The following is a 288,358-nucleotide window of genomic DNA, read 5'->3' as shown; positions in this document are numbered from 1 at the left end:
ATACAATATATTTGACATATTCACCGTTTAGAGTGGCACCCCCTGGTATGATTCTAATTATTGTTATCTAAGCATGAAATCACACGGCGAACGTTTTTTTTTTTTTCGTTTCCAGTGTAGCGTACATATTCCCCAAATCCCATGCGTCAATGAAGCTTGTATGTTCACGTCGTATCTGCTATTTGGCCGAGCTAGTCAGGGCATCATGGGCGGGAGTTGATGTAATAAAGATAACTCATATACACACATATTTGACTAGCCTTATTTCATTCCGAAGTCTTCTATTTTTATGTAGTCTACGTTCATTCTTCAACTCGTGTGTTTTCACCGACATCTAGTAAATATTCATCAATTCTGCATATTGGATTTCTGAAGCAAGTCGTTTATTATCACCTGGAAGTCAATACTTTAATAATGGTGAATGCTCTACACTTCAATAATCGTAATTCGTGTCGGGGGTGTTGTCGGTTACGCAGAACAGCCAATTTATTTGAAGCTACCCTGGATCTCCAGGCATCTTCGATGAGGTCTCAAGTGTGAAAAGCTACTGAGATACGAGCCTCTCAATGTTTTAGCAACTCTGTCTCAGTAGTGTAGTCATGTCGATTTCAACTTGATATTCATTGCTGGCGGAACACGTGCCCCGGGGAGGTCAGTTTTTCACGCCGCTTACTCAGCCCCAGATACTTAACCTATGTTACACACAGCATATATACACCTTTCCATACCGTTAGATAAGGTGAAGACTACAGAAGTAAAAAAAGGCTATCATTTACTCACATTTACAATTGAGAAGCCATGTTTCTAACGTTAAGCCTCACTGTGCACGAGTAATGTTTTGAAATCCCCGAGGTGACTGTTGACTATATATAAGCACGAGACAACATTTATATTAACAAAAATCTCTTCTGATGTTATTATATCCAGTGGTAATACTCGCCAAATTGTAACGTGTTCAAGTAGTAATCCAAACGCACTCAGTGGTGGAGTCATCAGACTGCTTACAAGGAAGAAAATGCCTGAACAAAATGTGTACCAGACAAATGTCTTTCAATATTTTTTTTCTGGAGAAAATAACCTGAACAAACTAATTAGACTAAGAAGCACTACATGTCAACCTTTTACAAAGTTTAATGGCCTAGCTACACTAAACGTTCCAGATAAGTGTCATCAACTGATTGGGGGGGGGGGTCATAAACGTAAGAATACTGGTGTAGTTTCCTCCCTTAAAACGCTGATAAAAGCATTTCAACCATGACTAAATGTGTTGCTAAACAAAGATCAACGGGGTAATTGAATTCTGTCAGTGTTCTTTGCAGGATGTTGGGCCCAGTATGTTTTTTAGGAGGAGGGAGGTCAATGGTTGCTTGGCCAAGAAAAGGGTTGACCTTGGACGAACACCGTCCTTAGGTGATATGTTGTTGAAGCAAATCGGTGTGAGGGGACTATGAGTATAGTATTGGCCCAACCATTAGAGAGCACACGCTCCTCCAGTGACAATTCAAGTCAACAGTGCGAAAAGTTTACTTGAAAGGCATCAAGAAACGATGATGCAATGAATCTACGTGCTGATCACCATACATGCAGGGCAGGCTTCCTCAAACCGAGTTAACTTTCCTGTATTCCAGGTTACAGGTATACCGAGTTTTCTCAAAGATGTTAATGAGAAGTCTGAAAGGCTCCTAGCGGAGATGCATGCTGGTATCGATAATACATCAAGTGTGCAACATAGAATGTAATATCACATGTAAGCCAAGGAACTCGGACTAACCAAAACAAATCTGGTAACACTTGTGTTTATATTATTAAATGATCATCGGTCTATTTACTTCCACTAAGTACTCATTGTTTCTCCCTTGTAGATAGAGAGAGAGGCACGGTGAAAGATAGTACACCGTTACCATGGAAACTAGCCAATAAAAAGCAAGAAACTGTAGGTAATGGAAATAGAATGTTCTTCACAACGCCAGTCAGTGAGTGAATAACATGGCATTGTGGTGGCGGGTTTCCATTGCTGCAGAGGCATTTGTTCTCTGCAGTCAATTGATTTTTTGTCGCAATGTATCCTCTTGTTGGTAAGGGAAACCTACAATATACGGCAGCCACAATACAAGCAAAATAGTTGACACTAAAGACTGCTGAACACCTTCCCTTGAAGTCAAAACACAGACAGTGGCAATAACAGACCTGATTCATCTAGGACAGGCCACGTGGTGATGAGCTCGCTTGCTACGGACTCGGAATCTTGTGCTTGAATAGGGGTGTGGTAATGCACCATGTTTCCCCTGTGAAGATGCTCCATGTCCCGGGTTTCTCGAGATTTCAAATGGCGATTGAAAACGACTTAACCAATCACAAGTCTTAATGGATGAATACCACCCATATAGAACTCCACTGTGGTTAGTTTATCTTTAACTTCTCCATTGCAACTTTCTGTCATAATAACTATTAATGGTACCACTTGTATTTGCATTTTTTAAAATTTATTTCAATGAAAGAATCACTGTAATTTCAAGCGTTTGATGGATCTATGTATTGTGTTCATGGCATTACATTGACCAAGGATTGAAGAAACCCCGCAAAGAATCGTGGGTAATATGCGCTACTTATATAATATCAGTCAATATAAGCTGCATTTATCGCATGGGCGATCAGAAACATTATTATCATTAAGCCTCTGCGACTTTCCGAATGACGGCCATCATGCTGCTATTTGTTTCACACCCAGAATTCAGTTCCAGATCGTGGTCATATCTAGTAACTGTAACATTGTTTGTTGGCCAAGCCATCTTTTGTTTCCAAATTGATAATTCTCTTATTACATGTAAAACAAATGAAATTTATTTGTATTCAGGACATTTTATGTGGAATGTATTTCGCTCTCAGCATCCGATAAACGAGACATACTTAACAAAAATGATATTCACCGTCCACTTGTTTACCCTCCTCATTGCACAGTGACACCCAGTCACGTCGACAACATATAAACAGCCTATTTATACGTATCGGTATTAGTAAAATTGAAAAATACACGTTTTTTTTGGTTTCAGAGCACTTACAACACTTTTGTAAGTTCGCATCTGTAGTCCCTTGCATACAAGTTCCCACCATTGTTGTCGATTGACATTCTGCATTCCCGCTATGGGTTCATATCCCAAATGCAGGCTAACCTCCCACAGGCATAACCGTACCGTCATGCTTCTTCTTCTGCAAAGAAGCAGAGATTACTTATTTTTTTGTAAACAATACAATCGGCAAAAATAACTTTATCATCTGCAATTAAGTTATTCATTTTGTGTGTACCAATATTCACAGAAATAAAGAAACTAAATAAAAACGACTTTAATTTTTTTTTCAATTTCAGTAACAGACAATTTGAAAGTGTGATTTTTGTGTCTAGTAAATAATAAAGTAGTATATTGTTCAACCGACCCTTTGTTTCTTCCTGGGTATGAATAATAATATTATAAAAAGTAATACGAAAAATACACCAAACTAATAGTTTTGCCCAGTTCCCTCTAATATCATCGTCCGAGTACTTCATCCAAACCTCCATTATGTTCAAATTTTGTAGCAAGTTGTGTCGTTATCATAACAATGGTCCTTCACACCACTACCCACAATGCAATTGCTTTGTTTTAATTACCACAATGCCGACGTGATCGCATAGAGCATGCGCACCGGTATTTTGATAATGCTAATAATAATAATGATATGATATGACACAATATGATGAGATCATAAACAAATAGATTAGTTGTCTTACCAATTATTTCCAACTCATATCACGGTAGGTTTATTAAAGCATATTAGAATTTCACATTTTCATGTGTTCATCAGAGTGAATCTACTTTGATATTATCACCAGTCTCGTTTAATTTTACCGAATAAATACTGTGAAAGTTTGCAATGTGTAAGTTGAGATGATATCTGTATGCGTCCGATTTTAGACGCCAACGAACCATTCACGGATTTTAGACGTCTGTGTAAGCTACTTTCCAAGATATAATATATTGATGAAAATAATGATGTCACGGAAATTTATTATTATCATATTGGCCTTCATTCGAGTAAAAAGTTAACTGAATACAATAATATCCAGCGTGAAGTTAAATCTAATGAGTTTACACTTGTTATGGAGTCATACGAAATTATAAGTTTGTCGTCATAAGATAGTTGAATCTTTGGTATCGTCGTAGATACTCATGATATCATGTATTCGAGTCTGTAATTCGAAAAAGAACAATAATTCAACAGAGTGGGCCCCTCACCTCTTCCGTTCGAGAAGCGTACAGACCGCCCATATTCCGACTGTGAGTCGACTAATTTGACTTACAGGAACGGCGCAAACCGTTTGTTTGACAGCGGCTTAGCTGCCCGGTGATCAATGCAAAATTTGAAGCTACCCGGCAATCAATACAAAGTAATGAAAATCATTATAGAATAGGGCACGGCTGGAGTTGATTAACAACCGACAGTGTAAATTACAGCTCCGCGGCGAACCCTGCGGGGAAACCAATTCCCCAATTTTCTACTAATTAGCCTACCGCAACCGACTCGACACGTGCAGCACCCTCGCCAGGTTATTGCTAATATAACGCGTCAATTGTCAGTTGACGTCTCATGGTTGCCGTGCTGATCTTTCACGATATCGTCCTGACATGTGCTTATTAGGTATGACGTCATAGTTAAAGCTTTGATGAGTTTTTAACGAAAGTGTTCAAATATGGCATTAACTATAAAATTCGTTACTTTCACTACAAATATACATATAATATATCTTAATTATAACCGAGCTGGAGAAGCAATTTCAAAAAGAAACTGACGTTACTATAAAGATATAACTTCGCAAAAAATAATAAGGTTGGAATGACCGTAATTATTCAAAACCGTGTTAGTGTTTAATCGTCATCTTTCTGTTGAAATGTAACCTTCAGTCGTTGTAGTGTCTATGTTATTGTGACTAAAAACGCATAGATAAGCAGCGAACGTTGCACTTAAATAATGTTTTAATGGAACGTATTTTCTATGAGTGACATTTCACCTTTGGGCATTGCACCGACTTATTATGCAATGCCCATATAAGGGCTTATGGTGGAAGTATTCGGGCGTAGGGGTACGTCGTACTCCTGTGGTATGGCGACATAGTCGTGCTAGCAGCGTGGGAGCATTGCTACAATGTTACTGAGGTTAATTGAACCTTTTTTGTTCGTGTAAATAAAATATGTCCGTGACGGAACGAACTTGTACACGTTCAGTGTCAAGCTCCCCATGTAGTGCTCGTCATCACATCTGTGACGTTATCATTCTTGATGATAGAATCCGACACATAAATGAGCACATTGTCAATCGTGTTTTGCTAAATTGAATAGTTGGTTGAATCCAGGATATGTATTGCGAGGCTCAAGATGCAATTGTTACATTGGGGGGGGGGACTATGGGTTTGGTGGTCGAATTAAAGTACTTGCGGCCATTTTGTTTTGGAACCTGGAACATCTTCCCATATCTCAACAGAATATTTCTTGGGGTGAATGTTTTACAATGACTGCCATGGTACTTTTGGTATATTTAAATATTACCGATTTTCTCAAGATCAGTGTGTTGTTATCTTCAATTTACTACTTGTTATTTTTTTTTCATTCTGTGAGAATTCATCCATGTCGAGAATTATCAACAATATATTATAAGAACCAATGTGGTATCCGTATCATCAATATCAATAACCGCGAAAGAGGGCAAATAAAAATCAATCTCGACGGGAACTTGAGTCCATCCGCAGCCGAAGGCATTAGTCGATGTCATCTTAAATCAGCAATACCAATTATGTTAGTGTGATTATACTGTCGATATATTTTCTTCTGTGCTGAAGTAATCAGCCTCGTGTGAACACTTACAATCACGACTACAATGTCGAATATTGACAGGCAGTCGGTTAAAATACTAAATACAAGTACCATCGGGACGAAACAAAGAAAACAATGATACAGACAAACTGTGCAGACAAACACGCAATACTGTCTCGTCGCAAACAGTATTTAATACAGGCCTAATTACGGTATGTCTTGTCATATTCATAGTAAATTAGTGTTTTAACCTTTCCCCGATGCTGCATTTAGCTTAATGGTTTGCGCAGACGCGTCGGTTCAGGAGTATAGAGACAGTATGATCGTCAAAAGAAGCCACCTAGACTGAAACCTTTATAGAGCTGACCCACAATATTACAGTTATAAAATCACATTAATAATGTCTGAAGTTTACAAATAAAAAATAAACACCACAATAAATGCCACAAATCTGCTGGTAGTTAGGATTGGTTTTGAGTCACGATGGCGTATGTACATAACGTATGCATCATTGCTTTTTTGAGCCAAGGGAGCGTCATAGTTGACACATTAAGAAGTAAAACCGCTAGTAGTATTGTTGGGAATTTATACCATGTTCAATGCTCCGTGACAACACCAGAAACTCAGATTTCATGTACAGCATGCAAATGGCGGCGGTTGCTAAAATGTCATTACCAGAGAAGGTCTTCTGTTAAATCACAGCGATTGTTTTTTTTTTTTGTTTCCGCATCATTGCGATATTTACAGTTTTATTTCCGTGTATGTAAATGGTTTATATAGTCAACTTGATTTAAATTGGTATGACAGCAAAATTGACGTTTTATGGACGGAATTTCTCTTTTCATTTGCCCGGTAACTCGGTTTTTCTGCAATCACGTAGTTGGCTGCACACTGAAATAACAGCGCTATGTGCGACGGATATCGATGCTGAAGCTTGAAAACGAGCAGCGGTAAAACGAACCGTCGAGTGCGACCGAGTAATACAATACCGATATACGCGCATGGAACAGGTAAGTGATTGAGAAACCGACTCGACTCTCCAACGGGATAAGGGCGACGATCGAGTAGTTCATCGTGTACCCGTAGTACTACAGTCCATACAACCTGATTGAAGCGATAAAAACAGTCAAAGCCAAAAGAAATTTGATTAGATTGTCATCTCAATGGACTTATAGCCTTTTACAGCTGCGTTTAAACCCGTCATCAACTCCATTGTTTGTAATTCCCCTGTTCCAATTTCCACTGAAATTACACTGAAATGCCGTGAAACACAATTTACACTGCGCGACGGAGAATTGGCGGTGCACATATTTCGACCTCGAATATCGGTCACCTAGATGAGTTTGCCGCCGTAGTTACAACAAAGGAACGTTTAACTAGTTCACCGGTACATTCACCCAAATAATCAATCTTCAAAAAAATCTCGAAACAATGTCAGATATTACGTGTTTGAATTTAAAATTGGCGAAACATGTTGGTGCGTGAAAGTGTTAACATTTCGTGATATATTTTTGCAGGCTGGCGCGGTTTTTAATGAAAAATAATCTCCGTATGAATAATCTATAATAATGTTATGGTATCGGCGATAACCGGGCACGATAAAACGTTTACGCGTCAATTGACAGAATTGGATTATCCAGATAACCGGATAAGATTAATACACCAGGCTGTCTATAGATTTAACGGAAATAACGTAGACAACTGCAAACATTGTATGGCTGTTTAATTGTAATAAAATTAAGAACCGTCATTCCCCTGCCCGGAAATATTAGCTCGAGTCAAATACAATCTGATTAAAATCTGATGTAGTGTACGGGCTTTAATTATTTTGGCTATAAACTTATTTTAATTTTATTTTTTATTACTTTTGTTACTAATGCCCTTTTATTTTATTTTATTTTATTTTATTTTATTTTATTTTATTTTATTTTATTTTATTTTATTATTTTACTTTGATTTTGATTTTGTGATTTTTTTAATTCCGCCTTACCTACATCTGAGCCGATGCCTATGTAACGAGATTTCAACGAGACCCACTATCGACGATTTTAGTCAACGAATCACATACCTCCTTCTATAGCGCACATGATGACGTCACCGGGCGGAGTCGGGTGGCAAACGCACTCAAATAAAATGGCGGATTATACCGACATTAGCGACCGAGAATAACCCGGCTTTTCGGTAAGTTTATCATTGTCAAATGCAACGAAAGTCATTTTTATGTTAATATTGTGGCTCGAATGGTTCGACTTTAGATCGTTATTTTGCATTGTTATTCTGGGAGTGACGATTTTGTTTCCGCCGTTTCGACCGAACACCAGTGTCTTTTTCCAGTCGCCTGCCCTGGAGACGGGTGATGTTTTGTTGATCGGGCCAACATCGTCTACGGTATTGAAGCCGTAGCTGTAAATATTCATCAAATTGTATCATCATTGTGTACATTATACAATAACTCTTTATTAAAGTAATTGAGCTGATTTGGACTGGAATAAAATATTTTTTATTGGAACACATCGCAATTGATCAGGAAATATTTGTTTGCTCCAATTTTCTGCGTCGATGCCGTGGGCCGGTGACCGTTATACAATTTAAAATCAGTTTGCATTGTTTACTATAGCTGTTTACGTTGTTCTAATCATTACGATTTACTTATTTTTTTGCTTCCATTCTAGATAATTATGCTCAGTGATAAAATGAAGCGATGACTGAATGAACGAACCTTGGCTGGCGAAGATGTATCTAGAAGTGTACACATTTGTTGGAAGTGAAAAAAATATTCAATGTAATGACAAAAATTGTAAAATGCTGTGGAATTTCTTTTGCAAATAAAAATATACTAGCAATTTTTTATTAATGGTTTATTCAAGTGGGCAAAATATAATGTACAGAAAGATTGCCCGTAGAGTATCGCTACACTGAAAAGTAAGCAACCGACAGCCTGTATAAAAGGGGGGCTGTGATTGGCTGTTACTTATGCGAGATTTGAACGGGACTTACATAGGCGTCGGATCAGATGTAGGTAGGGCAGAATTAAAAAAAAATCAAAATCAAAGTAAAATAATAAAATAAAAGGGCATTAATAACAAAAGTAATAAAATTAAAATAAGTTTATAGCCACAATAATTAAAGCCCGTACACTACATCAGATTTTAATCAGATTGGAGTCAAATACAACCAAACTATGTATGTAAAATATTAAAGTGTCATTAATTACCACATAAAAAGATGACGATATCTAAAAACAGCATTGATAAGTGGAATTATCATGTGACAGGTCTGTGGAATATGATTGGCTGAGTAAATGAGAATTTAGCTCCTTCCACAATGTCAGGGAATCACCAGAAGGGACAATTTCAAAGCGAGGAACGCCGAGTCGTGAGCGGAATAAGTAAATGCGTTTATCGCTATCTTATTATCAAAACACAGAGTAAAGTGCAACGTTTCATTTTTATCTTCTTCCTACTTCATACAATTCTTTACTGTGTATTAAGTCACAGAGGAGTTGTTTTTTTTTATTAATATACGATTTCTGATTAATGTGCTAGATACCGACTAACGTCATGAACGCGCCAGATTGAGCTGGAAAGTACAAAGACACTCGTCTACAACTCGTCGATAGTTGAGTGAAAAAAACTACTCAATATAGGCTGGTCGCTAAGGATATACAAATCATACGCCAAGCTAGGCAAAACCAAATCTCGGCGTGAGATTTGTTGTAATTCAATGTTAGTCTATATAGTTCATGTTCAAATGTAGTCAACTTCTGTGGTCTCGGGTATGGGACGACAAACCTTGTGTCGGTCTCGGACGACCCCCCCCCCTCTACAGACACACACGTGAAAGACATGTGTTAACATCGATGGATCCGCCACACTAAAGCGAAAATACAAATAAAGAGCAATGCATAACTGCGGTCAAACAGATTTATCACGGCAACTTAATGGGTATGGTTACTGCGCGCATGGCTGTCTAATAAATCAAAATGAATTCGTATGTCCGCCCCAAGAAATAATTTCAAATATTAGTACAGTATGATGAAAATAAAAATCAGATTCAACACAAGCTCACGACATTCTTAATATTGAGATTTATATATTGGTTGGAGCTGGATTTCATTTTCAAATGAACTTTGCTATGAATAATAATATGACATTTGGAATACCATGCGCACTATGGAATCGTAGAATATGAATTTACTAAATTGTATAATAATAAACGTCGAAATATGTGAAAATTTTGCTGTGACAGGCAAAGAATTCGAATATATCAACTTTATTGAAGGGCAAAATACATAGTCTACCTAATTGTGCAGGACAATTGATATCTTTGAACGGCGCTCTGTGAGAAAAAAATACGTACGTGTGCCGTGTGTGATACTCCTAATTAAGACACTGCTGTACAAAGGGAATACAATGGAATATTCAGACGCATGTCAGAAGAAAGAGCATGATATATAGGGCACGTTTTTTTAAACAATAACACGGCGTTATATAATAATTTTTGGGTGAACTTAAAATATTGTCTGGTTCAATTTATTACTTATTATTCATGTCCGAGTTTTCAGTTAATAGTATACAACCCTAATATACATACAACAAATACTGAGCTGCCGTTTGCTTGTATACTAGTGATGCCATGCTGTCCAAACATGCCTAGACTTCAATGACGAGACAACCCAATATCCTTGCCTCGCTTTTCTTCCTGGGGCGAACGCAGAGATGCATTTTGTTCTCCTCTCTCCCGCCTTTTATCTCTTTCGCTCTAAACACACATCCAAAATTATATCTTGCAGACATAAATCCGTACAGTTATTTTTACCTACAAAAGTCACGCTCGGCCTTGAATGGTGGCGAGCATACCAGCGAAAACGCAAGATGACAACCACCACAATGGTGGCTAAGTTAGTTTAATTGACAATGACTAGAAGATCACGACTAACCCACTGGCATAATTACAATTACTGGTTCTCACCTAGCATTGCTTTAGGGGGGATGACAGCTGATTGCTTAGGAATTACGCATTTTATACTAGAAGTTGGGCTAGATAATTTTCGAAAAATTTTCCTGGTGAAATTCCTTTTCATTATACAGTCGTCATGAAAATTATCTTATATCTTTAATTATCATTTGTATTAACCCGCGACATGTTTTACACCCCCCCCAGTTTTCAAATAGGAGCCCTGTAACAAACATCACACCATTAATATAACGTGAATGTTATGTCTACTATACGTATACAAGTATAAGCCATTGGGGAGCTTACTCATAATTCGACAACTACAATAACGCCAATAACAACATAATACAGTAATATAAATTAAAAATGCTGATATATGCGGATCGAAGTCATTCCACCACATAATTAACAAACTCATTATCAATATACAAAACAATGAACTATGTGTTAATATTATTGTAATTTTTATCAACATTACAACTCACAATATACAGAAAATGAGTCAGTGATTCCCAAAAGTGCATACGCCTCTGCCGAGTCACGACTCTTTCATTCTCTCATTCTGGAGCCCGAAGCAACATTATGAGCACGCTAAGCAACAGCGGCTGTGGGTACGGATGTACATCAGTTAAACGTGAAGAATATTCTAACAGTATTGGCGCCTGAACTGTGATATCAGGTCTACATTGAATTTTGGAAGTGTATTCTTATTATTTGGTAATCACTGCTTGATCATTTAATATATTAGACTGAGAGTATGGGCTGGTTTGGCCCCGTGCTCAATAAATAACATAGAACGTTCCTTTAATCAACTGCCACGCATTATAACAATTCATATCGCTCTTATTCATTATTCATCTGCCTAAGTAATGTATCGATCACACTCTCTCAGACCACGAGGGGTATCGTTATCTGCTCGGTTGGATGCCGTTATACTTCTGTGCTAATATTAATAATAATAATAATAATGTTATATGGCATGCTCAAAAAAAAAGTTAGGGACATTGATTCCAATAACTCCTTTAAAATGCATTATGATAGCAATTTACAGCATTATGACGATGACGCATAAGGAATTAAAAAAAAAAAACGACGTGTTTGTTTTTTTCTTGTGTGTACAGCTTAATGTGGGTTGTGGAGCCACGAGGTCTACGTACACTCGGCGTTCGCGTGCCAAGAATCTCTTTCGTGGCTGTCGAGCAGAGACATTGCGCGCCCTTCCAGCAAGAATGCACCTTGTTATATGTCAATTAGTACGGTCTACCGATGCGTTTAAATTCTTAAAATTTCAACTGGAAAGCGATATCCAAACATTTCAAAAGAGCACTAATTATGTGAAATTTATCTAAAGAGACAACGTTCTCAACAGACAGGTCGCGCAATTACGAAGAAAAAAAAAACATACATTTGCATAATAATAGTTAAACACACTAATTCCAAAATACGGATGTAACTATTAATGTCGATGTTGTCACGGCTAGCAGAAGATAGTTAGGTGGGAGATTGGCGCTACTATCATCCTGGACTTGACCTTTTACCTTCTCAGTAGACAGTCCAACGTGTTGATTTCGAGAAAGGTCCGTTGTCAGTTGATCCTCGGTGTTGAGGGACTGTGGTTGTTCTGTTGGCTGTAGACCGGACGCACATATACTTAGCATGGCTTCCCGGCTTGTGTCACAAATTTGTTTACTGGAATTGAACAGATAGTCACAGTCGCATACAAGCCTGTCTGACGATCTGGCTGCGTAAAGTCGTCGCAAACTGTCGTCGCATTGCGACGAACATTCGCCGCAGTCTTGTTCGAATTGCGTTTTGGCTTGGTTGCATGCTGCGTCGGCGTTACACTGATTTACAGCGTCCGTACACCAGGATTCGACGACGTGTATGCAGACTTGCATTCTATCTTGTTCGTTCTGACAGTCGATGTTCTGGTAGTAAGTTCCCCTGGAATCTGAACAACCACACGTTAATAGCCTATAACCGAAGTCAAACTGTAATACCTCCATGATGCTGTTACTGCAACTGTCAGTGCACTGTTCCGCGTCAGCAGCAGCCAGGCACTCATGACCTATCTTAATCAACTTAATCGAGAGTTGTTGTTCGCGACAAACATTACCGTCCGAGTCTGCATTACACACCTCCATCACCTTGGTGCATGTTTCTGGATGCACGGACGGAAAAACTAGTACAGATAGTACAAAAGGTAAATAAAACAGAAAACGTGCGTCAGGCTGTTTCTCTAGAGACATGACGCATTCCTCTTGCTAACGCGAATAATGGTTGCAAATGTGTGAGAGTGTGTAACACTGTTGAATCACGGACGTCTCTTACGCCACGTACACTAAGGGGTATCAATAGTGGTCGTACATCTAGACCCGACGACGTACACACGCCTTAATTGGTATTCAACCGCATTGCCAACTAATCGAGTTATCCCTACGCCACTTCACATTGCCTATCACTTAGGTTCTAGCGAATACGCTGATTGGACATATTATATATGCATATTACATGCATTGTTTATTACTTATTTATCGATTTTAACGACAAATAAGAGGAAAGAAACCGCACCCGGGCTCAATTCCATTTACAGGTCGATTTGTTGAACTATAACTCATTTTGGATTTTCAGATTAATATTTTGGCACCTTTTGGTTGGATATAGATATACTGACATGTTATTGTTTTGAGAGTGACACAATGGGTCGATTTCAAAGTGGTTCGTGCAATGACTGATTATTTGCTGTATCTGCCAACCTTCATCAGCATTCCATACAATCCGTCACACGAACAATTCGCTTTTACTCTGCCTAAAATGCCAGGTCATTGCTCGTGTCAAGTGAGCACCCCAAGAAATAAACCTTACGAACGTCACATTTCCCCCGCAAGATTGATAATACACCATTTTGCACACTTGGGTCTATTTTACTTTGCTTTAATTTATTAAGGGCCAAGTAAGTCTAATTTCCCGTTACTTACCGGTTTTGATGAAATATTTTAATAATTATGGATCAACTTGTGTGGGTTTTCTTTCTGTAAGGCAACGGCAATTTGACTTATTCGTTTAAAAAGTTAAATACCAACCCTTGATTCTTTGTAATTCGACCCTACGCGATTGCAGTTTCAACGGCCATGCACGCCCAAAAGCCCGTCCCACACACTACCCGACACGCCCAAAAGCTTGTCCCACACACTACCCGACACGCCCAAAAGCCCGTCCCACACACTACCCGACACGCCCAAAAGCCCGTCCCACACACTATCCGACACGCCCAAAAGCTCGTCCCACACACTACCCGACACGCCCAAAAGCTCGTCCCACACACTCTCCGACACGCCCAAAAGCCCGTCCCACACACTATCCGACACGCCCAAAAGCCCGTCCCACACACTACCCGACACGCCCAAAAGCTCGTCCCACACACTACCCGACACGCCCAAAAGCTCATCCCACACACTACCCGACACGCCCTGCGCACCTCAACTCGCCCATTTGTGTAATGTCGCAGCAATCGCGTGCGACAAGGCGTATATTTTGTGCAAATTCAGATGAGATCCATTGGATGTGCGGTGGAATTTGAGCGCAATAATTTAGATGCAACATTTTAATTTTAGTTTTTTTGAAATAATTTTGGACCAAATGAACATAATTTCCAATTGACCAGAGGTCTTTATCACGTGATCAAACATGTTGGTAAAAATAAGATTCACGTGAACTTTAGTTTTTAAATTTGACTTTAGCAGTCAATGGTTTGTGAGCAGCTTAACGCCTGTGGTAAAATTGACACTATTATTGCTACGCCGAAAATAATAATATTCCAGGATACATTTTCAATTGTTTCCGACCACTTATTCATTTTGTTCCGATAACATTTTTGACTGGAATAAATTGAAATAGTTTCCTTGGGAGGCTAATAAAAAATCAATAAGAGTGACATCTAAAAATTCCCTTTTGTCCCAAAGGCCCCGTATTTGGAGTATTGCCTTTCATCATGCCCGACTGTTTAGATAAACGCTTCGTAAAAAATACTATAGCTCATTTAGTTCATGTGATTATCACATTGCAAGTACTCGAACGATTCAAGATAAAAAGAAAATGTTGTTCTCGTCACCGAAAGTTAACTCCACGCCCCGGTGCATGCGTGAATGAGTCTGCGAACCATTACATGGTATATACCCGCGTTTTTTTTAATTGTCGCGTGTGACGATAAGTGTGAAATAAAACACGAAAACTAGAAAAACAACAATGAATTACGGCCATGAATACTTTGCTAGACACTAGACTGACAGTTTATTTTGAGTTGATTATATCTTAGAAGTGTATCTTCCCGTGTCGACAAATGTTTTAAAATTTGCTCAGCCTGTCTGTTATTACTAGCGTTTCGCTTTTTGAGTAAAAAATAAAGACCTGGGTTCACCAGTTATCAGAAATTGTAATTCTGTTTTATGATTTCATTGTGATTTGTTCGTGTACACGTATGATACAACACAGGACAAAATAGCGTCTCAGTTTTTTTGTACGCGTTGCCTGTGGGGACGCACACCAGTTTGCTGCACGCATTCACCCTCACGCATTGCCTGTGGTGACGCACGCCAGTTTCTAGTACACGTTGCCCGCAGGAACGCGCGTCTGGGTGTCGTTGCACTGTTTGTCGCGCTTGCGTCAATCGAAATGAGACATGGCAGTAAATAACGACACGCTAAGATTATATTGTTAATTTGTATTGTAATTTGTAGGTTGCTCGTGGCGCCACTGTATTGATTGGGTGGTAAATATAGCACGCAGCTAATATAAATATTTATTTTTTTGGAATGGGTGACAGTCAGACGGAATCCGCTTGTGTTATACCAACTGGGCGAAATTTCAGCAGCACATTCGGACTAGAGTGAAGCGCGTGTACCCGGATTGGTGGCGTGACTTTAACACGTGATCGGATGGACTAATCAGAGATCGTTTTGTATCACGTGGTTTCAAATGAACGTATCCATAATAGGGTTAGAAGTAAATGAGTGAATATTTGTACCAAGTCTTTCAGTAACAAAGAGATATTAGTGTTCTTATATAATTTATAGAAATTAGGAGACGTGAGCCCGGCCCCCCACTCCCTATATTTAGGGGGGTGGGGCTATGCTTGTTCCCTCATTTTTTTGACCCCCCCTATCTAGGGAAAAGAAGAAAATTTAACCCTCCCTTTCACGGGCTTTTCCGATGAATTTCACCCCCTATCTAGGGAACTTTTCAGTCTAGAACTCCTTTTAAACCCCCCTTTTTTGTATATCTCGGGAAGTGTTTTGAAATACACCCCCTATTTTGAGAATCTCGGGAAAACAAGCAAAAAATACCCCCTTTTCTACGATTTTCTCGGGAAAATGTTCCCGAGACAGATCGTCAAAAAGTACCCTCTTTCTCGAGAAAATGGGAACGCGCATGCGGCCCCCTATGGATCCTGAGTGGGGGGGGGGACGTGAGCCGTTGGTTGTTACTGTTCGCAACACTTGCACAACTTTGCAGAATAAAACACGTCTTGGTACCTTTCGGGGGTATGATGGTTGCTATCAAAGACCTATTTTATTTAAATCTTGTAATCACGAGATATACATCGTTGTTTTTGTGATAAGAACTGACTATTGGAGAACGCGATACCTGATCTCGTGAAACGCGTGACAGGAAGTGTTGTTCTAAAATCAACATAAGTACGTAATTAGACAAGCAGAAACGGAAAACGGCAGAGTGGCTGTCATAACAATATTGTCTACGATTATTTCCGTAGTTTGGACGTGATTAGTTTTTCGCAGTTATTTAATCTACTAATCTACTAAAGAATGCAATGAAAACTTCATCGATGGATGGCTTGATGAAAAATTAAACACATTAACAAGACAAGAACTTTATTAGAATGACATTTATTGCAAACAGAGGGGAATTCTTCAGCTGAAACACTCTCTAGGGAAATATTGGAGGACAGAACCAGTGGATTATTACGGTCCGCCCTGCTAAGTGAGATAAGACTTGTTATTTAGTATATCACTTTTTATGGGCACAGACATTAATTTTAATTTTCAGATGTACTCAATTCACTTTGACGTGTTAAGATGATCCGCTTATCAGTCAACGTGAAAATAAAAAAAAAACAATTGCAGCGTAAGTCGCGTTGCATACGGAAGTTGGTCGGTTTAAAGTTGCATTCAGAAAAAAATCGGAGCTTCAGGTTTCTAGTGTTAAATGTCTGAATAGTTTAAATATGCGCGAATTTCGGGGATTCATCCCTTTTTTTCGAGTTGTTGCGGGCCAAAGTACTGTATTAACTATTTCACCATACTGCAAAATAGCTTTAAAAATAGTTTTGGCTGGTATTCATATTCAATGAAAAGACATTTTCACTGTTTGGATGAAGTTTGATTTTACTGATTTTTTTATGAGTTGAATGTAAAATATACTAAAAAAAAGTGAATTGTCGCTAGATTTTATTTTCACTGACTCACTTCTTCAACGAAATTAAATTCCTTAGTAAAAAAATAAAGCAATTTACAGTTGTACCAATACATCAACATCGCTTTATCTTGATTTCAGAGTATAACTCAAACATCGGCGCCGGTCAATAGATGTCCCTTGAAAAACAAATTAGCCGTCCTCTTTAGTCAGAAGCTAACCACTCAACCTCAACTGGTAATATCGTTCCGGAAGAAGGAGGGTAATACTTGCCACGTGTCGGAAATGCGGGCATTAAATTGCCTTGCATTACATTTTGAAAAATATCCGAAGTACTGAACGACTGTAGCTAAAAAGTTTTTAAAAAAACCACGGGAAATATGCGTACCTACAATGCAATAGTAAGGCAATCTGTAATGTGTTACTAGCGGGCGCTGTCCTGCTATATTAGCGGAAGGTAATTCAATAAACAGGCTTGATCATCGTTTTCCAACAATCACATTGATAAAAATATTAGATTTCATCTTTACTCTGAAAAAATACGATGTAAATAATAGTGATTGTGTGTGATGTCTGAAATGAAATATTCAAAGAGCCTTTGTGACGCGACCTCGTCGTCGAGCCACGTCGTTTTCGATGCGACTTGTACGCGGGATCGTTCACGTGAATTTCGAAGGCGCGAGGCGTGATGACCCTGGTACATTGAATAAACAAATAAATAAACAAGTTGAAAAGAATAAACAAATAAATAAATAAGTTGAAAATCATTAACAATATCAGCGCCGACATATAATAGACGTATTTTTTCTTGAACGGTAAAACTAGATTTATTTATGATTTCTCCACCTGGCATAGCAAAGTTACCGCTCCGCTAAAACACTGAATTTAGCAGTGTAACCTTTAACCCAGCCACTATAAGCAGGCTGTGCACTGTGATATACTACACAATTTCCGGAGATATTTTATTCCTAAAATAATATTATGACTGACCTTCATGTGTATTCGTGATGTCACTGGACAAGTTTCGGTTTGAGTTTCCGGTTTGAGTGTCCCGTTTACTACAAGTGCCCACTTGGTGATAAACAACGCGCAGAACCCAGCTGTGTAAACAAGACGCCTAAAGTATCAATAAATCAGGGCAACAAAGAAAGCCGCGCGCCAGCGAGTCAAAACAAAAACACACCAACTCATTGGGTACGCGACTACTACATTGTAACACTGATACAATGTGAAACATGTATATTTCGCCATACTCATTTTTTTATATTTTGAAACAAAACTTTGAAAGTACATGAATTATTTGTACAGCACAGAATTTTAAACGAGAACTTGAATATTACTGTCTTTTCCACGGAACACAACGTTGAACTATATCTGTTCATTATTTCAAATCACTTCAAAGAATGTTACTAATGACACCTGATACTAATTATAACTATGAACACAATATAAAACTCCGAATAAATAATTTAAAATGTTATGTTACGTTATAAAATAACTACATGAGAAGAAGTAACAAAGAACTGGACACAAGTATAGGGTGTTATTTATAGTGGCCCTGGTGGTGGTTTCTCTGTGGGTGGTTTTAGTGGCAAAGGTAGAAATTGGTAGTACGGCTGTACTAGTAGGAGCTTGCATTCTCGGTAGATGTAATAGTGTAGGCGAGTCCATCCATATTGATAGGGGTAGTATGAGTACAGGATCTATTGTGGATATTATTGCATGGCTGGTGGCGACGACAAGGAAACATCGGGAGTCATCGACGCACTTCGTTGGTCTGTATTTACACCAGCAGGGGACGGCGACTGCAGTCTGTATTTGGTTGGATTTTTTGCTATTAACATTTCAACGGGTGTAATTTTTCTATGTTTAGTCAACGCTACTGCATCGGCTACTTCAGTTAAATGGCGAGTTCCATTGCCAATTATGGTCTTGAACGACTTGTACGCAATTTCTAAGTTAGCTGGTAGTTTCCCTTTGTAGATTGTAGTATTTATTCAGAATCCTGATGTCAGTCTGCAATTGTAAATTATAAAGTCGTCTACCGGTTGCATCGACCATGTACTTAGTGGGATTAGAACGAATAAAATGTGACTCTTTCTGAAATTGTTGTTCACTATTTCGTATGATTTCATTTTTACATAACATTCCTGTAGACTATAATATATTTCCTTGTACTCATCATATTCATCATAACTCTTTCTTTTTCATAACTATGTATATTTCCATTGGCAGTCGGTAGACGTACTTTTGTCCTACGTCTTTTGGTAGATTTGCATAGTCCTGGTACTGATCTACATTTCGTTTTGCAAGGACTGGCAATAGATGAATATTTCGTTGATAGTAATTGACTTTCACTTCCAGAAAACATTAAGCCACGTCGCGTACTATACGTTTGATCACTATTATGGGACTGCTCCATTTTCTTTGTAAACGGCGACGTTCCATCCACTACACGGATATGAATCGTTGTCACATCAGACGTAGATGTACGGCGAGCAACCCTCATTAATCGTGGAAACAACAATTCGGTAACAATCCACAGTCCATCGGCATTGCGATAAGTGTCGAATACATTCCATGCGACCAATGTACCTTATTACCTGTCGTAGCCGCGCCTCAAGGCCACAACAACCCATCCGTATCAATGGCCTCGCTCACCATAGTAAGAATAATAAATGATGAGTTCAAGTTCGTCATCACAAGCTGGTTTTGACAACGCCATATTTCTAAAATAGTGCCTGTTCAATGTTTCGAATACTCGACTAAAGGCCCCACATTACAAAGACATGCTTCGACGCAATTTAGAGGTTGCTGTAATCCATGCACTAATGACCATTGGCACAGCCGAATGCCACGGTTTTTATGAATCACGTTGGACTATTTCAAATGTGAACTTAACACGATAACACTATGTTATGTCACACAAAGCAATGATTGTACCACATTTTACATCGCGTTGGAAGTCTGTGCTACGTAGACTGGTGAACTGAAATTATGTCTATGAATTATAAATTTAGGTAAATCTACAATACAGATATGTGATTATACTTCACTCAGTGGCGGATCTAGGGGAGGGGGGTTTGGGGGTCATAATCCCCCTCCCGTTGAAAAATTTATTCAATTTGTTTTTGTATAATATAAAAAAATCATTAACTTAGTCTGGCGATTTTAAAGTTTGTCCCCCCCCCCCCCCCGATAAAAAAAAAATCCTGTTTGCGCCCTGTTCACTATATGCCTCCGCCATCATTGAGATATCATTAGTATTCACTGAGCATGCAATTACCAGGAAAAATAAAAATTGAAATAATTGAATCACAGTGTGCTGTGTTCCCATTTCCCGTTTAGTGTATTTCGATGTCTTGTCACGTTTACAGTGAGTAGAAGTGTTTTTTTGTTTTGACTCGCCGGGGCGCGCCTTTCACAATATTGATACTTTTAATGACATGTACAAAACACGCTGGTCGTCGGGCATCGTTTACCACTAACTGCTCACTTGCGGTAAACGGGACACTCAACCCGGAATAGTAGTATTTTTCAATTATTTTTGAAACCGACCGTAAATTTATAATTAGCTTATTAATAGTATCATTTGCACTAATGACGTTGGTGAGATTTATCCCATTACGTCACGTTGTGTGTGATGAATTTATTCCGGAAATACGTCATCAGTCAAATTCTGAACTTTCTTCTTACTCTGATTAAATTCGATGTACCGCCGAAACCTTCATCCACAGCGTGTTTACAATGCGCAACACTGAGATGAAATACAATAAAAACAAAAGTTTTAAATTTTGTGACTGCAAGAGGGCGATATTACGTGGTAATTCCATACCGGTCAGAGCTCAGACTTCGCTGGTTCCCGGCGTCCTTTGCGAATGGCAGGTAGGACGCAGGTAACTAGTAATCGCCATATATGTTCCATTTGGGCCGGTTTTCCGGCCGGAAGGCACGTGACTGAGTGACGTAATTTGAAAACATTCCAAGTTCCGTTCTGCGTAAACGTGTCTGTAATACTACAATAAAGCCATGCTCATACATACTGCCTGCTTGGATTTATAGATTTGTTACGTTCTATGCAAATTTATAACAAAAAAAAACAGTTTTTTTTATTCGCCCAACTTTCGAAAGTAAAAGGAAACCCCCGAACGGCCACGAGCGTAAGCGCTGACGTCAGGTAACTAAGGGAATTGGAACAAGCAACGAGAAAGTGGTGTACCAATCAGAATGCCGGAACCGTTACTAGTTACCGGCCTCTTGTGGCTTGGTACGCCATGACACTTGAGGCGGGAACCAGCCAAAGCTCAGACTAGTAATCCTCGGGCAGTGGCGGAGCTACGTCACGGACGTTCTACATTGCTAAGACGCACCTTGACGCGCACCACTGTACCACGTATTTCTATGGGCTTTATGCGTGCTGCTGTGGAACGACGGTGGAGCCGGTGAAAACTCGAGAAAACAACACAAACTCAACTTAAAAGTAATCCTGAACAACCAAATTCATATATGTTACACACGTAGGGCTAATCTTGTTACACTGTTCAGAGGACTCTCAACAACCATCGCAAAGTACCGTTTTCTGCGAGTTTTTGGTCTTTGTTTTTACCGCGAGAGTTGCCAGGCGGTAGAAAATGCCCGGATGTCCGCCCCCGAGGATACAAGTCTGAGGTCAGATCAATAAGTACTGAGAAATAATTTTTAAACTCATAGTTGCTGTCGACATAGGAAGTAAAGTAAGCAAATAACACCGAATAAACGGCAAGGTAAAGACTATGTCTAATTATAGTAAATACGTACTGCGTGCGTGACTCGAACCGGCGCTCGCGTACGGCACCTAATCGCCTAGCTTCACGCCACTACACGTCTTCCCCTCGGCCACCGGGCATCCCCGAGGTCAGATCAAGGGCGGTAGGCAAAAGTTCCTGGGTTAATTACAATACTAGAAATAATACATGAATATTTTTCTTCTTGGATAAAATAAGTTATTAGTAACATTCTAAAAATGATAAAACAGTACTACGAGCATTGCCGTCAGTGGTGACATGTTTTGACTCGTACTTGTACATGCATTGGTTTTGCGTCTTGCCCACCGTGACTGAGACTGAGTTTCAGAATACGTACATCTATCGCGTACAAGACATGGCCGCGCGCTTTTTGAAAACGTTCGAATGTAGGACGCTTTCACCCCCGCTTTTCATAATAATAGACTATATAACCTTAGACTATATTATAGTTTCGTTAAATAATTCTCCTTTATGGCAGAAACCAAGGAAACGAAAAATGTGCACGCGAGCGTGAAGCCGAAAACGAAATCGTTCCTTTTGGATATTTGCCAAAACGAAAAATGGCCGGTGGTGGCTCTGTCCAATACTTCTTATGCCGCTAATTCATAACTTAAGGCTCGAAGGATACAATGCGTTTCAAATCGAATGTGGAATTAAATAATATAAGCGAATGGTACAGCCAGAATTGTGTACACATATAAGATACATTTAGACATAGTTAGTCAAAGTAAATGTATTTTATTGTCATTATTCAATAAATAGTCAACAATTAAAATATTAATCCTAGCTTATCTTACACTTTTGCCTACCGCCCTTGATAAAACTTGGTATGATGATCATACATATTTGGTTATAGGTGCACGCAGAGGTACATTACTTGGGGTTTGCATCGCGCATAGTACTGTATGGTGACATTATCTTAAGATCCCATTCAAGTCTCATCTCGTAGATAGCGAGACTGGTGCTACGACCTTCTGACATGACATAGGCGATTGTAATAAAACAATAAAACATGTATTACCACATTCATAGTGAAAAATGTAATTCATCGAAAATGTACAGAAAATATAGTTATCGTAATCCGTTATATCGTGAGCAGCTATTTTGATCCACCTGGACACCCCAGTATCCTAGTTACCTCAGGCATGCGCATTCGATTTTTCTGAGTTGGAACACTTATGTGAGAGCAAGATTGAAACGGGATATTGGTATCATGTCACCGTAGTTGCAAACCCCAAGTAATGTACCTCTGGTGCACGTAATACTTTTTCTGTGATTCAAACAAATATGACCGACTGGCGGCCATTTTGTTTTTCATGGTACTCATGCTACTTTCTCTTGAATGCTTAAATTTTGTACAAAAGATAGTATACCCAGAGATACAACTACACCATCATTATTTTTGTGATTCGATTCAATATGGCTGACCGACGCCCAAATTTCCTGTAAAAGCGTTAAATCGTCATTTTTTACATGTCCGGGGCTGTTTCTCAGAAATGACTAGGCCAATTTAGATCAAAGTTGATATGTTGATCATACATATTGGGTTATAGGTGCACCTCATATTTTTATCGTGATTCGAACAAATATGGCTGACTGGCGGCCATTTTGTCTTTCATGGTACCCATGCTACTTTCTCTTGACTGCAATGAAAGTTTCTCTTTAAATTTTGTACAAAGATTATTTATAAACATTATTTTTTGTAATTCCATTCAATATGGCCGGCCAATGCCCAATTTTCATGTAAAAGTGCTAAATCGTAATTTTTACATGTCCAGAGCTGTTTCTCGGAGATGACTAGGCAGATTTGGATCAAAATTGGTATGGCGATCATACATATTGGGTTATAGTTGCATGTCATATTTTTTTCTGTGATTCAAACTAATATGGCTGACTGGTGGCCATTTTGTTTTTCATGATACCCATGCCTATGAATGCCCATGAATGAAATGCACGTTTCTGTTTAAATTTTGTACAAAGACAGTATACAAATAGATACATCAACATGAACATTATTTTTGTAATTTGACTCAATATGTCCAATTCTCGTGTAAAAGCACTAAATCAATTTTTTTTTACAAATCCATCTGATATTAATGGTTTCAATCTAATCTTAATGACTTCATCAGCATCAAATTGATATGTCAGATCACAAAATTTGGGACGGGGACTGTGTCATTAACAGCGTGGTAATGCAATACGCTCTGGAATATGCATGTATAATTCACAAATTTAAAAAAGAAAAGAATTAAAATAATTGTGATATAAAAACATATCTGATATATATCTGTAGCCTACTAATCATTTTAAAGAAATTTAGCCTTAAATCACATGACATTTTTTTTTAGCGTACAATCATGGAGCTGTAGTTCCGTGGTAACATAAAACAGCATTTTTTAAATGTAATATTCATCAGCACACGATGATTTTAGAACAATTGAAAATTTGTTTACCACTTTTTAAAACCAAGATTTTGTAAATAAATTCAGGATAACAAAAAGCGTGTGTCGTATGTGTTTACCTTGAAGTTGTATTACCAACCTACAATATGGCTAATGGTAAAAGCTCTATAATACTGACACGAGCCATTCACTAAATATAACCATCATTTTCTCGAAAAATAGTTAGATGATTCCAAACTTGTTAAAATCATTATCCTGATCACTGATATTAAGTTGAAGTATGGCTACCAGGACGCGTACGGTAGTTAAAGCTCAGTGGTCGTCGCGCAGCGCGTGTTCGAATTTCATGTAAATAAACAATGTATTTCACACGCATTGTATACGTCGCTATGAGTCCCATATCGAACAGGGCGCGGCACGACGACTGCCGCCCGTTAACGGCATGCTGGAGTCTCGATTTCAAGTAAATGTCCTGGGCCTTCGGGCTTTTGGGTCGTCGGTCACAGATCGGGAAATGATCAAGTCGTGGTACTGAAATATTTATTGGAACAGATTAAATATTGAAAGTTCCGTAACCCAAGCATTTATACCCGTGACTCTCTCAGGCTGATATTATCGATATTATTATCTAAAAAATAACATCATTATTACTATCACGGAAAGTTGCCATTTATAGGTATTTCACGTGATACAACTTCCCATCCGGTTCATCTGCACGTGACACTTCGTGTAATGTTCTGTGTAGGTAAAGTTAGATCAACTGTTAGCTTAGATGATATTCTCAGTAGTTAACCAGAATGTGTAACTCAAATGAATGTTGACGATATAATATCAGTCAAAAGAACGTATCTGGAGTGGGCACAATAGTTAGTGGGAAACCTAACTTTTGTTGTCTGGACCAACATGTTTACGGTGGCCCAGAGGTGTCACATCAGTCTTTACTTTCCGCAACACAAACATAATTTATAAAAATAAAACTTTAATTTACGAGACAAAATCTTCTACAATACAAACTTAATTCCTCTAATCGCATCACAACTTTAGTTTACAAAACAAAACGTAATAGAAACTTAATTCTTTCAACTCGATTCTATTTAGTATCACACCACAAAAAACTTGAAATTTTGAAAATAAAAAAATCTTTAAATCAAAACAATTGTCTGCTGTTTGATTCTGCCGGGTGATAATACAGACATTCAGCGATAGCGTATGTGTGACCTAATCAGATTTTGCGTGGATTTCGAGAGACGTCTTACGCCGATATCGCTCCGTAATCCTTTCAACTGGTGGCCATAGACGACGCCCTCTAGAGGGGCTATTCTCACCTTTGGTTTGAACGACGCCATATTCGCCTAAGCTGACGCTAACTGCGAGCTGTGTAGTTATTGTTTGTAGGCCGTGATTGGAGCAGTGTTATACCAGAAATTTGTTTGAGGTCTATCTACACCGTTCTGGAATGTGTGACGAAAGCTTTACGGAGGAAGATGGACTTCAAAGACTTATTCAGTGTACAGAATGTGACAAGCGTTTTAGCCGGACAGGGCACCTGAAATCACATATGAAAGTACATACTGGAGAGCGACCGTACCGATGTAAAATATGTGATGTGCATTTATCCAGCGCAGGTAGCCTGAAATCACACTTGCGACTGCATACAGGTGAGCAACCATACAAATGTAGAGAGTGTGACAAACGTTTTACTAACACCGGAAACCTGAAATCGCATATGAGAGTTCACACTGGTGAGCGACCTTACCAATGTAAAGACTGCGACAGACGTTTTTTCAGCACGGGCGACCGAAGAAGACACATGAGAGTGCATACCGGTGAGCGACCGTACCAATGCAAGGTATGTGACGTGCGTTTTACCAACACATGCAACCTGAAAACACACATGAGAGTGCATACCGGTGAGCGACCCTATCATTGTAATTTATGTGAGGACTGTTTTAGTAACGCAGCCAGCCTGAAGACACATCTGTTGATGCATACTGGTGAGCGACCACATCAATGTAAAGAATGCAACAAATGTTTCATCAACACAGGCACCCTAAAAACGCACATGAGAGTGCATACTGGTGAACGACCTTATCAATGTAAAGTGTGCAATGCATGTTTCACCAGCACAGGCAACCTGAAAAAGCACATGATAGTGCATACTGGTGAGCGACCATACCAATGTAATGTATGTGGTATGTGTATTACCAACGCAGCCAACCTGAAAACACACATGCGACTGCATACTGGTGAGCGACCATACCAATGTAAGATATGCAAGGAGCGTTTTAACGCTACTCGCAAGCTGAAAATACACATGAGAGAGCATACTGGTGAGCGTCCATACCATTGTGATGTATGTGATAAAGGTTTTATCACCGCAGGTAATCTGAAAATACACATGTTATTGCATACTGGTGAACGACCATACCTTTGTAATAGATGTGACAAGCGTTTTGCCAACAAAGGTAGCCTGACATGGCACATGAGAGTGCATACCGGTGAGCAACTATACATTTTGTATCAATGTACTGTATGTGACAAGTGCTTTAATGACAAGTGCATCCTGGGTGGACATTTAATGCTTCATGCTCTAGTGCAACGTTATGGTATTAGGAAGTTAGAAGAAACTACACTTGATGAACAAGAACATGTATTCCGTGTAATATTTGTGTAGTAATAGTTTTTCAATTTTTTTTTCACTGTAAGAATCTGAAATTTATGTTCACTGTCTGTTATTACTTGCATTTCATCAGCTCTGAACCTGAACATTTTGAAGTTAAATTTGGTATTGGAAAATCATCAAACATTTCATGTGTTATAGTCATTTTGTCATAAAAAAAAATGTACCGTAATATTATGAACAATGTAAGTGAAATAAAGAATAATACATTGACTGTGAATGTATCCACATTAAATTTGTGTGCCCAGATTGTGCTTGCTATGATCAGGGATACACCATTCTAATGCTACACAACTAACCCATTAATGATACAGTAAAATGACTCATTTTCACTGGGTTTTAATTTCACTGATTTAGCATTTGAGGCATATACACTGGGTTTTAATTTGGCTCATTTTCCAGTCAGCGAAATAAGCTAAATTAAAAAAACCAGTGAATAATTAATACTTTCACAGTATTACATAACTTTCCAGAGTTAATTCTATTCTCAACACTGCAAGCCACTATCACACTTAAAATCCACTCCTAATCCAGTGTGCTTCTGTTTAGAGTTCATTGTTGTCTTATTGTGAGGTTTTCTCTAATACTATTGAAATAAATTGTGTTTCTTTTTTTGTATGTAGCACAATTGATGCAGTTTTTGCCAGGAAAATGTCACTTCTCATTTGTTACTGTCATAAAAGTTTGTATGATTAAACTTTTAGAATTTTGAATTTATTCAAACCACCGCCACAATCTAGTATACTACAAAGTATTTGTGCAAAATTCATGACATTATTATGCACATTCATTATGCACAAGCCACAGGCGAGCACATAATTATGGCAGTGGCTTTTTTTCTTTTATAATACTGTAAAATGACTAATTTTCACTGGGTTTAAATTTCACTGATTTACCATTTCAGGCATATTCAGTGGGTTTTAAATTCACGGTTTCGTCATTTAGATAATGTGTTCTATGCTAAATTTTACATATTCACTGGGTTTTAATTTAGCGCATTTTCCAGTCAGCGAAATAAGCTAAATTAAAACCCAGTGAATAATTAACCCCTTTACAGTATACCAATTTCATTTTAAATGTAATTCCGAGAAAGGAATTAATTAAGCTTATGCTTATGCTTATGCAAATGGTCATGAATGATAGTTTCCACAGACCCTGTACTAATCTTTGCCTCTTGGGCGATTTGGCGAACAGTAATGCTTCGATCTTCCAAATTGGCTGCCTCAACTTGACGGACAGATGCCTCATCAATGGCAGAAGGAGGACGACCAGGTCTGGGAGCTGTTTCCACACACTTCCGGCCATGTTTGAATTCACGATGCCAGCGTTTTACAAGGTCATGTGATGGGGCATCATCCCCGGGCATCATCACTATAAGCTTCTTTCATTTCTTCAAAAGTCTCCTTTGGTGTGCGTCCTTTCAAATACAAAAACCGGATCACTGCATGACACTCAACTGGTCCCATTTCACGCCTGACTCAGTTCAAACACCTGTAAATCAGAAACCACAATTAGTTCAGAGCATTTTTTTGCAACATAACCATAGAGATGTAAATCATTACACATGCAAAATTTCATCTAGATCAGACAAGTGGAAGTGGGTCAGGGGCATTACTTATTGAACGCCCTGGTAGAAACATCTCTGTCACTTACATGAGAGCATATTATTAACACAATGTCCAGGTTATGTAGGTTGTTAAATGAGAAACAACAGTACCAAATCGGAAAAATATTACCGATATTAATACCTATCTTGACCATAAATAAGACCGATACTTATGCCTAAAATCCAAAAAACCAGACCCATTAATTTCAGGGACACATCCCCATTAGACAAGTTCTATGTTCATGAGCAAAGCAGAACATCAACGAAATCCATGGGGAGGTTGTGTGGTTCTGTTATTATTACATATGTTCCATATTTAATTATTTCATATTGAGGAAAGGTCGGGAACCCTATTGCCCATTAATATGTTTCAAGATAGTGTTACGACCTAGCAACACGTGTCGGCGAAGAACGCATGTCACTGTCCGTGTATAACGCGACCATGTCCGTGTTTACCATTGTACTTGTGTTTACTATTGGAAGCTTGTTTATATACTTAATGTTAAAAACTGAATAGAAATATTCATTAAATAATGTGGATGTATTAGTTATTTTGACTTCTTTCAATTGTTTACCAGATTGCACTTGTAGCGCACCATGGATGCATCAGACAATATGCCGACTTTCACGTGGTCACAGTACATTTAATAACTAATTCAAAACTGCTCCAAGTCTCGAATAGGGCGATACATCCCATCTCCTGTCAGGTTAGCGTGTGATTCAAAAGCAAATCATTTTTTTCTCGAAAATATAAGAATCGAATTTATCTCAACAGTTGTGTTTATCTGTGTGGTATATAATCAAAGTTCATTGAGTGCTACCCTCTTAATTAATATACTGTACTAAAAGTTGAGTTTCGGCGTGTAGTTTTAGTAGTTATAACCTTATACACAACGTTAGTGAGGAGCAACCTTGAATACTGTTCTCAGACGTGGTCTCCTTCACAAAAATTTATTGTTGATAAAATTGAACGAGTTCAAATAAAATTCATATTTGTGTGTATAAGATCAAATATAGTATATTCTTCAAAATATTCTCTATCACTCCGCAACCATTTCAACTTACCTCCTTTAGAAATACGTCGAACATTTCTTGACCTGTATTCTTTACACAAATCCTTTCATTTTTATTACGCTTGCTCCTACATTTTATCGGAAATGCCTTTACATGTTGCACTCACTTTTCCCTGTCGCAAGATGTCGAATAAAATGTTCATACTTTCCTCGTGTACTTTCTCTTTTTAATACAATGTAAAATAATGGCACAATTGATAATTTTATCAATTTTAATGGTTTTAAAATCAATGTAGTCGCGTTTTTAGAAAGTAATTTGTGATATTTGTGATTTTTAATATTTGATAAATGTTTTATTTGTGAAATATTTTATTGTGCAAGCCTGTAAAGTCTGTTGGCTCTAGTTTAATAAACAAATAATTAAAAACACATATTAGACCCTAAAACTATTTGAATTATGAATATTACTTTCGTAATGATGTTAGCGTCAAACAATGATTCATTTCAATATATAAGTTGTTTTTTAATTGTTTCAATTCAATGATCGCACCCATGTACAATGTATGGTACCACATCTATCAACTAGACACATATCAATAATCACACGCCGACCTTTACGTCTATTTAATTAGGTTACTCATTGATTATTCAGAATTACACAGACACTATTTATGGTGTGTAGGATTAACTGTTAGTCGTCTATATACACAGTTATAGTATGTAACAACAGAAAAAAACATTCATGCATGATTCGATTATTTATAATAATTGGTTGCGTTTTGTTTGACACATTTTTTAATAGTACAATTATGTAATAATTTCAATTATATTCAATAATTAAAACGCTCCAGTATTTCTAAACCGGCTGGATTCACATATAAACAAGCAGAATAAACGATAATATGAATATACAGCCTCAATTGATACTCTCCTTGTACAGAAGTGCAGCTGTAGCTTGGATTATGCGCATGGTAGCATATTTAATATAAGCTAGTACAATTTAGATGACGGACCACGTACTCGGGGTCAGATGACGGCGACAATGTAAGCTATATTAGTATACTGTGTTCCTATCGCCGAACTATTAGTTCTATGTTATTTTAAACACTATTTATTCTAACGATGGCCAAATTACGGCTTCGCCAGACTGTTAAAGGGGTCATCATGTTTATTGCGTTCTACGGATTTATTGTGACTAGTTTCATGTTGTTAACGAAACTAGGTTACGAAATAGTGCCGATCCGTGAAATGGACGGGGTAGGTAACGTGGGTAGCCTACAAGATCGGATTAACATCATAACTGCTACAGATAGCGGACATATCAAAGGTAGGTAACACATGCACATGTAGTTAAACGTATACTGTTTTGTAATTGGAATTATCTGCGTAATTGTTATGATTGGGACTATATGCGAAGTGAATAGCCCTGAATACTTACCCCAATAATTGTATATGCACATATCTGGTAACCGTGGTGATTTAATACTATTATTCTAAACCCGGCGTAGTAGAATTGTATCACCCAGGGCCCGGAAAAGAGAAAATAGTTTCACGTAATAATATAATCCTAACATACAAAAAGATTTTTAAAAAAGTAAAATATTTATAAACGTGCTAACATCATATCTGTCTAGGTGTATTTAGCAAAATATATCATCCGTTGGCATCATAAGCGGTTGTTTTAAGTGATTGAAAGCTTGTTGTATTTCCCATCCATATACTGGTATAAATATGATTTTGACCTCGTTACTGGATACTGTATTGCATTTCAATGTATTGTGGGGGGGGGGGGTAAAGTTACTAGTGACTGGATCTGTGTTCTGTAACACTTGGTGCAGTTTTCACTGCAGATTTATTTCACAATTATGCTAAATAGACACATGAAGGATATGTAAACGGAATGGTTTCCAATGATATGATATTGTCTGTACGATATTGTGATATTATATTGTGCGTGTTGTGTAGTATTCCAGCCGTTAATATGATTAATAAGAAGTGGAAAAATAAATGTGCTGGATGGTCTATTAATCGCACTTAGGTGGACCATTAATCGTGCTGGCTTGGGCCAATAATTGTACGGGTGTTACATTAATCATACCGGGGTTTCTAGTAGAACATATCTGTAGACGTGCTAAATAATAATATCCACTTCACCACCAAAGTGAGCTGTATGCTGATAAATCGATATACGTCGATTATTTGGTCTTCTTTATTTTCTAGACAAGTCAGTCCAGTACAAATATTGGTTCGCCCCTCCATACTGATAATAATTTACATTTGTACTTTAATTGTTATCACTTGCTTTGTCATGTGTATGTGTTGCCAGTGCGTGTATTCAATGTACAAGAGATTTTAGACGCCAACAGCTGTGGTTAATATATATCATCATGCCACACATGTTGAAACAAAGGTCAGAGTTAACTTTAAACTTCCAATAAAGTATATGTGCGTAGTCTAGTTTATATTATGTTCAAAATTTACGTTTTATGTTTTACGAAGGGTTTATTATAAGACATGCTAGTATATCTCACACTGTTGAACGTATACACGCACTGTGGCCACTCGAACAAAAAAGCAAACACTGTCACAGACAACAATAATAAATAAAACAAGAAAACATTTAACAATACATGTAGCATACATTTCTAAGATTTTATAAATAAAGACTCCAAGACTGAAACTATCTTTTGAATTCAGCTGTTTCTTAAACATAATCTGCTTAGGCAAATTCTCAAATTGTTCATTGTGCATTGAGATTCTTCCCAAAAATTGGCACCTATCAGTTTCCATCTCTTGGTTCTTGCAATCTAAGTGAGCATGCATCTCATTGCCAACAGCTAGATCATCACATAGCATGCATAACCTTTTCTCTGATTGTAATTGTAAATATCTTAATTTCTCTATTGATAGTTTATGTGCAGAAATTCTGAACTTAGTGATGGCAATTCTGTGTTCAACATTATGTACATAGTCTAAATATGGTTTCAAAGAGTATTGGAAATTGTTATATGTACATAGTTTATTATTTTCTTTTTTATGTAAACTGGGTGGCCATAAATCTTTCATAAATTGTTGCTTCAGTTTATTCTCAAAACTGTCATTATGATGGCTCTTAATGGTTTCAGTAATTTTATGTAGTTCAAGTCTAAATTGTATTGCCTATGTATTGCATGTAGTTTTACTTGTATTGCTGTAGGCACTCATTATTGAAATCTGTCATGGTACCTAATTATCTGGCTGCAAATATCAATGATAAGTGGGTATCGTCCAAGTTCAGTCCTTGTTGCAGTATGGTTGAAGTAAATTGAATGTCTGTTTGTGAACACCTATTGCCCGTTGTGCCTTGATCACTAAATTTTCTATTGCTAGTTTGAAATTGGCCACTACTTTGAAAGACAATTACAAGATGATTATATGAATTAACAACCTGAATTTAATTGTTCTTCAAATAAAAATCCCCATCAATAAGTTGTCTCTACTATGTTTTTTTTGTATTATAAGATATGTTGACTATTTTGAAGCCCATTACTTGAATTCAACAATATCACCAAAATAACATTCTCTAATCTGGAACGAAAAGATCGTTGATACATATGTTGAATAAAAGGGGACTATAAATTGCACCCTTGTTTCACTCCACAAGATGACGAGAATGAATTGGTGCAACCATGAGCAGTTTTGATTTCACAATTGGTTACAGAATACAGAATCTTATCAAGTGGAACACGTTTTCTGTTACTCCAGACTTCAGGAATTTGTATAGCATGTTATCTCGCCAAACACTATCAAAAATTTCGCGCAGATAAACAAATCAAGCATATAGACGAGATTTACTTGCTTCGCTGAATTTTATTTATCAATGATTTTCCTATGAACACTATTTATTTCTTGTTCACTGTACACTGATGAGTCAAGATAAGCATTAGCAATTGATATAATAACATATTCATTGATTGTTTCTTTTGCCGCTTGATCAGTGGCTGAATTCTAATTAATAGCATTTGAATTTATATTGAAACAATTTTCAATCCGTTATGATGAGCGGACTGATAGTGATTGTGTTAAATTCCTTCATTTTGTTAAATGCATTCCAAAAACATGCTGGATTATTGCCTTTTAAATTTGTCAAAAGTTTTCAATAGTTTTTCTTTAATCGATTTTTTTTTCTTTTGTTTAATTACCATTCTGTATTATTTATTTAGCCCTTGGCGCAGCATTTTAAGAAGGAAATTTGTTTACTTTCTTTGAAATGTCTTTTAGGTTGTTTCTAACACAACCTAAATCATTTCTGTTTTGGTCTTATTTAGATTTTTTACTCTTATCTGATTTTCTATTATTGATTGTAATAAATTTCAGCACCCTGTCTACTGCTGAATAGATTATGTTACCATGTTCTGAGTGTCATTTTTTTTCGGTTAACTCAATGGAACTGATCTGTGACATAAATTTGGACTTTGATGAAATATCCCAAAATGTATTTTTTGTAAGGGATCATCAGAACTCATTATTATAATTACATTAATAGCTAAAGACAAAGCACAATGATCTGATGAAAGGTTTGATTATTAACTCTAAAATATCTAACCGAAAAATAGAATTATTTTTGTACAATCAAATACTCAACCTGGCTGACGCCATTATATTGATAACATGTCACTTTGCCTTTCAGGTCACCTACTATTCGATCTTTAGCAATTATGTCTGTAGTAAGATAAAGATTACATAATTATTGCATTTATTTATTACCTTCGAAGTTTATTGATTGTTTTTATCACTGTTCACCTGAATGTACGGGACTTGGATCTCTAATGCTCATATTGTAACAAATTGTTCAACAGTTGTTGAATTTAAGTCTCCAAGTATGCATACATTCCCTTGATTTGCAAAATGCAGGGATTCTTCAGGGAAAATATCAAACATATTTTCACCTGAGATGGTGGGATATATAGCCTACATAAAAAGAGATCTTTGTTTAAGCCAAACAAATATTTATCAATTTTCATCCATACGGACTTATGATTTTTGTTAGGCCTTTACTTAATATAGACTTGAACATAATAATTATACCACCAAAATATTTCCTAGCATTCTAAAGTACAAATAGCCCTCTGGTACACTAACTCACCGACTATCATGTTTTTAACAAACTCAATGTAGTCACTATCATCTATAATAGAATTTAAGCCATGTTGATTTCAAAAAGCAGTTTTTAATTGCTTGAATATGTTCATAGATTAACCCTATGTAATATATGGTTGGGAAGGAAGATAATTAGGTACAGCTGACATCCAATGCACATGTGTGTGCACTGCTGAAAAAAATACATGGTGAATACGTTCTTTGTTGATAACAGTTTGCCATAGATATATGATACATTGATGAATTCTCAGCTGTGGCATGGTTATTGTTGTCGCTATCTCTGTTGTAATTTGTGCTTTCAGTAGATGCATTTTCAGCATTAATATTTCCTTGTTGCTTGTTCAGTAATCACGTTTGTTTTTACAAACATTCAAATCATTATTTGATACATTCTGTCTTTCCAATTGTGATCTTGGTCTTTCTCATAGATTGTTGTTTCTAATTATTGGGTTATCTTTAATAACATTAATTATGTTAGCTGCTAATACCATAGCACCAATACAATTGAGATGGTTATTGTCACTGTGATAATATTTCTTTGTGCCACTTGTGATTTAATTCTAGGTAGTATACTTGATATAATGACTATACTAGAAGTATTCACTCTTGATTTAACTTTGATGGGCTAATTTCATGATATCTTTAATGACATCCTCACTCTATTTGCTGTTATCTATATCATTGCTTCCAACATGTAATATGAGTATATCAACACGTTTCATTGAGCAGGTATTTATTTGCTGTGCTGCATCAAGCACGTATTTTGTCAGATTTACAACATGAATATGTTTTATTAGTAAATCACCCACAAGTACTATTATAGTACTGCATTGCCTAGTCAGTCCCTTTGTGTTTTACCTGGTATTGAATGATTGCTGCTTTTCCTCTGTATGTGTCTCGTGTTCATCTTTCATCATGTGAAGGTTTTGTTACTTATTTTCAAATTCTCATTCCCATTTATCAGTTTGGAGTAAGGGTCTGCCATTTTTTTATTCTTCCATCCAATTTATGGTCAGTATATAGAGTTTGGTACGCTGGGATGTCTATCATTGAGACATTTCTTATCTTGTACTGTACTTGCATTATCAGCTTTACTGTTTACTGACACTGTATCCATTGTACCAAGGTAGTCATCGTACATGTATTCAGCATGCCTTGAAGGTTTTAGTACTTTTTTGGAGTCTCCTCAGCCGGTGTGGTCAACAAGTAGATGCAGTTTAACATTCATAAAGACCATCAAGTAGGTTATATCATGCAGAACTTCCTTAACGACTAGTCTTTCGAAAAGTCGTAGCAGACAGATAAAAACACACTGTGGCTAAGATTGTGGCCATTGTATAGTGGCAATAAATGTTAGGTTGTGCGCCAGTCTCGCCACCTCGAACGACGTATCTTCGGAAATGGTTATCAGTATTCATTGCAATGATTTGTGACACTAAATGTTCTAGCTGTGAACAAATCAGGAGAATATCTCCCAATCAGGAAACCTCTCTCTTTTTGTATGAATGACAGTCCCCGTTTGTCAATACAGTTGACAAAGTCAACGTAACTGTTTAGTCTGAAATGAAAACATCAAAATTGTTCTGAAATAAATAGCACAAAAACTGCTACCACATGTTTTAAAAATTAAAATAATTAATTTGTCATGTTTTTGTCTCTGTGTTATTATTAACCAAATGATTTAAATACATTTGGTTTACACGTGTTATGTACATGTTATTATATTATACTGTGATATCCCATGTTCGAATGCACCATTGTGAATGGTCAGATTTACAGGCACCTGTGTGATATACTATGTTATTTTCAGAATTCAAAAGTGGTGACTGATTGTTAATTTTGATCAGACAACCCTATTATATTGATTGTGATATTGCTCTATTTGAAGCACATGCAGTCAAGCAAATAATAGCGGTGTGTCTATGGTTAGAATAGGAAATATTTCCAACGAATAGTTAATATACACTTTCGCTTTTGAAAGTGTTTTATGCAATGGTCAAAATAGGTGACCGATTTCAGGATATATACACGCAGATCTATGATTCGGAGTTTTGGATAGAATTTGGTGCAAGTTGCATGCATGTATCTTACGTTGCTTGAAAATCTGCCATTTTTACACTACAGTGTTTGAAAATTGCCTGACACCCCCCTCATTTGTTTCTGTTCTTCTTCATAGTATCAAGAAGTTTGCCAAGATCCGAATTAAATTTTGATATCGCATTCGTAATGGAGTTATATACACATACACAATTGCACTAGTTCCAATTGTGGAAAATGGGATTTTCGGGATTCAGACGGTGATCACCACCAAATTTAAATGGGGTTTCCCTGGGCGACGACACACCTTTGGTGAACAAAATCAGAGAAATCCGTTAATAACTGTTTCCGTAATGTCAGTCAGTCAGACAGGAAGCTACCGGAAACATAATCTCCTTGGTGGATGTAAATGAAGCGGTGCAGTACTAATACAAGTTTACTACTGTCCGTTCACTAAATAAACACGTGTGTTTATGTTTATGTCACACTTTTGTCACTCGCACCTTTCCCCATAGTATTGATCATCACGTTTCACAGCAATATATTCAACTGCAATGACAAAGCTACCAGTTAACATAATACAATTTGTGTGGTAGGCCGTCGACAGCGGGCGCAACATTTTTCAACACTGCTTATCAATTATATTGGGTCATAGCTTACTAGTTTAAATTCTACAGTGCTCAGCTACATTAGATCTATTCTGTCAACAACAATCACAGTACTAATGACTGTTGTATCAATGAACTTCATTTTCACATGTGTAACAATAAGGTACATTGTATCTAACCAATGATGACCAGGTCAAGAAACACATTATTGCATAATGCGAAACAATGTAAAATACTAGCCCCTATACCTTACTCATATCAAATATATGTAACACAAGATTGAAATCATAGCAATGCAATGCTTTCAAAAATATTAATCAGATGTTATTTTGAACTTATCTCTAAGTAATCAATGTAGCCTTACAAAACATGTTTTAATCATTGTTACTGCCTTACTTGTATAACTATCATGATATTAAATATTGATCTAAACAAATAAAAGAACATTGGTGAACAAAAACAAAAACAAAGCTGAACCACAGTCAGCCGGCGCACACGTGATAATAAAATAAATGCGATATTTACTATATAGTTTTATGCTGCATTCAAGATGGCGGCCCCTATATAGTAAATATCGTATTTATTTTATTATCACGTGTGCGCCAGCTGACTGTGGGCTGAACCACCAACAGCCATTCACTTCCCGACAATATATTACATATCTGTGAAAATATATATGTACTTATTTTTATCTTCTAAAGGAGCACCTGCTTTAATCAACTCAATTCTGAAAACCTCGAAAAGCCCTGACGATATCATGATACATATAGTAATGTGTGATGCACCAGAAATTGTTATGAAGCAGTACCTGGGTTGCTATGGTATCAAAGTGGACGAAAAACAAGTAAATAGATATCTCAGCTCATTTAATTAATTATTATGTAGGATTGGGTGTATTATTTGGAAGCAGCGGACAGTACACGTAATTTCACTACAGTGCAATTTATGGTAGAATCTAAAAACCTGTTATCCTGCGAATTCAGGGTACCATGATAATATAGATAAAATGCAGAAAAAAAAAAGTTGTAGACAAGTTTACATTGATTGCGCCAATTTGTATGTATAGGTCAACAATGGATTTGATGTACGTATGTTGCTATGCTCTATAAAACATCTTGCTGTAGAATACAAATAATAAAAAAATATCAATGATAGCAACAAAATAGTGTGCCGTCATTTGAGAAATTTCATCAATATAAGCAGTATAGGCCGTCGCAATTGTTTATGTATTGCTTGCGTGCGTGCGTGCATGTGCGTGCGTGCGTACGCAGTGAATGGTTGGCAAGAACCGGTCGTTCGCTCCAAAGATAAAATAAAGGCGTTGTTCGCTGCTTCCGTTATTGAAAATTCATGTACGTGTTTTTGTTAATAAAACAACTTATAGTCAATGTTGTCACAGCAGATTGCGAGCCTGTGCTAATCAATGAGTGACATTTGTTATCACACATGTACATGCTGGTTGGCAGAAATGTAAACATATTACGTAACAGTGCGACGGCCTATATAACAAGATACGCCGATAATTACACTACCGGCAAATTCACACATAGGCCTAACATTTCGTGTACACTGACTTTCTAATCCTTGATTGCAGATCAAAATAGTTCGTTTCGACGAGACGTATATCGATCCGGAAATGGCAAAAATTTGGGATGATTCATTTTTTACAAATCGTCTCAGAAGCACTTGTAACTATGCCCGGAACTATTTTTACAGGTAATAAAATTGTTAAGGGGTATCATATGTAACTCACGACTGTAGTACTGTATATAAATCAATAAATCGCATATGTGTATCGTTATATAAAACTTTTTTTTTCAATAACGACATTGTTTCTGTTTTCTACTAGACTCTTCCCGGACGTGAACAGAGCTATTTACTTGGACATTGACGCAGTTGTGAACAGGCCCATAGAGGAATTGTGGTCGGAAGCAATGAGGAAGCCGGCTCCTCTTCTAGCAGTTAAAAACCAGCTAGATTACAACAGAGATCATTTCCAAGTGGATAAAGTGACTGACATGTTCCAAAGCAGGTATTATGTTACATTCCAAAATGTTAAGTTGTACATAAATAGTATACAAAAATGTTTACAGACAGCAGGTGCAGACAAAATAAACAGTGATATCGCATACAGTTCTGCTTCCATGTGTTCTTGCTGTGTTTACAGTCAATCTGTCATAATTTTATTTCACGTAACACATGTTACATCATTAATAACTCTTCGTATAACCCCGCCATAGCCAAAACATACAAGCATATTTTGTTCATAGTCACTTGCCTACTAACAAAAAACCTTTCACAAAACATTAGAGCAGAGACTATGGTCAGACTATGAAATTATTAAAAATGTCTACGATATGTTCTAATTTATGTTGCCTAGTTCTTGTGTTTCATGTGTCAAAGCACTGTTGGCATCGAGGGCGATTAGCCTTCTGTTAATAGGTTATTCTAGTAACGAATGTTCTGTAACAAACGGAATTCAAATTCCGGGAATATTATATCGTGAAACAAATAGTTATAACATGGTTGATACGTCACTTAGTTACTTGCTAGATGGTAAAATGTCACTGGAATCCCACCAAATGTCAAAATGTCCCTGGGACACACGTCGCATGACAAGATGAGACGATATAACTGCGAAATGGTAAAACATTCTCTGAGATAACTGTGAAATGTTAAAATATAATGTCACTGAGATACCCGCCAAATGGCAAAATGTCACTGGAATACCCACTAAATTGCAAAGTGTCATCGGCATACCTACTAAATGGCAAAATGCCACTGGCATACCTGCGACAAGGCAAAAAATTACACACTATCACATATTTAGCATAATTGTCACTGAGATACCTGTCACATGGCTCCGTCCCAATCAATAAAACGAGTGGTCAGCTATTTATTATAGCCACAATTCTAGCAGGATTAAAACTGTCGTTTATATGTTATTCCACAGATATGGGCGAATGTTCAACTCTTCGGCTTCACTCTTCAATGGCGGAGTGTTCGTCCTTGATTTAGAGTTTTATAGAAAATATAATCTTATTGACGACGTCGAATTCTGGCTTAAAGAGGTTGGTTATATGATATTCGTAAACACCGTGACATATTATCAAGATTGTGCTGCCGATACAACCCACATATTACCTAATACCAACCAATCACTCAATATGTGCAATGCGCAATAACGTTATTCGAAAATGTCCTAATGTTATTCTATCAGCCAATTCAGTTTGAAATTAATGTATATTTATAATAACATATGAATCAAGAGAGTCGGTTCATTGTGTCGACAGTAGGTCTCTCCCCGGGACTGCTAGGAAGTATCACGGTCTTATCAATTACAATTACGCAATTACACCAAACATTAACGCTGTCGCCTATGGTAATTTTACTAGTGGTTTTGTGTCCATACTAGGTTACGCCATTTTCTCTCTCTGGTTTTACTTTTGCTATAGAACGACATGTCGGACCCACCACTTTATCGTTATGAAAGTCAATCAATTATGCAAATAATCTATCATGGTCTGTGGCAAACTATGGACGAAAAATGGAACGTGAAGGCTGTGGGGCTACGAAAACCTATCGATGAAGACATCGCAAAAACAGCAGGGGTATTGCACTGGGTTGGAACACGTGAGTATAATATTAATTATGTTATTACTAATGTGTCTAAACATTATGTTACTAAATATTATATTACATACCTGGACGTGGACGACGCGGTGAAGTCGCTTATTGAAGTACATGAAGTTATTGCACCAACGCTTTTCAGTTTAGGGTAAATTGATCCCTTTAACGGAGATCTCAGCTGAGCAGATATTTGTACGAGCGATATCGATAGAAATTGTCCCAGGCTTGTTAGGTAGAACTTTAAAGAGAACTTCAAAATCCTGATTTCCATGCCCCCTCGTCTCGACCGTGTCGCGAATTTCGATCAATACGTCCTGTTACCGTCATTTCAATTCAGAAATTAGAAGTAAACCCTCTATAAAAAATAGAAGATACTGAAGAAACTATTTTTTTTCAAAGAGTATTGTATGCATCATCGTCGTATAGCGACTTTGGGTACGCTGACATAATGGCGGTAAATCTTCAACAAAGAGATGTAAACTCAGCAACTTGTAAATATATTCATGCAATGATTAATGGTGCTCTGTGATAGGTATTTTTGATGGTTAACAACCTTTCACTTAGGTAACCGGGATTCGGTCGTTTCCACGCTAGGCTGACAAAAACACACACAAGCTTCGTTCATGTTCCCAAACGATTCTCTGCCTAGTCCCTGGTTTTCACCCGAGACAGCATTAAATCACTCTTTATTTCTTGTCACTCCTTAACCAATTACAATCAGTATAAGAGACTCCAAGGCATTGCCTTCAAACAAACAACCAATCACATGAAAGTTTTACACATCATAATCAATTAATAACTTGTCAAGCTGTCTAGAAAAAACACTTCTATATATTGTCAACACTAACTAATATTGATGGGGTAATAGTCTCGCACTAACATTCCACAAAGATACCACCTTAGTTAAAATCGCAAACAAAATTGGTTTAGAATTACAGCTACTGTATTGTATCTTAAAAACTGCAGAGTCATAAGATGTTTTTGGTTGATTTCGACCAGCTCGCCATCTGGTCTTGTCATTAACCTTTATCAGTATATGTCATGGCAACCACTGTCAAACTGACTGAAATATAAATCATGATAGCTCCATGATCATCATCTCAGTAAAATAAAAGCTTGCCTGCTTGTGCATCAATGTCCCCACGCAAAGTATTCATTGAATGGGTGTCGTCTGCTGCGCGAGACTCCATGTCAAATCCTATGCTATAATTTTATTATTGTAATGTAGCAGACGATACATAACCAAGTGAAGTATGCGCATGCGTGCATGCAAAACACGACAGATTGCACTCAACGCTGCTTAGAACATGCAATATAACGGAACAACACTGAGGTTTTGAATTCAAATTAAAATATTTGGGCACACTCATTATTGAAAATGTTATTCAAGATGCTATCTGTCATAACCATACCTACATTTCTCTTTTCAAGACAAGCCTTGGCTAGAAGACGGCGCAAACAGAGCATACTGGGAAAGATATTTGCCATTAGAATGTTCAATGAAAGGACGGTGCATAGAAACGTTTCGCGAGGACAAAGCTTGGAAGTGTGCCTGTGAAAATGGAAGAACTGGGACACAATGTCAATACAAAATTGGTATTAGACCACAAACAAAATCGTGAAATAATGTACATGTATATTCCTTAATAAATCCTGAAAATGTCGACTATAGTATTTCCAACGAAACCACGAATTTTCTTATTGCAACATTGGAAATAAGGGAGGGTTTTCGGGTTTCATTTTTATTACGTGGGTTGGATATTTAAGTAATGCTGTAAGACCGGTCTTAGATATAATTATATAGATTATATTGTGGTTGGTCAGCCCCCCCCCCCCCCGTGCGCTCTTAGATCCACGATACACTTGATTAAAGAACGTAATTTCTAATGTAGTAATTGTATAATATGTTTTCCACCAATTGTATTCGTTTTTTAGTTGAACATTTTCACAAAAATAATTTATATACATCATAGCGTGTTTACACTGAAGCGCCACAACTGTCTTTCCACGTCGTGTTCGATATTTGTCCACGTATACAACATCCGTAAACTACAAATGCGTGTTGCACGTCAACTGTGGTTTTTTACTGGTAAAATTTCAAAAAAGCGTGGTGTACCAGTTATTATTTAATAAAATGTAGAATTTATTTTAAATTAGTATGAATGAATAAAAAATAGTGAGTCTTTTATTATGCTAATCGTTTTAATCAAACCCACAACTGTACCACGTGGTGACACTGATTTACCTAAATAGCCAGGATGTGACTCAATCCGAAATATTCTCTGTTAAGTGTAAAATACAGAGCAAATACTATTTCTCTATTACATTATATAATCAGATGAGTAACAAAATGACATTAATACTGATCGTCTGAATGGTGTAGAATGGTATTAAACACCGTCCCGCAATACAGAAGGTTATGTGATGGCCACACATGTTGCATTGGTGTTCGGTGGCAACAGCTGCCGAATCCGGAACTCGTTAATACAGATCAGCAGCAATACGAACCGTTTTCTCGCCTGTACAAGACTGAAATCTCGATGGGTATAGTTATATATAATGTGAATAATTGTTTATATGACAGACCTGCAGAACGGCGCACTGTGTAGTGGTTGTGTGTGTCTTTTTCGATTCAAAGTAACGCGAGGATTTCAATCATTGCACTGGGAGGTACGTCGCGGTGTAGCATGCTTGTTAACGGGCCGTGATACGCCTTGAATTTACATCCGTTAGCTGCAGTACGAATTGCGAGATTAGATTGAAAGACAACAACTAGGAACGGGATGTTGATATCTACAAACCGCCATGCGCCGTAAGTTACTTGTAACCACCTGTATTTACATGTCCACGTTCGCCGTAATGATGTATGTCGGTGTTTACAACCACCTGCAAACTACAATGGACCTGAAAAACTCTTCATCTGAACAGAATGATTCGCCAGATTCTGCCACACTCTACCAGACTCATCAGCATCGTGTACCTGATAACAACATACATATTATAATGGCTACTGATCTGAAAAATTTTGCTGGTGAGTATATGGACGAACTCCAGACTCTGCCATCGGTATATGGCGTGACAGCTGGGCTTCGCACAGCAATCAAGTGTTGTTCCATGGCAATGTGAAAGGGACAATGCTTACCATAAATGTTGATGAATACATTAGGCCAAGGCCATGACCATGACGCTTAGCATAAATAATCGTTGTATAATCCTTCCACAGTGTACAATATTTTCAATTTGATATTGTTCATCGGCTTGAATTTGACCTTTTTTCTCATGAATGGTGCAAGACCTTGTATATTCATCAAAATAAACAGATTTCATGATTGGTTTATCATTTAATCAGTGTGGGCGTGTCAAATATTAAGATAAACAATATTTTTTTATGTAAATGTGATAGGTATTTTTGATGTTTGGAAACCTTTCACTTAGGTAACCGGGATTCGATTGTTCCCCACGCTAGACTCACAAAAAACACACACAAGCTCCGTTCATGTCCATTCGATTCTCCGCTTGTCCCCAGCTTTCACCCGAGACAGCTTAAAATCACTTTTTATTACTTGTCAACCAATTAGCCAATTACAAGACAGTATAATAGACTTTAAGGCCTTGCCTTCAAACAAACAGCCAATCACATGAAAGTTTATGTTTTACACATCATAATCAATTGATTAATCGTCACTATATTAAGAAAACCACTATCATATTGTCAACGTCAGTTTATATTTATGGGTTTTAATAGTCTTGCAATAACATTCCACAAAGACACCGCATAAGTTTAAAATCGCAAACATCATTAGTTTTGGGTTACGACCACCGTACCGCATAATCTTAAAATTGCAAACTCATGAGATGTGTCGGCTGATCTCAACTAGTTTTGCCATCTGGCCTCATCATTAACCTTTATCAGTAATTTAACCTTTATCAGTAGATGTCATGGCAATCACTATTAAGCTGAAATATAAATCATGATACAAACAACTTTATAATTTTACAGCTTCTTATGAACACGCACTCGTTAAAAATAAATTCGCTTTTGTTGGATGAAAACTGTTTAGGGCCACCTCCGAAAAACTACAGGAATTTTGGGTTTTATCTGACATCGATTTGTTTACCTTGTCCCTGGTGATGTGAGAGGATTAATATGACCGTTGACGTATAACTCATGAGTCCCTCGCTGGAAACCACGACTTCTTTGCAACCATAGTTTAACGGTAATCTCACCTGTTCAAAATTTATTGAATTTAAATATTTAATTAACATTTAGATTCATGCATACGTAGTAGTAATCAACGTTCTACAAAGTTTCGGTATGTGTCTCGCATTTTTTAATTTACCAACAATAAAAGTGAAAATTCAGGGCCACTGACACTGACCACAGTAACTAAAGTACTTTCATATACATATGTTAAATTCGATATGTTATAATTTGAAAATATCAAAAACAATTTAAAGAGAAGTTTTGTAACTGGGTTTTCAACAAAATCTGGATATCATCAAATCGCGCGGTTTTAACCCGCTAATGTATTAAATAGGTACTCTTCTGATAAAAATCCCTGCACAAAATTATCATTGGTGTTTTTCGGACTTTTTTCGACAAACAGTGATTAGCAGATAACAGCATCGCTGATTCTAATTTGCATAATGAGGTAGCTTTTCCATCTCGACAGTGGGCGCGCATTGCTTACAGTTTCACAACGCAATCTCTATATCGTTCATGGAATAAGCTAGAACACTTGAAATGTGAAATGAAATGCAATACCTACTGTAAAACAAATGAAGACGTGATGAATATGACTAAGCACTGAGTAGAACTTTTTTTGTGTTCATTCAAATGTGTATGGTATTTCGGGCAATTATTTCACATTTTCGTTCGTTGGGTTGTCGTGGTATTAGTCGTTAATCACAACTAGTTATGGTTGGCCATCTTTTCAGTTGAGGGCGAATTGTCATTACTCATTATAAATTTGACAATGATCAAAGGAAGTATATCCACTGTATAGTGGACTGTTCTCCTTCAAAGTTACTAATAACCTTCGCCGCTGTTTACAGAATGAAAAGATGACCGAGAGTGGTATAACCATCTGTAATGCGATCTTTGTTCCCAGGTGCACCGGTGGTCATCAATTCCTTGCTACGTAATACCGGAGTTCCCGAGAAAATCCGAATCCACTTCGTCGTATGTGGAGAAAGCATAGAGAGTATGAAGCAATATCTACAATGTCATGACTTGGACATCCCACCAGATATGGTAATATGACACTGTACTCGTTGGTCGTGTAAAACCTCATAACATAAAATATTGTTTTCACATTCATAACTCTAATCTTAACCCTGCTTCATTCACTGATGCATGTATGTACATTGATCTGGTGGCATATAATTACACTGGGGCTGGAGTGCTAAAGTTCGGGATGGTGGGGCCTTAAAAGCGGGAGGGTCGTCACCTGCGCACGTGCGGGGATTGAGTCTCAAACGACGATAACAACACACGCTAAAAACGCAAAGGCTCATATGCAGATGCTTGTTTGAAAAAAATGACACGCTATGGCCATCTGACGCATGCGCAGGTGACGACTCTCCCGCTTTAAGTAACTCATTCCCCTCGGCTTCCACGAGAACATCTTCCGGGAGAAAGTATATGAATGACAACTGGTTGATTAGACACTTGTTTTTTTTAATTTAATTATCGGCTTCAAAATGTTATACTTATTTATACTCAATCGATGCAAATTCCTCTGTAAGTAACGCAAGGTGATGTGACGGTGCTGCACGAGATGTATGAACAAAGCTGTAAGCTTTCCCGCAATGTCACGTGATTATTGTGTTGTGAGTCGCTGGAGGCAATGTATTCTGATGATTAGAATAACACGCCTATGAACGAAAGATTGATGAATTGTGTACTATAGAATACAGGGTTTTAATTTTGCTATTTTCGCTTATAAGTAAAATCCGCTAAATTAAATCTAGGTGAAAATAAAACCCATTGTTTCTATGACAAATTCGTGAAAATAAAACACAGTGAATATGCCCAAAACATCAAAATATGCGACAATTTGCTTTGTATACCCAGTCTCGTAACCAGCTTATTATTTCGGGCTAGTCATGAAGCTATTGCATACCAGGATTGGTGCGTGTTTATCCAAGTTGATTTCCATGTTTCCCAATTGTATGTTATGCACCTGTTTCACACACAGATAGAGATGGTTACCTTCGATAGTTCAATCTTAGATCCGGATATTGTAAAATTATGGGAGCATTCATACTATATTCCAAGGTTGAAAAGTTCGTGTAATTATGCAAGGGCGTACTTTTACAGGTGAAGTTTGTTTATATATTAATTAGATTTATGGTTCCTACTATTTAGTCGTAACAGGACATGTCGCATATCATCTTGACATTCCAATCACGAAGTACTACGATTGTATGATAGTTTACCGTTTATGTCGGTTTGTACATATCCCATGTGCCCCTTTCCGTATAAATTAAATCTTACCACGTGCCGATGAAACGGGTCCCATTTTTGAATTTGTTATATTTTGATTACATTTTTGAGTTGTATCAAATTTAGGTTATTCCCAGAAGTATCGAAAGCAATATATTTAGACATGGACTTGGTAGTGGATGCACCAATAGAAGATTTGTGGTCAGAGGCAAGTAGTCTGACAGCGCCATTTCTTGCTGTGAAAAACAATCATGGATTTGAACAAGAAGGGTTCAGGGTCGATGTAGTTTCAAAGCTATACCAAAAAAGGTAAATGGGTAAGATGACGTAGCAGTAACTTTTTCAAGAGACAAGCAAACAAAGAAGGAATGAAGTCAATAACCATAAAATCGTATAGCAAACCACTTTTCTTGAGAAAACATAAAAATAACTTCACATAACCGATTTAACATAATTATGTAAAAAAAATTAAATTTTCAATTTTAAAATTATTGCACTCAGCAATGGCTACTTGAAACTACCAATGATCTCGGATATAACTAGGCGTAATCATACTTACCAACTACTGACCGGTCTTAGTGTATAGGTCTAAACTTTTTTGGCATTTTTATAGATATTTTGCAAGAACTCGGAATTACTGTCATTACACGGTGATACACCGGTTATTCAAATTCTATTAAAGTGCACTCTGAGACAATTTATAAAGCTTTATTTATGCCCCAGGGATTATGTGACATATTTGATGTTATGAATATCGGTGTGTAAATTGAGGATTCTCCCATTTCAGAGTGTCTGTGAATCTACACGCGTTCAAACACTATTCCAAAAATTTCGAAACGATCACCAATATTCGGACATCTTGGAATTTGATATTTTGTACACAATTCCAACGAATTCAAACAATTATCCTCATGTTTTTTTTTCATAGATTGTCCAAAGACCCCGATAAAAACCGTAAGAATGATCCCAGAGTTAAACATATTTTATCTGTTCTTGATTCGCTGAATTTGATTCGTTTGAATTAGATTCGTATTTTGTTGCAAAGAAAAAAATACTATTTTGAATCATGCATACAGAGATACCAGTAACAACTGAAAACTGCATAGTTTATCACATATTTATTTTCTAACTCATTATGACATTAATTAATATATTAATTCCAAATCGCATGACCGAATTCTCCCAACGAGCCCCATGCAAAATATGTTTACTAAGCCAAGCTGATACATACAGATGAGTGGGAATGTGCTTAGTTTGATGGGTTGAGTGTCATTAACTTATGTCACTTCCTTGTGGATTATCGAACGTGAGTTGTTTGCCGATCTCCTTTCAGTGTTGTGTGCTATTGAAGGAGAATATTTTTTCCGGTGCAGTACTTACAACTATTGTTCCTTGTCACTGCAGACATATGTCCATGACATTAGCAGCCTAAGCTGATTTTACACGACGTCATTGCAAAAAAAAAAAAAAAAAAAAAAAAACGTATGAATAATTTGTATTATATACATTCAATTTAGATACCACAGAACATTCAATAAAACTGCAACGATTTTTAACTGTGGGGTGTTTGTTATTGATTTGGACTATTATCGAAGTCATAGAATTGTCTCTGAAGTGGAATTCTGGTTAAAAATGGTAAGAAGCCGACATTTCGAATGTCGATTAAACATCGATGATCTGACTCAGCAGAAGCATGACATGTGCTCGAGTTTGTGTTTCATTGAAATCTTAAAGTGTATTTCTCTGTATTTACTCTACGAACTGAAAATGAACCAATAAGAATGATTATTTCAGAATGCAAGATTTCCAGAGAATGGCAAGCTGTGGATGTGGGATGCCCAAGCAATAATTCAACTACTTTTTCATAAGAACTGGCAACCAATAGACCGGAAATGGAACATCGAATACCTGGGCGCACCAGGAGTATTGATGACAGAGGGAAGACGAAGGCGTCTAGGAAACGGCGGAATATTGCATTGGACAGGAGATTGTGAGTATACTATACACCAAATAACCACCAGGACATGCTATTCGCGCAAATTTGATGACATATTACTACCCAGCACGTTTCACAACTCACATTTAGTCTTGCATGCGAGCATAAACCTTCCACGTTCAGTCAGGAATATTCATATTAACATCCAGCAGAAATTCTTCGACAGACGCCATTTTGAACAGTTAATTGCATAGCAACGGTCACTATATACATATGACAATACGGCCGCCATTTTGTTCCGCGATATACTCGTACACTCAGTAATGTAGCTCTCTCCTTAAATCAGGTGTCAACTTGTATTACAAAAATTTAAAATGAACTGAAAAATAGGGCTGACTTTTTTTTCTCATCGCTTATTTCATAGTTAAACCGTTTCTTCCTAATGGACTCAACAAAGAGTTTTGGGAGGTGCATCAACCTGGTCAATGTTCTGGTCATGGCGAGTGTAGTCGTAACGAAGACAGTGAAGTTGCAGAATACTGGATATGTAAATGTCAGAGGCGTTATACTGGCAGATTTTGTGAAGATGATAAATAAACAGATTTCAATATACATCTACATTCAAGGACACCATGCAGTGTCTGGTACTCAAAACAATGCATGGAACAGTAAACAAGATGGACTTCGCATCTTTTATATGCCTATAAGTTATTTTGTAGACGTTAGAAACCTGACAGGACTGTATTCAGTTTTGTGGGACACAAATATAAATTTATTATAATATACATGCACAAGTACACATAATTCAATCATAGCACACACATTGTATCACTCATCTCCAAGAGAACTTATGTAAAGTCATTTATTAATCTATTAAAAATAAGTTACAAGTATTTCCTACATCTTGTATATTGTAATGTTAAATACAAATGCATACACAGAAAACATCAGAACATTGTTACAGACGACAATTGTAGCCTTATCTACAATTAATCTAGCTAATTTAGTGACTTAATACCCAAGCTGGCACTAATCGCAATAGTAATTCCATTCATTGTAACATACCACAAAGTGGGAGAATGGTAAATTAAAATGTTATTTCTTAGTATTTGCTCTTATAAAATCAATAATAAACTTCTCCATCGGCCTTATTAACAAGAAGTTGCATCTGTCTGTTCGACACAAATATATTACAATGGCAACCATTCAAAACAGCTCCGCGAACTTTCAAGATTTTTGAACGATTTAGTGCAATGTTTTTAATTTTCTTAAATGAACTTCATTTTCAAAGAAATTAATTTTATCCTACACCATTGTTCCAAAAAAAGTAAGGTACAATTTAAACGATAGTTGAATATTATACAACACATGTTTTGCATTGTTGTTATAGTAATACTGTGGAATACTTTTTCGCTGAAAAGGCTTTTTGGGCGTTCTTTATGGAATTTATTTTCACTGATTTTTGATGAGTTGAATGTGAAATATAGGAAAAAGTATATTCGCTGGATTTTTTTTCACGTAATCATCCCTTCAGCGAAAATAAATTTCAAGCGAAAATAAAGTATTATACAGTTATATTTATGTGTATTCCTTTTCAACGAATGAACTGACACAAGCAGGTACACAATCTTTCATTCACAAGAATTGGTAGTTGAATGGCAATTATACAACCCTGACAAAACCCTTGGCTTAGCCCCTACAGCCGGCATACGAGTGATAAATAAAAATTCAGAAATAAAGAAGCCATGCATGGCACAGTCCCTGTTAGTTATCAAATTTAAGATATATAGTTTTGTTTATAGTAATATAGCTGAAATATAACCATGTCAGGAATATGATTTTTTTAACATTAAAATGATTGACATTTGTATCTGATCGTCAAAAAAGTACTTTACCATATTGAGAGATATTGCTTTGGAACAGCATTCAGAATCAGCCATTTTGAATACATGTATATATATAACATGATGTATAACGAATATATAAAATTTGAATATAATCAGTCAAAGCATTTAAGAGATATGGCTCTAGAAGCCCAATCATTAAAACAAAATGGCCACCAGACAGCCATTTTGAATCCGATCTGAAAAATAAATGATATGCATCAGGAACCTGTAATGTCTAACATATGTACCAAGTTTGAACGAAATCCATCCATAAATGCCAGAAATGCTTGGTATTTGATGATTGTTTAGCACAAAAAGGCCACCATTTGGCCATTTTGAATAGGATCGTCAAACCAATATATGTCTATCTATGACATGATGTATAATGAATATTTAAAATTTGAACATAATCAGTGAAAGCAAGTCAGATATGGCACGAGAACCACATTCATTAAAACAAAATAGCTGCCAGTCGGCCATTTTGAATCTTATCTAAAAAACAAAATTATTTGCATCAAGGTCCCATAATGTCTAATGTATATACCAAGTTTGAACAAAATCCATCTGCAAACAGCCGAGAAATGCTTGATTTTGATGATTTTTTAGCACAAAAATGGCCGCCATTCGGCCATCTTGAATCAGATTGTAAAACAAAATATGCAGCAAGGTCCTTTAATGTCTAATGTATATACCAAGTTTAAACAAAATCCATCTGTTAACAGCCGAGATATGCTTGTTTTTGATGATTTTTAGCACGAAAATGACCGCCATTCGGCCATCTTGAATCAGATCGTGAAACAAATTGACGTGCATATGTATACTATCATGTATGATGTATGTGTGAAGTTTGATTGTGATTGGTCCAGGCATTTCTAAGATACAGGTCCGGACGCACGCACAGACACACGAAGGTCAAAACACAAGTCCCAGTTTTCGGACTGCGTTCGAACAGGGAATAAAAATGTATGGACACCAAACTAATTTTTCCACAAAAATTTATGCGCGTTGACTTGTTTACAATTTGTTCCTATGGCAGAAACATTCCATCATATCTTGTCACCTATGCTAAAAAAAATGTTATGTATACACAAGGATATTGTTACGAAACATTTGGGAATTTTGAATATTAGTACAACTTATCCATGGAATATGTCGATTCTGAAATTGTCACTTTTTGGATTTCACAAGTTTTCTTGAAAACTCATTCTTATCCCTAGAAACTTTAAATATAACCAACTTGCAATTTTTGAATGATTGTCATAATTTTTTCTAGGTTTTTATGGTAGCAAACTACTTTAATCTACCAATTTTTGATACATGTCGGCAGCCATCTTGTGTACGGCTTGAAACTAAATTTAGAGAAAAGTTAAGAGTCCTGCAAATCAGAAAAAAATACCAGTTTCACAACTAATCAGTAGACAAAATTCCTTGCATACAAACAACTAATTACACAAAGTCCATAGAACACTTTCCCAGCATTTTCGTTTCCTAATTTGTAAGAATCTGAATAACGCATTTCTCAACTTTTCTATTCAGTTTCAAGCTGTATTGAAGATAGCTACCCCCAATACAGCAATATATCATTCTTATTTGATTACTAGTTGTACACCAGCTGACACCCTGCCAAGTTCTCGATGCATTAAGAACATGAACAACAGATCCAAAACTTAACATAAGTCATTGTCAATGACACGTCCCCGTTCCGTTCATATTTGAGTGACATATACATTCAAAGCAGATCATGACCGAAATGCACCTGCATATGTACAACACATTGTGCTAAATCTGAACAAAATCCATCCATGCATGACTGAGATCCGGTTCTGGAATTGTGAAAATATGTGATTTTGATGCATTTTCGGCCTTAAAATGGCCATCATTCCGCTATTGTTAAGCAGATCATGGAACAAATGCACATATCTATTTGTGACATGATGTACCATGTGTGTGTGAAGTTTGAACTTGATCAATCCAAGCATGTCTCAGATACGAATCCAGAACTGAATTCTTTAAAACAAAATGGCCGCCAGTCGGCCATTTCGAACCCGATCCAAAAAAAAAAATGACGTGCATCAAGGTCCTATTATGTTTAATGTATGTACCAAATTTGAACAAAATCCGTCCATGCATAACTGAGATCCGGGTCCGGAATGGTGAAAATGTGCGATTTTGATGCATTTTCGGCCTTAAAATGGCCGCTATTCGGCTATCGTTAATGAGATCATGAAACAAATGCACATACATATTTGTGACATGATGTACCTTGTGTGTGTGAAGTTTGAACTTGATCAATCCAGACATGTCTCGGATACGGATCCAGAACTGAATTCTTTAAAACAAAATGGCCGCCAGTCGGCTATTTCGTGCATCAAGGTCCTATTATGTTTAAAGTATGTACCAAATTTGAATGAAATCCGTCCATGCATAACTGAGATCCGGGTCCGGAATGGTGAAAATGTGCGATTTCAATGCATTTTCGGCCTTAAAGCGGCCACCATTTGGCTATCGTTAATGAGATCATGAAACAAATGCACATACATATTTGTGACATGATGTACCTTCTGTGTGTGAAGTTTGAACTCGATCAATGCAAGCAAGCATGTCTCAGATACGGATCCAGAACTGAATTCTTTAAAACAAAATGGCCGCCAGTCGGCCATTTCGAACCCAATACCCAAAAAAAATGACGTGCATCAAGGTCCTATTATGTTTAATGTACCAAATTTGAACAAAATCCGTCCATGCATAACTGAGATCCGGGTCCGGAATGTTGAAAATGTGCGATTTTGATGCATTTTCGGCCTTAAAATGGCCGCTATTCGGCTATCGTTAATCGGATCATGAAAAAAATGCATGTGCATATGTCCCATATAAGGTGTGATGTATGAGTGAAGTTTGAACTTAATCGGTCCATGCATGTTCGAGATACAGGTGATCACGGACGCACGCACACAGGGCAAAACATAAGTCCCCGTTTTCGGACTGCGTCCGAACGGGGACTAAATATACAAATCGCAAAGGTGGAGAATGTCCTTGGATACGTACGCACAACACCAAGAAAAGTCACTATCCCCAAAATCCCCCCTCCCAATCCCATACAATATTAAAATTACTGAAAGGAGAACTAATGTTGCACTTACAGCCAACGTTTTTAGTCATGGTTTAATATCTGCATGAAATTTTGTGCAATAGAAAGCAGAGACTTTGTTTAAAGCACATCTATTTGGTGATCAGTGGAAACTCCTTTCAATCTCAGAGTGTCCTTACCTGGTTTTAAATGGTACTTACCTGGTAGATGACACACACAGATGAATCCATTTCGTTTGAAAGTCAAGTAACAAAGCCGAAACAAGAGAAACCATTGAAAGGAAAAGTACACCATCAAACATTGGTCTTAAACCTATCTGAAGTTTACTTTTTTTTCCAACGTGCACAATATCAAAATCATTGAAGAGTCGACGAAGATACATATGTAATCGCATTGATTTTAAACCCCACATGACCCTGAATTTGATCTACGCATGAATACAATTACAAAACTCAAAATATTGCCATCACAAGTCCCAACTATCTAGTTTTGAATATGCACACACATGCCCAATACAATATTCATTTACAAGACAATTGCAGTGGAGAATAATGAAAAAATATTCAGAGACTTTAAAAAAGACCAAATTGGCCATGATTTCACTACACTTTATCAGTACATAAAATAACGACACTGGACAAAATAAAAATATTGTAACACCGCCACCAATTCTTCATATCTTTCACCGACAATTAAACAAAAATCAGGGCAATTCTTAACTGTTATTCAGTGTAAAAGACAATTCAAATATGAATAAATTATGGATGGATGGACAGACAGACAGACAAACGGATGAATGGTGATCAAGCAAAAAGTTCATGAATGACCTTGGCTTCAATACAGCATTTTTCACAGATGACACACTTATAGTTACATTGCCCAAATATTAACATGGTCATTTATTGAATGACTGGATTATTTACAGCGTCTGTTGCAGGCATCAAACATGTACAGCAAAATGCTATACATCAATACAAGGACAAAAAACAAAGGCATGTAACATGGGCGAGGAAAAACATTTCTACAATGTCAGGGAGGAAAAAAAGAACTTGATGCTGAAGCACAAGGCACTTGTTATAAAGACAATGTTTAAATTTACATTTGAAGCAGTCAGACAAAGTGAATGGAATGAGCCCAGGAAGTAACAATTAGACCAACCTCTAAGAACGAGTTTAGAGAAGGAAATTACAAATAATTGTGTATCTTGTATTTATCTTGTAGCACCTGTTTATTAAAATTCTAATGAAGCCAGCTATTATTCAGAATCGTTTAGACAATACATACAAACGCTGAATTCAATTACAAGAAAGTCTAAACTTTTTCCTAAATGTTTATATATATATATTTAACCTAACACATGAATGAAATATGAACACATGCAAAACAAAGCAAGAAAAGGTGAATAGGCATTCCAGCCTATACAAGTTTTTCTGAAATCAATACAATACAGTTTGCAGATTCACTCCCCATTAAAAAATCCTCAACTTGGACTCGATGCAAGAAAGCATAGCTTCTTGAACCACTGTCTTGAAAATGCAAGCATAAAATAGAGACTTGAATAGAAAAACAATTTTTATTCGAGAATCCAACACGTGTATCACTTCGGCTGAATACATCCATCAATCAATCAGCTTTCAAACATTGGTATACAATACGTCAACCAGATGGTGCAGATTTCAGTTCTCAATCCTTTGTGCAGTTTAACCAGCATGACAGTGATACTAATAAAAGTAACCATACTTATGATTGGAGCTCCTTTGTATTGACTATACCATACAGATATGGCACACAACGGGGAAAACAACTACTGATCAAGAGTATTTTACTGAAAATGTATCCACATTTCCTTTATGCTTACAAAAAATTGTAAAGTACTTGTCTTATCACACTTCCATCAAGATGTGTGTTATCTTGAATTAAGATGCATAGGTGATGTAGAACTTTTTAATGACATTCCAATCTCCAGTTCCGCTCAATTTGACAGTCGCATTCATTAGAAGCGACAATCAATTCCTTGAAGCAACATTCTGTACATATCAACCGGATGAGACCGGCTTTGTCAAGTAGCATACAAAATTACTGGATAAATAAGACACATTTCAATCAAATGCTCAAATTTATGCAATGGAAGAAGTTGTAGACGCTCAACAAACTAATGACATTAAACTGGATCCACATGTGACATCTACCAGATTTGATTTGAATCAACTGTTTCATTGATTGATACCAATATCACCCTGAATATATACATGTTCCACATTAAACTTCTGTAGCCTCCAACCATTGAAACCATCAGTAGACAAGACTTCAACTTTAGTGGGAACTTCTTTCAGCACTGGATTAATATAAAGTTAAGCTGGCATCACATGTTTCACTCCCAAGAAATGTCAATCAGCACTCAAAAGGAAACCAATCACAGGGTTGAGTGATTAGAGACGCAGCTTCCAACTGACTGTAGCTATACTGGGTATTATCTATTTTTTCACAAACTATAACACGACTTTGCAGCAAAGAGAAATATTTACATAACTTGACTAAAATAGTTTTTGCGATCAGCAAATCATCGCAAGACGAATGACAAATCAAAGTTAGTTTGATGCAAAACAAGAAATCCAAAGCTGTCATCCAATTAATGAGACCTGATAAAATTTCCTCAGTTTTCTCTAAAACTAAAGACCATTATAATTTAAAATGTTGTTGCATCAGAATTATGAATCAACACCAGACCAATTGGCAAGAATAAAATTCATATTAATAGGTCCACTTGGTTACTGATGGATAGAAAGTAGTATTCACCACAAATGAAGACCAGTGGTAGTTTAAATTTAACAGAAAACTGAATTTACAGTAGTCAACTGTTTGTCATTCGTTTGAAAACTTAGTGGTTCTAGAACACCAAAGCATTAACAAAAAGTGATATCATAAATGCAATCCTTTTAACCACCTTATAGCAGTTCACAGGACAAAAACTAAAACAAAATAGTAGCATACAGAGACAGGAAATACAACGTAATTTGATTCCATGGAAATCAAGCCACCTTCACCCGACAGACAAGGACCTTGACAACACGATTTTTTTCAACAAATACCAGTACTAATTTTATTTATCAATCATGATAATCTTAAAATCACAAGAAATAGGAGTAACATGAAAAAAATATATCACTGACTTACAAAATTCACGAGAAAAATAAACAAATTGTCCACAATTCCAAGATGGTAGTCTTTAAAACTGCAGCAGTACACATCCCACCCCCTTGTATACAATAGCATTACTTTTAACAGTCACATTTTGGACCTCAACGATAAGCATACAATGGATTCTTTAAGAATTAACCAATGCAACTAAATTGTTCACCAATACATTACATGATTCAAGCATGAACATTCCTATAAAAAAAAAACCTCAACCAATGAATGTACAGTTCAATTCATAGCAGAAGTCCAACTGTTCTGATGTACAGAGTGTCCGGGAGCTGCAGCTTGAAGTCGTCAATTGACAATTGTTCTCCACAAGTTTACAAACCTGCGAGTGAAGCTTAAAATTTGAACACAGTAACAAATCTTCACAATTATTTCATCCATTACAACAATTGAGAAGGTCAGTACAGTTCTTCAAAACAACTGACGCCAACTATTCTAAGATTTTCTTTACAGCACTGTGTTTAAATGAGCGAATAATGCTAACTGATGAACAATGAGTCAAAGTCCAAAATATGCTTTTCACAACAATCACAAGGTGAGAAATTGCTCTATAAACAAACTATACATGTGACAGAATCAACATAGAGGTTTAAAAAAAATAGCTGGCAGTTCCCATATTTATACATGATATAAGTGCATCTACTTTTAACCTTTGAAAATGGTACCGGAAACGCAACTCTGTCTGATCAACCATCATAACATAATGACAATGCTAAAGAAATGATGAAGAGAATAAAACCTATGAACAGTTCAGACAAAACCAACTCTCCAGCAATGTTGGCATTGCAGGGATTCATAAGAAAACAAAGTCCTTTACAAGAACCATGAATATCAACAAGTGTCAGCAAGACAATGCAGGAATGTGCGGAATATTACACCTTATCCATTCGAACTGATATTGTACGTCCATCTAGTACGCTACCATTCATCATATCTGGTAAAACAGAATCAAGGATAATTTAACATGATGTTTACATGATAATCAGAAGTGATTGGAGTTGGATTATTCGATATACGTTACTTGTCTTCTATCATAAACACATGCTGTGTTTAAACACTTTGTATTAAAGATTTTTTTCACATTATCTCGTATAAAACAGAAGAGTAGTAGGTGAGGGGGGGGCATGGCTTAACCATATCGTCTGAAAAAAACAGTGTTCTCCCCAAAGCGTTTTAGCGTAGCGGGGCCGCTACTCCATTATTTATGCCGCTACTCTGAGAGATTGCCCGCTACTCTGTGGCATTTCCTGTTACTCTTTCTTTTAGCTTGTTAATACACGTGCGAATCTGTTAGTCAGCGTCATCAGCGTCCGGTACTGTGAGCCAAATCAGGTGTGAATGGAAACATGTCAGTGATTACGCAAAGACAATGGACTAATACAGCTTTGGACTTCGACAATAAACACTTTCGCCCTATTTAATTGGGGTAATAGCGAGTATTTTCTCAGTAGCATATTTGGCTGGAAAAAGCAACGATGTCAAACAGCAGAAATATTACGTTGTGGTTCCGCGTAGAACGCCCTGCTGGGCCCCTGGTTGCGAGCGATAAACCCACCAGCAACGCGGTCACTGGTACCCCTGTCGGCAGTGGTACTAAACGTGTCCAAGATGATGTTACAACGAAAAGTGCAAAAAAATAAACTCTAGATTTGATGCACAATGGACAACAAAATATACGTGGCTGAGAGAAACATCCGATGGCAAAGGTAAAAAAAGTATTTATTTGTAGCGTTTTACTTGGAAACGAGTTTTGACCTAGTTTAGTAAATTTTTGTATGGCTTCATTTTTTGCCGATCGTCGAAACATTTTTTTGGAAACGACCTTCTTTCTGGAAGTTCAAAAATTGTTGGCTATGATTTATCAAAGTAACTAATACTAGTATTGTGTTTTGAAATAGTTGGGTAAAGTTTATCGTGGCAATTTTTAAGTTTAGCGACTTTTCAAAATGGCGGCAATTTGTTTATTTTCGTGTTGATCGTGACGATATTTTTTAAATACAAGTATTGATTCGCTCCTATTTCTTATCTTTTAGGAATGCTGTGACACATATGTGGAAAATTCAACTTAAAAACATCCAGAAATAGTTCTTTGGTATGGAATTCTATGCCATGTATAACTATTACGAAATATGCTATCGATAAACACGCACACTCGGAGATGCACAAGAAGGCCATGTCATTTAATAGAAGTGGGAAGCAAAGAAAATCACGGCGTTCTCAAAAGCTGCAGATCACTGGGCTTCCATGAAAGTCCGAAGAATCAACATTACATAGAAATCACACAGCAGCAGATTCATTTAATCTTCTACATAAATTTGTTAAAAAATAAAGACACATTTTCATCCATGCAAGCCTGTCATTATTGTTTTCTTTATCTTCAGACAAATGCTAATGATATGTAAATTATATGCAAATTAGCCGCCACTCTGATACATTTTTCTGGGGAGAACACTGAAAAAGCCATACATAAATTGCTGGGCTACATACTGGTAAGAATACAGACAATCAAGCCTTAAGATAGAATTGAATGAAAGTGTGGTTGAAAGTATGTGATACCAACATGGAACTGAAAACAAGCATGGACTACAAGTGAGCTTTATCTGTGACAAAAAAATCTTCTACATACACTTCCATTAAATTAAGCATTTGATGAAGAAATTGTTTAACTTTCTCATGAAAGTACTCGGCAAGTGACATTGAACAAACTTTATATTTGCATGCACTAATAAAATTCAAAGGATACTAATAGCTGTGCGGGCAGATTCTGGAGATTCAAACCTCACTGAGCCGTAACCTTTAGATCGTCCGTTCTCCATTTTTATCTCAGCATACATTACACGACCTGCACGAATAGAACGATAGTAAATGCAACAGTATTGCTAAGAAGTGAAATATTGATTGGTCTACTCAATTGTATTTCTTGACACACCAAATACAACCTTTCCATCACAAGTTCTTTTCATCACAAAATAGTCCCGTTTATAACTGCACTTTTCTTCTGAAGTTGAGACAAATTAGCGAAACTTTTTGAATAAAAGCTTCAAAATTAGAGTTCTCCAGAAATATTGAAGAAGACTTAGAAAGAACTCTTGTGTGCTTGAGAGCATTGAAGATGCATTAAATTAATTCAAAATTTCAAACGAGAAGCTTTGCAACTAATATTTGTCTGTTATTTGAGATGCAAAACATGAAAACAATGTGATTAACATTATCAAAATTTATAATACATACAGAAAATCAATTTGATTTTTCATCTATTATCATCTAATTTTTTTAGATACCAGAAATTGGCTAATAATAGATAATCAATATGCATCTATGCATCAAGTTTCATAAAAAACCAACATGCGGCTCTTCAGATATCAGTGGAACGGACGGATGGACGGACAGATACACACACACACACACACAAACCTACACACAAGCTAAACTGCAAAGACTCCTATTGTGGGTTTGCACACAGGAGTCAAAAAGTGTAAAAAATATTTGGTCAAGAAAGTCTGGTGGTGAAAAGGTTAATGCAGCTAACGTGCAATCAGCTTACCAAATTCTCGGAACTTGTCTTTAAGCATCTGCCATGTGTACGTGAAAGGTAGCTGTGAAAAAAGATGCATTAGTTTAGTAAACACAAGTATGTTATAAGTTAACACACCATACTTGACTGTGTTAGTTGTCCAGGGTCCTCAACTCTCAACTCAGATGGGCGCTTACCTGAGCACCCCCCTCGGAAAAGAGTGCAAATGACAATTTTAATTCAACATGTGACAGATTGAAGGGAATATTGCATCTTTAAGGGGAAAATGAAACTACAAAATTAATTGCGGTGTCATTGAATTTTACAATGAAGAAACAGAAATGGTCACTAAAATATGCACATTTCATTACAATATTGAAGATATCATCAGAAAATGAACAAAATGTATAGTATTAAAGCAATCGGACTTAATCGAAAATACAACTTTTTATGAAAAATATTCATCAAAATTAGATAATTTAAGAACAAAATCACCACGAAATGAACAAATCTGAGAGGTCTACCTGTAGTACCTATGCAGTGTATATAATATCAAAGCAATCAGACTTGCAGTTTTTAACAAGTCGAAAATATCAGTTTTTACCAAAAATGACAAAAATATTCATGAAAATTAGAGAATTAAAAATATCACCATGACATGAATAAATCTGAGAGAGGACCACATGTAGTACCTAGATATGTAATATCAAAGCAATTGGACCTGCGTTTTTTAACAAGTCAAAGTACAACTTTTCACCAAAAATATATTCATGAAAATTAGAGAATTGAATATATCATCACGAAAATCTGAGAGAGCACGACTCCATGATGAACAATCATACCAGAAAAAGGCACTTAAATTAATGGTACTTACATTTCTTACAAAAATTTGTGAGTCCATATTCCTGCCTCCCTGGCCATCATCACTACCAAATCCAATGCCCATATTGCTGCCATAACCACTTCCACCACCACCACCACCACCCATACCGCTGCCATAACCACCACCGTAGTTGGATCCACCTCCGCTACCATAATTACCCATACTGCTCAAATCAGTGCCGAATCCCATGCCGCCAGAGCTGCCCATTCCCAAGCTGGAACTCATATCCATTCCACTCGCTCCCATACCTTAGATAGAAAAGAAAGAATTATTATAATTACAACAATTGACACATTACACAGTGACAGTTCTCTTAATTCAGTGTTTTAGCCCAGCTAAAATTGGTAAGCCGCTATATCGCTAAGAACCACGATCTCTGCTGCAATATTGTACAAAGTATACTGCTGCTTATAATTGAATTCAAAGACGACAGAAGCGGAATATGCAACTCGTGCAATCAGAAAAGTGCTTTAAAGTCGAGGCAATACGACTCACTAGAGGTTAAATTCACTACAATACCAGTTTAACATCTTGAAACAGTACAGAAAAGACTACAAGGTTTGCTCGAGAAAGAGAAAAGTCAACTTTTCAAATGTGAAAATTAGGGACAATATTCCAATAGATGTGGTATACAAGGTAGTTGACGTCTGAATCCAATGAACCGGAAAAACAAAATCATGCAGACTAGTAGCAGTTTGATACTCACCTCCCATGCCACTTAGTCCAGTGCCACCCATTCCTCCCATACCACCTCCTCCCATACCGCCCATCCCTCCCATACCAGAACCCATACCACCTGTAACAGAGAGAAAGAGAGAGTAAACAGGTGTTATGCCAGAAATGGGAATGCTTGGAATAAAATGGATCTAACATCACTGTGAACGAAAGAGACCAAACTAGAAGGGTCGCACAAACATAATCATATCTACCAGAAAACCCATTGAAATAATAAATTTCATTTGTTACCTGTTAGGCTTTAACTACATATTACAGCCCGAGGGAAACTATTAGAGAATATACCTGGGTACAAAATGAACACCCTTGGGGAAGAATTCTCTAAAAAAAAAGCCCTGACTAAGGGGCCACCCCCAGGGAGACCACGCTGTTGAGACCTCTTCTGTCTCAATTCTCCCAAATGTTTCCAGTGCAACACAGCAGGAAGCTTGTGGGGCAGGTGGGCGATTTTTCACAGATTTTCAGGTAGTCCCTTGGACTTGAAGGTCTATCAGATGGCCGCCACCACCCTTGGAGTGTCACATTTGTAATGAGAGTCAGCAAGGGAGCCAAGTTCCAGACTTCCCTTCACCAAGGGAGGGCCTCCAGAGGTTGTCCGACAACCTTGAATGTCAGGTTCTGCATGTGGGCCTTGTGGTCCAATAAGCACTTCTGAATCGAATGAGACCAGAGAGCTACTGCTGCGAAATGACAAACTGAAGTCATTTTGCAAATAAGACGCATCAGTTCGCACATAGAAGCCGTCACCATCGACAGGAGTTGGCTGGCGAGCTCCACAAGGGGGTCGTTCCGTGCCTGAGTGGGGCAGACAACCCCTTTGCTCCGTGTCAAACTGCATACCCAGAAAAAATAGGTCGCGAGACGATATCGGGTTGGACTTGGGAATATTTATTGAAAAGCCTAACTCGTGGAGGAGCATTTGCGCTGATTGCACATGCTCCGCTAACACCTCCTGTCTTGGCTGTGCATTAACCAGTCGTCTAGGTATGGGTTCAGATAAACAGACGACCGGTGGAGCAGCTGGATCACTCTGGTGAAGACATACGGTGCCGTGCACAAACCAAAAGGAAGAGATGTATGTAACTCATAGATTTTGGCCTCTAAGGGAATTTGAGATATCGGCTGCAAGAGTGGTGAATAGGGATGTGGAAATATACGCCAGCCAATCACCAGAGTGCACTGGCAGAAGCATCAAAGACGGTGTTTCCATCTGGAAGCGATTGAGCTCCACAAACCTGTTCAGCCGACTGAGATCCAGGACAGGACGACACCTTACGGGTTCTCCACTCCGCGTACCGTACCATACCGCCCCTTTCTCCAGAAGGTTGGCTACTTCCTGCTGGATCGTCTACGTTTTGACCTCGTCCCTCGGCAGAAGATCAGAGGGAGGATGAGGAGATCGGAGAGGGATTTGATACCCAGAGTCACTACTGCAAGCCTCCAGGGGTCGGAAACTCTCCTGCGCCAAGCGCAGCTTGAAGCGCGATCCAACGGGAAGGAGCGTATAGGGGTTCGGAGCCAGAGCTTATCTTATCAGTAAGGTAAAACTAACAAGTCTTACGACGGTCTAAACCAGGCTCAAGTTCACTGTTGGTGTAGGAGGACAAAGACTGGGAGACAGAGCCAGAGGACTCCAGAGTGGAGAACCGAGAGTCGTACCACCATCCAAAGCACCAAAGAGACTGAGGCTCCCTGCCCCCCCCCAGAAGCGCTAGAACATCCACTACCAGGCCACTATCCTTGGACCTCTTCTGACGCTTCCCACTACTGGGCTTCTGCCCCTTAGAAGAAGACCACAAGTGCTTAGAACCTCGCTGGTTCTTATTGGAGGACGTATTGCCTGAACCACTCTGCGGTTTAGGTTGGAATTGCTGGCAAGAAGGGCCAGCAACCTTGGCCAACAAGGATGATTGCTTTTGCACGTTGTCAGTATTCTCACTTTCGGGTTTGTCATTGTGTGTATGTACATGTGTACAGCAGTATTGTTTGCTGTGTGCATGACAATGACAGCAAAAGCTGGATCAACTATTAAATTTTAAATTAAGTTTAAAAAAAAAAAAATCCGGCCGACCCAATTTTTAATTTTCTGACTTAAGGGCTGTAATCTGTAATTAAAGCCTAACAAGTAATAAATGAAATTTATTATTTCCACAGATTTTTTTGGTAGGTGATGTAGTAAACTGTTAAGTAATGGTGATTCTGATTTTAGTACTTACCTCCCATGCCCATTCCACTGCTCATGCCCATGCCTCCGCCGCCCATGCCCATTCCACCACCACCCATGCCCATTCCCCCTCCTCCCATACTGCCCAATCCACCAGTGCCCATACCAAGGCTACTCATTTGGCTAGAGCTACCACCAACAGTCGCAAGTTCTCCAAGTGTGGGTCCAATACCACTCAGACCACCTGTTAAAAGAACAAGAATCTATTGCTTGTAACGAATGAAAACATGTATGGATTCATGTAATGGACATGTAATGCGCTTTCTTGGGGTGAACATGAAGAAATCCACAGCATACAACTTATGCAGGACAAGACAAATATAACCTCCCTCCCCCAATTCACTTTTTCATCAAACCTAACATTCAAGCACAATTGTACCCAACATGGCATACATGCACTGAAATAAGTAGAAGACGCATTATTTTATATACCGTAAAAACCCTCAAATAAGAGCCACTTTGTAACACTTTCATTTCTGGGTGGTGCTTATTTGAGGTAACATTTTGACAACTTTGTAGCCAGTGGCTCTTAAACCAGGGTCATCAATTTTTTTCATTGTGAAATAGGGAAGGGATAGGCAAACACACACAACCAAAACAGACAAATAATTATTAATGATGTATCATTGCAATTAATTTATTCTGTAAAAGTACTGTTATGGGAATAACAAAAGTCAAATAAATACGACGATTCGACGTTTCATCGACAATGTGTAGCAATGCCTGAAGTCTGATTTGGTAGCACTCTCAGTGTCTGACCCAACACTCGAATCACTTGTACTTCCGTTGTACAATTGTTTACCAAGTTTGGTACGGCAAACTTTTTTCTTGAAAACTGGGAATAACTTGCGTGGCTTTGGCGGGCGTGGTGGTTGATTTGGTGACGATATAAAATAGTTTCGGATAGAATTGATCTGACACGCAGCGACAGGAGAAGACATACTTGCAAAGCAAGCATGGAACGAATGAAAAAAATGATGCCCAATCACTTGTATTTATGGCAAAAACAATAAATAAAAACACGTTTTTCTATAGATTTTTACAGCTTGGGTACTTGGGCATTGTTTTAATTGCGCTAAAAGTCTGACAGTACAGCTTTGGTTTATATTTCCTGTTTCATAATCAAGCCAGCTTATAATGATATGTTAATGATATTCACGTACTTCACAGTCCACGCAAACAGGGTCAAACTATAGCCCCACCCCTATATAACCAAATACGAGACGATACCGAGAAAGTAACAATTACATGTATTAAAAATAATTTCCTATGACCAATCGGAGAGACGAAATCATTCTCGAAAGCCCAGGCCTGTTACAAGGCATTTTCTGATTGGTACAAGTTCAGATTATTTTCAATTCTCACAAATAGCTAAATTTAAATATTTGGGTCAGGCGGGTCACATAGACTTCACTTTGCTGTAAGACAAGTTGATCGCGCAAGTTTGTGGAACTAATCCATTCGACTTCGATTTTGATTATTTTCGGCACGAGAATCCTCTCCAAACTAATGCCAGTTATTTTGTTACTTCCCTGAACATTTGGTCTCGAATCACCCCAAAACGAACGTCTCAAATGAAATGCAAAAAATAACCCAAAATCACGATCAGCAAGAGTGGGCTGCGTAATCATTACATTCTCACAGTCGGAGCTACGTCACGATCCCTCAAACGTTCCGGATTAACACCTCTGTTTTCCCCCACGCTAACCAAATTTCCCCCACGCTAAGGAAAAAATCTTTTGTTTTCTGCTGACTTCCTGTTCCGGTCCGTCTGTGAGAATGCATTTTCGATACCTCCGATTTTCCGATAAAGGCGTTCTAAAATCGTGACGTTCTTTACTTGGTTAAAAAGACAACATTGACAATGAATATCTCAACGTGTCCTTTGGTGTTTCGGCAAAAAACATACTAGTAGTTAATACTGAATAGTGATTGTGTGTCAGAAATATAAAATGGACAAGTTGACAGTCACATTCACGCTCTCAGTGCATTTCTTTCGTCTATCATTCTTCCGTTCTCAATTACATAGGACATCAGGCAAGTTATGGGGATAATCTTTATTTGTCTCACACCTTCTGTGGGGCAATAAACAATGCAGGGTGGAAGTGAGGCACGACAAGCTCGGTGTCTGCCTGATTGTAAACAACCGGGCGGCTGGCGCTTATTTCATGGTTCTTATTGACAAAACCACTCAACTCTTGGTGGCTCTTAATGGAGGGTCAAATGTAACAAATTTTCACTGAGTGGCTCTTAATTGAGGGTGGCGCTTATTTGCGGGTTTTTACGGTAGATCAACTTACTTGGAAGTGGTGGGCCGAGATCCTGATCTTCGACTTTCAATTTATCCTATAAAAAAAGGTCATGAGAAAAAGAAATTCAGAAGAAATGGTTGAAATCATTTTCATTCTGCACGTATTAAAGCAAGAGCAACACTACAAAGGTGATAACTAAGAATATAATATTGGAGAATCTATGGAACTAAAATCCTTACCATTCTTAGTCGCATTGGTCTTTCAAATAGATTCTGCCCATTGAACATGGCTGGGAAAACTAAGTCAAGGAGGACAATATCATAGTTTTCTTGAATAAGTAGGTTCAAGCACTTAAAGGTCTATAAGCCGGCATGCAGTTAATGCTAGAATTTTGCGTAAATACAATTCGCACATGATACTCGCACTAAACCTGGCATAATGCTGCGAAAGTGTTGAAGAAATAATTAAATGGATGGCACAGTCCCAGTTAGTTACAAAACTTAAGATATATAAACTTGTCAGAGATATGGACTCTGAAGCTGATGCTTGATTATGGTGATTTTTCAACACTGAAATGATTGACATTCCGTCATCTTGTATCTGATCGTCAAATGAGTGCTTGTCCATATTGAGAGATATTGTTGTGGAACAGCATTAATTAAAATAAAATAGCCACTAGTCATTCATTTTGAATACATCTGTATATCTATAACATGATGTAGAATGAATATATAACATTTTAACATAATCAGTGAAATCATGTTAGAGATATGGCACAAAAATGGCCGCCATTCAAAAATGGTCAAACCGTAAGTCCCTGTTTTCGAACAGTGTCCGAATGAGAACTAATACCCTTAACAATTTGGTTCAGAATAACATGATTCTGGCTTTTTTAAAAAGACGATCAAAAGAAAAGATAAATTTGCAACTGGAGCTTCACAGTACAAACTCATGAAAGGATACACAGAGCTTGTACGGCTTCCATCGGTGTATCAAACTGGATAGTAGCCATACCACGACTTTTTCCTTCTCTGTCTGTCTTGATGTCGGCCCTTACCACATTGCCAGCCATTCGAAATATATCTTTCAGCTTCTGCCACGTTACTTTGTAATCAAGCTAAAGAAATTCATGAATAAAGTTTGTTATTATGATAAAGTCTGGTAGGAAATTCTACCAATTTATTTGTCATCAACATTAAAAAGAACTATATTTAGTGGAATTGAAAGTGTAGCATGCTCACACTATCATTGCAAGGTATGTAATGTAACAATCACTTCTAATAGAGTACTCTATTTAACATCTTGAAGTCGAAATTTAACATTGTATTTGATTGGAATGTCATTTACCAATTCAAAAACGGGTGTCAAGGCAATTTATTCAAAGAACAAAATTGGAGAAAAATTGGTGATTAATCAATTACTAAAACAATAATAGCCCTTGAATTAAAAAGTAAGACAAAGATACATGAATCAGTAACCTGCTTCAATTTATAATACCAAGGCATACTCAGAACAATTTAAATGTTTTCATGTTTGCCAGATAAAAGTACCTGTCTCACAAAAGATTGTAATAAAACTAAATATAGATCAAAGCTCCAAGATGCAACTGTTGTATTCAATAGCGACAACAAATTTTGAAAACTAATTAGAGTTACTTACATTAGATACAAATATGGTATTGGAGACTTCATGCCTTTGTAAGCCAAGTTGTTGGAGGATCTGAGGATTCAGCATCATATCATTTCCCCCTCCTCCACCACCGCCGCCGCCGCCCATACCCCCACCCATTCCTCCACCACCCATCATGCCACCCATACCCCCACCCATGCCCATACCACCACCGCCCATGCCTCCACCCATACCACCGCCGCCTCGCATGCCACCATAACCACCACCGCCCCCCATTCCTCCACCACCACCCATTCCACCACCACCTCTTCCATTGCCGTCTCTACGATCCTGCCTTGAATATTTGTTGCTAAATTTTCCATCAGTATCCTGCAAGATAAACATAATAAAATGCTTTGTTTTATTAATTAGCCCATACATCTTTACACAAATTTTCCGAAATTGACGACACATTTTTAAAAGGCATGATGTCAGCTGCCGAGTCACCACTGGGTCGCGTGTTATATTTTTTTTAAAATTTATATAGCAGTGAATTAAATAACAGCTATGGTTATGTGAACACCACTTAATATATTTGCATGATAATATAATAAATATAAAAACATGATTATTACTTATTTGAAACATATACTTTGGCATGGAATTAAATCGATAAGCAAATGTGAACAAAATGCAGAACATGGCTTCCAATAATAATTAATGAAAGTAAAGTCCTGTTCACAATGAAATATCACGAAGAGCAAAATATCATTAAAATGGTCATTCTTTCAGTTTAAAAAGCATTTTGCACACAGATATGCACCTACCTCCTTTACAACAATGCCTCGTCCACGCAATTCATGTTTATGCATTGTATCAACAGCTTTGTCCACAGTTTCTTTGTCTTTAAACTCAATAACACTGAAAAGAAAGACATTCCCTGGATCAATTCTATATTTCTCAGTGAAGTGCAACCCACTTAATAGCACTATTTTATTTCTCAAAGTCTGAGCTCGATTACACTTTTATTTGTGTTTGAAATGTCTTTCATATACAAATTAATCATTCTTCAATATACAGGAGGAGAGAACACAAATAGAATTCCATATCAACTTACCCACATCCCTGCAATACCAAAAATCAGAGCATGTAAAAAAAACAAAAAAAACAAACAAACTGTTTAACATTATGACAACTTAATATTATTTAAATACTTATAACAACTTAATGACTGCATTATTTGTACAACATGTTGTTCTAGTGCAAGTCTACAATACAAACAATACAATACTCTATATGACCTCACCTTAGATTTTCCTTCATCATCAAGAAAGAGTTCTACATATGTAACTTCACCAACTGAAAAAAAGAAAAAATCAATTGTATCAAAATGTCAATTCCAACACATCCAAATCCCTATTTTTTCAGTGTCACTCCTAAATAGTTATTATACATCATATGCTGGTAGATTCAGTGATTGCAATTAAGATCCGTTTACTTGTCCCATACAAGCTGATTTTGACACCTCTAAATTGCCTGTCCCGATGCAGGATAAATAAATATCAAAGTTTTTACTAAAAACTTAACTGACCAAATGGTGTAGTTGTAAGTCTCTAATGTCCAAAAAATTGTTTATGAAATAGTATATTATAATTTATTTTTCTAGGGATGAGTACACCAATAATTGGAACGAGACTTTTATTCTTTAACCAGTCTAACGGACAGAAAACTTTCTTAATTTTAATACTAAATGAACAAATAATGTGTTTCTGGGTGATCCGATCTTGTCCAGATTTTTTAGGCCGACCCTGTATTCCCATTATAGCCAAACTAGAAAATGGGCACTTGTAGGTACAAGATGTTGCGACTATTAAAAACAGTTACACATATAAACTCAATTGTCATATTTATAACTAGTCATTTTGGTGTGTTATTACCAACATGGCAATCAATGCAATCTGCACATTGCTTTATTGTTTTACCCAAACTAAGGGTAAACTCACTTTTTTAACTTTAACAATGCAAGTGTGAAACAGTATGCTTGATTTGAAAGTGTCATATTAAATGTGAAACAATAAGTAACCCACGAACAAAGGGTTCTATTTATAATTGTTCGTTCCTGACAATGACATACCTTTGTCTCTGAATAAATCCTTTATTTCTTGCCATTTCAACTCGTATGGTACATTGCTAATAAATACACGATTTGGTCCTCGCTGTCTGGTCTTATTTCTATCTCGGTTGTCTCTCCTCTGGCCACGATCTCTGTCTTCAAATCTACTACCGCCGCCACCTCGCCTTCTATCACGATCTCTCATACTATCCCGCCTCTCACGCTTCTTGTCGCCGCTACCGTCTTTGGACCGATTAAGAGGTGACCGGGATCTTGACCTGGTTTTCCCATTCACCCTGAAATAAAGACAATTTTAACTCAGTCCCCGATTTTTATGAAATGTTATGACGCTGCATGCGCTCAGATGATCGTTGGGCATGCTAGACCTGCGGGTGTCAAACTAACCGTAGAACGCAGCTCACATGTCGATGAAATCACGTGAAAGGAGAACAATGCAGTTTAGAGCAAAATTAAAGACAGACTGTGCGACTGGGCGTCATAGTGCTAAAACATCACAGAAAAGGGCCACAAACAATATATCTGCAAGAACCAACATTTTCCTCACACTATATATTTAATTTACTTACTGTTCACTGTCATCAGGGTTGAACTGTTCTGCAAAAGAGAGGTCTTCTTGGCAAAGATCTGTCTTGCTTATTTCATCCTCCATTTTGTTCCGCGTGTGTGTTGCGTTTGTTCCCAGCGTCCTTTGCAAAATGCGTGTACCCTCGTACAACGCTGATATCAACCTAATTTACTATTTGTACCAGAGGCTAGTTATCGTGCTATCATATCACTATCCATATTAAAATTTTATTTCAAAATCATCAATGTCTGTAATTGTAATGTGAAATATGAGCTTAACAAAATTTCTCACATTTGTAATAGCAGTGTGAACGAGGGTAATATCCGGTAGCATGTTGCAAACAGAAGAAATCCAGTCCCTGTATGCAGGGATGACTGAAAATGTATAAACTGTATGTTTTGTTTCACTGAGCTGCGGTCGCCAATAACGTCTTTACAATGGTGAAGGAACAGTTTCGAGAGACGGACGTTGCAAAACGAATGTGAGCTTTCGACAAGTGTTAAGTGTCAGATGGTCCCGGGAGTGGGGCCATGCAGTGGGGGTTGTTTTTTCAGGGGGGGGGGGGGGAGATCGAGTGTCCAGGCAACGTTTGTCACTTTACAAATCAAACCAACATTTGAAAGAAAAAATTACAACTATTTTGGTCAAACCAATTTTGGTTTTTGAGTACAATTTTTTCACGTTTTTGGCATTTTTTTTATTTATGATTGTGGAAGCTGCACTACGATTTGATCAACTCCCAAAAAAATTTCGTTCTAATGTAACCTTAAGTTTGTACACAGCTTTATTCCCAATAAATAGCATAGCATCACAATTGATATACAAAAAAAAAACAATAATGTTTTGTCTTTAATAATTATTAATTAATAGTGTGCATAAGAAATACATTTTGTTATGAAATATTCCTCATATATTTCTATTTCACTTGTCAAAATCAATTGTTTTAAGGTTTAAAAAAAATAATTTCACAATTTATTAGTTATTAACAATTTGAATTGTATTAATTATTAATGATTTACATTGTTTTTATTTATGCATTGTAGTTTTATCACATTTCTTCTTGAAATGAATTGTTATGATTTTCAACAGTGTAATAAAATGATTATATTTCTATTTGGTCAAAAATTAACTAATAAAATATAGAAAAATACACAAAAATGTAATACATTAAATATTATCTAAATGAATGGTATGAACAGAAAATGTCATGATAAATTTAAGTGTTTTGGTTTATGTATAATGTTTCCCATTTATTTACAGTGGCCATGTTTGTTTTGGTGTGTTGTCACCAGAGGAGATGAGACAAGTTGCACACATCCAATGTGTGAGTAAGAATCTGTATACACAAGAGACCCGTAAACCAGTTCAATATGGAGTGCTGGACCATAGAATGGTAAGACTCATTTCTGATTAGATGTGGGGTGGTCATGTGGTTGACTGGGAATACATTACGTTGGATCATATGTTGCAAATTTCATTGATACAACATCAGCCTATGTACCAACCACATCAACAAGGCAATCTAAACAAAGTTCTCAAATGAAAAAGGTATCATTTTCAAAACAAATTTGTTTTAAATTATCGTATGGAAAAAGGTTATTGAAAGTATTAAAGCTACAATAGCTGTCATTTTAACCATTTTTTTGGCTTAAATATAATCACGTAAAGATGACCACATTTTTCTGAATTGAAATTGGTCAATGTTGAAACTTCAAAAATGAGTTCAAAAAATGTAATGTCTGTGTGCAGTTTGTTATTGATACATTTGTAATCTCATTTTGTTTAGGTAAAAATCACTGCCAACTCATCTTGAAATTATCTCTACAAAGATCTGGCCAATACATTCAATTGATCTTTGGCTTTGGATTCTTGCAATTATAATCAAATATCAATTGTATATAAACTATACAATTGTTATATTTTTGTGGTTAAAAAAAATAAAATATCTTGAAATCAAAGTTTGCACAACCTTAATTATAAAATAACAACTTGTGGTATTCTCACCATTAATAGTATAGTATAAATCGCATAATTTTTACTGCTAGAAATTTTTGCAATTTGATGATTTCCAGGCATTCATGAAGAAAATATGTTGCAAAAGTCACTGACACTTGACATCGTAGGATCCCAGAATGCTTTTCACTGCTATAAATGTTCATAAAATTCACAAAAAATTGTCTTAAAAAATTAAATCAGTTGAAATAATTACAATGCAAGTCTGTTCACAAAACAAAAAATATGTCTGGAGAATAATTTGCAACCACACTAACTCAGTACATTTGTATTTTCATTTTCCAGGGAACCAGTGAAAAAGACAACCCATGCGAGACATGTGGCAAACATCTTTCTGATTGTATTGGTCATTTTGGATATATTGATTTAGAATTACCTGTATTTCATATTGGTTTTTTTAGAGCCTGTATATCAATTCTACAAGTAATCTGTAAGGTAAGATTCGTAAAAATTAACAAATGATAGGACTGCCAATATCCTATAAGACAGCACAGCACCGCACACACAGGTACAACTTCTTTTAATCTCAAAGTTAGGGTGTTTGCGAGGTATCGTGATCAAAACTTTGCACTTTATAGACCAAATTATTATTGCCTTCACTATAATATCTAAATCCTGACTTGCAATTCTGTTTTGAATTCTTAAGTAAATAGTTAGGCTAAAAAAAATAAAAAAAACCTTGACTAGATTTTGCCTGTCAAGCCTGTAACTTTTTATGGTCAAACCGGAAAGTGGCCACTTGGGGGTGCATGTTGGACAAATTTGGAATACAAAATTTTGGCTCGCATATGTTAATCGTTATGTATTGTATCCCGACTTACAAGTATATCTTGGACATGACTGGACGAATTACATTCAGACTTCACACATACATCATACATATTATTATACATATGCACATCAATTTATTTCACGATCTGATTGAAGATGGCCGAATGGCGGCCATTTTTGTTAAAAATCAAGCATTTTTGGCATTCCGGAATGAGATCTCGGTTGTTTATGGATGGATTTGTTCAACCTTGGTACATACATTAGACATTATGGCGGCCATTTTGTTTTAAAGAATGCGGTTCTAGAACCATATCTCTGACATGCTTCGACTGATTATGTTCAAATTTTATATATTCATTATACATCATGTCATAGATATACAGATGTATTGGTTTGACGATCTGATTCAAAATGGCCAACCAGTGGCCATTTTGTTTTAATTAATGCTGTTCCAGAGCAATATCTCTGGACTAGTACTTATTAGATGATCAATTATTTTGATGTTAACAAATCATCATAATTAAGCATCAGTTTCTGGATCCATATCTCTGACATGTTTATGTTCAAACTATATTTTCTTCTATTCTACACATTCTAAAAGGTTCTGCAGAAACAACGGAGATGGATACGTAAATAAATTCAATTGTAACAAAATGATAATTCAAATTATACAAAACAATAATGCAAATGAGCTACCATAAATACTTCTTCATGTTTTGTCCAAAAGGGGAATGCATTATTTAGTCGTATTTAGGAGAAATTGAGTTTGTGTTGTGGACTCAAAAGTCCCTGTGAGTTACTGTCTGAAAAACAAAATTTTTATGATTAAAATATTCATATTTGGTGTTCCTAAAACCCCTATGTCAATTTGAAACTCTTCTTTTGTATACACCCTTTGAATTTGTTTAAATTCATTCTGATTTGTTTCTATCTCTATGAAGACTTGCAGTAGAGTTCTAATTGCAAATGAAGACAAGCAAATGTTTTTAGATGTGTTGAAGAAGCCAGGACTGAATTATTTACAGAAAAGGGGTTTGAAGAAGAAGATAAGCGAGAGAGCAAGAAAGGTTCAATATTGTCCACATTGTGGCGCCCTCAACGGTAAGATTTGTACATATACCGTATTTGCACTATTACATTTGTAGAAGCGCATCTCCAATGGAAGTGCATATAAATACAAAATTGCATACTGAATCATGAAAATATGACTTATTTTGATCTTAGAATCGCCACTAATTTAAATGAGTATATGTGCTACTAATACAGCAAATACGAAATTATATAATGCTTATTTGTCATTAGTAATTTTATTCCTTTTATTGTTAATTATACATCTTGATTGTGACGTAATTTCTGCAAAATACTTTATTTTCACTTTTGAAAAATTTATTTTCAATATTTTAGTGAAAGGGAACGATCATTAAAAATAAATTTTAGTGAAAATACAATTTTTCCTATTCAACTCATCAAAAAACATTGAAAAAAAACCCACATAAATTACGGTAAATGTCTTTTTACAGCAAAAATTAATTCCAGCAAAAATTAAGTATTTTACAATCATAGTATTGTCCTCAGAGTTCCAATGAGTTTATATGTCTTAAGAAACTGAATACATTGATCAAATTAACTGCTCACGCACATACATGTACACCAACATTTTTATTTTTTGCTGGATTATTAAAATGTGGCTTATTTTGACCATAGAGATACATTTACCTCGGCATAGACGGAGCATGAAATGTGACAATTGAATGAAAGTGTATTTTGTGACTGGTTGTGTAAACGTAAGCAAATCTGCTTAGAAAAGAGTAGGAAATCAAACGGGCGGTGTACCGCGGTCATTCCCGCCGTGCGCCGGGGAGAGCCGCGGACTGCTTATAATTAGGGGCCTCTATCGCTGTACCGGTCACAACCGCGGTCCTCAGAAATGTGTGACATACGTACTTAACAGTTTCTTTGTTATTCCACGAGTCTTTGTTTTAGCGTCAATTTCCAAAGTGATGCGATACAATTTTTCATGGTACAGTCAAACCTGTCTATAAAGGACAGTCAGCGGACTGAGCCAAACTGTCCTTTATAGACAGGTGGTCTTTATATGGAGGCGGCCTAATTTATTCATTTAATCATGAATATTAATTAGGGCCGGAATTTTAAGGGAGATCATAAGCAATACATAAAAACAAACCTACAATGAATAGATTTTTTTTAATAAAAGTCACTCATTTTCATCTGGGTAATTACAGCTTTACTTTTTTACTTCCAATTATATCATGTAAATTCACTGAAGTCAAGTGATTCTGCCCATGGATTCATTAGTGTATTTAATGCATAAGAACGATTGTCAATGATCGACCGCATTGGCGTTTCGTTTCAGCTCGGACTTTCACACTCTCGCCAAGCAGTCTTATTCCCCAGTCTCTTACACATATTCCATCACAGGCGGTAATCAGTCCCATCATTAGTATTGTCGATTGTACACTGTGACAAAATGCACAGGCAAAGTTGCCGTGATTGAAAAAACAAACAAGCATTAAAAATGAAGAAGCATTGGTAATAAACAAAATTGACCAAACTCATAACGATTGCTCTAACTCTCGGTGTTGAATCAGAAAGTCAAACGAACCGGAAATGAAACGCGGTGATCGTACACGCAATTTTACAGCTATTTGTTGCAAGCATCGACGTGTCAAAACTGCCCAAACGAATTTTCTCGATTGCGAATTATTGATATTACCGTTTATAAAAAAAGTGGATCAAAATAGAAAACATCTTTCGTTGAGAATAACCGAGATGACCCCTCAGTAACAATACGTTTTGCCCATGCGCTAGCTTCATTAGCATAATTTATAACGATCAACAACAAACAACATGGCGACCAAAATAGGTCGTATTTTGCAATCCCGCGATGAAAACGAAATAAACGAATGTTTTATTATTTTGTTTTGATATTTCATGTCGACAAGGTAAATAAAACATCTCTCATTTAATAAAACTGGTTAATTTTTCTTGTTTTCGAGACGGGGGGAATTTGCTCTTCATGTGCGAGACAATCCACAGAAGTGCCGCTGGCCGGCTGGGGATAGATAGTATACCGGGGATAGTACCGATCGGAAACAAGCTAGTTTTTCATTTCAAACTTTGAATGAAACTGTTTTAATTTGTTGTTAAAATCTTTCCAGTCTCCAGACGTTACATTCAGATGATATTCAACTTTTTTTTTTTCACTTTTCGCAACTTCACAAACCAAGTTGCGATGGTCACCCCTGTCTATTAGCCCTAAAGATTGCGTACTCGGTAATCTGAACATAACATATGGCCACTTTCCTGTTAGCGATTCGCAAGTAGCTATTGTCTTTTTGCTGAGACAGTCTGATGGAAATGTTGGTGGTCGTTATACAAAGGTCGAAGTGTGAATAGGTCTACAATAGGGTGGTCGCTGGTCGTGTTGGACAGGTGGTCGCTATATCCAGTGTTTTTAATGTGTAAATTGCGAAGTTACTGTACTAAGGTGGTCGCTATGAGCAGGTGGCCGCTCTGCACAGGTGGTCGTTAACACAGGTTTGACTGTACATGTAGGTATACCTTTATTACACTGGAATAAAGTCTACAATTGAAAAGAGGACGATTTAAAAAGTTTCAGCGTATCCAAGCCGTATCCTGGTTCTTGATTGATTTGGCAGTATCATGTTCACCATTTGTGTCACACTCCAGAAAAAATGGCCAGCAAACAAGAAACTGGCGAACTAATCAAAACAGGTCAGGCTGTCTGCATTGCACTGACAATGACATGATTATTTCCTGTTTCGTTTCATAAATCTTGCCTTGCGCATGTATTCTTGGTTGACAGAATCTTTTTTAAACAAAAGACGATATTTTTCTGTTACATGTTCGTGTTCCATGGTACTCGTGAGTGTGAAAGGCATTTTGAATGAATAATTATTGACTTTATGATACCGTACGATAACGCTTGCTGGCTCGATTAGAATTTCATTGCTCGTGAACCGCTGAGGTCATTGCCCGTTACTCTGCCAACCGCACGTAGTTCAAAAGCACCTGACGTTGTTTTGTTTTTCACTCGAAATGTAAGCGATCGAATACTCTGCGTTCAAAGTACGCTGCCCCGAGTTTGAAATTACAGTAAAATGTAACGCATGGATTTTATTTACATGAAATTTAGTTTATTTCAAAATGATATAGATGTCAAACCATAATTATTATTATTTGAAATGTTGTTTCTTGACTTGACTTTTCTGGCTTTAATGTTTTGTGTGTGCGTGTTTGTTTACAATATCATTATCAACAACAGTTATTCAGTGGCCCCGTCTCTGAGGCAGTAAGTCGTGGTTTCGACTAAGTCGCGTAGTTATAAATTATACAAATGAAAGCAACGCAATTTCAAGTCGACAATGTTGAAATATTCACAACCCGTACGTAAACAACAGAAAATAAGTTTGCGTAATTATTACAAAGGCAACGCATTATCAAGTCGGCAAAGTTTAAATATTCACAGCCAGTACGTAGACAACGGAAAATAAGTTTGCGTAATTATTGCAAAGGCAACGCATTATCAAGTTGGCAAAGTTGAAATATTCACAGCCAGTACGTAAACAATGAAAAACAAGTTTGCGCAATTATTACGAAGGCAACGCATTATCACGTCGGCAATGGTGAAATATTCACAACCAGAACGGTAAAAATTTTTACGTAGGCAAGGTAACAACCCACTTGTTCAGCGCGTGACTTGGGGTTAAACTTGGGCCAAGGTTTATTAGATGAGTCAGTTTCGCCAAGAAGTGCGCTATTTTTTTCGCTGATCACCCAGTTGTTGTAGTATATATTGTAGCACCAAGTGTGTGACACTCCCTCTTCGACTTGGCTTGCTTTTCCTACTTAGTACATGGTCACGAGGTAACGTTAACTGTGGCCTCTCATCGAGTGTTTTACACTTGGAATTTATACTTTGCCCGATTATATTGGTATACGCGAAACATTAATCTTTTAAAATAAATCCTGAGACCATACATGATGTAAATTCAAAATAATGTGATATTATTTTACATTATGTGGGGTCTACATTATTCTGGGTTGCTTTGCGATGTTATACCAAGACTCGTGAAAATAAAATAGTGTTCTTCTGCGAACTAATAGACGATTTTTCCAATCTTCTGGTACCACTTGATTTTTATTATTTGAACTTGGCGGCAAGTAACCTTTAGTTTCCCAGTCTATTGTGTCCATTCATAGTCTTAACAATAGGGTGTAAATTGCCATGCGAGCCTACCGCACACGACCACGGTAAACCGGGGTCATGGAATCTATGCATAAATTTGCATAAAATGCGATCGACCGGCGAGCACCCTCCACCACCACGGTAATGACCGCAGTTAACCGCGAGTTTGATTTCCTACTCTACTCTTCCCTTAGTGAAAATGAAGTTCACAAATTAATGAGCAAGTTTGCAAACTTTGTCTTTGAATATTTTTTGATATTGGTCATGAAATCACTCATCCTATGGCTCGTCTGAGATTTTCTGTAAGCGTATACTGCTATGGCACATTTGACTGATGTGGGGACTCCTTGCAACTTAAGTTTCACCCAATTCATTTTCATAAATAAAAACATGTCTGGATTTTTCATATTTTTTTCAATATTATTAGTTTTAATGATTTTCTTCTGTTGTCATGACAATGATGTGAACTGATTGTCTTGCAGGTCAAGTAAAAAAATGTGGGTTATTGAAAATAGTTCATGAGAAATATAAAAGCAGCAGAAAAATTGTTGATCCAATTGTTGCAGAGTTTCATACTTCATTTGATATAGCTATAGAGCATAACAAGGAGATTGAACCACTGCTTCCTCGGGCACAGGTAAGTCGGGGGAAACCCCATTGTTTACAACTGTACACACTAACTTGTTGACTGACCATAATAGTAACTGTTTCCTGTGATCATGCAGGAAATTGTTCAAAAAACATGGACTTGTACATTCACATCTGAGAAACTGTGTGCACCTGTATGCTGCCATTCTGAATAGATCTTGTTCATGCATGGACAGACTTTGTTCAAAACACCAACCCAAATGTGATTTGGTTGTGTAACATTTTGTTTTTTCAGATCTCGTTCAAAATGGACGACTGACAGCCATGTTGTTTAAATGAACCCTGTTCTAAAGACATTTCTCTAACATTTCTATACCAATCAAGTTTTAACTTGACACATACATCATGTATAATGTTACACAAATACACATGAATTGTTTAACAATTCATGGTGGTTGAAGGATGGCTAAGTTGCTGCTTAAAATGATAGCATTTCTGCCTTTCTGGAAATTATCATTGGTTGACTGGTGGTGGGTTGGCTTGGGGACTATAGAATACTGTTCTGGAGCCAAATTTCTGAAATTTGGCTGGTTATAATTAAACTTTACATGTATGTTTTATATTATGTCACTTGCAACATAATGACAAGCATTCTTTTCAAGTTCTGGTTTTAGATGGCTTACTGGAATCAGTTTAGTTTACTATTGTACGACTATGTCATGTCAGTGACTTTACTGTTTATAATCAATCAGAATTTAAATTCATTTATTTCAGGAAAGTTTAAATCCACTCATAGCATTGAATTTATTCCAAAGAATTCCAGATGAGGTAAGTAATACTTAACTCTGATCTTTGTAAACTGACATGGGCTGCTGATATCACTCCATTTCAGTTCAGTGCTCTTTCTAACCAACACCAGCATAACAGCTCATTTTTGAATCCAGCAATACCACTTTCATTCCATAAAAAGTCTACACACATACATTAAAAGAATAGTATTACCATATATGGTGTACATCAGATTCCCACCAAAACAAGCAATTTTGTCTTTAATATACCACTGTTAGAGGTGGACTTGTAATAGAGCAATGTGTGCCTAAAATTGACATTTGCGCTTTAATAATCCTATACATATGTTCAGGCTATTAGCCAGGAATTTGCAGCTGCCAGTCCAAAACAATTCAACTTCATGAAAATGTAGATGGTTTTCAATATATTTGGTTAAATTATCAAAGAACCATAGAAAAAAACAAAAAAATGGGAAAAAGTTGCTAGCTCAAAATAAAAGTTGCCAGTAAATTTGGTGGGTGGACAGGTGGCTGGCTGGCTAACACCTTGCATATGTTTCTTCAACTATCACAATACTCAGAAATGTTCTATCTGAGAAATATTATGAAATTATGGTAATTGGGAGAGAGGTAGACTGGTTATTTTTTACCAATCTTAACTTTGTCTATTCTATACATTTATACTTATCTGTTCAGGATATCCCATTACTAGTGATGGATGTAACAGCTTCTCATCCCCAGCATCTTATCCTGACTCGTATACTGGTACCCCCGCTCTGTATCAGACCGTCAGTCATTACAGACCTCAAGTCGGGAACGTACGTATATCAATATTTAGCTTTTTTAATTACCGATAGTCCAGACGTACTGTATGTAGACAGGAACTCGTACATTGTGCATCAACTGTTAGAAAACAATGTTTCTAATGTTTTTTATGTTATTTATTACATTTTAAATAATAATTTCACAGTAATGAAGATGATCTGACTGTAAAATTGACAGAAATTATCTTCTTGAATGACGTCATACAACGGCATAAACAAACTGGTGCTAAGATGTCCATGATAATGGTAAGTCTGGGTTGACAAAATGTCAGTTCAGTGCATTCTGCTTCTTATCATGTGGGGTATGTTTTGTTTTTTCTTGTTGTCTGCTGTTTTTACTTTCTTCTCACCAAATGCTTTATTCCTATGTGCATAAAAATAGACACAAACTGTTGTTCTATTGAAATTGAGTTCTATACAAGTCAAAGTAGAAGCTGGGGAAAGGTCCAATTGCATTAACAGAAATACTATGAAACCATTTATTTTCACTGACATTTAATTTCACTATTTTGATGTTTTGAGCAATTTCACTGGGTTTCATCTTCACCAACTTGGCAGGGTAGCAATGAAATCTGACAAGGGACTGTCAATCAAAGGAACAGGAAACAAATAATCGATAAGAAGAAACTGCTTTTATTACTCGTCACTGGAAAAGATTACATGTACTCGTGCGCTAAAACAAGTATTCAGTTCTTTTATAGCCTTGGTTGGATCAGCCACCATAACAAATTCTAGCGGGCTTGGTGCTGATTGGTTCATAGTGCTATGACCTATGATTGGCTAATAAAAGAATAGAATTTGAAATGGCGTCTGCTATCGTTATTTGTGCTAGTTCTCTTCGAGTTAAACATGTAATAAAGAGGGTTGAATTGAATAAACACATTAACAATATAAGAAAGCACTGAAACACAATTGAATAATATTGAATCAATAATACAAACGAATATCACAGTAATAATTAGGGAAATAATAGTGGATTATTCTCCCTCTCATTGACAACATGGATTTAATTTAACAAATTTTACAAAAATTACAAATTAGCTAATAATTAATGCTTGAGCAAGATTATCAACATACTAGGTAGTATTCAAAATCACTACCACATGTAATATACACTTAACATTGACAGCAACAAAACAGACTGAGATGCAATTTATTTATAGAAACGTAGGATTTTCTGATGATCTCACAATTTGCATGATTTTACATTGAGACCTTTGCATATTACATCAATTGCATTCTGTCATCTCAGCTGCCCTCTACACAAGACTGAATTTGTCGATGACACAATGGAAATAGGATCACCATGACGACTGCTGGGTAGTGAAATATTAACGAAAAATAAAAAATTATATGTAACTGTAGAGACACAAATTAAACTGTTAATTTTTTTTTAAACAAAAACATGTTATAAAATGCAAATTTAATATTATCAAATTGAAAACTACAGAACTATATTTTGAAGATAAATATATCAATGTATGTTGTGTCATTGGTGTGCCATGGAATTAGCTTATAGTTGTGCACCATATCTGATTCGAGAGCATCTCGGTGGTTAGTGTTATGCTTGCAATGGCTGCATCTGGTAACATTTCCTGACATGAGCAGTTATTTTCAAGTCAAATCAGTTTTGTATAGAAACTAAAACAATTACAATGTTACTGTAGTTTCTGTCAAATTTAAGATATCTTACTGTCAGAATATTTATCCTTTGATTGTGTTTTTCTGTACACAGGAAGACTGGGATTTCCTTCAATTACAATGTGCACTGTATATAAACAGTGAACAATCTGGAATTCCACTCAACATGCAGGTAAATTCATATCAATCATCTCTCTATCACACTACTGTAAAACATGTTGAAAAAGCGGCATGCAATTTTAGCGAATTGTGGTAAAATGACGTAATAGCGAAATGTTGATTTAGGGAATCTCTCTTGTCATCGTTGATTTTTTTGTTTGGCGGCCACTTTGAATTGACAATAAAGTCATTAGCGACATCTTGAAATTCGCGAAAAAGACATGCTCGCGAAAAAGACATGGTTTACAGTAATTTCAACTTGAACATCGTGTTTCATGACTGATGGATTGTGTTGTTGCTGCTTTTGAGGTTCAAAATAGTGTAGTGTCATATGCTGACCAATTTATTTAATATTTGTTTTACATACTCAAACACTATACGCTTCAATAATATTGTTTTGTTTTGACTTTAGCCGAAGAAATCAACAAGAGGTTTCTGTCAGAGGTTGAAGGGTAAACAAGGTCGTTTCCGTGGTAACCTTTCTGGTAAAAGAGTGGATTTTTCAAGCAGGACAGTAATTTCACCAGATCCAAACCTAAGAATTGATGAGGTAAATACAAAGGGTAAAGTTGTTTAAAGCGAGAGGGTCGTCACTTGCGTATGTGCGGGAATTGAGTCCTAAGCGACAATAACAACACATGCTAAAAATGCAAAGGCTCATGGGTATCTACCCATCTGAAGTATGCGCAAGTGATGACTCCCTCGCTTTAATGGTTTTTGCAAACAATTGCTAACATACATAAATAACATACCCATAGTGATTTATATCGTACATAATTATCCCCTGCATATGCATCAATCAACTGTACCAGTTATATATCTGGTTAGCTATCTTTATAAATTATATGCATTTTTCAGGTGGCTGTTCCAGTTCATGTTGCAAAAATTTTGACGTATCCAGAGAAGGTATGTGTTTTTGACTCCCGTGTGCGAAGCACAAAAGGGAGTCTTTGCAGTTACCCTGTCTGTATGTCTGTATGTATGTATGTATGTCACTTTTTTTGTTCCACCGTTATCTCAAGAACCACTAATCAATTTCGTGAAACTTGGTACATAGATGCTCTGGGATAATGCGCAGAGTTGATTAGGTTTTGGTAAAAATCTATGAATATTAATTACCTAATTTGCATGATAATTAGCTGATTTTTAGCTGTTCCAAGACTGTTCCACTGATATCTAAAGAACCACTCATTGGATTTTGATGAAATTTGGCACATGGATGCTCTGAACTAGTGCGCAGATTTGATTAGTTTTGGGTAAAAATCTATGAATATTAATTAGCTAATTTGCATGATAATTAACTGATTTTAAGCTGTTCTATGACTGTTCCACTGATTTTTGAAGAACCACTCATTGGATTTCAATGAAACTTGGCACATGGATGCTCTGAACTAATGCGTAGATTTGATTAGTTTTGGGTAAAAATCTGTTATTATTAATTACCTAATTTACATAATGATTAATCAATTTTCGGCTTTTCCACTGATATCTCAAGTACTAATCATAACATTTCAATAAAACTTGGGACACTGCACATACCTGATAGTTTTTAGGGTAATATCAGTACATATTAATTACCTAATTTGCATAATTAATTAATTTTCAGCTTTTGATATTTCGAGTAGTAATGATCACGTTTCAATGAAACTTGGTACATAGTTACTTGAGGACTGTGCAGAGACCTAATTAGTTTTTGGGTAAATATTTGTGCATATTAATCACCTTATTAGCATAATTAGTTAATTTTCAGCTTTTCACCTGATATCTCAAGTACTAATCATCACATTTCAATGAGACTTGCGACATAGATATTCTAGGACTATGCAGAGACCTGATTAATTTTGGGATAAATAATTGTGCCTATTAATTACCTAATTTGCATAACTAGTTAATTTTTTGCTGTTCTATGATGTCTAAAAACCACTCATTGGATTTCAATGAAACTTTTAAAGAGTACACATCACATTTCAATGAACCTAAGACTATGCACCATATTAGTTTTTGGTAAATATTTATGCTTCTTAATCACCTAATTAACATAATTATTTAATACTGATATCTCAAGTATTGATCATCACATTTGAATAAAACTTGGTACATAAATTCTCTAGGACAATAGACAGTCTGATTAATTTTAGGTTAAAATCTGTTCATATTAATTCTCTAATTGGTATAATAATTAATATTTTTTTGGTTCTAATCACATTTCAATGAAACTTGGTACATTGTGCAGACCTTATTAGTTTTACACTTAAATCTGTTCATATTAGTTACCTTATTTGCATAATTAGTTTTCAGCTATTCCATCAATATCTCAAGTATAAGTAATTTTGAATTTATTTGTAATGTGTCTCCAAAACTCTCAGCACACAGGAGTTCTTTCTAAGCTTTCTTTGATTCTTGGATGGCGGAAATTTTCATGATTCGATTATAAAATTCCTAAGTAATATTTCCATTACTACAAATTTTTTAGATTTTTTCTGATGTTTTGTGAGAATTCGTCTATAACAAACTAAAAAATATTTTCTGGTTATTTCCCATTGCACATTGTGGTAAATTAATGAACACCACAATATAATCAGACAGGTTTAATGTAATATCACTTGATCCACTCTTTCACTAGGTTAATAAAGCAAATATTAATTTAATGAAAAAACTAGTTATCAATGGATGCGATAAACACCCAGGAGCCAATTTTATACAACAAAGACATACTAATCTTAAAAGGTAAGTCTTATTATCTTGTCATTTTCATTTTATTGCACTAACAGTAGAAATCTTATCAAATAAAATACATGTTTCCCTAAATTTTACAATCAATACATTAAATATGCATAATATTGAGATAGTGCTTTTAGCTTAATTGTGCAATTGCATTAAGTCAAAAAAAGTAGTGCCAACTTGAGTATTGATCTCACTAGCACTATAGGTAGAAACTTTAGAACTTCTGCGTTCATGTATCGCTCACGAACAGTCACATGTTGTCTGGATTAAATATTCCAAGCTGGATAAATTTGTTGTCACAAAGTTGAATTTTATATACAGAAATCTGCATTTGTTTTATTTCAGATTTCTCAAGTACGGCAATCGTCAGAAAATAGCCCAGGAATTGAAGGTATGCAATCTCGTCACCTATAAAAAATTATATGTGGCTTAATGCCTATAAATTTAGCAATAATTTTCATCTTTATCAAATACTTAACATGCATTTTCCAAACTATGACTTAAGGTAGAGATGCAGTTTCGTGGGTAAACATTCTCTCTTTTGAATGCTTAGCAAGATTTAGCAAGGCTGTACATGAATAATAAAAAGGAAACATGGTGAAAAAAAGAAATGACGGGATCTCCATATTATACACTGTATTTAACTTTTAACAAAACGATAATACATTTAAATTTGGAACTGTTACAGCCATTTTAATTATGAGCATTAGCAAACTTCTTACTGAGTGAATTGTTATGCAAATTAGCAATTATCTTCTTTTTAGTGCACATCCCAGAACTTTAAAAACAGATAGCTCCTAGACGCTTTGACCTTTTGTTTTGAAATTTTCACAAATGATTGACAATTTATCTTCAAAAAGCCGGCGGGGCGTTGTTTTTGGTTGAACAGTGTTACAACAATCGTACAGACAACTAGCCTGAGTGTTAATTTATGCATAAACTTAAAAAGTAGTGAAATTTAGGCTCAGCCGAATCCAGTATATAAATATGAAATTATTACATTATTGATAGTGATTGTCATTTCTCTTTCAGTATGGAGATGTTGTGGAGAGACATCTGAAGGATGGTGATGTGGTACTATTTAATCGACAACCGTCTCTTCATAAACTCAGTATTATGGCTCATTTTGTAAGTAGAAATTGTTCTTCTCAAACTATATTAACAAATTGATAGTTTGATGTGCAATGTCCACCTGTTGTTACATTGGCCATTATATTTCTTGTGAATTCCCCATCATTTCCTGTTTACATTGACCATTGTAGGCCAAGTTTGGGTAGACTTTATGATGTGGTTGGTGGGGTGTGAACAGGTATGTATGTCTGATATACATTTCTTTCAATACATTTATCAACAGGCTGTAGTAAAACCATTCCGTACATTCCGGTTCAATGAATGTGTATGTGGTCCGTACAATGCTGACTTTGACGGTGATGAAATGAATTTACATCTACCTCAGACTGAAGAAGCAAAAGCTGAAGCTCTTATTTTGATGGGGGTAAGACAGTTCATTATACATATATAAATGTCATGAGCCACCTTCTTGAAGTCACTGAGTTTCCATGAACGCACACCTACTAAGTTTCAAGTGTGTTCAGATTTAAGTTGCACTAAAATAAGCGTTTATTTATAGCACCAGCTACTGGTGATCATTGCTCTGTATGATTTACTATTTTTTTTTAGATGTATTCATTGTCATTGTAAAATAAAAATGTTTTTTGGTTTGTATTATTTGTTGTTTCTAGACCAAGTCAAACTTAGTTACGCCTCGTAATGGAGAGCCTTTGATAGCCGCTATACAGGACTTCATAACAGGTATGTTGTAAAAGAAATACAATCCTGGGTTTAGAAGAATAAAGTCAATCATGCACAATGACTGTATTATTTTTATTTTACACAGAAACCTTTTAGATAAATTGATATTCAATAATCATGTTAGCATTAACAATCTTGGTTCTTGTGAATGCTTCTGAGATCAGTGTTCTCAGCTTTGTCGAGCATGGCCAAGCCAAGACTGCGATCAAACATAACAATTCTTGCAGCCAGTTAGCTTAAACTCACGGAACTGAAATTTGAGTGGATCACATGCTTCATGATCATGCTGTTTCCATTTGTGTTAATTTTCATATTACAAAAACACTTGCCAAAATTTGAAACATGCAACCAGACTCGTCTCGCGAGAATTTTACATTTGCAATCATTTTTGTTATGATGTTGATAGCTGACTAATCAATAAAAGTTTTTAAATGCCAAAAGTGTATAACCAATCAACTTATTTCTTATACAGGCTCTTATTTATTGACTCAGAAAGACGTATTTTTTGATCGGCCTCGAGTCTGTCAGATTGTAGCATCCATGTTTTCTGGCCGCGACATGCATCTTCATGTGGATCTTCCTCCACCAGCTATTCTCAAGGTATGTACCATAAGTTGTCATTGGTTTAAAATTTGATCACATGATACAAATTGACCAATCAACATTGTTGTTACAAAATTGTAAGATTATGCTCATAAATAAAGCTGTTCTGGTGTGAAAGTGAAAGCATTTCAATATTAATCTTGTGTAGTAACTTTTATATGTTCTGAGCTGTTGCTAAGGAACAAATGAAGATTAGTACACAGGTTTAAATCCAATATCACACAGTCACTTATAGGAGATTCTATTTTTATCCCATCTATTTGTTCGCCGTTTCTTGTCTTCATAAAAATACATCAGAATTGTTGGGATTGAGGGATTCTTAGCGCATCCTGTAGTATTCATTTGCATATTGGAAAGCTTTTTCTTGAATACAGTTTATCGTCAAATGCAGAACAATTTATTGCCACTGCTAATTAGCATATTGCAATGTACTTTTACTGTGCAAAGGACGTATTAGTAACATTTTACAAACAAACAAAATTAATTCTACTAGCAAAACTTGAGGTTGGGAGAATTAGAAATGGCAAAGTCCATAAATGTGACTTTAACACCAAAAGGCACATTGGTGAATGTCTGAAATTACCAATATATGTCAGAAATATTAATATTTACCATATTCCAAACAGTTATTTTAATGAAGGTCTTGCAGAGTCGTCAAATGTGTCATTATTGTGGTATCTTTGAACTCAATGCATCAACCAATCAGAATTCAGTACATCAACCAATCAGATCATCAGTAACCCATTAGATATCAGGGGTGGGATATAAAATTGGGCTGTATCGGATGGAGCAGGCATAACACATGGGATATATAACTCTAACATACCACCGCAACATTGATGTGAACACATGTACTTTCACTTTCATGTTTTCCTATTCCATTATGTTGAGAAAAGCCATACAAGGCAAATTTAAGATTATACTACATCTTGCAGACATCTGTAAACAACTTGTTGGAACATTGGTGATTTTGTGCATGGGTGATGAATATACTGTTAACCATTTAAATTACGCGACAGACAAATTTTTAAGGATTTTGAACATTTTGATATTTTGAAGCAGTGAAAATTTCTCTGGAGGCAACAACAATTTAGTTTCAGTGACTTTTGCAAAATTTTATCTTTGAATGCCATGAAATCATTAAATATCAAATATTTCCGGCAGTAAAAATTAAGCGGTTTACAGTACAGGAAATTTTTTAAATTTTAACCGGCTGTTCAAATGAGTCGGTTCTTGTCATTAATTTTCGAAATCTTGTGTGTTTTTTTAGCCAGTGAAGTTGTGGACTGGTAAACAGATTTTCAGTCTAATAATAAAACCTAGTAATAAGTGTCCTATTGTTGCTAATTTGAGAACCAAAGGCAAGCAGTACAGTGGTAATGAAGATATGTGTTACAACGATTCTTGTAAGTATTATACAACAGTCTTTGACTTAATTACGTTGTATTAGATTTATTAAAGAGGTGTAGTAGTTTGAAGCAACTCTGTCGTCATAGCTACACACATGTGTCTCATGACCTCACCCAAATACAATTTAGAAAATCTACTACTCTATTTTTTGTTATCAATAATAATTCCTGTTTGAAATTTTTTTCTGGAAGTTTGCTATTTTTGGGGTAATAATTAGTCAGATTCAGGCAAGATTAAATAATTTTTAGAAATGTAATTACTAGTACGCAAATCAAATGCCAACGACAAGTGCCGCTGATCTGACACAAGTGTTATGCCTATTGGTAACTCAATTGTAACCAACTTTGATTTTGCTTTAAATTGTAACTGTGGTACATTCTTTGAGCCAGTGTGTGACAGTTGATTGCTGATGACCATGTGAAAATTTGATATTGGTGATTAACTGGGCTACATGTAACTGAAGGAATGTCTTGGAGTGGCGTTGTAAACTAGGAAAGTAATTCATCTCCAATTGTATTACCCCCAGTAACATGTGTTCATTTTTTTCAGTTATTGTGATTCATAACAGTCAATTATTATGCGGAGCAATGGATAAAAATACTTTAGGATCAGGATCCAAGAATAATATATTTTATATTTTACTGAGAGACTATGGAGAAGAACCTGCTGCCTGTGCCATGTCTAGATTGGCTAAGATATGTCCATTCTTTCTCAGTAAGTAGGTAGTGTTACTCTGATCCATTCTCCTTCCCAGAGTTCCTTGCGGTTAGATCACCGAAAGTATCTCTGCCACCACACACAGCCATTTTGTGGTGAAACACCACAATACTTTTACTATGCCAATTTTTCGCGTATTTTTGTTATTAGAAGGCTCTCGTGTTGATTTATTCCTACTGGAAAACAAGTTTTAAAATATTTCATTGATAACTGATAATGATTTTTTTGTGAACGCCTCAGTAAGTCGTGATTGGGCTAAGTCGCGGGTACTTGGATGGCTCCCAAAATTTCTATTGTGTTTTGACAGCAGTTTTGAAGTATACAGACTAATGTTTCGTGGCATAGTGTTTTTAACTAACCGTTAAAGAGACAACTTAACACCTACTGTCCGTCAATTGCTGAGATGCAATGGGTGACGGCGGCCTTACTCAAGGGTCAACAGGGGTGTCGAGTAGTGACCGTACGTACTTCTCGGCCGGTCCTATTTTGGTATACCTCTAAAAAAACTCGCTACAATGAGTTGAATTCATTGAATTCGGATCTCTATTTCTCAATTGAGCAGCATGTCAAAGCGAAAGCTATCCAGCCTGTTCGTACGCCATAAACTCACGTCGAACGACCGTGTCAAGTAGAGGTGAAACCAAGTTAAGGGTTGCACGTGATCTAGCCGTGGTTGGAGCCCACTATTCGTGGGTGGGTAAAAAATGAAAAGTAAATTTGTTTTCAAAGTTGACTAAGAGGCGGGACTGAACAGAAAAACATGCAAAAGTGTCCGACAATGATGACATCGATAAAGCTGTTTACGTTTCTTCAAGAACAGTCTGCTGGAACTCCACTATCTGGTCCCATCACCCAATGCAAAGCACACAACTCAGATATGACGACTTTGAATTTGAGGCCAGTTCAGGGTTATTCTTGCAATGACAAAGAAGACACGCTATCGATACACGCAGTCTCAATCTAAGGCGAAGCTCGATCTGGGAACATGGACGCTGTCAGAACTTTTCCCGAAAAACTGAGAAGAAATTATATATGAAGGTGGTTATTTTGATGAACAAGTTTATAATTGTGATGAAACTGGTTTATTTTGGAAGCTGTTACTGTCGAAGTCGCAAGCAACAGCAAGCGACCCACATAATATCAGACACAAACAAAATAAACAACGCAATGTTTACAGCAAACATAATCATGATTTTATTTGAATACTGATTGACACATGTGATGATACATCAATTAACTAAATCGAGGGTTTATATGTGCTTTTTATATGTTTTTCAATGCATGACCTCTCTCTTTCACGACGTTCCTCGGTAAGTTTGCTTGGATCGCGACATAGTGAGGGGCCACTGTAGTTATAATTTACAAAAGAAAATAATTCCATTGCGTATTAACTCGGTTCATCAAACTGACCGTCCTGTTGATTGCCAGACAAAGAAATATAAAGAAACGATAGCACTTAGGGGTATTGACGATTAAATCATCCTACTGTCACGTCGTTTGTGCTACAGAAAAAAAAAAAAGCTTCTAACTTCGAAAACAGTCAGTATATGCAAACAACGCGTACACATTCGTCTGGTTCGAAAATAGAACACTTGCATGGCAATGTTTTGTTAAGCGACCAATCTATGACAATCATAAGATCGCGTGGTGGCAGAGATATATTCGTGGAATAGAACTCTGCCTGGGAGATTGACTCTGATCATGTTACCATATTTGCACCATTTAAAGTACACCGTTTTTGAAAGTATGTATGTCCACCAAAAAGTGTACTGATTTTATTAGTCCCGTTTGGACGCAGTCCGAAAACGGGGACTTATGTTTTGACCTCCGTGTGTGCGTCTGTCCGTGCGTGCGTGCATGCGTGCGTCTGTCCGTGTGTGCGTCTGTGCGTGCGTACGTCAATTAGTTTTACGATCTGATTCAAGATGGACGAATGGCGGCCATTTCTGTGCTAAAAAATCCTAAAAATCAAGCATTTCTCGGCTGTTTACAGATGGATTTTGTTCAAACTTGGTATATACATTAGACATTATGCAAATAATTTTGCTTTTCAGATACGATTCAAAATGGCCGACTGTTTTAATGAATGTGGTTCTCGTGCCATATCTCTGACTTGCTTTCACTGATTATGTTCAAATTTTAAATATATATCATGTCATAGATGGACAGATATATTGGTTTGACGATCCTATTTAAAATGGCCAAATGGTGGCGATTTTTGTGCTAAAAAATCATCAAATATCAAGCATTTCTGGCATTTATGGATGGATTTTGTTCAAACTTGGTACATATATTAGACATTACAGCTTCCTGATGCACATCATTTATTTTTCAGATCGGATTCAAAATGGCTGTCTGGCAGCCATTTTGTTTTAATGAATGGGCTTCTAGACCCATATCTCCGACCTTTTTTGAATGATTATGTTCAAATTTCAAATATTCATCATACATCATGTCATAGATAAACAGATATATTGGTTTGACAATCCTATTCAAAATGGCCAAATGGTGGTCATTTCGTGCTAAAAAATCATCAAATATCAAGCATTTCTGGCAATTATGGATGGATTTCGTTCAAACTTGGTACATACATTAGACATTATGGGTTCCTGATGCACGTCATTTTATTTTTCAGATTGGATTCAAAATGGCTGACTGGCGGCCATTTTGTTTTAATGATTGGCCTTCTAGAGCCATATCTCTTAAATGCTTTGACTTATTATATATTCAAATTTTATATATTCGTTATACATCATGTTATATATATACATGTATTCAAAATGACTGATTTTGAATGCTGTTCCAGAGCAATATCTCTCAATATGGACAAGTACTTGTTTGACGATCAGATACAAATGTCAATCATTTTAATGTTAACAAATCATATTCCTGACATGGTTATATTCCAGCTATATTACTATAAATAAAACTATATATCCTAAATTTGATAACTAACAGGGACTGTGCCATGCATGGCTTGTTTTTTCACGAGAGACAACTGTTCAGCGAAAATGATAAAAAGTTAAAATTTCATTTTGGATCTTTAAGGCAGTGAGTCAAAATGACTGTTTCAGCTTCATAAATTATTAAATCATGATTGATTATTGATATTAAAGTGAAAATAAAATATTAATATTAGCCATTTTCTTCATTGTACCAACCTTCTCTTTCTAAGGGATTTTGAGGACAAGGCATTTACTGTATTATGCATTGTGCTATTGTTCCTGATAAGTGAAATTCACTATTTTAATATTTACCTTTTATGGTGAGTTTTATTGTTTTTTGGCCAAAATATCATTTTAAATATAGAACTCAGGAAAATCATGTTGTTGGCAAAAATGCACAGGTTTCACATATAAACCAGAGTATTAATTAGCTATCATCATTTCTCTGGTATATAGTAGGAATCTCGTTGAGAAATGTTACCACAAGAGTATGCAAATGACTTGAGTTGTTACTGATTCACTGAATAATGACACATGTACTTTTTACAAGGCAAGATCTGACAAATAAAAGCATGTTTCTTTTTACCGTTTATTGAGTAGTAGGAAATAAAGCTACCAGTAGATTACTTTATTTTCGCTTGGAAGTAATTTCCGCTATTTTCGCTGAAGGAATGGTTCAGTGAAAATAAAATCCAGCGAATATACTTTTTTTCCTATATTTTACATTCAACTTGTCAAAAATCAGTGAAAATAAATTCCAAACAAAGCATCAAAAATGTCTTTTCAGTGAAAATTAATTCCAGCTAAAATAAAGTATTCTACAGTATTCTATCTATTCATTACATTTATTTATCAACATGAAAACAAATGGATTTACAAACATATTGTGGTTGCTATGGTTACATAGTTGGCACAAATAAATTTATTTATTTTTATATTCAGGTAATCGTGGTTTCTCGATTGGGATTGGTGACGTCACCCCCGGACAGGGTTTACTAAAAGCTAAAATGGAACTTTTAGAGGCAGGGTAAGTGTGTGGATTTAGATTGTAGCAAGTGCCTGTAAGATTACATTCAAAATGTGTTATAAATATTGAAAACCAAGGATATTGGTAATGAAAGTTGTGTACATATATTCACGCAAGACATCAAATATCAATAAATTAGAAACCTTCTTGTGTTGAAGAGTTTGAAGTGGGATTTTGTTTTTACTTTCTTAGAAAATTAAATATCATGATATGCCTGCTCTGTTTAATCAAATTCCATGCAGGTTTTGCTGTTCATGTACATGTATGAACAAAATATCGCCTTTTTTGTCAAAACTGTTTCACAATGTAAATTCACACAGTATGTAAATCATATTGTAATAAAATGTGTGTATTTTTATTTTAACATGTTTGTTTCTTCATTGTAAAAATTGTCATGGAAATCGATGACTCATTTCGCATTTTTGTTTCAAAAAGACATAATATTCCTCCGAGCCCGGCATGGTAAACGAAAGTTGTAATTTGATTAATTTACGTGGGTGGTAAAATTGTTACAGTGTTAAACTCGAATAAATAAATCTTTATCACCCCTGACTTTTCCTAATTTTTACATTTTGAAGCCCTGTGCTTATGATTGGGGAAGTATGGTAATATTATTACGAGGATACCTTAAAGTATGCACAAAGGCAGTACAGCTGGAGTATCGACCTGAGTGCATACTTTGAGGTATCATCTATACATCTTTTCCCTCCAAGAATACTCCATGGGAATGCCGATATCCCAAATGTTTAGAACGGAATCAGCAAACTTCTTTCTGTCGAGTCCTGTCAAACTCTGGTGGCAGCCATTTTTGTTTCATTATTTATTATTATTATTACGTGCATTATTCCATACTTGGAATTTCCTACTATGGTAGGATGAAAATACCCCATAAAATACCACAAAATTACAGCACGCTGTAACTTATGGTGTCACGATGGCAGATGTATAATAATAAGTAATATGCATCCAATCTGTTAACAGGTATAGTAAATGTAATGAATACATTGATGATTTAGAAAGTGGTAAGTTACCAACACAACCAGGATGTTCACCAGATGAGACATTAGAGGTATGTAGCAAAACTTTGTTACTTTTTTAGCAAAAGACAATGTGTGCAATAACCGATTGGTTTGTACGAGTCAAAGAACACACGATAGCTTAAACTACATACGGTACAGGTGAACCATTGTGTCTTTCATGGTGTGACATTTTATGTTAACAAGTGTATCCTCATATACATATCCACATGAAAATGCATGTGAAACCCAATATTTAATAAGAACTTCAAATATTATTAGAAATTAAAATACTATAATATACTTTATTTTTGCTTAGATTTAATTTTCGCTATTTTCGCTGGAGGAATGATTCTGTGAAAATAAAATCCAGTGAATATACCTTTTTTCCTATATTTTACATTTAACTCATCAAAAATCAGTGAAAATAAAAAACATGAATATCATTCAAAAAGTCTTTTCAGCGAAAATTAATTCCAGCTAAAATAAAGTGTTTTACAGTAATACTAGTGTGTTGTTTACATGTGTAATGAATGTGACTTAAATTGAACGCTTCTTACATTATTACCAAATGTTTTCTGATTCAAAACTGGCTATGTAATATCATTTTTGACTTCTCCTGTGAATTTATTAATATGTGTTTGTCATTTTTTTTTCAGTATGTTTATTTGGTGGGTCTTCATTCAATTCAATATCATACTGACTTATTAAAAATAAAACGATCACATGAATATTTTTTTTCTTTTCTTCACAATTTTCTTCACAATTACAAATGAGTTCTCCCCAAATTACCCATATTAGTAATATTCTAATTCATCTCTATAGTCTGTGGTGCTAAAGGAATTGTCTGTAATTCGAGACCATGCTGGAAAAGCTTGCCTCAGAGAATTACATAGAAGTAACAGTCCACTTACTATGGCTGTATGCGGATCCAAAGGCAAGTATACATTCATCAATTATTTGAGTACAAAAATATATCTACAGTGAAACCTGTCTAAATGGACCACACAAAAGACTTCATTAAAGTGGTCTTTATAGGAGGGGTGGATTATTTTTTCACAGACCGCCAACTCAACTTTTTGATATAATACCGGTAATGTGCAACAAATTTATTTGAGTTCATCAAAATTAAATAAGTTACACCTGAGGTACATTACTTGGGGTTTGCAACGTGCATAGTACTGTATGGTGACATCATGTCAAGATCCCATTCAATTCTCATCTCGTAGATAGCGAGACTGAGGCTACGACCTTCTGATATGGCATATATCAATGTTTAAGGTTTGTAATAAAACGTGTCTCACCACTATCATAGTTAAAAATGTAATACATCGAAAATTGCAGAAAATATAGTTCTCGTAATCCGTCATATCGTGAGTTGCTATTTTGATCCACCTGGACATCCAAATATTCTAGTTACCTCGGGCATGCGCATTCGCGTTGTTCTGAGTTGGGAACGCTTATGCGAGAGCGAGATTGAAACAGGATCTTGGTATCATGTCACGCTACTTGCAAACCCCAAGTAATGTACCCCTGGTTTGACTTAAAAATTGTTTTTTAACAAAGTATTATTTTGGCGTCTAAACATATTGCTGAAATGGTGGTCACATAAGATAGGTAGTCTTCATACACAGGTTGCTCAATGTTATTCCGTAGGACATGATAGACAAGTGGTTTTTATATACAGGTGGTCACTGAGATAGCTCTGACTGTAGTGTCTGTTTTTTCTTCCTTGGAAATAATAGAATTGCATGTGTAGTTTTCCTCAGTAATTTCTGTTTTCCCAATCAAACTTTTAAATTTGCTTCCAGCGAGCATAATATTGTAAACTATTGATTTTTTTTCAAGTCCAAGGGAAGATGTAAAGTCACAATAGAACTTACTCTTCCAACTTGACAATTCTCTAAATTAAAATTTGGTTAATATTATCAAATAAATACTAGTGAAAATGAATGCTTTTACCTTGTATGCACTTACTACATGTCACAACAAATGCTGTGCCATGTTTGACGTGTCAACGACTTCAATGTAAATTTTACTAAAATGTAATATATAACATGTTCATTTTTTTCAGGTTCATTCATCAATATATCTCAGATGATAGCCTGTGTAGGCCAGCAAGCTGTTAGCGGTCATCGTATTCCAAATGGGTTTGAAGACCGAGCATTGCCTCATTTCAAAAGACACTGTAAGTGTCTTGTGTAATTGTTCAAGCAGTGGGAAAATTAAAATCAAATTTGATTCAATTCCTGCATTCAGTGCACATATTCAAGCATTAAAACAGTACCGGTATATACATATTGATTTTGCCATGTGAGCAACAACATACATGTTTTCCGGAGGGGGTTGAGGGAATGAAAAATATGTTAAATACATAAGACCAGTTGGTGTCTTATATGAACACACACAAGAAGATTCTGCTACATTGAGGAATTTGGTGCAACTTGCTTTCAAGAATGTTCTTTTTTTAGTTAATGCCTGTCACCGCTCCTGTGGTATATACCACAGACATGGGTCATTCAGAGTTCTCGGTTTTGGACTTTGTTCTCTATCTTGCTCCAGTTGTGTCCCAGCAATTGAAGTACTGCATAAAATCATAATTAGATTATGATTTGTTTTAAACCCTGGCTGGTGACAAAATCGGAAAATTTCTTGTGAGAGAAAGCTAGAACTAGTGGGATTGCTTCATTGTTAGTATCATTTATTGTTGAATGGATATGGACAAACAATTTCTTATACGTATGCATCGAGTGCTTATAAACGATATTTAGCGAACTATTCCTAAAGTGACGCCAAAACTGTTAATTAGTTTTGGAGCTAGTAACAGCATAACATTTTCTAAACCCCCATGATCAAAGAATCACATCACAGAATCTGAATGTGGTGTCTATATTTTAGGACATAAACCTATCCTTAAGTTGAGATATAAAGACAGTTAGAGTTGCTGTCCTCTAAAACATGGACAATGTAATTAAACAATGATTATTCATGTTGGATGATTTGTTGACTCCCTCCCTGTCTTTTATGCACCTCAAAATTTGGTGATATGTTGTACCACTGATCTTCTTAAAAATTCATCTGTCATGAAAATAAACAGTTTAAAACATGTACACACATTTTCTGATTTATAGCTAAGACACCAGCTGCCAAAGGATTTGTAAAGAACAGTTTTTACAGTGGTTTGACACCAAGTGAATTTTTCTTCCATACAATGGCTGGTCGAGAAGGTAATGTATTTCTCATGTATAGTTAAATTACAAACTGTAAAACCATTTATTTTCATTGACATTTAATTTCACTATTTTGATGTTCTCTGTGTTTTTAATTTCACAAATTTGTCAAGGAAACAATGAGTTTTATTGTTATTTTACACGTTCATGTAGATTTAATTTAGCGAATTTCACTCATCAGCGAAAATATCGTAATTAAAACTAGTGAATAAGTAATGCATTTACAATATTTAAGATATATGAGCTAAGGTGCTTGTGATCAATCTACATTATTGAAAGTTCAGTCAATCTTGTTTTAAAACAGTCTGAGCCGAATTCAAATTTTGCACTACTGAGCATCTTACTGCACACATATATGCAATGCATTATGGGAGATTTCCTCCCTATTGTATATAATGGAAAATTATTATCATCATGAAAATTCACCAAATTATTTTGTGAATACTGACAAAAGTTGGTGTTCAAACGATAATTTGACTGTTCACCCATTTGATTCTCAACGTGTTGCAATATTTTTGTATTTTTCATTTTTTTTGTTTATTTTTCAACCAAATTTAAATCTTTGATACAATCTGGAAAAAATTAGGTAGATTTATTTTTGTGAATGATGACTTTTGTGTTGTAAGGTTGAAATAGAGTGGAAACCACTGGGTTATCTGCATTTACCATGTTGTATCAATCAGAAATGTTGCTGTCTTGTTGCATAAACACATTTTTTTTTAAACAGGTTTGGTGGACACTGCTGTGAAAACTGCTGAGACTGGATACATGCAGAGACGATTGGTTAAGGTAAGTCTCTCTTTTTGTCAATATTGATCATTTGTGAATTTCTAACCGACATCATTATTTCACACATTCTTTCATGAAATTTGGATATCTTGTCCATTTGGTCTAAAATGAACAAATAAAATATAAAAATTTACAAAATGTTGCTTTATGTCCAACCGACTTCAATATTGGGGTAAGAAAAGGATGGACTTTAAAACATCCCCTGCTGATGCAGATTTTTCTCATTTTTTTCTGTACAGCCTTTCAAGCAGTTACTGTAAAACACGTCTTTTTAGTTAGCATGTCATTTTAGCTAATTTAGTTAACTTGTAATTTCGCTGATTTCAAGATGTCGCTAATTTAGAATAAAGTATATTCTCACAATAAGATTCAGTTAATTCATGTATTGAGTCAAATTCGCTAAAATGGCATGTAGCTATTTCAATGTGTTTTACAGTGCAGTAAAATACTTTATTTTAGCTGGAATTAATATTCGCTGAAAATACATTTTGGGTATTTTGTATGGAATTTATTTTCACTGATTTTTTTATGAGTTAAATGTAAAATATAGGAAAAAAGGTATATTGCTAGATTTTATTTTCACCGAATCATTCCTTCAGCGAAAATAGCAAAAATTAATTCCAAGCGAAAATAAAGTATTTTACAGTATGTGCTTAAAAGTCAATCACAGTACATAGTGCATTATTATTAGTAACATGATTCGTAATTACTCATGACTGCAATGATTTATTTAGTCTTTAGAGGACTTGTGTAGTCATTACGATATGACGGTACGTAATTCACAGAGTGATATCATACAGTTCATTTATGGTGGTGATGGCTTGGATCCTGCAGCTATGGAAGGCAAAGAAAAACCTGTAGATTTCAATAGAGTATTGCAACATATCCAGGTAAGTCGCTATAGAAGATAGAGACTCCTGTAGCTTTCAATAGAGTTACAATGTGTCCAGGCAAGTAGCTATAGAAGATAAAGAGACTCCTGTAGCTTTCAATAGCATTACAATGTGTCCAGGTAAGTAGCTATAGAAGATAAAGAGACTCCTGTAGCTTTCAATAGCATTACAATGTGTCCAGGTAAGTAGCTGTAGAAGATAAAGAGACTCCTGTAGCTTTCAATAGAGTTACAATGTGTCCAGGCAAGTAGCTATAGAAGATAAAGAGACTCCTGTAGCTTTCAATAGTGTTACAATGTGTCAAGGTACAGTACAGTTCTCGCGGAAGCTTTGGCTTCACTTCAGCGTCAGCTTCGCTTCAGCATCGCATCATTATGGCATTGTTATGGCTTCAGCATCGCTTCAATGTCGCGACATTAAAAAGGCGATTATCGCTTCGCTTCATTGTGGCCTCATTATGGCGACAATGTGGCATCAGCATCGCTTCATCTAACAAAGAAGTACTGTACTCATTTCTCCCAAACCTCTTGACCGCTTCCGCTTTTGACCGGTCAATTTCCGTTTTATTTTCGACCGTGCAACAATTCGGACTACTAAAAATTTTCTGGTTTTCATAGATCATGGTTACTAGTTTAGTAACCGTGCATAGATGTTGAACAACCGTCAAAAGTTCAAATACTTTTTGTTTTAACTATCTATAATTATATGCACGCAATCTGACCCTTTGACCTAGATTTGGCTGGGATTGAATAAGTAGCTATAGAAGATAAAGAGATTCCTGTAGCTTTCGATAGAGTTACAATGTGTCCAGGTAAGTAGCTATAGAAGATAAAGAGACTCCTGTAGCTTTCAATAGCGTTACAATGTGTCCAGGTAAGTAGCTATAGAAGATAAAGAGACTCCTGTAGCTTTCAATAGTGTTACAATGTGTCAAGGTACATGTAAGTAGCTATAGAAGATAAAGAGACTCCTGTAGCTTTCAATAGTGTTACAATGTGTCAAGGTAAGTAGCTATAGAAGATAAAGAGACTCCTGTAGCTTTCAACAGTGTTACAATGTGTCAAGGTAAGTAGCTATAGAAGATAAAGAGACTCCTGTAGCTTTCAATAGTGTTACAATGTGTCAAGGTAAGTAGCTATAGAAGATAAAGAGATTGCTGTAGCTTTCGATAGAGTTACAATGTGTCCAGGTAAGTAGCTATAGAAGATAAAGAGATTCCTGTAGCTTTCGATAGCGTTACAATGTGTCCAGGTAAGTAGCTATAGAAGATAAAGAGACTCCTGTAGCTTTCAATAGAGTTACAATGTGTCCAGGTAAGTAGCCGTAGAAGATAAAGAGACTCCTGTAGCTTTCAATAGAGTTACAATGTGTCCAGGTAAGTAGCCGTAGAAGATAAAGAGATTCCTGTAGCTTTCGATAACGTTACAATGTGTCCAGGTAAGTAGCTATAGAAGATAAAGAGACTCCTGTAGCTTTCAATAGAGTTACAATGTGTCCAGGTAAGTAGCCGTAGAAGATAAAGAGACTCCTGTAGCTTTCAATAGAGTTACAATGTGTCCAGGTAAGTAGCTATAGAAGATAAAGAGACTCCTGTAGCTTTCAATAGAGTTACAATGTGTCCAGGTAAGTAGCTATAGAAGATAAAGAGACTCCTGTAGCTTTCAATAGAGTTACAATGTGTCCAGGTAAGTAGCTATAGAAGATAAAGAGACTCCTGTAGCTTTCAATAGAGTTACAATGTGTCCAGGTAAGTAGTTATAGAAGATAAAGAGACTCCTGTAGCTTTCAATAGAGTTACAATGTGTCCAGGTAAGTAGTTATAGAAGATAAAGAGACTCCTGTAGATTTCAATAGCATTACAATGTGTCAAGGTAAGTAGCTATAGAAGATAAAGAGACTCCTGTAGCTTTCAATAGTTACAATGTGTCCAGGTAAGTAGCTATAGAAGATAAAGAGACTCCTGTAGCTTTCAATAGAGTTACAATGTGTCAAGGTAAGTAGCTATAGAAGATAAAGAGACTCCTGTAGCTTTCAATAGTGTTACAATGTGTCAAGGTAACTTTAGAAGGCAGAGAGAAACCTATAGTTTCAAAAGTGTTGAATTATCCAGGTATTAAAGTAGCTCGAAAAAGTAGAGTAAATAAAGTAAAGGTCTTTTTCATAGCATAAAAACGATTTGTTCCCTCGCTTATTGTGACACTCTCAAATCGACTGATTTCCATTCCCCTCAAAAGTCAACAATGGTATAGTCCCCTATATTACTCGAAACAAAAGTGTGAGATTTTGGATATAACACAAACTTTATGGTCCACTATCTTTTAAATCACATGAGCGCTTCCCACTCGTAAGATTTACAGACCTCCAAAAGTTTAGTGTTATATTCCTACCTATCCATTATTTAATTAAGTGTTATAAATTACTCTCTAATTTAACTCTGTTATTATCGTTGTACATGTTCGATATTGATCCTCGTGTACCTGTATACAACATCCATAATTTACACAAAATTTCATTTGTGTGCTGTATTATGATGTTCCACCTAATATTGAACTTTTCAATGATTGTGTCTTGACAGGCAAAGTTTTCATGTCGTAGAGAGAAGGCATTGAGTAGTAACACCGTTTTCACTGTATCTAAACATGCATTGGAAAGTGAAGATTTTAAAAAAGTTGATAAAGATTTCAAACAAGAATTACGGTTAGTAATGTTTTTTTTTCTGTGGAGATAACTTTTAACCGTTTAAATCAACCCGTTCTCAACATCGAATTTATTTGCATAATTTTTTCCATATTTTTTCAGTAAATTAGATCAAGACCTGTGAAATTATGGAAACTTTGTTTGAAATCAATAATTAAAAATAATTTTAGAAAAATAAATAAAATTATGCTAAATGTTGCTCCCAAAATATTGAGAGAAAGTTGATGGTTGTTAATTTATAGGGAAATAGTTCCTTAAATTATTTATTTATTAACACACAACATCCCCAGAGGGGATGAAAAGGGTTACAAATCAGATATTAGTAAAAGAAAAATAACTACATAAAAAGTAAGGGAACAAAAAAGCTATAAAAAAAGATAAAAATTTGTATACAAGGAATGTGTTACTGGTTTAGTTTATGTAGGTGCTGCTGTCTTGTATTAAAACAGTTTTTTTAAATATTGCGATAAAGGAATTGACATTTTCTCGTCACTTAGTAATGATATGAATTTATTTTCATTATTAAATTTGTCAAAATTTGGTGTTCATTTATTTGCTACAATGTAAAGTTTTAATCTTACTTCATTGTAATGAGGACAATTTATGACAAAATGTTGTTCATCTTCAACATGGTCATTGTCGTACATATTTAAAATTCAATCCTGTATGCCGGCCTGTTTCAATTTTCAAGACAGTGGTTGCCAAGTCTAAATTTTGTTAAGGATTTGCGAAGTTCAATGTTTTTCATAATTGTTAAGTAGTTTTCTTGTTCTATTTTGGTTTTAAAAAGTTTGTAGGTTCTATAGTTTATTTTTAGAATTTGATTTTTTCCTATTATCATTATTTATTTCATTTTTCCACTCAGTTGTAAACTCTTCTTTTAATTTCTCGTCAATTGTTTTTAATTTTGATAATGAGATAATATTTGTTTCATTGAAAGGATAAGAATGGTTTATATTTTTTAATATCAAATCAAGTTTTTTAAACCATTTACTTTTTACCTTGCTCGTAACATCAAAAAAGAGAAAAATTTCTGTCCGGCGTTGTCGTCGTCAATAATTGTCATTAGGTGCATAATAACTTTACTAATTCTATTCTAAACTTCATCAAACTTGGTCACCTTATTCATCAGTATAAAGTCTTCCCTGAGTATGAATTACAGATGTCCTGTATGAAAATATCATGCAAAAATTGAGAAAATCTGATAAATATTTTGACTGTTTCTACTTGACTGATCACTGATGACTGATGCACATTCAAAGGTCACTGATCTCAGTGGAAATATGCATTGTTGTCTGTATTCAATGAAACAAATCATTTATCTTGTAATAATATCCTTGGTATCCCATGGGAATACTAGACTGGGTTTCAAAACCAACTCATAGAGAGAGTTTTTGCACAGTCTGATACACATTTGCAAATCTAAAACAGAAAACAAGATGTCAGAAGAAAATCAATATAAGCACTCCTATGAATTGGGTGCCAATTGACAAAGAGTTCATTCGATAAATGAAAATTCACAGGAATTTGTTTCAGCTATTAGAACAGAATGACAGAGCTTTTATAGTAGTTTAAAATGCACTTTAAAAACAAAGATTGTAGTGTTTGAAGATGTAGATTCTAAGGAGGCAAAGTACTGTTGACTTTTCTCTCCACTGGACACCAACTAACTACTGTAGAATACTTTATTTTTGCTTGGAATTTATTTTTGCTGAAGGGATTATTCCGTGAAAATAAAATCCAGAATATACATTTTTTCCTATATTTCACATTAAACTCGTCAAAAATCAGTGAGAATAAATTCCTTACAAAACGCCCAAAAAGCCTTTTCAGCAAAAATTTATTACAGCGAAAATAAAGTAGTATTTCACAATATTTAAGTTGATTTACATTACAAAGCAGAGCTTGCAACATGATAGCTATTCATAAAGGGTGTTTTTGTGTACTTTTCAAACAATACAGTAGTCACTGAATATAATAAGGCAGTTCATATTTGTCCCAGTGAATCATTAATTTTTGACAGACACCTGTACAAAATACTCGGGCAAAAGCCAGCCAAGATTTTCTGGTTCTGGTTTCTTGCATGGTTTATGAATCTATTCACGTCTAAATGCAGCACCTTTTTTCTTAGATGAGGCATTTGTTTTTATACTATGTCCCTTAAAATAATTAAACAAATCAGGCACCAATGTTTTTGTAAGATGTTTACATCTATCAAGGACATTCGGTAAACTGCTTTCCCACTGTTGGTTCAACCCTAATACTTGTTTGCATTCAAAATTAATTATGACAATGCATATTCATATTGAAACAAACCATGATAGAAAGAATAATATTATATAACAAAGGGCAAGGTCACCAGAGTTCAACTATATTAATAATTTTATTGACATAGTACAGTGTTCTCCCCAGGCTCAGAGGCAAACATGGCGGTCTAATTTGCATGCTAATTTGCATACTAATTTGCATATTTTTCAGGATTCACTCTCACAAAAACAAACATACAAGACAGTATTAAAATGTATGAGAGACTTTATTTAAATTACATAATACTTTACATAATATACCATAATTTGACAAGATCGTCATTTAATGTGAACTGTTCCATAAAACTTAGTCTAAACTAATCCTTCTGACTTTGTTGTGCTCCAAACATTGGCTGCCTTACTGTAGTTAAACTCGTCATAGACTTGCACAGGACTTTGTTCCATAAAGAAGATCCACTCTTTGCAATCATGTTGTGCTTTGAGCATTAACTGCACAACATTCCTAGTGGGAAAAAATGATAAATAATAAAAAAAAAAACAATGAGGATTGAGGTTCAAATAAATGTAAACATAACGATTGAATTGTGCCACGATCGGGAATCCAGTGCCGTATGGATAGCATTTCGTCTGCAAAACATATTGTTTACATGTTGGTTTTGTCAGGTCAACGACAAGGAGACTCGGGAATTTCGAGGAAAAAAAACATGAGGTCACTATTCAATTAAAATTAAAACGTAACAATAGAATTATGTATACAAATCAGGATTCAATCGATCATAGCGCGTGATGATAGCAGCTGTCGTTCGCAAGACGTTGACAGGCCGCCATCTTGGAAATACCTACACAGGTCAACATGTGACCGGAAGATTACAAAATTCGATTTTTTTTTTGCTTGGACAAATTATAACATACGCGTACCCATTAATCTATGAAGATATCCATAAATAATCTAAAAAAAGTTGACAGTAACGAGTGATGTTTTTTTTTTCATGTCGTGTCTATACCAGCCTCGTGTCTAAGATGTTGATTGAAATCGGTGTAGGCCTACCATGTTCGGTGTTCTTACGATCGGCAAAACATACACACACTAAAATTATGAAATCTTACCTGAACAATTGACCTTAACCAGGGAAATGTCTTTTTCCACGACTCATCAAAACCAGCCTCACGCCGTTTCTGTGTTTCTACACGCTTCCGTTTCTGTGCTGTGCTAGCGGTGATTGTACGTTTTAGCCGGGCGGCATCACCTTTTTTTCCTTTACATGTTTTGTCATATAGCATCTCGGTGTTTGCAACTTGAGTGACAATTTGTTCCCCATTGACAGCGTCTGTACTTCACGTGTTTAACAATGGGACTGTTTAATTTGTCCCGGCAAGTTCAAACCGCCGTGGCGTAGACGGTGATAATTTATGCAGTGCTACATGTGAGCGGGTCAAATGGACGTAAACAATGCATCCTATTAGCATGGCGGTGAAGTTGTAAGCATGGCGGTCCGAGCCCAAGCATGGCGGTGGGGTCGCCAAGCATGGCGGTGCCGCCATGCTTTGTTCTATGTGGGGAGAACACTGTAGTATGCTTCTTGAAGTAGAATATTTGTGGAATTTGCAATACGATTGGCATATTTTATCATTTGTTTCTTAATAAAAGAGTCAAGAGGTAATTTTCCCAATTCACTATATATTGCCATGATTGGTGTATTTTTTGAGATACCAAGAATGTACCGATAGTATGTAAGCTGCACATCCTCTACAATTGATTTTGTAGAACTTTCTTCTCCCCAAATGTCACTCCCATACACAATAACTGGTCTGATATTGTTGGTTTCTTAAGGCTCCCTCACCCGTCGCCTAAACTCTAATCTAAACACTCCAGCCCTCAATGTTATTGTATATGCCCCTCCAGATAACTATACGTGTCCTGCAGTGGAGCATATGCTATTAAATTTGGTGAGGGGCTCTGGAGGGGGGCAAGGTTAGGTTTGGAGTTATGGGTGAGGGGGACCTAAGGAACCCTCACCATTTATAGTGTGAAGACTCTTTGCAAATTACATATAGCAGGTATTGTTGGTTACTGATTGTTTATCAGAGCTTTGGGTTGTCTACTTGTACAATATGGCTCTTTTATGTCATGTAGTAATTCTTTATTGTTATGCTGTGAAATAATTTTTGGTGAAAAGCCATTTTGTCTGTTTTGTCTGGATTTTTCTTCTCACAGATTTTGGATAAGTTGAATGTAAAATATAGGAAAAAAATTGTTTTCACTGAATTTTATTTTAACTGATTCACCCCTTCTGCGAAAACAAATTCCAAGTGAAAACAAGATACTTTATAGTAATATACCTTTTGTAATCCTGGGTCTTACACCAATGTAAGTTATTTGAGTTGTGCATGTACTAAACCAGAATGATGCATAGCATTGTCCTGAAACAGCTGTTTGTGTAGGATTATTTACTGTAAAAATGCTGTGAAATTGAAGTCTTCATGTTATTTTGTTTAAACTTGTAGATCTATTTCTGAGACTGGTGATACAGTTAATTTTGGTGATTTCAAATACATTAGCTTAATCTGATTTATGGGAACAAGACTAATTCGGTCTCCATTCGTCTGTGCGTCTGTGCGTCCGTCCGGAGTCATATCTCAGAATCCCTTGGACCGATTCCGTTCATTCTTTGCATGTGCCTAGTACTTTATGTGGGACATATGCACATGCAGTGGTTTAGCGATTCGATTCAAAATGGCCGACTGGCAGCCATCTTGTTTTTTGAAAATGTTGTATTTTGGACATGCTTCGTCAGTTTTCATTCAGACTTGGTACATAGATTATACATGTTAGGATACATGTCCATGATGATTTATTTCACAATTGCATCAAAGATGGCCGACTGGCAGCCATCTTGTTTTTTGAAAATGTCGTATTTTGGACATGCTTTGTCAGTTTTCATTCAAATTTAGTACATAGATCATACATGTTAGGATACATGTCCCCGACCGTCCATGAGTTCCTGAGTCTGTCCGTCCAACCGTCCATGTGTCCGTCTGTCCGTGCGTCAGTCTGTCCAACGTCATATTTCAGAATCCTGTGGACCGATTCCGTTCATTCTTTGCATGTGCCAAGTACATTATGTAGGACATATGCACATGCAGTGGTTTAGCGATTCGATTCAAAATGGCCGACTGGCAGCCATCTTGTTTTTTGAAAATGTTGTATTTTGAACATGCTTTGTCAGTTGTCATTCAAACTTGGTACATAGATTATACATGTTAGGATACATGTCCATGACGATTTATTTCGCAATTGGATCAAAGATGGTTGACTTCCAGGCATCTTGTTTTTGTTTTTTTATGCGGTATCTTGGACGTGCTCTGTCAGTTTTCATTCAAATTTGGCACATACATGTACATGTACTTTATACATGTTAGGATGCATGCCCATGACAATTTGTTTCAAAATCTGGACAAGGATGGCCGATTGACAGCCATCTGACTTTTTGGCCTTACTACTATAAAATTTGATTTTCCCTCAAAGACGTAATCTGTCACTTGATGAATCAAATTTTTCATTAGCACTCTTTTTCGAGGGGGGTGCTCGGGTAAGCGCACACCCCTAAAAAATCGTGATTTTCTGAGTTGAGGCCCCTGGGCGCTAACGCGGTCGAGTACGGTATTTCCACAATTTATGTACCATTTTCATTCGTATTTGGCACATACGTCATACATATCAGTGTGTTTCATAATCAGATCAAAGATGGCCGAATAACGACTGTTTTTATTTTGGCCATATTACTATGACACGAAACACGTGCTTTGATGTAAATAAACAATCTGTTGTATACGCCACTTGGAACTCAAGTTTCAAGGACACACTCGCGACAACCCCTCTGCTTTAATATGACGAGCACAAAGAGAACTTAACGAGGACTGTGTCATTTTCAATGACTTGTATTTCATTTGATTTTCAGTTAACCAGACATATCTAATATATGATCTATTGTGATCATCAAGTTATTGTGTTTTTTAGTCCCCGTTTGAACGAAGTCCGAAAAGGGGACTTATAATTCGGTCTCCGTCCGTGCATTTGTGCGTCCATCCATCCGGAGTCGTATCTCAGAATTCCTTGGACTAATTCTGTTCATTCTTTGGATGTGCCTAGTACTTTATGTGGGACATATGCACATGAAGTGGTTCAGCGATTCGATTCAAAATGGCCGACTGGCAGCCATCTTGTTTTTTGAAAGTGTTGTATTTTGGACATGCTTTGTCAGTTTTCATTCAAACTTCAATGGTACATAGATTATACATGTTGGAATACATGTCCATGATGATTTATTTCACTATTGGATCAAAGATGGTCGACTGGCAGCCATCTTGTTTTTTGAAAATGTTGTATTTTAGACATGCTTTGTCAGTTTTCATTCAAATTTAATACATAGATCATACATGTTAGGATACATGTCTCCGACCGTCCATGAGTTCCTGAGTCTGTCTGTCTGTCTGTCTGTCTGTCTGTCTGTCCGTCCGTCCGTGTGTCAGTCTGTCCAGAGTCATATTTCAGAATCCTGTGGACCGATTCCGTTCATTCTTTGCATGTGCCTAGTACCTTATGTGGGACATATGCACATGCAGTGGTTTAGTGATTCGATTCAAAATGGCCGACTGGCAGCCATCTTGTCTTTTAAAAATGTTGTATTTTGGACATGCTTTGTCAGTTTTCATTCAAATTTGGCACATACATGTACTTTATACATGTTAGGATGCATGTCCATGACAATTTGTTTCAAAATCTGGTCAAGGATGGCCGATTGACAGCCATCTGACTTTTTGGCCTTACTACTATATTTCCACAATTTATGTACCATCTTCATTCGTATTTGGCACATACATCATACATATCAGTGTGTTTCATAATCAGATCAAAGATGGACGAATAACAGCTGTTTTTATTTTTGGCCATATTACTACTACATGGAACACGTGTTTTGATGTAAATAAACAATCTGTTGTATACGCCACTTGGAACTCAAGTTTCAAGGACACGCTCGTGACAACCCCTCCGCTTTAATATGACGAGCACAAAGAGAACTTTCACAAATTTTACGGGGACTGTGTCATTTTCAATGACTTGTTTTTTCTGATGTGATCTGTTCCAGTGATTTCATCCAAGGTCTGTGTGATTCTATCAAGAAATGTCGTGCAGCATATGGATTAGAGGAAGAGGAGATAGAACCAAATGGTAATTACAGGGATATGTCCTATCTATAACTTTTAACATATTTATGTACATGTAGTTTAATCCTCAGATGAACTTTTGATAATGTCAAGCTAGGGGTGGACCATGAGAAACTCTAGAAGTGGTGATGGCATATGAAGTGTGCACATTTTTTTTTTCTTCACTTTGTTTTATGCTAGTTTTTTTTTATATGATGAATTTCTTATAATTTTTTTCCAGGATTTTTCCCCCTGCAAGTTTTTTCCAATTCTACCTCTGACAATTTCTAATCATTGACCCATTAGAAGCTAATTTGACAAGTATTCTGGCCAGCATGCTGTTTTCTGTTATTTATTATCGTACTGACATTTTTTAGTTTACCAAGTGAAATAAAAAAAATGCATCGTTTTACCTTGCATCTGACTTCTGTCTGATGCACACATGTTAATGCCTTGAATGCTAATTTTCTGCATAGTTACTAATGGCTGGTAGCAGATGTTGCTTGTCTCAGACACATTACTTGCAGAAAGCAGCCATCATTTGCCAAAATAAAATTACAGGCTCAGCAGATGACGTGGTTTTATGCTATTTGTCAGAAGCTGTTTTGAATGACGTGTACTCTCTGGAATCATGAATTGCTGTTTGTTCTTCTACTTTACTTAGCTAGTCTCTGAAATATTAGGGCAAAAAGTTGGCAAACTGACTTGTGAATTGGCTGACAGCTTATTGTGGCAGGGCACAATGCTTTCACATTGCAGAATTTAAACTACTGATTTAATTTAAATTATTTTAATACAACCTTGTCTGCATGTGCTTTTCAAAGCTTTGGCAATTCAACTTCAATGATGATAATGCATTTTTACAAAGTGTTAAAGCTACATTTGATGAAGTGAAATCTTAAATGGGGAACCAATACTATAAATAGGGGCAAGATTGCCACCGCAATTAGTATGCTAATTCAAACCAAGCCTCTCACATCGTGGCGGGAGCTCGGGGAAATGTGCCATTTATGATGTTTAGAGATCAAGCTGTGATTCCAAATACATTTCTACGGGGGCATGAATATGTACGCTAGCGATTACACTCATCAGATTGGGCTTTTGATGTATATATGTTGTTGTTTTCGGTCAAAACGTGCCGTGACAAGTAAAAATCTTGAGTTTAAAATGGCGGCTAATATATGCAAAATGCCTGTCAATCACAGTTTGGTAAGCGAGCATAATAAACATTCATTTACTTAGTGGACAGAGGCGGAGTTAATTACCCATGAGCACGTGGTGCAATTCATGGGATTGAGCGGTTTCCCTTTAACTGTATACATGCCGGTCAACTGACACCATCAAGTCTAGCCAAATGTTTATTAAAATCACAAGCTGTAGGCCAACACAGAAGCTAGTTTGCCAACTTGCTGCCCCACTATTTCTAAGACTTGCTTTAATGGTCGTACCGTACATCTGTTTTAGTGTTATACCAGCTATGCCGTATTACCAGTACTCAACTGATTGAATTCCTCAAACTTTGCAAAGACAAGTACATGCATGCTGGGATTGAACCAGGAACAGCAGTAGGTGCAGTCGGTGCCCAGAGTATTGGAGAACCAGGAACGCAAATGACGCTCAAGACTTTCCATTTTGCTGGTGTTGCATCGATGAATATCCTTTATTTGAAATAGGTGTCATAGATGGCGCCCTCTGGAGACCTGATGCAACCCCACGGCCATCTTTTTGACTCCCATGTGCGAAGCACATAATGGGAGTCTTTGCAGTTAGTGTGTCTGTTTCTGTGTGTGTGGGTGTGTACTTGGATTGCTATATGTTCCGAGGACAAAAATACAGATATATAGCTACTTCCGAGGACATACACATCTTCCGAGGACCTTTTTCATAGTCCTCGGAAAACATAATTTATATTAATAGTTAATTCGATTATTAATACGTTTTGCGTAGCTTAGGTTTAGTATCGGGGGAAGGTATGGTTCACGTTATATTAATATTAATATAATTATACCATACCTTACCCCGATACTAAACCTAAGCTTCGCAAACATTTCTATGTTCAGTCACGGGATATTCAACTCTTGTTTAATTAAACTTAATTAAAATGCAATTCTCCATTGTATTGCATTGTAATTGAGTTTAATTAAACTCCAATTAAAACGCAACCCTATATAGGAACGCGTTTTAATCGAGTTCATATCGCAACTATATTAAAAGTTAATTCAACTATATTAAAAGTTAATCCAATGAAGTCCTCGGAACATCTAGCAATACAAGTATGTGTGTGTATGTGTGTGTGTGTGTGTATGTATGTATGTATGTGTGTCCGACTGTTCCACTGCTATCTCAAGAACCATACATCGGTCTTTGATGAAACTTGGTGCATAGATGCTCTGAACATATGCGCAGATTTGATTAGTTTTTGGTAAAATTCTGTGCATATTAATTACCTAATTTGCATGATAATTAGCTGATTTTTAGCTGTTCCATGATTGTTCCACTGATATCTAAACAACCACTCATTGGATTTTGATGAAACTTTGTACATACATGCTCTGAACTAATGCTAGGTTTTGATTAGTTTTTGGTAATAATCCATGGATACTAATTACCTAATTTGCATAATGATTAGTCAATTTTCGGTTTTTCCACTGATATCTCAAGTACTAATCATCACATTTCAATGAAACTTGGTACATAGATGTCATATGACACTGCACAGACCTGATAGTTTTTATGGTAATATCAGTACATATTAATTACCTAATTTGCATAATTAATTAATTTTCAGCATTTGATAGAAGTACTAATCATCACATTTCAATGAAACTTGGTACATAGATGTCATATGACACTGCACAGACCTGATAGTTTTTATGGTAATATCAGTATATATTAATTACCTAATTTGCATAATTAATTAATTTTCAGCATTTGATATAAGTAGTGAGCATTACATTTCAATGAAACTTGGTACTTACATACTCAAGGACTATGCAGAGATTGATTGTTTCCGATAAATATTTGTGCCTATTAATCACCTAATTTGCATAATTAGTTAATTTTCAGCTTCAGGGTATCTCAAGTACTAATCATCGCATTTCAATGGAACTTGGTACATAGATCCTTTAGGACTATGCAGAGACCTGATTAGTTTTAGGGTAAATAATTGTGCATATTAATTAACGAATTTGCATAATTAATTTTCAGCTTTTCTACTGATATCTAAAGTACTAATCATCACATTTCAATGAATCTAGAATTATGCAGACCCAATTAGTTTCTGGTAAATATTTGTGCATATTAATTACCTAATTTGCATAATTAACCAACTTTCACACTGATATCTCAGGTACTAAACATCACATATCAATGAATGTACATGGATGCTGTAGGACAATAGACAGACCTGGATAATTGTGGGTTAAAATCTGTACATATTAATTACCTAATTTGCATAATTAACCAATTTTAAGCTTTAACACTGATATCTAAAGTACTAAATATTCCATTTCAATGAAACTTAGTACAAAGATGCTCTAGGACAATGTACAAACCTAATTAGTTTGGGGTAAAAATCTGTTCATATTAATTCCCTAATAAGCATAATAATTCATAATTTTTTGGTTCTAATCACATTTCAATTAAACTTGGAAACATAGATTTTCTGTTACATTGCGCAGACCTCATCAGTTTTACACTCAAATCTGGTCATATTAATTTTCTTATTTGCATAATTAGTTTGCAGCTAAGTAATTTCGAATTATATTTAATGTGTTTCCAATACTCTCAGCACATGCGAGTTCTTTCTAAGCTTTCTTTGATTTCACTTGCAAGTGATTTAATGTACAACATCGGTATAGAGCATATGTGCTATGATTTCAGTGTCCACATTTCAGTGATGACCATTACAAATTGACACTAATGAAACAGAAAATGTGTTATTAAAATTAAAAGTTGAAGAAAAAAATCAATATAGTTCCTGCTAATCCTGCTTTTAGTATGAAAATAAATAAAGAAAAATTTTAAAATGAAATAATTCCCTTTAAAAAATTTCACAAATAGCATTTTTGCCAAACATTTATTCTAAGTTTTCAAAATTTCAGTGTTGACGATGCACCAAAATCAAACATTTCATAACAAGTCCCTGGCATGGATGGATTGATGGACAGATAGATGGTGTGTACAAGGCTGGAAGATTTCACAATCTTTCTTGCCCAAATTTGTCTGCATTTATTCTTATATTCTTCAATATTTCTGAAAAATGAACCCTAATTTTGGAGCCAACAGACAAAAGTCAAATTTTGGTTTTTACTTAGAAAATTTGGTTAGGTATTTTTGTCCCAATCTTCTAAAGAAAATTGCAGACTATAAACAGAACTATTTTGTGAATTTGTGCTGGAAAGAGACACTGGTGGTGAAAAGAATAAGTCAACCACACATCTTTAAATGGTTGCATTCATGTATTGTAAGTATTTATTATTGGACATATTGTTCACATACAGTGCTATAGAATCCCGTAATGAAAAGGTTACTTGTTATTATTTTCTTGACTGACACTTTGACACATATCACTCTGGGAGTGCCTCGTATAAAGGAAATCATCAATGCATCAAAGAATATCAGCACACCAATCATTTCAGCTAGTCTCGAAATTGATGATGATCCTGAAGTAGCAAGAATTGTGAAAGGAAGGATTGAGAAAACACTGTTGGGAGAGGTAAACACTTTCATATAGGATTCTCGGGATGAGATTTTAGAGTAGTACAGGTGGATGAGTTTCTTACACAAATGTTCTGCTTACGTTATCAACAACGTATAGCTTTATAGTTGTCAGTTGTCGATTAAGTCTCAATTTTTTGCTTCCTTTCAAAATCTTAAACAGCATAAATTTGACACTCCAAAATCATTCTTATTCCGGTACATGTAGTTTTATTGGTGTTTTGAGACGAATACCAGGCCAATATTTGAGGATTTCACTTTGTTTTGAATAGGTGATTTTCCGAACAATTGCGAGATCTCGCGAGATGCATGAAAGACGCGCATTGAACGTCTGCCGCAAAAATCGAACGATTTGATTTTGAACTCGAATTTCCTTATTTCGTAGCTCATACCGACCGGCCGATTTCGACAGAGGAATATTGCTTCCGAATACCCTTACTTAATCGAAATTGCCTATCATCAAATGTGGACAGCACATTATTAAGCATGGAAATGCCCCCAAAATACTTTTGCATTTGTCGAATCCCACGCGATGTTTGACGCGACTACGACGCTATGACCTTTGTTTGTCCTGTTTTTACGTTCGATTTCACGCATAACGCGTGATTCTCGCAGTGTACGAAAAATGGTCTATTACAGTGACCTGCAGTAATTTAAAATGACTCTTTGTAAATTCTGCTTACATTGGACACTATTCAAATGCACTGGCAAATGAAATCCAAATGCTCACTATTGAGCACCATTGTCAAATTTTGGCACCACTTAAAAAATTATTTTATAGTCCGCTCCTTTCCATATGTAATATTGATAAAAATTGACAAACCTTTTGATCCAAAACAAATAAAAATATCTGAAACTGTCTGTATGGTCCAAAATGATGATGAAATTTAGTAAAAATTGTACAGAATTTGAAATTATTTGCACAGAATTTTGTGTGGGAATATTATCCCACACTCGAATGGTTAAAGAGAAAGTCAAAAAGATCAGCAGCTTTCAGACATGCTTATTATCACTGGAATGTGAAGGTTTAATAAATATTTTCAACAATTCATACATATTCACAGAACAATTAAGGGGTGCACCATTAAAAACTCTGGGAGGGGCAACTGCTGAAAAAAAAAAAAATGTGCAAAATTTTGTTTCCCCATCACTTACTTTTATGGTATTTGTTTCCAAGATGTATTTGAGTTTGTGTGGATTTTTTTTTTTATATTAATTCTTACACTTTTTTTTTTTCCAATTCTGTGTCCCCCTTCCAAGTTTCTATTGGTCAACCCTGAAAGCTTTAAGAATAATAATTTTAAGGATGCATTTATCATACATGAAGGGCTTCATAAACTTTGAAGTAGCTGGAAATTGCTCTTCGGCACAACTTTTCAACTAATAACTCATAACTAGTTATTAAAGACTCAAAATTGAATCATTACGTTTTCCTTTGTTGATAAGTTGTTAATTAACCAATAATGATTTGTCTAAGGTGAATACATCTGCCTTATTGCATTTTTTAACAATTTTTTTTTCATATAAAATGTCTTTCAGGTTTCTGAATATATTGAAGAAGTTTTCTTACCAGACCAGTGTTTTATTCTCATTAAATTGCATCTTAAAAGAATCAAAATATTAAAAGTAAGAGTTTCTTTCTATTGTAATACAAAAATGTATTATTTTGTTGGTACTGTAAATGTATTAATTATTCACTGTTTTTTTCAATTTTGCCATTTTCACTATTAAGTGAATTCTGCTGAATTAAATTCATCTGAATATGTAATAAATTGGTAATCTAATTTCACTGGAAAATACATCAATTTAAACGCCAGAGATATGCTAAAAATTTGGAAATAATGAAGTTAAAATATTTATTCTTTTACAGTTGATTTATCATGTCATTCTCAATTCACTGCGCCTATCAGTGTTCTTTCTAAGCCTTGTTTGCATGCAAGTAACCTCACCCAGTTGTGATGTAACATTTCAACATAAACTTGACCTTGACAGTTTGGGTCAAATATGCTTAGATTGAACAGTGGCTCCAATACATCTTATTGTGATAATAAGAAAATTCACATCTTTACTCTGAATTGTGGATGTTTTTCAGTTTTATGCTTTGATTTCTTGAAAATATCTTAATAACGTGACATACTTTATGTTATCTTTCACAGCTGGAAGTGAATTCAGACACTGTCAGATACTCTATTCTCACAGCTAAGCTTAGAATAAAACCACAGGTAATGTAATGTTGTAATGTAAAATAATATACCCTAGGTGGAAAGCCAAAAAAGTTGGTGAAATGTACTAAAAATGAGCCTGAAAAGTCAAAAAAGATGGGTACTAAGTTGAAAAAAAGAAAGAAAGAAAAAAAGTTGAAAAGGTCCGGTGAAAAGTCACAAAAATTAGATGGAAAATTGAAAAAAGTTGGATTGAAAATTAAAAAGTTGGGTAATACAGAATGAGTTGCTACCAATTTTGTAACCAGTTTGAGGAATCATAAAAGAGAAATCTTTGCCCTGAGCATTTAATTTACAGCAAGCAATGGTTTATATTAATACTGTCGATAACTACTTTTGCTCTTTGTTTATGGATTGAGGACTTTAGGTTTGAGATTCCGTCACTGGCCGAGATTTATTCACTAACAAATGCGGCTCTGGGGGGAACCTTGTTTAATGTCCGCAGGTGCTTGTGTTCGACCGAGCCTGGTCAATGCCAGGATAGTGCATTAAAATTGCCATTTCATAGAGAGATGGCCACACAGCCCTGTCATGTAGTAGGACTACATGAATATAACTTCTGTGGCAAAAATGCACTATTTGTCAGCACTAGCACTTGCAATTTGCACATACAAAAAAAAATCAGGAGAGACAACAGTGACATTCAATGGTCGGAACTGTCGTCTTGCATAAAAAGTAATTTAAAAAAAAACAAAAACAAAAAAACTTATTCCTAAAATGTAAATGTACACACATATAAAGTCTTAAATTTCAAGTATTTCTCACAGCTATCCATCATTTGAGAGCATTTCTTACAGCTATCCATCATTTGAGAGCATTTCTCACAGCTATCCATCATTTGAGAGCATCTCTCGCAGCTATCCATCATTTAAGAGCATCTCTCACAGCTATCCATCATTTGAGAGCATTTCTCGCAGCTATCCATCATTTGAGAGCATCTCTCACAGCTATCCATCATTTGAGAGCATTTCTCGCAGCTATCCATCATTTGAGAGCATCTCTCACAGCTATCCATCATTTGAGAGCATTTCTCGCAGCTATCCATCATTTGAGAGCATTTCTCGCAGCTATCCATCATTTGAGAGCATTTCTCGCAGTTATCCATCATTTGAGAGCATTTCTCGCAGCTATCCATCATTTGAGAGCATTTCTCACAGCTATCCATCATTTGAGAGTATATTTCTCACACCTATCCATCATTTGAGAGCATTTCTCACAGCTATCCATTATTTGAGTATTTCTCACAGCTATCCATCATTTGAGTATTTCTCACAGCTATCCATCATTTGAAAGCATTTCTCACAGCTATCCATCATTTGAGAGCATTTCTCACAGCTATCCATCATTTGAGAGCATTTCTCACAGCTATCCATCATTTGAGAGCATTTCTCTCAGCTATCCAACATTTGGGAGCTTTTCTCTCAGCTTTCCAACATTTGAGAGCTTTTCTCACAGCTATCGATCATTTGAGAGCATTTCTCACAGCTATCCGTCATTTGAGAGCATTTCTCACAGCTATCTATCATTTGAGAGCATTTCTCACAGCTATCCATCATTTGAGAGCATTTCTCTCAGCTATCCAACATTTGGGAGCTTTTCTCTCAGCTTTCCAACATTTGAGAGCTTTTCTCACAGCTATCGATCATTTGAGAGCATTTCTCACAGCTATCCGTCATTTGAGAGCATTTCTCACAGCTATCTATCATTTGAGAGCATTTCTCACAGCTATCCATCATTTGAGAGCATTTGAGCTGGGTAATTACATTGAGGGGAATGATTAGAAAATTCAAAGCCTTAGAATTTTCTTTTACTCCAAATTTATTTTATTTTAGGAGGTTGTGTTACATGGAGACAGTGTCATCTGTGTTCATCCCGTGGAGAGTAGTAAAAGCTCCATGTATTATGTTTTACAATCACTCAAAGATACTCTTGCTAATGTAGTTATACAGGTAAGTAGTTATATGACAGAACCCCACACCCTCCCTGTGGCTTTCGTTGCGTATGGAAGTTATTTTCACGAGTGATGCGGTGTATCCTGTGGCCGTACTTTCACAAGCGAAGCGAAATACACTGCATCCCGAAACGAAAGCCACGGGGAGGGTGTGGGGTTCTGTTGCTATTACATATGTTCCATATTTAATTATCTCATATTAAAGAAAGAACGTGCAACAAACCAGGATGGAATTTTAGATCGGGGAACCTCATTGCCCATTAATATGTTCTAAGATAGTGTTATGCCCTAGAAACGTGTGTCGTACGTCTAATCTGAATCACTGTCCGAATAAATTACTCGTGCACGTTTAGTTAGGACCACGACAGAACCAGAACTTGAACTGGATGACAAAAAAAGTCAATTGTCCCAATTCAGTTACACTTTAAACATAACAAGAATATAAAATATTTAATATTTCTATTACAGGGTGTCCCATCAGTCACTCGTGCTGTTATACACATAGATGATAAAAGTGGTGTCGAAAAGTATAAACTTTTAGTGGAAGGTGATAATTTGCGGGCTGTCATAGCAACAAGAGGTGTTAAAGGAACGCATACAACATCCAATAATACTGTCGAGGTTGAAAAAACCTTGGGAATTGAAGCTGCTAGGTAGGCTCATTTACTATTATTGAATCTGCTAGGTAGGCTCATTTACTATTATCAAATCTGCTAGGTAGGCTCATTTACTATTATCAAATCTGCTTGGTAGGCTCATTTACTATTATCAAATATGCTAGGTAGGCTCATTTACTATTATTGAATCTGCTAGGTAGGCTCATTTACTATTATCAAATCTGCTAGGTAGGCTCATTTACTATTATCAAATCTGCTTGGTAGGCTCATTTACTATTATTGAATCTGCTAGGTAGGCTCATTTACTATAATTGAATCTGCTTGGTAGGTTCATTTACTATTATCAAATCAGCTAGGTAGGTTCATTTACTATTATCAAATCAGCTAGGTAGGCTCATTTACTATTGTTGAGGCTACTTGGTGGCCAACTTACTATCATTGAACATGTTTGGTGGGCTTTTATACCATTATTGAGGCTGCTAGGTAGGCACATTTATTGTTATTGAAGCTGCTAGGTAGGCTCATTTACTATTGTTGAGGCTACTTGGTAAGCTCATTTACTGTTATTGAGGCTGCTAGGTAGCCACATTTACTGTTATTGAGGCTGCTAGGTAGCCACATTTACTGTTATTGAGGCTGCTAGGTAGCCACATTTACTGTTATTGAGGCTGTTAGGTAGCCACATTTACTGTTATTGAGGCTGCTAGGTAGCCACATTCACTGTTATTGAGGCTGCTAGGTAGCCACATTTACTGTTATTGAGGCTGCTAGGTAGCCACATTTACTGTTATTGAGGCTGCTAGGTAGCCACATTTACTGTTATTGAGGCTGCTAGGTAGCCACATTTACTGTTATTGAGGCTGCTAGGTAGCCACATTTACTGTTATTGAGGCTGCTAGGTAGCCACATTCACTGTTATTGAGGCTGCTAGGTAGCCACATTTACTGTTATTGAGGCTGCTAGGTAGCCACATTTACTGTTATTGAGGCTGCTAGGTAGCCACATTTACTGTTACTGAGGCTGCTAGGTAGCCACATTTACTGTTACTGAGGCTGCTAGGTAGCCACATTCACTGTTATTGAGGCTGCTAGGTAGCCACATTCACTGTTATTGAGGCTGCTAGGTAGCCACATTTACTGTTACTGAGGCTGTTAAGTAGCCACATTCACTGTTACTGAGGCTGTTAAGTAGCCACATTCACTGTTATTGAGGCTGCTAGGTAGCCACATTTACTGTTACTGAGGCTGCTAGGTAGCCACATTTACTGTTACTGAGGCTGCTAGGTAGCCACATTCACTGTTATTGAGGCTGCTAGGTAGCCACATTTACTGTTACTGAGGCTGCTAGGTAGCCACATTCACTGTTACTGAGGCTGCTAAGTAGCCACATTCACTGTTATTGAGGCTGCTAGGTAGCCACATTTACTGTTATTGCGGCTGCTAGGTAGCCACATTTACTGTTACTGAGGCTGCTAGGTAGCCACATTTACTGTTACTGAGGCTGTTAAGTAGCCACATTTACTGTTACTGAGGCTGTTAAGTAGCCACATTCACTGTTATTGAGGCTGCTAGGTAGCCACATTCACTGTTATTGAGGCTGCTAGGTAGCCACATTTACTGTTACTGAGGCTGCTAGGTAGCCACATTTACTGTTACTGAGGCTGTTAAGTAGCCACATTTACTGTTACTGAGGCTGTTAAGTAGCCACATTTACTGTTACTGAGGCTGCTAAGTAGCCACATTCACTGTTATTGAGGCTGCTAAGTAGCCACATTTACTGTTATTGAGGCTGCTAAGTAGCCACATTCACTGTTACTGAGGCTGCTAGGTAGCCACATTCACTGTTACTGAGGCTGCTAGGTAGCCACATTCACTGTTACTGAGGCTGCTAGGTAGCCACATTCACTGTTACTGAGGCTGCTAGGTAGCCACATTTACTGTTATTGCGGCTGCTAGGTAGCCACATTTACTGTTATTGCGGCTGCTAGGTAGCCACATTTACTGTTATTGCGGCTGCTAGGTAGCCACATTTACTGTTATTGAGGCTGCTAGGTAGCCACATTTACTGTTATTGAGGCTGCTAGGTAGCCACATTCACTGTTATTGCGGCTGCTAGGTAGCCACATTTACTGTTACTGAGGCTGCTAGGTAGCCACATTTACTGTTATTGAGGCTGCTAGGTAGCCACATTTACTGTTATTGCGGCTGCTAGGTAGCCACATTCACTGTTATTGAGGCTGCTAGGTAGCCACATTTACTGTTATTGCGGCTGCTAGGTAGCCACATTTACTGTTATTGCGGCTGCTAGGTAGCCACATTTACTGTTATTGAGGCTGCTAGGTAGCCACATTCACTGTTATTGAGGCTGCTAGGTAGACTCATACATATATCCAAACCACATATTTTGGGCAATGGTTTCCACTAGAAGCATATTAAATAATCATCATGGATATATAAATTTAATTACTAATTGTTGCTTGCAGGCAAACCATTATCAATGAGATACAATATACAATGGTATCTCATGGTATGAGTATTGATCACAGACATATGATGCTGTTGGCTGACCTCATGGCGTATAAGGTAGGTAACTGTTACTGTAGTATTTCAAAACTCTACTGTTTCCAACTTCTTGTTTCATCGTCTTTTTTTGGCATAATTAATGCTGCTATATTTTGAATATAATTTATGGTAGTGTTTATAGGTTGTAGTATAAATTTTACCCTCTAACGACGTAGTGTTTCTATGACATAAAACCCTGGTTTGGTGTAATTTTTTAAGATTTTTTATTTTAAAATACGTATTTAATTATTTATTTTAGTTATAAATTTTATTTCAAAACATGGGTTATTTGCCAGTATTTTGTTTTCAAAGTTTTGGTAATCGAGAAAGCCCACAACGAGATGTAGTTAGTGATAGTTGAAATAATACAAAATAAGATGTATATTGAGGAATCAGACTAGATTAGCCAACTGCTATTTCTGGTTCCTATTTTACCTATTTATAATTGATTCTTGTTTTGTAAACTACAAGTGTACATTATTAGGTAAAATAAAATATTTGATTTGATATAATAATAATAAAAACAAATTGTAGTACAAATGAAATGCATCATATAAAAAATAAAATACATACTGAACAATACATCGGATTTGAATCAGATTGGGTGATGTTAAAAAAAAAAAGGTTACTCTACTTGGTTCTGTTCTCATTCATAATTTTACCGCTGGTACCACATAGCAAACCTATAAAAACAAGCATTTTTATTTGGCAGGTGACAACAAATCAAAACACTATCAACTTTGTGAACAGCGTTCCTTGTATCCATTCACATCATAGAAGTACGTTTTTGAATCAACGAAATTTTGTTTTTCTGAGCGGTTCTATGACACAGGGTGTCTCTGACTTTTGCGAAATTTCGTCTTCATGAATACCTTGAAATCATGAAAATTCCTTGCAGCAAAAATTGAATGGCTTATATTATATTGAAACAAGTTTTAAAGGGCAGGGGGGTCATGTCACGCATGTACAAGATATGGGTCTCGTATAAACAAAGATGGCGACTGTGTCTGCTACCAAGGTTTACCAAGCTTTAGTCAGGTATTTTTTTTTTGGTGATTGGAAAGTTTCAAGTTATATTTCTATAATAAATTTAAATGCAATTTATTATTTTCTGTGTACACAGGGTGAGATTCTCGGTATTACAAGATTTGGACTTGCTAAGATGAAAGAAAGTGTTCTCATGCTGGCTTCTGTAAGTCTTTATCTTATCTGATTGGTCAAAAACTGGATCAGACAGTGGAAGAAGTCTCTAATAAATCTAAATTGAATATTTTTCTATTTTTTTTTGTTAATTTTGAACCAAATAGAAAGTTACTCAAATCTTTGAACAATATTTATATTTTTAATATTCAGTTTGAGAAGACAGCTGATCATCTATTTGACGCAGCATACTATGGACAGAAAGACGCCATCAATGGTAAGATTCTGTTGGTTACAAGAAAGCTGTCACGTTCAGATACTATCAATCATGTTTTTTTTTATTGATAGGAGAGAAAACTAATTACATCTTGGAGTATTTCTGTGTATTTCTGTTTCATGTTTCACACTATTTTTGTTTGAAATATACTTCCTCCAATTTCATCTTTGTTCGAAGCTGATGTTACCACTGATAAAAATCTACTCAAAAAAAACAAAATTAGTCATCACTAAAAATGATTGTTTTTCTCAGAAGATATAATGTAGATATGATTTGCATGATAATAATACTTGCTTTATTTTTACTAGGTGTCAGCGAGTGTATAATCATGGGCATACCAATGACGATTGGAACAGGATTGTTTAAACTTCTTCATAAATATCCTTTTTAGCTGTGTGCCCATTTTTCTTGTTTCTTACTGTTATGACTTTGTGAATAACCTATTCACGTATGAAAAAAAATGTAAATATTATTTTGAGCAATACTACATGTTATCTCTGGTGTTAGCCGCAAATAACCACTTTATCATATGTGCAGCTGTATTTGCATGAAAAGTAGCAATCAACACCTGATAGACCTGCAAAGAGCACAGATCTTCAACCAAAACCCGAGAGACCTGCAGAGAGCACAGATCTTCAACCAACACCTGATAGACCTGCAGAGAGCACAGATCTTCAACCAACACCTGAGAGACCTGCAGAGAGCACAGATCTTCAACCAACACCTGAGAGACCTGCAGAGAGCACAGATCTTCAACCAACACCTGTTAGACCTGCAGAGAGCACAGATCTTCAACCAACACCTGAGAGACCTGCAGAGAGCATAGATCTTCAACCAATACCCGAGAGACCTGCAGAGAACACAGATCTTCAACCAACACCTGATAGACCTGCAGAGAGCATAGATCTTCAACCAACACCTGAGAGACCTGCAGAGAGCACAGATCTTCAACCAACACCTGAGAGACCTGCAGAGAACCCAGATCTTCAACCAACACCTGAAAGACCTGCAGAGAACCCAGATCTTCAACCAACACCTGATAGACCTGCAGAGAACCCAGATCTTCAACCAACACCTGAGAGACCTGCAGAGAGCACATATCTTCAACCAACACCTGTTAGACCTGCAGAGAGCACAGATCTTCAACCAACACCCGAGAGACCTGCAGAGAGCACAGATCTTCAACCAACACCTGAAAGACCTGCAGAGAACCCAGATCTTCAACCAACACCCGAGAGACCTGCAGAGAGCACAGATCTTCAACCAACACCCGAGAGACCTGCAGAGAGCACATATCTTCAACCAACACTTGATAGACCTGCAGAGAGCACAGATCTTCAACCAACACCTGATAGACCTGCAGAGAGCACAGATCTTCAACCAACACCTGAGAGACCTGCAGAGAGCACAGATCTTCAACCAACACTTGATAGACCTGCAGAGAGCACAGATCTTCAACCAACACCTGAAAGACCTGCAGAGAACCCAGATCTTCAACCAACATCTGAGAGACCTGCAGAGAGCACAGATCTTCAACCAACACCCGAGAGACCTGCAGAGAGCACAGATCTTCAACCAACACCTGAGAGACCTGCAGAGAGCACAGATTTTCAACCAACACCTGAAAGACCTGCAGAGAACCCAGATCTTCAACCAACACCTGATAGACCTGCAGAGAGCACAGATCTTCAACCAACACCTGAGAGACCTGCAGAGAGCACAGATCTTCAACCAACACCTGAGAGACCTGCAGAGAGCACAGATCTTCAACCAACACCTGAGAGACCTGCAGAGAGCACAGATCTTCAACCAACACTTGATAGACCTGCAGAGAGCACAGATCTTCAACCAACACCTGAGAGACCTGCAGAGAGCACAGATCTTCTACCAACATTTGCGAGACCGACAGAACTGTTATTGTTGTGGAATATGCAAATATTGATACAAAGATTACTGTTTAATATTAAATCATTTGCTTTGTCAAATATTGATATATCTGAAAACTAGCAAATTTTAAATATTCACATAACTATCCACATTTTGGAATGGAATCGCCCTAAGGTGTTGCTATAGAACATTCTAAAGTAAACAAAACATCTTCTCACTGACTCCACTTTTTGTTTATTGTCAGAAATAATCAAATATCGTAGATCGGAATAGTTTAGTTATCAATATCGATAATGTATACATAACATACCGGTACACTCATTGCAAGATTGCAGAAAAAAGGATGTTATATTATCTTTTGATTCAGAGTTTCACTCTATGTGCAGTTGTTAAAAAGACAAGGGTCAAAAGATATCATGTGGTACTGATTTAAAACCACAAACTACTGCCACAGTTAAAACAATGGGACACCACGATTAACAGTTACTCATCTGATAATTATAAATATTATTTGCATATCGTGCCCTTATGTTGTGAATATATGGTAATTACCAACCTGGTCTGCCAGTTCTTTTAACCAAGCTCGCTATCCCTTAGCTTACATTATTGTTAATGTTAATTGGCTCAAATGCCAAAAACATTGTCTTAGTTCTGTTGATGCACACTGCATCTGTTATGAAATATCTTTCTATGATGTCCGCAATGAGCTTTATAAATAATGCATGTTTTCCTTAACGCATTGATTACAGCAGATAAGGATTGTAACCCTCCAAAGAGACCACTTATATTTGATTCACCAGAGTTGCATCTTCCACTCTCGTAGCAAGAAGACTTCCACCTTCCACTCTCACTCTCGTAGCAAGAAGACTACTACCTTCCACTCTCACTCTCGTAGCAAAAAGACTTCCACTGTGAATTTGAAGACATTATTTTATATCACCATTTCCAAGAAGATGAACTTGGATGACAAAGATCCAAACAACAAAAATGCATTATTTTTTTACCATCATGACCAGGGCTTTCTAGCAGGATATGGACACTGCAAAGTTGATACTATCGCTGTTCTTGTGAATACACTGTTAAATCTTCTTGTTATCACATGCATGTGATGTAAATCATGAATATCTACATTTTTTTTCCATTCCCACTTTGTTAGATTACCAGAGGTTGGCTTCCAGGATTCAATCATGTCAATTCAAATATTTATTTTGGCTGCGATATTATTTGCTTAAAAGAGAAAAAAAATTCCAACATATTTACATACGAAACACTAAAGCAGTGTTAAGTTTTTAAAATTACTCATTTATTGTATTTTTTTTCCAATGAGGACAAGATTTCAATAAACTTGTTCATACAATTGTCATGAATCTGTGCTGTGAAATTTGCCATATACTGAGAAAATGTTATTAAACTATATAGTACCCATAATGTACAACTAATTTTCCTCGAAAGCAACTTAATACTCTCAAAATACACACAATCTAAATGCTTGTGTATGACAGTGCCCTCTATTGGCATAATGGTTATTAGCCATCGTCTGTCCAGAGTGATTTCTCGGAGATGGCTGGACGGATTTTATTTTCCCATATGTTCTTTCGCCTTCGTCCATACAGGGGTGATTTCTCAGATGGCTGGACGGATTTTTTTATTTTATTTTCCCATATGTTTCAAACTTGCTACAAACTACACGTCTGTATGATAGCACCCTCTAGGGTCATATTTTGGTTTAGATCTTCGTCAAATGTAAATTTCAAAACTTCCAAAATCAAGTGACATACAACAGCCTTTCCAGTTAAAAACAAAACCATTGCAATGAAGATTACATAAAATGTTTAACAATGCGTCTATGCATGACTGACAGACATTTGAAAGTGCAGAAATGCTCGATTTCGATGAATTTAACGTTAAAACTGCTATTGAGCCATCTTGAAATAGTTAATGTGTACATGACAAAATGACCACCAGTTGGCCATTTTGAATCCAATCTGAAACATAGTTGAACTCTGGTGGTGGGAAAGCAGTCTTATGAATGGCTTTGATAGATGTAAATATTTCACAAAAACATTGGTGTCTAAATTGTTTATTATAATTATTTCAAGGGACATAATGTCCAGCTTTATTCAAAGTAATTCAGATATTTTAGTATAAAAAAAGTGCTGCATTTAGACATGCAAGATAACAGAAAATCGTGTTTTGCAAAAAAAAAATGATTTACTGAGACAACTGTAAAGTAAAAAAACACCTACTAGAAACTCTCATTGCTAGCTCTGCTTTGTATACAAATAAACTCAAATAGTTGTAGTGATTGTAAAGCATACTGCTAATCAGTGGACAGATGCTGAATTACCAAAGAATGCAAATAGTTGGTGTCGAAAGAAGTCAACAGTACATCTTCAAACACTACAATCTTTGTTTTTAAATCAAAGGTTTGGCACCCAAATCATAGGAGTGATTATATCGATTTTCTGGGTAGGTTTGCAAATGTGTATCAGACTGTGCAACTACTCTCTCCACAAATTGGCATTGAAACCCAGTCTAGTATTCCCATGGGATTTGCTTCATTGAACATATACAACAATGCATACTTCTACCGAGACCAGTGATCAGTCATCTTTTCACACAGGACATCTGTCGTTCATCCTAAGGGAAGATTTTATACTAATGAATTAGGTGAACAAGTTTGGAATAGAATTAGTAAAGTTATTGTGCACACAATACTTATTAACGACAACAGACTTTTTTTCCCCTTCCAACTTTAAATAATGCGGGCAAGGTTTCATGTCTGACCCAAATCCGTCCAGATACTTGATTTGGATGAATTTTTAACATAATGGTAAAATAAAGATTGACCTGACCTATCTCTGGATCAGCATTTGTTGAAACAAGGCCACATCAAGGTTCTACAATGTCTGAAATTCTTGATATATTGTGAAGTTTGAATGTGATCGAACCAGGCATGTCCAAGGTACATGTGGAGTCACGCAGACATCTAAACACAAGTCCCCATCTGAACAGGGACTAATAAATGTACACAATATCTGTGCGCCAAAGTATGACATTTATTCCAATACGTACAAAATAAAAGGATACAAAGTTATTAAATTATATTTAAATTGTCACACATTGCTAATTTTTACAAAACAGTTGTCAAAAGATGAGTTCTGTGAAATAAAGGATGTTGTCGATTACAGTCACTGGTTAATTACACTTGAAACGTACAACACCATGAAATTTGACATTTCATGCAAAATATTAGATGTGGATAATGACATTGAATCTAACTGGTGTAACTACGGGGTCTCATCTGAGAAAAACAAAAGATGAATTTTCAATTTTGTCCCGCCCTTTCAATCATCCCTGTCGTACAATGAAATAATGTAATACAGTTATAGACAGGATGGTTTGATGTTTCTTTAGACATTTTAATACACAGACAATGAAAAATTCCACCAAAGCTGTATGATTTCTGCAGTATCCCCATGCTCTATTCAATTGACAGTAATACAGTAAAGACATGCAAAGAGTAGACCATGTATAGATATGACAACCAAGTAGTACAACACATAGATACACAGAGGAGAAATAATTGACAAGAGTAATGTACAAAATTTAGCATCAGCTGTTTGGAGTATGGAAATGTTGAGCTTAAACCACTATGCAGTTGTCGGTGCAGCACTCCCGGCTCCTTCTCTACCTGTGTCTTTCTTGGTACCAGAGACAATATCATCAATACGTAGCAGTAACATGGCAGTCTACAAAAAAAAAAAAAAATGAAATTTACATAAAGTGTAGGCTTGCGCTGATTATTCAAGTACTTGGGAGGAAAAGTTTTTGTTCTCACATGTTTCTGTTTCAAACATGTGCCTTGCACATTTTATTGGGAATGCTTCTGAGGATGTTTTGTCAATTCAAATAAACCTTTAATGCACGTGTTCAAAATAATAGTACATTGTAAATAACTGTTAAACATGCATCTTTGTAGTATTAATCTTAATACGAAAAATATTAAAACCGCATAACTGCCCCATTTTTCAACTTTCCCTGAAACGAGATGCCTTGTGTAAGGTGATGTTTAATTCTAGGTTAAAAAAAAATGAAATTTGTAAATTTCATTAGCAAAATACAATACACACAGGGTTTGGTTCTAGAAAAAAACTGCAAGAGGGAGCACTGCAATTCAGCATGCCACAAAGTGGGGGGGGGGAGATAGGGTATTCCCTACCAAGTTAAAATGGAGCATTCTATGGCTTCTTTGGGGCCAAAATTACTGTCAGACAGGTCACAGTTGAAGACTGTGGCCACATGTGATTCCTGGTCATTCTGAATTTTATGGTTGCCAGAAGATCTGCTTTCTTGGGTAAGGGGCGCATAGCCGTGACATCTAGGCGCTGTGCCCCTGTTTAAAAAAATCCCTGATACACATAACACATCATGTGTATTATTTTCTCAAGTGACTGCCCATTCAGGACTGGTTTGGTTAAAAGAACCAGTCTATAAAAGCCAAAATAACAAGATCATTGTATGTTTAGTATTTATATTTTCAATTTCATCATGCTATTTTGTATTTATTCTCATCTCAAATATCTTTCAAGAATCAATCTCCATACATAAAGATCTTCTAAAAGAACAAATAAGTTGAGCTGTATTTAAAACAGTGAAACATTGAGCTAAATTCTAAGCCTTTCTTGATAGATTGTTTTGAAATAATGCACAATAAACCATTCAGTGAAGTGGCTGGCAATGTTCCAAACTAGCACCCACAGTAAACATTTTTCCCTTGTCCCGAAAGTTCTACAAGTTCTTGATGTTTGAGACTGATTCTGGCTTGTTCCCATCAATATTTACTAAGTGTGTTTCCCATTTACTGCAGTTCTTGCTATGTTTCATAGAGATTCAAATATGATATTTGAAAACTTACCTCCATGGCTGTTTTGTATGTTTGCACCTTGACAGAGAAGGGTTCCCAGACTCCAAAATCCTTCATATCAACCAGAGTACCTTTCTCACCATCAACACCCCAAGTTATATTGTCAGTATCAGTGTGTTTTGCCTGTAACAAAACATTAAGTACTGTGAAAGACTGGCATTAAATTTCACTATTTTGATATTTTGCCAAACTTTATGGGTTTTAATAAGTTCAAAAAATTTGTAGTGAAATAATCAGTTCTTTTGTTATTTTACATGTTCATGTGAATTTAATTCAGCAGATTTAATTTATCAATGAAAATAACAAATTTAAAAATCAGTGAATAATCAATGTATTTACAGTAACATAACCACACCAACCACAAATCCATTGTTGTCTGAAATCGAGAGAAAATTCAAAGTACCGATATGTCTAACCATTCAAAATTTGCTAGTGTGTTTGTTCAATCTAGCATAATATGAAATATAGAACTGTTAATTGGCTTTCTCCATGAGTAAAGCGAAAATAACGACACTTACCCTCAAAGCTGTCAATGTACGTATGGTGTTACCACCACAATTCTGAATTAAGGTTCTTGGAATTACTTCCAGAGCTCTGCTAATAGCCTTATATGGCCACTGTTCAACACCGGTGATGGTCTTGGCTTTCTCATTCAATAGCTAAATAATGATAAAAGATTGATGGGAACATTGAGATGATAAAATGGGTGTGATAAACTAACAAGTAGTACAGACAATATCATTCATTTCATGTTATTATTATTCATGAAGATGTTGATTCAGACAAACTTAAAGGAAGTATTGATAAAGATAGGCATAAAATGCAAAATTATGTTAACATTTACAAAGTTTTTGAGGTGTACACTAACTACTGGTGTCAACAATGAGTGACATAAGCCACAAAACTAAACATTCACTTATCACACATGTTGCTACTTTATACATTTCCTGACCTGCAAGCCATTTTTTTAAAGGTAGAACAACACAGCAGCAGCATCAGAGGATATCATCTGAATATTGCTTTTCTTTTTACGAGGCACATACCAACTAGCCAGACAAAATCAGTATGAATCAGTTAACGTCGTCACCCAGATCAAGCGAAATGTGACAGGACCCAATACATAGAGACAGCTAAAAACTTACATGAGCCAAAGCCATTTCGGTTGCCCCGCCTCCTGGTACAAGTCGTGAATCTACCATAACATTACGAGCAACATTCATAGCGTCTTGAAGGTTACGTTCCAATTCATTGAGAATATCTTTACTGGCACCTCGTAGTAAGATTGTACACGCCTTGGGATCCTTACATTCAGTGACAAAACAAAAATACCTGAAGACAAAAACAAAAACAAATTTTTACTATTTGTTTTAAAGTGTTACATACACTGCCACTTAAATGTACAAATTGCTATATAAAATGCAGATATCTGCTGAACTTAAAGTGATTAACAGCATGACCCATGTTTCTTATGTGAGCTATTTATTGAACTTATTTTTATGATTACATTAGTCAGCTTGCCATGATTTTTTAGTTGTACAATGTCAACAACATTTGGCCATTCCATAAAGTTCTATGCACATCAGTGAAACTGCATTGACAATTAGCCTAGCAGGAGCTTATCCCAAAACGCGAGACACTAGCAATTATTCAGAAAAAATATATGCTTTCAATCTTTCATTATGTGCATCTAAGGTTAAAAATACTGTAAAAAAACCTGATCATCTATTTGTATCATTTGGCAAGTAAAAAACATTTTGCAAAATATTTTTAGAAGACAAACAGCTTTTAGACCAGCTGTTGGGCTAGAAATGGTATTCTAAACAGATTTGATTGTGGAAAGCTGTATCCTTTTCTACAATCCATGTTTAGGTCTTGTGTGGGCTTCAACAAGCTCACCATGGAGCCTCAGTTGTATTCGCTCCAATAAACTGATTACTGGAGTAATAATACCATGACCTTAATTTTCTATTTTTCAATAAGTGATTTTTAACATTTCTAATTTTCTAATATGCCTTTATATTGTCAACTTAGCTAACTACTTTAATATGGGATTGCCCAATTATTGTCATTGACTCGTCAATGCTTGTGATTATTTGCATCATTGTTTACAACAAAATAACAGAAAAAAAAATTGCATTTCTCTGGGTGCTACTAATATGGCATTCCTAAACTATTAATGAAATGGTACTCACTCGTCTCCAAACTTTTGTATTTCAAAAAGACCAGCCCCAGTACCGATATCTTCTTCTCTCAACTCATCAGTGCGATTCACAACGGTGGCACCACATGCCCTATTAGACAAAATAACATTTATAGTAAAATCAATCCTATTGTATTATCAGTATTGTCATTGTACAGTAGGGAAAAACCGACCATCCAATAAGCTCACAATTTATTACCATGAAGTACCCAATGTTCAATTCACTAAACCGATGCACGTCTGATTTGCAAGTATTTACACAACAATATTTTGGCAAAAACATACAAAATTGTCAGTAGATGTATCTATTGCTTTCAAAAATTTCACATAGAACACTGCTTTGATTTTTCCCAGCTGATTACGCAAGCGCAACAATGGAAATTAGAAAAGAACTTTTTGACCAGTGTTTTTAACGCCCATTTCTGTCACATACACGCTAAACCAATTAACATCATTTCGTACCTTGCTATTCGGTTGTTATCAGATTTCCGGACTCTACGAACCGCTGTGATATTAGCTTTAACAAGATAATGCTGAGCTAAATCAGAAATACCCTTCTCAGTGAATAATACATCAGGTTTAAATCGAATAATATCTTCACAAATTTTCTGAATGTATTCTTCTTCTAATTGTAAAATCCGTGAGAAATCCGTATCCTTGGTGATTTCTAGATTAGTCTGTGGGTAAAAGAATCATAGATGAGAACATTAACACACGACTTGAACTTGAAACTAAACATGCCTTGAAAGAAATATTTTGAAATTCATACTTGATCTTGGAAAAACCACAAAAGTTATTGAACAGAAGAAATAACATCTTAGTATACTACAATGATACACTACTGTGAGCACTTAGTATTTTGATATTAAATTGTAATCAAAACTAGCACAGTACAATGTAACAGGTGGTTTTACGTTCACTGCGAGATCCCACGTACTGCGAATAAGGTATGGACTGAACGTCAGTCGCAAAAAAAAAATTTGATTTTTTTTGTAGCTAAATGTCAAATGCAAATTTTTAGAACAAAATTATGGCATTGAGATACTCTAATTTTATTGAAAGGGACCATCATCAAAAAGATGCCCCAAATAATTTTGCACTTGTTGAATCCGTGTTGTGACATCACTTTAACCCTTTGCGCCCAATGCGGCCATATACGGCCGCTTATTTCTGACCAAAGATAACCCAATTCGGCCGTAAAAGGCCACCCGTTAATGCACTGTCAAAATCCCAATGCGGCCGTAAACGGCCGGTATTTCATAGATTGAAACAGAAGTTGATTCTGATCTCCCCTGATCTTTGCATGAACAAATAAATTGTTGATGAAAATAATTCGAAATACAGGTACGTCCAGACTGAAAGTTATATACGAATTGTCCTCGTACAACAGGTTTTTCGGATGGTGTCTGTGAAGAGCTGTGAAAATTTGCATAAATAAACAAACACAGCGGCATGTTTGGTGAAAGTTCATTTATTCTACCGCAGTTTTTATCCAAAATAAACGCATAATACATATACAATTTATATTCATCTGAACTGAAAACATTATTTAAATAAATTACCTATATAAAATGTTGTTTTTCCTTGTTGGCGAGTTTTTAATGTCGAAAAATCAGACTGTCATCGCAATCAGTCTTGCGTCCCAGTTTCGTTGCTATTTTTCACTGCAAGTCCTTATTTCCACTGGATATCCATGTATTTTTTTCATTCAGTGTTCAAATATCGCTTTAAAATGGGGGTTTTAAACGGGAATATCCAATGACCTCTGTAGGCCAAACGACACTGTCATCAATTACCGTTGGTTTGAATATTTAAACACGATCACTGTGTCGTTGCCCCGGTAATTCCCGCCCTAATGTTCCATATGTATATTCCTAATAAAGAATCCTGCCAAATAAGGAATACTTCTTCCGAATATATGAATAAATTACACACTAATTTGACTGTGGCGGGAATATGCAAGGTTTTTCAGTGGTTGTCAGACACGATCATTCAGTTGACCTCCACTGCGTATTTGCATTTGTTTGTAAACACAGCTGACTTGTAATCGAACGAATTAAATTTCTGTCGAGTATTTTTGGATTTTTTATTCAATTAATTACAACTATTTGTGTGATACGTTTTAAGTTTTAACTCAGTGATGAATTTCCAAACTGTGAGCGAACAGCAGACTGCGGGCCCCAGTACTGGGATGCCACAACAACCGGCCGACTCGGAGCTGTCATCGCAAACTGATCGTGACGCAATTCTGAGATTTTTCGATGAGTCTGATTCAGACACTGAATTTGAAGGCTTTACAGTGGAAGAAATAGACGAAGGGAGATTGAGATGTGAATTGCTATGCCAAAATACCAACTGTGGCAGTGACATCGATCCTAATGAACTGTTAGACTTGCTGAATGCCGATGCCGACAGTGACTCTGATGCCGATGACATCGCCGATACACCAAACATCTGGTCAAATGAAAGGACCGACGTGAACATTCCAGCACATGACGATCAGTTTTCAGGACCAAGACATGGTGTTGGTTTCGACGGGGAACCACTGGATTTTTTTAAATTATATTTTACGGACGATTTTTTGGATTTGTTGGTCGGGGAAACAAGTAAATACGCTAGACATAGACCGGAAGTTACCGGGCGTGTAGACCGGCATTGGTTTGAAACGGACAGAGATGAAATGAGTGCCTATTTCGGTTGTTGTTGCTTGTACCTGGTATGATAAACGTGAAGTTCGAATGCTGACAACAAATTGTTCACCAGGTGGGAGAGATGTCACCAGGGGTGGGAAAACATTTTTTACTCCTTTTTCTGTTTTGCAATATAATCAGTACATGGGTGGTGTGGATCTGAGAGGCCAGTTGGCATCTTACTATTTCATTAGTAAAAAGTATATGAAATATTGGAAGTATCTTTTTTTCTTCTTTATCCAACGAATGATTGTTAATTCTTTTATTTTATATTCAATTGCTCACTCCCCTAATCCAAGAAGAAGGTATAGGCAACTAGATTTTCGTCTTGATTTATCAAGTCAGCTCATTGCTGGGTACTGTAATCGTAAAAAACGTGGGCCACAACCACAGTCACTTGGTGTTGAAAACAGCTTGAGTTACGCCAACCTCCCTACTCATAAGTGTGAAATGATGCAACCAAATTCCAAGCGAAAGAAACGTTCTTGTAAATATTGTTCTAGAATTGGTAAGAAAACTCCTAAGGGTTATTCTGTGGAGGCTTCATTTGGGTGCAAGTTTTGTAATGTATTTCTGTGTAACAATGACTGCTTTATCAGGTACCATGCCTGTATGCTACAGCATTGAGTAATATTTTTTATAATAAATTAGAAACCAAGTGAATTGTAAATAAAATGTGTTTTTTTTTATAAATGAAATGAAACTACAGTGTCCTAGTCTTCTTTTCCCTGTGTACATGTCAACCTACCTGGCTCACACTGAATTGGTAAAGAAGTTTTGGGTAATGGGAGTACAAATATGCAAATTAGTAATGGGCCCTGCAACATTGTTGCAACAAAGTATCTATGGTGTGCAAAGGGTTAATGCTACGACCTTTATTTCTCCTGTTATCACGTTCGATTTCACACGTAACACGAGATGTCGCAGTGTATGGAAAATGGTCTATTATAGATGTTCAGCATCCCAAAAAATTGTTTCATGTTGTCAGAAATTGATTTGAAAATTGGTTATCATAACCATGTTTTTTTTGGCACTAAATTAATTCAGTAACGCCATAATATGACACGATATGACAAACTTAATTAAACTAAATAGCAGAAATGAACAATCATGCTTCACCCAAATATTTACCTGACTTTCTCCTTTCTTGTACTCCAAGGAACAATCTAATAACATAATTTTAGGATTTAGAATTTTTCTTTTCATACGTGGATGAGTCACATCCTTGTTGATCATAACACCTTTCAAGACTTTGCTATCCTCGATTGTACCACCAGGAACCTGTAGAAAGAGATAGAAGAATCAACTTTATGTAGATGTTTCTACAGTCAAAGAATTCATTAAAACTTCATTGAAGTTTAATATTCAAAGTCTGACTGGATTCTTTGAAATGTCATGAACAGATTTAGAAACATTGACAAACAAATATGATGTGAAGAAAGGTCATGAGGTCATTTATCTCGATACAAAGCGATAACCTTCTTGATCTGCGTATTCAATAAATAACATTTGATCAGAGAAACATAAATAGGAAAATAATTGTTAATGTTAATTCAAAGAATGTTTCAATATGCAACTGTAACAAAACATACAAAAACAAACTCATTACCTTTTCTACTTTAGCGTATCTTTTAATATCAATCTCACGACGGCCATTTTCCTCTAAAGCAACGGTGTGTGTAGCATCTAAAGCAATTTGTACAGCTAGATCAGCCCTGGGAAAGAAAGCAGTAAAACGTGTGAAAAACTGATCCCTCAGTGTAGAAGCTACAGTGGCATTAATCTTTAATTAAAAATCTTTAATTAACCTACCACTTATTGATAAATTTAGTTCCTATAGAACTGTGTATTATTTTCTTCATTTCATCGGTATTCGTAATATCAATGGCTTGACTGTAACAAGAACAGAGTATGGTTAATGACACAGCTGTAATACATATCAACAATACAACCACAGTGCAGTGTATCTCAAATCAGGTGCATTCAAATAAAAACATAGCATAACTATTACAACCTTGTCCATTGAGAACTTAGATTAATAAATAATTGTATGGATGAATATTGTTGACATTTCATAGCTGTTGATAAGATTCTCATATTTTAAGATGATCAGATACAAAATTTTAAGTGACATTTAATGAAGACCTTGAAAAACCTGCATAGAACATGTATCACAATCGAGATTCCTATAATATCCAAGTTTAAAAGAAATTGCATAAAAACTATTGTAACCACAAAAAAAGTTTTATAACCCAGTCACCAACAACATTTTCCCGTCATATGCCTCACATTTACGATGATACAGACAAGATAAAAAGGCACAACATTAAATGGAATAATTTTCAGACTGTTGAATCTCAGGAAAACTGAATCAGCACAGAGACAATTTTTTTAAAATAAGTCATGGTACATATTGGGGCAAATTGACTGAACAATCTTTGACAGAGACAAAGATGCTTTATCCAAAGTAGTTTCAGCAAAAAAAAATTTTACCTGCCAAAATGTACATTTTTTTCATTTTAATGCATTTTCTATAACAATACACTTATCAAAGTTTGACCAAATGGACTTAATTTCTAATTGTTGACAGGTCTTGACTGAGCATTGTTACCTTATCTTATCCCTAGTCATGTCTATCATGTCTTCTAAAGCTTGTTTATAAGCAGATATAATCACAGTAGGATGCATCTGTTGTTCCAGAAATTGTTGTGAAACTGCCATAAACTCACCAGCTACAGCACAGAAAAAAGAAAGGTATTATGGTGCTTATTTATAGTTTTGACATTTAGTACGAGAAATATTACTCTGTGATATAGACGATAAATGTCACATTAAAATTGTATTGTCTGCAAAATTTGGTTTGATGCCTTTGTGTACTGTAATAAATGCGACATCACTGTGCAGTTACATACATTCGATTGTGACCGAGTTCATAGGGCATCATTAGGACACCAAATCACAAGCAAGATTCTCTGTTCAACATTGGACACCATTTCACAATAATATTCAACATAAAACATTTTCCATTAAGATTAGTTTAGTTTTAGATATAAACTTCTTGAGCCATTTTTTGTATAGCCATTAGGTTCATCCTTGAATTTACAAGATGACTTGTGTTACCACTGCGTCGGAATGAACATCAAACGTTGAATAGGGTAGTTGTGTTTAGCATGCTCACAAAGCAGAATTCAAACAGAAATGCATCGCAGTATTCATTGTAGCGAGGACAAAAAATGGCGCAATATGTTTTGGCTGCTTTCAACCATGGTAGGTAATGGGAGACAAGATGGGATGCTATTGTTTGTACTAAACTGTGGTAAACATACAGTATATGTATTTTACACATACTACTACTGTAGAATACTTTATTTTAGCTGGAATTAATTTTCACTGAAAAGACTTTTCAGCGGTTTTGTATGGAAGTTGAATGTAAAATATAGGAAAAAAAGGTATATTTGCTGGATTTTTTTTTTTACTAAATCATTTCTTCAGCAAAAATAGCGAAAATTAATTCCAAGCTAAAATAAAGTATTTTACAGTATTTAAAAGTTGTACGTTATGCACCCAGTTCTTGGATAATACTAGCCACTGACATCACTCATAACAAGTTTTATGAATAAGTGATATCAGGTGATAATCTTGATTACAAATCTATTGCAAATTATACACAATATTTTTGTTACTCTGCTTACCCAAGATGATAACAGAAGTTGTACCATCGCCAACTTCCTCATCTTGTGTTCTACTAATTTCAATCATGGACTTAGCAGCTGGGTGCTGAACGGTGATCTGAAACAAATACAACAATGAGATTTGTCACATACCTTCAGGAACAGATTTAGCCAATGTTACATCACATGTAAGCAAAGACATAACAAGTCTAATCCATTATTCAAACTTATCAATAATAAATAAAAGACACCATATTAAATTGGGTTACTAAAATACAATCAACCCATAAACATGATCTACTGTAAAAGGGTTAATTATTCACTGGGTTTTAATTTAGCTTAATTCGCTGACTGGAAAATGCGCTAAATTAAAACCCAGTGAATATGTAAAATTTAGCATAGAACATATTATCTAAATGATAAAACCATGAATTTAAAACCCACTGAATATTCCTGAAATGGTATATCAGCGAAATTTAAACCCAGTGAATATTTGTCATTTTACAGTATGTTAGGGTTAAAAAAAAATCTTTTTGAGAGAGTTTATTTATTCCTTGTTTTTATTATACATTTAGTATGTTAAAAGCTAAATTTGTGGTTAGAGTGGGGTGTAAATTGTTGTGCTACTGTCTATAAATCTGCTAATACTTACTTCTCTCAGGATTGCATTGCCATCATTCGTCATTACAATACCACCCATTGGGTCCATCAACATCTGAGAAACAAAGCAGAATATTTAAAGATTGACATGGTATATAAACAGGCGCGGGTAAATTCTATTATTCAAATGAAGTCTCCCTCACCCACATTAATACATGTAGATCAAATCCATGAACAAAAGTGTTTCACTTCCTGGGTCTGATATGATGCAAGGAGAATTAACATAAATATTACTTGAATATACATGTAATCTCATACTATTATTACAGTTCTCTTAGTTGTCTGAGGTAAAAAGTGATCGCCCAGTGATTAACTCAGTCACTTGGGGGCTGAAAATCAATAAATACTAATTTTTTTTTAAATTATCCACTATATGCATATAAATAAACATAGCACATAGTAAATCGACACCTTGTCTGTTTCAAATTTTGATTTGTTACCCTAAAATAAAAACAAAATATATATATTATAACACAACTGTTGTATAATATAACTGTTTAAATCTGGACTGATTTTCACCACCAGTTGTCAGGACAACCATGAAACCTAGGATTTGAATTCTGTTTTTGACAGCCACCAACCATAACACCACGAAATAGCAACTGCTTCAATTGATATTGGTTTTTTACTGTTTTTGTATAAAAATAATTTTCCATATGAAATTTTCTTCTCACCTTCATCATTGACCTTGGCCCCAGGCATGTTCTAATTACATCTGCAATAGTCTGTGAAGATAAATAACACTCACTATTTTGAATTCAATATTGAGTGATGTATACAGGAAACTGAAGTGTGAAATAACCCATATAAATAGCCTTCAATCATTTGGCATTGATTTAAAGCACTTTTATAGACTGCGCAAGTTTTCTTTTGGTACCACACCACCTCTATCCAAGAAACCCAAATTATATCAATGCAGTGTAGTGATTTACTCGATGACAGCAGCCACATATAAAGTGCATTTGAATATCTGAAAGCAGCAATGCTATTTCATGATTGATCAGTTTTCAAATGTCACTTTATAATTTTTTTTTCAAATTACCATTACACGCAATTGACAATATCCAGTGGTACCAATGAAACAGGGGTCTGTAGTTATCTTTCGGAAATACAATCTTATCGATAAAATCAGTGCATACCAAATGTTTTCTGTATGAATTAACTTCTCATGTGACACTCACACAAACACTGTACGATATCAACTATTTACCAATAAAAAAAGCATTACCGCTGACTGAAAAAAGGTGACAATGAAGTTGTATCTTGTTCTGACCTTTTACGACGATATTGTGAATTACTTCGGGTTTTTTTTTTATTCAACACACAACACGTATTACAAAATAGTAAATTAGGGTTAGGGAAGGTATGAAACACTGAAAGTTGACAATCAATATTTTATTTCTATGTTATACACTACGAAACCTACTTCCTAAACCTAATGCCAAGACATGCTGTTCAAAATTCTCAAACAGTAACATACCATGATGTCATAATTTGTTTAAGCATGCATAACAAAATAATTAACCAAGATGACGGTAATCCTGTATTTACTAATTCCTTACTGAAGTTTATTTATCAAAAAAGTAATTAGCATGTACAATTTGTATCAAGAAAACTGTACTTTTAAGATATTACTATGGAACCCTATTCTACACAAACGCCCGTTTATTTTATTTTCAAAACAATTAATTTAATTGGTCATATTTATACAATGCCACACTATAAGTGTTACTGACCATGTAGAAAGTAAATGATAAAGGTTAATGCGTCAGCGTGATAAAATTGAAGCCAATTGTTCACGCGGGATTCTATGAGTATTTTTTTTCTTTTTTCAATCACATGTCAGTTATTGCCAATGACAGCAAAGTGAATTCAGCTGAATCATCTTATACCGGCGTTCAACTTCAGCCAAAATTAACCAAGTTCCGTACGGAATAAAGAGAAAGCTAGCTCTCCTGATATTACGTAATTTAATTACTCAAGGAAAAACATAACAAATTTCGATTTCAAAAGGCACCATTACTCATGTCACCACATGTTGGATTGCGACGAGAACCACGTGAAATTTCCAAGATGGCGACTTACCTTAGCAGCAGTGACATTACTGAGTTGGACTTTACGGCCGAATTCTCTTTTTGTATTTTGATCTAAAAAGTAATCGAATAGCATAGTGAGCTTAGCAAATATCAAATGAATATAAAATAAGAAAGAAATACAAAATATGCTTACTGAGAACTAGAATCGGTGCAGATCCAGGGCCCATCATCTTGACAAGTTTTTTCTGGAAAATGTGATAGAGAAAAATGCAGTAAAACTAAGTGGGTGGGAAAAATAAACAATATGGCTGCGTTTTGCAAACCATCAACAACAGATACGATTAACAAATAAATAACTTGTGCAGTAAATTGAAATAGTGTCCTTATTTATAATAGACTGTACATTAAGAACAGTAAAACTGAAAAAGTTTTCTGAAAATATCACAATGTATCAGAAATCTTTGTTACGCTACTAGGGAGACATAATGAATATGTTTGTTCATGAAATATTTCCTACACTGAGACTTTAAAATAAAAATAGATTGTGCGAACAAAACACGGGAAGCAGTACCACGATCTGCAAGTTCATTGATAACATGTCTGTTAATTATGCTGCTGGGTTATCTTCTTATGACAATAAAGGAAAATGTGGACTTCCCGAGGTAAGCATATTGTTAGTTGGAACGGGGGAAATTAGTTTCAACAGAGGAACAACTAAAATGTTTATCGCATAACCGGGTATAGCCCAAAAGTTCATACTGAAAAGTCACAGTCAAAAAGCAATCGATACAGTTTGGAGGAATGGCCCCTTCTACAAATTACTGAATAGTGGCATCAATGTGGAAATCTATAAAATTATTGGGCACATACTAGTATATAATAATACACAAGTATGTATACGCTACACCACAATTTCACCAATATTAGAGACCATAAACGGAGTCCGACAAGAATGTGTTATTACCGGGAGTCCTATTCCTTATATTAATGACTTACCGTACTTATTACTTATTTCTCTGCAGGAGATCAAGTTCAGTTAAATGGCAATAAAATAAATTTACTCCTCTGTACAAATGATCTCGTATTAATCTCTACATCACAGGTACATACTGTAGAATACTTTATTTTCGCTTGGAATTTATTTTCGCTATTTTCGCTGAAGGGATGATTCCGTGAAAATAAAATCCAGCGAATATACTTTTTTTCCTATGTTTCACATTAAACTCATGAAAAATCAGTGAAAATAAATTTCAAGCAAAACGCCCAAAAAGCCTTTTCAGCGAAAATTAATTCCAGCGAAAATAAAGTATTCCACAGTATATGCAAAATGCCTCAAACAACCTTCAAAATTACTATCAAAAATGGAAGTTACATGTTAATATGACAAAAACAAAAATTGTTATCTTTAGAAGGAAAATAACCGAAAAGTTTTATTATCAAAAACAAAATATTACTAGCGTTGATTCATAATGTTACCTTGGTGTAACAATTCACTCAAATGGTCGTTTTACTGATACAAGAAAGAACATGGCAATTAAAGCTGCCCCTTGGCCTATATAAACTAAACAATTGATACCAAGGGAAACTATCTGTAAAACATATATAAATCTCTTCAAGGTCGGCATACAGCAAATTTTACAATACAGTTCAGATATTTGGGGTACTAAAATTCTCATTAAAGTTAAATGGGATAAATCCCCAACTGAAAAAGTTCACTTAAAAATTTACAGGCACAGCTACTATTAATAATTGACATCAAAACTAATCTATTGAAGTACTATTCATAAATTAAAAACCTTCCCGACTACAGCCTGGTGAAACAAGCATTTCATGAACAAAAACTTAAATTTATTGTGAATTCTATCTGTGTAATATATATTGAAAGAAGAAAATCTACAAAAATAAGATATTTTATCTTCACTAAAGTATTTATAAAACATTAACAGAAAACTATATAAATCTCTGGAGACAAATAACAAAGTTGAGAATGTATGTAGAGTTCAAAAACAACTACAGTTTTGAACCTTACTTCACTACATTAAATACCCCAAAAAAAAATTATTATGTCTAAACAAGTACTGTAGAATACTTTATTTTCGCTTGGAATTTATTTTCGCTATTTTCGCTGAAGACATGATACCGTGAAAATAAAATCCAGCGAATATACTTTTTTTCCTATATTTTACATTAAACTCATCAAAAATCAGTGAAAATAAATTCCAAGCAAAACGCCCAAAAAGCCTTTTCAGTGAAAATTAATTCCAGCGAAAATAAAGTATTCCACAGTAACCACAATTTAGTAATTGAAAAAGGAGAATACCCAACCAAAGCCGCCCTTAGAAAATAGAATTTGTAAACAATGCCTGCTACATGAGATTGAAGATGAATTAAACTTTCCACTACTTTGCCCCTCATCCATAACTCTATTCCTAACCCTGTCCTTCCAGTGCTCCTCCTTCCATTTTAATTGTATATCTGGAAAAGCATACACAATTATATATAAGAACTGGAGTGTTAGGATTTAGGTTTATGTTAGGGATGGATGCTTTAAGAAACTCTTTCCAGCATTTCGGCTTCTCATTTGATTGTGTGTTCATATTCTTTGAATAGTGTTGCAAAGTACATTGATACACAAAGATTTGATTCTGTTTTGAATACCATTTCCGGATTAATCAATTTGAATTCTAAAATCTAACATTCATTTTGATTTATAAAAATGTAGAGATACCGGTAGTTCATATTATTTCAGCTCTTTGAAAATTTACCAGAAATGTGTGTGTGAGGATTACCTACCGGTATCACTAAAACAACAGTGTTACACAAGTACATGTTGTCGCTGTAGTACCAGTAATATTATTTAACCCGATCGCGATGGTGAGGATGTCTTTTGTGGGTATAGCAACAAAAATCAAAACAGAGTCACTTTGCACAGTTATCCAATTGATATAAAATAAAATTTGAGACAAAATAATTGTTGTAACGTGATCAAAACTTCCAACCAGGGTGTTAGCCAGCCACCCACCAAACGGACTGGCAACTTTTTCCCATTGATTTGTTTTTTTCTATTGTTCTTTGATAATTTTACCAAAATGCATCCAAAACCATCTACATTTTCATAAAGTTGAATTGTTTTGGACTGGCAGTTGCAAATTCCTGGCTAATAGCCTGCTTCCAACATATGTTCAAATTCATATTATCTGTATTTTCTGAAAAGTAGAACCCATGCATTTCACAGGCACTTGAAATCTGTAATTTGGTAAATCCCAAGTGTTCTACAACTACATTATGTAAAGTCTGGGGAATATTTATGAATATTTTAGTGTTTTGACCCTTGTGCGTCCGTCCGTCTGTCCATCCGGACCTGTATCCTAGGCATGCCTTGACCAATCACAATCAAACAGTAGACTTCGCACATACATCATACATAATATTATACATATGCACTTCAATTTGTTTCACGATCTGATTCAAGATGGCCGAATGGTGGCCATTTTTGTGCTAAAAAATCATCAAAATCAAGCATTTATGTATGGATTTTGTTTAAACTTGATACATTGGTTGGACATTATGGAACCTTTATGCACATCATTTTATTTTTCAGATCCGATTTAAAATGGTCGACTGGCAGCCATTTTGTTTTAATGAATGCAGTTCTAGTGCCATATTTCTAGTGCCATGCTTTGACTGATTATGTTCAAATTTTATATATTCATTATACATCATGACATAGATGTATTGGTTTGACTATCTGATTCAAAATGGCCAAATGGTAGCCATTTTAGTGCTAAAAAATCTTCAAAAATCTAAAAAATCAAGCATTTCTGGCATTCCAGAACTGGATCTTGGCTTTTACATCATGTTATATATATTCAAAATGGCCGACTGGTGGCCATTTTGTTTTAATTAATGCTGTTCCAGAGCAATATTTCTCAATATGGACAAGTACTCGTTTGACGATCAGATACAAGATGTCAATCATTTCAATGTTAAAAAATCATCATAATCAAGCATCATCTCCTGGATACTGTTGACATGTTTATGTTCCAACTATATTACTATAAACAAAACTACCGGTATATACATGTATCTTAAATTTGATAACTAACAGGGACTGTGCCATGAATGGCTTGTTTTTCTTTTGTAGAAATTTGACAGTTCAGAGACAGTAGCAGATAAAGTGAGGATGTTAGCGGATATTATAAAAGCTAGTAACCATCTTGTTGTTCACACTGGAGCTGGTATCAGCACATCTGCAGGGATACCAGATTTCAGGTAAGAATTGGCACCACTCAAGTGAAAGTTCATCTGTAAAGACAAATTATAGAAAATTCATGGAAAAGTACAAAAGGTAGAACCACAATTCAGTATGAAAAAAAAATTCATAAAACTGAATAGTAGCATTCCTATTGTAATGGCACTGTCAGTTTTGTTTTTCATATCAGTGCTACTATGTATTACTGGTTCAGTCAGTGTTGTCCCCAGTAATATATTGACGATGTAATAGAGAATAAGTTTACAGATGTAATGTGCAAAAACATTGTGCATATTCATTGTTGAACCATCTACATGCAGTGGGTAGAATAATTTGTTTGAATCAACTAATGTCTCTAAATCAATGAACCAACTAATGTCTCTAAATCAATGAAACAACTAATGTCCCAAAATCAATGAATCAACTAATCTCTAAATCAATGAACCAACCGATGTCTCTAAATCAATCAACCAACAAATGTCTCTAAATCAATGAATCAACTAATGTCTCTAAATCAATCAACCAACAAATGTCTCTAAATCAATGAATCAACTAATGTCTCTAAATCAATGAATCAACTAATGTCTTTAAATCAATGAATCAACTAATGTATCTAAATCAATCAACCAACTAATGTCTCTGAATATCAACTAATGTCTCTAAATCAATAAACCAACTAATGTCTCTAAATCAATGAATCAACTAATGTCTCTAAATCAATCAATCAACCAACTAATGTCTCTAAATCAATGCATCGACTAATGTCTTTAAATCAATGAATCAACTAATGTCTCTAAATCAATCAACCAACAAATGTCTCTAAATCAATCAACCAACTAATGTCTCTAAATCAATGAATCGACTAATGTCTTTGAATCAACTAGTGTGACTTGTCTCTAAATCAGTGAACCAATTAATGTCTCTAAATCAATGAATCAACTAGTGTGACTTGTCTCTAAATCAATGAACCAATTAATGTCTCTAAATCAATGAATCAACTAATGTCTCTAAATCAATCAACCAACAAATTTCTCTAAATTAATGAACCAACTAATGTCTCTAAATCAATAAACCTACTAAAGTCTCTAATTAAATGAACTAACTAATGTCTTTTATTCAATGAAGCCACTAATGTTTATTATTCAATGTACTAACTAGGTTTTAGGTTAAATTCCAAATTGAAAGTTATTTTCTTTGTTTAAAAAATAGGGGACCAACAGGTGTTTGGACTTTGGAAGAAAAAGGTAAGTCGCCGCACATGGATGTTACCTTTGATGGCGCTATACCGACCAAGACACACAGGGCACTGCTAGCATTGGAAGAAGCTGGTATCCTAAAATATCTTGTTAGTCAAAATGTAGATGGACTTCATCTCAGATCAGGATTCCCAAGGTAAGAAGCACACTACTGTAAATTACTTTGTTGAAATGTATGTTTGCAGAAGGGGTGAATGAGGGAAAATAAAATCCAGTGAAGATACTTTTTTCCCCTTATTTTACCTTCAACTCAAAAACAATCAGTGAATATAAATTTTAAGACTTACAATATACAGAACAGCCAAAATGTCCTTCAGCGAAAATTGATTTCCAACTAAATTAAACAAATTTTCAGTGATTACTGGTAGTCTCCTGTATCTTAACAAAACAAGTTTACACAATATAATTTATAGATTTATTTGAACTTCCTGTTTGACACTGCCCTCTAGAGATAGTATTGGGAAATTTATTTGTATGGATAAATCACAGGGATAGAGGGACTGTGATAGAATGCCCAGAAAAACAGACTTGTTCTAGCTCTACTGATTTTCAGAATCTGTCGTCCAACTTGACTTCTAGAAATTAACAATGAATTTGCGTGTTATGTTTTCTATATTAATTTACCAATTTGTCATTGAAACAAATTATAACACCACATATTATGGATTGCAAAAAATCGCATATTTCTGTAGTCACACTTTAGGGTATGAATTTATTGCATCTTTAGAAATACAAGCTTATAACAATATGTAGCAATAACATTTTGTGAAAAACTAAAACATAAATATGAAATTAAAAATAAATCAAAATAAGTTTACATATTTTGTGTGAATATAGTGTGGGACATTGGTTAGCGCAAGGACACTAGTGTCTTTGGTTAATGTACTGATGTCATTAGGCATGAGGTATATAAATTGGTCATTGGATTTAATTATTTGTTACAGAAAATTAATTTGGGAAAGTAGGTCTTCATTCCATCAGAAAATATATTTCATCTTCTACAAAGTTGCTATCACACTATTTGAAAATTCTGTTTGTGATTTGTGTTTTGGAATGTGTTTATTGGCGATCCGCTCCGCCAGGATTGCCCTTATAATCACTTTTGTCGTTTTGTGTGTGTGTGTGATTTCCAGTGTTTTCATGTATTATTTCTTCTGTGATTTTTTTGGCTTGGCCGATTTCTCTCAAACAGGTAGGTCACACCTTCATCCTGGTTATTAGGAAAAATCTGAAAATTTATTTTGGCCCACCATTGCCATAGCAACAGCCAAAAAACTGATTTTTGGATAGCTTCGTGCCAAATGTATCTCCTCCTACAAATTTAGGATAAAACACCTCAGACATAGCTCATTCTACTCAGCTTGAGTGTGGGCACAAAGTTACTACTGGTATTTGAATTTTTGATATTTTTTTTACCGAGAAATTTGACCCCAAACTTTTCACCAGCAACGGCTCTTAACTCCTCCGTGATTTTTTTGGCTTGGCTGAGGTAGGTCGTATCGTCACTAATTGGAAAAAAATCCTGGCCCACCACCGGGCCCACCACTGCCATTGCAACATCCAAAAACTGATTTTTGAATACTTTCGCCCCAAATTTATTACCTCCTACCAGTTTTATAATAGCAGTGTTCAAATGATCATGCTTTATATTTTGGCTACGTTGCACACTGGTAAGAGATCACTGATGCCGACATTGTTACACTGTATCAACGTAATCCCAACGCAACTTTCAACTTTGAATGAACTGTAAATGCTGCCTTCATTCTAGAATATACTATCGCAAAACTGTTGGAAATAATAAATGTAACAGCAGAATACGTCCTAGTAATAAACTAAGTGACTTCTTCTTCGTATATGGCCCATTTAGTTATAAACCGACGTTAGCTTCACGTTTATGTCACACCATGGAAACAGCCAAAAACATGTTGCTTGTTTTTGAGCGGAGCGGATCGCCAACCAGTAGGGCTTGTTTTCCTCTATCAATACACAAATCAAGGTTGCTGGTCCTAAGGTTTGGTCTTACTAATTCTATGTTCCACTAGTAATAGATAAGTATGGATTATAGCAGATACAGCCACAATGGAGATATGCCTCAGTGCAAGTAACAATGCTCAGTTTTTTTACAGGAACAATAATTAGGTGGACAAACCAAAATCATTACTGTCAGACTTCTGAAAAATAATGTTACCGGTAATTAATATTGTGTCCTGTAGTGTATGACTGGCTGCTGAAAACGCTTTAATACCCCAGTAATTGATTTTTGGAATACCAGTAAACAGGAATTATTTTTCTAATAAATAGTGCATCATTTTATATAAAGTAAATAATTTATTCCTTGAATTGCAGGGATCGGTTCTCTGAAGTACATGGTAATATGTTTGTTGAGGAATGTGACAAGTGTGGAAGGTGAGGCGAAAATTGCTACTGTAAACATTTTAATTCTCAAGCAATTTTCACAGTTTTTGTACTTTATGGCATTTGTAAAGACAATATTTTCTCTGACACTCCATGTCGGTAAACCCAAGAGAAATTTTCGTTTTTACATATTTTGTGATTTTTAATGTTCTGTGAATATTTGTCTCTTGCAAATAAAAGTGGACTGCAGTATGTTGTCAATAAATCTCACCATTTATCGACACAAGTACTGGAAATAATTAAAACTTCACTTCAACATCTTTATTCTTGACAGATAGTTAAAATGAATTGGAAAAATTGGAGTCAGCAGCCAATGTGTTATAAAAAGTACCAGAATTTACTGATTAAGTATCATGACAAAATGCATGACTTGCATTCCAACAACTCTACACAAACACAGTACAAAACAAGAATACAGTCTGTCCACAGGTTTGCAGTAGTTCTAGTCAAAGGTGGCATTCTGTTGGCTGGGGTTGTAGTCATGCTAACTGTCATGTGTACTGTTCCCGTCATCCGCATAGATTAAAACATCACAGTATTTTATCATAATCAGTAAAGGATTTCTACAGAATAACTTTCTGCTTCTGTCCTATAAAAAAAATATATTCTCCGGGCCAACATTCAGACATTTTCACTGTTGGATAGTCTCAGAAATCTGTACTTTTGAATACTTGTTGAGAGTCTCCTGAAAAGTCTAACAAGATTACCCCTACATGTGCAATTTGGTTGCTCAGGATTGCTTCAAAATTTGTGCCATTTTAAGCGAGAGGGTCGTCACCTGCACATGCGCAGGAATTGAGTCCCAAGCGATGATAACAATTCAAGCTAAAAACGCAAAGGCTCATGAGTAGATACTTGTTTGTAAACAGTGGCATGCTATGGCCATCTGACGCATGCGCAGGTGACGACTCCCCTCACTTTAATCGACTTTAGCTGTTTTCATCGGCTCTTCAAACAGCATTCCACAGCAGCTTACGCAGATTCCATAGAAATACATGGTACAGTGGTCTTTGTCATAGCAACGTAGAAAGTTCTGTGATGTAACTCTGTCCCGAAGAATTGACGTCATCCCACCAAAATAATAATGGTTTGCCAAATGTCAGGATTCATTACCATGACAACAAAACTAACCATTGAGAGCACTTATATGTAATCTACTCTGAGAATAATAATACATGTTTGTACCTTTCTATGTTTCTAACCTCCATGTAATTGTTATTATTTGTAGACAGTATGTTTGTGATTCAGCCGTTCCAACTGTTGGTTTAAAATTAACTGGTAATATCTGTACATGGAATAAAGCAAAGGGACGGTGCAGGTATGACTTTAACCATTCTCTGAGCATCGACTAATTATTGCTATTGGTGGTGTGCTTGTGGAATCTCAAATCAGTCTCTGCTATAATGAGCAACATTTTATTCCCAAATTTATTTTTTTGAATACGCTCTATTATTCATCGTTCAGTATTTTATATAAAAACATAATGTAAGGTAAAAGTATGATACATAGCAACTAAAACATCACCCAATACTAAACAGTAGGTCCACTCTTGAGTGCAGTGGCATAAACGTGCTGTACCAGTGATTTCCACGGAACATTCAGCACAAGAAATGTGAGAATATGATTAGCTTTGTAGTTCTGTCGAAACAATTCAAATAAAGCACAGAAAACAAAGCAGAATACATTCTTTTTTCTGGTTAAGTGATTTCATATAATGATCTGTTTGTCTTTCTAGTGTTTTTAAGTAGAACTACTAGAGTCATTCAAGTGTTCACTGTAAACATAATGATATTTACTTATCCACTAGAGATGGAAAAAAAAACCCTTACTGTATACACATTAGTTATTCACTGGTTTCTAATTTCGCTATTTTCGTTTCATAAAATTAGCTGAATTAAATCCATGTGAAGATGTGAAATAACAATAAAACTCATTGTTTTCCTGCCACGTTTTGAAATTAAATTTCAGTGAGAATAAATGGTTTTACAGTACTGAGGGTTCTTTTTTTACTTATTTCTGCCTTAGAGGACGTTTACGGGATACAATTCTGGACTGGGAAGATGCGTTACCGGAGAGAGATCTATTCTTAGCCGATGAACATTCCAGGTGATGACTTATTGCTGGTTAGGGATAAAGGAAAATCCGTATTGAACTTTACAGTATAATAAAATAAAAAAGGCACTAGACTGCAACTAAATTTGATATTGACAATTTTTGTCTCTAGTTGATTTCACTCTTCCAGAATGCTTTTAAAACTGATGAGCTCAAATATTGACTTCTCACTGGATCATTACCATGACTACCCAAATTTGATACATTGCATCTGTTTTGTTTCATCTTCCAATTAGCTGGTTATGACCAAATCATACACACTTATTGTATTATTGGGCAACCAAATCACACGCACTTATTGTATTATTGGGCAACTAAATCACACACACTTATTGTATCATTGGGCAACCAAATCACACACACTTATTGTATCATTGGGCAACCAAATCACACACACTTGTTGTATCATTGGCGACCAAATCATACAAACTTATTGTATCATTGGGCAACCAAATCACACACACATATTGTATCATTGGGCAACCAAATCACACACACTTAATGTATCATTGGGCAACCAAATCACACACACTTATCGTATCATTGGGCAATCAAATAATTTTAGGTACATTTCAATAATAAATAAATAAATAAATAATATTAGGTACATTCCAATAGTTAACTTTTTAGTAATGGCATATAAAATCCATATCTTGTATTTGAGCAGGGCTGCTGATGTATCATTGTGTCTTGGTACATCGCTGCAAATTATGCCAAGTGCTAATCTACCTCTTCGTGCCAAGAAAAACGGTGGTAAACTAGTTATATGTAATCTACAACCAACCAAACATGTAAGTCATGACTGCTTAGTTTTTATCTGTGTGTTGGCATGCAGGGGGAAGCATGCTTGTGGCCTGGAATGTCAAAGTTGAATGATATGCTAGTGGTATTGTAATATTATTTTGCTGTGTTAGCACTCTGCTCAGATTCTTTTTATTTTAATGTTTTGATTTTACTTTATTAACAAAAATGTATAGGTAGTACCATCACACAAAAATAAAACACCTTTTTTTAAGCAATATTATCAGTGCCTTTGGTGTTCAGTTTCGACTGGTTCACCTCTATAAACCAAACACCTTGGTAAACTGAACAATATTATCAGTGCTTTTGGTGTTCGGTTAAGACAGGTTTCGCCTCTATGAACCAAACACCACTAGTAAACTGAACACTACTACCAGTTTAAACAGGTTTAACCATAAAAAGTCTTCATAACCTGATTAATAACCTGGTTTTAATCTATGTAGGCAAATAGAATGTACAGATATGTTTTATGTTGGAACATGAAATCCTTCAACATAAATAAATGCTTACAAAGCATGCTTTCATCTCCTGAGCAAAACATTATGTAACTAATTAATAATTGTTCTAATTATGCAAATTAGCTAATTAACATAGTATTTTTGTTTCCTGCATCTTATTACCGTAAAATCTGTATTAGAAGCTGCATCCTTAATAGAAGTCACACCCATTCTTTTTAGCTACGCTGTCGACTTTGTCGAGCGGAGCTTATCATATGAGTGATTGTCCGTCGTCGTCATCGTTGTCCATCGTCCGTGTCAATGTTTTACTTTTTCGACTTCTTCTTGAAAACTACAAGCCTGAATGCTTTGATACTTGGTGTATATGTACCTTGGGTAGACCTCTCTTAGATTTGTTCATTTCATGTTGACATCTTCAATTCTCTAATTTTGGTGAATATTTTTGTCATTTTTGGTAAAAAGTGATATTTTCAACTTCTTGTTAAAAACCGCAAGTGCAATTGCTTTGATATTACATCTATAGGTACTACATGTGGACCTCTCTCAGATTTGTTCATTTTGTAATGATATCTTTAATTCTCTAATTTTGGTGAATATTTTTATCATTTTTGGTAAAAAGTGATATTTTCGACTTCTTGTTAAAAACCACAAGTCCGATTGCTTTGATATTACATATATAGGTACTACATGTGGACCTCTCTCAGAGTTGTTCATTTTGTGATGATGTCTTCAATTCTCTAATTTTGGTGAATATTTTTGTAATTTTTGGTAAAAAGTGATATTTTCGACTTCTTGTTAAAAACCAATAGTTCAATTGCTTTGATATTACATATTTAGATACTACATGTAGACCTTTCTCAGATTTGTTCATTTCATGATGATATCTTCGATTCTATAATTTTGGTGAATATTTTTGTCACTTTTGGTAAAAAGTGATATTTTCGACTTCTTGTTAAAAACTGTAAGTCCGATTGCTTTGATACTATACATATTGTTCATTTTCTAATGATGTCTTCAGTTCTTTAATTGAAATGTGCATTGCTAACAGCGGAGCTATCTCAGCCGATAGGCTGCTTGTTTAACAATTGGGGATGACAAATTCACCATTTCTCATATGTGTAGATGCTCTAATAGAAGCCTCATCCCCTGTGTTGCATTGTAACATTTTATTATAAACCACGGCTTCTAATACATATTTTACAGTAATATTACTGAATAAGGTAATACATACTAGTACACTGTGATTTTCAAAAACAGAAATTTGGATTCTCTGATTGTAATTGTGTGTATTTAAATATTAATCGTATATATTATATTTGGCAGGATAAAAAAGCTGATCTTCTGATCCATGGTTATGTAGATGATGTGATGTCACAGCTAATGACGCAACTTGGGATTCCTATACCTGCGTACAAAGGACCGACTGTTGTACTCAAGTCAAAACACCCCACGCTGATAACAATACCAGGGTTAAAGGATAAACAGATTATAATAAAATCAGCTCAAAACTGCGGTACGAATAATACTAAACTTATGTCTTCTCTTGAAACAAATTCCAAAAATGCACATGTCAAGTTGAAAGAGATCACTGACAAGGAGGAACTGTGTCATACTCATGAACTTGTTGATGTCAAAGTCAAAAGCGATAAACTGAAATCTTTTTCACAAACAACAGAACTGCAATCTAAGGATATTTCTGATTCAACTCAGGGCAATCAGCGTAACAGTATTGTTGACATTGCTGTGAAAGCAGAAAATATTTCTGATGTAGCTATAGGAGATTGTATTTATTTAAATAAGCGGACAACTGATGGAATTGTTGGTAATGAACATCATGAAAAGAAATTAAAAATAAACAAAATTCATTAGGGTGTTTTGTAAGGTATATTTGCTGGAATTTATTTTAGCTTTGAATCATTCCTTCAGCGAAAACAGCGAAAATTAATTCCAAGTGAAGTATTTTACATACTGAATTAGTTTGTCTGGTGTTAGTGACTTTCCTGTAGAAGGGATAGTTTTCAAGCACAGGTATTGGTCTTTGTTAATTTTGTTGCATAGACCATTGTCTTTCATGAAATTGATTCTCGACATCTACAGCATCCTATTTGGGTAGAGGAAAACAAATTTTTATAATGCTGGTATATATCCCAGTTTTTTTATTAGTGTTTTTGTCAGAATTTTAGAAAAAAAATAATAGAAAAATTCAACTTCCGTAAAAAATCAAAAATAAGAGCACAATTTTAAAATAATGAAAGAGATAGAAGAAGAAAAATGTTCATGAAAATTGAGCAGAAACTTTTTTTTGTCTCGGCCTTATCTCGCCACATCTTGTTCTCAGAGAGTTCTACAACTAGTTTGTTAGTTATCCTCATCAATCAATGTACTATCTGTATGAATATGCAATTTCTATCAGAGTTTTTACGCAAAGTTCAGCATTTATATCGTTATTGTAAGTTGAATACAGCAATAGAAATTTACAAAAAAAATCAATTGTGTTTGTCAATCATTGAGTGAATAGCAATATATTATTTTGTCATTTGATTTTAGAGGACTTATGTGCATATTCTCCTAAAATGAGCTTTACGCGCATTACATGAGGGGAAAGTCTATCATAAAAATCACAAGTACTATGGAAAAGAAAAACAAATTAAAACTAGTAAAATTGACTACAGTGAGGGATATATTTTGAGTGCTCTCTTAAATGATGAATGTGAGACTGAATGGCGGTTTGAAAAGGATATGCAATTGTAAATGTTTGGACCTGAATATATATATACATGTACCATACTTCTTCTATTACCATATGTACTCATGTACATGTTAGAAGTGAGTCTATGGTAAAAAAAAAGTTGCATTTTAATGATCCAGTATACAATAATTGCAGTATGTTATGTATATGATATCATTCTGTACAGTATGTAATCACGCAATGGCTGCACAAAACAATAGACCATTTTCCGTACACTGCGAGAATCACGCGTTATGCGTGAAATCGAACGTAAAAACAGGACAAACAAAGGTCATAGCGTCGTAGTCGCGTCAAACATCGCGTGGGATTCGACAAACGCGAAAGTATTTCGGGGACATTTCCATGCTTAATAATGTGCTGTCCACATTTGATGATAGGCAATTTCGATTAAGTGAGGGTATTCGGAAGCAATATTCCTCTGTCGAAGATCGGCCGGTCAATGTAAGCTGCGAAATAAAGAAATTCTAGTTCAAAATCAAATCGTTCGATTTTTGCGGCAGACGTTCGACGCGCGTCTTTCATGCATCTCGCGAGATCTCGCAATTGTTCGGAAAATCACCTATTCATGTTATGTCATCTACCGGGTATTTTGGCAATGTGGCAAGCATGGGGTAACTTATATTTCATGAATGATGTGATTTTTGTTTCGTCTTAGTAACTTTAAACTTCACCACTAATTTGAATCATATTCTTCCTCACTGCAATTATAATTTTGTGTGACTGCTGTCTTGGTATGTGTGATCAGTCAAAACTTGCCTTGGATCTATGCAGTGTTTCACTGGTAGGACACCACACTGACAGTTCACAATGATACTAGTATTACGCCATTGACCATTTGTAATTTTGCGAATGTTTAGACCCACAAAAAGATTATTTGTTTCTGGTCAGTGCACATCAGTTCTAAAGAGACTTTTTTTTCTGTTATTTGCCGAAATATTGTGAAAACGAACAAAAAAGCTGCATAAGAAAAGCTACCTTAGGACCAGAATTAATTGTTGATACATTTGTTACTGTGAAATACTTTACTGGAATTAATTTTCGCTGAAAAGACATTTTGGGTGTTTTGTATGGAATTTATTTTCAATGATTTTTGATGAGTTTAATGTGAAATATAGGGAAAAAAGTATATTCGCTGGATTTTATTTTCACGGAATCATCCCTTCAGCGAAAATAGCGAAAATAAATTTCAAGCGAAAATAAAGTATTCTACAGTACATGAAATAAAATACGCTATGTTGATTTGTCAATTTAAATGGTGCATGGTGGGAAAGACTTTCTAGTCTTGTGTGGAGATGCAGTTAGAAGAAGGGTAATGTGTTCAGTCGAATATGAGGAACACAATTTTTTTGTGCTTTGCATTGCACAAATATTTCAGAAAAATTAACACAGTTACTGAGTCATAATCAGAACTATAAATGAAGCACCTGATAATGGTCCACCACAAATAAAATACGTTTTATTCATTTAAAATCAATACCGGCACGATGGTTGAACATTTCTTCTTGCTGACACAAGAGGGCGTGCTCAGTTCACGATAAAATCTGCATTATATTTCTCTGTGAGAGATGAGGAGCCACTCACATACAGCAGAAGAAGTGTATAATTTAGGTTACGCTAAACCGATACTCACATAGCGTTAAAATGCGTCTAAAATAAATGGTTTCAATAGTTGTAAACAACATTACACGCGACGACTACCGCCCGTTAAAGCGGGGGGGGGGGGGGGTCGTCACCTGCACACGCGCGGGAATTGAGTCCCAAGAAGCGAACAACACATGCTAAAAACGCAAAGGCTCATGGGTAGACGCTTGTTTATAAACAATGACACGCTATGCTCATCTGACGCATGCGCAGGTGACAACTCCCTCGTTTTAAACTTGTCCATCGTGACGATTTATTTCATATGTTCACTGTCACGAAATACTAGTATTTAAAGGGTGGTGGTCGTCGCGCTGCGCAAGTGCGACATTTTTGTTGATAAAAATTGATTTTCCAACAATCCAAATCGCTCTACTAATGGTCATCACAAGTATGAGGTTTGATCTGGGGGCGACTTGCACTAATTACCGCCGGTGACTCCTTCGATATCGGTGACATAGCAGTTTGTACTCATTGATCTGCGCAACAGTCATCTCGCGCATGCGTGGCGCGGCGACTACCGCCCTTTAACGTATACATCGTGGCGACACATGCAACTTGTTCACCGTCACGATATACTTAACTTATACACCGTGACGATATATTCAATTGTTACCGTGATGTTATATTTATTTCATACACCGGGACTCTCCCAGTATGCTCCTCCGGGTGTGAATGACGTACATTGCATCCGTCATGCAAGCTCTGTAGGTATTGGATTGCTATTTTATTTTTGTTTCATTAAAGTTTAATATAAGTAGTAGAGAGCGAAATGTGGTTATTGCTGTTTGTAACATAACAAGCAATAATTTTAATATAATTATCGGCTACAATACGCGTGCGGTTACACCTTCGTGCAATAATTTAAATGTAAACAAAACAGAAATAACCGTAGTTCCGGAAATGAACGTCGGAAATCAACCACCTGTTTCTAGATTGCCTTTTTGAACTTTCAATTTTTAATTTAACAAATTAAATAAGCCTGCTGCCAACCTGTTTCCAATAATTAACACAAAACTGTAATACTTTCGTCAATATTATACGATAAAGTAAAACAAAAAATCCGCGCCAACGATTGTTTAAAACCGCAATCGCTCGTGACATTACTAGTAAGGGGATTTCCTGCATAAATTAACACAAAGTTGTCAGGATTGCGCATGCGCTTTATGGTATATGTGCGTTAGCTATGGTGACGTCATATCGTTAAGGTGAATACTCTAACAACAAACCACGGTGACAGCGAAGCCCTGCGAACTTGTACTACTTGTTTTACATGCTCGGCTGTTGACGACGGAATCCTCACATTGTACAACGTTTGTAGACAGTGTTTCAAAGTTACGAGTCCGGTCCCTTCAATTATAGAATGCCCACAAGTATGACACCGTCGAATGAGTTCTGGATAGCGGAGTCCAAAAAGGATTCGAGTTTCGATGACAATTATAATCGGGGCAAGGAGCTAGGACGGTAAGTACAACCCGTAGAATTTAGTTAGTTATAGTAAAACTGTCTAACGGTTCTAAATTAAATGCAGCTTACATAGACACGCACGTGTAACGCGGTTCCGATTGTCGTGTTCGGGCGATTTAGTTTGGAGACACTGGAAGCTTCGCTCACTGATCGATAAATTACAGGTACTTTTACAGTTATCGGACATCAAACATACCAATCATCGCATACAATAAGCCGTATCTCGTTTCCACAAACAGACAACACGTAGAGATGCCAGTTCGATATACTCGCACATCAAAATATTACATTTATTATTATTTTATCGCGCGGAATATTTAATCGACAACTTGAATTATTTGACGACTGATTGTTACGCAGCAACACCGGCAAACTCGGGGCATTTCGCCAATGACAGTCAGTTTGTATATGACCATCGCTCCAGGTACGCTGGGCATGTATCGCCACACCAGACGAAATAACATCCATGAATCAAACATACATCACAGCAACAATCTTTTTGGGAAAACTATTGTAAACTTACCGATACATTTCAAATTGGCCAAGTTACCCTGGAAAGGTGTGTACGACTTGGAAAATTACATTGCGATGTTTAAGGCTTATGCACGGTATAAATTGAAAATAATGTGATAACGTTATCGACGTCTGAAAACTCATGAACATTTGTCGAAACTATACAAGTACAGTGATGAGGGACCGTTTGGGAACATATATTGTACCTACCCCCCCCCCCCCGGTTGCGGTAATTTTATCTTCTTTTTTTTTTCGTTTCTTATGATGACATTTTTTTTATCCAGCCTTGTCATCATAGCAGTCTCCAGAGTAATCGTGCGAATAATCGATTATCGTTTGTAACAATGTAACAGCATCGCAGTAATAATGGAGTTAATGTTCACTAACACAAGGCAGCTCATGGGGACAATGGGTTTCTTTTGATTATTAGTCATGATTTGTCCAATATACCAATCTTAGTAAAAAAAATATTGAATTGTAACGTACATACAATACATGCAACTCGTATATTTAAACAAAGACATGAGAAAAATGTCTTTGATTTAATCAGACCACATTCCCAGAATATAGCTAAATAAATCACAATCCTACACGTAAAGCGTTGGGTTCACTCTTTTTTAAAATGGAATCAAATAACTAAATGAACAATGGTGTTAGTGGTGGAATCTCTAAATTGTTGGAGGCTAAAGTTTCATGCTGGTGTGGATAATCCTTACTCCAATGTCTGTGCTGTGTGCACTCATTATTTCTACATTGCTCTCCATAGAAATCTAAATCTTAAATGTCTATTTGCTCCAACACTACTGAAAAGTACTGTAAAGGGGTTAATTATTCACTGAGTTTTAATTTTGCTTATTTCGCTGACTGGAAAATATGCAAAATTTAGCATAGAACACATTATCTAAATGATAAAACCGTGAATTTAAAACCCACTGAATATGCCTGAAATGGTAAATCAGCGAAATTTAAAGCCAGTGAAAATTACTCACTTGAAATTTATTTTCACTATTTTCGCTGAAGGAGTGACTCGTTTTTTTAAAGCATGATACAATTATTTCACAAAACACACCCCTGCTTGCCACATTAGAAAATTGTCTGGATTGGAAATGAATAGCATTGCAGTATATGCATTACCACTGAAAAAATATTATTTCAAGTTCCACATTTGAAAACTTGCAGGAGGGAGGGGTATTTCGGTAATAAAACATGTTGTGGGTGATTTGCCTAATTATTTTTATTCTCATTTTTCACAACTCATTGCAGTTGTTGTGGAATTTTTTAATTTTTTGTTTTTCATCCACAACTATATTTTTCTTTCTCAAATCCTGTAATCAGTTTTCAAATGAAAAATCCCTAAATGTAAACTATATCTATTTATGTAACCTGTCACTATAATTCTGTTAACCATAGCAACAAGTACATTTTGGGTAAAACAGCTCAACATTACAGTTGCCGCTTGAAATACAGGTCTCATGCAACATGCTCGTATAAAATTGAATTTGTTTACACATTTTTCACTACGTACATGCAACTATGGAGCTTTAATCTAATTCTGCTAATTGCCTACAATTGTAATGGGGTTGTGGCATTTTAACTAAATTAAGCCAGATACACTGAAATGTATACGCTAATGCAATGTGTTTTAATGCGCTGCATTCCGTAACTAAGGACATTCCGTAACTAAGGACTTAAACTAAACCCTGGGGAATTATAAATCTGTGCAGGAAAATGCAAACACGCATACAAAAAATGCAAACACATCTGTTAGAGGAGAGCATCGTCCGCCTGCACCATGCTGTTGTTTCGTTTGAACATTCCTCCCTCTGATAGTGGAGTGCTTCGTCGAAACATTCACCTTGAAAATTCAAGATGGAAGAGAGTAAAACAAAATTTACAGGAAGATCAACCGGAAACAAAATTCTGTTCAAAACTAAATGAAATAAAACAATATTTATTACAATTCTTTTAAATTTTGCAAAAGTGTTTATGTTTACAACAAGGTTATCGATATTTGTTTCTACCTCCACACATAGCAGAAATGAATGGGGAAAAACAGAATAAGCAGTTGATGTGTTCAGACAAAATTGTGAAAATGGCATGAAACTATATCAGTCTGTGATTGTATTTTCAGACATCTATGAGTTTTGCTAATTCTACTCATGAGAGACAACAGGCACAGAAATCTTATTTTGTCATATCTATCTACTTTGTACTCTGTATTGGCAGTGGACTGCAATAAAATCTCATTGATTCAAAATTGTTGTGCTTTCATGTGTGATGCAAAACATGTATATGATTTCATCATCAAACTATTCAATTTAGCAAAAACTGTAAATATTTTACATTCAATAGCAGTCAAAAAACAAATCAGGTAAAACTGTAAATGATATGATTAAAATTAAGGACATTAAAAAATTAGTTTCACGTAAAATTAATTTCATGTAATGTAAAAATGTATTTTATTATGAACAGTTTTTACATAAATAGTTTAATATTAAATCATGTGACTTGAATCAGTTATACGATTGGTTAATACCCATATTTGATATGAAGACACCTGTTGAATCAGGTTCTCTTAAAGCTGTCTTTCCATGCAAATACATTTATTATGAATTTAAAATAAATACAAACACAATATCAATATCAGGCAAGCAGATTATTTAATCACTGATTAAATTTAGTCAGCAAAATTTGATTGCATAAATAAATCAAACTGTTTTTCCAGCAAGTTTTTGCAATAATTGTGATGTTGATTTTTGATGACGATGATACCTTTGCATGGGGTGATTTCCTGTTTACAATGCAATCATAGTCATTTGTGGAAAACATTTACTTATGATTGAAATTCAGGACATGAATAACCTTACTAAACCCATTCATTTTGACTACCTGCTTTTTATGGAAGATGTGAGTAAATAAACATAAACTGCATACCAGTAGTATTCATAGACAGTTTTATTGATGCAAAAAGGGAAATATATGTTCAGAACATGGTACCTATTAGATTGTTCTAGTACATGGCCACATCTAGAAACCTGGTTCTATTTTATGATATCTGGAAACCTGGTTCTATTTCATGATATCTGGAAACCTGGTTCTATTTCATGATCACATATGGAAATCTTTTTCCTTTTCATTACCACATCTAGAAACCTGGCTCTATTTCATGGCCATATCTAGGAACCTGGTTCTATTTCATGATATCTGGAAACCTGGTTCTATTTCATGATATCTGGAAACCTGGTTCTATTTCACAATATCTGGAAAACTGATTCTATTTCATGATATCTGGAAACCTGGTTCTATTTCATGATATCTGGAACCTGGTTCTATTTCATGATATCTGGAAACCTGGTTCTATTTCATGATATCTGGAACATGGTTCTATTTCATGATATATGGAAACCTGGTTCTATTTCATATCTGGAAACCTGGTTCTATTTCACAATATCTGGAAACCTGGTTCTATTTCATGATATCTGGAAACCTGGTTCTATTTCACAATATCTGGAAACCTGGTTCTATTTCATGATATCTGGAAACCTGGTTCTATTTCATGATATCTTGAACCTGGTTCTATTTCATGATATCTGGAAACCTGGTTCTATTTCATGATATCTTGAACCTGGTTCTATTTCATGATCACATTTGGAAATCTTTTTCCTTTTCATTACCACTTCTAGAAACCTGGCTCTATTTCATGGCCATATCTGGGAACCTGTTTTAGAATATGGCTACATTTGAAAACTGGTTCTAGTTTATGGTCACATTGGGCAATCTGATTCTAGCACATGGTCACCTTCAAAAACCTGGTTATGTTTCATGACCATATCTGACCAACTAGCATTTAATTTTGCTAATTAGATTTTGAGCATATTGACTGGGTTTTTAATTCACAAAATTACCAGTATATGTTTTATTGTTATTATACCTGTTTGTGCAGATTTAATTTAGCGGATTTTGCTTAATAACAGAAAAAATAGTGAAATTAAAACCTAGTGAATAATTAATGCATTTACAGTAACCACAATCTCTCACAATAGTTGATCGATATAAAAGTGGATAATTCTCATGAAGTTGCATATGTAACATTTCGACGAGCTTTGAGTACACTTTTACAATCTATAAACACATTATAGGCTTCACAAAGGAATCTACCATTCTTGGAAGGGGTGGTGAAAGGGGATGATGAAATCTACCCCTGTAAAACCATTTATTTTCACTGTGTTTTAATTTCACGAATTTGTCAAGGAAACAATGAGATTTTTTATTTTACATGTTCAAGTAGATTTAATGTAGATTTATTTTACTTTTGTCAGTGCAAATAAATTGAAACCCAGTGAACAATTAGTGCATTTACAGATTTACAGTACTAGTATTCTTTGGAGGGCTCCTGGAACCTACCATTATTGAAAAGGGGTGATGGGGGTCTACAATTCATAAAAGGGAGAATGTCCCTAATATTATGTTATAGTAAAGTTAGTTTACATGTTCCATTCTTAACCATCCCCATTTTACAGAATATTAAAATGAAATTGACAGACAAAGATAATTTATTCATTCCCTAGGCCAGGCCTTAATGTAAAGCAGAGTAGGTACAATCCAAGTATACAATTGGTACAGTGTTTTCATCACACTAAAAGCTTTCATTCAGATCTCACTATATTGTATAAATAAGAATAAATTGAGATTGAATCAAGTGAACAATAAAGTATTTATTCCATATTAAAGACAATGCAACTAGTCATCTAGCAAGTTAATCTATTCTATTTTTAACTTTGTTGGTTGCATGTGTGTGTATCGTAAGCATATATTGCTTTCTTAGTAACTTGAGCAAATGTTTTTAACGTGAAGAAGACTTAGGGTAGAAGTATATGTGAAGATTACGTAATTTTAATCTGTGGCTGAGGCCTTTGAATTTTCCGTTTGTTAAATTATAATTTTTAATTGAAATAAAAGTAAATTGAAAAGTTATATGACTTTTATATGCATCACTATGAAGCTTCTATTTGCTTATCATACATATTAGCAAATTATGTGGAGCTACGGTGATCTCCCCCCTACCCTATTTAGTTCTTAGTACCCAAATCTAGGTTGGTTATAAGCTTTTCACATTGTTATTTATTGGTATTATGTCACAGATAATGTTGAACAAATACGACATCCGTGTTTAAAGCGCTGTAGTCGTCGCGCTGCGCATGTGCAAGATATATGGGTCTCATATAGGCAAAGATGGCGACTTTGACTGTTGCGCAGATCAACTAATATGAACTGTTCCAAGCTTTATTTAGGTAATTTTCATGTGATTGGAAGGTATCAAATGAGTCACCGGCGGTAATCAGTGCAAGTCACGCCCAGGTCAAACCTCATACTTGTGATTTCCATTTGAAGAGCGCATTGGATTGTGGGAAAATCAATGTTTATCAACACAAATGTTGAACACGAACACGTTGAGCGCGACAACTACCGCGCTTTAATATACATGCAGCTGTATGTTTGGAACAAGTACAGAATTGAAATGAAATGTCAATCAAATGGTTACGGTAATACTAAGAAAATATATTAGGTTGATTTATAAAGTAACGTACGATGTAATCGACAGATGGAAGATTCATAAAAAAAAATCAGTTCATTATTTATTAAGAGAAATGTGATCCATGTACCATGTAATAACTGACAGCTGCTGGTTTCAAAAATATTAAATAATTGATATGTTGATGTGATCGTAGTCTTTCAGTGTCTATATTTTCAGCAATCCTTTCGGCTTATTGCAATTTTGCAACTTTGTAGCTTATAGGCCATGATGATGATACATAATTTGAAACAAACAAATTAGGATGACCAATTTAAATGACCAAAATGGCCGACAGTCAGCCATATTTTATTAAACGGTAAAGAGAAAATCAATGTGTATATTTAAATCATCATACCTTGTCTTTGTGCTAAGTTTGAAATGAAAGAAAGCATGTCTGAGAAGTGGTTTTGTATGGACAGATGGACGAATGCATGCATGGAACCCAAATTACCGGTACTGGCTAGTCCCTGATTTTGGACTTGATTTTGGGTTAATTTTATTTTTCAAGTTAGAGTTCACAAGAGTTTGAATTTAATATTCCGTAGAGCCTTGAAAAATAAATAAAAAACACAGAAACAAGCTTGGAGACCTATTTTCAAATTTACTTGATCAGCAAATAAAAGACAAAATAAGCAATAAGTATTTCACGGTTGGGTCTAAAAACCATCCTGTAGACATATGGTATGCTAAAATATTCATATCAGCTCTACTTGCATACAAGATTAGGATATATTTTGATTCCTTCAACATAATTTAAAAATATTATGACTGGATGTCATAAATGGAAGTTTTCACAATTGCAAAGTTCTTTTGCTGAAATTCTCACAAACTAAAACAAAAGTTTTATACAGTATTCATTTGTCGCAATACTATGCATAATTTTGATTCGATTGTAGCTCGTAAAGGAAGTAATTTTATGTATCAAATATTTATTTAACATGGTTTGAATGATTAAAATGTTATTAAAATTTAATAATTTATCTAACATGTAAATTCTCCCATAATGTATGTACCTTACCAGTTCGAAAACTAATATAAGTTTTAATAATCAATATTGATAACATCAGATATTTTGATAATATACATTGCGTTATGAAAATTTTAAATGTCTACAACTATTGTCAAACTTTCACAAAATAAATCTCCATTTCTTTTTTTAAAATTTTGATTGACTTATAGTCAATATGAAATTTTGTCTATTTCCAAAATTAGCAAAAATATTGTAGAAACATACCGTATGTAGAAAAGTGCAAAAAGTTAAAATCAAATTTTATTCAGAATAAATTACAGTGTACCACTATATGTGACCACACTGTTCACAGCTGCATTCTCCTACAAGGTAATTCCAAAGATCATAGCACTATAATATTGTAGATCGTGACAAGACTAATAACCAAGTCACTCATTCCCATTAGATGCCCACAGGGGATATCATTATTTATGTGTTATAAAGTAAATTCACAGTGAGTGATTGCATTCACGTAATCTTACACTAACGTCATTTTTACTTTACAGATTTCAATAGAATCTGAATCCTGATAATTAATTTACTTATTTAGTTAAAGTGGGTTTTCAATGTAAACCACAATTTATGTTGATACATAAATGTACTTTAAAGTAACATTATTTTTCACCAATTTGTTCATAATTTTTAATACAAAATTATTTGCGTTGTGCCAAACGAAAAAACATGTTATATATAGGTTATGTTATATCACATATAATATATGATATTATTGCATCTGAATATCGTACTTGCTCTTTTAGAAGTGCATCTCCAATAGAAGCAATTGTTGCATACTAAATCATAAAAATATTACTTATTTTGACCACAGAAACATGCAACTCTTTACAGAAGCATTATATGTTGAATATAAACACAATACATTAAAGCGCGGTGGTCGTCGTGCAGCGCGTGTTCGAATTTCATGTAAATAAACAATGTATTTTACACGCGTTGTATACGTAGCTATGACTCCCATATCGAACAGGACGCGGCACGGCGACTGCCGCCCTTTAAGTCAAATACAGAGAAAAGCAGAAAGCTGTAGCTTAGTTTATAAACATTTTTATAAAAAATTGTAAATATCAGCTTTCATTCAAATTAAAATATTCACTAGTGATTGGCTCAAAAAGCTCCACATTGTCTATACCCATAATGCAATGCATATGCCTCCATGTGACATATAGCAACTACAACTGCTCACTTATTCAAAATCTAGTGCTTTCTGATTGGATGATTTTGAACTCATTAATACTGAGATGGTTTTCACAATACCAGCTGCTATGTAAACAATAATAGAAAATAAACCAGGGTATAGTTTTTAAGATGCCAATTCCCACATGATTAAACTTTATAAATGTGGTGTGAAACCGATAAAGTGCATTAAAATTTTGTTTTGAAATGCAGATGTTTGGGAAATGTATTTGTTTATACAGAACTCATTACATATAGTTGGCTTACTAAGACGTGTTCAATATTCTTTTTCTTCCAGGGGTGCTACATCAGTGGTATTCAGATGTGAACAAAAAGGAACAGACAAACCATTCGCCGTTAAAACATTACACAAAAATGTAAGTCTTAAATATATTCATACTGAGAAATTGATGAAAGTTACTAGTATTTAGTGATATACATAAATATAACAGTGATATATATAACAAACTTTTAAAGTTTGCTGAAAACAATTATAGAAAAAAAGAAAGTTTAGAAACGTTTGAAAAATGAGCACAGGGAAAATGCTGGCATTGCTTCGTTTAATTTTTCACCGACAAAAAATTGTTGATACTTTTTCTATTCAGGTAGACAAAAAGATTATACGAACTGAAATTGGAGTACTATTAAAACTGAAACATCCAAACGTGGTAAGTATACATTGTGTGTTTGATGCTTGTAAGCGCGACTGAAAGTATGTGCAATGCACTATGGGAGAAAACTTTCCATTAAATACAAAAACAAAATATCACACTGAAAATTTACTGTTAAAGGGCGGTAGTCGTCGCGCTATGCATGCACGAGATATGGGAATCATATAAACAATGACTAGCGATTACAAACTGAGACGTTACCAAGCTTTAATTACATAATATTTTCGGTGATTGGATGAAATCTAAGGAATCACCAGCGTAATTATTGCATGTTGTACCTAGGTCAAAACTCGTAGTTGTGATTTTCATTAGAAGAATGCATTGGATCATGGAAAAATCTTTAGTTCATGCAAGATCTTCTTCGCATATCACACGCTTGTATACCCTCATCCTTAGTTTTATCTTAGAATTCATTGTTAAATAGATCTAAGAAGAACAAAGCTCATGCTAATTTTAATAATTTATAACAAATATTATTTTTTTTATAATATACAACATGAAAAGACTGTGTTTTCACATACATGTATTTGTGAAAACAGAAATATGATAGACAAAAATATTCCCAAAACATAAAATATTCAGTATATGTTGTACCAGTACCTTAAGGCAGGATTTGTAGTCTTTCTATCTCATTTATTTTTTATAGAATTTTCAAGTAACAACTGATACTTGATTATGCGCATTTTTTATTAGTAGCCAATATAGAATTGATATATTTTAAAATTTCATATGCTAGAGACCACCAAAATCACACAACATGACCAAATCACAAAGCTTTGTAAAATAACATATCAATAACAACCTGGAAAACAACTTACAAGAAATTTGTTCTGGTGGAAGGCGTGCCAATGACGAATAACGTCATGTGAATCATGCTGAGCATGTACTGTTGCCTCTTTTCTTATGTGCATAGCAAGTTGCAGTCGCAATTTTTTTCAGCTCTAAAAATCAGCTGTCAAATCTGTGTTGTCAAGTAAATAGGCGGAAGCGATGATTGGTTGAAAGAAAAAATAGACAATTCCGATAAGTCTTGAAGCAAAACCAGATTTAAACCTGGATTAAAACTTACCATCCCTCCTACCCTCCTACTTAAAGCGAGAAGGTCGTCACCTGCGCACGTGCGGGAATTGAGTCCCAAGCGACAATAACAGCATACTCTAAAAACGCAAAGGCTCATGGGTAGACGCTTGTTTGTAAACAATGACACGCTATGGCCATCTGGGTCATGTGACGACTCCCCTGCTTTAAACACTAACCATAGCCAATTGGTCCGGGGAATGTGTAAGTCTTAATAATAAAATTATAAATTAAAAAAATTATAAACCTTCCATGGTTTGATGGCCTTTGAATAATTAAGTCAACTGTGCATAATAATTGATAATTTTTTCAGAAGTTTTAATTATTTCTCTCATTGCTAATAATTAGGAATTGGAATTATATTTTTCAGATTCAGCTTAAAGAAATATTTGAAACGCCGCTTCATCTTGATCTAGTTTTGGAACTTGTAACTGGAGGAGAATTATTTGATAGAATTGTTGCCCGGGGTTACTACAGTGAACGTGATGCTGCGTCAAGCATTAGACAGATATGTGAGGCAGTAGGAGTAAGTTTTTACAATATACTTCAAATTAGACCATAATTTTTATGGCGTTGCTTCAATTTGTACCACTATTTGTTTAAGTTAGATATTTGTCTAAGTTAAACAAAGTGGGTCTTACGACCAGCCATTTGACCTCCCTGGAATTAAAAATAATTGTATCACCCACCAGGTGTATGGCCCCACTGGGGATTATGGGTAATACCTGTAAAAAATTCGTGAAAAATAAATATAAATTGCGCAAAAGAAGGGTGAATGCGAAAGTCCTGTGATCGTGAATTCCTAATTGTTGGAATTCCACGGTCACCTCTCGTAATTTATATTTATTTATTAAGAATTTTTCATCGAAATCGCAAGTCTACATTCAGACTTAATTTTCACACCATGGATACGAGAATTTGACTATAACTGCCCACGTTTATTCATAGACTATCATCCTTGCGTTCGTCCAGGCTATAAATCTGGGTCGTCCCACCCCGTACTGGACAAGGTTTAAAATGACGTAATCCATAATTCTAATACTTCTTGTATATATCGAGTCTCTTAAAGTCTAATCATGATAAATACAGTGAATTTTCAATATCAATCCAGGCATATGTGCTTGATCAATTCAGGTATATCAATATGATGTTGCCATTGTTTCTGGCAGTATTCACACAATATAGTGTGTTTTTTTTATTTCCTTTTTTCCTCACAATGGTATTTATTGATTTTTTTCTTTCAGTATTTACACGAAAATGATATCGTTCACAGAGACTTGAAACCTGAAAACTTACTCTATCAAGACACATCTGAAGATGCATTACTAAAAATAGCCGACTTTGGTCTATCAAAGATAATGAGTGACAGCGTAACAATGCAGACAGTCTGTGGTACCCCTGGATACTGTGGTAAGTCAGTTACTATGGTGATGAATGAACCTGTAATTGTAGATATTTGCAATCAGTTTGTTTTCTTGCCAGAGCTGTGAGCAAGAAAACTTATGTTGTATTTCTTACTGTTAATTCATATTTATGACACAAACACAGATAGGTACATGAAAAACAAGTCATTGTCAATGACACGTCCCCGTTCCGTTCATATTTGAGTGACATATACATTCAAAGCAGATCATGACTGAAATGCACCTGCATATGTACAACACATTGTACTAAATCTGAACAAAATCTATCCATGCATGACTGAGATCCGGTTCCGGAATTGTGAAAATACGTGATTTTGATGCATTTTCGGCCTTAAAATGGCCATCATTCAGCTATTGTTAAGCGGATCATGAAACAAATGCACATATCTATTTGTGACATAATGTACCATGTGTGTGTGAAGTTTGAACTTGATCAATCCAGACATGTCTCGGATACGGATCCAGAACTGAATTCTTTAACAAAATGGCCGCCATTCAGCCATTTCGAACTTGATCCGAAAAAAAAAAATGACGTGCATCAAGGTCCTATTATGTTTAATGTATGTACCAAATTTGAACGAAATCCGTCCATGCATAACTGAGATCCGGGTCCGGAATAGTGAAAATGTGCGATTTCAATGCATTTTCGGCCTTAAAGCGGCCCCCATTTGGCTATCGTTAATGAGATCATGAAACAAATGCACATACATATTTGTGACATGATGTACCTTGTGTGTGTGAAGTTTGAACTCGATCAATCCAGACATGCCTTGGATACGAATCCAGAACTGAATTCTTTAAAGCAAAATGGCCGCCAGTCGGCCATTTCGAACTTGATCCGAAAAAAAAAAAGACGTGCATCAAGGTCCTATTATGTTTAATGTATGTACCAAATTTGAACGAAATCCGTCCATGCATAACTGAGATCCGGGTCTGGAATGGTGAAAATGTGCGATTTCAATGCATTTTCGGCCTTAAAGCGGCCGCCATTTGGCTATCGTTAATGCGATCATGAAAAAAATGCACATACATATTTGTGACATGATGTACCTTGTGTGTGTGAAGTTTGAACTCGATCAATCCAAGCATGTCTCAGATACGGATCCAGAACTGAATTCTTTAAAATAAAATGGCCGCCAGTCGGCCATTTTAAACCCGATCCAAAAAAGAAAATGACGTGCATCAAGGTCCTATTATGTTTAATGTATGTACCAAATTTGAACAAAATCCGTCCATGCATAACTGAGATCCGTGTCCGGATTGGTGAAAATGTGTGATTTTGATGCATTTTCGGCCTTAAAATGGCCGCTATTCGGCTATTGTTAATCGGATCATGAAAAAAATGCATGTGCATATGTCCCATATAATGTGTGATGTATGAGTGAAGTTTGAACTTAATCGGTCCATGCATGTTCGAGATACAGGTGATCACGGACGGACGCACGGACGGACGAACGCACACAGGGCAAAACATAAGTCCCCGTTTTCGGACTACGTCCGAACGGGGACTAATAAAGTTTATTACTTTGGCAAAACAGGGGGGCACACAACGAAATCCCTTGGCTTACAAGAAATATACCAGGATGGACATGTCATGAGCCCCCATCATGTGAACGCAAGAACTCTGAAATAATACACAAAAATCTGTGTTAGTAATGAAGCTTCAGCCGCTGGGACTGTAGTGTAATGAGAGATTGTAGCGTGACTGCAATTTGAGGTATAGGCAGCGAAGGCTGCGGCTATACTATGGAGGAGCAGCATTGGCTGCAAGAAGTTAGTAGTTATAGTACCGAAGTTAGCTGTTTGAAGCAGCATGGCTGCAAATGGATGGTTAATGAGGTATTAATAAAATACATAAATCTATATCTAGATAAAAGTACAACTATAGATAACAGTATAACTATTAAAAGTAAAAATATTATCTTGGGGGGGATATGAGCCCCATGAAACTATAATGGCGAAGTCCCCAGAATGATGTAATGATAATTACAGAATAACCCACAATATTTATATTTATGTCAAATGACATTATTATAAGTGATTAGTTGCAGTAAACAAATATTTTTATTTAATTGTTATTTTGTTAAAGGGCGGTGGTCGTCTCACTGTGCATGTGCACATTTGTGTTGATAATCAATGATTTTCCCACAATGCAGTGCACTCTTCTAATGGAAGTATGAAGTTTGCCACTCGGGCGTGACTTGCACTGATTACGGCCGGTGACTCCTTCGATACTTTCAAATCACCTAAAAAAATACCTAATTAAAGCTTAGTAATATCTCAGTTTGCACTCGTTGATCAGCGCAACAGTCAAAGTCGCCTTTTTTGTTTATATGAGACCCATATATGCCAGATATATGTGTGCCGCGACGACTACTGCCCTTTAAAGTTCTATAATATCAAGGATTTATGAGATAAAGTCTTGATGATATGTAATATTTTTGTTTCTGTGCTTTTGTATCATTTATGTGAGTTCTAATCTTCAAACCAATTATCTAAAATTTGTAAAAGTACCATACTGTTTATATTGACATTGTTTGCAGCACCGGAGGTTCTACATGGTACACCGTACGGACCAGAAGTTGATATGTGGGGAGTGGGCGTTATTACCTACATCCTCCTTTGTGGTTTTGAACCATTTTATGACGATAGAGGAGATAAATACATGTTCCAGAAAATACTGAATGCAAATTATGAATTCATTTCACCATGGTGGGATGATGTGTCACTAAATGCTAAGGTAGGTATATTATGGACGGTAAACAGATAAAGCAAACTCCTAATTACATTTTACATTTATATATATTTGATAATTTGAGTTTAATAATCAAAATTGGAAATTGCGTACGAATTACGACCTCTAATTTGAAAAATGCTTTATACGCTTACAAAAAATAATATCTTTGTACAAATTACGGACGAATAAAATAGCTGATTACATTTTACAACTTTCCCATGTCTTCAAATTTACGTTTTTTATTTATTTAAATTAAATTATTACGAAAACAAGAAACAATAGATTACAACTTACGAAAATACCCCTTGCCGACCGTCATTATACATACCAAGGCAACACTGCCAACCACTCAAATACTGTATCCACCAAGTTTAAATTTAGTACTGTAGAATACTTTATTTTCGCTGGAATTAATTTTCACTGAACAGGCATTTTAATTGTTTTGTATGGAATTTATTTTCACTGACTTTTGACAAGTTGAATGTAAAATATAGAAAACAGGTATATTCACTAGATTTTATTTTCACTGAATCATTCCTTCAACAAAAATTAATTTCAAGCGAAAATAAAGTATTTTACAGTATAGAAAAGTGGTTTTACTAGTATTTACAGGGTTGTTAAAGTTATTCTTTAAACCAACAGAGAAATTAAAAGTTCTGACTTATTTACCGCAACAAAAGAAATTCTAATTCTACTTTCCATAAGAACTTCCACTTGACCCTTTACTAATTTTGCACAGTTTTAGCTAAGGTGCAAGTTATGTAGCTATAATACAATAGACCATTTTCCGTTCACTGCGAGAATCACGCAGTGAAATCGAATCTAAAAACAGGACAAACAAAGGTCATAGCGTCGTCAAACATCGCGTGGAATTCGACAAACGCGAAAATATTTTTGGGGGGCATTTCTATGCTTAATAATGTGCTGTACACATTTGATGATAGGCAATTTCGATTAAGTCAGAGTATTTGAAATCAATATTTCTCTGTTGAAAATCGGCCGGTCGATGTGAGCTACGTAATAAAGAAATTCAAGTTCAAAATCAAATCGTTCGTTTTTTGCGGCAGACGTTCAACGCGCGTCTTTCATGCATCTCGCGAGATTTCGCAGTTGAAAGGAAAATCACCTATTCCTGTTTACAAGTTATTCATAGTTAACTGTAGTGATGACACTCTGCCTGTGAATACAACAAAGATAGAGACATTCGTAGATTTACAGAAATAAACATACTACCAAAACAATGGGACCCAAGGCCAAAATTGGTATGAAAATTATCTCATTGGAAATTTCATCTAAAATCTTACTTTTTCTCTCCAGGATCTAATCATGAAGTTGTTAGTACTTGACCCAAAGAAGCGACTGACAGCTAAAGAGGCATTACGGCATCCCTGGGTGCTAGGAAATGCCGCCAAGTTCAGCCATATGGAAAACACACAAGAAAATCTCAAAGAGTTTAATGCAAAGAGAAAACTAAAGGTAATATAAAAGACACATTCTGATATACAAAGTAGCTTCTCATAAGGAGTTACACTTACATTTAACATTTTCAACACAAGAATTTTCTTGCCAAAATTTTCCTGCACTTTTTCTGGAAATAAAACCTAATTTTGAAGCAAACAGACAAAATTTGAATAAATTTTCAGTTTTTACTCACAAATTTGGCTTTTTTTGTTCCAATCTTCTGACGGAAAGTGCAGACTATTATAAGGATTATTTTGTGAATTTTTGATGAAAAGAGAGAACTGGTGGTGAAAAGGTTAGGACACCAAAACTGCAACAGCTAGGTTCCTGACTGGTTTGACACCATCTCCAGATCGTTTAGAACAAATTGGGTCAAATCAACAAGACACGTGAAATTAATATTGAAAACAATTAAGACATGTTGAATATTAATAGAAGATTGCCAAATGATAATTACAAAAAATTATCCCCAAAAAATAAGCTATATGTATCGACGTTGTCTCACATGACTAGTGCACAATCTAGTATTTAGCTGAACACTAGTGAATAGAGTTTGTGTAGTACTGCGCACATTTATCTGAATGATGCACCAGTAAAGAAAATATCAAGATGTGCATATTTTAGCAACCATCTAGTAATGTTGCTGTTTTGATGTCCAAAACAAAATGACGATGACAGTAGCTGAAAAATGTGATTCATGCATTACCAGGTAGTAAGAAACAAATATATTAACTTTTAGACATTCATAAATCTTGAGTATTAGGAAATGGAAGAAAATGTCTGCAGTGAGACAAATCTTGGTCAAAAACTTCAAGTGTTGCTGTTTTTTAATTTAGCAGCATAACAAAAAAAGTTACTATGGTTACTCAATGTAGCAAATGTGAACTTTTCATTTTAGCTGGAATTTTCACCTCTGGAATTCAATTTTCTGTACATTTTCATCATTTGTTCATCCTATAATATTATTTTTTTTTTTTTTTTTTTTTTTTCTCAAGGCTGCCACACAAGCTATCATGATTGCTACAAAATTAGGATTTGAATTCACCTCAGCATCTCCACCACGTCCAGCTAGTGCCAGCTCTGCAGAGGGCAAGAATTGAAGTCTGCGAGCAAAAACAAACAAATATTTAGAAATACTGCAAGAAAACCAGGAAAAATAAATGAATTGTGAAATACTGACCAGAATGAACTGAAGAGATTTCACCAAAGTGGAGTTTTTTTATTTTTAATCAATTTTTAACTTAAATGTTTTTGGGGTTGTGACAGATTGACTCCATGCTTGTACCACGGTTACTAAAGTAGTAACCGTGGTTGTACATAATAAACCAGTGAATAATGTCACAAGATATATGACCAACTTCCTTCAGTAAACTGTTCTGGAATTTGTCTTTAACCTTTAACCTTTTGAGCTCGCAAAATATAACCCACATAATTTTCTTCATGCTTCACCATATTTTGAATAATGCTTATGAATTTACAGGTTTAAATGAATGACCAACAAGTCACATGAACAAGAGTGTAGTCTAATTGTTTTTACAAATATGTAATAGTTTAAATCATCGTATTCACACTTTCACATGTGATCATACAAATATGGTCTTGCCTAATCAAAGTAATTTTTATATATTTACTTTTTCTTTAACTGTAAATATAAAATGTAAGCAATAAAAACTTCATTGTAAAGAAAATGTTTTTCTTTACAATTCATGAATGGACATGGACGTTGATTGTGCTTGAAATGAAACAAAATATCCATGCTTGGTAAAATAAAAAAATAAAATAAAAAAAACAATATACATAAAAGTATGTTCTTCATGATGGCTTTGGTGACCATGGTTACAATACAGGCATATAACTTAAAAAAACACACATAAATAATTACATTGGTATCACTATGGCAACTGTCAATTTTGATGCTCCTGTATATATAACAGCTAGAAAAAATTATCTTATATTATGAAAAAGTTTTCAAAACAATTATGATTTCTAGCTCCAGAGCAAAATGTTTCAAGAGAGAGAGTATACCACATTTTGAATTCAACTTTTGCTTCCACCAAACAGTATTGGGAATGTTTGTTTCATAAAAAATTTACAAATAAGTGAATATGTACAGGAAAATATTATTTATTTTATTTGGCCAAAATGTGGCTGTGAAAATAATAATACATAACATTATTTAGTGACATAATACCTAAATAATGGAATTTGGAAAAGAATATTAAAAAAACTTTTGTGATCAACTTGAAGAGCAGTGGCCATCACAGCTGTAAGCTTTTCAAATGTATTCAAATTATATATGTATTAAAATATTTATTCTTTGAGATATGGGAATGCAGTCGATTACATCCAAACGCTGACTTAAAGTTGGACTTTACAAAATTGTCCTGCTTAATTTGTTTGTATAAATTGTGTTTAAAATCTGTAAGAAATGAACATTGGTTTAACCTTTTCACCATCAGTTTCTCGTTTTTTTTTTACATAAATTCACAAAATAGTCCCGTTTATAGTCTGCACTTTCCTTCAGAAAATTGAGACAAAATTAGCCAAATTTTTAGAGAAAAACTGAAAATTAGCTCAAATGTTGTCTGTTGGTTCTAAAATTTGGGTTCATTTCCAGAAATATTGAAGAATATAAGAAAAAAATACAGAAAAAAAATTGGCAAGAGACTATAGCATTCAAAAGTTGAACAATGTTGGTATTTTTCCATTAAATTTGAATATTTAGTAGATTTTAATTAAGCGCATTTAGCATAATTAGTAAAAATAAAACTCAGCAAATAATTATCAACCAGTAATTTTTACAGCTATTTCACAATTTGATATTTAAGGGCATTAATGAGGATGAGATTTCACAAAAGTCACTGTGATTATATGTGTAACTAATGTTGCTATATTCGTTGCAGAAATTAAGCAGTTTACAGTACTGGTAAATATCATTTTGTACTCGTCCCACCTAGTAACTATACTTGTGATAGAAGAGCACTCATTTATTATAAAAACTTGTATAAACAGGCTGAGTTACCATGGTAACACTAAACTGAAACTTATTTGATGTGGTCCAATTTGACATATACAATTTGCATAAAACACGTTGTTTGTTTCATGCAAAATACAAACCTGTACCACACAACAATCTCCCTTTAACCCTGAGAGCGCCAAAGTCAACTTTTTTCACCTGTATAATTTTTTTAATATTTTTCTCAAAATTTTTCAGCAAAACCTGTAACCAATAAAAACTATGGCCATTTTTTCCAAAATTATCGAACAAATAAAAAAAAAATACTTAAAAATAGCCAAAGTGTCGCACCAACATTTTGGACGAAAAAATCATGGTGCTCAATGACGAAACACTTTAGAATCTGATAGTTTACAAGTGTGTTCAAATCACATCCATTATGCTTTATTCATTCAACATGCATTTTTTACCTTTTTTAACATTGAATTTTTTTTTATGGATGAGTATTTTACTAATTCTGACTTTGCTTGGTGAATGCGAGTTGTGCTTGTTAATTTTTATCAATGACCAAACATTCTGCCGAGCTTGCATTTTTATTTGTACCTATTTTTTTGAATTAAAATAAAATCAACTGCATACGCAATCAGCTGTACACGTGTTTGAAATATTATACTACTGAGGCCACAAGCCCATTCCCTTGTTTTGTATTAATTTCAATTTAAAACTGAAACAGTTCTATTGGCCGATATAAAAATAACATTGAGATATTTTTGAATCTTTCATTGATGCCCACATTAGACTAAGAACAATATTAAAAGCATGACTCGTTGATTGGCTGGTGGGATTAAAAATTGCCTTTAAAATTTATAGATATTTATAAAATCAGGGGAATGGGTTTGTTGGTGTGATAGTACTATGTGAATAAGATGTAAAATGATTTAGAGACAACACTTTTTGCAGCAAAAAATAAAAGACAATAAAAAAACAGCTTTTGATTAAATCTTGCATAGGAAACAGTACAATTACTTATCTCATGGCAACATTAAAAAAAACGAGACAGCAAAAATGACAAATTAAACCATTACACGTCCATATCAGATTTTGGGCTTTTCAGCTACAGATTTGACTACAATAAATTATGATCATGATAAATTACATACGATCCATAAATTACATGTAATTATTCTGAGAAAATCCACATAAAAGTAAGTAAATATCATTGTGTATCCATCCTGTCACGGTTACTTCTTTGATGACACTTAAAGTATTTACCAAGAGCTAGGATTCCCTTATACCATTCATATAGGTCCCAGCAGCGTTCACTAATTAAAAAAAAAATAGCATTGTTGACCCCACAGTCATCTTACGAGGCCGTGAAAGTAAAAAAAGACCACAACACATCATCGTTGAGTGATTGTGTTTTGAAATATGCACTGAAGAAAGTTCAATTTTTACGACGTGTACAGTAAAAATACAAAATAACGTCTATGTGCGCCCTCAGTGGTAGCAGATGAGAATAGGTCAAAGTTTATCCTCAGTAGTCTGATTGGACGATCGAGTTGACACATGAGTGAAAGACCCGCGAAATTAAAAAGAATTACTTCCGTAAGTTTTTGGATTGCAAGTATTGCTCTAGAAAATATAACAGCTATTCAAGTAAGTATTCTGACGATCTGAAAGTTGTGTTTGCAGCGATACAGTTAATATGTAACTCTGTTTGTGACCACAAAATAACGTTTATGAGTGATCGTGGTCTGATCGACCTTGGGGTGTTATGGAAAGACCATCGTCTTTTGAACTTAAACGTTTAACATGGTACAATATAGACAGTGTACTATATATGCTTTGAACCACAATCGTATTCTCATTCCATAAATTCTACAATTTCTTTTCTCAATTGTCTTCTAAGCGGTACAGTACCAATCTTAAAGCTGGGGAGTTGGAGTTTTTATTCACATCTGCATGATGCCAAGTTTTGTTTTCGCGTATCACCCCCCCCCCTCATTGATTAACAATACTCAGTGAACAATGAGAAATTTATTATTTTCCCTCTCAATGTTTTTCCAGCAAAACTCTATCCCTCCAGATTACAAATGGGTAATCCCTGAATTTGTTCCTCTAAATGGCGCCCTCATCATCAATCCTCGGGGGGGGGGGGGGGCTACGTCACAAGACGTTCCACGTTGCTATGACGCCCACCACTGTACATGCATTTCTATGGGCTCTGGGCACGCTGCTGTGGAACGTCGTTTGAGCCGGTGAAAATTCGAGAAAACAACACAAACTCAAATTTGAAGTAATCCCGAACAACCAAATTTATATATGTTACACACGTAGGGCTAATCTTGTTACGCTGTTCAGAGGACTCTCAACAACCATCCCAAAGTACCGTTTTCTGTGAGTTTTGGCCTTTGTTTTCACCGCGAGGGTTGCCAGGCGGTAGAAAATGCCCGGATGTCCGCCCCCGAGGATAGTAGTTGAATATTACTTGAATATTACTTGAATATTATTTGTGATAATTAAATTTTTTTTTTTAAATGTTATACTACACTAAAATTAATGATACAGTGGAGGGCACAAAGCTGGGGCTTTTATAAACAAATTATAATTTGTAAATACCATTTATCAGCTTTCATTCAAATTTATCCTTACAAAAAACTTCTAGAGAATTCTATAGAATTTGTTCTTAAGGGGAAATACCTAAGGTCATCACGCTGTGTCCTTTTCAATATGTAACTCACACAAATAAAATAAAATAAAAAAATCGCAAATAAAATACACCCACTGAACAACAACCACCACTCTTTAATAGTGATTGGCTCAGAGCTAAAAATTGTCTATGCCTATAATGTACACTCATGCCTTCACATGACATATCAACTGCGACCACGCTCGTAGTCAACACAGACCGGCTTTCTCATGCAGTATTTCAATCTACACTTGGTACAAAATAATAATTCACGTACCTGATTCATTTAAAATAAAATAATCATTAAATGTATTCTTTTAATTTGTTTTAAAAAAAAAAATCTTTGTGCTAAACTAGAAATGAATGATTGACTGTGAGCAAAATGTCTCATTCCTATTTATTTTATTTTTTTTGCGGCTTAATTGTTATTAGAAATTTTGACCTCAAATGAAAATCAACTAACTGTACCAATATAAAAATATTGGCCAAATAAGCCAGTGTGCTCTTTCTTAATAAATGATAGTTTTAAAACACAGACATTAGGACACATTAAGACATTGTTCAAATTTAACTAATGGCTTGGACTGTTAATTGTCTGCATCTTTCAGAATGATGGCCACATCAATTGACTTGTTGGATAACTTCCATGATAATGACATGGACGAAGATGAAATAGAGGAATTTCCTCCATTACCTGAAATGCCATCTTTATCTCCAAGGCGTAGTGATGATGATGCTGAAGATGATAGGTTTGTCAGCCAGGCACTTAAAGGTATTGTTCACAAACCACTGTGGAATACTTTATTTTCGCTTGAATTAATTTTCGCTGAAAAGGCTTTTTTGGCATTTTGTATGGAATTTATTTTCACTGATTTTTGATGAGTTTAATGTGAAATATAGGAAATATTCGCTGGATTTTATATTCACGGAATCATCCCTTCAACGAAAATAGCGAAAATAAATTCCAAGCGAACATAAAGTATTCTACAGTATTCTAGAAAACTAGTTACATAGTGATTCACCAGGCTGTTCTTAAGTGTACTCGAAATTTTAGGCAAATTTTAGTACATACTCCAGTATTTGTAAGATTTGTGTCTGAGACAAATGATCACCAGTGCAAACAAGAGACAGATCAGTCCTATCTATTATAGTATATCAAGGTTATAGCATATTTCAGTGCTTTAAATTTGTTCCTCGATACAAAAGTATTTTCAAGTCATTTACCCATTGAGTTACTTTCATTTTATTATTGAGTTCATGGTTAAATCTGGTTCATAATATTCTTCTTCCTTTTTACACTGTGACTAAACTATTTAATTACCGATATCCCTATTATACATTACCTTATACAACATTGTTGATATTCATGTTTTTTAAGATAAATGCAGATTATGGTAAAATTTCCCAAAAATATGTTTCACAGCTATAAGTTTTTAATTCATAGATGTGAAACCTACATTATAGCTCACCTCACAAATCTGAATACTATGTACTGGCAGGGCTTAGGTAGTTTCTCTATGTTTTTAGATCTAAATACAAATTTCTCAAACATGGCTGAGTTGATTTCATTCTAGCTTGCTTTAACACAAATAATATTTTGTTTTGTGATTTGATTATAAATGTCAAACTGGTTTATGCGCATGAATTTAACAATTTTGTACGATATGAGAATGATCCTAGGATGTGTGACTGAACAAAACCTGGGAAATTTGCCATTTCAAGCATATTTTTAACATGCTGTATACTCCCCTAACATTTAATTATAATTAATCTGCCTTTTATATTTGACAGTCATTAAAACTGAACAGGGACTGTCATGGCGATGAATTGTTATTCCTCCTACTCCAAGACTACATATCTTCGCATAAAACCAAAGATTATGTACTATACATGTATAATGCAAAGCTTTTTAACATGGAAACCCATGGGTCAGTGTAAAAATGCAAAAAAAATGCATGCCCCTTGAACCATATCACATAATAATTGTAAAGTAAAGACATATTACATGCATGTTGCAATTAAATGTTGCATTTTACCTTATTATTTTGTCAAGGAGGCTTGCATTTTTCACATTTTTAATTTTAACTGTATAAAATCACATGCCTTGTATTAGAGTCTGTTGGTTGCATTCAACCTTAGCATGAATCTATAATACATGCTTTGTTTGATTACCAGTCGCAAGCATATGAAATGATTCAGTACGTTTTATTAAATTGTACTATAGACTCCTGTATTAACTTTTGCGTAAATCAAAGGTAGTGTATAGTGAGCACAAGACGATATAAATATTCAAAATGAAAAGCATTTGAGAATCTGATGGCTTTTTATTTACAGAGAGCAGTACTGATGCAGTTGAAGCTGCATTAGAAGACATTCCCACAGCCAAAGTAGCTAGAATAGTGAACAGGAAACCTCAACCCAAACTAGATGCAAATAGGTATAGTATTCAGTCGTAACAATGATTTATAAGATTAGGGTATGCAGCTTTTATAACTATGTATGGTAATACGTGATGACGATACCACAAGACGTGCACTATTGAGCTTTGCAACCACTTGAAAGCGTCTATATTCCGTGCATGTAAATCAAACTTGTTTGTAACCAATGGTGTTACAAAAAGCGATGGACACTTGGAAAAGTTCAATTGCGTAAACAGAAATAAAAGAGCTGCATTCTTTTTAAATAAGCACGGACACCATCAAAAATTGTCTGATATGAAAACTACCAGGTAATCACCTCTATCGCACACTGATTTGCAATTCAAGAATTGTAAGTTTGTCTTACAATATTGTGTTGATCATGTAATTCATGTGACTTCGTCAATTCTATAGATCTTTATTGTATATCTTGCTTGCATACTCTTATCATATAAAATCTTGGTTTATACTTCAATGCTTATGTCACATGATAATCTTATTACTGTAATATCTGTATTAGAAGCTGCAACTTCTAGTAAAATGGTATATTCTGACAGAGGGGATGTGGCTTCTATTAGAGCATCTACACATATGAGAAACAGTGAATTTTTTGGTTCTCAATTGTTCAAGAAGAATGGGTGCGACTTCTATTAGGGATGCGGCTTCTAATACATATTTTACGGTAGGACAGACTAAACCTTGACCTTGTAATTATGGTAGATTGGGCATCATCTCCAATTGAAATGCAAAATTTGCATTTTTCTATACTAGATAATAAAAATATTTCTTATTTTGACCATAAAACTCACTTTATCAAATATGATACAGACATTTAGCTGCAATTATGCCGCTCCTGGAGAAGAAATTAGAGTAGAACATTGAGGTAGTTTAGGAGTCAGTACAGTGTATATGGTTTGAGACATTAAAAAGTGTCATTTTCGAAATATAACAAACTATCACCCTGATCTATATCATTGGCAAACATTATTAAATGCTTTTAATTTTATGCAAATTTTATAGATGATTTAACAAATCAACATCCAGCATATTTTGTGAGCAGTGACTGGCTGTTCACAATGACATCAATTGACTAGTTAGATTTTGTTGACCTCGTATAAATCAGCTGAAAGGTGTGTACCAATATTACAGCCTATATATGGTCATTTGTGACCTTGCTCAAGAACAACCAGGTGCTCAAAATAGATCAGCAAAGATGAAAATGATTTAATTACTGTAAAAGTGTTAATTATTCACTGGGCTGATTTGAAAATGCGCTAAATTAAAACCCAGTGAATATGTAAAATTTAGCATAGAACACATTATCTAAATGATAAAACCATGAATTTAAAACCCACTGAGTATGCCTGAAATGGTAAATCAGCGAAATTTAAACGCAGTGAAAATTAGTCATTTTACAGTACCATAATATCTATAAGCTCATACAAATATTTTATTGTATTATTTTTAAGTATTGGAGTTGAAAGGACAAAACTGTTGCTATATTAACAGTATTTGCATATTTTTCATTTTCAGACTGATTGATCCAGAGAGGGGGATTCCAAGTATTCCCAAACAGTTCTCCAAATTAAAATTCAAGGGTAAAGGTCATGAAGTTTCTGATTTAAAAGTTATGATGCAAGCGTACGAGCATTGGGCACATCGTCTGTATCCAAAGATGACATTTGATGATGTCATAGAAAAAGTGGAACAACTTGGTCACAAGAAGCCAGTACAGGTAAGGCCAAGAAAAAAAAATTTCCCGTTTTTATTAGAGTTTGCCTGCTTGCTTGAAAATTTGAACAATGACAATGTATGTAGATATGTGGTCACCATGGAAACAGAGATTTTGGGAATGATTCATCATTACCTCTAGAAGTCATTCATTTTTCATGGCTTTTTCAAGAAGGATGCTCTTGACAAAATGACTGTTACAATGTATATTATAATTGTTCAGATTTTGATCGAGATCTGAATCTGTTTGTCATGGAAACAACAATTTGGTGAAGATATTGACAAATTTTTGAAATATTATTACTCTACTTGTTTTATATGCCAACTTAGCAACCACACAATAAATAACATTTCTGTATACAACCACATGCTTTGTGGTAAACCTTTGATATTGATATATTTGTACATTTCAGGTAACGCTCACTAAATTACGACTCGATATGCCGCTCACTGATGATGACTTTGTGATGAGACATACTGAAGGTAATGTTCAACTTGATTGCTGTAGAACCGTTTTTAGAGGTTTTGATTTAACAATTTTCACAAAAATTGCAAAGTGAAAAACATTTGTGAATATGGTGTTGCTCATTAAACACAGACATTGTGCGTCGACGATAAGATGTTTTGATATCCAGTTTGCATTGAGTTATCTATTTGTCTTCCTCAATGACTTAATGTCACTATTATCTGATATTTAGAATTACTAAATGGCTACCCTGAATTGTTTACATGAACATAAGAGTGACTGATGTTTGGGTGAATATTGATAATAAACGAGAGTTTTTCCTTCTTGTATATCCTCAGAGCAAGGACAGGTAGAAGGTGATAACACAGAGTTAGCGTCATTGGTTGAAAGAAATTCATCACAAGTAGATTTTCTGCAGCATAATAGTGAAATGGTGAGTTTTCCGACTTTTCTAAACTTGGTAGTAAAGTACAATAGTACTAGTATGAAGATATTCTTGACTTTCAAACATCTACGCTCATAGGTAGTTGCACCATAGGAAGTGAAGCAAGTCACGCACATCGTACATGTTTACTTTCATTTAATATACTGTAAAATTACTAATTTTCACTGGGTTTAAATTTCGCTGATTTAGCATTTCAGGGCATATTCAGTGGATTTTAAATTCACGGTTTTATCATTCAGATAATGTGTTCTATGCTCACTTTTACATATTCACTGGGTTTTAATTTAGCGCATTTTCCAGTCAGCGAAATAAGCAAAATTAAAATCCAGTGAATAATTAACCCTTTTACAGTAGTATTTATCATGCGGTGTATTCAGTGTTATTTCCTATTTAGTTCTGCTCGTCTTTATATGTTGTAATGGAATCTCATTTTGGGACTTTTTTTCTGTACAGCCATCTCAGTCTCCACCATCAACACCATTGCCAATGACAACAGTCTCCACTCCACCAAGTTCTCAGAGCATTAAAAAGGTAGGTTAAGACAGAATGCTACACAAAAGTAAAAATAATCTTAATTTTTTTGTATTTGATATATCATGTTACAAGGATGAAGAAAATGGATTAAAAATATGGGGTCATCTTGCTGAGTTCGGAGAAAATCAACCAATGAGACACAGAGAAAAAAGCAGATTTTTGCTGTTTTAGGGCATTTTACCATTGTTTTTACCATGGCAGGGATATATATCAAATATTTTAGTGCTGGGTGATTTGGTTAAAAAGAAGATATATAGTTTCTTACAAGATACTTTTTGATGTCTAGAATATTAAAAAATTACCAATATTTTTAGTGATTTTTTGACGGGAAAGTGTGGTCTATGGAAACTGCTGCTAAAATGGCATTTTATGCATAATATTCTGCAAATTTTCTCAAAAAACAGTGAACCAACAAATTTACATACTGTTGACTAATACTATAAAACAATTAATCATAGACAGATTTTGACACTAAATTTTGTCACTGCTATACCGGTATGTGCTAAAATACTAACACATGTAAAAAAAAAATCATGTGTACATAGTCTTAATGAGAATTTGTATGCCTAAGAATACAAAACAAACATCAGACAAGTACACCACAGTACAGTACATAAATGTGTGGCACACACCATATATCATACTTTGTCTAAATCAAATGGTTTTGGTATGAAACCCGGGGCTTACATCAGACATTGTGACATTTTATAACGATGTTATCATTTATAATCCTAAGTTTTAATATCTGCCACAAAACATTTGAATGGTCAAGCTAGATGTTCTCTAGAAAACGAAAAAAAGAAGACAATATTTATTTAAAATTCTACATAAATGATGTAGTGCAGGCCCTAGTGAAGCAAACAAGTGGGATAATGCTGTAAGGGTATGGCGAATTTTCTAGATGACAATAGCTCAAATTACCAAGGTACATAAGGCAGGGTCCATAGCGTTGGGAAAATTCTTTGGACTTTTTGAGGTCTGGAAATTCTTTGAGTTGTCTTTAAATTACAAGAAAAATAAAAAAAGTCTTTGAAAAGTCATTGAATTTCTTCATAGTTATTAATTCATTTTAGAAAGGCCCGTTTTCTCCAGGCTCAGAACTTTGATGAGCTTTGGTGATGATGTTAAGAGTCAAAATTTCTTGGGGAAAAATGCAAGAAACATTGTAAAAAGGTCTGGAAAAGTCTTGGAAATCATTTGGCTCTTGGTGCTATGGACCCTGTATATAAGGATATAAGTATATATGGATATAAGGAATTAGAGGGTCTATGGATATATAGGGGGTCTATGGATATATAGGGGGTCTATGGATATATAAGGGGTCTATGGATATGAGAGGCGGAAGGGTCTGGAAAATATAAGAGGCGGAGGAGTCCCTGGGTATATGAAGGGCGAGGGGCCCTATATATATAGTTTCATCACATGAAACTATAAAAGCTTTGCAGTTTTGACTATTACATAATTTGTGTAGTGCAATTGTTAATTGTTTTTGGAGTATTTGTCATATTGTTCATTTTATAATAACATAGGGGGTTTGTCTCTTCCACAGGGCACCCTAACTGAAGAACAACTTGAAAGAATTGAAAGAAATAAGAGATTAGCCAGGGAGAGGAGGGAATCCAAAATGAAAGCAGGAACACCAATCACATCAAGTCAAACTGAAAGAGCACCAATCACATCAAGCCAAAATGAGGGAGCACCAATCACATCAAGCCAAACTGAGGGAGCACCAATCACATCAAGCCAAACTGAGGGAGCACCAATCACATCAAGTCAAACTGAGGGAGCACCAATCACATCAAGCCAAACTGAGGGAGCACCAATCACATCAAGTCAAACTGAGGGAGCACCAATCACATCAAGCCAAACTGAAGGAACACCAATCACAGCCAGTCAAGATGTTACTTTGGAAACATGTGACAGTAAGGAGTCTAGTGATCATAATACTGTTAATGAGAGAAAAGTAGAAAACATTGTTCCAAAAACAGCTGAGAGAAAAATGAATAAAAACCTTGATAATGACAATGTTGTATCTAAGGAACGAATTGATAAAACAGATGAGAGAGACAGTGATGATGAAATGGAAACAGAATGCAGGCTTGTCATTGACCAGTCTGCACAAGGGGTTGAGACAGAACGAAAAGATGATGAGAATGTTGCCATGGAAACCGAACAGAAAATAACAAATCATGTTGCTTCAAGAACAAAATTTCCTAGTCCTCCGGATTCCCAGACTGCTAGTGACAAGAATGAACTGGATGAAGCAATGGAAGTTGAAAACATAGAGAAAGAAATTTCCATTTCACAAAATGAATCGACAACGAGTAGTGAAATGTAGCTGTAATATCACCTTGAGTGGTCTTTTGATTTGAGTATGCTTTGATTTTCTGAACAGCGCCACCTAGTGACTGAATGGAGTTATTGAGAAACTCAATGCATGTACTGCTTTGAATTTAATGCCATCAGCCAGTATGTCCATAAACTACACATTCTTAAAATGCAGCTCCACAATTCCAGGAAGGAATTTCGGCAAGGAAAACATAATTTAAATGGCTCGTCCATTATTTACTATATATGTATATTACAAACTTTACTGATTTTTAATCTATGTGCATAATATGCTTCAAAGGCAGCTTCAATAATGAAAATCGCAATTTGACATTACTATAACAATGTTCGTCATTAAATCATTTAGTATTTAGTAAGCTTTCCATCCACCTCTGTTGTTGGAAAGATAACCTTTCTGTATGTAGCTAATACTAGCAAAGTTACAGTATATGTCCCTTTAACTATATAAAATGAATAATACCAATACTATATAACAGATATTTGTAAAATAAAAAAACTTTCTTCATTGAATGTTATTTGGAGTATAGGTTTTATAAATGTATATCTTATATACGAGCGTTTATCTTGTATTGTACTTGTAGTAAATTTTTTAATAAAAGTAGTTGAATGAATCGATGTAATTTGTCGTTATTTCTGTTTTGTGACCTTGCATATATTTACATATACTTGATGGTAATTTGAGCTAATTAAAACGGGAGGGTAATGTAGATGTGCAGGTTTTCAATATGGATCTATACTGAACAAAGTATACCTACATGTAAGCTAGATAATTGTGTCAATTTTAATCTAAACACTTGAAATGTGAACGGAAATTGTTAAAATTCTTCTGGAAATGCACGATCTTAAAAATAAGCCGATAGGCTAGATTGTAGGCTTGACTAGCCCATCAAGTTTGAACAAAGTCTGCCCAGGGATAAAAATCAAGTTAAAATGCAGTCTGATGAAAAAGATACCCAACTTCTGGGTCAAATTTCTTGGCAACGAAGAAAGATATCTGAAAATTTGTAGAAGATAAATTAGGCATGAAGGTAGGAAACAAGTGTTTCGTCTGTTGCAATGGTTGGGACAGAAACTTTCAGATTTTCCAGACTTAGAGTAATAACATTATCGACCCAGTCGGAACAAATTCCAGAAGAGTTGGTATGTATGCGTGAAGTGATTATAAGGGGCAATCCTAGCTGGGAGTGGGTCGGCAAAAAATGAATGTCACACGACTTTAATAGGTTATGACCTTTTACTAATCACATTATTCAATGCAAGTGAAATATCTCTGAACTGTTAATTGACATCTATACTCGACCATTGTGATCTAACTACGGGATATTTTTGAACATAAAGTGGTACTGTACTGTGCATATTTATCATATGTACAATGTAATGTATTAGATATTAATATGCAAGGACAGACCATTTATCTGTTTATAATTTCAAAACTATCTATTTGTCTTTCAATTCACATCACACCAGTTGCAATCTCCTTGACTTAGTCCCCTGTTAATGTTAAGTTTTTTAAACGACAAAATAGTGAAGCTGTGAATTTATAGCAACTAACAAGGAACAAATGAAATCATTCAATCTGATGTACAGACATGTTTATTACTAATATACACATTTAAAATAATACACAAATTCTTACAAGTTTAAAATGGTTTCAAATATATACAGAGAAATTATCATATGTGTGTGGTATGGTACATTTCATTCATATTACGAGATCTAAAATACAGTAAGAGAACCAATTATCAGATTACATTGGATACAAAAAATTTGATTTAAATGCTTTGCCAAAAATATTTATTTGTGTGTCATAAAAATACACTGAAATTGTTTAAATACAAGACACAATCACTACTAGTATTATACAGAAGGGTTATTTTAAAAGCAAGCACATTCTTCTGTTCAGATTACATCTGTTGATATGATACCAAGCTTTGGAAATAGCTGCAATCTCGACAATTGTTTGAAAAATTAGCAATGAAACTCAGGAATTCAAAAGGCGTAAAATGAGAAAATCAAACTAGAAGGGTTCTGACCCAAATATTTATCGGTAGTTTGAGTTTCAGAGATGATTTGTTTGTGCTTCTCAGCACATTGCAGTCCTTGTGGTTTGTAATGACAATTGTTTGTGGTTTGTAATGACAATTGTTTGTGGAAGCAACAGTCCATACATGCGGCAATGGTCAATACAATGTTCACTGGACTGCAAAATACCCTGGATGTATCTATTTTATTTTTGTGTTTAAAATGCAGGCATGCAATAATAATATCATCCAGGAATCTTATTCCCTCTTTCAATTGGGTAGCTACAAAATATTTTGACAATATATCCAACTTTTGAGTGAATTAGTACACAGTATTCCATTTCCAATAGAATTTTGGGCATAATTTTTACAATTGAATATCAATAATACCCATGGTAATCTGCTTTGAATGTCATCTTCTACAGAAACAAATAATTTTCAGAGTAAAAGACTAATATTAATTCATGTTAATAATTCATATTCAATTCAAAATACTAACCTGAAAAAACATCAGTATTTCAACTATACTGTTTCCCTTGAAATCTATTTTGGCATCCAAATCATTGACAAATAAAATTTTAGCAAGATATTTTTTCCTTGCTGTATCGAGTTAATAAGAAATCAAAGGAGGTTTCATTAATTCTAACTAAAAATAAAACTACAGGAGGCAAAATAGGCTGTACTTTCGGGTATCCTGGCAAGTGAGACACTAAGAAAGAAATTATAGTATGCTAAAATTTGGACATACATGATGCTTTGATAAAATAGACACCTGACTTATGTTATCAATTAAACCACTTTAAAAATGTTACACATTGCAGACACAGACAGTTTAATCAGTTAGCTGTGACACTGACATATACAAAAAGATTGCATAATAAATATATTAAAAGTAGTTGAGGCTTACTTTTAAAAAAATGTTTTGCTTAGGGGTGTGGAAATAAAAAAAAATAAAAAATTTAAAAACGCATTTAGACTACTACAGTACCAGGGAATACCGGTAATACTATATTTATGATTCCTCTTCCAGACCCATTTCTTTAAATTGCTGCAGTAGAGAATATATACTGCAATGATCCTTGGTTTGGCCATATTTAGATTTAAGTTCATTGAAATCACTGCCAAGTTCATCATTTATTTCTGTAGATATTGCTACTTCCTGTTTAACATCTCTTGTCACTTCCTGTGAAGATAACCATTAGGATAATTACATGAACTATTTTACATGAGACAAATCACGAGTACTACACTACACTACACTACACCACTCACCTTTTTGCATACTACCCACTATGCACTGCTTTACACTACATAACAGTACACTGCATAACACTACACTGCACTACAACTACACTGCACTGCACTGCACTGCACTACACTACACTACACTACACTTAACTACAACTGCACTGGACTACACTAAATTACATTACAACTGCACTGCACTGCACTGCACTGCGCTGCATTGCACTATACTACACTACACTACACTACACTACACTACACTACACTACACTACACTACACTACACTACACTACAACTACAACTACACTACATCTACACTGCACTGCACTACACTACACTACACAACTACACTGCACTGCACTGCACTACACTACACTGCACTGCACTGCACTGCACTGCACTGCACTACACTACACTACACTACATTACACTACACTACACTACACAACTACACTGCACTGCACTGCACTACACTACACTACACTACACAACTACTCTGCACTGCACTACACTGCACAGCACAGCACTACACTGCACCACACATTTTACAACTCTTTCCAGTAGATAATACATGGGATAGTACCTGGACTATGTCTGTTTTTTCATGAAGTCTTTGAGTTGCATTTTCTTCTTTGTGATTACTACAATATGGCACACTTGCAACAAGATCAAACCGTGTCATTGAGGTATGTGCATGTGAAGCAGCAACTGAAATACGAGCCTGAAAAAAAATACCCATTAAATAAAAGAACATAGTAGTCTTACTATTGTTGTAATAGACAGAAGTCACTGGTATATTAAGTGCTATATCCATGATAGCGATAAACTGACCACAGCATACAAAGCACATTTGCTGACATTCTGCACAACTGAAAAAATATCATGCATGTTTTGGGGTGGGTCAAATCAGACCAAATTATATCAGAAAACTGTATTTATTTTGTTATTGTTTGTACTGAATTACAACACGCATCATTTTATTTATTGGGTACTAGCAAACTATTTTTTTATACCGGCTATATTTTAATTCAGAGTGGAATTCAGTCTTTATTTATAAAGTAACAGTGTTTTCCCCAGGTCAATGCCCAAACATGACTGCTAATTTGCATATTTAATTTGTTAAAGTATTAATTAAATTCAAACAGGTATTTCAGTGGCCAACCATGTTTAAACTGTCATAATTAAAGGGCATAGTGAGCTTAGTATGTCGTCCACCCACACTATCTAGAAATTATCAAAAAATAAAGTCTGACATTAAAGTTATGTCAAATGAGGCGACTCACCGTAATATGATCAAAAAGGTGAAATGTAGTTGAACTGGTTGCTGTGGTAACAGTACATGAATAATCTGATTTAGTGAGAGTACCTGATGAGGACAAGTCATTAATAAATTTAATATTATAGTGCTACACTGCAGATGAACAAGTGATTGCATAACATAGTCCCTGTCAGTTTCCAAGTTTAAGAAATATATAAAGTTGGAACATGAACAGTCAGAGAATGCCTGAGGTATGGCTCCAATTGGCTGTACTTGACATTTACCATGGTCTACAAGTGTCAGTATGTTCTATATAGCATAGACTATAGCTGTACTTGACATTTACCATGGTCTACAAGTGTCAGTATGTTCTATATAGTATAGACTATAGCTGTACTTGACATTTACCATGGTCTACAAGTGTCAGTATGTTCTATATAGTATAGACTATAGCTGTACTTGACATTTACCATGGTCTACAAGTGTCAGTATGATCTATATAGTATAGACTATGGCTGTACTTGACATTTACCATGGTCTACAAGTGTCAGTATGTTCTATATAGTATAGACTATAGCTGTACTTGACATTTACCATGGTCTACAAGTGTCAGTATGTTCTATATAGTATAGACTATAGCTGTACTTGACATTTACCATGGTCTACAAGTGTCAGTATGTTCTATATAGTATAGACTATAGCTGTACTTGACATTTACCATGGTCTACAAGTGTCAGTATGTTCTATATAGTATAGACTATAGCTGTACTTGACATTTACCATGGTCTACAAGTGTCAGTATGTTCTATATAGTATAGACTATAGCTGTACTTGACATTTACCATGGTCTACAAGTGTCAGTATGTTCTATATAGTATAGACTATAGCTGTACTTGACATTTACCATGGTCTACAAGTGTCAGTATGTTCTATATAGCATAGACTATAGCTGTACTTGACATTTACCATGGTCTACAAGTGTCAGTATGTTCTATATAGCATAGACTATAGCTGTACTTGACATTTACCATGGTCTACAAGTGTCAGTATGATCTATATAGTATAGACTATGGCTGTACTTGACATTTACCATGGTCTACAAGTGTCAGTATGTTCTATATAGTATAGACTATAGCTGTACTTGACATTTACCATGGTCTACAAGTGTCAGTATGTTCTATATAGTATAGACTATAGCTGTACTTGACATTTACCATGGTCTACAAGTGTCAGTATGTTCTATATAGTATAGACTATAGCTGTACTTGACATTTACCATGGTCTACAAGTGTCAGTATGTTCTATATAGTATAGACTATAGCTGTACTTGACATTTACCATGGTCTACAAGTGTCAGTATGTTCTATATAGTATAGACTATAGCTGTACTTGACATTTACCATGGTCTACAAGTGTCAGTATGTTCTATATAGTATAGACTATAGCTGTACTTGACATTTACCATGGTCTACAAGTGTCAGTATGTTCTATATAGTATAGACTATAGCTGTACTTGACATTTACCATGGTCTACAAGTGTCAGTATGTTCTATATAGCATAGACTATAGCTGTACTTGACATTTACCATGGTCTACAAGTGTCAGTATGTTCTATATAGCATAGACTATAGCTGTACTTGACATTTACCATGGTCTATAGAACAGTATGTTCTATATAGTATAGACTATGGCTGTACTTGACATTTACCATGGTCTACAAGTGTCAGTATGTTCTATATAGTATAGACTATAGCTGTACTTGACATTTACCATGGTCTACAAGTGTCAGTATGTTCTATATAGTATAGACTATAGCTGTACTTGACATTTACCATGGTCTACAAGTGTCAGTATGTTCTATATAGTATAGACTATAGCTGTACTTGACATTTACCATGGTCTACAAGTGTCAGTATGTTCTATATAGTATAGACTATAGCTGTACTTGACATTTACCATGGTCTACAAGTGTCAGTATGTTCTATATAGTATAGACTATAGCTGTACTTGACATTTACCATGGTCTAAAAGTGTCAGTATGTTCTATATAGCATAGACTATAGCTGTACTTGACATTTACCATGGTCTACAAGTGTCAGTATGTTCTATATAGCATAGACTATCGCTGTACTTGACATTTACCATGGTCTACAAGTGTCAGTATGTTCTATATAGTATAGACTATAGCTGTACTTGACATTTACCATGGTCTACAAGTGTCAGTATGTTCTATATAGCATAGACTATAGCTGTACTTGACATTTACCATGGTCTACAAGTGTCAGTATGATCTATATAGTATAGACTATGGCTGTACTTGACATTTACCATGGTCTACAAGTGTCAGTATGTTCTATATAGTATAGACTATAGCTGTACTTGACATTTACCATGGTCTACAAGTGTCAGTATGTTCTATATAGTATAGACTATAGCTGTACTTGACATTTACCATGGTCTACAAGTGTCAGTATGTTCTATATAGTATAGACTATAGCTGTACTTGACATTTACCATGGTCTACAAGTGTCAGTATGTTCTATATAGTATAGACTATAGCTGTACTTGACATTTACCATGGTCTACAAGTGTCAGTATGTTCTATATAGTATAGACTATAGCTGTACTTGACATTTACCATGGTCTACAAGTGTCAGTATGTTCTATATAGTATAGACTATAGCTGTACTTGACATTTACCATGGTCTACAAGTGTCAGTATGTTCTATATAGCATAGACTATAGCTGTACTTGACATTTACCATGGTCTACAAGTGTCAGTATGTTCTATATAGCATAGACTATAGCTGTACTTGACATTTACCATGGTCTATAGAACAGTATGTTCTATATAGTGTAGACTATGGCTGTACTTGACATTTACCATGGTCTACAAGTGTCAGTATGTTCTATATAGTATAGACTATAGCTGTACTTGACATTTACCATGGTCTACAAGTGTCAGTATGTTCTATATAGTATAGACTATAGCTGTACTTGACATTTACCATGGTCTACAAGTGTCAGTATGTTCTATATAGTATAGACTATAGCTGTACTTGACATTTACCATGGTCTACAAGTGTCAGTATGTTCTATATAGTATAGACTATAGCTGTACTTGACATTTACCATGGTCTACAAGTGTCAGTATGTTCTATATAGTATAGACTATAGCTGTACTTGACATTTACCATGGTCTAAAAGTGTCAGTATGTTCTATATAGCATAGACTATAGCTGTACTTGACATTTACCATGGTCTACAAGTGTCAGTATGTTCTATATAGCATAGACTATCGCTGTACTTGACATTTACCATGGTCTACAAGTGTCAGTATGTTCTATATAGTATAGACTATAGCTGTACTTGACATTTACCATGGTCTACAAGTGTCAGTATGTTCTATATAGCATAGACTATAGCTGTACTTGACATTTACCATGGTCTACAAGTGTCAGTATGATCTATATAGTATAGACTATGGCTGTACTTGACATTTACCATGGTCTACAAGTGTCAGTATGTTCTATATAGTATAGACTATAGCTGTACTTGACATTTACCATGGTCTACAAGTGTCAGTATGTTCTATATAGTATAGACTATAGCTGTACTTGACATTTACCATGGTCTACAAGTGTCAGTATGTTCTATATAGCATAGACTATAGCTGTACTTGACATTTACCATGGTCTACAAGTGTCAGTATGTTCTATATAGTATAGACTATAGCTGTACTTGACATTTACCATGGTCTACAAGTGTCAGTATGTTCTATATAGTATAGACTATAGCTGTACTTGACATTTACCACGGTCTTCAAGTGTCAGTATGTTCTATATAGTATAGACTATAGCTGCACTTGACATTTACCATGGTCTACAAGTGTCAGTATGTTCTATATAGTATAGACTATAGCTGTACTTGACATTTACCATGGTCTACAAGTGTCAGTATGTTCTACATACCTGGAACCCATTGTAGTTGGCTGTGGCTTACATCTACTACAAGACCATCCTTATTTTTCAGATACATAGCACCTTTCATTCCATATCTGCAGATATGAGAAAAGAGATATGATAAAGTATATTACTAAAACACAAAAGATACTAAATAAAATGTTTACACAGATGATATGATACACAGACTACCCAGTGGTTTCACAGATGACACGCAGGCCATCCAAAGATTTTAGGGATGACTGGCAACATAGGATTATACACATAATGGTGTACAAACTACCCAGTAGTTTCAGAGATGGTGTACAAACTACCCAGTAGTTTCAGAGATGGTGAACAAACTACCCAGTAGTTTCAGAGATGGTGTACAAACTACCCCGTAGTTTCAGAGATGGTGAACAAACTACCCAGTAGTTTCAGAGATGGTGAACAAACTACCCAGTAGTTTCAGAGATGGTGTACAAACTACCCAGTAGTTTCAGAGATGGTGAACAAACTACCCAGTAGTTTCAGAGATGGTGTACAAACTACCCAGTAGTTTCAGAGATGGTGAACAAACTACCCAGTAGTTTCAGAGATGGTGTACAAACTACCCAGTAGTTTCAGAGATGGTGAACAAACTACCCAGTAGTTTCAGAGATGGTGTACAAACTACCCAGTAGTTTCAGAGATGGTGAACAAACTACCCAGTAGTTTCAGAGATGGTGTACAAACTACCCAGTAGTTTCAGAGATGGTGTACAAACTACCCAGTAGTTTCAGAGATGGTGTACAAACTACCCAGTAGTTTCAGAGATGGTGTACAAACTACCCAGTAGTTTCAGAGATGGTGTACAAACTACCCAGTAGTTTCAGAGATGGTGTACAAACTACCCAGTAGTTTCAGAGATGGTGAACAAACTACCCAGTAGTTTCAGAGATGGTGAACAAACTACCCAGTAGTTTCAGAGATGGTGAACAAACTACCCAGTAGTTTCAGAGATGGTGTACAAACTACCCAGTAGTTTCAGAGATGGTGTACAAACTACCCAGTAGTTTCAGAGATGGTGAACAAACTACCCAGTAGTTTCAGAGATGGTGAACAAACTACCCAGTAGTTTCAGAGATGGTGTACAAACTACCCAGTAGTTTCAGAGATGGTGAACAAACTACCCAGTAGTTTCAGAGATGGTGAACAAACTACCCAGTAGTTTCAGAGATGGTGAACAAACTACCCAGTAGTTTCAGAGATGGTGAACAAACTACCCAGTAGTTTCAGAGATGGTGAACAAACTACCCAGTAGTTTCAGAGATGGTGTACAAACTACCCAGTAGTTTCAGAGATGGTGAACAAACCACCCAGTAGTTTCAGAGATGGTGAACAAACTACCCAGTAGTTTCAGAGATGGTGTACAAACTACCCAGTAGTTTCAGAGATGGTGAACAAACTACCCAGTAGTTTGAGAGATGGTGAACAAAATACCCAGTAGTTTCAGAGATGGTGTACAAACTACCCAATGGTTTCAGAGAGTATGCACAGACCACCAATCACTTTTAAATATGACTACATGTAATGTAAATTCAGTATTCAGTATTACACGATACCTTGGTATAAACACTAAAACTCCATTAGTTCTGAGTCCAAATATAACAGCATCCACCACACAACTCTCATCCGTGTTTGGATCTCTGTCTTTGAAATACAATGCTTGGAATAATTCCTGAGATGCCCTTTGTGCATGCTGGGCAGCCTAGAGGAAAACACACTGATGGTTATATGTCAGAAACAGTTTTAATAATAAATCACAGAAATGCTAAAAACATGATTGATTAGAGATTTGTTTTTTTATTTTTCATTGAAAATGAATTTTGTGAACTCAAGTTGAGGGATAAATAAACATTCTTACTCTATTTTTATGATTGATATGGTCGCACAAATCTTGTAGTTCTTTGTTTCCTAGCAACAGATTCTCTTCATCTTCTTTGATAGCAGCCATCAGAAGTCGATGAACCTGCGCAGTTGATAATAATTTATTCAGACTTTACTCTCCTGACAAAAATGAGATCTTAGGCAATGACAGTATGGCTTAAAATTTCCCCAAATCCACACTCAATACAAATATATCTTAATACAAACCAGAATAAATAATGAAAATTTGATTCACTTGAGCAATAAAGTAATATTTTTAGAAAGAAATTATCAAAATTCTACTTGTCTACATTAGGCGCACGAAAAGAGATTTGTTTCTGTGCATGAGAGAGCATTCTTTTTATTGCCATGAAAATTTTTTTCTTTCATTTCTACTATATTCTTAAAAAATGTGTGACACTCACATTTCAAGTTGATAAGCATGCTGATCAAAAACAAATCTATTTTTTGGGGGCCTAATATTGTCTAAGATACTAACAATAATATCGGCATATCTTCTGATTGGTGATGTGAAATGGGTGTATCTATCTAAAGCCAAACCTGTGAAAAAAATAGATTATTGAACATCTGACAGTGAGAATAATAAAATTCATTCATTCGTAAAAACCTGTATGAATGTGTTGGAAAGTGTTACAAACTCATTTGATCATTATCCTGTGTATCATCTTAACATCACATTCATTCATTTCTTTGCATGCATCGGACAGAACGACAATGTCACATGACTGAAATAGAAATCATATTCAAAGCTTTTTTTTCTTTTTTACCTCAGACTGAATTAGAATCAATGCAAATAATTGGGCAGGTACACAAACTTTTTGCGGACATTTATATCTCACTAAATTAAAAATACTTGCAAGAAAAGATGTACAATAATCACTTTAAGTAGGACCAGACAAGCCACTAATAATTGGTCTCCCAGCAAAGGTTATACCAAAGATAGCACAAAAGTATGAACCCAGGCAGTACAGGATTGCATTGACCTCAGTTACATACATGTAATGCCATAATGGTATAACTGATAATGACCTACCATAATGATATAACTGATAATGACCTACCATAATGGTATAACTGATAATGACCTTCCATAACTGATAATGACCTACCATAATGCTACAACTGATAATGACCTACCGTAATAGTATAACTGATAACAACCTTCCATAACTGATAATGACATACCATAATGGTTTAACTGATAATGGCCTACCATAATGATATAACTGATAATGACCTTCCATAACTGATAATGGTCTACCATAACTGTATAACTGATAATGACCTACCATAATGGTATAACTGATAACAACCTTCCATAATGGTATAACTGATAATGACCTTCCATAACTGATAATGACCTACCATAGTGGTATAACTGATAATGACCTACCATAATGGTAAAACTGATCTCTAGAAAGACTACCAGTTGAAAAATACAAAGCGTTAGACATTGCGTAAGTTGCAAGTGTTCTCAGTAATTTGTTGAATATAGGATTCTTTTCATCCACACAGCGATCCAGGGAGTCAGCCAGGTTTTTATTTGTACTCGTATCCACCGAGAAACCCTTAGACTTGGCACAGTATAGAAGATTCTCAAAGTGTTCTTGTCGAGGCAAGGGATGATGTCGTAACTGTAGAAGAATAGAGAAATTTGTGAATACTAGTTTGTATTGTGTGAACCTCATATAGTTGAAAGCTGATTTAATTACCTCATTTGCATAACATAATGTTATGTGCTGTATCTTGTGGATAATGACCTAATTAGTGAAAATACAACACTTGTGCAAAACAATATTTTCAGTTACTGTGGTTTAACAAGAGTCTTGAATCTTTAGTAAAATACTACAACCATTGCCCAGTATGCTTTCAGGTTCAAATTTTGTGTAAAATAAAACAAATATGTTTTACATGTATCATGTTGGGCCTATATTGAACACAAAGCCACCAAAAATGAAATATATAGTTTTCCAATATTTACTGAAGACCAGCTTGTAACAGAATAACTTTGAATACCAAAGAAAACTTTCAAACATTTCCCATATTAAAATTAAAAAAAATGTTCATCCAGCCAATGATACCGGGGTAAATTAAGACCATTTGGTCCAAAATCAAACAAGAAATGCTAAAAAACAATTAAGCATAACATATAGCATGAAAAGCATTTAAAAAGTTTGTCGTTCATTATAAAATCGACTGAATACTTACAAGTGCAAAGCTTGGAAATGCTTCTGTGATTTTCTTTGCAACCCAGTGATTTGCAAATATCATACACTCGGCTATAGTCTCGTGTATTTCTAGTGCCTACAAAGAGTAAAGAATACATCAATTTCAGCTGTTGCATAAAACCTGTAAATTCACAAGAATTACATTGATTATTGCACTCAACTGGATGCATTATGACTTACCAATATGTAAGCAAATCAAAGACAGGATACAATAGAAGGGCTTGAGACTTGTAATCAAATCATTTTCTTGTATATTTGTTATTCCTTATTCCATATATAATGAATGGAATGACTAAACTGATAATGACCTGCCTACAATAGAGGCAAATCACATATTGACCTGTTTCAGATGGCTAGTTTTGAACCAAGTGGCTACATTTCACTCTTACCTGGTGTGCAAATCACATTGATGGTGATGACTAAACTGATAACGACCTGCCTACAATAGCGGCAAATCACATATTGACCTGTTTCAGATGCCTAGCTTAGAATCAAGTGGCTACATTTCACTCTTGCCTGATTTGCAAATCACATTGATGGTGATGACTAAACTGATAATGACCTGCCTACAGTAGCGGCAAATCACATATTGACCTGTTTCAGATGCCTAGCTTAGAATCAAGTGGCTACATTTCACTCTTGCCTGATTTGCAAACCACATTGATGGTGATGACTAAACTGATAATGACCTGCCTACAATAGAGACAACTCACATATTGACCTGTTTCAGATGCCTAGCTTAGAATCAAGTGGCTATATTTCACTCTTGCCTGATGTGCAAATCACATTGATGGTGATGACTAAACTGATAATGGCCTGTCTACAATAGAGACAAATACCATATTGACCTGTTTCAGATGCCTTGTTTAGAACCAAATGGCTGCATTTCACTCTTGCCTGATTTGCAAATCACATTGATGGTGATGACTAAACTGATAATGACCTGTCTACAATAGAGGCAAATCACATATTGACCTGTTTCAGATGGCTAGTTTTGAACCAAGTGGCTACATTTCACTCTTGCCTGATGTGCAAATCACATTGATGGTGATGACTAAATTGATAATGACCTGCCTACAATAGAGGCAAATCACATATTGATCTGTTTCAGATGCCTAGCTTAGAACCAAGTGGCTACATTTCACTCTTACCTGATGTGCAAATCACATTGATGGTGATGACTAAACTGATAATGACCTGCCTACAATAGAGACAAATCACATATTGACCTACACTGTAATGAATACATGTAAAGGCTAAACAAATAACGACTTACACCTTCACCACCACCCACCCACCACAATGCCACTAAATAATGAAATAATACAATATAAAAACTGGACTTGTATCCTACCTGTTTTGGTACTAAATCTTGTATGTCTTTCTTATCACTCAGCTGCACTTGGATTTCAAGTCCTTCTAACTGTACCGCTCCACCAGACTCTCGTTTTGATTTCAAATGTCTTGCTATGCTCATCAGAGTACTAATACTAAAATTCAGTTCTCGTAACCTACAAATGCAATAAATAAACACTTATTACTGCATTATGTAACACCAGAGGTACATTACTTGGGGTTTGCAACGCGCATAGTACTGTATGGTGACATCATGCCAAGATCCCATTCAAGTCTCATCTCGTAGATATCGAGACTGGTGCTACAACCTTCTGACATGACATAGGCGGTTTGTAATAAAACAATAAAACATGTATTACCACATTCATAGTGAAAACATGTAATACATCGAAAATGTACAGAAAATATAGTTATTGTAATCCGTTATATCGTGAGCAGCTATTTTAATCCACCTGGACATCCCAGTATCCTAGTTACCTAGGGCATGCGCATTCGCCTTTTTCTGAGTTGGAACGCTTATGTGAGAGCGAGATTGTAACGGGATCTTGGTATAATGTCACTGTAGTTGCAAACCCCAAGTAATGTACCTCTGGTAACAAACATATTTTGACATTTAAAGATGTCCTTATATCAGACATACTCATAAACCTGCATAACATTTACAAGCATGTACAAATCTTGAGATGTGAAGTTAAATTCCAAATTTATAGAAATTTATAAAACATATACCCTGGAAGACGTTACCACTTCATTCAAATAAGAAGAAATATGCTTTCATTGGTTATAGAAGATATTTAGCAATGCATATTACCCATGAGTCTTTGCAGGTTTCCTTCAATCACTGACTGATTTAATGCCATGTATGGCTTTACGTGTTGTGATTGGTCAAGATGTGTCTATTACCCATGAGTCTTTGCAGGTTTCCTTCAATCACTGACTGATTTAATGCTATGTATGGCTTTACGTGTTGTGATTGGTCAAGATGAGCCTATTACCCATGAGTCTTTGCAGGTTTCCTTCAATCACTGACTGATTTATGCTATGTTTGGCTTTACGTGTTGTGATTGGTCAAGATGTGCCTATTACCCACAAGTCTTTGCAAGTTTCCTTCAATCACTGACTGATTTAATGCTATGTTTGGCTTTACGTGTTGTGATTGGTCAAGATGAGCCTATTACCCATGAGACTTTGCAGGTTTCCGTCAATCACTGACTCATTTAATGCTATGTATGGCTTTACGTGTTGTGATTGATCAAGATGTGCCTATTACCCATGAGTCTTTGCAGGTTTCCTTCAATCACTGACTGATTTAATGTTATGTATGGCTTTATGTGTTGTGATTGGTCAAGATGTGCCTATTACCCATGAGTCTTTGCAGGTTTCTTTCAATCACTGACTGATTTAATGTTATGTATGGCTTTACGTGTTGTGATTGGTCAAGATGTGCCTATTACCCATGAGTCTTTGCAGGTTTCCTTCAATCACTGACTGATTTAATGCTATGTATGGCTTTATGTGTTGTGATTGGTCAAGATGAGCCTATTACCCATGAGACTTTGCAGGTTTCCGTCAATCACTGACTCATTTAATGCTATGTATGGCTTTACGTGTTGTGATTGATCAAGTTGTGTCTATTACCCATGAGTCTTTGCAGGTTTCCTTCAATCACTGACTGATTTAATGCTATGTATGGCTTTACGTGTTGTGATTGGTCAAGATGAGCCTATTACCCATGAGTCTTTGCAGGTTTCCTTCAATCACTGACTGATTTATGCTATGTTTGGCTTTACGTGTTGTGATTGGTCAAGATGTGCCTATTACCCACAAGTCTTTGCAAGTTTCCTTCAATCACTGACTGATTTAATGCTATGTTTGGCTTTACGTGTTGTGATTGGTCAAGATGAGCCTATTACCCATGAGACTTTGCAGGTTTCCGTCAATCACTGACTCATTTAATGCTATGTATGGCTTTACGTGTTGTGATTGGTCAAGATGAGCCTATTACCCATGAGTCTTTGCAGGTTTCCTTCAATCACTGACTGATTTATGCTATGTTTGGCTTTACGTGTTGTGATTGGTCAAGATGTGCCTATTACCCACAAGTCTTTGCAAGTTTCCTTCAATCACTGACTGATTTAATGTTATGTTTGGCTTTACGTGTTGTGATTGGTCAAGATGAGCCTATTACCCATGAGACTTTGCAGGTTTCCGTCAATCACTGACTCATTTAATGCTATGTATGGCTTTACGTGTTGTGATTGATCAAGATGTGCCTATTACCCATGAGTCTTTGCAGGTTTCCTTCAATCACTGACTGATTTAATGTTATGTATGGCTTTACGTGTTGTGATTGATCAAGATGTGCCTATTACCCATGAGTCTTTGCAGGTTTCCTTCAATCACTGACTGATTTAATGTTATGTATGGCTTTATGTGTTGTGATTGGTCAAGATGTGCCTATTACCCATGAGTCTTTGCAGGTTTCTTTCAATCACTGACTGATTTAATGTTATGTATGGCTTTACGTGTTGTGATTGGTCAAGATGTGCCTATTACCCATGAGTCTTTGCAGGTTTCCTTCAATCACTGACTGATTTAATGCTATGTATGGCTTTATGTGTTGTGATTGGTCAAGATGAGCCTATTACCCATGAGACTTTGCAGGTTTCCGTCAATCACTGACTCATTTAATGCTATGTATGGCTTTACGTGTTGTGATTGATCAAGATGTGTCTATTACCCATGAGTCTTTGCAGGTTTCCTTCAATCACTGACTGATTTAATGCTATGTATGGCTTTACGTGTTGTGATTGGTCAAGATGAGCCTATTACCCATGAGTCTTTGCAGGTTTCCTTCAATCACTGACTGATTTATGCTATGTTTGGCTTTACGTGTTGTGATTGGTCAAGATGTGCCTATTACCCACAAGTCTTTGCAAGTTTCCTTCAATCACTGACTGATTTAATGCTATGTTTGGCTTTACGTGTTGTGATTGGTCAAGATGAGCCTATTACCCATGAGACTTTGCAGGTTTCCGTCAATCACTGACTCATTTAATGCTATGTATGGCTTTACGTGTTGTGATTGATCAAGATGTGCCTATTACCCATGAGTCTTTGCAGGTTTCCTTCAATCACTGACTGATTTAATGTTATGTATGGCTTTACGTGTTGTGATTGATCAAGATGTGCCTATTACCCACAAGTCTTTGCAAGTTTCCTTCAATCACTGACTGATTTAATGCTATGTTTGGCTTTACGTGTTGTGATTGGTCAAGATGAGCCTATTACCCATGAGACTTTGCAGGTTTCCGTCAATCACTGACTCATTTAATGCTATGTATGGCTTTACGTGTTGTGATTGGTCAAGATGAGCCTATTACCCATGAGTCTTTGCAGGTTTCCTTCAATCACTGACTGATTTATGCTATGTTTGGCTTTACGTGTTGTGATTGGTCAAGATGTGCCTATTACCCACAAGTCTTTGCAAGTTTCCTTCAATCACTGACTGATTTAATGTTATGTTTGGCTTTACGTGTTGTGATTGGTCAAGATGAGCCTATTACCCATGAGACTTTGCAGGTTTCCGTCAATCACTGACTCATTTAATGCTATGTATGGCTTTACGTGTTGTGATTGATCAAGATGTGCCTATTACCCATGAGTCTTTGCAGGTTTCCTTCAATCACTGACTGATTTAATGTTATGTATGGCTTTACGTGTTGTGATTGATCAAGATGTGCCTATTACCCATGAGTCTTTGCAGGTTTCCTTCAATCACTGACTGATTTAATGTTATGTATGGCTTTATGTGTTGTGATTGGTCAAGATGTGCCTATTACCCATGAGTCTTTGCAGGTTTCTTTCAATCACTGACTGATTTAATGTTATGTATGGCTTTACGTGTTGTGATTGGTCAAGATGTGCCTATTACCCATGAGTCTTTGCAGGTTTCCTTCAATCACTGACTGATTTAATGCTATGTATGGCTTTATGTGTTGTGATTGGTCAAGATGAGCCTATTACCCATGAGACTTTGCAGGTTTCCGTCAATCACTGACTCATTTAATGCTATGTATGGCTTTACGTGTTGTGATTGATCAAGATGTGTCTATTACCCATGAGTCTTTGCAGGTTTCCTTCAATCACTGACTGATTTAATGCTATGTATGGCTTTACGTGTTGTGATTGGTCAAGATGAGCCTATTACCCATGAGTCTTTGCAGGTTTCCTTCAATCACTGACTGATTTATGCTATGTTTGGCTTTACGTGTTGTGATTGGTCAAGATGTGCCTATTACCCACAAGTCTTTGCAAGTTTCCTTCAATCACTGACTGATTTAATGCTATGTTTGGCTTTACGTGTTGTGATTGGTCAAGATGAGCCTATTACCCATGAGACTTTGCAGGTTTCCGTCAATCACTGACTCATTTAATGCTATGTATGGCTTTACGTGTTGTGATTGATCAAGATGTGCCTATTACCCATGAGTCTTTGCAGGTTTCCTTCAATCACTGACTGATTTAATGTTATGTATGGCTTTACGTGTTGTGATTGATCAAGATGTGCCTATTACCCATGAGTCTTTGCAGGTTTCCTTCAATCACTGACTGATTTAATGTTATGTATGGCTTTATGTGTTGTGATTGGTCAAGATGTGCCTATTACCCATGAGTCTTTGCAGGTTTCTTTCAATCACTGACTGATTTAATGTTATGTATGGCTTTACGTGTTGTGATTGGTCAAGATGTGCCTATTACCCATGAGTCTTTGCAGGTTTCCTTCAATCACTGACTGATTTAATGCTATGTATGGCTTTATGTGTTGTGATTGGTCAAGATGTGCCTATTACCCATGAGTCTTTGCAGGTTTCCGTCAATCACTGACTCATTTAATGCTATGTATGGCTTTACGTGTTGTGATTGATCAAGATGTGTCTATTACCCATGAGTCTTTGCAGGTTTCCTTCAATCACTGACTGATTTAATGCTATGTATGGCTTTACGTGTTGTGATTGGTCAAGATGAGCCTATTACCCATGAGTCTTTGCAGGTTTCCTTCAATCACTGACTGATTTATGCTATGTTTGGCTTTACGTGTTGTGATTGGTCAAGATGTGCCTATTACCCACAAGTCTTTGCAAGTTTCCTTCAATCACTGACTGATTTAATGCTATGTTTGGCTTTACGTGTTGTGATTGGTCAAGATGAGCCTATTACCCATGAGACTTTGCAGGTTTCCGTCAATCACTGACTCATTTAATGCTATGTATGGCTTTACGTGTTGTGATTGATCAAGATGTGCCTATTACCCATGAGTCTTTGCAGGTTTCCTTCAATCACTGACTGATTTAATGTTATGTATGGCTTTACGTGTTGTGATTGATCAAGATGTGCCTATTACCCATGAGTCTTTGCAGGTTTCCTTCAATCACTGACTGATTTATGCTATGTTTGGCTTTACGTGTTGTGATTGGTCAAGATGTGCCTATTACCCACAAGTCTTTGCAAGTTTCCTTCAATCACTGACTGATTTAATGCTATGTTTGGCTTTACGTGTTGTGATTGGTCAAGATGAGCCTATTACCCATGAGACTTTGCAGGTTTCCGTCAATCACTGACTCATTTAATGCTATGTATGGCTTTACGTGTTGTGATTGATCAAGATGTGCCTATTACCCATGAGTCTTTGCAGGTTTCCTTCAATCACTGACTGATTTAATGTTATGTATGGCTTTACGTGTTGTGATTGATCAAGATGTGCCTATTACCCATGAGTCTTTGCAGGTTTCTTTCAATCACTGACTGATTTAATGCTATGTATGGCTTTACGTGTTGTGATTGGTCAAGATTTTTTTATAAAACATTTATGAATAGTGCATATTTATTAAAAAACATTCATGCCTTAATGAAATCCACTGTATTAAGCAAAAATAAGTATTTACGGTTGTCTGTTGTGAGATGCCTGAAATGATACAACTCTAGAATTTACCTTTCCTGTATCACCTCTTCATCTAATCCTTCTAATTCAGGAATATCATCCCTGACATCTTTCCCATCATGCAATGCTTGTGCAGCCTGGAAACAGAAGTGTCACATTCATATAAATACTGTAAATGCATTAATTATTAAATGGGTTTTAATTTTACTATTTTCGCTGATGAGTATAAAATCTGCTAAATTAAATTTACGTGAACAATAAAACTCATTGTTTTCTTGACAATTTCGTTATTTTAAAACACAGTGAATATCCAAAAAACATCAAAATAGTGAAATTAATTGTCAATGAAAATAAATGGTTTTACAGTATGGAATGGAGGTGTGGTGTATTGGTACGGCAGTGTAGTGTATCAAGATTGAAGTGTGGTGTATCCATATGGCAGTGTGGTGTATCAAGATTCAAGTGTGGTGTATCAGTACGGCAGTGTGGTGTATCAAGATTCAAGTGTGGTGTATCGGTATGGCAGAGTGGTGTATCAAGATTGAAGTGTGGTATATTGGGATGGCAGTGTGGTGTATCAAGATGGAAGTGTGGTGTATCAGGATGGAAGTGTGGTGTACCAAGATGGAAGTGTGGTGTATTAAGATGGAAGTGTGGTGTATCAGAATGAGAATGTGATGTGTCAGAACAAAAGTGTTGTGCATTAGAATGGGGGTGTATTCATTCAGTATCAGGATTAAATGGTGGTATATCACAATAGAAACATGGTGCATTTAGGTGCAAAGGTGATGGATTGGGAGAGAATGATGTTGAATTTCATAGAAAGAAAAGCAGTATATTGGGATTGAAGCGTGTTACTGATATGAAAGCTGTGGTACAAGAAAGTTGTGATGGAAATTATCAAGCAGATTTATACCATGGAGGATTGTATCATAAAAGATTGGAATGGATCAAGCAGAATGTACCATGAAGGGTTAGAGTGACTTTACAAGATAATGAACAAATATCTTGATGCAGAAATGGGAAACTGATTAAATGGTTCAAAAACAGAGCTATTCATGGAGTGATCTGAAATCCATCAATGTTGTATTTATATTTACCTCATAAAACATTTTGTATGCAGATCTGATAACCGTTCTTCCATACCATACATCAATGACATCATAGTTTGGACTCAGTTGCCATAAAACACTCATAGCATAGCGGTCTTCTCCACCAATCAGAGAACAGAGATCAGCACTCAGTATCGGTGGTAACATATCATAGCGTCTGTCTGCTAAGTAGACAGTTGTGGCTCTAAGGATAAAGAAAGCGTATTTTCTATTTATTTCCATTATGAATAGCAGACATTGGTCATTTTCTATAGCCCAATTCATCAAGGCCAGTCTTAATACCAGACAGTAACTATGTTTAAGAATGCATTTGAAGCTTCAGGTTCATTTGTTATTTCTTTGACTTTTTTTCTTTGTTTGTTTTGTTGTGGATGACCATTTTTATTTTCTCGGAAAAATATTTTGAGTTAATAAATATCATTTTTATGTAAGGAGATGCTTGACTTTATTCAGCTGTGTTGAAGCATAGCTAGCACAATTATGGTAGAATGCTGGTCATGCGTTTTTGACGTATGCACTTATTTTTTCACATATACCAGCGACAATAATCAAATCATAGTTAATTGTTCTAGTATTAGACAACAGTATGTAGACTTTCAAATAACATTTGGTTGCACATCAGTAATCAATTTGCTGAGGCAAGGACTGACAGTTAAAATTTTTTTTCATTTCCGTTTTTCCAATTTTTGTGAGCAAAACTTTCACAAACCAGCCTATTTATAACTCACTCCAGAACTCGTAGCAGAGTTAAATACCTTGATTTGGCTTCTAGGTCTGTCAATGAATTCGGTTTTACAAAATAAGATACATCTGCTATATGAACTCCAAGTTCAATGTTACCATTCGGGAGTTGCCTGCAATGAATAAAGAATCATATATGCATACAGCTGTATTGTTGACTTCATGAATAAAACACCAAGAAAAACTCATGCTTATAATTACAGTTGTTGATGGTGGTGGTTCGGAAAAAATTCCAATATTGCTAATTTCAGGATTTTTAATGTTAAAACACACACTCAGTTTTTTGTTATTATTTGCAGAAAATAAAAAAAAATTACAACTTTGAAACTTGTTGATGAGTTATGATTAGTTGTGAACCTAGAACACTATAGACAAAGATTCAAAAATGTGCGACAAGGTCGGAAAAGCCAGTTTTAAAACTACCACCAAGCTACCATTGGTGGCTGACTGTGCACATGGTATAGTACATACCCCTAGCACAAAATATTCATACATTTCTTCTGAAAATGTCCAAAAAACAGTTTCAATTTCTCCTTTCTCAGAACTGCACATATGCATAGAGGAACCATGTAGCAGAGTATCCAGAGATATGCTAAAAGTCATTTGTGCAATTATTTACAGGCAAGTTAGTAAATTGTTGAAATTATTCATCAGGCTTATTATATACAGTCCTAGTTTTTTTATTACAATAAAGTACTGTTATGACTGAATTCCATCTGTGAGTAATGTTATATTTTGAACTGTGTGTATCTCATAATGCATGGGATGATAAGACCAGCTTGGGACAGAAGAATAATGAAAAAACCATAGAATATGCATGTGAGCAGCTCTGATGCCATGACTAATTTATGTTATTTTCTACACAAATGTTGACTACCCGTATACAGCAGCATTAAATTCCATAGCATACAAAGTGATGTTATACGTATGTAGACTAGAATACAGATTACCAGTAATTACCTAACAGACAAAGTGTCATCTACATCTTCACATCCTTTCGGATCTATACTGAATATCAGATGAGAATCACGTAAATCTTGTCTCCTAGCAACCTCCTCTGGATCTATGGTCCAGGGGTCATCTGAGGAATTTGATGGCAATTCTTTTATCTGTCAAATTAATGAATAATAAAAAAGTTTCTAAGTAATGATTTAGATACAATAATTAAGGCTACAGTATTCAGAGTATCCAATCATATTTGTCCTGTGTCAGCTGATTTCAGCTTGTGAAATACCCAAACTATACATGCAACAATCAGACAGATTCCATCACCATGGCAATCATAAACATACCTGTCCTTCTGAGAATGATCTGATAGAGATGCTGTTTTCCACAAGAATTGATGAGATTTCAGTTTCCAACTTTCCAATTGAACCAAGCGTCTGTACGAAATGACCGTTCGGATATTGGGAATCAACAGGCCATGAATCAATCCTGACAATGACTCTATGATCTCCAAGTGAATCTGATTGTCGTGTACTTATCCGTATTTTAGGTATTCTGTAATCCCAGGGAATAACAAGAACTTTTCCTGCTTTGGATGTATTTCCTTTGTTCTCCTGGGGATAGAACATAATAAAGTGCATCTGTTTGTGACAGTCCACCAGGGAATAAGAAGAACTTTTCCGGATTTGTATGTCTTTCCTTTGTTCACCTGGAGATAGAAGTGTATCTGTGTGTGACAGACCCCCAGGAAATAACAAGAATTGTCTGGCTTTTTATATCTTTTCTTTTTTCACTTGGAAATAGAACTTAATAAAGTGTATACTAGTATGTGTGTGACAGACCCCCAGATAATCATCAGAATTTTCACTGTTTTGGAAGTCTTTCACATATTGAGTTATCAATTTCCAATACTTTCTAGGATGGAATGCAGTCTGTACTTTCGGCAGGTGAGGAGAACTCAAAAATAGAAAGTGAGATGCAGTCACAAACGTATGCAACATTGGGTGAAGCATGGTTAAGGTCTACAACTTGGCCTGATTGATGACAGCAAAAAAAATTAACATGTTATTATGATAAGAAATTGACCATACAGCCCTGTCATATAGTCCTCAACATGGAATATGGTTTCTGTGGCACAATTGAAATGTTTATTTTTAGCAAAAATTGTAAGGCAAATTGATACCCCATGTGACATTTATGATTGCAAATTATGAGTTCTATTATTTTACATGATCATTTAAATTGTATTATTGTTGTACATAGAATTTTGAAGAAGAAAAAAAACAGCAGTTCTTTGATGCAACATCAGTATATTACCTTATCAGCAGAGAACGAAGCAACATAATCTCTCCAATTTCTTTGTAGGATTCCAATAACTCTGCCAGTTGGCATCACATTACTTGAATCAATCATCGCTTCCGTATTTTCAATTCCTGTCAAATGATAAGCTTTGCTGATGTTGACAATCAACATGGTTCAAACTGTCATATTTATAATGGATGGGTACCCTGGTTGCCAAGTTACTGGGCATGTGCTCGCAACAGGGGTCATTTGCGCATGGCAGCGAGGCAACCAGAGAACTCCAATTTCAAATCAAATTTAAACTTTGCAAAGGTCAGGTTTGAATACAGAATATAAACAATCATTGTTGTTTTATAAAAAATATTTAAGAAATGAAAATTCCCATGGTCAGTGAAAGAATAATGGTAGATTTTGCTTACACGGGCTGAAATAGACAGTATGCAAATTAGCACTTTAATATGCATGGTAATGGCTCCAATACTAACTATGTCTGTACATTACCCCAAGGTATCTATGACCAAATCTGCTCAGTTTTTGAAATTTTTCCTACACAGGCTGAAATGAGATAATTAATATGCAAATTAGCTACTTAATATGCATAAACACAGCCTCAAATCTAATCATATATGCGCATTATCTCAAGGTTCCTATGTACCAAATTAGATCAAAATCTGCTCATTTTCCTAAAACAGGCAGACACACAGACACACCAAATTCATTATCTCCTGTGATTGCATAACTAAAAATCCAATTGCCGGAGATAATGTGTGTCAGGATTTACAGTTTCTCAGTTTGAAACATACTATTGGCAAGTTATCTAATTTTGTACAATTTTAAAACAATGACTGCCAGTAGGTTGCCATATTCAATGGAATTTCAAAAAATTGGTAAATGAAATTTGTCTTTAGGAATGCACATAAATCCAAAATGGCAGATATTGTTTACAGTATTTTTAAAATATAATTTATAACATTTATTTAAACGCATAAATTTTTGGTCCAGTAGTGAACAAATCATTTTCTTCAAATGCTGCTTTTTCTAGCATCAAACTATTACTTGAGGCTTTGTTGCTATGGTAATGTTGAGAAATTGAAAATGCAGACAATACACAGCTTTTGGTTCAACTGAATTACATTCAAGGTTATTCCATTTCAAAATAGGGGTATAAAGGTTACCTTCATGAGTTTCTGTTAGTGAGATAATTTTTCCAACCCACTGTGACTTGGGTAAAAGTTCTACAGCGACAATATCACCATCAACTGCTCTGTTCCTATATCAGTAAAACAGGCAAGTAATATGGTTATTAATAACACATTAATATGAATGATATAGTCCCTGTCTGGTGCTAATTAGTTTTTTGATATTAAAATTTACACACTATAGAAGACTTAATTATTAGGTGGGTTTTATTTTTGTTCACAACAAAATGCACGAAATTAAAAACCAGTAAATGTATTCAAATCGAGCAAATGTACCTTTATCATCAAATACTCCAATATTTACCCTTGAGCAGTACTACATGTAGTCGATAAAATAAACAAGCAGCCTCTCGGCTGAGATAGCTCCGCTGTTAGCAATGCACATTTCAATTAAATAACTGAAGATATCATTAGAAAATGAACAATATGCATAGTATCAATACAATGGAACTTGCTGTTTTCAACAAGAATTCAAAAATATCATTTTTCACCATAAATGATTGTGGTTTTTAACAAGAAGAAAATATCACTTTTTACCAAAAATGACAAAAATATTCACCAAAATTAGAGAATTAAAGATATCATTACAAAATGAACAAATCTGAGAGAGGTCCACATGTAGTACCTATTTATGTAATATCAAAGCAATTGGACTTGCAGTTTTTAACAAGAAGTCGAAAATATCACTTGTTACCAAACATGACAAAAATATTCACTAAAGTCAGAGAATTAACGATATCATTACAAAATGAACAAATTTGAGAGTGGTCCACATGTAGTACCTATATATGTAATATCAAAGCAATTGGACTTGTGGTTTTTAACAAGAAGTCGAAAATATCACTTTTTACCAAAAATGACAAAAATATTCACCAAAATTAGAGAATTAAAGATATCATCATGAAATGAACAAATCTGAGAGAGGTCCACATGTAGTATACATATATGTAATATCAAAGCAATTGGAATTGCGGTTTTTAACAAGAAGTCAAAAATATCACTTTTTACCAAAAATGACAAAAATATTCATCAAAATTAGAGAATTGAAGATATCATCATGAAATGAACAAATTTGAGAGAGGTACACATGTAGTACCTATATATGTAATATCAAAGCAATTAACCTTGCGGTTTTTAACAAGAAGTCGAAAATATCACTTTTTACCAAAAATGACAAAAATATTCATCAAAATTAGAGAATTGAAGATATCATCATGAAATGAACAAATCTAAGAGAGGTCTACCCAAGGTACATATACACCAAGTATCAAAATATCAAGTTGAACAAGTAAAACATTGACACGGACGACGACGGACAATCACTCATATGATAAGCTCAGCTCAACAAAGTCGACAGAGGAGCTAAAAACAGTACATAATTCAAACAATACTTTGATTACTCAACATCATTCATTGGTAATGACAGGCTTAGACATATTAATGCCTTGCCAGTCAGCTAATTTATAATAAATAAAAAATAATTTCATCTACAACTCAATACATGATAAGTCTATGCTAGCTCATGCTAATTTTGTATCAACTTTAATTTAACTTTAATTACATCCACTCAACTTAGAAATATTCAATTAGATACTAAGAAAAATATTATTATTGGGCTGAGCAGTCCTATTATCAGTGCAGTTTTTTTTAACCCACTAGTTCCATGCCAATTTGGTGACCAGGAGTTAGATTAAACCCACATGGTAAAATAATCTAATGTACCAGTCTCTTCAGATCAGACACTATTGAAAATTAGAGACAGAATTTACATTCATAAAATACAGCATTTTAACCCTCATTTGATGTTAGAAATACTTTAGACCAATAAATTTTTGTTGCCCCAAATTTTTCAAATATTTCTTGAGAAAGAAATTTTGTGCAAGTCACTGTACTAATAAATGTTGCGATTTCCCAGAACTCACAAAATTCATGAAAATGAGTCACATCTGAATTTAAGTGGTTTACCGGTACTTATTATATTTAAGGCCAAGCAAAAATGAAAGAAACGCTTCTGGTAAATTTATTCTTCAAAATTAAATTATGATACTACAACTTTTGTTATGGGGATGAATATGACAACAGTAGAATCAATATATGTTTTTGTTTACATAATTTTAATGTGAGATTTAAATACAATATCTCTCCTATCTGCTAAAGAGGTCATACTATATCTTAAATTGAAATTCCAATAGGTAGATACAATATACACAATATCAAACGATGATGTGCAAGGATAAAATAAGGTTATAACGAGTATACCTCAAAGTATGGACAAAGACAGTACAGCGAAAGTACCGACTGACGCGCAGTGGAGGTCGATGCGACGGTGTACTGCCTGAGTGCATACTTTGAGGTATACTCGTAATATTCTTGTTATTATACATCTTTTTCTTCCAAGGATACGTCATGCGAATGCCGAAATCCAGCCATGTTTGTTTTTATTATTAGAGGAAGCTTACTTGCATAATCATTCCATATTTGGAATTCGCATTTCCTAATATGGTAGGATGAAAATATCCTGGCATGCAAAATTACGGCACGCTGTAACTTATGGCGTTACAGTGACAGATGTATAATAATAGGTGTTATAATCTTACCTAGCTAACATACCAGATATAATAATATCAGAGTCTGTACCAGATTCTTTCATTCCACCACTGAAATCACAAGGGAGAATATTGTAACTAGTATTGCATGCAAGACAAAAATTGCATTGTAACTAGGAAGTAATGCAAGAAAGACCAGGAATTCAGTGTATATCAACATTTTTTGCTCCCTGTAAATGGTCTTGAACTTCAGTGACAATTATTTACATTTTTGAGAGAACTAATGTTAGTTATTTGTACCCCCAGAAATTATATACCAGGATGTGTGACCTTTCAGAAGTCATGCAGAAGACCCATTGGAATAAATAATGAATATATTTAGTACTTCTAAATATTCTTCATTCTTTGTCACCATGGTTACAGCTGTACTCATATACTCAGGTTTACACTTACCCTGCTCTTTGTACAAATGCTTCTCTTTGTGGTCTGTGCTTATTAACATGAACGCATCCTTGTATATATCGTCCTGACTTAATTCCTGCTGATAATATTTCTTGGGGTAAATACTCCTTGTATCCTTTGGTTGTGTCTAAAGAAACATTTTATAACAAGTTATTGTCAATGACAAGTCCTCGTCCAGTTTTCAGTGACTGTCAACAGACATGATTCCTTCCAATATTTTGCCCATGACATTTATAGTACATTTCTAGCATGAAAATGGCTAGAAATCTTGAATCAGATTCTGAAGCAGATGCATGTGTAAATGTGTTATATGATGTATGCATCAAGTTTGAACATAATCAGTCCAGCCATATTAGTGATATGGGTCCAAAAACAGCATTGTTAAAAACAAATGGCGATCAGTCGGCCATTTTGAATCAAATCTAGGGGAAAAAAATTACATGCATCAAGGGGCCCAATATGTTTAACAGACATACCTGATTTCAAAAATAATTGAAGACAAGAAAAATGATCATGCGATTGAGAATATAAACCAAACAGATGAATATTAATGAAAAAAAGAAATAAAACAAAATACAATTTCCTGTGTTTTTGTTTGGAACTCAAAGTGAATTATGCACAAAAGCGTACATCATTGTGTCTTTTTCTCAATTTTCTTCCTGTGATTAGCGCTATTTGTAGGTCTGTGTTGTATTAATGATGGATTGCTGGCCAGTAAAGTAAAGTAATAACAGTGTGGAATAGAATTCTATTCTATACAATAGAATAGAATTGTTACCTTTCTCAACAGTTGATTCTGACAGTGAAGCAGACAGCGACTCATAAATATCAAGAGCATTGGATAAAGTTGGCCAGAAAGTTTTCAGATATTCTTGCATTGTCAGTAAAAACACTTGTCTTGTCTTGGCAGCAAACTTAGCAATAAACTAAGTAAATTAAGTAGAAATGAAAAGTATTAATTACTAACAGTTTGTTTGTTTTTTGAATGCCAAAATCAACTTTTGAAACTTGTCAGAAAAAAAAAATATATTTTTTTCATATTTTTTCAAAAATGTTGGAAACAGGAAATTATGGCCATTGGGTCTAAAGATTTATAGAGTAATTATAAAAAAAAATAAAAGAAAGGTACAAAATGTTGCCACAAAATTTTGGTAGAAAAAAATAATCGTTTTTAAAGTAAGAACATACATTATTAATGCTGTCACAAAAGATTGATTACAGTATTACACAAAATCACATTCAACATTTTAAACAATAACATTTCTGGCTGTAAAGCTCCACCGCAAGGACATCATTAACCGACTTCTCACATCGAGTTGATCATGAAATAAACTCACTTCTTGATCTTCAGTGATCATAACGATAGAGACTTGTCCCGCAAGGTGATTATAGTACCATACAGCAGCTTCATACACTGATCTATAATATGTAGACGAAAGATAACATGTCAAACCTTTCTAATGTCATCATTTTCTAACCAAAATTTGTGTGCAACATTTTGCTAATTTTTGTGTATTTTTTATATTTCCTAACAAGTTCTGAATCAGATAAACAATATTCACCACTGGTTTTGATCAAAATTTGAAGAAAAAAATAAAATACAGCTATATTTTGAGAAAGGTGACAAAAGTTCAAAAGGTTAAAGTTTACAACTCAACTTCCGATTACCCTAAAAAATAAACATTTTTTATCGGAAATCTGTTTTTCTTGGAATAGGTGGAATCCAGGTCTGGATAAATTATTTTGATTTTTGGAAATATCAGACAAAACTATAAAATGTGAAACTGTTGCTGGTGTTTCTGATATGACATGTAAATTTAAATCCAATAACTAAATGTAATTTGGTGGTCGCCATCTTGGATATCAGTTAAAATACCAGTTAAAATACTAGTAATATTTGAGTCAGTGCATGAAAGTTCACTAATAATGACCTCATGAAATTGTTATGGATTATGCGACTCAATGAAATTTTGAATTAATATTCACAACAAAAATATTAACTTTGTTGTCTACAGATCTTAAGTAGTTTTATCAATAATTTATGATACAACACATGAACAGCTTGTGACATATAATCATTCTAAGCTTTCACCATAACCTTTAGGCCTATGCTTCCACTAAATCTCCTTTCACAAACCATTATCCTTCCACTTTCTGCTATTGCTTTTTTTTTCTGTAATACTTTTGTGCCTGGAGGCAGAGCTTTGCTAAATGAATGTCTCTTTTGTGTGTGTAAAGCACAATTTCAGACAATACAGTGCATTTTACATTAGAATTTTCCATTTTTGATTTCATCTTTTCATACTTGGATTATGAACAGTAACCAAGCTGTGTCGGAGATTCATAATATATATTTGTATTCGTTTTTATATTCCTATTATCATTCTTATTACTGTAAAATCTGTATTAGAAGCCGCGGCTTCTATTAAAATGGTACAATGCAACAGAGGGGATGCGGCTTCTATTAGAGCATCTACACATATGAGAAATGATGAACTTTTGGTTCTCAATTATTCAAATAGAATGGATGCGACTTCTATTAGGGATGCGGCTTCTAATACAGATTTTACGGTACATGTCATTTTTCTATAGTTAATTCGTTTACCATTCGCATGAAGGATTCCTCTGAGTAATTTTCGACCAATTAGAATCATTTAATTTCAGCCAATCATTTTACTCTGTATTTTATCTTTTTCTTCCGCGTACTTACATTTGTATTTCCCGTGTACATGGTTTCTCTCACGTTTGATACGCACCTATATAAAGGGCTAGTTTCAGAGTTTCGGGGCTCCTTGTTCATGTGTTACATGTTTCTATGCCAGTTTATCCAGCAATAAACCATACCGTGTTTTTGCATCCATATTTGACTGTTTATTCTGCCATCAAGTACAACCAAAGCATACTACTGTATCCCCCACAAGCTGGCACTGTCAGAATGTAACAACCAGAAAACCCCAAACTCGTTACACCAAATATTCTCACCTCAGTTGCCATTCTTTGAGTAATTCCCCAGGCTGTCGTTCACAGTAAGCGTAATGACAATACTCGTTAGCAAATATTGTACACTGTTGTCTTGGATCTTTAACCATTTTACGTATGTTGTTGTATGACCTCCTGTTACCGTGATGTAAAACCTGATTACAAGACAACAAAATTGTGAATCAAGATTGGCATCATAAATTTAGCACCATGTTGAAGTTGACCACAGGGTTTGGATATTCCTAGATAACATTATTTTGTTTTTTAGTATTTTTGTGGTTCTGCTTTTCATCATGTCTTTTAAAACATCTGTTTTAGGAATCATGTACAAGAAAGTAACAGGGACAAATATAATAATTTTGCACTAATGGCACATTTTTGTAAAAATCTAAATCACATATAGTAATAAGCATTAGACAAATTAAAGATAGCACAATAGCATGATTTGTACTGTTTTTGAAAACTATATTTCAGGAAGTTTATGAAAAACACAACGAGGCAAATACTTTCAAACCTGTAAATAATCTTAATCTGAAGCCAAGTTCAATTTCTATTAGTTCTTGCTCACATTGAATAAAACAAAATGTGGCACACTTGCATTAATTTTGAATGACATATCACATCTGGCCATCACAGCACATCACATCACATCACATCTGACCATCACGACACATCACATCACATCACATCTGACCATCACGACACATCACATCTGACCATCACAGTACATCACATCACATCACATCACATCTGACCATCACATCACATCACATCACATCTGACCATCACGGCACATCACATCTGACCATCACAGTACATCACATCACATCACATCACATCTGACCATCACATCACATCACATCACATCTGACCATCACGGCACATCACATCTGACCATCACAGTACATCACATCTGACCATCACAGTACATCACATCACATCACATCTGACCATCACGGCACATCACATCTGACCATCACAGCACATCATATCTGACCATCACAGCACATCACATCTGACCATCACAGCACATCACATCACATCACATCTGACCATCACGGCACATCACATCTGACCATCACAGTACATCACATCACATCACATCACATCTGACCATCACATCACATCACATCACATCTGACCATCACGGCACATCACATCTGACCATCACAGTACATCACATCTGACCATCACAGTACATCACATCACATCACATCTGACCATCACGGCACATCACATCTGACCATCACAGCACATCATATCTGACCATCACAGCACATCACATCTGACCATCACAGCACATCACATCACATCACATCTGACCATCACGGCACATCACATCTGACCATCACAGTACATCACATCACATCACATCACATCTGACCATCACATCACATCACATCACATCTGACCATCACAGCACATCATATCTGACCATCACAGCACATCACATCTGACCATCACAGCACATCACATCTGACCATCACAGTACATCACATCTGACCATCACAGCACATCACATCACATCACATCTGACCATCACGGCACATCACATCTGACCATCACAGTACATCACATCACATCACATCACATCTGACCATCACATCACATCACATCACATCTGACCATCACAGCACATCATATCTGACCATCACAGCACATCACATCTGACCATCACAGCACATCACATCTGACCATCACAGTACATCACATCACATCACATCTGACCATCACGGCACATCACATCTGACCATCACAGCACATCATATCTGACCATCACATCACAGCACATCACATCTGACCATCACAGCACATCACATCTGACCATCACAGCACATCACATCTGACCATCACAGTACATCACATCTGACCATCACAGCACATCACATCTGACCATCACAGCACATCACAACTGACCATCATAGCACATCACATCTGACCATCACAGCACATCACATCTGACCATCATAGCACATCACATCTGACCAACACGACACATCTCATCTGACCATCATAGCACATCACATCTTACCATCATAGCACATCACATCTTACCATCATAGCACATCACATCTGACCATCACAGCACATCACATCTGACCATCACACCACATCACATTTGACCAACACGGCACATCACATCTGACCATCACAGCACATCACATCTGACCATCCCAGCACATCACAACTGACCATCATAGCACATCACATCTGACCAACACGGCACATCACATCTGACCATCACAGCATATCACATCTGACCATCACAGCACATCACATCTGACCATCACAGCACATCACAACTGACCATCACAGCACATCACAACTGACCGTCATAGCACATCACATCTGACCATCACAGCACATCACAACTGACCATCATAGCACATCACATCTGACCAACACGGCACATCACATCTGACCATCACAGCACATCACATCTGACCATCACAACACATCACATCTGACCATCACAGCACATCACAACTGACCATCATAGCACATCACATCTGACCATCACAGCACATCACATCTGACCATCATAGCACATCACATCTGACCAACACGGCACATCTCATCTGACCATCATAGCACATCACATCTTACCATCATAGCACATCACATCTTACCATCATAGCACATCACATCTGACCATCACAGCACATCACATCTGACCATCACACCACATCACATTTGACCAACACGGCACATCACATCTGACCATCACAGCACATCACATCTGATCATCACAGCACATCGCATTTGCATTAGCCTGATCATGAGCAGATGTAATGTATAATTTGCATATCATTCATGAGGATAGTTCCAGAAAATCAAAATTGTTTAGATAATTGCAGTTGGTTGTTGATACCTGTGGTGCCATGGACTGTATTTGAGACCACCCGAGCACAAACACACCCACCCACCCACCCACTTGCCCACTCCCCATGACATCAACCAGATCCAGTGATAAGTATTTTCAAAGTGTAAACTGTAAACATATCATAACATACCTAAAAGCAAGAAAGTACTAATGATCAGAAGAAACAGCTACTGATACTTTTTGTCATTTTTTTATAATTTTCCAGAGTCACAATTGTTAATATATCAACTAATACTGCTGTACCAATCATTTACACAGGCTGATGTTCTAAAAATCAAATCCAGAAATCAATAAAGGCAATGCCTCTGACAAATCATGGTCATTATGGTAACCATCAGTTCTTCACATTCTAGTAGCAAACACAATGATAATCTGTGACACATGTGGCATATTGTATGGTGATACTATTTTATAATGTTCCAGACCACATAAAATTCATTTGTGACATTGGCTTCATGACACTATCTTGTTCTATTCTATTCTATTCTATTCTATTCTATTCTATTCTATTCTATTCTATTCAGTATTTTATTCTATTCAGTATTCTATCCTATTGCTATTCTATTTTATACTCTGAAAATTCTATTCTATTCTATTCTATTCTATTCTATTCTATTCTATTCTATTCTATTCTATTCTATTCTATTCTATTCTACTCTATTCTATTCTATTCTATTCTATTCTATTCTATTCTTGTATCAAGTCTGATATATTTTATTTTTGATACTGGTTATCCCTTTAAAGCAATTTACTTGTACCGGTACTTACACTATGAAGGACTGTTTGTAAAAATAAAATCCCAGTAATTTCAGGTAACTCTAGAATCTCCAGATAGTCTCTGGTAACTTGGCAGTCTGGTACTATATAGTGTGTCGCCATTGGTAACAAGGTTCTACTCCCTAATTCAAAACATAAATTAAAAAACAATTATGAAAAACACGATAAATTGTATTAATGCTATTATAAAATGACAAAGCTGTACATCAAGTATATATTTATATAACCATTTATATTCACTAGCATTTAATTTCACTATTTTGATAGTTTGAGCAATTTCACTTAATTTTTTTGTTTAGGAATTTTTTGTTTAGGAACTTGGCAGAGAAATATCTATTGTTATTTTACCTATTTATGTGGATTTAATTTAGCAGTTTTCCCTTGACAGCAAAAATAGCAAAATTAAAAACCAGTGAATAACCGATGTTTACAGTACTGAAGTCAATGCAAAGCTACAAGGTTGTCCCTAATTGGCTACCCAACCCAAACACTTTACAGTCAGACCAATCAGAGAGCAGCTTATTTGTTGACAGGTTTTGTTCAACGTATAAGCCTTGTAACTATGCTTCAACCCAACTGAAGTACTGCTGTTTTTTTTTTTTTACCAATGAATTTTAATCTAGTTTATTTTAGTTACAACGATAAGAGTGTGTTGCTAGGTAAACCCTTGGCAACATCTTTATCTTTATTGATATTTATACACAATAATATCCTCAGATAACCTCACAAAGATAAAATGACTAATTGACAAATGTGTTGATTTTTTGCTTTCGTTTTTATTTTAGAATAATAACTGTAAATTGCTTCTTAAAATTTTTTTGAAAGCTGTATTTTAAATACCACAATTGTTACATGTTATGATTTTGAAGTTATGACAGGTGATAGACACTTAATGTACTAGTCAGGATTGGTGTAGGTTTTAATAGCAAAGAGTGATTATCAGTCAGCTGAGTTTTGTTTATTCAAGACTGATTTACATAAACCTTTGTGTCCGAGTCAATACATGTATATTTTCATTGTTGGTATCAATCATATTTTGCTGCAGGACATGTTTTTATTAATTTTGAAAATTTAGCGATTTTTTCGCCACACAAATAAAAAAAAAAAACAGTATAATTTATGGCATACATGTACATCGGTAATACTGATACTCAGATGGATTATTAATTAAGAAGTACAAACTAATCATCAAAGTAATATTATTCTAAATTTGGAATGTTCTCCCAAGGGGCTAATATACTGATAATTATGACATTCATATGCTAGTCAATATTCAAAGGCAAGTTAGCCATCGATGAGAGATATTATTGAATGGAATTGTTTTTTAATATGCTATTCAATACATACAGGATATTAAGGCAGCTGGCTACTATTAAATCTTCTTTGACTTTAACCTTATGGCTTTATTTTATGCCTCACTGCCTGGGATAACGCAAAAATGCCAAAGGCCCCACCCCCTGGAACAACACAAAAATGTCACATGCCTCACTCGCTGAAACACAATAATACTACATAACTCACCCCCTGGGATAACACAAAAATGCCACATGCCCCACCCCCTGGGATAACACAAAAATGCTTTATCAACTTAATATCCCTACTCTAAACTATCCCAACACTATTGTCATCAGATATGCTAAATTGTGGACATATGACAAGACCAAGTCACTACTACAAGTATACAATTCATTGATGTATCAAGTGTGATGGGATGGCATGGGGCTAATCTTGGTATACTTATACTAACAGCAGCCCCATGAAGAGGCCGGGATAATTTGGGTTAAAGAAACCATTGAAAATAACATCAAAATCACATATCAGGCAAAGTCAGGACAGTGCCTTATTTTACGGTATTTGTCATTGAACAAGCTAGAAATATTTTTGATTGCTCAGAGGATGATTTCCTGAACATTGTGACCATATAATAAAATTATCCAAACTGCCTCTGATATAAGGGACCACGTCAAAAGATCGATGTCGGATAAAAAACTTATTTCCTTTAGTTTGGGGGTGGGGGGTTTTGACCTCAAAAAGTTTCCATGCTACAAAAACGATTTTATTTTTTAATGAAGTCAAAAAAATCTTGGAGTATTTGTAGTTCGTTTTTTTTCTATCCAAACATTGACAGAAATAACCGAAAAGGGAAAAAAACAACAGAAAAATGGGTTGGTTCGAGTGTAAATCTGTGTGTCAAATGAGGTGCATTTGTAAAATCTGTTTACACCCACCCGACAACCAACTGCTATGCAATACTACCGGTACTGTCCGATTATCAATTTGTATTTAATGGTGAATGTAGTCTGACACCATGACCAATATTTATCAATTAAGTTTCAGTGGGGGGTAGGGGGGTTTGGAAAAAAACTAAAGGAATTAAGTTTTTTATCCGACATCGATCTTTTGACGTCGTCCCTAATCGATTGTATATGTTGTAAATAAAATTATTACATTTGTATATAAAAACATGAATTACTAGTATGTGAGCATTAATTTTTTATCTTTTAATTAAAAAGAATTCACCTTCAAACATCATTTGACCAATAGTGTAACAGCAGCTCAAAATTAGCAACAAGCAAGCTGTATTATTATTTGTCACACCTCATTTTATTAATGTTAAATTGGGCAAAAATGCAAATGGTGATGTTTTGAAATGACAATGTACGCTATTCAGTGCTAAAAAAATTTAAGCATTGTTTTATACTTTTGCATCGAATAAAGTCATTAGTTTTTGTATAGTTGAATTGTTATGAAACCCCAAAAATCGGAAATATCACAGGTTTTTCGATCGACTAGGTTTGTTTAGCGATTTCAACATGTTGGTATGCGCCGTTTTTTCTCTATTACAGCAAGTCTCAGAAGTATTGGGGCAGCCAATTTGCAAACTCGCTAGCAAATTGACTAACTGCTTTGGTTTTGACTGAACGGTTGGCTTCTGAATCTCGATGGCGCCGTCCAGCGATCACGCCCACTCTGGGTGAATCTATATAACAGTGGCGGACGGTCATCATACTTTAGTTGGATGGCACTTTCGCTTTTAAATATACCAGGAAAAGCGTTCTGTTTTCTTCATGTAATGGGTGTTCATATACAAGGGATTGTCCACGCAAAAACAATGGATGAAGTCAAATTTTATTAGCGGTTGGTTTAATGTTACCCCAATGAATCGTTTGGATGTTTTGGATAATTTATTTATCCCTGATTTGTAAGAAGTGTTTCTCAACTTGTCTCTTTATTTAGTTTCAATCAGTGTTCAAGTTGGCCATACCCCCTACATAGTAAATATCAGTGAATTAATCGCATTTATCATATTATCACTTGTACGCCAGGTGACTGTGGCCATTCTCTGCCTGACCTACTACTTTCACATTATCACGCCTCGCAAAGCAATTCATTCAGGGGAATCCAGACATGTACCAGGCTAGATAAAAGAATTCTATGTTCTCAAATGCAATATAGACTCGCCTAGAGTGGATGTGACCACGAGTTGGCACCAGTGAGATTCGAAAGCCAACTGTTTTAGTCAAAACCAAAGCGGTTACCAATTCACTAGGGAGTTTGCAAATTGGCTGCCCCAATACTTCTGAGACTTGCTGTAAAAACTCATAGATTAACATATTCCCGATATTAATCTTTACCTGGCAGGAATTGGATGTTTATGAGTTGTTAGGCTAGTTTTGATGCGTATCAGGGTTTAAAACACCAAATTTCATAGTGCTTATTTTGTTTACATGTTTTGTTCACGTTGTAGTACAGTCCTGTAGGTTGGCCTTCTTCCGCTGATCATTCGGCCCCCACAGTCCTGAGAAGTCGCATAGACCGAGGATTTGACACCCGCCTACAAATTTATGGCGGAGAGCCGTTCTGCAGTTTTCATGATTGTAACCAGCTAAAACATCTATCGATCAAATCCAGCGATCACAAATACCCTTTTTGTGGCCGAAAAACGAACCTACAGTACTGGAACGAAAACAACGTTTTGTTAATAAATACGTCAAGAACAAGATGGCGACGTATATTTTTGGTTGACATTAGAAAATGTCGATTTGATCGACCCTAGTGGAAAATCTTATGTAATTCCGCTTTTAGTTAGTGTATTTAGAATAATTAGACATATCATGGACGTACGAGAGATGGACGCTGCACGGTGATTCACACCTGATAAGACTCATTGTCTTTCTATTGTACTCATCTTAAATTTATGAATAGGCAGACGTACTCATTGAGAAATTACATATTAATTTTTGCAAACAGGTCTTGGGAGTAAACAGAAAAGCCTCAAATAATGCTTGCAGGGGGGAATTGGGTCGATATCCAATTATTATAAATGCCTGTACTACAGTTATGAGTTATTTTCAAAGATTGCATTGTAAGAAAACAAGCAATTCTATTTTAGAAGCCGCTTTTAATTTTAGCAAGTCTAGTAGTTGTGATTCATGGTACATCTATGTCAAACAACTATTACAAGTTACACAGCTTACAGTTGATGACCTTAATCAGAATGACTTTGATGAGATGTTCAAAGAAAAAATGGAAAACATTTACTTTAGTAAATGGAAGAAAGAAATCACCAAAACAGATAATAACAAACTTTGCACTTATAGCACTTTTAAATCTTGTATTAAATTTGAACAATATTTAGAAAACACCAAAAACAGGAAATTTAGAAATGCTCTAACCAAATTCAGGATTTCAGCCAATCAGCTACCAGTAGAAAAAGGTCGACATAGAGGCATTAAAAGAGAAGACAGATTTTGTCAGCTGTGTAACTGTAATGAAGTTGGTGATGAAAAACATTACCTTTTCAGATGTAATCATGACAAAATTAGGGAATTAAGAAACTCATTATTTACAGCAATCTATGTCTATGCGCCTAGTCTACAACTATTAACTAGAGAGGATATTTTTGTTTTGATTCTTTCAAGTTCTGATCTTTTTATTTGTAGTAGTCTAGCAAAATTTGTTTTTCATGTTTTAGAATTGTTTTAGCTTATTTTGTTTGTGTTATTTTGGACTTTACACTAGCTTTGTATTGTGTATGTGCCAAATAAAATATCCTATCCTATCCTATCCTACTTTCATCTTGGCTGAGTTGCCGCCCGATCTTAGTTTTGATTCTAGTACGTCCATGGACGTATCGACCTGCTTATTTTCTAACTGCAAAGCTGAATGCCTCTTAAATCGCCCGATACATTCCTTCACAATAGTGTCGAATTCCCGGTCTATGCGACTTCTCAGGACTGTGGGGGCCGAATGATCAGCGGAAGAAGGTCAACCTACAGGACTGTACTCGGGGCTAACGTCGTAGTTGCCCGAATTTGAGGTCAAAGTGAAGGTATACAATGAGGTGTCGCTTTGCATGACGGTAGATTTTGCCGATTTTAATGAATATTCTGATGGTATTGTAATCTGTCTGACTTTCTGGCTCCCTCGGCCCGGGTGTGAACGGTTTGTTTACCCGCAACGCGGTTCGAGACAAAAGATCGCTAGTCGTTTCCAGACCGCGGACTGTGTCCCGACCATGGACTGGGGTTTAATTCTTTTTTGTATGTCACATTTAGCGCTATAGAAATAAAAGGCTTTGTTATTGTTATTTTTTGTAGTTCCATGGTCCCGACTAACTTACCATCTGATGGGCATCCTGCCAAACACAGTTCACTGTTACACGGCACATCTTCGCGCAAATAATGCTCTCGGACAACTCTCACCGTTTGACCGCGGTAATTTCTAACCCGCAAATGTTTCTCTGTCTTTATCATTTTTTTTCTTATCGCGAGCAATCTACTTTTGAAACAAACGTAACATCAAACAAAATGAAAACATATGGGCGCAGCCATGTTGAAAAATACCCATAGTTCAGTGCGCTACACAAGTTCTTCTTTCCCGTTCTAATCCATAGTCCCCGGGCTCACGCTGGATCCTCAAGAAGGTTAATGTACGCCGTTCATGTTTCAATAATGATGCTTACCTGATTTAAATTCATACCGACGATATTTTAAGTAAAGCGATCAATTACAATCAATATGTCATTATTAACTTTGTAGAATTCTAATCAAACACTTTTGCGCTTGGTACCCCTCTTGAAAAGTGGTGTGACCGGTGCTGGATTAGTTGCTCTATTCCTATTCAACTTCCGGGAAACCTTCAGTCCCCGGTTGATTAATAGGGTTAATGGTAGACTGGCACAATCTGTGCAATTTATTTTTGTTAAAGTTTAAATTAAATAAAAATATCTCAAAATGGAGGTGTTAACGCGAAATCATCCAGGTTGGCTTCGTGTTCACCCCAAATTTCACAAAACCAAGTTGTTTATTTTTATAATTTAAAGCAGGGGAGTCGTCACCTGCGCATGCGTCAGATGATCATAGCGTGTCATTGTTTACAAACAAGCGACTACCCATGAACCTTTGCGTTTTTAGCATGTCATTGTTTACAAACAAGCGACTACCCATGAACCTTTGCGTTTTTAGCGTGTGTCGATATCGTCGATTGGGACTCAATTCCCGCGCGTGCGCAGGTGACGACCCTCCCGCTTTAACTGAAAAAGTCTAGGTTAAAGCATGGAGCTCTATGGTTGAAGGTATACTAGCCCAGCTGTGGTAATTTCGCGTTAACACCACCATTCCGCGATTTTTGTATTTAATTTAAACTTTAAAAAGAAATAAATTGCCCAGACTGTGCCAGTCTAGGTTAAAGGCAATGTTCAGCATTATCATATCACGAACAAACAAACAAACAAGTCATTCACTACTGAACCTTTGATCGGCGCACAATCCCCAAATTGATCATCAACTGACTTTCTGCCAACGAACAAAAAATTCTATAGACGTACAGGCAAGGCTAGGACATGCAACAGCCCAAAAGCCGGGCGCAGAAGTCGCATAGAACAGCGAGTTACTCCAAAAACACAGCATAATGTCGTTGTCTCTCAGTCTGTACTTGCACATGAACTGAACACCATTCCTATTTTGACAGTGACAGAAAACGAAACTTCAGTTTTCAAATAATTAGAACTATAACATTTTGCATTGAAATACTTAATCGGAATTGTGAATGAAGGTATGTATTTTGCATTATGCGTGTTATAAATACTAGAAGTTTATGTTGAAGGGTAGGTGGAAGGCGATTATAAAGTGGCTTAGCCACTCGTCATTTTTTAGTTTGTGCGCGGGTAACCGGGAAATACCTAATATTAATATCGTAATATTACTATCTTATTATTAAAACACTGTTTTACTTCTTTTAGACACTTTTTAAATCGCGGAATTTGAATTTTGTAAATGTTTAATTTTCTATAAATGTGGCGATTTGTTTATTTGAAAGTTATTCCAAATTCCCATTTAGATGTTCTATACGAGTACAACATTGAAGTTTAGAAATCGTTTCATTGCACAATAAACCCGCTTCCTTCATCTTTATTCAATTGAATGCAACCAGCCAATCAACGTGCGCAGTGCAAAACGACGTCAACTAAAAAAGTTCCAACTTGAATGTTACTGAATTGGTCAATACCCCGGGTTTCACGAAGGCCTGAACTTGTTTTATATAAAAAATTCAATGTTTCTAAATTTCAAAAGGCGATTGAAAACAACTTGATTAATCACAATGTATTAACGAATGAATACAGCCCGTATAGAACTCCACTCCGGTCAGTTCAACTTTTAACAAAACTATCCCACAATTTATCCTAAAATTTTTGACCAAAGACTCAAGGAAACCCGCAAAGTCTTATGTGTAATGAGTGTTACCAAATGGCTTACTATCTTTGTTTTACTAAATCTTTGCCCCTAAATAAATAAACTATTCCTTTTTTTCTTTTTTATTCTTTTCAATTTTAGCGCTTCCAGTTTGTTACTTCCTCAGTTTTTCGTCTTTATTGTAATTTTCTTTTTCTAAGTCAATATCTAAATAAGAATACGATTATGCAATAAAGATTATTATTATTATTTGTAACCATCCCTTACCACTGAGCTCTTACATAACCAAGACTTGCTATAAACAGTTTATTTGTTCATAGATTTACAACTCTTGACTTTCTGCAAATCAAAATAACAAGTTTTGTTAGTTCACCGTCCCTCAACAACGGTGGTTACTTATATGAATTGTGTAAAATACATTGTTTATACGAATTTCGAACTCGCGCTGCTCGACGAACACAGCCCTATGCATTTTTGTTCTTCCTGTATTTCTGTAACACTTGCTTGTAAACAAGTTCACAGCCCCCGGCATCACACCCATGCAGAACGCTATCAGTTACGCAACTTTTTGTACACTATCATAATATTAATAATCCACAATAAATTATTAACATTATTAGTCAGTCAAGTCCTGAATATTCGTCTCGTCTATATTGAACAGCTGTGTATATGTTCTTATGAAACGATTGCGTAGTTGTGAAAGAAACTCTTTCATATTATTGTCTATATAATTTGTTTCACCACTTGCATCGGCCATGAACCCGAAAATGATAGCCATGTGGACTTGAGTGTAAGCATCATTGAACAAGCCCGCATCATAGAGAGATCAACCCGGTAATTATCGCTGTATTGATGAAGCTTCAGCGGCCTCAGATCAGCCTCGTATTGAGTGGCCACTTAAATAAATATTTTGATTCGGAGCGGTCTTACTTCACACGAGTCGGGGAATCCGAGTTAAAATATAACCTACCGCCATCCACTGTAACGTACTATTTGTAATCATTTAAAACGCTGAGAAGAGACCGTTCACCGCATCGCTAACACCATGTTTATTCCAGTGGAACTTCAAAGGGGCAGCTCTGAGATCGACTGGTGCGAACACAACTATGCCATCCTACCGGGTATTGCCGAATTTTTTAACACGGTAATTTTTTTCAATTATTTAATTTAAGAAAACATTTCTCATTATGTCTATAATATATTAACGGCACATTACTACACCTGTTACTCCATCATCGTTCGTGAAAACAACAATTTTATTTTTTTATTGGTTTGCTATATCGTGATTACCGTATATAACAGAAAAACATAAGAAATATTTTCCTTGGACATTTTAATTCCCCCCAGTGAAAATACTAAAACTAAAAATAAAATGATCTAGATTTTTTGATTTCGCACAACCACATTATTCTGCACTGATCGGAATTGTGCGATATCACGCAATTTGTATTGAATAGTGTTTCATATATTATTATTTAGGGTTTTTTTTCTTGTTATTCAACATAAATAAGTTCACTAAGTTTTCCTTCTAAATGAAAGGTCAACATTATTGCTATGGACAGAATTTAGTTACAGTGTGTAGATAGGGGGCAAACGAGGTAAAAATATAACAGTAATGCGGTAAACGAGACTGATCAGGGGTCATTTCGACATCGTCATGGCATTTTCCAGTCATCAATGGATTCTTGTCAGAGTAAAAATTTGGTTTGTCGCTAATCAGTTAAAACCTCTGTATACCCACTGGACAAGCTTGGGGTCTGAATTACAGTTGAGTGTAATCACAGTGATGCCATTCGCATAATAATATGCAAGTTAAAGTTATTTTAATGCTGTTTCTTTGTTTTAATTGTTTATAATTGAATAGATTGAATAAAAAAAATAGCATAGAATGCATGTCTATCCTGTAAGCAGAAAGTATTGATTAGGATTGATTTTTTAACAATAACAATACTATGATACATATACTTATATAATCATGGAAGTAGAAGACAATCTTTTACTTTCATGATATAATACAGTGTACATATGCTTTAAACCACTCAAATATTAAAAAAAGAGATAATTTTTTATGAACTTATAACAGGTTTGATAACAATTCACTGAAGTTCTCAAGGCAATGAGTCACATTTGTAATATTTCATTCCTAATTGTTATTTTGTACCCAGAATAAAGTACAAAAATACTTATTTTGTGAAGTCCTGCACCAGCATTGCTTCTCAGCTTTGTAACTTAATGATAATGATATGCGAGCATTTTTTCCCATGTGAGATATATATAACTGTAATTATTCCTTTTTATTGTCATTATAATTTTAAATAATTATACTGGTACATGCTACAACCCAATGTTTATGCTATGTCTTTTGCAAGCTTCAACATAAATAAATCTTTGAATGCCAAAGTTAAATTTAATCATCTTTTACAGATTAAACCTGCATTTTTTTTTCTATTCTATATATAAGACCTATAGCCAATAGAGAAATTATGACCTTTTATTCCAACTTTACAAAAAAAATTGTAGAAACATATTTTACAAATTTGCAGAAGGTTACACTAAAATGAAAAATTAAAAAAGACATTATTTTTTTTTTAATAAAAAAAAACAAAACTTTAAAATGCAATTTTCCACCATTGGTGAGCATTATCTATGGAAGCAATATTTTATATTATGTCCCTGCACTTGGCCCTGGCTGTTTATTTTAACCTCCTTGTTGTTCAAATTTACCATGTACATATAATAAGATGCATATTAAAATGCATGTCCATATTTGTACGCAATATCATAACCTTAAAATTGGAAACAATTCAATAATGTTAAATTTGGATCAGGTATTTCATTAATTTTAAAAGCATATTTTCGATAGTCCGATGAGACGGTTTTTTCTTTATATTTTGTATTCTAGTGGATGAACATGTATGTATACATGTATGTGACTAATTATTTGTTGATATGTTCAGCCAGTTCACCACCATTGTATCCTTTCCCAAAGTAGGGACTGTTTAACATCTGCTTGTTTGCTTATATCTATTTTCCTTTATTTTTCATTCAAATTTTTTTTATTAAACAGTTTGAAAACAAGTCTTTAAGCAAGTTTTTTTTTGTCTACTCTAAATCCCAAATCAACATTTAATGAATTAAGAAAAAATAACACAAAATAATGATGAAACCTAGCTACTCTAAAAAGATGGCGGGAAAATAATCTGGTAGAAAGTTAATATTAACTGATACATTTCGATCATGACACACCTGAAATGCAAACACTGAAATGACAAAAGAAAAGCAAACAAGTCATGATAAACTTAATGTGGTGTCAAACAATTATTAAAATAGTATAATCAGACAAGATCTTTCTCCTACAAATGGTTATCAGATTTAGAAAAGCTTGGCCATTCAGTGTATGCAAAGGACAAATTCTGTTTGTTAAGTTTGAGATAGTATGCAGGTAACTTGTGATTGGTTTATTTAGTACTAGTTGTAGGACACATGTACTCAGACTCTTTCTACATAAGGCTATTTGTGATTGGTTTGTTTGATCAAATTCAAACTACTTCTATATAAGACCATTTGTGATTGGTTGATTCAGGCCATTTGTGGTTGTTGTTTTTTTTATCCTACTCAGGCCATTAGTACCGGATATATAAAACTGATTGGTTGGTTGACCCACAAACCAAAAAAAAAACAATTATTTTAGCTTCATGGTTGACAATATTCAGCCCGTTTCCATGTAAGACATTTTGTGATTGGTTGGTTTGATCCTATTCAACCTTTTCTAAAGGCTATTTGTGATTGGTTGATTTGATAAAATTCAGGCCATTCCTATGTTTTGGGAAGACTTTTTGTGATTGATTGGTTTGATCCTATTCAACCTTTTCTAAAGGCTATTTTATCCTGTTCATGCTATCTCAGAATAAAACTATTTGTGATTAGGTAGTTCCTTCAAATCAGTCAAAATAAGACTAATTTTGATTGCCTAAAACCAGCATCAAACTCACTGGATTGTTGACTGTACTCTAAAAATAAAGATATCACATACATACAAATCTCTGACCTTTCAACTCACTAGTTATTAATTACCATAAATTATGATTTATATATTCACCTGTTTTAATAATTCTTTCATCATTTATGACCTTTGACCTTTAAACATACAACCCAGGATGATAGTTTCAGAGAATGGTTCATATGTCTTTACACATTATTTGTTATCGCTGCTGACATACGTTGATATAAATATTTATTTTCATAAAAAAAAAAAATTGTCATATTTCATGTCTGCATGAAAAGATTGATGTGATACGCTTGTAGAGATAATTGTTATTGTCAGTTTTAAACTACATCTGGGACTTCTGTCTTGGTAGATTTTAAAGCAGAGGGGTCGTCACCTGTGCACGTGTGGGAATTGAGTCCCAAGCGATGAAAACAACACACGCTTAAAACACAAAGGCTCATTGGTAGACGCTTGTTTGTAAACAATGACACGCTATGGCCATGTGATGCATGCGCAGGTGACGACTCCCTCGCTTTAACCTTTGATGAGGTAAAATGTATAGGGGCTTTTTGGTAGCGTGTTTACATTACAATAGTTGTATGTACTATTATACCATATTTGCTCTATTAGAAGTGCATCCCCAATAAAGTAGATCAAATGTATATTATCAAAATTAGTCATAAATTATAAAAAGCAAATATTTTTCAATACATGAAATTTGTTGTTTGTTCTTAATCTTAATTAATTAACAAAGTACATATAATGTAATAATAATTATCTTTATTGCGTTCGTATCCCTATTAGGATTTTGGCTAAAATGCAATACAGATGTGAATAAAGACAAACAAACAATTAAAGTGAGAATAAAAATACACACAGGAAAATATATAACAACTAGCAAATATATCTTGCTTCTCTTCGTGGGGGGGGGGGGTTCTTGATTGTTGAGTGGACAGGCATTACGGTAATATATTCAAAATATCCCCTTTATCTAACATTTGGAAAAAAAACGAGAATTAGATCTTCAGCATTCTATTCCAAGTTAAGCAAATTAATACAAGATATTTAGTAATTCAATACAATACATTACTGAAGACATTTTTCAACAAAAAATAATTTTAATATACTGTAAAACATGTCTTTTTCATGAGCATGTCTTTTTTGCGAATTTAGCGAGAGAACTGATTCGCTAATTCAAGATGTCGCTAATGACTTGATTATAAATTCAAAATGGCCGCCAAACAAAGAAATCAACAATGACAAGAGAGATTCGCTAAATCAACATTTCGCTATTACGTCATATCACCACAATTCGCTAAAATTGCATGCCCCTTTTTCAACATTTTTTACAGTAATCTCAAAAAGAGAAACTATTGAAAGGCTCTCTAATGTGTGCGATCAGTAGCTGTAGCAGTGTTTCTTTAGTGATTGAAATTAGTAAGCTATTTTGAACTACCAGTATTCAAATATTGATACTTCAAAAGCATTTTATTCACCTATACAAATACATTTCAAATGAATATCAATCGATGTGAGATATAATTGACTATTGAGATCTCATTGACAGTAAGACAGCCATTACCATAGTGTTTTTTCTCTGCCACCGTTCAAATTCACTGGTATTTGGACAAGTGAAGCAATGGCGGAAGATCAAGAATAATATTTATGGTCGCCCTTTGTGTGTAAGGTTTAAAAAAAAAATGTTTACATATGACAAATGAAAACTAATTATAATCAAAAACAAAATAAAAATAATTAATAAATTATATCTAAAATAAAGAGAAATTTGTTTTGATGAAACGTTCAAATGTTGATACCATGCGATATTCATGCATAATTGATTGAATACATTAAATCCAGGCGGTGTCCATGCAGTATTAGATTAGGTGTCAGAATTCCACTGTAGGTACTCTCTAACCTCACCTTTTATCACTGATTAAAATATCACCTGCTGAAACCTACACAGAGAGCCAAACTTACACCAGCAGGCAATATATTTATGATCCAGTTTATATCCTTTTGTTTCACATTCAAAGTACTACAACATTGTGAAAGTATTATTAAATTACATTGGAAATATATTTGATTGAGAATATATTAAATATGTTAATTACCGGTGGTAATGATTAATTTATAGATTTGGTAATGTTGAATAACGTATACCGGTATGTATTGTCTCACTAATGGCCTGCCTAATTGTTTGCAGTTATGTAAATTTAAATTTAAAACGGCTGTTTGGTATTCATGATCAGTTTGAAAACCTATTAAAAATGTATGGGATGATACTTTTACAATTAATCTAAACATTTCTAAGTAAAGTACATACTTGCAATGTTCCGGCAGTCAACTTAGTTGACTGAATAATGAGTATTCAAATTGCTACTTATTTTCCATTCTTGTTTTGTTTCACTGTCTTTTTTAAATAATGTTGTTTTAATTATTTATTTATATCAACGAGTAATCAAGCTTTGATCAGGAAGGTCCATCATTTGTTAATTCTTTTAGGGGATGATGTGCGCAAAAAATCAATCTAATCATGGCTCTAGTAACTGTGACCGTGCCATTCTAACAAAGAGGAAGCTTGAATTCTTTTACATTTCCATTTTTTGTAAAAAAACTTAATGAGAAATAAAGTCAACATTTATCATTTTCCACAAAACAAACCTTCATAACTTTTCTATAATTTATTTTGGCTTAGTCTTTTCCACGAAACGAAACCCAAACCCTAACCCTAACTCGCATTTTTTTTCATTGGCCCAATAATATCTGAGAAAATTTCACACTGTGAAATACGAAATTAATAGCGTCATCGGTGTTCAACAATCCCAAAATGCCTGTCACGTCATATCAGCACAAATGAATCGAGCTGCAAAGTAGGCGGAAAAGAGGTGGAAACTAAATATTCTTGAAAAAAATATTTCTGTGAAGTCGTTTCGTTTCGTTTTATTTCGTTTCATTTCGTTTTGTCAAAAAGACTAAGCCATTTTATACGTTTTATGCAATAGAAACGTTTGTTAAAACAATATATAAAATATGTAGAAAACTTTTGGTGGGACGAAAGCTTTCCATAGAAAGAATGGAGTGGCAATATTGCAGTATGGGACACTGTTTTGCTAAAATAATAGCTACATTGTACATTACACAAAGTATTGCCACAGGAAGCAATGGCTACATTGTGATCAATATATCATTAGCAAAACAGTGTCTCTGGTGGCATCTATTTGACAACTGCGATCATCACTGTGCAGAAATTAAAAGTCAATCCTATACAATTTTTCTCGTCCAATCACAGTATGATGCAGTATAATCCTGTTGGTTTTGTGGTCTGGGCAGAATGTCTTTAGAATTTACACCATAGCGTGATGAACATTCAGCTGGCATCAACAGACTACCTCCATCATATGTGTATATGTCATCATGCTAAACCAAAATGATTACCAGTCCCAGTTGTTAGAAGCAAGATGTCAGAATATGATAATAATTTTTTTTTTGCAAAAATGGTTAAACTATCCATCAGGCCATTTGAAATAAATTACTTGTTATGCATTTTCATTAATTGCTGAAACTTGTGATATTAATTATTCATAGTAGCATGTTTGAGGTAGTTATCTACCATTGAGAAATAAAAAATACTCAGAAATTATTGAAATCCAGCAAGAGGCTTCTTACTGTAATGTTGACAATTCTGAAATAAAAATATATAGCCACAGAACTAAGCTCTCCACACAACCACCACAATAGTTAATACAAATAGCATATTGGTACCTATTGGAGAAACATTCCATCATATCTCAAAACTTTGTTTGGTGACCTATGTTAAAAAATGATATGTTGTGTTATGAAGGCTACAAATGACTGTCACGAAAAAAATTGGGGAATTTTGAATACATTGTACCGATATATCCATATTTTATTTTGCTCATGTTTTCTTGAAAACACATCCTTCTATCTCTTTTAAAACCTTAAATCTTGCATGCATGTGAATAATCAGACAGCAATTTTTGAATGATTGTGATTATTTTTTTTTTATATGTTTTAATGGTAGCAAACTACCTTTATTTTAATTTAGTGGGCACATAATATCTCATGGACAAACTTGTAAATATTTTTGGGAACTGATATAACAGATCAGATATCTACTTAAAATTTACTAAAGGTCAGTGTATTGAATTCATGCTAGGTTTTTGGTGTCTTCTAGTTGTCATACAACTATACATGTATTTTAGAGCATTTGCAAAGATTCTCTTAATAAGGAATTTAGTGAAATCTTCACTGTGTGTCATTTCTGACTGGCGAACTTCACAAATATTTTCTCTCTGGGAATTAAACAGTTTAAAGTAACAATAACGCATAGGTTGCTTATTAAGGATTACTCGTATTCTTGGAGGTGGAGCTACATCACAGAAATATCTATGTTGCTTGGACTCGCACAACTGTACCATGTACATGTATTTCTATAGGCTCTGTGTTAGCTGCTGTGGAAAGCCGCTGAATACAGCTAGAGGTTGCCAGGCGGTCCACTCCTGAAAATATCCTAAAAATTCAACTTACATCACATTTATTTTGAGAATGCATTGATTAACAATCAATCATTTCATTCCGTAGGTGTGCTTGACTTTTGTTATCATAACAAGAGTACACTATATAATCATAGCAAAAATATAGATAATTCAATTAAAAATATATATTACACATATTTCAAAATATAATTATATAATTTAAATGTAATTATATAAAAAGAAAAATTTAGACTTAAATTTTAAAATACATATAAAAATATATATAAAATGTGGAAGAAGGTAAATTAATATCTCAAGAGATTTTTTTAATGAGGGCTTTTTTGGTTGTTCTGAACAAGTAAATACTGGTACTATCAGAATATAAGCTTGGCATATACTATGGAATATTTTATTTTCACTGGAATTAATTTTCGCTGAAAATGCTTTTTGGGCATTTTGCATGGAATTTATTTTCACTGATTTTTGATGAGTTTAATGTGAAATATAGGAAAAAAAGTATATTCGCTGGATTTTATTTTCACGAAATCATCTCTTCAGCAAAAATAGCGAAAATAAATTCCAAGCGAAAATAAAGTATTCTAGATTATACTAAGCTGTTTAGATTATACTAAGCTGAAACTATTTTTACTGTGTCCTAGATGAGTTGTTTATGTTGCATTATGGTTTCTATAATCCCTTGCCTTACTAGGCGATGTCATACATACATTTTGTGTTTTTTGCATGCAGCAATACTTTTGCTAATTTCCGCTTATATTCTAACGAATATTTCAAACCACCAACTGCATTACGGGACGCTATTGGTTAGAAATATATTCGATTGACGTGCTTAGAATGGGAACGCTTTCAAACAATCGCAGATTGTTTTCTTTTCATCTTCATTACATGTCACCTTCAAAGTTCCAGTGTAATATCTCAAACAAATGTGAAATGGTATACTGTGGAATACTTTATTTTCACTTGGAATTAATTTTCGCTATTTTCGTTGAAGGAATGATTCAGTGAAAATAAAATTCAGCGAATATACCTTTTTTCCTATATTTAACATTCAACTCATCGAAAATCATTGAAAATAAATTCCATACAAAACACTCAAAAAGTCTTTTCAGTGAAAATTAATTCCAGCTAAAATAAAGTATTTTACAGTATATAGGTGCTCTTGAAAATGATAATACTACACAGTCGCCCCCCCCCCCCTAGTGTTGAGATCAGATTGTACTCTTTTCATACATATATGTATCAATGATGTAAAGAATGAATTTTCTCTTCAATCTCTTCAAGATAGAAGTAGCGATAATCACTGTACTTTTAGACAGATTTCAGCCGACTTAAGTTTAGCTTACTTTCAAATCCACCATATACCAATGTTGTGTTATGTGAATGCCGGAAACAATATAAAGTTGAAATTGATGAGAAACTGTGTGCTGTGTGCAATGGTAATGTAAAAAAAAAACAGAATGAACCTGTGCTTAAATTGATACAGTCATCACTGTTCGAATCCCATGCAAGGTACACAACACGCTAAAAAAATAATTAAATTTAATTTTATAAAGTATTCCTTTTTGCTATAACCCAATGTATAATTATTTACCAACAAAGCACTGAAAATATTATTATTACACAAACTTTAAGAACTCAGCTGTGGCGCATATTTTAAGTGTATCTTGCATAGTAACCCCCCCCCCCTTCACTCCACTCGAAATTCTGCATTCACAATTTGTTGATCAGCATATTTGTTTGTGTTTTTAATTCACAGATTAGTAATGTCTTGTTTTTTCTACTACCTCCAATGTTGATTCACTTATTCCGACAATATGCACAACAAGTGAATAAAGGAATTAATATCATATGGATCCTATTGGTTGTTGTCGGTGTGTGTTCGGCATATTTCCATGCAACATTGAGTCTGGTTGGACAACTCTTAGATGAATTGGCAATATTATGGGTTATCATGTGGTCAACAGCGATGTTTTTCCCGAGAAGATATTATCCAGCAATATTCAACGGTAACAGGTAAGTCTAATTTTTGTCTCAGGATTAAATTTTGCATAACAAATTTTCTTGGCAGAACAAAGGCGTTCCCTTCATCTTTATAAATATTTATAAAATTTAATGATAGTTGAATCAAACCAGCCAACCAACAAGCATAGCGACGTCATTTAAAAAATGTTCCAATGTTATTCAATCAGCCATTAGATATATTTATAAAGATGAAGGGAATTATTTTGTTGAGTCACGAATACACAAGATGTAAAAATGTAATTACTATATCGTTACTATACTTGCTTTATTAGGAACACGTCTTAAATTGAAGTATTAAATCCAGAATGTAGATTTTTTATGGTGGATTATTAAAATACGAGTAATTTTCATCATATAGACACCTCTGTCATTTGCATAGACGCATACACTAATGATAAAGAACACCCGGTATATGTTGTAACTTTTCAATTTTGATGCAATTAACCTTTTCACCACCAGACTTTCTCACCCAAATTTTTCTGAAATATTTCTTAATTTTATCAATATTTCTGAAATTGAAATCTAATTTTGGAGCCAACCAACTAAATTTGGGTAAATTTTCAGTTTTTACTCAAAAATTTGGCTATTTTCGTGCTAATCTACTGAAGGAAATTGCAGACTATAAACGAGACTACTTTGTGAATTTGTGATAAAAAGAGGCAACTGGTGGTGGAAAGATTAAGAGACAAAATTGAAGAGAAATCATAAGATGTTGTATCAGGAGTTGCAGTGATTTTCTTTTCTTTTTTTGTGTGCCAGGCGACAGTTCCGGACATTGAATGTCGCTGTTGCCTCTTTTTATGTGCAAATTGCAACACAGTGCTAGTACTAACACATACTGTAGTTTCAGTGACGTTCATGAACTATACTAGGTAGAAACGTTCTGCCTATAGTCATTGGATTGTAAAAATTAACGATTTTAACACATTACACTATTTCTCATGACTTGCACGCTTCTCTGAGTCATTGTTAATTTATTGCTTTTGCTCACAAACTTGTTCAAACATGAACTTTTGAATTACAATAAAGCATTGCTTGATAGTTTTGTAACAAGGATAGTGTAGTTTGTCAGATGCTGACTTTACTGGAAGATACTATTCCAGAACCTGTTTCTCATGTTTGCTTGTGTCGTTTGAATTATAGTTAGGTTGTTTTTTTCAGAATTTGAAAAAAAAATGAAAGACTGATTTTATTTTCTTAATACTGTCAAACCTATGAATAGTGACCACCAAAAGATCTTTATAATTAAAATGGTCTTCATTAGCAGCTGGTCTTTATATGAAGGTTGATTACCAACTAATACATTTGACATATTATTTGTCAGAGATTAAACAGATGGTATTGTTGCAACAGGTTGGGTTATATGTTATGCCTTGAGACTGCCTAAAAGTGGTCTTTATAGACAGGTGGTCTTTTATATAAAGGTTGGATTATTTTTGTATGAACTGCCAACTCATACATGTGACATAATATTTATTCAGTAAATTATGAGATGGTACTATTAGTTGTGTTCACATTACACGAAGTACGGGCTAAGATTTAAGCTGATTTAGGCTTATCTAGCATATTTGCATTTCGGCTAGACCCAATTGCGTCCACGCACAGGGAGGGCCAGTTGTTAGTACGGGCTAAGGGGTGCCATTAGTCGGTGACCTTTGGCAAGCTGCTATTTACGAACAAAAAATGGATGGAACGCGCGAAGTACTATTTCTGCTGCTGACATGTTTCATTCTAATTTTGAAGCGACGTGCACAGGAACGCGAGAAAAGACAGACCCAACTTATTTAGATGCACAGAAACAGTATACAACGGCATAACAGAATACATAGTTTTATTAATGCATGTCGTAGACGCGAACCAAATTTATTCTGTCTACGATTGGAGCTGCTGTACGCTCTACTACAGCGACCCGATCAGTGTGGAAGCGAGCGCGAAGTAATGACTGGTGGAATAGAGTCGTTATACGAACACGGGACAATGCAGAGGAGAGAGCGCTTGGTCCTGGGCTAAGAGTACGCGCACACTCCGTTACCCCGTGCTAAGGGTCTAGACCGCGTCTTAAATTCGGATCAGATTTAACCCGTACTTAACATTCCTTAGCCCGTGCTAAGCGTTCACGCACGTTTTCTTAGCACGGGCTAAGGAATTTGACCTCTTAGCCCGTGCTAAGGAATTTGACCTCTTAGTCCGTGCTAAGGAATTTGACCTCTTAGCCCGTGCTAAGGAGCTGTGCGTGAACGCAACTATTGCTAAAAAACACTTATTTGAGTTGACCAAAATCAAGTTTGACTTAAAGAAATTAAAACTTAAAAGTGGTCACATAGGACAGGTGGTCCTTATACACAGGTTGCTCCTATGTTATGCCTTGGAAGTGCTTAAAAGTGGTCACTATAGACAGGTGGTCCTTATACACAGGTTGCTCCTATGTTATGCCTTGGAAGTGCTTAAAAGTGGTCACTATAGACAGGTGGTCCTTATACACAGGTTGCTCCTATGTTATGCCTTGGAAGTGCTTAAAAGTGGTCACTATAGACAGGTGGTCATTATACACAGGTTGCTCCTATGTTATGCCTTGGAAGTGCTTAAAAGTGGTCACTATAGACAGGTGGTCCTTATACACAGGTTGCTCCTATGTTATGCCTTGGAAGTGCTTAAAAGTGGTCACTATAGACAGGTGGTCCTTATACACAGGTTGCTCCTATGTTATGCCTTGGAAGTGCTTAAAAGTGGTCACTATAGACAGGTGGTCCTTATACACAGGTTGCTCCTATGTTATGCCTTGGAAGTGCTTAAAAGTGGTCACTATAGACAGGTGGTCCTTTTACACAGGTTGCTCATATGTTATGCCTTGGAAACATGTGAATCAGAAATGTTTGGCTCTAACTGAACACTATATGACTACATTTTTTGTGCTTGAAAAAACCAGAACACTTCTGTAAACTGAAATATTTTTGCATTCACATTCACAAAATAGTCCTGTTTATAGTCTGCACTTTCCTTCAGAAGTTTGGGACAAAAATAGCCAAATCTTTTGAGCGAAAACTGAAAATTGACTCAAATTTTTTCTTTTGGCTCCAAATTCAGGGTTCATTTCCAGAAATATTGAAGAATATAAAAGTGCAGACAAATTTTGTGAGAAAGTATGGTGGTGAGAAGATTAAAGTTAATGTTCTTTCCGTTGTGAGCTGACAAATTTTTCTGACGTCTATTTTCACTGCAAACGCAAAATCTCTGAATTTTAACCCTTAGTTACTCATTCAGTCAGCTACCATATTTCTCTGGTCATAAGCCCAGGGCCCTCAACATGTACAATCATGGAAAATAAGGGGTGGGTGTATGACCTGATGACAACATCAAAAAAGGCCTAACATTGTAACCATGTTATCACATTCCGAAAATTAGCCAAATTTTAGCTATGCTGGGCTTGTGGAAATATTATGCCCTTTTTGGAGAAAATAAAATGACAACTGGTCTGTCCTTAATCAATCAATACACTGGGTCAATACTGATGAAATTTCCCAGAAATTTAGACATGTAGATTCATCAATCCAACATTGAGAAGTAAAATTGGTTGGACATCTCACCTCACAAATATTCTCCACCAAGAGTTTGTCACTTACTTTTTTGGCAATTATTGTCAGGTTTGATATTAGCATAACTAATTACTGTACATCAAACCAGCTGAAAGAAAATGGCATGCAATTGTTTGAATGCTAGCGTTGGTTATTTTATTTTATTTTATTTTATTTATTTTATTTTATTTAGTGTTTCTAAAATAACAGGCCTATAGGCATATGACACCTCAAAAAATAGAAAGATTAATATGAATACATATATAATATATATATTAATAGATATATTATATATATCTTTCAAGGTTTGCACATTTTGCCACAAAAATGGAGTATTTCCCACAGTGAGTGTGAGAAAATAATACAACAAACCACCAGCTGTGTTATCTACATATGTGTTATAAAAGTATTTTGCAATCACATGTAACCATTCAGAGAAGCGTCCGGCAATGTTGCAAACTTACAAAACTATTAGCTGACTGAATGGTTGACTCTAGTGGTATTCAAAGATGTTGTGTCCATTAGATATATTGTTGTATTGTGATGTCGCACATACATTATTTTATTAACTACGACACAGACAATGTATAGCGTGCACACCACGAATGGCGCCATTCTGTTACCAAATGATTGGTCGTCTTGCAATGACGAAAAATATACTGTATGTGTTGTGAAACTAACAAATGAATTAGTGTTATAATTAAAGTTAAATGCCAAAATATTCTCTGTTGCTATGGAAATTTAATCTACTAATTTAGCAGTTAAAAACAAAGTAAATCTTATGTATTATCTCTAGAGGATGCTACAGTGCAAACATTTTTTCTTTGCTTATTTTCAGAACTATCTTCAAGGTTGCCGTAGTTACGTTGAGCATCTTCAGTACTGTTCTTGCATTCCTGCACCCAGCTGTAAATCATCTTGTTATGATATGTTTTGTTTTACCATCAGCATTTCTATTGGTCACGGAAATGAGGAGGTATGTTTAAATTACAATATACAGTATAAGCTTTAAGGAAATATTTAGTTTGTTTGCCTTTAGTTAAAAGAGATTATATACCAGTAGTGCTGATACTCATACCATACCATACTTGCTAGATTATCTGCGTTAAAAATATAAATAAAACTATTATGTGCCTAAAAATTGTTTTTTAGTAAAATTTGAAGTGTTTTTCAACATTGCATTTTAAATATACAAGCATATGCTTTTCTAGTACTGTACTTGAATGCTTTTGGAGAAATGTGTCAACTCTAACCAACTGTTGTACCTCAGTTGACCACACAAAGAACTTTGTTGAAATGATCTTTATAGACATCATCATCATCGGGACCTTAGTCGGTTAGGCCGTTGGTGCACCCATGACTTAACATCCTTGTGCTAAGTCTTGTTTTCATGTGTTCTGTGACATGCATCCTGCAAACTGAGGTTTGTCCACTCCACTTTATAGACAGTGGGTCTTTATATTGAGGGTGGATGTGTTTTGTCATGGATCGCCAACTCATACATTTGACATAATATTTGTCCAGAATATAATGAGATGATACTTTTGCAACAAAAAAAAAAACATAATAAGTTAAGGAAAATTATTTTCTAAATGACTGCTGTTTATTAATATATCAAAGACAAATGTGAAAATATATTGCTGAAAAAGTGGTCACATAAGGAAGTTGGTCAAAGGTTTCTCATACGTCATGCATTTATACTGCCACTATAGGCAGGTAATAAATAAACGCTGCTCGGACTGATAAATATGATATACAGTAGATAATATTTGGAAATCGTAGTCCTAAGTGGCTATTTTAAATAGTTACTTACTACGATTACCAAATATTATCTACTATATACTTTATACAAAGGTTTCTTGTACGTTATATGCATTGGGACTGCCTAAAAGTGGTCACTATAGGCAGGTGGTCTTTATACAAAGGTTTCTTGTACGTTATATGCATTGGGACTGCCTAAAAGTGGTCACTATAGGCAGGTGGTCTTTATACAAAGGTTTCTCATACGTTATGCATTGGGACTGCCTAAAAGTGGTCACTATAGGCAGGTGGTCTTTATACAAAGGTTTCTCACACGTTATGCATTGGGACTGCCTAAAAGTGGTCACTATAGGCAGGTGGTCTTTATACAAAGGTTTCTCACACATTATGCATTGGGACTGCCTAAAAGTGTTCACTATGGACAGGTTGCCTTTATACACAGGTGGCTCATATGTTATGCTTTGGGACTGTGTGAAAGTGGTCATTATAGGCAGATGGTCTTTATACAAAGGTTTCTCATACGTTATGCATTGGGACTGCCTAAAAGTGGTCACTATGGAGAGATTGTCTTTATACACAGGTTGCTCATATGTTATACCTTGAGACTGCCTAAAAGTGGTCATTAAAGGCAGGTGGTCTTTATATGGAGGTCAAGAGCACTGTATACTGGATAAGTAATTGATTTGACATCAAATAAACAAGAAACTGTGATAGATGCCAGACTGTCATAATTTGGTCAGTTCATTATCTTCAGGTATACAGCAAGGGTAGATACCCATGGTGAGGTGAACACAGTTTAGACTGGTTGGCAGGAGTGAGAAACAGGATTTATAAAATAGTTTATCTATATATGTTTTTGTTTCAGATGCGACTGTGACCGAGTCTATCGTCTTGGAAGACTGTGCGGCATATACACCACAATAGCTGTGACAGTCTGGATGAGTGACCAAGTAAACTGTAATTTCTGGAGTGCATTGAAGTTTCCCTATCTTCATAGTATCTGGCACATTATGATATTTGAAGGGGCTTACTTAGGATGTGTGCTATTTGCATATTTTGATGCGGTAGTTGAAGTGCCCGAACAAGGACCGATGTTGAAATACTGGCCCGATGACACATGGGAGTTAGTTGGTGTGCCATATATTAGTTTTAAAACTGTTGCTGGGAAAGCTACAAATTGTTAATATATTTAGTTTTCATAGTTTCAGAATGTTTTTCCTCAGGGCATTATAAAGTTCTTCAAATAAATATGGTAAGTGATAAACTTACCAATGACTCTTTGAGTGCAACTTTTGCCACCTTTCCCAAAATTAACATTTATTTCTTTTCGTTATTTTTTTTTTTTTTTTTTTAAGTTGATCAAGTTCTCAATGAGAAATTATGGGCCAAAATTTACTTTTTCACCACCAATTCCCTCTTTTCATCACATATTCACAAAATACTTTAAAATACTTTATTTTAGCTGGAATTTATTTTCACTGATTTCTGTAAAATATAGGGAAAAAAGTGTATTTGCTGGATTTTATTTTTACTGAATCATTTCTTCAGCAAAAATAGCCAAAATGAATTCCAAGCGAAAATAAAGTATTTCACAGTAGTCCCATTTGTAGCACTTTCCTTCAGTAGATTGTGACAATAATATTCAAATTGTTTTGATTAAAAACTGAAAATTTACTGGAATTTTGTCTGTTGACTCCAAATTTAGAGTTCATTTTCAGAAATATTAAAGAATATAAGAAAAATGATTGGGTGGGAAAGTCTGTTGGTGAAAATGGTAATGAAAAAATCGGTGGGAAATATGATATTGCACAGACCTTTAACAAAGCTCAGGAACCCTCTGTTTGCACAAACATTTACTGTACATAAAGCAATGCTGTTGTCATCGCTGTGCTATGTATCTACTGATGCTTATCAAAATGCAAATGTTGCATAGCAACCAGCTTTTAAAGAAAACCTAGTGCATATTCACAGACAAGCTATTGTAACTTAATGCCAAATTACCTTCAAATACTGTGGAATACTTTATTTTCGCTGGAATTAATTTTCACTGAAAAGGCTTTTTGGGCGTTTTGTATGGAATTTATTTTCACTGATTTTTGATGAGTTTAATGTGAAATATAGGAAAAAAAGTATATTTGCTGGATTTTATTTTCACGGAATCATCCCTTCAGCGAAAATAGCGAAAATAAATTCCAAGCGAAAATAAAGTATTCTACAGTAAGCTACATAATACACGCTGTAGGTAAAACAGGAATATAATGAAAGAATATGCACACACATAGTTATGACGATAGTCTAATTAAATATGCACATAATTAATTCTAGATGTTCTCTGAGTACTTGCATAACTTTATATCCCATTCAAACAAGAATTCGTTCTTATAGCTTATAGATTCTTCAGATATTTTCATTGTAACTCTCTCTATATTAAAGAGTCTGTGGTTGAGTAAACAACTTGATAATTTTAATATTTTACTATGGTGTAGTTAAAATTAATAATTAGGTTTCTTGAACTGTTATTCTTCACAATATATAATACGTAAGTTAATTTTTTAAATTCGTTTTTGAAAATCACACTTTCTAATTATAAAATATATATGAAATAATTTATAAGTACAAAAATAAGAAAAAGCATGTGCATTTTTTCTGTGGTTAAAATCATGGAATTTTACAGCATTTTGTTATAAGTTTTTAAATTCTTGAATGTGAAATGTAATTAATATATCTGAAACTGCAGGGCTAGGTTCAGCATTTTTATTATAAATAAATTAATAAATAAGATTTAAGTGAATTTTAAGTAAATTAAAATGTCATATAAGTTATATTTATTGGTGCAATCGGAGTATACATTTTTTTTAATATTTTTTTTTTTCTGTAGTGTGCTAAAGCAGAGAAGCCAGTGCAAGCTATTTTCTATTTTTGTGGCTTGCGGTGTGTAATTTATTTCCATGATATATTGTGGTGTAATGAAGAATGATAATATGATGTTATTATACTGCAACTAAACAGCACAGCAAAATAAATTGACGAAACTGTGTACCTTAATTGTACATATCGTACATTGTGGTACTGTGCATACGTCTGTGTCGTATTCTGTTTTCATCGCTTGCTGCAGCACTTATGCATCTAAAGTAAACAAAGGAAAGTGTGACGCCAATACAATGTAACCTTGACAAAATACAACAATGCTGGTGACGTAGTTTCCAAAATGAGTGCTGCTTCGGCTTTTTACAGAATTGCAACTTCCATTGTTTTCAGTGCCAGATGTATAATACCGTAAAATCTGTATTAGAAGCCGCATCCTGAATAGAAGTTGCACGCATTCTTTTTGAATAATTGAGAACCAAAAAATCATTTCTCATATGTGTAGGTGCTCAAATAGAAGCCGCATCCCCTCTGTTGCATTGTACCATTTTAATAGAAGCCACGGTTTCTAATACAGATTTTACAGTAATATGCAGTACACTATCTTCGATATCTTCATTGTACACCATAAGATATATGTAGGAGTAAAATTCATTTTTACTTTATTGTTTGTTTCTCACCATTCTTTATAGAACAGTACTCGAACGTTTTGATTACATTCTGTTTTATAATTGTTTAACTTATTTTGTGGGATTATTTCACTTTGATGTGGGGGCTAGGGTTGTAACCAGAGGGTGGGGTGTAGCTATGTTGGACAGTATTCACAAGCATTATGTCTCTGTGCCCCCTATTTATGTACATTGTATTTCAGTTTGCTATACAAGTATATGCTTAATAGATTAATCGTGGAAGACTTTTAAAGTCAGATTCAATCCCTCCCCCATGCAGTCATGCAGTAAATAGCTTCCCTCCCCTTTTCAAGTTGGTATTGTTAGGGCAACTAGAGATACGAGAACAGTATTATCAAATTTATTGCAGATCAAAGCAATACAGCTATAGTTTCCTGTATGATGTGCAATAATAATTTTTAAAAACTGCCTTAGCAGGGACTTGATGGAATTAAGTATTTACTTCATGAAAGTTGTTCAAAATAAAAATTATGGAAAAATATATAATAAGGTATCTATCTATGAAAAATATGATAGCAACTCTGTATTATTACTTATCTGCTGGCCTAAGTATTCTACTGTATTTACTAATATTATATTTAATCTATAGAAATACATTGATTGTATAATATATGTATAATAATAATATATCAATCAGGTTTGGTATAATTTTGTTTATGGTTGTTGTACTTTGTCTAGATTTGCTGGTCAAATTAGTAGTTATTTCAGTTATGAATTTGAATAAATGATCTTATCCATAGATAAATGTGTACTTGTATACTGTGTATGTCGCGGATGGACACATCTAACCCACTTTTAGCAGGAATTGGATGATACCACTGTCTAGTGGTTGTGACAACCTATTCTGTATTGGGGATCCCACTGTTAAGAGAGTGTGGCAACCTTTTTACCTTGCCCGTACCATCAAAGATGGAAGGGAAAGGTATATTAAGGGAAAAATTTTGTCCGGCGTTGTCGTCGTCGTTGTCGTTAATAATTGTTATTGTGTGCATAATAACTTTACTAATTCTATTCCAAACTTTATCAAACTTGGTCACCTTATTCATCAGTATAAAGTCTTCCCTGATTTTGAACAATAGATGTCCTGTATGAAAAAATATCATGCAAAAATTGAGAAAATATGATAAAATATTTTGACTGTTTCAACTTGACTGATCACTGGTGATACACATCAAAGGTCACTGATCTCAGTGGAAATATGCATTGTTGTATGTGTTCAATGAAGCAAATGATTTATCTTGTAATAATATCCTTGGTAATGTATCTCAGAATCCCATACTGGGTTTCAAAACCAACTCATGGAGAGATTGCACAGTCTGATACACATTTGCAAACCTACCAATAAAATCTTTACAGAAAACAAGATGTCAGAAAATCAATATAAGCACTCCTATGAACTGGGTGCCTAACTTTGATCAAGATCTGAAGCTAATAGAAAATCTGTTTAGTTCAAAGTTATCAAATCAAAAACAATACATAAAAAATACATTTCATCCACATTTTAAAAAGAAAATTATTCTAAAATATATGTATTCTGTATTTGACAAACAGTTCATTCGACAAATGAAAACTCACAGGAATATGTTTCAGCTATTAGAACAGATAGATAGAGTTTTTATAATACTAGTTTAAAAACGCACTTCAAAGATTGCAGTGTTTGAAGATGTAGATTCTCAGGAGGCAACAGGACTGTTGACTTCTCCCTCCACTGGACACCAACTATTTACTGTGGAATACTTTATTTTCGCTGGAATAAATTTTCGCTGAAAAGGCTTTTTAGGCGTTTTATGTGGAATTTATTTTCACTGATTTTTGATGAGTTTAATGTGAAATATAGAAAAAAAAGTATATTCGCTGGATTTTATTTTCACGGAAATTCCAAGCGAAAATAAAGTATTCTACAGTAAGTTGATTTGCATACAAAGCAGAGCTTGCAACATGATAGCTATTCATAAAGGGAGTTTTTTTTTTACTTTTCATATAAAACAGTAGTCACACAATGAGGCAGTTCATATTTGTGTCAGTGAATCATTAATATTTGACAGACACCTGTACAAAATACTTGGACTAAAGCCAGCTAAATTTTTCTGTTATCTTGCATGTTTTATGAATCTATTCACATCTAAATGCAGCACTTTTTTTTTGCAATGAGACATTTGTTTTTATTCTAAAATATCTGAATTACTTTGAATAAAGCTGGAAATTATGTTCCTTAAAATAATTAAACAAATAAGGCATGTTTTTGTAAGATATTTACATATTTTAAGGACATTCGGTAGACTGATTCCCCACTGTTGGTTCAACCCCAAAACTTGTTTGTATTCAAAATTAATTATGACAATGCATATTTATATTGAAACAAACTATGGTAAAGGGAATTAAATTCTGTATTGGGAATCCCACTGTCTAGTGGGTGTGACAACCTATTCCATATTGAGGATTCCACTGTCAAGAGAGTGTGGCAACCTTTTCTGTATTGGGAATCCCACTGTCTAGTGGGTGTGACAACCTATTCCATATTGAGGATTCCACTGTCAAGAGAGTGTGGCAACCTTTTCTGTATTGGGAATCCCACTGTCTAGTGGGTGTGACAACCTATTCTATATTGGGGATTCCACTGTCAAGAGAGTGTGGCAACCTTTTCTGTATTGGGAATCCCACTGTCTAGTGGGTGTGACAACCTATTCCATATTGAGGATTCCACTGTCAAGAGAGTGTGGCAACCTTTTCTGTATTGGGAATCCCACTGTCTAGTGGGTGTGACAACCTATTCCATATTGGGGATTCCACTGTCAAGAGAGTGTGGCAACCTTTTCTGTATTGGGAATCCCACTGTCTAGTGGGTGTGACAACCTATTCCATATTGAGGATTCCACTGTCAAGAGAGTGTGGCAACTTTTTCTGTATTGGGAATCCCACTGTCTAGTGGGTGTGACAACCTATTCTATATTGGGGATTCCACTGTCAAGAGAGTGTGGCAACCTTTTCTGTATTGGGAATCCCACTGTCTAGTGGGTGTGACAACCTATTCTATATTGGGGATTCCACTGTCAAGAGAGTGTGGCAACCTTTTCTGTATTGGGAATCCCACTGTCTAGTGGGTGTGACAACCTATTCTATATTGGGGATTCCACTGTCAAGAGAGTGTGGCAACCTTTTCTGTATTGGGAATCCCACTGTCTAGTGGGTGTGACAACCTATTCCATATTGGGGATTCCACTGTCAAGAGAGTGTGGCAACCTTTTCTGTATTGGGAATCCCACTGTCTAGTGGGTGTGACAACCTATTCCATATTGAGGATTCCACTGTCAAGAGAGTGTGGCAACCTTTTCTGTATTGGGAATCCCACTGTCTAGTGGGTGTGACAACCTATTCTATATTGGGGATTCCACTGTCAAGGGAGTGTGGCAACCTTTTCTGTATTGGGAATCCCACTGTCTAGTGGGTGTGACAACCTATTCTATATTGGGGATTCCACTGTCAAGAGAGTGTGGCAACCTTTTCTGTATTGGGAATCCCACTGTCTAGTGGGTGTGACAACCTATTCCATATTGAGGATTCCACTGTCAAGACAGTGTGGCAACCTTTTCTGTATTGGGAATCCCACTGTCTAGTGGGTGTGACAACCTATTCTATATTGGGGATTCCACTGTCAAGAGAGTGTGGCAACCTTTTCTGTATTGGGAATCCCACTGTCTAGTGGGTGTGACAACCTATTCCATATTGAGGATTCCACTGTCAAGAGAGTGTGGCAACCTTTTCTGTATTGGGAATCCCACTGTCTAGTGGGTGTGACAACCTATTCCATATTGGGGATTCCACTGTCAAGAGAGTGTGGCAACCTTTTCTGTATTGGGAATCCCACTGTCTAGTGGGTGTGACAACCTATTCCATATTGGGGATTCCACTGTCAAGAGAGTGTGGCAACCTTTTCTGTATTGGGAATCCCACTGTCTAGTGGGTGTGACAACCTATTCCATATTGGGGATTCCACTGTCAAGAGAGTGTGGCAACCTTTTCTGTATTGGGGATCCCACTGTTTAGTGGTTGTGACAACCTATCCTGTATTGGGAATAGCACTGTCAAGAGGGTGTGGCAACCTATTCTGTATTGGAGAATTCCCCTGTTAAGGGGGTGTGGCAACCTATTCTGTATGGAAGGATCCCTCTGTCAGGAGGGTGTGGCAACCTATTCTGTATTGGATGATCCCACTGTTTAGTGGGTGTGGCAACCTATTCTATATTGGGGATTCCACTGTCAAGGGAGTGTGGCAACCTTTTCTGTATTGGGAATCCCACTGTCTAGTGGGTGTGACAACCTATTCTATATTGGGGATTCCACTGTCAAGAGAGTGTGGCAACCTTTTCTGTATTGGGAATCCCACTGTCTAGTGGGTGTGACAACCTATTCCATATTGAGGATTCCACTGTCAAGACAGTGTGGCAACCTTTTCTGTATTGGGAATCCCACTGTCTAGTGGGTGTGACAACCTATTCTATATTGGGGATTCCACTGTCAAGAGAGTGTGGCAACCTTTTCTGTATTGGGAATCCCACTGTCTAGTGGGTGTGACAACCTATTCCATATTGAGGATTCCACTGTCAAGAGAGTGTGGCAACCTTTTCTGTATTGGGAATCCCACTGTCTAGTGGGTGTGACAACCTATTCCATATTGGGGATTCCACTGTCAAGAGAGTGTGGCAACCTTTTCTGTATTGGGAATCCCACTGTCTAGTGGGTGTGACAACCTATTCCATATTGGGGATTCCACTGTCAAGAGAGTGTGGCAACCTTTTCTGTATTGGGAATCCCACTGTCTAGTGGGTGTGACAACCTATTCCATATTGGGGATTCCACTGTCAAGAGAGTGTGGCAACCTTTTCTGTATTGGGGATCCCACTGTTTAGTGGTTGTGACAACCTATCCTGTATTGGGAATAGCACTGTCAAGAGGGTGTGGCAACCTATTCTGTATTGGAGAATTCCCCTGTTAAGGGGGTGTGGCAACCTATTCTGTATGGAAGGATCCCTCTGTCAGGAGGGTGTGGCAACCTATTCTGTATTGGATGATCCCACTGTTTAGTGGGTGTGGCAACCTATTCTGTATGAAAGGATCCCACTGTCTAGTGGGTGTGACAGCCTATTCTGTATGGGAGGATCCCACTATCTAGTGGCTGTGGCAACCTATTCTGTATGGAAGGATCCCACTGTCTAGAGGGTGTGGCAGCCTATTCTGTATTGAAGGATCCCACTATCTAGTGGCTGTGGCAGCCTATTCTGTATTGAAGGATCCCACTGTGAAGTGGGTGTGGCAACCTATTTTGTATTGGGGGGTCCCACTGTCAAGAGGGTGTTGCAACCTATTCTGTATTGCGGGATCCCATTGTCTAGAGGGTGTGGCAACCTATTCTGTATTGGGAATCCCACTGTCAAGAGGGCGTGGCAACCTATTCTGTATTGAAGGATCCCACTGTCAAGAGGGTGTTGCAACCTATTCTGTATTTAGAATCCCACTGTCTAGAGGGCGTGGCAACCTATTCTGTATTTAGAATCCCACTATCTAGTGGCTATGGCAACCTATTCTGTATGAAAGGATCCCACTGTCTAGTGGGTGTGACAGCCTATTCTGTATGGGAGGATCCCGCTATCCAGTGGCTGTGGCAACCTATTCTGTATGGAAGGATCCCACTGTCTAGAGGGTGTGGCAGCCTATTCTGTATGGAAGGATCCCACTGTCTAAAGGGTGTGGCAGCCTATTCTGTATTGAAGGATCCCACTATCTAGTGGCTGTGGCAGCCTATTCTGTATTGCGGGATCCCATTGTCTAGAGGGTGTGGCAACCTATTCTGTATTGGGAATCCCACTGTCAAGGAGGCGTGGCAACCTATTCTGTATTGAAGGATCCCACTGTCAAGAGGGTGTTGCAACCTATTCTGTATTTAGAATCCCACTGTCTAGAGGGCGTGGCAACCTATTCTGTATTTAGAATCCCAATATCTAGTGGCTGTGGCAACCTATTCTGTATTGGGGGATCCCACTGTCTAGTGGGTGTGACAGACTATTCTGTATGGGAGAATCCCACTATCTAGTGGCTGTGGCAACCTATTCTGTATTGAAGGATCCCACTATCTAGTGGCTGTGGCAGCCTATTCTGTATTGAAGGATCCCACTGTGAAGTGGGTGTGGCAACCTATTTTGTATTGGGGGGTCCCACTGTCAAGAGGGTGTTGCAACCTATTCTGTATTGCGGGATCCCATTGTCTAGAGGGTGTGGCAACCTATTCTGTATTGGGAATCCCACTGTCAAGAGGGCGTGGCAACCTATTCTGTATTGAAGGATCCCACTGTCAAGAGGGTGTTGCAACCTATTCTGTATTTAGAATCCCACTGTCTAGAGGGCGTGGCAACCTATTCTGTATTTAGAATCCCACTATCTAGTGGCTATGGCAACCTATTCTGTATTTGGGGATCCCACTGTCTAGTGGGTGTGACAGACTATTCTGTATGGGAGGATCCCACTATCTAGTGGCTGTGGCAACCTATTCTGTATTGAAGGATCCCACTGTCTAGTGAGTGTGACAGCCTATTCTGTATAGGAGGATCCCACTGTCTAGTGGGTGTGGCAACCCATTCTGTATGAAAGGATCCCACTGTCTAGTGGGTGTGACAGCCTATTCTGTATGGGAGGATCCCACTATCCAGTGGCTGTGGCAACCTATTCTGTATGGAAGGATCCCACTGTCTAGAGGGTGTGGCAGCCTATTCTGTATGGAAGGATCCCACTGTCTAAAGGGTGTGGCAGCCTATTCTGTATTGAAGGATCCCACTATCTAGTGGCTGTGGCAGCCTATTCTGTATTGCGGGATCCCATTGTCTAGAGGGTGTGGCAACCTATTCTGTATTGGGAATCCCACTGTCAAGAAGGCGTGGCAACCTATTCTGTATTGAAGGATCCCACTGTCAAGAGGGTGTTGCAACCTATTCTGTATTTAGAATCCCACTGTCTAGAGGACGTGGCAACCTATTCTGTATTTAGAATCCCAATATCTAGTGGCTGTGGCAACCTATTCTGTATTGGGGGATCCCACTGTCTAGTGGGTGTGACAGACTATTCTGTATGGGAGAATCCCACTATCTAGTGGCTGTGGCAACCTATTCTGTATTGAAGGATCCCACTGTCTAGTGGGTGTGACAGCCTATTCTGTATGGGAGGATACCACTATCTAGTGGCTGTGGCAGCCTATTCTGTATTGAAGGATCCCACTGTTTAGTGGGTGTGGCAGCCTATTCTATATGGAAGGATCCCACTATCTAGTGGCTGTGACAACCTATTCTGTATTGGAGGATCCCACTGTCTAGTGGTTGTGACAACCTATCCTGTATTGGGAATAGCACTGTCAAGAGGGTGTGGCAACCTATTCTGTATTGGGGATCCCACTGTTTAGTGGTTGTGACAACCTATCCTGTATTGGGAATAGCACTGTCAAGAGGGTGTGGCAACCTATTCTGTATTGGAGAATTCCCCTGTTAAGGGGGTGTGGCAACCTATTCTGTATGGAAGGATCCCTCTGTCAGGAGGGTGTGGCAACCTATTCTGTATTGGATGATCCCACTGTTTAGTGGGTGTGGCAACCTATTCTGTATTGGAGGATCCCACTGTGAAGTGGGTGTGGCAACCTATTCTGTATTGGGGGGTCCCACTGTCAAGAGGGTGTTGCAACCTATTCTGTATTGCGGGATCCCATTGTCTAGAGGGTGTGGCAACCTATTCTGTATTGGGAATCCCACTGTCAAGAGGGCGTGGCAACCTATTCTGTATTGAAGGATCCCACTGTCAAGAGGGTGTTGCAACCTATTCTGTATTGGGGGATCCCACTGTCTAGTGGGTGTGACAGACTATTCTGTATGGGAGGATCCCACTATCTAGTGGCTGTGGCAACCTATTCTGTATTGAAGAATCCCACTGTCTAGTGGGTGTGACAGCCTATTCTGTATGGGAGGATCCCACTATCTAGTGGCTGTGGCAACCTATTCTGTATTGAAGGATCCCACTGTCTAGTGGGTGTGACAGCCTATTCTGTATGGGAGGATCCCACTATCTAGTGGCTGTGGCAACCTATTCTGTATGGAAGGATCCCACTGTTTAGTGGGTGTGGCAGCCTATTCTGTATGAAAGGATCCCACTGTCTAGAGGGTGTGGCAGCCTATTCTGTATTGAAGGATCCCACTATCTAGTGGCTGTGGCAACCTATTCTGTATTGAAGGATCCCACAGTTTAGTGGGTGTGGCAGCCTATTCTGTATGGAAGGATCCCACTATCTAGTGGCTGTGTCAGCCTATTCTGTATTGAAGGATCCCACTGTCTAGTGAGTGTGACAGCCTATTCTGTATAGGAGGATCCCACTGTCTAGAGGGTGTGGCAGCCTATTCTGTATGGAAGGATCCCAATGTCTAGAGGGTGTGGCAGCCTATTCTGTATTGAAGGATCCCACTATCTAGTGGCTGTGGCAGCCTATTCTGTATTGAAGGATCCCACTGTTTAGTGGGTGTGGCAGCCTATTCTGTATGGAAGGATCCCACTATCTAGTGGCTGTGTCAGCCTATTCTGTATTGAAGGATCCCACTGTCTAGAGGGTGTGGCAGCCTATTCTGTATGGAAGGATCCCACTGTCTAGAGGGTGTGGCAGCCTATTCTGTATTGAAGGATCCCACTATCTAGTGGCTGTGGCAGCCTATTCTGTATTGAAGGATCCCACTGTTTAGTGGGTGTGGCAGCCTATTCTGTATGGAAGGATCCCACTATCTAGTGGCTGTGGCAGCCTATTCTGTATGGAAGGATCCCACTATCTAGTGGCTGTGTCAGCCTATTCTGTATTGAAGGATCCCACTGTCTAGAGGGTGTGGCAGCCTATTCTGTATTGAAGGATCCCACTGTCTAGAGGGTGTGGCAGCCTATTCTGTATGGAAGGATTCCACTGTCTAGTGGGTGTGGCAACCTATTCTGTATTGAAGGATCCCACTGTCTAGAGGGTGTGGCAGCCTATTCTGTATTGGAGGATCCTTTATGGCAAGATGGCACAGTTTATATTGTTTCTCATATTAAAATCATCATAACTCTGAAGATAATAATAATATTTTTTTCAAATTTATAATTCATTATACATAACTTAAGAAATACAGACAACCAAATTAGACTCTCTTTAGTTCTTCTTTAAGTAAACGTTTCAAAATCCAAATAGTTGGGTGATAATCCAACACAGAACTTTTACAACAAATATGCCAAATACTCCAGCAGTAACCCATGTAATAATGTCGTCCACTATACTCTCCTGATGATTGGGCTGTACAGCTCCAGTCGATGAGCTAATCTCTTGATTCTGTTCACCAGACTCTTGCAGTGGAAGAGAACTCGGACGATGATGACTTACGATGTGGTGATGTAAGCCATGAGTTGACGGGCCTCCCGGGGCTGCATAATAATCCTCAACTAATGGAGGAACCGTAACTAAAATGATAAAAGAACAAAAATTAGTTCAAAACAATATTTTATTCTGCTTTATGAAATTTATGTTGAAGCGGTTGGGTAATTAATGTTAACTTAGGGCTACATTTAAAGCGGGGAGTCGTCACCTGCGCATTCGTCAGTCGTATCGTGTCAATGTTTACAAACAAGCGTCTACCCATGAGCCTTTGCGTTTTTAGCGTGTGTTGTTATCATCGCTTGGGATTCCCGTGCGTGCGCAGGTGACGACACTCCCACTTTAATGCAGGGAGTTGAATCTGGTTCTCCTGAAGATATTTTTAAACCATTTTGAAATAAAATACTTACTCAAGTCAACATCTCTGTCACAAATGTTCAATGAATCTCTCATTCGTTTCCAAAAGTACTGTCTTTCCATACTGTCGGTGATATTTAGATGAACAAATGGCCTGAAATTGGAATCTTTTACGTTTGAAGACACAAATACAGGAATAACAGCATGTCTGTGTCTTCCGCTACCAGTTACCATCTTCTGCAGTGCAACCAAAGATTCATACGTACTCCAACCACCATCTTCAATAAACTGTTTACTAAATAGAATCACACTTACACGACTCTCCTCAGCACTTTGAATGATGTTATTCGCTATGGGTAAGCCTGGTAAATGGTCTCTCTCTTTGGCGCAAACACGTAGACGCCATCTTTGTTCCAACACTGGCATGAAATATGTAAGTGCATAGTCTAGATGTGTTTCGTGATAGATCAAGTTGACATCATATTCAAAACTACCTGTTTGAAATTAGAGAAAATGGATATTAATGCAATAAAAAAAAATTCTGAACTAATTTTTAATCCCATAAAATCTTATTGGTATACCAAGAATTAACAATTGTCTGATTATCGTGTAGTCTCATATTGCGTATTGAATTTATAGGTGACTGAAGCGCGCCCTCTTTTGCAATATTCGAATGACCACAAAGTTGAAAATGCCATTTGAAAAAAGGTAGAGTGGTTGGGAAGAAAAAAAAAATGTCGTGGATAAAGAAATACAACCATTTACAAGATGACTTCATTATGTGGGGAAAAATGCGCACACAAACTTACCAGAGGTCCGTGACCCCTGGGGTAGTTGAAGGGAATCAGTAGATTGCCGACAAAATCGAAACATGGCGAGAAAGATTATGAAATGTCTTTTATATTGTAGAAATAAAGAATTTAAAATGGCGAACTTGTAAGGTTATGGTTTATTTGGACAACGCTCGTAATGGCTTTCTGAAGCTCCGTGATTTGCGTAGAGCTTAGAAATATAAAACCTATCTCCAAGGTTTATAATCGTAACTTACATTGGTCGAGATATTAACAAGCGACTGTGTGTCGACTTCGTTGTGACTATTCCACGGGTCAGAATGGAAACACTTTGTGACAGTCGTCTATATCACAAACACTGTTCCGGAAAACACACAACAGCGTTCCAGCGTTATAATTAGATAATGAGTAAAATAAATACCTGAAGACATTCTTGAAGACATTGTGAAAGTTAACAAAGTTGTTATATTCTCATGTAATCATGACACAGTATCAAAATTGAAGGGAATAGGGGAAACCCCCATAATGACGTCATATGTATTGTGTCCCAGTTTGTATGGGGTACAGTGTGGGTCAAGTCGGGTCAGATCGAGTCGCGTCGCACAGTTATACTATGGGTATATAGATATCATTACTTCGTCAAAATACAGGCTGTGGTTGATTGGCTACCATAACAGACCAATCAGCGAGCAGCATGTTTGTTGAGAGATTTTGTCGGTGTATCAAATTCTGATTCATATTTGCTTCGGTTCAACTTGTTACACCAATAAATACAACCAATACAAATGAATGTTTAATTTTCACTTTAAAGCGGAGGGGTCACCAGCTGCACACGCGCGAGAATTTCGACCTTTTTGAAATGTTTAATTGTAAGGTACTTCAATTTAATCGAAATTGAAACGAAAAGAGTTCAGCCTTTTGTGTTTAAAAAGTTTTTCGAACCTTTGTAGTTTGTAATATTTCATTACAATGGCGGATAAATTGTTCTTATTTAATATTTGACACGTGTTTATTTGTCTGTGCTCTGTGTTAATTATTTCACTGATGTTATTCATTGCGCATCGTCATTTAGCCTGACGAGTCGCATGAGTTGCGCCCTCCGCGGTGCTCCAAACCCAATACCGTTCGGCCGGCGAGGGCGCTACTACGCCTACATGTCAGCCTAATCGTCTTTGTGTACATCTTTTTTGGTCGACATTGTATGTACATTTGTGCATATTTAAAATGCATACCACTCGTGTTTTAGGCGTAATACGGGTTTCCTAAATATGTGTTCCACGCACGTTTTGAACATGTTTACTTCCAATCGACGAATCAAAATAAATATATACATGTACATGTATTTAAGGTCAGATAAAAAAAAAATCGTATTTTGGCCAAAAAGCTGGAGGCGAAGAGTGAAGATTTTATTTCTTTTGCCGAACAGTTTAAAGGTTTATACGTAACGAGAATATTGTTGGTTTAGCCGAACATGATGAAGTACTTTCACCATAAAAAATCATGAAGCAAAACAAATGTTGTCATTTTCCATGAACATTATTCAGTTTCTTGAACGGGGTATTAGTATGTGAATAAATGTCACTCTCTAACAAAAAAAAATCCAGGGAAACCGACTGGGATCTCAATAAAATATGCTATTGTTTTGGCTTTTGGGTATTTTTACTTTTACTTTGTTTGTTGTTTTGTTTTTGTGGAACTCGCACAGAGTAAACACTCCTACAATGAATAATTTCAACAGGGATGAGTAATATAGCTTAGACAATATATAGTCTATGGATGAACTAAGTATCTGTAGTAGGGTGGTAACAGGGAAAGACGAAGGAACAAGGGATGACAACTTTGTTTTGAGAGTTTCGACATGAAACAGGAGGGGGAGCAAGGGGTAGCTGGTACAAGTTACCAGGAAATAAAAACGGCATTTTACGTTTTTACAGAAAATAAAATGAAAAATTCTATTTTATATACAGTAAAAAATAGGTTCTTACACTTTACAGAAAAAGCAAATTCCTAATTACATTTTTATAATATTTTTGACAATTTGAGTTTAGAATCAAAATTGGAAATTGCGTACGAATTACGACATTTAATTTGAAAAGTGCTTTATACGCTTACAAAAAATAATATCTTTGTACAAATTACGGACGAATAAAATAACCTATTACATTTTACACCTTACCCATGTCTACGGGTTTACATTTTTTTATTTATTTAAATTACATCATTACGAAAATAAAAACATTTGATTACAGCTTACGAAAATACCGGGAAACGCGTTTGCTGCCATCACAAGTTCGCTGCGTAAAGTTGAGCTGACCTCACAGCGTGCTGATGACCCGACCTGACCTGTAACAAGTCAGTGATTGGTCAGAACAACAGCCGCCATTTTTAAGATCACTGAAATATGTCCTAGATAAATTAAATGCGGAAGTCTGTACTGGAATATCGTGATGTTGCACGAATTATTACTCGCACTTAGTGGATTTCCTGGTGGCATATTCATCGAAGACAAACAAAAGGGTATTCAGGTAACGTAAACCCGTTCATGAATCTTAAGATTGGACGCCGTAAGACTTGTCAGAACACAGTCCGGCCTCTTAGTATCAACAGTCCTATTGATAGAGAGTCTGTGGTCAGAACAATAATTGTGGTAGGGTAGACTGACAGCAATGCACTTCCCCAGAAATGGAGATTATCGCCAAATCTGGAGAATTCACCAGATCGGAAGGTGAATGTAGGTCCCGAACAAGAGACGATCATTCGATACAGAAACATGGTTGAGAAGGATGTACAATAATATATGCGGTCCGTAGCGTGCGTGCTTGTGCTTTAGAACAGCCCAACAACCAACTCTACGTTGGGTGGATCACAGTCACTGTGGGTGGATTGAGACCAATGTTCGGAAAAAAATAGTGAATGTCTCCCGATTGAAAAATATTCTCCTGATATTTTATCCAAATTTGTTCAGGCCAAGAAAGTATTTTTTGGGAGATTTGTCAAAAATAAAGCGCTTGCCCCACCATTTGATTCGTTCCAATTCACATTCGTTTCTAGACATTTTTATCCTTGTGATCATGACTTCGTGCAGGGTGATGTTGATTTCTATGTTGATGTGCAAGGAGTTGTCAATTTCTATGTACGTATGTGTGTAGGCCTTTTCATGCTATTTTTTAAACAAACTAGAAAGAATAATGTCATCTACACGTGTGACTTCCTTTATGTATTGGTAAAAAGACAATCTTCAGAAATAAACAACTTTACCAAGTTTACCATTTTTTGGCACTTTAATCAATTATACCGTAATCATGAAATATGAATAACTTGATTTTACGATTGACGGATTAACGTAATGTGTGTGATACAATAAACGACTGGGGTTCAGTCTTCAAGGTCAAGTTGGTGCTGTTGTGTGCACAATGAGTGCATGACCACGATTAGATGCAGTTTGTTGTTCAGATTTTTTGTGCGTATTGGATGAGTTAGTATCGAGGTAACGTAATAAATCTGACAAATCAACCAGTGGGACGAATGTTATTTGAGACAAATCGACTGTCCACCGTAATTAATGCTAATCTGAAGAATGTCTCCCAAATTCGAGATACATTTTGGTAAAATTGTCTCACTGACAGATTGCTGCACTGTCGATAGCTACAGTTCTGCAGCTCTTAGTTTCACTATAGTTTTTTTTATTGTCATTAGTGTACAGTACACAAACTAGCGTATTTTCAAATACCTACCTAAACTACTGGAAAAAATTGATATGGATGTTTATGGACTTGCTGCATAATATCAATTACTGACAAAATAGAACATATGTGATGCATATTTGGCAAAATGTTTTTCCCTCTCCTTTCATACTAGTCTATGTATAATCCATGGACTGACAGTTGTATGTCCCTGTATTCTCCAGTTGAATAATCAATTTAAACAAGCACAGTTGTTATCATTCTTATATATTCTCACCTTCAGGTTGTTACTGATTTGCCTTTTATTCACGCCAATGAAGTGTCCGTTTTGAATCGTCTATGTCGTTTAGGAACGTACAACAAAAAGTTCCAAGAATTCATCACAGAATATAGAGGCACTCCCATATTATTTGCAAATGGCAAAACTCAAGGTTTGTATCCACTTATTTATTTGAAAGCCTAAGATAAGTTCTATAGACAGCTATTTTTGTTAGCCCCCACTACAAAACAGATAACTTATATATTGAGTTTTGTATGTCCATACAGAGGCAAGTAGAACAAATATTAAATCAGTTATGATGATTTTGGTGCTCAAAGGCTTAAAATTTTTTTTGCAATATTTAGAGGATAGTAGTCGAAGATTACAAGATGGTTTATACCTGAGAGCATTCTGCAGTGGTTTAGACAAAGTCTTAGAAAATTACAGGCAAAGTCTACTGTCCATTGAACAAGAGGTAGGTGTTAAACTATTGTACTGAACTGATACACATGCTTCGCGACCCACCATTGTTGAATGCACCGGTCAGAAATTTAGGCCTGTGTAAGTTATTACTGTAGTTTACAACATTTAATTAATATGTGTACATGCAGCCACTACATGGACAAAACCTTGGACATTTGTTTTTCATGACTGCTTCAACTGATTACACAGATATATCGCCTGTTGCATGTACTGTTAAGCCTTTTTACAGGGTTTCCTTCAAAAATGGTCAAAATTTGGGTCATTTGTTTCTCATTCAGTGCTTTAACTGATTAATGTGATCATTTTGCATGTAGCATGTGGCCACAGTTTTTAAAAATTAAAATAAAATAATTTTGATCAGACACATGGTTTGGCCAAAAAAAAAATGTCTCTTATCATGAGTGCTTCAACTGATCATTTTGATATTCTGCATGTACCATGTATGACCAAAACTTTTTTTCCAACTTACACACTACTGTGTTGTTGTTTTCTTAGATTCTTAAGGATGCATATCTATCATTGGGGTATATACAGCACAGTTTAGAAGAATACCAGTTACTATTTCCTGCCCTGTCTGCAGTGGTGGATCAGATCTTATATCATAAAATACATGGCTGCCATATACTAGAAATACTACATAGAAATGCTGCATGTGGTCTTCCATCTCTTAAGCATGCCCTAGAAAGGTGAGATTTCATGTTTGTCTCAGGCTGGTTTTTCTAGTGCTCTTGTATATTCACAGAGGCATTGTTGGTTTTGTATGTTTTTAAATAAGGCGACAAACCTTCTCATTTCTGTTTCCACAAGCCATTGCTTTCTGTCATGTTATTGGTCAGAAATAAATTTGATTGACATGCACATGGAACTCACTTAGAATGGTATCTTCATCACATATCGCCATATATGGATATCTAAATTATATACCTTTATCTTGTAAACCGTCGGTATATCACAGATCACCATACATGGATATCTAAATTATATACCTTTATCTTGTAAACTCTTGATATATCATATATCGCCATATATGCATATCTAAGTTATATGCCCTTTTTATCTTTACTCGTCTTTATGTCTAGGATTCTGTACACCTGCCATGGTGTGATGTATAAGCAGTTAACAGCATGGACATTACATGGTTTGTTATTGGACCATTATGCAGAGTTTTTCATTCAGCAGAGTTCAGAGCACACACAGACTGTTCCAAAGGAAGATGAAGACGACTATGATTTGGGTATTGGAGGAGTTACTGGTAAACAACTTAGGGAAGCTATGGTAAGATATAGTAGGACTAACATGGGATGTTTTTCTCTCTTGAGTACCACATTATGTTGGTGTTTGATCGTTTGACCGCTATAAATTTTCCAACCGAAATTTTTATTTGGTGCAATATTTTTTTATTTTCAGGTATTTTCCCATAATATTTTTTATCATTTTTGGACTAAATAGACCTAATTTTCTATTAGCTACAGTCTTAGATCAAAATTTACGGGGGAAAATGGTAAAAATTATAACATTTTACTTTGTGAATGTTTACGAAAGTTGACTTGGTATTCCATGGGTTGTTAATATTGTGGATTGTTTACCATCATAAATGTCTTCCTTGCTGCAATTCACATCTAATTTTGTCAACCATATTTCTCATCTTGACTGGGTTCATTTTGTTGGTATACATGTTCCAGCCTTTCTTAGATCTTATTTATTATTTGGGAGGGGGGCAATATTGGATTGCTTGTGTCGTCTAGTCATCATTCAGACATAGCAAGGGCTGATTAATTTAAAATTGACATCAGGGCAATGAATATGCATGGAATTGTTTTCTTTTTTATTCTACATCAATTGTTGTTTTTACAATTTTGTGTCTGTTTTGATGTAGATTTGCAACAAGTCTATGATACGCACCTTTTTGAACGCCATTATTTTTCTCTTTCAAATATGAATGCATCATTTTCACATTTGTTTGTATTATTCTATAATTTCTATGCTAGTCCAGATTTGAACGAAGTCCATAATAGGGACATTTATCTCTGTGCATGCATCCATGCGTCTGTCTGCATCTTGAACATGCCTCGACCAATCACGTTCAAACTTTACACATATGTCATACTTGAGATACATATGCACTTGTGTTTGTTTCATAATGACAAATGGTAGCCATTTTAGTGCCAACAATTTATTTCTGCCATTCCAAAACTTGGTACATTCATTGAACATTGCAGGACTTTCATTCACATTAGTTTATTTTGCAGATCAGATTCGTAATGACCGACTGGTGACCATTTTTTTTTTTTTAAATGCTGTATCTCTATTATGGCTTGTTTGTCATGGAGCATGTGTACACATGTACTTGCGATATAAACTGAAAACAAGCAGGGACTGTATCATGACTTGGTAATTTTACCAAATAAACTTAATTTCCTGTTTGTTACAGATCTTAGTCATGTTTTTTTTAATTGAAAAATTTAAAGCAAAAATAACTGTGAAAAAGTTACTTAAGTTCAAAGAATTGCATATATCATTCCATGGCCAATTTAAATCTAACATTTTCATTCAATGATAATTATTTATTTCTATTTTGCTCTTGATAGAAACTTAGTGAAGAAAGCACACTATCTCACAAACCAGAGTATGTATTATTTGCTCTGCGACCTCAGATGTTACCGAGTTATATACCAAGCAGACTTGCTGAAAAGATTCTGTTCATTGGTGAATCCGTTCAAGTTTTTGAAAACCAGCAACAGCGAGATGTGCTCAGACATACAGGTATCATTGATTGTCACATTGTGCCAAAATAATCTTCTCATCAAGTTAATTATCGTATTTGCTCTATTCGCACATATAAACTCAAAATTGCATTTGTTGTATACTTATTGTATAGTGAATCATTAAACATATTACCGGTACTAATTTTGACCATACAAACATCTCCGTAATTTATTCACGATCCACACTGTTATAGGAAATGACACATAAAATCACGAGTGACAGGCCGTCAGAGAGAGAAGCTTAGAACCTCTGGATGTCAGCATATTTGACAATTCACTCATTAAATGCAGTAAGTTTTGATCCTTGTTCATTCTTTTGCAGGATCAGTTTTAAAAGAACGAGAAGAAGAGTTTGCCATGGATTTGAGTAAATTACAACAACAACCCGTCTTCTGTTTGATGTCATTTGAAGCCATTATTGACAAGATAAGAGTATGTGTAGCCGAGGTATTTATTATTATTATACGTCATTTATTATTATGTATCTGTCAATAACGCAATAATTTACAGCGTGCCGCAATTTTGCAGTATTTTACAGGGTATTTTCATCATACCATATTAAGAAATGCAAATTCCAAATATGGAATGATTATGTGCGTAAGTGTCCTCTAATAATAAAAACAAACATGGCTGCCACCAGGGTTTGACGGACTCCACACAAAGAAGTTCGCTGATTCTGTTCTAAACTTTTTGGATTTTGGCATTTCCATGATGTATCCTTGGAAGGAAAAGATGTATAATAATAAAGTTATTACAAGGTTACCTCAAAGTATGCACTCAGACACAACATCAACCTTTGCTGCACGTCGATCGATACTCCCGCAGTACTGTCTTCGTGCATACTTTGAGGTATCCTCGTGATAACCTCATATTATATTTCTCACTGTCTACGTGGGGCACTTAAATTATCCTCTTCATAAATGAACATATTTGGCTAGTGATATAGTTTATGTTGTCACTAGCCAATTACATCACTATTGTATACAGTTAGATATCGATCTAAATGAGACAAGCAGTGAATTATTCCATCAAAAGCAGTCTATACCCAGACTTTTTATTCCCTGGTACATTGCCTATGAGTGATATAGTGGTTACCCGTGTCTGTTCGTATGTCAATCTGTCTGTACATACGCATGGAATCATATCAGGAACACTATTACAGATAGAGACATTAATACGATGTGTGTGGTATCTGTCGAGGCAAATGGGTAGTATTAATTGGCTGTGACTAATTAACAATTACACTAGCTAGAAGCTAAATGAGTCTCCATTGAGGGCACTTCATAGTTGAGAGGGCTCACATTTTTAAAGTCCAAATTCAGGAAATGGCTTTAGCATATAAGAATAACGTAGAAAATATGAAAGGGCAAATGACCTTTGATGCCTTCGTGAAGGGTTATTAAAGTCAGGAATAATAAAATGTCGTGATGTCTTTACATTTACTGGTTTTGCTTATAGTCGTCGCACATACTAGTTTGCCTTACTGTTTTTGCGTCCTATCGGGCATAGCCAAAAAAGTAGCGAGAAGATTAAAGCAGGGGAGTCGTCACCTGGGCATGCGCCAAACGGCCATAGCATGTTATTTTTTACAAACAAGCGTCTACCTATGAGCCTCTGCGTTTTTAGTGTGCAATGGGACTCAATTCTAGTGTTTGCGCAGGTGACGACCCCTCCACGGCAGTGTTCCTAGGTGGGTGAATTGGGTGGGTAAGTGTACAGGACAATTTCAATCAAACTTGGGTTGAGCATCACACATGTTGTCTTTCTGTGACACAGTGCCTTGTTTAGCAAGCAATATAGATTAAATTTTGTTATAAATATTTATTTCATTTGTATTCAAAAAACCAAATTGAGTGCAGACCCTTTTACATACTCTGTGTTGCATACCGAATGGGCAATATTTACTAGTATATCTGGGGTTGGTAAATTTGACTACTTTGTTTCCTTTGCAATTTTTCAGTGAAGTGCGCCACATATGGTAGAATAGGGAAATGTTTATCTGTTTAAATGTACTGTGGAATAACTTTATTTGCGCTAGAATTAATTTTTGCTGAAAAGACTTTTTGGGCGTTTTGTATGGAATTTATTTTCACTGATTTTTGATGAGTTTAATGTGAAATATGGGAAAAAAAGTATATTCGGTGGATTTTATTTTCACGAAATCATCCCTTCAGCGAAAATAGCGAGAATAAAGTATTCTACAGTATGTTTTGTTGATCCAAATGAATCTTTAATACATGTATTCAAAACTATTGTACAATGAATGTTGAATCTATACTCTCTTGTTATGGCATTGAATAATCTTAATACAAAAAAAAACTAGAACAAAATCACCGCATTAATTTTCAATTTTCTCTGTGACAAAGAAGCAACATTGCTTTTAACTGGTGCTGACAAGTTACCACACCCATTGCGGACCAATCTATTTTGCAGTAGAGATGAACAACGCAATGCTATTCAAACCAAATTATGCTCTATGAAACTATAACATTTTTATCAAGGTGTATTATTAGGTAGGCCCAGAAAACAGTCCTTGTCTCAGTTCTGTATATCTCTTTAAATGGGGTTAATCGCAATCACTCAAGTGATAGTAGCTATAAACAGTCAAATTGTAGCCATTTAATAATATCATATTTAATAATAAAATAAAATAAATTTGACATTCATATTTTGGTTATCCGAATGACAATGTTTTTGTTAAATACTGTAGAATATTTTAGCTGCAATTAATTTTCACTGAAAAAGCTTTTTTTGATGAGTTAAATGTAATATATAGGAATAAGGTACATTCACTGGATTTTATTTTCACTGAATCATTCCAAAAATATTTCCAAAATAAATTCCAAGTAAAATAATAACCTTACAGTACAACACATTTGATGATGTAATTAAATACAGTAGCAAGTAATTTGAATGTAAACAAAATATTATAATATTTGGGCTCTCTTTGCATCTACATCTGTACATGTGATATATATTATAATACTGTTCTACATTTCAGTATGATAGGGTTGATGTGATTCATTTCTCTATATTCACAGCATTTATGGAGTTTAGTCATGGAAGAGTCAGATCTATTGGCAAACTTGAATGTGATGAAAGATTTCTATCTCTTAGGGCGGGGCGAGTTATTTCTGGCTTTTATAGACCATGCACAAGGTCTCCTAAAGATGTTGCCAACGGCTACAACAGAGCATGGTAAGTTGTCCTCGTGTAGTTGATTGCTATTTTCCGAAAAAGTTTGTCTTTTTATTTTACATTAAAAAAATATCAAAGATATGATAAATAAAATATTTATAAAACATACTCAAAAATACTGAAATTTTATTTATATTACTCTTTAACAAAGAGCATTCCCATTCAATTTTGATGATTTGAATTGAATGGTTCTGACAGATGACCTGACTCTCAATCCAACCACTGTTAAGTGACATGTGTGACATCAATTCACTGTCAGGTGACATCTGGGACATATTGCATGTCACAGATGTTGTGTCTGTCAACAATAGCATGCTATACAACCACTTTCATTTCATATGAGACATTCATACAAATATTTTGAGTCGGGGGGGAAAATCCCCTACCACAGCATAGTTTGATGGTTAGAAACTACAATTAAGTCCCAATGTCAGAGTGTTAATGGGGATCATAGTCTTGTCTTAACATTCAACGTTAAAAATACTTTAAAATAAACCGTGTACTGGAATCCTGGATTCTTGTCATGCTATTATTAAAACTTTGTACATACATTGAACATAATGGGAGAATTCAAAGTGGATGAATGACAACAATTTTTTATTAATGAATATTGTTATAAGCCATGTCTCCATGTTTGATTGCAATCAAAATTACAACTACGTTATACATCATGTCACACTTAACACTGATTCAAAATGGCTGACTCAGGAAAGAATCTGTCATCAGGTCATGACTTGAATTAACTCAATATTATACTTTCAATAAATGCAGAAAAAGTATGGCTATGCAGAAGCGGAACCAGAATTTTATTTGACAAGGTTCATTTTTATGTAAAATGAAAAATAAACAAAACAAAATTACTCTACTATCTGAATCTTCAGATTTTAATTTTCATACTAACCCATTAAGAATTCTCTTTGTATCCTCACCTACTATGCAACTGACAATTACTGTTTTTTATTTTTTGATCTCAGATGTCAACGCAGCATTTCGTCAAGCTGCTCGTAGGGTATTATTGGATGATGACAGTATATTGTCGAAATTCAAAATGACAGTGCAAAGTAAAACAGTATCGAGTAAACAAGCGCTCAAAAGTAAGTCACCTTTTCTTGTTTTCAATATATTTACGCATCAATTCCTTAAATTTCATTTCTACTGTACTTGTTTTAAATATTTTATTTTATTACCTGTATATACACTAATCCTTTTACAACTAAATCCATTAAGTGAAATCTAAAGTTATATTTAGGGTTGTGTCCATCAGTCAATACATTTGTCTGTTCCTGGACGGATTTTGTTCAAAGTTAGTACTAGACAAAACATAACATATGTAAGACTCAAAAAAATCTAATTGTTTCTGTTCATCCTGCGTTAAAGTGGCAATCGCTGTGATATAAGTATATTACATAAAGATGTTCCAATCATACCGAAATATTGTTTTAGAAACAATTTCATGAATAAAGTCATCCTACACAAGACTAATGTCTCATTAAATGTGATGTGAAAACTAAGGATAGGTCATGTGATGAGAACAGAAGAAAATTATGACTCATTACACACTATTATGGGAATTGACACCAGTGAGAAGCAAATAGAAAGTGACTTAACCTCTAAAGCTGGCAATGTATTTGACATTTCGGCCAGGGCCCCCCGTAAGTTGTCATCCTGTACCGTAATCCCTGAGGTTTGCTTGGGCTTCAATTGATGGCGCCCTCTGGTGTCCCAGACTCAACCCCATAGCCATCTTTTTCCTCCTTGCAAGTGATTTTATAATGCACAACATTGGTATATAGCGTATTTGCTATGCTTTCACTGTCAACATATCAGCTGGCTGTTATAAATTGATTCTAATGACACAGGAATTTTTTTATTTGTTAAAGGTTTTGTCAGAACTTTTGAAAAAAAAAATCAATTTTCTGGAAAAATTAAAATAAGAGCTCAATTTTATAATATTTATTAAAAATTATTTCACTGAATCTTATATTTGGCCTTTAATATGTTTCAGGTGCATGTCATTTATTTTCATAACCCCCATTCATTGACCATTTTGTTTTTGTTTTTTTATTCAAAACATTTCCGCTTTTACTCATTCATTGTATTCAAGGCCATGTGTAATGTCTGGTAATGATTTTGATCAAAGCTAGTGTGCAAAACCTTCACATTAGACTTTATCTCAGTGATTCATATGATTTAAAAAAGCCAGACAATAAAATTATGTCATCAGCAGCGACTTGATACATTAATATTTAATAGGTATTTTCAGTTTCATATATACCAATATATTGTTACTGAAAACAAAATCCAAACGAGTGTGAGATTTCAATTGAGTTTACTTTCGTTTATTTCAGAATCTGAAATTGGTGTTGAAAGCGGTTGGAATTGTTTAGACTTGGTGTATACTGTTGAGTGGCCACTGCACATTCTGTTCACTCAGACTGTGCTAGAAAAGTATGTTTTTATCAGCGTATTATATTACTACACACATGTCACCATATATATTAGCAGCACAGCTTTCTAAGGTTATCATAATAATGTTGTACTCAGGTCTACATGTCATGAATAAAATAGTACTGTACTGTATTTGCTGTTAGGAGTGCCGACAGACAGACAGAGATTTGTTTATGGTGAAAATAAGTTATATTTCAATGATCCAGTATACAATACTGTATTTGCTCTGTTTGGAGTGTGTGTGCTTACATTAAACTACAGTGATGTGGATATGACCAATATGACCAAAGTTTCAATGACCCATTAGACCAACAACAATAATTGTTTTGTTGCCCTTTTTAGCTTGGCTGTCGACTCTGTCAAGCGAAGCTTATCATATGAGTGATTGTCCGTCGTCGTCCGTGTCAATGTTTTACTTTTTTGACTTTTTCTTGAAAACTACAAGCCTGAATGTTTTGATACTTGGTGTATATGTACCTTGGGTAGACCTCTCTCAGATTTGTTCATTTCATGATGATATCTTCAATTCTCCAATTTTGGTGAATATTTTTGTCATATTTGGTAAAAAGTGATATTTTCGACTTCTTGTTAAAAACTGCAAGTCCAATTGCTTTGATATTACATATATAGGTACTACATGTGGATCTCTTTCAGATTTATTCATTTTGTAATATCTTTAATTCTCTTATTTTGGTGAATATTTTTGTCATTTTTGGTAAAAAGTGATATTTTCAACTTCTTGTTAAAAACCGCAAGTCCAATTGCTTTGATATTACATATATAGGTACTACATATGGACCACTCTCAAATTTGTTTATTTCATGATATTTTAAATTCTCTAATTTTGATGAATATTTTTATCATTTTTGGTAAAAAGTGATATTTTCTTCTTGTTAAAAACCACAATCATTTATGGTGAAAAATGATATTTTTGAATTCTTGTTGAAAACAGCAAGTCCCATTGCTTTGATACTATACATATTGTTCATTTTCTAATGATATCTTCTGTTCTTTAATTGAAATGTGCATTGCTAACAGCGGAGCTATCTCAGCCAAGAGACTGCTTGTTTTTTAATAGGCTTAAATATTAAAAACTCACCATTTTAAAGGCCCAGGTATACTATAAATACGCTTCTAAACAATAGGGATTATTTCCTTGCTTGTCACGCTGTAGTAAACAGCTCCAGCCAAGCTCCTGCAAAAAACGCGTTTTCTCGAACTTACAGGTCGATTATGTCGTGCCAAAGTGGATGCATGTGACTACGAATATCACAGCAGTGACTGTGTGTAGTATTTATGACAATAAATAGTGTATGAGTTGAGATTTTGGCGGATAAAAGTCAAAAACACGAACCGGGGAAAAGGACGTGCTACTAAGCTTGAATAATTAACTGCTGTCAATCAAAGTCACGTGACATTGGACCGCTGAAACAGGATGTGTCATCTAATCTCCACAAACGTTTACACAGTTTCTAATGTGTTTCTCATTATCACATAGCGGATTCAACGAAGACAATGACATTTTTTAAAAGTCGCCACAGAGAGTATGAGCCAGAAATACCCCTAGTTGTTTTAATGAAATTAATTTAGTATGAATTTAGTATTTAGTACGTGGTGATAGAGCATGTTCCGAAAATAACGCAGCCTATGACTGTAAATGGATCGTAATAGAGATCAATCTTGCTTAATATTAGTGGTAACGCAAGGCTGGCAAAAACAGAAATTACATTTGTTTTCTCGGAAGTCCCTTTCTATTGCCAAGTCAGGGCCAGAGTCGGGAACGAATCCGCTGTCATCTAACCTTGCATTCGTGTTGAACTCGTCAGGTGGTGATTCGTACTAATTCCCATCTACAATCAACTCCCAATCAGAATGGATAAACGGGGTGCGGATGGCAGCTTATTGTGCTTCGGTAACGCTAATGGTTATTTTATGCATGTTGACTGAAACACTTAAAAAACTGAAATGAAGAAATGAAAGTATGAGACTCGCCGTAATATTCACACCTTGTATTGTTTGCATAAAGGCATCTATGGTGAGGCAATTTATCCCCCATTGTACGTGTACCACGGGTACAATTTCCTGTCTGGTGTTAGAGAAAGACGGACAATGCTGTTACTAGTAGTTTCATACAAATACATGCCCATGTGCGACATGTCTTATCAAGTATTGAACTCACACACTTGTTATTTCTATAACTTCATTGATTGTAAAGATAGACCCGCCTGCATGTTTAGCGGTAATAACAAACACTTCCTGTTATTTTCAAAGTGATGTTAGGCCCAGTCTGAACGTAGTTTTTCACATAAATTAGTAACAGCACCATTTCACAATCAAATTTTGAGAAACATTTCGCTTATTTATAGTAAAACAGAACAAATAGTTCCGACGCCGACACCACGTCTCACATCTACCGGTGAGTTTGTAAAACGTGGGAATAACGAAAATGATGCCATCACATCAGAGATTTATTCTGATGTGTTTGTTTATCATAGTGACGAACAACTGTACACTACTGCCAGGTTTATATTTACTGAGGTTCACGTGTCTTCGCCGCTATAAATGATCTTTAAAGTTAAGTACACAACATGAACTGTGCAATCAAAAACGCTTGTTTATTTCATTCTTTTTTTCCTGGAGTTGCACTGCTGCTAACAATCATAATAATGCTAAAAAGTTTTACTGTATTCTTTTTCAAAAAAAAAACATTTATCAATTTCTGTAGCAGACGTGAAATTATTTCTATTTGATTCAAAATAAACACAGAAATTATAGAAAAAAGTGATTTCAAATTGTATGCACACAACACAAAGGGTACTTAATATATCATGATACAAACTGAATAATCTACAGTATTGTTTTAAACCTCTTATTGTTAATAGGTACAACACAATGTTTAAGTTTCTGTTACATATAAAGAAAGTGCAGTTAGAATTACAGCATTGCTGGGCAATTCAGATGGAAAGAAAGAACCACACGTCCAGTCAGTTGGATAGTAATATTTGGCATCTACGCAGACATATGGCTTTCTTAGTGGATAATCTGCAGTACTACTTACAGGTACATAATACAATCTGTAAAAAACACCTTATAAGGCAATCATTGTCTTATTAGTCATTGAAAATACCTTATAAGGCTGTCATTGTCTTATTAGTCATTGAAAACATCTTATAAGGCAATCATTGTCTTATTAGTCATTGAAAACACCTTATAAGGTAATCATTGTCTTATTAGAGATTGAAAACACCTTATAAGGTTATCATTGTTTTATTAGTCATTGAAAACACCTTATAAGATAATCATTGTCTTATTAGTCATTGAAAACACCTTATATGGCAATCATTGTCTTACTAGTCATTGAAAACACCTTATAAGGTTATCATTGTCTTATTAGTCATTGAAAACACCTTATAAGGCAATCATTGTCTTATTAGTCATTGAAAACATCTTATAAGGCAATCATTGTTTTATTAGTCATTGAAAACACCTCATAAGGTTATCATTGTCTTATTAGTCATTGAAAACACCTTATAAGGCTGTCATTGTCTTATTAGTCATTGAAAATACCTTATAAGGCAATCATTGTCTTATTAGTGATTGAAAACACCTTATAAGGCAATCATTGTCTTAGTAGTCATTGAAAACACCTTATAAGGCTGTCATTGTCTTATTAGTCATTGAAAACACCTTATAAGGCAATCATTGTCTTAGTAGTCATTGAAAACACCTTATAAGGCAATCATTGTCTTATTAGTGATTGAAAACACCTTATAAGGTTATCATTGTCTTATTAGTCATTGAAAACATCTTATAAAGCAATCATTGTCTTATTAGTGATTGAAAACCCCTTATAAGACAATCATTGTTTTATTAGTCATTGAAAATACCTTATAAGGTAATCATTGTATTATTAGTCATTTAAAACCCCTTATAAGGTTATCATTGTCTTATTAGTCATTGAAAACACCTTATAAGGTTATCATTGTCTTATTAGTCATTGAAAACACCTTATAAGGCAATTATTGTCTTATTAGTCATTGAAAACCCCTTATAAGGTTATCATTGTCTTATTAGTCATTGAAAACACCTTATAAGGTTATCATTGTCTTATTAGTCATTGAAAACACCTTATAAAGCAATCATTGTCTTATTAGTGATTGAAAACACCTTATAAGGTAATCATTGTATTATTAGTGATTGAAAACACCTTATAAGGTAATCATTGTTTTATTAGTCATTGAAAACACCTTATAAGGCGATCATTGTCTTATTAGTCATTGAAAACACCTTATAAGGCGATCATTGTCTTATTAGTCATTGAAAACCCCTTATAAGATAATCATTGTCTTATTAGTGATTGAAAACACCTTATAAGGTAATCATTGTATTATTAGTGATTGAAAACACCTTATAAGATAATCATTGTCTTATTAGTCATTGAAAACACCTTATAAGGTAATCATTGTATTATTAGTCATTGAAAACACCTTATAAGACAGTCATTGTTTTATTAGTCGATAAAAATACCTTGTCCCAGTCATCATTGAAAGTACCTTATAAGTCATTGTCTCATTAATTAGTCATTGAAAACACATAATAAGGCAAACACTTGATAAAGCAAACAAATAATCATTGAGAATGTTTTATATGGTGATAATCATGTCATCTAAGTACTGTGTCATCAATTATTGTCATCAGTCATTGAAAATACCGAATAAAAAATTGATTGTGTCATTGAAGTCACTTTATAGTTTGTTTTTGTGTGTGTAGGTTGATGTTCTGGAGACTCAGTTTTCTCAGCTAGGAGAGAAAATAAAATCAACGAGAGACTTTGAAACTATTCGTCTTTCCCATGATCGCTTCCTTACTGCACTTCTTGGACAATCATTTCTCCACATGAAGCCAGTAAGTACATCAATAAATGAACACTTTGAACCCAACAAATGAACACTTTGTAACACCAACAAATGAACACTTTGTAACACCAACAAATGAACACTTTGAAACACCAACAAATAAACACTTTGTAACACCAACAAATAAACAATTTGACACATCATTGAATGAGCACATTGAAACCAACAAATGATCACTTTAAAACACCTACAAATGAACACTTTGTAACACCTCCAAATGAACACTTTAAAACCAACAAATAAACAATTTGACACATCATTGAATGAGCACATTGAAACCAACAAATGAACACTTTGTAACACCAACAAATGAACACTTTGACACATCATTGAATGAGCACATTGAAAAACCAACAAATGATCACTTTGTAACACCACCAAATATAAAGGATAGTGTAAAACAAAAAACATCTACCATCATTTCAGCCTTTATACACAGGTTCATTTCACCAAACCAGTTACCAAATTGTTGTCATTGGTTCCATTTGACACATGGCTTGTGTCAAAATTTCCAATAAGCCACTGTGAACATATTCATAGCTTGCACCTGAACAACAAATTTGTATTCAGAAAAGCTGAAGTTGTAACATTTGATGTTTCTTTCTAGGTGGCACACTGTTTGAAGGAGATATTAGATATATGTCACAGTTTTTGTATGTTACTGATACAAACCATTAAATTTCGGGATAGAGAAGTTGGACAGATTGACAAACTCGCTCAGGTAATCTGCAAATCAATCATGTCCTATGAAATATGAGTCCAGTAAGGATAAACCGTAGAGTGATGACATACCAGTGGGGAATGATGATGAATCTGCTTTTGTATGGGATATTCAGATGTGATCAATGAATGGTCAAATAAGAAGTTATAATGTCAGAGAACTGCCTTGATCTGATGACCTTGTGTAAAATAGATAGACATCAGTTGTTGAATGCCACATGACTTGTTTTGGGATGCAGATCAGATAAAATTGTTCTATATGTTAGCAGTTTGGTCATTAGGGGGAGTACTATTTTTGCATGTGTTTATTTGAGAGTTTAGTAGGCAAATATAAAATGATCAAAATTACATTTGTTCGTTTTACGATTACTTGGAAACTAAGCAATCCTGTGCGCACACTTCTGCAATTGACAGCCACCCAAGCAAAGTGTTATCAGTCCATATGTTAATATTTATGCTTATTTATTCATCTCATTTGATAACTACAGGGCTTCAAAAGACAGTCATCTCTCCTTTTTACCTTGCTGTCAAGTGTACGCAGTCATGAGTCTAGCCCTTATCTTGCACAACTTATGTTAAGAATTGATTTTAATAAATACTACAGTCAGAGTGGTGCTGTTCTTACTGGGTAAGTTCAGATTAAATAACGTGTGTGAATTGTACTAGATGCATTATTGAACCTTATCAAGAAATGAACTGTGAAATAGATACATGACATTGATATAGTGGTGTATCACATGCATTTCATGAAATGTAGATAAACATGTTATGTAACACATGCTATTTACATGAACACATAATGAAACACTTAATATGTAGATAAGTATGTAATGTAACACATGCTATTTAGATGAACACACAATAAAACACTTAATATGTAGATAAGCATGTAATGTAACACATGCTATTTGGATAAGCACACAATGAAACACTTAATATGTAGATAAGCATGTAATGTAGCACATGCTATTTAGATGAACACAATGAAACACTTAAAATTTTGACAAGCATGTAATGTAACATGTGTTATTTAGATAAACACACAATGAAATCCCTAATATGTAGATAAGCATGTAATGTAACACATGCCATTTAGATAAACACACAATAAAACACTTAATATGTAGATAAGCATGTAATGTAACATGCTATTTCGATGAACACAATGAAACACTTAATATGTAGATAAACATGTAATGTAACATGCTATTTCGATGAACACAATGAAACACTTGATGTATAGATAAGCATGTAATGTAACACATGCTATTTAGCTGAATACACAATGAAACACTTAATATGTGGATAAGCATGTAATGTAACACATGCTATTTAGATGAATACACAATGAAACACTTGATGTGTAGATAAGCATGTAATGTAACACATGCTCTTTAGATGAACACAGTGAAACCCCTAATATGTAGATAAGCATGTAATGTAACACATGCTATTTACATGAACACATAATGAAACACTTAATATGTAGATAAGTGTGTAATGTAACACATGCTATTTAGATGAACACACAATAAAACACTTAATATGTAGATAAGCATGTAATGTAACACATGCTATTTGGATAAGCACACAATGAAACACTTAATATGTAGACAAGCCGGTAGGCGATCCGCTCCGCTCAAAAACAAGCACCATGTTTTTGGCTGTTTCCATGGTGTGACATAAACGTGAAGCTAACGTCGGTTTATAACTAATACGAAGTTCGCAAACACCATTCAGTTTTTGGAAGTCACTTAGTTTATTACTAGGACCACAATCACTCTCCTAGTCGAGTGACTGTGCTAGGACGTATTCTGCTGTTACATTTATTATTTCCAACAGTTTTGCGATAGCATTTTCTAGAATGAAGCGTTTCCTGTAAATGCTGGAAAGCGAAATAATGAAATAACGAGATGGTAAATATTTACCTAAAGTACAGTGTGTTGACCTTCATAAAAATATACTTCATAATGCAAAACATTAGTCACGGTGAGTTATTTAAATATACGACTCCTAATCGAAAAATATGACCACAGTCCAGAATTTCAGACGAATATTAAGAAACCTAAGAGCATATCAAAAGCATTTACTCTAAAATATAAAAAAGAACTGCAGTCAAAAGTCAAGAATGCCAGCAAATAAAGGACTCTGTCCCACAATCCTTTGTGCGCGTTATTACGGACACGCGCAAAAAACTGTACCACGCTTGTCAAATCTGGGTCAAATATACAGTACGCTACTATCTTGCCACAGTGGAGTGTTCGGTGACCATTGAATTAGCCCGTGATTCATATTTTATGTGTATTAATTTATTCATCAATTTTCGTGACTGACAGTACTGCCCAAATTTTAGCCAAAAAAACGCAACTGGTGAAACGGAAGAGCATTGCCAGGCGATGGACGCGGGGCTCTTTGGCGACGACCGCATAGAGGTCAAAATACGCGTTCTATTTTTACGCGTTAAATATGGCTCTTCCATTTCGCCCCCTCCGGAATGTTCTACTTTCACAGCCTAATCGCAGGTTTTTCGAAAAACGTCGAAAAAACACAAGAATTAGTAGAAATGTTCCTGTTTTGGGCGGATTATTGATGGAGAATAATGTCTTTATTACAAAAATGCTGAAAAACCGTGAGTTGTTGCCTTAGTTATTTTTTTATTGGCGAAAAACTGCGAACTCAGCAAATTTTGTTGCACAACTTCCCTTTATCATATACACCCAGCGACACCGATAAAACTGGTAGGAGGTAATACATTTGGGGCGAAAGTATTCAAAAATCAGTCTTTGGATGTTGCAATGGCAATGGTGGGCCAGGATTGTTTTCCAATTAGTGACGGCACGACCTACCTGTGAAGTATGAACAAAACCGCCGAAACAATCACAGAGGAGTTAAAAGCCTGCTGGTGAAAAGTTACCCCAACTTTAGGGTCTAATTTCTCGGTAATGAAAACAGATATCAAAAATTCAAATGGTAACTTTGTGCCCACACTCAAGCTGAGTAGAATGAGCTATGTCTGAAGTGTTTTATCCCAAATTTGTAGGAGGAGATACATTTGGCGCGAAGCTATCCAAAAATCAGTTTTTTGGCTGTTGCTATGGGAACGGTGGGCCAAAAAAAAATTTCAGATTTTTCCTTATAACTAGGGTTAAGGTGTGACCTACCTGCCAAGTTTGAACGAAATCGGCCAAGCCAAAAAAATCACAGAAGAAATAATAGTGAACACTGGAAATGTACACACACAGACACACACACACACAAAACGACAAAAGTGATTATAAGGGCAATCCTAGCGGAGCGGATCGCCAATAAGCATGTAATGTAGCACATGCTATTTAGATGAACACAATGAAACACTTAAAATTTTGACAAGCATGTAATGTAACATGTGTTATTTAGATAAACACACAATGAAATCCCTAATATGTAGATAAGCATGTAATGTAACGTGGCATTTAGATAAACACACAATAAAACACTTAATATGTAGATAAGCATGTAATGTAACACATGCTATTTAGATGAATACACAATGAAACACTTAATATGTGGATAAGCATGTAATGTAACACATGCTCTTTAGATGAACACAGTGAAACCCCTAATATGTAGATAAGCATGTAATGTAACACATGCTATTTAGATGAACACAGTGAAACACTTAATATGTAGATAAGCATGTAATGTAACACATGCTATTTAGATGAACACAATGAAACACTTAAAATTTAGACGAGCATGTAATGTAACATGTGCTATTTAGATGGACACATAATGAAACACTTAATATGTAGATAAGCATGTAATGTAACGTGGCATTTAGATAAACACACAATAAAACACTTAATATGTAGATAAGCATGTAATGTAACACATGCTATTTAGATGAACACAATGAAAACACTTAATATGTAGATAAGCATGTAATGTAACACATGTTATTTAGATGAACAGTGAAACACTTAATATGTAGATAAGCATGTAATGTAACATGCTATTTAGATTAACACAATGAAACATTTAAAATGTAGACAAGCATGTATTGTAACACATGCTGTTTACATGAACACATAATGAAACACTTAATATGTAGATAAACATGTAATGTAACACATGCTATTTAGATGAACTCATATTTTTTTATTAATTTTAAATATTTTATATTTACAGAGGAGCTGCTTCAGTGGTTGGACTAGGATTGTAATACAATCATCACAGTATGCCCCAGCTTGCTTTCCAGTTGGCATTCCGATTTGTGTCTTTTATATACTTTTATATACTGCTTTAAACAAACAATTGTTTGGAGAAGTTGCTGTAGTTTGTGCCTGACCAGTAATTATCACCAGTGTTGTCATTTCCTTGATTGTAAATTGAGGTACAAACTCAGATGTTTGGCAAACAATTCAAATTAAAATCTGGACAGTTTGTTTATTAATTTATCAATTGCATTTTCTTCTGTACAGGCAGTCTAGTCTGGTGGATTGCTTAGAAAAAGAGATGATATTTTAGGCCTATCTAATTTAAATCACAGTTACTATTCTGGATCAATCTCTAAATCTATTTATAAAATATTATCATTCTTTACAATGATGTCATTCCCGCATTGCATTATGTGAAATATGTAAATGAGTATATCAGCATACATCAGAGGCAACTTGAGGGCAATAGTCAATTTACCAGCTGTTACCTACACTCTCATCATCTTATCATATCTGCAAATACCCCATTACCTCGAGCTCGGTAATTCTGATTTGTCAGCATGTGGTCACAGTTGTTCATATTCTATTGTTGAATGATAAATCAGTGAATTATAATCTTGCTTAATGAGCGGCAAATGTTGGGAGTTTATCTGCATTTTGAAATTTTACATATAAGTACCGTGTATTTTCACATATGATCCCATTCACAACTAATAAAACAATAATTACAAAAAAAATATTTCTGTATGCTTGTCGAGTTCACTGTCAACTACATAATAATAAAGAATACATTTTTAAAAACAAGTTTATTTACTGAATTAATATCTTTCCCGAGCTAAAAAACAACATTTAGCCCAAACTGGGAGCTACCTAAAGTTTTTATCCAAAGATTCAAATTCTAGTGTTTGGCGAGGTTCCGAAATTGTCTTGCTTCAGTGTTAAGGATCATCTGACCTCTCTACGAACTATTATCTGCACTGATGCTTGTTATATAATGTCAAGTCTGCCATGTTCATGGTTTAAATTAATATCCAAGTCACTTTGGGTCCAATTTTAACGTTCTTGAAGAAACCTTGCCAGATAAAGTGTGAATGATACGAATACTGTTCATGCATTCTGGTCAAATCTGACGTGTCCATATAAAATCTCTGGTGCAAGAACAGCTAAATATAGTCCTGACAATGGTGCTCATCCCTGCAGTGTGTATATGTGGGTGCACCTTTAAATCAAGTTATGAATATGTAATTGTTAGTGATGTATCAAACCAGTCTTGGTTGACCCAATTCTTTTTGAAATTGAAGAGAGAGACTTGTTAACAGACATGCCAACCGTCTGTTGATTTCATTGGTTTACAACCTCTTGTTTGCTGCCTAGGCATCAATGATGCTGTCTTCAGGGAGAGCTCCCCAGTGCCTTGGTCAGCAGAACTAGAGTCCATCAGCAAGTTCCATGTCCAATCTCGCATTGCCTGTTATTCAAAGACAGTTACTGGGGATATCATGCCATCGCTCATGATGATTCTACAGGGTTCCTCCACTCACTAAACCAGTTCAGGAGGATGCTCGTACAACCAAAGACAGCTACATAGGCAATTATCTTTGATCAGGAAACTTACTTTGACGCTCGTCCACAGTTGCTTGTGTGATGCCTGTAGATCTCGATCTTTGAGCATCCATAAATTGGTTAACAAATGGAGGAGAAGCTGGTGTGGCTACTCTGTTTCCTTTTCAACCTCAAAACTTCAACCGATGGACTTGTATAATTCAGTGCCCTGTTCTGTCCCTCATGGAAATGCTTGAGTAAAACAGTGTGCCTCAACATCATTGAAGAAGGATGGCTACACTGTGCCAACTGATGACTGGGTGGGCATCTTCTCTTCAGTGATGGGTCTAGTATACCTTCCAGCATCTCATTCATAACATACGAGTCACACTTTGAGTAGGAGACTTACTTGATTGACCTGCAAGCCCAGGGTTTATGGGATCGCATCATACTCGCATGCACATCAGTTTGAATTGAAAGTAGTTCAGATTGTTCTAGCAACCTTCATGGCATCAATTAAGGTAGAGATGTAGTTTACCTGACAGGTATTTTAATTAGTTAATTAGGAAACCAAGATGACCTCCCTTGTCCACAAAGCTATATATTTTTGGAAAGCTTATTGTATGAATTTTAAAGTTTTGTTAGTATTTTATTTTTATGGACACTGTAGTTTGAAATATGCACAAAAATGTGCTTTTTTGGACAAAAGTGATTTTAAAAAAATTAGCTTTTAAACCATGCTTCTGTTTCCTGTCAAAATTGGTTTATGGGTACATCTGTTTACTATGAAGAAAGTGCCGTCTTGAAAACTCTACCAGTTGTCAATTTTGCAGGGCAGCAGCTCACATTTCACTAATTCAAGTTTATGCATAAATTAACACCCAGGCTAGTTGTCTGTACGATTGTTGTAACACTGTTCAACTAAAAACAATGCCCCGACGGCGTTTTGAAGATAAACACATTGACAATCATTTGTGAAAATTTCAAAACAAAAGTTCAAAGCGTCTACGAGCTATTTCTTTTTAATGTTCTGGAATGTGCACTAAAGGGCTGAGATAATTGCTAATTTGTATAACAATTTACTCAGTAAGAAGTTTGCTAATGCTCATAATTAAAATGGCTGTTACAGTTTCAAATTTAAATGTATTATCGTTTTGTAAAAAGTTAAATACAGTGCATAATATGGAGATCCCGTCATTTCTTTTTTTCACCATGTTTTTTTTTTTATTATTTATGTACAGCCTTGGTAAATCATACTAAGCATTCAAAAGAGATAATTTTGCACCTGTTATCTATATTTTGAAATCGTTTTTTGAGTATGTTCCACTATTCACAATTTTACAAAATTTCAACAGTCTATAGCCAAGACTTTTTGGATAATAAAAAGCAAAAAAAAAAAATTTCACTCCCAAGTGCCCACGAACCTGCATCTCTGCCTTAAGGCAGTACGTTTTCTTTACGTGTGGCAACATAAAAAGGAGGGCACATGCCCACCACTTGATGTTGGAGATCCTAACATCAAGGGATTCATAACACTACGGTTGATTGGCTCTAATAGACTGCCAGTTTGATGAAACATCATAACCTTGATTTCTGTGATGAACTGTGGCCTTATAATAACCACCTATCAATCTGTTTGCAACCCTGCTGGTCTTGCATGGGACAACCTTGATGTGTATGCATTTTCTCCATTTCTGCTGCTGTCAAGAAACTCTCAATGTCACCATGATGACGTGTCATTTCTAGTGTACAGTCCTCATCAATTTACAAACTAACCTTCTGATGCAACTGGGTGGGTTGTCTGCCAACCTTGATCAGTACCATCTCATATGCTGTCAGACAAGTATATCAGAATAAGCAACTGGGTTTTTAGATAACCATGCACAATGCCAATTTGTTTGCCACTACCTGGCCTCTGATAGCACCGATATTCAAAGGCTGGGCCCAGACAGAGTTTAACTTAATCATCCCCAAACTTTGATTTGATTTGCACTTGGGTCATTACTGGATTCTTTACAATCAGTATACAGAAATTACCACAGTGATCAAGTATCTCTATAAAAAGGGGATGACTCCCACAGAAGTCCACGAAGACATGGTCATAACACGGTGAAGACTTCCCTTCTTATTCCACTGTAAAGTAGTGGGTTGCTAACTTTAAGCGAGGCAAGGAGAGCATGAAAGATGACCCAAGGTCTGGACGCCCAAAATCTGCAACCACGGACATTCAGGTTGAGGCCATCCATCCCATAGTAATGAATGGCAGACGAGTCACTATCTGACATATCAGGCATTCACTAGGCATCAGTTACAGCGCAGTTCAAAATGTTTTGTCGAACATCTTGGGGATGAGCATTGAGCAAGCTGTCTGCATGGTGGGTGCCCCGAATGTTGACTCCACATCAGAAGTTGAACAGGTTGGAAGTTTCAAGGACGCTTTTGGACCATTTACTGTCAAATCCTGGCAACTTCCTTCCTGGCAGGGTGATAGCCTCTGTGTTCTGCAAGGGAGTCATCATGATTGACTACTTGCAAAAGGGTCAAACAATCAATAGAGAGTGCTATGCTTTAGAACTGCGACAGTTAAGGTAGCGGGACTATTATTTGCATACTTGTTTTCATCTTCTAATTGTGACCAAATGACTACAAATAGACCCAGGAAAGTATATATTTTTGGAATCGCCAGACTTCAAGCTTTGCAAAGGT

At 35.5% G+C, this 288,358-nt stretch overlaps 14 protein-coding genes and 1 long non-coding RNA gene across 16 annotated transcripts; 10 read left to right on the top strand and 5 right to left on the bottom strand.

Moving 5' to 3' along the window:
* Positions 1–7,808: 7,808 nt before the first annotated feature.
* Positions 7,809–8,691, top strand: LOC146735092 (uncharacterized). Its single transcript, XR_014931327.1, has 2 exons — positions 7,809–8,024; positions 8,516–8,691. It is a non-coding gene; the product is annotated as an uncharacterized LOC146735092 (long non-coding RNA).
* Positions 8,692–11,240: 2,549 nt separating this feature from the next.
* On the bottom strand, positions 11,241–13,113 carry LOC144356063 (uncharacterized). Its single transcript, XM_078010981.2, has one exon. It carries the CDS (start codon positions 13,046–13,048, stop codon positions 12,230–12,232), a length of 819 nt encoding a protein of 272 aa, XP_077867107.1. The 5' UTR covers positions 13,049–13,113; the 3' UTR covers positions 11,241–12,229.
* Positions 13,114–25,807: 12,694 nt separating this feature from the next.
* On the top strand, positions 25,808–27,817 carry LOC146735091 (uncharacterized). The gene has a single exon (XM_085506763.1). The coding sequence runs from the start codon at positions 25,871–25,873 to the stop codon at positions 27,086–27,088; it is 1,218 nt and encodes a 405-aa protein (XP_085362889.1). The 5' UTR covers positions 25,808–25,870; the 3' UTR covers positions 27,089–27,817.
* Positions 27,818–30,741: 2,924 nt separating this feature from the next.
* On the top strand, positions 30,742–43,318 carry LOC100374688 (uncharacterized). Its single transcript, XM_002736803.3, has 7 exons — positions 30,742–31,040; positions 38,199–38,341; positions 39,092–39,213; positions 39,347–39,529; positions 40,451–40,568; positions 40,953–41,130; positions 42,559–43,318. The coding sequence occupies exons 1-7, from the start codon at positions 30,836–30,838 to the stop codon at positions 42,747–42,749; spliced, it is 1,140 nt and encodes a 379-aa protein (XP_002736849.1). The 5' UTR covers positions 30,742–30,835; the 3' UTR covers positions 42,750–43,318.
* Positions 43,319–43,436: 118 nt separating this feature from the next.
* On the top strand, positions 43,437–50,404 carry LOC100374836 (uncharacterized). The gene is made up of 7 exons (XM_002736804.4): positions 43,437–44,158; positions 46,239–46,381; positions 47,328–47,449; positions 47,702–47,884; positions 49,093–49,210; positions 49,370–49,565; positions 49,936–50,404. Exons 1-7 carry the CDS (start codon positions 43,933–43,935, stop codon positions 50,106–50,108), a joined length of 1,161 nt encoding a protein of 386 aa, XP_002736850.1. The 5' UTR covers positions 43,437–43,932; the 3' UTR covers positions 50,109–50,404.
* A 4,673-nt stretch (positions 50,405–55,077) lies between these two features.
* Positions 55,078–71,725, bottom strand: LOC100374986 (myelin expression factor 2-like). The gene is made up of 15 exons (XM_085507365.1): positions 71,606–71,725; positions 71,040–71,314; positions 70,212–70,264; positions 70,023–70,030; positions 69,733–69,826; positions 68,957–69,295; positions 68,261–68,414; positions 67,537–67,586; positions 67,346–67,391; positions 65,038–65,229; positions 62,793–62,882; positions 62,078–62,334; positions 61,234–61,285; positions 60,433–60,531; positions 55,078–58,623 (listed from the first exon to the last, which is right to left on the bottom strand). Exons 1-15 carry the CDS (start codon positions 71,686–71,688, stop codon positions 58,562–58,564), a joined length of 1,854 nt encoding a protein of 617 aa, XP_085363491.1. The 5' UTR covers positions 71,689–71,725; the 3' UTR covers positions 55,078–58,561.
* A 203-nt stretch (positions 71,726–71,928) lies between these two features.
* On the top strand, positions 71,929–127,694 carry LOC100375136 (DNA-directed RNA polymerase III subunit RPC1-like). The gene is made up of 39 exons (XM_085507107.1): positions 71,929–72,085; positions 72,865–72,997; positions 73,903–74,052; positions 75,330–75,489; positions 80,101–80,255; positions 80,981–81,034; positions 81,691–81,812; positions 81,965–82,064; positions 83,554–83,631; positions 84,031–84,168; positions 84,477–84,524; positions 86,242–86,345; positions 86,688–86,733; positions 87,375–87,470; positions 87,697–87,837; positions 88,085–88,154; positions 88,627–88,754; positions 90,028–90,163; positions 90,717–90,881; positions 94,772–94,856; positions 95,838–95,925; positions 96,698–96,809; positions 97,947–98,060; positions 99,004–99,099; positions 99,830–99,891; positions 100,626–100,781; positions 103,360–103,481; positions 110,896–110,978; positions 112,418–112,606; positions 115,519–115,670; positions 117,212–117,298; positions 117,829–117,894; positions 119,727–119,843; positions 120,314–120,498; positions 122,945–123,044; positions 124,147–124,215; positions 124,377–124,440; positions 124,749–124,818; positions 127,075–127,694. The coding sequence occupies exons 1-39, from the start codon at positions 72,042–72,044 to the stop codon at positions 127,148–127,150; spliced, it is 4,161 nt and encodes a 1,386-aa protein (XP_085363233.1). The 5' UTR covers positions 71,929–72,041; the 3' UTR covers positions 127,151–127,694.
* A 1,672-nt stretch (positions 127,695–129,366) lies between these two features.
* Positions 129,367–142,933, bottom strand: LOC100372926 (T-complex protein 1 subunit gamma-like). The gene is made up of 16 exons (XM_078010986.2): positions 142,915–142,933; positions 142,705–142,756; positions 142,561–142,622; positions 141,150–141,200; positions 140,468–140,530; positions 139,837–139,933; positions 138,756–138,876; positions 137,957–138,037; positions 137,754–137,859; positions 137,276–137,425; positions 133,917–134,131; positions 133,447–133,545; positions 132,397–132,583; positions 131,773–131,913; positions 131,246–131,377; positions 129,367–130,079 (listed from the first exon to the last, which is right to left on the bottom strand). The coding sequence occupies exons 2-16, from the start codon at positions 142,739–142,741 to the stop codon at positions 129,981–129,983; spliced, it is 1,641 nt and encodes a 546-aa protein (XP_077867112.2). The 5' UTR covers positions 142,742–142,756; positions 142,915–142,933; the 3' UTR covers positions 129,367–129,980.
* A 104-nt stretch (positions 142,934–143,037) lies between these two features.
* On the top strand, positions 143,038–156,007 carry LOC100375279 (NAD-dependent protein deacylase sirtuin-6-like). The gene is made up of 8 exons (XM_002736807.4): positions 143,038–143,173; positions 146,656–146,783; positions 147,973–148,155; positions 150,366–150,425; positions 151,663–151,752; positions 152,460–152,540; positions 153,214–153,337; positions 155,129–156,007. The coding sequence occupies exons 1-8, from the start codon at positions 143,108–143,110 to the stop codon at positions 155,672–155,674; spliced, it is 1,278 nt and encodes a 425-aa protein (XP_002736853.1). The 5' UTR covers positions 143,038–143,107; the 3' UTR covers positions 155,675–156,007.
* A 3,405-nt stretch (positions 156,008–159,412) lies between these two features.
* LOC100373179 (calcium/calmodulin-dependent protein kinase type IV-like) lies at positions 159,413–176,461 on the top strand. The gene is made up of 8 exons (XM_085507106.1): positions 159,413–159,656; positions 168,243–168,321; positions 168,550–168,612; positions 170,063–170,218; positions 170,937–171,102; positions 173,660–173,856; positions 175,171–175,329; positions 176,310–176,461. The coding sequence occupies exons 1-8, from the start codon at positions 159,556–159,558 to the stop codon at positions 176,412–176,414; spliced, it is 1,026 nt and encodes a 341-aa protein (XP_085363232.1). The 5' UTR covers positions 159,413–159,555; the 3' UTR covers positions 176,415–176,461.
* Positions 176,462–179,815: 3,354 nt separating this feature from the next.
* Positions 179,816–189,512, top strand: LOC102803732 (uncharacterized). Its single transcript, XM_085506762.1, has 8 exons — positions 179,816–179,926; positions 181,568–181,731; positions 183,294–183,396; positions 184,910–185,111; positions 185,521–185,590; positions 185,912–186,006; positions 186,472–186,549; positions 188,102–189,512. Exons 2-8 carry the CDS (start codon positions 181,569–181,571, stop codon positions 188,888–188,890), a joined length of 1,500 nt encoding a protein of 499 aa, XP_085362888.1. The 5' UTR covers positions 179,816–179,926; position 181,568; the 3' UTR covers positions 188,891–189,512.
* A 964-nt stretch (positions 189,513–190,476) lies between these two features.
* Positions 190,477–229,866, bottom strand: LOC100375431 (DIS3-like exonuclease 1). Of its 2 annotated transcripts, none has more exons than XM_085507105.1 (24): positions 229,734–229,866; positions 223,760–223,890; positions 220,111–220,262; positions 218,466–218,547; positions 217,907–218,054; positions 217,120–217,255; positions 216,718–216,777; positions 214,097–214,191; positions 212,937–213,052; positions 211,967–212,233; positions 211,635–211,783; positions 210,689–210,787; positions 209,922–210,117; positions 208,873–208,958; positions 202,879–203,035; positions 201,505–201,600; positions 200,690–200,930; positions 199,775–199,836; positions 199,274–199,378; positions 198,972–199,117; positions 197,398–197,483; positions 193,452–193,534; positions 192,752–192,889; positions 190,477–192,105 (listed from the first exon to the last, which is right to left on the bottom strand). In XM_085507105.1, exons 2-24 carry the CDS (start codon positions 223,868–223,870, stop codon positions 191,935–191,937), a joined length of 2,982 nt encoding a protein of 993 aa, XP_085363231.1. In that variant the 5' UTR covers positions 223,871–223,890; positions 229,734–229,866; the 3' UTR covers positions 190,477–191,934. The 2 variants fall into 2 exon arrangements, with proteins under 2 accessions (XP_085363231.1, XP_085363230.1); XM_085507104.1 differs by lacking the exon at positions 229,734–229,866 and adding an exon at positions 229,392–229,685.
* A 2,301-nt stretch (positions 229,867–232,167) lies between these two features.
* Positions 232,168–251,621, top strand: LOC100375582 (alkaline ceramidase 2-like). The gene is made up of 4 exons (XM_002736809.4): positions 232,168–232,606; positions 241,724–241,980; positions 246,400–246,537; positions 248,188–251,621. Exons 1-4 carry the CDS (start codon positions 232,508–232,510, stop codon positions 248,504–248,506), a joined length of 813 nt encoding a protein of 270 aa, XP_002736855.1. The 5' UTR covers positions 232,168–232,507; the 3' UTR covers positions 248,507–251,621.
* An 8,369-nt stretch (positions 251,622–259,990) lies between these two features.
* LOC102809950 (toll-like receptor 4) lies at positions 259,991–261,985 on the bottom strand. Its single transcript, XM_006820581.3, has 3 exons — positions 261,864–261,985; positions 260,705–261,145; positions 259,991–260,380 (listed from the first exon to the last, which is right to left on the bottom strand). The coding sequence occupies exons 1-3, from the start codon at positions 261,883–261,885 to the stop codon at positions 260,100–260,102; spliced, it is 744 nt and encodes a 247-aa protein (XP_006820644.2). The 5' UTR covers positions 261,886–261,985; the 3' UTR covers positions 259,991–260,099.
* A 1,844-nt stretch (positions 261,986–263,829) lies between these two features.
* On the top strand, positions 263,830–284,350 carry LOC100372433 (gamma-tubulin complex component 4-like). Its single transcript, XM_085506761.1, has 15 exons — positions 263,830–263,967; positions 265,409–265,556; positions 265,750–265,859; positions 266,363–266,553; positions 266,947–267,142; positions 268,456–268,630; positions 268,955–269,079; positions 271,674–271,830; positions 272,805–272,924; positions 274,179–274,278; positions 277,161–277,338; positions 279,049–279,183; positions 279,802–279,915; positions 280,403–280,542; positions 284,082–284,350. The coding sequence occupies exons 1-15, from the start codon at positions 263,890–263,892 to the stop codon at positions 284,113–284,115; spliced, it is 2,001 nt and encodes a 666-aa protein (XP_085362887.1). The 5' UTR covers positions 263,830–263,889; the 3' UTR covers positions 284,116–284,350.
* Positions 284,351–288,358: the final 4,008 nt, after the last annotated feature.

The sequence above is a fragment of the Saccoglossus kowalevskii genome, chromosome 13 (genome assembly GCF_978046115.1).
Source record: "Saccoglossus kowalevskii chromosome 13, keSacKowa6.1, whole genome shotgun sequence".
Taxonomy (NCBI): Eukaryota; Metazoa; Hemichordata; class Enteropneusta; family Harrimaniidae; genus Saccoglossus; species Saccoglossus kowalevskii.
Note: the sequence above shows the minus strand (reverse complement) of the source record. Positions and strands in the feature narration are given on the sequence as shown.

Excerpts from the sequence above, each read along its gene's own strand:
- LOC144356063 (XM_078010981.2), bottom strand. The coding sequence starts at position 13,048 with ATGTCTCTAGAGAAACAGCCTGACGCACGTTTTCTGTTTTATTTACCT.
- LOC146735091 (XM_085506763.1), top strand. The coding sequence starts at position 25,871 with ATGTGTGACGAAAGCTTTACGGAGGAAGATGGACTTCAAAGACTTATT.
- LOC100374688 (XM_002736803.3), top strand. The coding sequence starts at position 30,836 with ATGGCCAAATTACGGCTTCGCCAGACTGTTAAAGGGGTCATCATGTTT. Across the intron at positions 31,041-38,198 it reads AGATAGCGGACATATCAAAG|GAGCACCTGCTTTAATCAAC; the intron begins GTAGGTAACACA and ends TATCTTCTAAAG. Across the intron at positions 39,530-40,450 it reads ACTGACATGTTCCAAAGCAG|ATATGGGCGAATGTTCAACT; the intron begins GTATTATGTTAC and ends GTTATTCCACAG.
- LOC100374836 (XM_002736804.4), top strand. The coding sequence starts at position 43,933 with ATGCGCCGTAAGTTACTTGTAACCACCTGTATTTACATGTCCACGTTC. Across the intron at positions 47,450-47,701 it reads GCAAGGGCGTACTTTTACAG|GTTATTCCCAGAAGTATCGA; the intron begins GTGAAGTTTGTT and ends TATCAAATTTAG. Across the intron at positions 49,566-49,935 it reads ATTGCATTGGACAGGAGATT|TTAAACCGTTTCTTCCTAAT; the intron begins GTGAGTATACTA and ends CTTATTTCATAG.
- LOC100374986 (XM_085507365.1), bottom strand. The coding sequence starts at position 71,688 with ATGGAGGATGAAATAAGCAAGACAGATCTTTGCCAAGAAGACCTCTCT. Across the intron at positions 71,315-71,605 it reads AACCCTGATGACAGTGAACA|GGTGAATGGGAAAACCAGGT; the intron begins GTAAGTAAATTA and ends TCTTTATTTCAG. Across the intron at positions 70,265-71,039 it reads GGATTTATTCAGAGACAAAG|TTGGTGAAGTTACATATGTA; the intron begins GTATGTCATTGT and ends TCTTTTTTTCAG.
- LOC100375136 (XM_085507107.1), top strand. The coding sequence starts at position 72,042 with ATGGTGAAGGAACAGTTTCGAGAGACGGACGTTGCAAAACGAAT. Across the intron at positions 86,346-86,687 it reads AGACATACTAATCTTAAAAG|ATTTCTCAAGTACGGCAATC; the intron begins GTAAGTCTTATT and ends GTTTTATTTCAG. Across the intron at positions 86,734-87,374 it reads AAATAGCCCAGGAATTGAAG|TATGGAGATGTTGTGGAGAG; the intron begins GTATGCAATCTC and ends TTTCTCTTTCAG.
- LOC100372926 (XM_078010986.2), bottom strand. The coding sequence starts at position 142,741 with ATGATGGGCCCTGGATCTGCACCGATTCTAGTTCTCA. Across the intron at positions 137,426-137,753 it reads GATACGCTAAAGTAGAAAAG|GTTCCTGGTGGTACAATCGA; the intron begins GTAATGAGTTTG and ends CTCTTTCTACAG. Across the intron at positions 134,132-137,275 it reads ACAAGAAAGGAGAAAGTCAG|ACTAATCTAGAAATCACCAA; the intron begins GTAAATATTTGG and ends TTTTACCCACAG.
- LOC100375279 (XM_002736807.4), top strand. The coding sequence starts at position 143,108 with ATGTCTGTTAATTATGCTGCTGGGTTATCTTCTTATGACAATAAAGGA. Across the intron at positions 150,426-151,662 it reads GAATGTGACAAGTGTGGAAG|ACAGTATGTTTGTGATTCAG; the intron begins GTGAGGCGAAAA and ends TATTATTTGTAG. Across the intron at positions 151,753-152,459 it reads AAAGCAAAGGGACGGTGCAG|AGGACGTTTACGGGATACAA; the intron begins GTATGACTTTAA and ends TTTCTGCCTTAG.
- LOC100373179 (XM_085507106.1), top strand. The coding sequence starts at position 159,556 with ATGCCCACAAGTATGACACCGTCGAATGAGTTCTGGATAGCGGAGTCC. Across the intron at positions 168,322-168,549 it reads TTAAAACATTACACAAAAAT|GTAGACAAAAAGATTATACG; the intron begins GTAAGTCTTAAA and ends TTTTCTATTCAG. Across the intron at positions 171,103-173,659 it reads TGGTACCCCTGGATACTGTG|CACCGGAGGTTCTACATGGT; the intron begins GTAAGTCAGTTA and ends CATTGTTTGCAG.
- LOC102803732 (XM_085506762.1), top strand. The coding sequence starts at position 181,569 with ATGATGGCCACATCAATTGACTTGTTGGATAACTTCCATGATAATGAC. Across the intron at positions 185,112-185,520 it reads GTCACAAGAAGCCAGTACAG|GTAACGCTCACTAAATTACG; the intron begins GTAAGGCCAAGA and ends TGTACATTTCAG. Across the intron at positions 185,591-185,911 it reads TGTGATGAGACATACTGAAG|AGCAAGGACAGGTAGAAGGT; the intron begins GTAATGTTCAAC and ends GTATATCCTCAG.
- LOC100375431 (XM_085507104.1), bottom strand. The coding sequence starts at position 229,524 with ATGATAAAGACAGAGAAACATTTGCGGGTTAGAAATTACCGCGGTCAA. Across the intron at positions 201,601-202,878 it reads AAGATTTAGTACCAAAACAG|GCACTAGAAATACACGAGAC; the intron begins GTAGGATACAAG and ends TACTCTTTGTAG. Across the intron at positions 199,837-200,689 it reads AGATCAGTTTTACCATTATG|GTTTGGCTTTAGATAGATAC; the intron begins GTAGGTCATTAT and ends TTTTTTTCACAG.
- LOC100375582 (XM_002736809.4), top strand. The coding sequence starts at position 232,508 with ATGTTTATTCCAGTGGAACTTCAAAGGGGCAGCTCTGAGATCGACTGG. Across the intron at positions 232,607-241,723 it reads TTGCCGAATTTTTTAACACG|ATTAGTAATGTCTTGTTTTT; the intron begins GTAATTTTTTTC and ends TTTAATTCACAG. Across the intron at positions 241,981-246,399 it reads GCAATATTCAACGGTAACAG|AACTATCTTCAAGGTTGCCG; the intron begins GTAAGTCTAATT and ends GCTTATTTTCAG.
- LOC102809950 (XM_006820581.3), bottom strand. The coding sequence starts at position 261,885 with ATGTCTTCAAGAATGTCTTCAG. Across the intron at positions 261,146-261,863 it reads GTCTTCAAGAATGTCTTCAG|GTAGTTTTGAATATGATGTC; the intron begins GTATTTATTTTA and ends AATTTCAAACAG. Across the intron at positions 260,381-260,704 it reads TGACAGAGATGTTGACTTGA|TTACGGTTCCTCCATTAGTT; the intron begins GTAAGTATTTTA and ends TTATCATTTTAG.
- LOC100372433 (XM_085506761.1), top strand. The coding sequence starts at position 263,890 with ATGTTGCACGAATTATTACTCGCACTTAGTGGATTTCCTGGTGGCATA. Across the intron at positions 268,631-268,954 it reads AGATGTGCTCAGACATACAG|GATCAGTTTTAAAAGAACGA; the intron begins GTATCATTGATT and ends ATTCTTTTGCAG. Across the intron at positions 272,925-274,178 it reads GAGTAAACAAGCGCTCAAAA|AATCTGAAATTGGTGTTGAA; the intron begins GTAAGTCACCTT and ends CGTTTATTTCAG.